Here is a 288,358-nt window from a genome sequence, read left to right as displayed (position 1 = left end):
GGGTCCCCGGGCTTGGCTGGTGCTGGAGAATTTTTTCTACCATGTATTGTATTTATACCTAACAAAACATTTGGGACATTTCTAGGCATTTTTGCTATGATGTAAAGTGCCTAAAAGTGTCCCGTGTCCTTTTTTTACCTAACACAAAGAGTGAGACATTTCTAGGCATTTTTTCATCACTCAGGGTGGGCCTTCAGAGTTGGTTCCCGGGCTTGGCGCTGGAGAATTTTTTCTCCAATGTATTGTATTTTTCCCTCGTAAAACGTGTGGGATATTTCAAGGCATTTTTGCTACACTGTAAAGTGCCTCCAAGTGTCCCATGTATTTTTTGTTTTGTTTTTACCTAACACAAAGAGTGAGACATTTCTAGGCATATTTTAGCACTCAAGGTGGAGCTTTAGAGTGGGTCCCCGGGCTATTTTTCTCTAAAAAAAAACATTTAGGACATTTCTAGGCATTCTTGCTATAATGTAAAGTGCCTACAAGTGTCTCATGTATTTTTTGTTTTGTTTTTACCTAACACAAAGAGTGAGACATTTCTAGGTATTTTTCATCACTCAGGGTGGACCTTCAGAGTGGGTTCCCGGGCTTGGCTGGTGCTGGAGAATTTTTTCTCCAATGTATTGTATTTTTCCCTAACAAAACGTGTGGGACATTTCGAGGCATTTTTGCTACACTGTAAAGTTCCTACAAGTGTCCCATGTATTTGTTTACATAACACAAAGAGTGAGACATTTCTAGGCATTTTTCCTCACTCAGGGTGGTCCTTCAGAGTGGGTTCCCGGGCTTGGCTGGTGCTGGGGAATTTTTTCTCCAATGTATTGTATTTTTCCCTAACAAAACGTGTGGGACATTTCGAGGCATTTTTGCTACACTGTAAAGTGCCTACAAGTGTCCCATGTATTTTTATTTATTTTAACCTAACACAAAGAGTGAGACAATTCTAGGCATTTTTCAGCACTCAGGGTTGGGCTTTAAAGTGGGTTCCCGGGCTTGGCTGGTGCTCGGGAATTTTTTCTCCAATTTATTGTATTTTTCCCTAACAAAACGTGTGGGACATTTCGAGGCATTTTTGCTTAACTGTAAAGTGCCTACAAGTGTCCCATGTATTTTTCATTTTTTTTTAACCTAACACAAAGAATGAGACATTTCTAGGGATTTTTCATCACTCAGGGTGGGCCTTCAGAGTGTGTTCCCGGGCTTGACTGGTGCTGGAGAATTTTTTCTCCAATGTATATCTTTTTTACATAACAAAACGTGTGGGACTTTTCTAGGCATTTTTTCTACATTGTAAAGTGCCTACAAGTGTCTCATGTATTTTTTGTTTTGTTTTTACCTAACACAAAGAGTGAGACATTTCTAGGTATTTTTCATCACTCAGGGTGCACCTTCAGAGTGGGTTCCCGGGCTTGGCTGGTGCTGGAGAATTTTTTCTCCAATGTATTGTATTTTTCCCTAACAAAACGTGTGGGACATTTCGAGGCATTTTTGCTACACAGTAAAGTGCCTACAAGTGTCCCATGTATTTGTTTACATAACACAAAGAGTGAGACATTTCTAGGCATTTTTTTCATCACTCAGGGTGGTCCTTCAGAGTGGGTTCCCGGGCTTGGCTGGTGCTGGGGAATTTTTTCTCCAATGTATTGTAATTTTCCCTAACAAAACGTGTGGGACATTTCGAGGCAATTTTGCTACACTGTAAAGTGCCTACAAGTGTCCCATGTATTTTTATTTTTTTTAACCTAACACAAAGAGTGAGACAATTCTAGGCATTTTTCAGCACTCAGGGTTGGGCTTTAAAGTGGGTTCCCGGGCTTGGCTGGTGCTCGGGAATTTTTTCTCCAATTTATTGCATTTTTCCCTAACAAAACGTGTGGGACATTTCGAGGCATTTTTGCTGTAATATAAAGTGCCTACAAGTGTCCCATGTATTTTTTTACATAACACAAAGAGTGAGACATTTCTAGGCATTTTTCAACACTCAGGGTGGGGCTTTAGAGTGGCTTCCCCGGCTTGGCTGCTGCTGGAGAATTTTTTCTACTATGTATTGTATTTTTCCCTAACAAAACATTTGCGATATTTCTAGGCATTCTTGCTATAATGTAAAGTGCCTACAAGTGTCCCATGTATTTTTTTGTTTTGTTTTTACCTAACACAAAGAGTGAGACATTTCTAGGCATTTTTCATCACTCAGGGTGGTCCTTCAGAGTGGGTTCCCGGGCTTGGCTGGTGCTGGGGAATTTTTTCTCCAATGTTCTGTAATTTTCCCTAACAAAACGTGTGGGACATTTCGAGGCAATTTTGCTACACTGTAAAGTGCCTACAACTGTCCCATGTATTTTTATTTTTTTTAACCTAACACAAAGAGTGAGACATTTCTAGGCATTTTTCAGCACTCAGGGTTGGGCTTTAGAGCGGGTCCCCGGGCTTGGCTGGTGCTGGAGAATTTTTTCTACCATGTATTGTATTTATACCTAACAAAACATTTGGGACATTTCTAGGCATTTTTGCTATGATGTAAAGTGCCTACAAGTGTCCCATGTCCTTTTTTTACCTAAAACAAAAAGTGAGACATTTCTAGGCATTTTTTCATCACTCAGGGTGGGCCTTCAGAGTTGGTTCCCGGGCTTGGCGCTGGAGAATTTTTTCTCCAATGTATTGTATTTTTCCCTCGTAAAAAGTGTGGGATATTTCAAGGCATTTTTGCTACACTGTAAAGTGCCTCCAAGTGTCCCATGTATTTTTTGTTTTGTTTTTACGTAACACAAAGAATGAGACATTTCTAGGCATTTTTCATCACTCAGGGTGGGCCTTCAGAGTGTGTTCCCGGGCTTGGCTGGTGCTGGAGAATTTTTTCTCCAATGTATATCTTTTTTACCTAACAAAACGTGTGGGACTTTTCTAGGCATTTTTGCTACATTGTAAAGTGCCTACAAGTGTCCCATGTATTTTTTTACCTAACACATAGAGTGAGACATTTCTAGGCATATTTTAGCACTCAAGGTGGAGCTTTAGAGTGGGTCCCCGGGCTATTTTTCTCTAAAAAAAAACATTTAGGACATTTCTAGGCATTCTTGCTATAATGTAAAGTGCCTACAAGTGTCTCATGTATTTTTTGTTTTGTTTTTACCTAACACAAAGAGTGAGACATTTCTAGGTATTTTTCTCCACTCAGGGTGCACCTTCAGAGTGGGTTCCCGGGCTTGGCTTGTGCTGGAGAATTTTTTCTCCAATGTATTGTATTTTTCCCTAACAAAACGTGTGGGACATTTCGAGGCATTTTTGCTTAACTGTAAAGTGCCTACAAGTGTCCCATGTATTTTTCATTTTTTTTAACCTAACACAAAGAATGAGACATTTCTAGGCATTTTTCATCACTCAGGGTGGGCCTTCAGAGTGTGTTCCCGGGCTTGGCTGGTGCTGGAGAATTTTTTCTCCAATGTATATCTTTTTTACCTAACAAAACTTGTGGGACTTTTCTAGGCATTTTTGCTACATTGTAAAGTGCCTACAAGTGTCCCATGTATTTTTTTACCTAACACATAGAGTGAGACATTTCTAGGCATATTTTAGCACTCAAGGTGGAGCTTTAGAGTGGGTCCCCGGGCTATTTTTCTCTAAAAAAAAACATTTAGGACATTTCTAGGCATTCTTGCTATAATGTAAAGTGCCTACAAGTGTCTCATGTATTTTTTGTTTTGTTTTTACCTAACACAAAGAGTGAGACATTTCTAGGTATTTTTCATCACTCAGGGTGCACCTTCAGAGTGGGTTCCCGGGCTTGGCTGGTGCTGGAGAATTTTTTCTCCAATGTATTGTATTTTTCCCTAACAAAACGTGTGGGACATTTCGAGGCATTTTTGCTACACTGTAAAGTGCCTACAAGTGTCCCATGTATTTGTTTACATAACACAAAGAGTGAGACATTTCTAGGCATTTTTCATCACTCAGGGTGGTCCTTCAGAGTGGGTTCCCGGGCTTGGCTGGTGCTGGGGAATTTTTTCTCCAATGTATTGTAATTTTCCCTAACAAAACGTGTGGGACATTTCGAGGCAATTTTGCTACACTGTAAAGTGCCTACAAGTGTCCCATGTATTTGTTTACATAACACAAAGAGTGAGACATTTCTAGGCATTTTTCATCACTCAGGGTGGTCCTTCAGAGTGGGTTCCCGGGCTTGGCTGGTGCTGGGGAATTTTTTCTCCAATGTATTGTAATTTTCCCTAACAAAACGTGTGGGACATTTCGAGGCAATTTTGCTACACTGTAAAGTGCCTACAAGTGTCCCATGTATTTTTATTTTTTTTAACCTAACACAAAGAGTGAGACATTTCTAGGCATTTTTCATCACTCAGGGTGGGCCTTCAGAGTGTGTTCCCGGGCTTGGCTGGTGCTGGAGAATTTTTTCTCCAATGTATATCTTTTTTACCTAACAAAACGTGTGGGACTTTTCTAGGCATTTTTGCTACATTGTAAAGTGCCTACAAGTGTCCCATGTATTTTTTTACCTAACACAAAGAGTGAGACATTTCTAGGCATATTTTAGCACTCAAGGTGGAGCTTTAGAGTGGGTCCCCGGGCTATTTTTCTCTAAAAAAAAACATTTAGGACATTTCTAGGAATTCTTGCTATAATGTAAAGTGCCTACAAGTGTCTCATGTATTTTTTGTTTTGTTTTTACCTAACACAAAGAGTGAGACATTTCTAGGTATTTTTCTCCACTCAGGGTGCACCTTCAGAGTGGGTTCCCGGGCATAGCTTGTGCTGGAGAATTTTTTCTCCAATGTATTGTATTTTTCCCTAACAAAACGTGTGGGACATTTCGAGGCATTTTTGCTACACTGTAAAGTGCCTACAAGTGTCCCATGTATTTGTTTACATAACACAAAGAGTGAGACATTTCTAGGCATTTTTCATCACTCAGGGTGGTCCTTCAGAGTGGGTTCCCGGGCTTGGCTGGTGCTGGGGAATTTTTTCTCCAATGTATTGTATTTTTCCCTAACAAAATGTGTGGGACAATTCGAGGCATTTTTGCTACACTGTAAAGTGCCTACAAGTGTCCCATGTATTTGTTTACATAACACAAAGAGTGAGACATTTCTAGGCATTTTTCATCACTCAGGGTGGTCCTTCAGAGTGGGTTCCCGGGCTTGGCTGGTGCTGGGGAATTTTTTCTCCAATGTATTGTAATTTTCCCTAACAAAACGTGTAGGACATTTCGAGGCAATTTTGCTACACTGTAAAGTGCCTCCAAGTGTCCCATGTATTTTTTGTTTTGTTTTTACCTAACACAAAGAGTGAGACATTTCTAGGCATTTTTTCATTACTCAGGTTGGGCTTTCAGAGTGGGTTCCCGGTCTTGGCTGGTGCTGGAGAATTGTTTCTCCCATGTATATCTTTTTTACCTAACAAAACGTGTGGGACATTTCTAGGCATTCTTGCTATAATGTAAAGTGCCTGAAAGTGTCCCATCTATTTGTTTACATAACACAAAGAGTGAGACATTTCTAGGCATTTTACAGCACTCAGGGTGGGGCTTTAAAGTGGATCCCCCGGCTTGGATGATGCTGGAGAATTTTTCCTACCATGTATTGTATTCTTCCCTAACAAAACATTAGGGACATTTCTAGGCATTCCTGCTATAATGTAAAGTGCCTAAAAGTGTCCCATGTATTTTAATTTTTTTTTACCTAAAACAAAGAGTGAGACATATCTAGGAATTGTTCATCACTGAGGGTGGGGCTTTAGAGTAGATCCCCAGGCTTGGCTAGTGCTGGAGAATTTTTTCTCCCATGTATTTCATTTTTCCCTAACAAAACATTTGGGACATTTCTAGGCATTCTTTCTATAATATAAAGTGCCTACAAGTGTCCCATAAAATTGTTTTACATAACACAAAAAGTGATATATTTCTAGGCATTTTTCACCACTCAGGGTGGGGCTTTAGAGTGGGTCCCCGGGCTTGGCTGGTGCTGGAGAATTTTTTCTACCATGTATTGTGTTTATCCCTAACAAAACATTTGGGACATTTCTAGGCATTCTTGCTATAATATAAAGTGCCTACAAGTGTCCCATGTATTTTTTTACATAACACAAAGAGTGAGACATTTCTAGGCATTTTTCATCACTCAGGGTGGGCCTTCAGAGTGGGTTCCCGGACTTGGCTTGTGCTGGGGAATTCTTTCTCCAATGTATTGTATTTTTAATTACCAAAACGTGTGGGACATTTCGAGGCATTTTTGCTACACTGTAAAGTACCTACAAGTGTCCCATGTATTTTTATTTTTTTTAACCTAACACAAAGAGTGGGAAATTTCTAGGCATTTTTCAGCACTCAGGGTTGGGCTTTAAAGTGGGTCCCCGGGCATGGCTGGTGCTGGAGATTTTTTTTTACCATGAATGGTATTTATCCCTAACAAAACATTTGGGACATTTCTGGGCATTCTTTCTATAATATAAAGTGTCTACAAGTGTCCCATGTATTTTTTGTTTTGTTTTTACATAACACAAAGAGTGAGACATTTCTAGGCATTTTTCATCACTCAGGGTGGTCCTTCAGAGTGTGTTCCCGGGCTTGGATGGTGCTGGAGAATTGTTTCTCCCATGTATATCTTTTTTACCTAACAAAACGTGTGGGACTTTTCTAGGCATTTTTGCTACACTGTAAAGTGCCTTCAAGTGTCCCATGTATTTTTTTACCTAACAGAAAGAGTGAGACATTTCTAGGCATATTTTAGCACTCAAGGTGGAGCTTTAGAGTGGGTCCCCGGGCTATTTTTCTCTAAAAAAAACATTTAGGACATTTCGAGGCATTTTTGCTACACTGTAAAGTGCCTACAAGTGTCCCATGTATTTGTTTACATAACACAAAGAGTGAGACATTTCTAGGCATTTTTCATCACTCAGGGTGGTCCTTCAGAGTGGGTTCCCGGGCTTGGCTGGTGCTGGGGAATTTTTTCTCCAATGTATTGTAATTTTCCCTAACAAAACGTGTGGGACATTTCGAGGCAATTTTGCTACACTGTAAAGTGCCTACAAGTGTCCCATGTATTTTTATTTATTTTAACCTAACACAAAGAGTGAGACATTTCTAGGCATTTTTCAGCACTCATGGTTGGGCTTTAAAGTGGGTTCCCGGGCTTGGCTGGTGCTCGGGAATTTTTTCTCCAATTTATTGTATTTTTCCCTAACAAAACGTGTGGGACATTTCGAGGCATTTTTGCTTAACTGTAAAGTGCCTACAAGTGTCCCATGTATTTTTCATTTTTTTTTAACCTAACACAAAGAGTGAGACATTTCTAGGCATTTTTCATCACTCAGGGTGGGCCTTCAGAGTGTGTTCCCGGGCTTGGTTGGTGCTGGAGAATTTTTCTCCAATGTATATCTTTTTTACCTAACAAAACGTGTGGGACTTTTCTAGGCATTTTTGCTACACTGTAAAGTGCCTACAAGTGTCCCAAGTATTTTTTTACCTAACACAAAGAGTGAGACATTTCTAGGCATATTTTAGCACTCAAGGTGGATCTTTAGAGTGGGTCCCCGGGCTATTTTTCTCTAAAAAAAAAAAATTTAGGACATTTCTAGGCATTCTTGCTATAATGTAAAGTGCCTACAAGTGTCTCATGTATTTTTTGTTTTGTTTTTACCTAACACAAAGAGTGAGACATTTCTAGGTATTTTTCATCACTCAGGGTGGACCTTCAGAGTGGGTTCCCGGGCTTGGCTGGTGCTGGAGAATTGTTTCTCCCATGTATATCTTTTTTACCTAACAAAACGTGTGGGACATTTCTAGGCATTCTTGCTATAATGTAAAGTGCCTACAAGTGTCCCATGTATTTTTTGTGTTGTTTTTACCTGACACAAAGAGTGAGACATTTCTAGGCATTTTACATCACTCAGGGTGGGCCTTCAGAGTGGGTTCCCGGACTTGGCTTGTGCTGGGGAATTCTTTCTCCAATGTATTGTATTTTTCCCTACCAAAACGTGTGGGACATTTCGAGGCATTTTTGCTACACTGTAAAGTACCTACAAGTGTCCCATGTATTTTTATTTTTTTTAACCTAACACAAAGAGTGCGAAATTTCTAGGCATTTTTCAGCACTCAGGGTTGGGCTTTAAAGTGGGTCCCCGGGCATGGCTGGTGCTGGAGATTTTTTTTTACCATGAATGGTATTTATCCCTAACAAAACATTTGGGACATTTCTAGGCATTCTTGTTATAATATAAAGTGTCTACAAGTGTCCCATGTATTTTTTGTTTTGTTTTTACATAACACAAAGAGTGAGACATTTCTAGGCATTTTTCATCACTCAGGGTGGTCCTTCAGAGTGGGTTCCCGGGCTTGGCTGGTGCTCGGGAATTTTTTCTCCAATTTATTGTATTTTTCCCGAACAAAACGTGTGGGACATTTCGAGGCATTTTTGCTTAACTGTAAAGTGCCTACAAGTGTCCCATGTATTTTCATTTTTTTTTAACCTAACACAAAGAGTGAGACATTTCTAGGCATTTTTCATCACTCAGGGTGGGCCTTCAGAGTGTGTTCCCGGGCTTGGATGGTGCTGGAGAATTGTTTCTCCCATGTATATCTTTTTTACCTAACAAAACGTGTGGGACTTTTCTAGGCATTTTTGCTACACTGTAAAGTGCCTTCAAGTGTCCCATGTATTTTTTTACCTAACAGAAAGAGTGAGACATTTCTAGGCATATTTTAGCACTCAAGGTGGAGCTTTAGAGTGGGTCCCCGGGCTATTTTTCTCTAAAAAAAAACATTTAGGACATTTCTAGGCATTCTTGCTATAATGTAAAGTGCCTCCAAGTGTCCAATGTATTTTTTGTTTTGGTTTTACCTAACAAAAAGAGTGAGACATTTCTAGTCATTTTTTCATCACTCAGGGTGGGCCTTCAGAGTGGGTTCCCGGTCTTGGCTGGTGCTGGAGAATTGTTTCTCCCATGTATATCTTTTTTACCTAACAAAACGTGTGGGACATTTCTAGGCATTTTTGTTACACTGTAAAGTACCTACAAGTGTCCCATGTATTTTTATTTTTTTTAACCTAACACAAAGAGTGAGACATTTCTAGGCATTTTTCAGCACTCAGGGTTGGGCTTTAAAGTGGGTCCCCGGGCATGGCTGGTGCTGGAGATTTTTTTCTACCATGAATGGTATTTATCCCTAACAAAACATTTGGGACATTTCTGGGCATTCTTTCTATAATATAAAGTGTCTACAAGTGTCCCTTGTATTTTTTGTTTTGTTTTTACATAACACAAAGAGTGAGACATTTCTAGGCATTTTTCATCACTCAGGGTGGTCCTTCAGAGTGTGTTCCCGGGCTTGGATGGTGCTGGAGAATTGTTTCTCCCATGTATATCTTTTTTACCTAACAAAACGTGTGGGACTTTTCTAGGCATTTTTGCTACACTGTAAAGTGCCTTCAAGTGTCCCATGTATTTTTTTACCTAACAGAAAGAGTGAGACATTTCTAGGCATATTTTAGCACTCAAGGTGGAGCTTTAGAGTGGGTCCCCGGGCTATTTTTCTCTAAAAAAAACATTTAGGACATTCCTAGGCATTCTTGCTATAATGTAAAGTGCCTACAAGTGTCTCATGTATTTTTTGTTTTGTTTTTACCTAACACAAAGAGTGAGACATTTCTAGGTATTTTTCATCACTCAGGGTGGACCTTCAGAGTGGGTTCCCGGGCTTGGCTGGTGCTGGAGAATTTTTTCTCCAATGTATTGTATTTTTCCCTAACAAAACGTGAGGGACATTTCGAGGCATTTTTGCTACACTGTAAAGTGCCTACAAGTGTCCCATGTATTTGTTTACATAACACAAAGAGTGAGACATTTCTAGGCATTTTTCATCACTCAGGGTGGTCCTTCAGAGTGGGTTCCCGGGCTTGGCTGGTGCTGGGGAATTTTTTCTCCAATGTATTGTAATTTTCCCTAACAAAACGTGTGGGACATTTCGAGGCAATTTTGCTACACTGTAAAGTGCCTACAAGTGTCCCATGTATTTTTATTTATTTTAACCTAACACAAAGAGTGAGACATTTCTAGGCATTTTTCAGCACTCATGGTTGGGCTTTAAAGTGGGTTCCCGGGCTTGGCTGGTGCTCGGGAATTTTTTCTCCAATTTATTGTATTTTTCCCTAACAAAACGTGTGGGACATTTCGAGGCATTTTTGCTTAACTGTAAAGTGCCTACAAGTGTCCCATGTATTTTTCATTTTTTTTTAACCTAACACAAAGAGTGAGACATTTCTAGGCATTTTTCATCACTCAGGGTGGGCCTTCAGAGTGTGTTCCCGGGCTTGGTTGGTGCTGGAGAATTTTTCTCCAATGTATATCTTTTTTACCTAACAAAACGTGTGGGACTTTTCTAGGCATTTTTGCTACACTGTAAAGTGCCTACAAGTGTCCCATGTATTTTTTTACCTAACACAAAGAGTGAGACATTTCTAGGCATATTTTAGCACTCAAGGTGGATCTTTAGAGTGGGTCCCCGGGCTATTTTTCTCTAAAAAAAAAACATTTAGGACATTTCTAGGCATTCTTGCTATAATGTAAAGTGCCTACAAGTGTCTCATGTATTTTTTGTTTTGTTTTTACCTAACACAAAGAGTGAGACATTTCTAGGCATTTTTCATCACTCAGGGTGGTCCTTCAGAGGGGGTTCCCGGGCTTGGCTGGTGCTGGAGAATTGTTTCTCCCATGTATATCTTTTTTACCTAACAAAACGTGTGGGACATTTCTAGGCATTCTTGCTATAATGTAAAGTGCCTACAAGTGTCCCATGTATTTTTTGTGTTGTTTTTACCTGACACAAAGAGTGAGACATTTCTAGGCATTTTACATCACTCAGGGTGGGCCTTCAGAGTGGGTTCCCGGACTTGGCTTGTGCTGGGGAATTCTTTCTCCGATGTATTGTATTTTTCCCTACCAAAACGTGTGGGACATTTCGAGGCATTTTTGCTACACTGTAAAGTACCTACAAGTGTCCCAAGTATTTTTATTTTTTTTAACCTAACACAAAGAGTGCGAAATTTCTAGGCATTTTTCAGCACTCAGGGTTGGGCTTTAAAGTGGGTCCCCGGGCATGGCTGGTGCTGGAGATTTTTTTTTACCATGAATGGTATTTATCCCTAACAAAACATTTGGGACATTTCTAGGCATTCTTGTTATAATATAAAGTGTCTACAAGTGTCCCATGTATTTTTTGTTTTGTTTTTACATAACACAAAGAGTGAGACATTTCTAGGCATTTTTCATCACTCAGGGTGGTCCTTCAGAGTGGGTTCCCGGGCTTGGCTGGTGCTCGGGAATTTTTTCTCCAATTTATTGTATTTTTCCCGAACAAAACGTGTGGGACATTTCGAGGCATTTTTGCTTAACTGTAAAGTGCCTACAAGTGTCCCATGTATTTTCATTTTTTTTTAACCTAACACAAAGAGTGAGACATTTCTAGGCATTTTTCATCACTCAGGGTGGGCCTTCAGAGTGTGTTCCCGGGCTTGGATGGTGCTGGAGAATTGTTTCTCCCATGTATATCTTTTTTACCTAACAAAACGTGTGGGACTTTTCTAGGCATTTTTGCTACACTGTAAAGTGCCTTCAAGTGTCCCATGTATTTTTTTACCTAACAGAAAGAGTGAGACATTTCTAGGCATATTTTAGCACTCAAGGTGGAGCTTTAGAGTGGGTCCCCGGGCTATTTTTCTCTAAAAAAAAACATTTAGGACATTTCTAGGCATTCTTGCTATAATGTAAAGTGCCTCCAAGTGTCCAATGTATTTTTTATTTTGGTTTTACCTAACAAAAAGAGTGAGACATTTCTAGTCATTTTTTCATCACTCAGGGTGGGCCTTCAGAGTGGGTTCCCGGTCTTGGCTGGTGCTGGAGAATTGTTTCTCCCATGTATATCTTTTTTACCTAACAAAACGTGTGGGACATTTCTAGGCATTTTTGTTACACTGTAAAGTACCTACAAGTGTCCCATGTATTTTTATTTTTTTTAACCTAACACAAAGAGTGAGACATTTCTAGGCATTTTTCAGCACTCAGGGTTGGGCTTTAAAGTGGGTCCCCGGGCATGGCTGGTGCTGGAGATTTTTTTCTACCATGAATGGTATTTATCCCTAACAAAACATTTGGGACATTTCTGGGCATTCTTTCTATAATATAAAGTGTCTACAAGTGTCCCATGTATTTTTTGTTTTGTTTTTACATAACACAAAGAGTGAGACATTTCTAGGCATTTTTCATCACTCAGGGTGGTCCTTCAGAGTGTGTTCCCGGCTTGGATGGTGCTGGAGAATTGTTTCTCCCATGTATATCTTTTTTACCTAACAAAACGTGTGGGACTTTTCTAGGCATTTTTGCTACACTGTAAAGTGCCTTCAAGTGTCCCATGTATTTTTTTACCTAACAGAAAGAGTGAGACATTTCTAGGCATATTTTAGCACTCAAGGTGGAGCTTTAGAGTGGGTCCCCGGGCTATTTTTCTCTAAAAAAAAACATTTAGGACATTTCTAGGCATTCTTGCTATAATGTAAAGTGCCTCCAAGTGTCCAATGTATTTTTTGTTTTGGTTTTACCTAACAAAAAGAGTGAGACATTTCTAGTCATTTTTTCATCACTCAGGGTGGGCCTTCAGAGTGGGTTCCCGGTCTTGGCTGGTGCTGGAGAATTGTTTCTCCCATGTATATCTTTTTTACCTAACAAAACGTGTGGGACATTCCTAGGCATTTGTGTTACACTGTAAAGTACCTACAAGTGTCCCATGTATTTTTATTTTTTTTAACCTAACACAAAGAGTGAGACATTTCTAGGCATTTTTCAGCACTCAGGGTTGGGCTTTAAAGTGGGTCCCCGGGCATGGCTGGTGCTGGAGATTTTTTTCTACCATGAATGGTATTTATCCCTAACAAAACATTTGGGACATTTCTGGGCATTCTTTCTATAATATAAAGTGTCTACAAGTGTCCCATGTATTTTTTGTTTTGTTTTTACATAACACAAAGAGTGAGACATTTCTAGGCATTTTTCATCACTCAGGGTTGTCCTTCAGAGTGTGTTCCCGGGCTTGGATGGTGCTGGAGAATTGTTTCTCCCATGTATATCTTTTTTACCTAACAAAACGTGTGGGACTTTTCTAGGCATTTTTGCTACACTGTAAAGTGCCTTCAAGTGTCCCATGTATTTTTTTACCTAACAGAAAGAGTGAGACATTTCTAGGCATATTTTAGCACTCAAGGTGGAGCTTTAGAGTGGGTCCCCGGGCTATTTTTCTCTAAAAAAAACATTTAGGACATTCCTAGGCATTCTTGCTATAATGTAAAGTGCCTACAAGTGTCTCATGTATTTTTTGTTTTGTTTTTACCTAACACAAAGAGTGAGACATTTCTAGGTATTTTTCATCACTCAGGATGGACCTTCAGAGTGGGTTCCCGGGCTTGGCTGGTGCTGGAGAATTTTTTCTCCAATGTATTGTATTTTTCCCTAACAAAACGTGTGGGACATTTCGAGGCATTTTTGCTTAACTGTAAAGTGCCTACAAGTGTCCCATGTATTTTTCATTTTTTTTTACCTAACACAAAGAGTGAGACATTTCTAGGTATTTTTCATCACTCAGGGTGGACCTTCAGAGTGGGTTCCCGGGCTTGGCTGGTGCTGGAGAATTTTTTCTCCAATGTATTGTTTTTTCCCTAACAAAACGTTTGGGACATTTCGAGGCATTTTTGCTACACTGTAAAGTGCCTACAAGTGTCCCATGTATTTGTTTACATAACACAAAGAGTGAGACATTTCTAGGCATTTTTCAGCACTCATGGTTGGGCTTTAAAGTGGGTTCCCGGGCTTGGCTGGTGCTCGGGAATTTTTTCTCCAATTTATTGTATTTTTCCCTAACAAAACGTGTGGGACATTTCGAGGCATTTTTGCTTAACTGTAAAGTGCCTACAAGTGTCCCATGTATTTTTCATTTTTTTTTACCTAACACAAAGAGTGAGACATTTCTAGGTATTTTTCATCACTCAGGGTGGACCTTCAGAGTGGGTTCCCGGGCTTGGCTGGTGCTGGAGAATTTTTTCTCCAATGTATTGTTTTTTCCCTAACAAAACGTGTGGGACATTTCGAGGCATTTTTGCTACACTGTAAAGTGCCTACAAGTGTCCCATGTATTTGTTTACATAACACAAAGAGTGAGACATTTCTAGGCATTTTTCATCACTCAGGGTGGTCCTTCAGAGGGGGTTCCCGGGCTTGGCTGGTGCTGGAGAATTGTTTCTCCCATGTATATCTTTTTTACCTAACAAAACGTGTGGGACATTTCTAGGCATTCTTGCTATAATGTAAAGTGCCTACAAGTGTCCCATGTATTTTTTGTGTTGTTTTTACCTGACACAAAGAGTGAGACATTTCTAGGCATTTTACATCACTCAGGGTGGGCCTTCAGAGTGGGTTCCCGGACTTGGCTTGTGCTGGGGAATTCTTTCTCCAATGTATTGTATTTTTCCCTACCAAAACGTGTGGGACATTTCGAGGCATTTTTGCTACACTGTAAAGTACCTACAAGTGTCCCATGTATTTTTATTTTTTTTAACCTAACACAAAGAGTGCGAAATTTCTAGGCATTTTTCAGCACTCAGGGTTGGGCTTTAAAGTGGGTCCCCGGGCATGGCTGGTGCTCGGGAATTTTTTCTCCAATTTATTGTATTTTTCCCGAACAAAACGTGTGGGACATTTCGAGGCATTTTTGCTTAACTGTAAAGTGCCTACAAGTGTCCCATGTATTTGTTTACATAACACAAAGAGTGAGACATTTCTAGGCATTTTTCATCACTCAGGGTGGGCCTTCAGAGTGTGTTCCCGGGCTTGGTTGGTGCTGGAGAATTTTTTCTCCAATGTATATCTTTTTTACCTAACAAAACGTGTGGGACTTTTCTAGGCATTTTTGCTACACTGTAAAGTGCCTACAAGTGTCCCATGTATTTTTTTACCTAACACAAAGAGTGAGACATTTCTAGGCATATTTTAGCACTCAAGGTGGATCTTTAGAGTGGGTCCCCGGGCTATTTTTCTCTAAAAAAAAACATTTAGGACATTTCTAGGCATTCTTGCTATAATGTAAAGGGCCTACAAGTGTCTCATGTATTTTTTGTTTTGTTTTTACCTAACACAAAGATTGAGACATTTCTAGGTATTTTTCATCACTCAGGGTGGACCTTCAGAGTGGGTTCCCGGGCTTGGCTGGTGCTGGAGAATTTTTTCTCCAATGTATTGTTTTTTCCCTAACAAAACGTGTGGGACATTTCGAGGCATTTTTGCTACACTGTAAAGTGCCTACAAGTGTCCCATGTATTTGTTTACATAACACAAAGAGTGAGACATTTCTAGGCATTTTTCATCACTCAGGGTGGTCCTTCAGAGTGGGTACCCGGGCTTGGCTGGTGCTGGGGAATTTTTTCTCCAATGTATTGTAATTTTCCCTAACAAAACGTGTGGGACATTTCGAGGCAATTTTGCTACACTGTAAAGTGCCTACAAGTGTCCCATGTATTTTTATTTTTTTTAACCTAACACAAAGAGTGAGACATTTCTAGGCATTTTTCATCACTCAGGGTGGGCCTTCAGAGTGTGTTCCCGGGCTTGGCTGGTGCTGGAGAAATTTTTCTCCAATATATATCTTTTTTACCTAACAAAACGTGTGGGACTTTTCTAGGCATTTTTGCTACATTGTAAAGTGCCTCCAAGTGTCCCATGTATTTTTTGTTTTGTTTTTACCTAACACAAAGAGTGAGACATTTCTAGGCATATTTTAGCACTCAAGGTGGAGCTTTAGAGTGGGTCCCCGGGCTATTTTTCTCTAAAAAAAAACATTTAGGACATTTCTAGGCATTCTTGCTAAAATGTAAAGTGCCTACAAGTGTCTCATGTATTTTTTGTTTTGTTTTTACCTAACACAAAGAGTGAGACATTTCTATGTATTTTTCATCACTCAGGGTGGACCTTCAGAGTGGGTTACCGGGCCTGGCTGGTGCTGGAGAATTTTTTCTCCAATGTATTGTATTTTTCCTTGTAAAACGTGTGGGATATTTCTAGGCATTTTTTCATCACTCAGGTTGGGCTTTCAGAGTGGGTTCCCGGTCTTGGCTGGTGCTGGAGAATTGTTTCTCCCATGTATATCTTTTTTACCTAACAAAACGTGTGGGACATTTCTAGGCATTCTTGCTATAATGTAAAGTGCCTACAAGTGTCCCATGTATTTTTTGTGTTGTTTTTACCTGACACAAAAAGTGAGACATTTCTAGGCATTTTTCATCACTCAGGGTGGGCCTTCAGAGTGGGTTCCCGGACTTGGCTTGTGCTGGGGAATTCTTTCTCCAATGTATTGTATTTTTCCCTACCAAAACGTGTGGGACATTTCGAGGCATTTTTGCTACACTGTAAAGTACCTACAAGTGTCCCATGTATTTTTATTTTTTTTAACCTAACACAAAGAGTGAGACATTTCTAGGCATTTTTCAGCACTCAGGGTTGGGCTTTAAAGTGGGTCCCCGGGCTTGGCTGGTGCTGGAGAATTTTTTCTACCATGTATTGTGCTTATCCCTAACAAAACATTTGGGATATTTCTAGGCATTCTTGCTATAATATAAAGTGCCTACAAGTGTCCCATGTATTTTTTTTACATAACACAAAGAGTGAGACATTTCTAGGCATTTTTCACCACTCAGGGTGGGGCTTTAGAGTGGCTTCCCAGGCTTGGCTGCTGCTGGAGAATTTTTTCTCCCATGTATTGTATTTTTCCTTAACAAAACGTGTGGGACATTTCGAGCCATTTTTGCTATATTGTAAAGTGCCTACAAGTGTTTCATGTATTTTTGTTTTGTTTTTACCTAACACAAAGAGTGAGACATTTCTAGGTATTTTTCATCACTCAGGGTGGACCTTCAGAGTGGGTTCCCGGGCTTGGCTGGTGCTGGGGAATTTTTTCTCCAATGTATTGTATTTTTCCCTAACAAAACTTGTGGGACATTTCGAGCCATTTTTGCTATAATGTAAAGTGCCTACAAGTGTCCCATGTATTTGTTTACATAACACAAAGAGTGAGACATTTCTAGGCATTTTACAGCACTCAGGGTGGGGCTTAAAAGTGGATCCCCCGGCTTGGATGGTGCTGGAGAATTTTTCCTACAATGTATTGTATTCTTCCCTAACAAAACATTTGGGACATTTCTATGCATTCCTGCTATAATGTAAAGTGCCTCCAAGTGTCCCATGTATTTTTTGTTTTGTTTTTACCTAACACAAAGAGTGAGACATTTCTAGGCATATTTTAGCACTCAAGGTGGAGCTTTAGAGTGGGTCCCCGGGCTATTTTTCTCTAAAAAAAAACATTTAGGACATTTCTAGGCATTCTTGCTACAATGTAAAGTGCCTACAAGTGTCTCATGTATTTTTTGTTTTGTTTTTACCAAACACAAAGAGTGAGACATTTCTAGGTATTTTTCATCACTCAGGGTGGACCTTCAGAGTGGGTTCCCGGGCTTGGCTGGTGCTGGAGAATTTTTTCTCCAATGTATTGTATTTTTCCCTAACAAAACGTGTGGGACATTTCGAGGCATTTTTGCTACACTGTAAAGTGCCTACAAGTGTCCCATGTATTTTTATTTATTTTAACTTAACACAAAGAGTGAGACATTTCTAGGCATTTTTCATCACTCAGGGTGGGCCTTCAGAGTGGGTTCCCGAACTTGGCTTGTGCTGGGGAATTCTTTCTCCAATGTATTGTATTTTTCCCTCCCAAAACGTGTGGGACATTTCGAGGCATTTTTGCTACACAGTAAAGTACCTACAAGTGTCCCATGTATTTTTATTTTTTTTAACCTAACACAAAGAGTAGGACATTTCTAGGCATTTTTCAGCACTCAGGGTTGGGCTTTAAAGTGGGTCCCCGGGCATGGCTGGTGCTGGAGATTTTTTTCTACCATGAATGGTATTTATCCCTAACAAAACATTTGGAACATTTCTAGGCATTCTTGCTATAATATAAAGTGCCTACAAGTGTCCCATGTAATTGTTTTACATAACACAAAGAGTGATATATTTCTAGGCATTTTTCAGCACTCAGGGTGGGGCTTTAGAGTGGGTCCCCGGGCTTGGCTGGTGCTGGAGAATTTTTTCTACCATGTATTGTGTTTATCCCTAACAAAACATTTGGGACATTTCGAGGCATTCTTGCTATAATATAAAGTGTCTACAAGTGTCCCATGTATTTTTTTACATAACACAAAGAGTGAGACATTTCTAGGCATTTTTCAACACTCAGGGTGGGCCTTCAGAGTGGGTTCCCGGACTTGGCTTGTGCTGGGGAATTCTTTCTCCAATGTATTGTATTTTTCCCTACCAAAACGTGTGGGACATTTCGAGGCATTTTTGCTACACTGTAAAGTACCTACAAGTGTCCCATGTATTTTTATTTTTTTTAACCTAACACAAAGAGTGGGACATTTCTAGGCATTTTTCAGCACTCAGGGTTGGGCTTTAAAGTGGGTCCCCTGGCATGGCTGGTGCTGGAGATTTTTTTCTACCATGAATGGTGTTTATCCCTAACAAAACATTTGAGACATTTCTAGGCATTCTTGCTATAATATAAAGTGCCTACAAGTGTCCCATGTAATTGTTTTACATAACACAAAGAGTGATATATTTGTAGGCATTTTTCAGCACTCAGGGTGGGGCTTTAGAGTGGGTCCCCGGGCTTGGCTGGTGCTGGAGAATTTTTTCTACCATGTATTGTGTTTATCCCTAACAAAACATTTGGGACATTTCGAGGCATTCTTGCTATAATGTAAAGTGCCTACAAGTGTCCCATGTATTTTTTGTTTTGTTTTTACATAACACAAAGAGTGAGACTTTTCTAGGCATTTTTCACCACTCAGGGTGAGGCTTTAGAGTAGGTCCCCGGGCTTGGCTGGTGCTGGAGAATTTTTTCTACCATGTATTGTGTTTATCCGTAACAAAACATTTGGGACATTTCTAGGCATTCTTGCTATAATATAAAGTGCCTACAAGTGTCCCATGTATTTTTTTACATAACACAAAGAGTGAGACATTTCTAGGCATTTTTCATCACTCAGGGTGGGCCTTCAGAGTGGGTTCCCGGACTTGGCTTGTGCTGGGGAATTGTTTCTCCCGTGTATTGTAAATTTCCCTAACAAAACGTGTGGGACATTTCGAGGGAATTTTGCTACACTGTAAAGTGCCTACAAGTGTCCCATGTATTTTTATTTATTTTAACCTAACACAAAGAGTGATATATTTCTAGGCATTTTTCAGCACTCAGGGTGGGGCTTTAGAGTGGGTCCCCGGGCTTGGCTGGTGCTGGAGAATTTTTTCTACCATGTATTGTGTTTATCCCTAACAAAACGTGTGGGACATTTCGAGGCATTTTTGCTACACTGTAAAGTGCCTACAAGTGTCCCATGTATTTGTTTACATAACACAAAGAGTGAGACATTTTTAGGCATTTTTCATCACTCAGGGTGGTCCTTCAGAGTGGGTTCCCGGGCTTGGCTGGTGCTGGGGAATTTTTTCTCCAATGTATTGTAATTTTCCCTAACAAAACGTGTGGGACATTTCGAGGCAATTTTGCTACACTGTAAAGTGCCTAGAAGTGTCCCATGTATTTTTATTTATTTTAACCTAACACAAAGAGTGAGACATTTCTAGGCATTTTTCAGCACTCAGGGTTGGGCTTTAAAGTGGGTTCCCGGGCTTGGCTGGTGCTCGGGAATTTTTCTCCAATTTATTCTATTTTTCCCTAACAAAACGTGTGGGACATTTCGAGACATTTTTTTTTTCGCTTAACTGTAAAGTGCCTACAAGTGTCCCATGTATTTTTCAGTTTTTTTTAACCTAACACAAAGAGTGAGACATTTCTAGGCATTTTTCATCACTCAGGGTGGGCCTTCAGAGTGTGTTCCCGGGCTTGGCTGGTGCTGGAGAATTTTTTCTCCAATGTATATCTTTTTTACCTAACAAAACGTGTGGGACTTTTCTAGGCATTTTTGCTACACTGTAAAGTGCCTACAAGTGTCCCATGTATTTTTTTACCTAACACAAAGAGTGAGACATATCTAGGCATATTTTAGCACTCAAGGTGGAGCTTTAGAGTGGGTCCCCGGGCTATTTTTCTCTAAAAGAAAAACATTTAGGACATTTCTAGGCATTCTTGCTATAATGTAATGTGCCTACAAGTGTCCCATGTATTTTTTGTTTTGTTTTTACCTAACACAAAGATTGAGACATTTCTAGGCATTTTTCAGCACTCAGGGTTGGGCTTTAAAGTGGGTCCCCTGGCATGGCTGGTGCTGGAGATTTTTTTCTACCATGAATGGTATTTATCCCTAACAAAACATTTGGGACATTTCTAGGCATTCTTGCTATAATATAAAGTGCCTTCAAGTGTCCCATGTAATTGTTTTACATAACACAAAGTGTGATATATTTCTAGGCATTTTTCACCACTCAGGGTGGGGCTTTAGAGTGGGTCCCCGGGCTTGGCTGGTGCTGGAGAATTTTTTCTACCATGTATTGTGTTTATCCCTAACAAAACATTTGGGACATTTCGAGGCATTCTTGCTATAATATAAAGTGTCTACAAGTGTCCCATGTATTTTTTTACATAACACAAAGAGCGATATATTTCTAGGCATTTTTCAGCACTCAGGGTGGGGCTTTAGAGTGGGTCCCCGGGCTTGGCTGGTGCTGGAGAATTTTTTCTACCATGTATTGTGTTTATCCCTAACAAAACGTGTGGGACATTTCGAGGCATTTTTGCTACACTGTAAAGTGCCTACAAGTGTCCCATGTATTTGTTTACATAACACAAAGAGTGAGACATTTCTAGGCATTTTTCATCACTCAGGGTGGTCCTTCAGAGTGGGTTCCCGGGCTTGGCTGGTGCTGGGGAATTTTTTCTCCAATGTATTGTAATTTTCCCTAACAAAACGTGTGGGACATTTCGAGGCAATTTTGCTACACTGTAAAGTGCCTACAAGTGTCCCATGTATTTTTATTTATTTTAACCTAACACAAAGAGTGAGACATTTCTAGGCATTTTTCAGCACTCAGGGTTGGGCTTTAAAGTGGGTTCCCGGGCTTGGCTGGTGCTCGGGAATTTTTTCTCCAATTTATTCTATTTTTCCCTAACAAAACGTGTGGGACATTTCGAGGCATTTTTGCTTAACTGTAAAGTGCCTACAAGTGTCCCATGTATTTTTTTACCTAACACAAAGAGTGATACATTTCTAGGCATATTTTAGCACTCAAGGTGGAGCTTTAGAGTGGGTCCCCTGGCTATTTTTCTCTAAAAAAAAACATTTAGGACATTTCTAGGCATTCTTGCTATAATGTAAAGTGCCTACAAGTGTCCCATGTATTTTTTGTTTTGTTTTTACCTAACACAAAGAGTGAGACATTTCTAGGCATTTTTCATCACTCAGGGTGGACCTTCAGAGTGGGTTCCCGGGCTTGGCTGGTGCTGGAGAATTTTTTCTCCAATGTATTGTATTTTTCCCTAACAAAACGTGTGGGACATTTCGAGGCATTTTTGCTACACTGTAAAGTGCCTACAAGTGTCCCATGTATTTGTTTACATAACACAAAGAGTGAGAAACTTCTAAGCATTTTTCATCACTCAGGGTGGTCCTTCAGAGTGGGTTCCCGGGCTTGGCTGGTGCTGGGGAATTTTTTCTCCAATGTATTGTATTTTTCCCTAACAAAACGTGTGGGACATTTCGAGGCATTTTTGCTACACTGTAAAGTACCTACAAGTGTCCCATGTATTTTTCAGTTTTTTTTAACCTAACACAAAGAGTGAGACATTTCTAGGCATTTTTCATCACTCAGGGTGGGCCTTCAGAGTGTGTTCCCGGGCTTGGCTGGTGCTGGAGAATTTTTTCTCCAATGTATATCTTTTTTACCTAACAAAACGTGTGGGACTTTTCTAGGCATTTTTGCTACACTGTAAAGTGCCTACAAGTGTCCCATGTATTTTTTTACCTAACACAAAGAGTGAGACATTTCTAGGCATATTTTAGCACTCAAGGTGGAGCTTTAGAGTGGGTCCCCGGGCTATTTTTCTCTAAAAGAAAAACATTTAGGACATTTCTAGGCATTCTTGCTATAATGTAATGTGCCTACAAGTGTCCCATGTATTTTTTGTTTTGTTTTTACCTAACACAAAGATTGAGACATTTCTAGGCATTTTTCAGCACTCAGGGTTGGGCTTTAAAGTGGGTCCCCTGGCATGGCTGGTGCTGGAGATTTTTTTCTACCATGAATGGTATTTATCCCTAACAAAACATTTGGGACATTTCTAGGCATTCTTGCTATAATATAAAGTGCCTTCAAGTGTCCCATGTAATTGTTTTACATAACACAAAGTGTGATATATTTCTAGGCATTTTTCACCACTCAGGGTGGGGCTTTAGAGTGGGTCCCCGGGCTTGGCTGGTGCTGGAGAATTTTTTCTACCATGTATTGTGTTTATCCCTAACAAAACATTTGGGACATTTCGAGGCATTCTTGCTATAATATAAAGTGTCTACAAGTGTCCCATGTATTTTTTTACATAACACAAAGAGCGATATATTTCTAGGCATTTTTCAGCACTCAGGGTGGGGCTTTAGAGTGGGTCCCCGGGCTTGGCTGGTGCTGGAGAATTTTTTCTACCATGTATTGTGTTTATCCCTAACAAAACGTGTGGGACATTTCGAGGCATTTTTGCTACACTGTAAAGTGCCTACAAGTGTCCCATGTATTTGTTTACATAACACAAAGAGTGAGACATTTCTAGGCATTTTTCATCACTCAGGGTGGTCCTTCAGAGTGGGTTCCCGGGCTTGGCTGGTGCTGGGGAATTTTTTCTCCAATGTATTGTAATTTTCCCTAACAAAACGTGTGGGACATTTCGAGGCAATTTTGCTACACTGTAAAGTGCCTACAAGTGTCCCATGTATTTTTATTTATTTTAACCTAACACAAAGAGTGAGACATTTCTAGGCATTTTTCAGCACTCAGGGTTGGGCTTTAAAGTGGGTTCCCGGGCTTGGCTGGTGCTCGGGAATTTTTTCTCCAATTTATTCTATTTTTCCCTAACAAAACGTGTGGGACATTTCGAGGCATTTTTGCTTAACTGTAAAGTGCCTACAAGTGTCCCATGTATTTTTCATTTTGTTTTAACCTAACACAAAGAGTGAGACATTTCTAGGCATTTTTCATCACTCAGGGTGGGCCTTCAGAGTGTGTTCCCGGGCTTGGCTGGTGCTGGAGAATTTTTTCTCCAATGTATATCTTTTTTACCTAACAAAACGTTTGGGACTTTTCTAGGCATTTTTGCTACACTGTAAAGTGCCTACAAGTGTCCCATGTATTTTTTTACCTAACACAAAGAGTGATACATTTCTAGGCATATTTTAGCACTCAAGGTGGAGCTTTAGAGTGGGTCCCCTGGCTATTTTTCTCTAAAAAAAAACATTTAGGACATTTCTAGGCATTCTTGCTATAATGTAAAGTGCCTACAAGTGTCCCATGTATTTTTTGTTTTGTTTTTACCTAACACAAAGAGTGAGACATTTCTAGGCATTTTTCATCACTCAGGGTGGACCTTCAGAGTGGGTTCCCGGGCTTGGCTGGTGCTGGAGAATTTTTTCTCCAATGTATTGTATTTTTCCCTAACAAAACGTGTGGGACATTTCGAGGCATTTTTGCTACACTGTAAAGTGCCTACAAGTGTCCCATGTATTTGTTTACATAACACAAAGAGTGAGAAACTTCTAAGCATTTTTCATCACTCAGGGTGGTCCTTCAGAGTGGGTTCCCGGGCTTGGCTGGTGCTGGGGAATTTTTTCTCCAATGTATTGTATTTTTCCCTAACAAAACGTGTGGGACATTTCGAGGCATTTTTGCTACACTGTAAAGTACCTACAAGTGTCCCATGTATTTTTATTTTTTTTAACCTAACACAAAGAGTGAGACATTTCTAGGCATTTTTCAGCACTCAGGGTTGGGCTTTAAAGTGGGTCCCCGGGCATGGCTGGTGCTGGAGATTTTTTTCTACCATGAATGGTATTTATCCCTAACAAAACATTTGGGACATTTCTAGGCATTCTTGCTATAATATAAAGTGCCTACAAGTGTCCCATGTAATTGTTTTACATAACACAAAGAGTGATATATTTCTAGGCATTTTTCACCACTCAGGGTGGGGCTTTAGAGTGGGTCCCCGGGCTTGGCTGGTGCTGGAGAATTTTTTCTACCATGTATTGTGTTTATCCCTAACAAAACGTTTGGGACTTTTCTAGGCATTTTTGCTACACTGTAAAGTGCCTACAAGTGTCCCATGTATTTTTTTACCTAACACAAAGAGTGAGACATTTCTAGGCATATTTTAGCACTCAAGGTGGAGCTTTAGAGTGGGTCCCCGGGCTATTTTTCTCTAAAAAAAAACATTTAGGACATTTCTAGGCATTCTTGCTATAATGTAAAGTGCCTACAAGTGTCCCATGTATTTTTTGTTTTGTTTTTACCTAACACAAAGAGTGAGACATTTCTAGGCATTTTTCATCACTCAGGGTTGACCTTCAGAGTGGGTTCCCGGGCTTGGCTGGTGCTGGAGAATTTTTTCTCCAATGTATTGTATTTTTCCCTAACAAAACGTGTGGGACATTTCGAGGCATTTTTGCTACACTGTAAAGTGCCTACAAGTGTCCCATGTATTTGTTTACATAACACAAAGAGTGAGAAACTTCTAAGCATTTTTCATCACTCAGGGTGGGCCTTCAGAGTGGGTTCCCGGACTTGGCTTGTGCTGGGGAATTCTTTCTCCAATGTATTGTATTTTTCCCTACCAAAATGTGTGGGACATTTCGAGGCATTTTTGCTACACTGTAAAGTACCTACAAGTGTCCCATGTATTTTTATTTTTTTTAACCTAACACAAAGAGTGGGACATTTCTAGGCATTTTTCAGCACTCAGGGTTGGGCTTTAAAGTGGGTCCCCGGGCTTGGCTGGTGCTGGAGAATTTTTTCTACCATGTATTGTGTTTATCCCTAACAAAACATTTGGGACATTTCTAGGCATTCTTGCTATAATGTAAAGTGCCTACAAGTGTCCCATGTATTTTTTTACATAACACAAAGAGTGAGACATTTCTAGACATTTTTCATCACTCAGGGTGGGCCTTCAGAGTGGGTTCCCGGACTTGGCTTGTGCTGGGGAATTCTTTCTCCAATGTATTGTATTTTTCCCTACCAAAACGTGTGGGACATTTCGAGGCATTTTTGCTACACTGTAAAGTACCTACAAGTGTCCCATGTATTTTTATTTTTTTTAACCTAACACAAAGAGTGGGACATTTCTAGGAATTTTTCAGCACTCAGGGTTGGGCTTTAAAGTGGGTCCCCTGGCATGGCTGGTGCTGGAGATTTTTTTCTACCATGAATGGTATTTATCCCTAACAAAATATTTGGGACTTTTTTTAGGCATTTTTGCTACACTGTAAAGTGCCTACAAGTGTCACATGTATTAACATTTTTTTACCTTAAACAAAGAGTGAGCAATTTCTAGGCATTTTTCAGCACTCAGGGTGGGGCTTTAGAGTGGGTCCCCGGGCTTGGCTGGTGCTGGAGAATTTTTTCTACCATGTATTGTGTTTATCCCTAACAAAACATTTGGGACATTTCGAGGCATTCTTGCTATAATGTAAAGTGCCTACAAGTGTCCCATGTATTTTTTGTTTTGTTTTTACATAACACAAAGAGTGAGACTTTTCTAGGCATTTTTCACCACTCAGGGTGAGGCTTTAGAGTAGGTCCCCGGGCTTGGCTGGTACTGGAGAATTTTTTCTACCATGTATTGTGTTTATCCCTAACAAAACATTTGGGACATTTCTAGGCATTCTTGCTATAATATAAAGTGCCTACAAGTGTCCCATGTATTTTTTTACATAACACAAAGAGTGAGACATTTCTAGGCATTTTTCATCACTCAGGGTGGGCCTTCAGAGTGGGTTCCCGGACTTGGCTTGTGCTGGGGAATTCTTTCTCCAATGTATTGTATTTTTCCCTACCAAAACATGTGGGACATTTCGAGGCATTTTTGCTACACTGTAAAGTACCTACAAGTGTCCCATGTATTTTTATTTTTTTTAACCTAACACAAAGAGTGGGACATTTCTAGGCATTTTTCAGCACTCAGGGTTGGGCTTTAAAGTGGGTCCCCGGGCATGGCTGGTGCTGGAGATTTTTTTCTACCATGAATGGTATTTATCCCTAACAAAACATTTGGGACATTTCTAGGCATTCTTGCTATAATATAAAGTGCCTACAAGTGTCCCATGTAATTGTTTTACATAACACAAAGAGTGATATAATTCTAGGCATTTTTCAGCACTCAGGGTGGGGCTTTAGAGTGGGTCCCCGGGCTTGGCTGGTGCTGGAGAATTTTTTCTACCATGTATTGTGTTTATCCCTAACAAAACATTTGGGACATTTCGAGGCATTCTTGCTATAATGTAAAGTGCCTTCAAGTGTCCCATGTATTTTTTGTTTTGTTTTTACATAACACAAAGAGTGAGACATTTCTAGGCATTTTTCATCACTCAGGGTGGTCCTTCAGAGTGGGTTCCCGGGCTTGGCTGGTGCTCGGGAATTTTTTCTCCAATTTATTGTATTTTTCCCTAACAAAACGTGTGGGACATTTCGAGGCATTTTTGCTTAACTGTAAAGTGCCTACAAGTGTCCCATGTATTTTTCATTTTCGTTTAACCTAACACAAAGGGTGAGACATTTCTAGGCATTTTTCATCACTCAGGGTGGGCCTTCAGAGTGTGTTCCCGGGCTTGGCTGGTGCTGGAGAATTGTTTCTCCCGTGTATTGTAATTTTCCCTAACAAAACGTGTGGGACATTTCGAGGCAATTTTGCTACACTGTAAAGTGCCTACAAGTGTCCCATGTATTTTTATTTATTTTAACCTAACACAAAGAGTGATATATTTCTAGGCATTTTTCAGCACTCAGGGTGGGGCTTTAGAGTGGGTCCCCGGGCTTGGCTGGTGCTGGAGAATTTTTTCTACCATGTATTGTGTTTATCCCTAACAAAACGTGTGGGACATTTCGAGGCATTTTTGCTACACTGTAAAGTGCCTACAAGTGTCCCATGTATTTGTTTACATAACACAAAGAGTGAGACATTTTTAGGCATTTTTCATCACTCAGGGTGGTCCTTCAGAGTGGGTTCCCGGGCTTGGCTGGTGCTGGGGAATTTTTTCTCCAATGTATTGTAATTTTCCCTAACAAAACGTGTGGGACATTTCGAGGCAATTTTGCTACACTGTAAAGTGCCTAGAAGTGTCCCATGTATTTTTATTTATTTTAACCTAACACAAAGAGTGAGACATTTCTAGGCATTTTTCAGCACTCAGGGTTGGGCTTTAAAGTGGGTTCCCGGGCTTGGCTGGTGCTCGGGAATTTTTCTCCAATTTATTCTATTTTTCCCTAACAAAACGTGTGGGACATTTCGAGACATTTTTTTTTTCGCTTAACTGTAAAGTGCCTACAAGTGTCCCATGTATTTTTCAGTTTTTTTTAACCTAACACAAAGAGTGAGACATTTCTAGGCATTTTTCATCACTCAGGGTGGGCCTTCAGAGTGTGTTCCCGGGCTTGGCTGGTGCTGGAGAATTTTTTCTCCAATGTATATCTTTTTTACCTAACAAAACGTGTGGGACTTTTCTAGGCATTTTTGCTACACTGTAAAGTGCCTACAAGTGTCCCATGTATTTTTTTACCTAACACAAAGAGTGAGACATTTCTAGGCATTTTTCAGCACTCAGGGTTGGGCTTTAAAGTGGGTTCCCGGGCTTGGCTGGTGCTCGGGAATTTTTTCTCCAATTTATTCTATTTTTCCCTAACAAAACGTGTGGGACATTTCTAGGCATTCTTGCTATAATGTAATGTGCCTACAAGTGTCCCATGTATTTTTTGTTTTGTTTTTACCTAACACAAAGATTGAGACATTTCTAGGCATTTTTCAGCACTCAGGGTTGGGCTTTAAAGTGGGTCCCCTGGCATGGCTGGTGCTGGAGATTTTTTTCTGCCATGAATGGTATTTATCCCTAACAAAACATTTGGGACATTTCTAGGCATTCTTGCTATAATATAAAGTGCCTTCAAGTGTCCCATGTAATTGTTTTACATAACACAAAGTGTGATATATTTCTAGGAATTTTTCACCACTCAGGGTGGGGCTTTAGAGTGGGTCCCCGGGCTTGGCTGGTGCTGGAGAATTTTTTCTACCATGTATTGTGTTTATCCCTAACAAAACATTTGGGACATTTCGAGGCATTCTTGCTATAATATAAAGTGTCTACAAGTGTCCCATGTATTTTTTTACATAACACAAAGAGTGATATATTTCTAGGCATTTTTCAGCACTCAGGGTGGGGCTTTAGAGTGGGTCCCCGGGCTTGGCTGGTGCTGGAGAATTTTTTCTACCATGTATTGTGTTTATCCCTAACAAAACGTGTGGGACATTTCGAGGCATTTTTGCTACACTGTAAAGTGCCTAAAAGTGTCCCATGTATTTGTTTACATAACACAAAGAGTGAGACATTTCTAGGCATTTTGCATCACTCAGGGTGGTCCTTCAGAGTGGGTTCCCGGGCTTGGCTGGTGCTGGGGAATTTTTTCTCCAATTTATTCTATTTTTCCCTAACAAAACGTGTGGGACATTTCGAGGCATTTTTGCTTAACTGTAAAGTGCCTACAAGTGTCCCATGTATTTTTCATTTTTTTTTAACCTAACACAAAGAGTGAGACATTTCTAGGCATTTTTCATCACTCAGGGTGGGCCTTCAGAGTGCGTTCCCGGGCTTGGCTGGTGCTGGAGAATTTTTTCTCCAATGTATATCTTTTTTACCTAACAAAACATTTGGGACTTTTCTAGGCATTTTTGCTACACTGTAAAGTGCCTACAAGTGTCCCATGTATTTTTTTACCTAACACAAAGAGTGAGACATTTCTAGGCATATTTTAGCACTCAAGGTGGAGCTTTAGAGTGGGTCCCCGGGCTATTTTTCTGTAAAAAAAAACATTTAGGACATTTCTAGGCATTCTTGCTATAATGTAAAGTGCCTACAAGTGTCCCATGTATTTTTTGTTTTGTTTTTACCTAACACAAAGTTTGAGACATTTTTAGGCATTTTTTATCACTCAAGGTGGGCCTTCAGAGTGGGTTCCCGGGCTTGGCTGGTGCTGGGGAATTTTTTCTCCAATGTATTGTATTTTTCCCTAACAAAACGTGTGGGACATTTCGAAACATTTTTGCTACACTGTAAAGTGCCTACAAGTGTCCCACGTATTTTTTTTTTTTTTAACCTAACACAAAGAGTGAGACATTTCTAGGCATTTTTCAGCACTCAGCGTTGGGCTTTAGAGTGGGTCCCCGGGCTTGGCTGGTGCTGGATAATTTTTTCTACCATGTAATGTATTTATCCCTAACAAAACATTTGGGACATTTCTAGGCATTCTTGCTATAATGTAAAGTACCTACAAGTGTCCCATGTCTTTTTTTTTAAATAACGCAAAGATTAACACATTTCTAGGCATTTTTCATCACTCAGGGTAGGCCTTCAGATTGGGTTCCCGTGCTTGGCTGGTAATGGGACATTTTTTCTCCAATGTATTGTATTTTTCCCTAACAAAACATTTGGGACATTTCTAGGCATTCTTGCTATAATGTAAAGTGCCTACAAGTATCCCATGTATTTTAATTTGTTTTACCTAACACAAAGAGTGAGACATTTCTAGGCATTTTTCAGCAGTCGGGGGTGGGCTATAGAGTGGGTCCCCGGGCTTGGTTGGTGTTGGAGATTTTTTTCTACCATGTATTGTATTTATCCCTAACAAAACATTTGGGACATTTCTAGGCATTCTTGCTATAATGTAAAGTGCCTACAAGTGTCCCATGTAATTGTTTTACATAACACAAAGAGTGAGACATTTCTAGGCATTTTTCATCACTCAGGGTCGGCCTTCAGAGTGGGTTCCCGGGCTTGGCTGGTGCTGGATAATTTTTTCTACCATGTAATGTTTTTATCCCTAACAAAACATTTGGGACATTTCTAGGCATTCTTGCTATAATGTAAAGTGCCTACAAGTGTCCCATGTCATTTTTTTTACATAACACAAAGAGTGAGACATATCTAGGCATTTTTCAGCACTCAGGGTGGGGCTTTAGAGTTGCTACCCAGGCTTGGCTGCTGCTGGACAATTTTTTCTCCCATTTATTGTAATTTTCCCTGACAAAACATTTGGGACATTTCTAGGCATTCTTGCTATAATGTAAAGTGCCTACAAGTGTCCCATGTATTTTTTGTTTTGTTGACCTAACACAAAGAGTGAGACATTTCTAGGCATTTTTCAGCAGTCGGGGTTGGGCTTTAGAGTGGGTCCCCGGGCTTGGCTGGTGCTGGAGAATTTTTTCTACCATGTATTGTGTTTATCCCTAACAAAACCTTTGGGACATTTCTAGGCATTCTTGCTATAATATAAAGTGCCTACAAGTGTCCCATTTATTTTTTTACATAACACAAAGAGTGAGACATTTCTAGGCATTTTTTACCACTCAGGATGGGGCTTTAGAGTGGCTTCCCAGGCTTGGCTTCTCTTGGAGAATTTTTTCTCCCATGTATTGGATTTTTCCCTAACAAAACGTTTGGGACTTTTCTAGGCATTTTTGCTACACTGTAAAGTGCCTACAAGTGTCCCATGTATTTTTTTACCTAACACAAAGAGTGAGACATTTCTAGGCATATTTTAGCACTCAAGGTGGAGCTTTAGAGTGGGTCCCCGGGCTATTTTTCTCTAAAAAAAAACATTTAGGACATTTCTAGGCATTCTTGCTATAATGTAAAGTGCCTACAAGTGTCCCATGTATTTTTTGTTTTGTTTTTACCTAACACAAAGAGTGAGACATTTCTAGGCATTTTTCATCACTCAGGGTGGACCTTCAGAGTGGGTTCCCGGGCTTGGCTGGTGCTGGAGAATTTTTTCTCCAATGTATTGTATTTTTCCCTAACAAAACGAGTGGGACATTTCTAGGCATTTTTGCTACACTGTAAAGTGCCTACAAGTGTCCCATGTATTTGTTTACATAACACAAAGAGTGAGACATTTCTAGGCATTTTTCATCACTCAGGGTGGGCCTTCAGAGTGGGTTCCCGGACTTGGCTTGTGCTGGGGAATTCTTTCTCCAATGTATTGTATTTTTCCCTACCAAAACGTGTGGGACATTTCGAGGCATTTTTGCTACACTGTAAAGTACCTACAAGTGTCCCATGTATTTTTATTTTTTTTAACCTAACACAAAGAGTGGGACATTTCTAGGCATTTTTCAGCACTCAGGGTTGGGCTTTAAAGTGGGTCCCCGGGCATGGCTGGTGCTGGAGATTTTTTTCTACCATGAATGGTATTTATCCCTAACAAAACATTTGGGACATTTCTAGGCATTCTTGCTATAATATAAAGTGCCTACAAGTGTCCCATGTAATTGTTTTACATAACACAAAGAGTGATATAATTCTAGGCATTTTTCAGCACTCAGGGTGGGGCTTTAGAGTGGGTCCCCGGGCTTGGCTGGTGCTGGAGAATTTTTTCTACCATGTATTGTGTTTATCCCTAACAAAACATTTGGGACATTTCGAGGCATTCTTGCTATAATGTAAAGTGCCTTCAAGTGTCCCATGTATTTTTTGTTTTGTTTTTACATAACACAAAGAGTGAGACATTTCTAGGCATTTTTCATCACTCAGGGTGGTCCTTCAGAGTGGGTTCCCGGGCTTGGCTGGTGCTCGGGAATTTTTTCTCCAATTTATTGTATTTTTCCCTAACAAAACGTGTGGGACATTTCGAGGCATTTTTGCTTAACTGTAAAGTGCCTACAAGTGTCCCATGTATTTTTCATTTTCGTTTAACCTAACACAAAGGGTGAGACATTTCTAGGCATTTTTCATCACTCAGGGTGGGCCTTCAGAGTGTGTTCCCGGGCTTGGCTGGTGCTGGAGAATTGTTTCTCCCGTGTATTGTAATTTTCCCTAACAAAACGTGTGGGACATTTCGAGGCAATTTTGCTACACTGTAAAGTGCCTACAAGTGTCCCATGTATTTTTATTTATTTTAACCTAACACAAAGAGTGATATATTTCTAGGCATTTTTCAGCACTCAGGGTGGGGCTTTAGAGTGGGTCCCCGGGCTTGGCTGGTGCTGGAGAATTTTTTCTACCATGTATTGTGTTTATCCCTAACAAAACGTGTGGGACATTTCGAGGCATTTTTGCTACACTGTAAAGTGCCTACAAGTGTCCCATGTATTTGTTTACATAACACAAAGAGTGAGACATTTTTAGGCATTTTTCATCACTCAGGGTGGTCCTTCAGAGTGGGTTCCTGGGCTTGGCTGGTGCTGGGGAATTTTTTCTCCAATGTATTGTAATTTTCCCTAACAAAACGTGTGGGACATTTCGAGGCAATTTTGCTACACTGTAAAGTGCCTAGAAGTGTCCCATGTATTTTTATTTATTTTAACCTAACACAAAGAGTGAGACATTTCTAGGCATTTTTCAGCACTCAGGGTTGGGCTTTAAAGTGGGTTCCCGGGCTTGGCTGGTGCTCGGGAATTTTTCTCCAATTTATTCTATTTTTCCCTAACAAAACGTGTGGGACATTTCGAGACATTTTTTTTTTCGCTTAACTGTAAAGTGCCTACAAGTGTCCCATGTATTTTTCAGTTTTTTTTAACCTAACACAAAGAGTGAGACATTTCTAGGCATTTTTCATCACTCAGGGTGGGCCTTCAGAGTGTGTTCCCGGGCTTGGCTGGTGCTGGAGAATTTTTTCTCCAATGTATATCTTTTTTACCTAACAAAACGTGTGGGACTTTTCTAGGCATTTTTGCTACACTGTAAAGTGCCTACAAGTGTCCCATGTATTTTTTTACCTAACACAAAGAGTGAGACATTTCTAGGCATATTTTAGCACTCAAGGTGGAGCTTTAGAGTGGGTCCCCGGGCTATTTTTCTCTAAAAGAAAAATATTTAGGACATTTCTAGGCATTCTTGCTATAATGTAATGTGCCTACAAGTGTCCCATGTATTTTTTGTTTTGTTTTTACCTAACACAAAGATTGAGACATTTCTAGGCATTTTTCAGCACTCAGGGTTGGGCTTTAAAGTGGGTCCCCTGGCATGGCTGGTGCTGGAGATTTTTTTCTACCATGAATGGTATTTATCCCTAACAAAACATTTGGGACATTTCTAGGCATTCTTGCTATAATATAAAGTGCCTTCAAGTGTCCCATGTAATTGTTTTACATAACACAAAGTGTGATATATTTCTAGGCATTTTTCACCACTCAGGGTAGGGCTTTAGAGTGGGTCCCCGGGCGTGGCTGGTGCTGGAGAATTTTTTCTACCATGTATTGTGTTTATCCCTAACAAAACATTTGGGACATTTCGAGGCATTCTTGCTATAATATAAAGTGTCTACAAGTGTCCCATTTATTTTTTTACATAACACAAAGAGTGATATATTTCTAGGCATTTTTCAGCACTCAGGGTGGGGCTTTAGAGTGGGTCCCCAGGCTTGGCTGGTGCTGGAGAATTTTTTCTACCATGTATTGTGTTTATCCCTAACAAAACGTGTGGGACATTTCGAGGCATTTTTGCTACACTGTAAAGTGCCTAAAAGTGTCCCATGTATTTGTTTACATAACACAAAGAGTGAGACATTTCTAGGCATTTTTCATCACTCAGGGTGGTCCTTCAGAGTGGGTTCCCGGGCTTGGCTGGTGCTGGGGAATTTTTTCTCCAATTTATTCTATTTTTCCCTAACAAAACGTGTGGGACATTTCGAGGCATTTTTGCTTAACTGTAAAGTGCCTACAAGTGTCCCATGTATTTTTTTACCTAACACAAAGAGTGAGACATTTCTAGGCATATTTTAGCACTCAAGGTGGAGCTTTAGAGTGGGTCCCCGGGCTATTTTTCTCTAAAAAAAAACATTTAGGACATTTCTAGGCATTCTTGCTATAATGTAAAGTGCCTACAAGTGTCCCATGTATTTTTTGTTTTGTTTTTACCTAACACAAAGTTTGAGACATTTTTAGGCATTTTTTATCACTCAAGGTGGGCCTTCAGAGTGGGTTCCCGGGCTTGGCTGGTGCTGGGGAATTTTTTCACCAATGTATTGTATTTTTCCCTAACAAAACGTGTGGGACATTTCGAAACATTTTTGCTACACTGTAAAGTGCCTACAAGTGTCCCACGTATTTTTTTTTTTTTTAACCTAACACAAAGAGTGAGACATTTCTAGGCATTTTTCAGCACTCAGCGTTAGGCTTTAGAGTGGGTCCCCGGGCTTGGCTGGTGCTGGATAATTTTTTCTACCATGTAATGTATTTATCCCTAACAAAACATTTGGGACATTTCTAGGCATTCTTGCTATAATGTAAAGTACCTACAAGTGTCCCATGTCTTTTTTTTTAAATAACGCAAAGATTAACACATTTCTAGGCATTTTTCATCACTCAGGGTAGGCCTTCAGATTGGGTTCCCGTGCTTGGCTGGTAATGGGAAATTTTTTCTCCAATGTATTGTATTTTTCCCTAACAAAACATTTGGGACATTTCTAGGCATTCTTGCTATAATGTAAAGTGCCTACAAGTATCCCATGTATTTTAATTTGTTTTACCTAACACAAAGAGTGAGACATTTCTAGGCATTTTTCAGCAGTCGGGGGTGGGCTTTAGAGTGGGTCCCCGGGCTTGGTTGGTGTTGGAGATTTTTTTCTACCATGTATTGTATTTATCCCTAACAAAACATTTGGGACATTTCTAGGCATTCTTGCTATAATGTAAAGTGCCTACAAGTGTCCCATGTAATTGTTTTACATAACACAAAGAGTGAGACATTTCTAGGCATTTTTCATCACTCAGGGTCGGCCTTCAGAGTGGGTTCCCGGGCTTGGCTGGTGCTGGATAATTTTTTCTACCATGTAATGTTTTTATCCCTAACAAAACATTTGGGACATTTCTAGGCATTCTTGCTATAATGTAAAGTGCCTACAAGTGTCCCATGTCATTTTTTTTACATAACACAAAGAGTGAGACATATCTAGGCATTTTTCAGCACTCAGGGTGGGGCTTTAGAGTTGCTACCCAGGCTTGGCTGCTGCTGGACAATTTTTTCTCCCATTTATTGTATTTTTCCCTAACAAAACATTTGGGACATTTCTAGGCATTCTTGCTAAACTGTAAAGTGCCTACAAGTGTCCCATGTATTTTTATTTTTGTTGACCTAACACAAAGAGTGAGACATTTCTAGGCATTTTTCAGCAGTCGGGGTTGGGCTTTAGAGTGGGTCCCCGGGCTTGGCTGGTGCTGTAGAATTTTTTCTACCATGTATTGTGTTTATCCCTAACAAAACCTTTGGGACATTTCTAGGCATTCTTGCTATAATATAAAGTGCCTACAAGTGTCCCATTTATTTTTTTACATAACACAAAGAGTGAGACATTTCTAGGCATTTTTTACCACTCAGGATGGGGCTTTAGAGTGGCTTCCCAGGCTTGGCTTCTCTTGGAGAATTTTTTCTCCCATGTATTGGATTTTTCCCTAACAAAACATTTGGGACATTTCTAGGCATTCTTGCTATGATGTAAAGTGCCTACAAGTGTCCCATGTATTTTTTGTTTTGTTTTTACCTAACACATAGTTTGAGACATTTTTAGGCATTTTTTATCACTCAAGGTTGGCCTTCAGAGTGGGTTCCCGGGCTTGGCTGGTGCTGGGGAATTTTTTCTCCAATGTATTGTATTTTTCCCTAACAAAACGTGTGGGACATTTCGAAACATTTTTGCTACACTGTAAAGTGCCTACAAGTGTCCCACGTATTTTTTTTTTTTTTAACCTAACACAAAGAGTGAGACATTTCTAGGCATTTTTCATCACTCAGGGTGGGCCTTCAGAGTGGGTTCCCGGGCTTGGCTAGTGATGGAGAATTTTTTCTCCAATGTATTGTTTTTTTCCCTTGTAAAACATGTGGGACATTTCGGGGCATTTTTGCTACACTGTAAAGTGCCTACAAGTATCCCATGTATTTTAATTTTTTTTACCTAACACAAAGAGTGAGACATTTCTAGGCATTTTTCAGCAGTCGGGGGTGGGCTTTAGAGTGGGTCCCCGGGCTTGGTTGGTGCTGGAGATTTTTTTCTACCATGTATTGTATTTATCCCTAACAAAACATTTGGGACATCTCTAGGCATTCTTGCTATAATGTAAAGTGCCTACAAGTGTCCCATGTAATTGTTTTACATAACACAAAGAGTGAGACATTTCTAGGCATTTTTCATCACTCAGGGTGGGCCTTCACAGTGGGTTCCCGGGCTTGTTTGGTGCTGGGGAATTTTTTCTTCAATGTATTGTATTTTTCCCTTGTAAAACATGTGGGACATTTCGGGGCATTTTTGCTACACTGTAAAGTGCCTACAAGTATCCCATGTATTTTAATTTTTTTTACCTAACACAAAGAGTGAGACATTTCTAGGCATTTTTCAGCAGTCGGGGGTGGGCTTTAGAGTGGGTCCCCGGGCTTGGTTGGTGCTGGAGATTTTTTTCTACCATGTATTGTATTTATCCCTAACAAAACATTTGGGACATTTCTAGGCATTCTTGCTATAATTTAAAGTGCCTACAAGTGTCCCATGTAATTGTTTTACATAACACAAAGAGTGAGACATTTCTAGGCATTTTTCATCACTCAGGGTGGGCCTTCACAGTGGGTTCCCGGGCTTGTTTGGTGCTGGGGAATTTTTTCTTCAATGTATTGTATTTTTCCCTAACAAAACGTGTGGGACGTTTCGAGGCATTTTTGCTACACTGTAAAGTGCCTACAAGTGTCCCATGTATTTTTATTTTTTTTGACCTAACACAAAGAGTGAGACATTTCTAGGCATTTTTCAGCAGTCAGGGTTGGGCTTTAGAGTGGGTCCCCGGGCTTGGCTGGTGCTGGGGAAATTTTTCTTCAATATATTGTATTTTTCCCTAACAAAAAGTGTGGGACATTTCGAGGCATTTTTGCTACACTGTAAAGTGCCTACAAGTGTCCCACGTATTTTTATTTTTTTTAACCTAACACAAAGAGTGAGACATTTCTAGGCATTTTTCAGCACTCAGGGTTGGGCTTTAGAGTGGGTCCCCGGGCTTGGCTGGTGCTGGATAATTTTTTCTACCATGTAATGTATTTATCCCTAACAAAACATTTGGGACATTTCTAGGCATTCTTGCTATAATGTAAAGTGCCTACAAGTGTCCCATGTCTTTTTTTTTAAATAACGCAAAGACTAACACATTTCTAGGCATTTTTCATCACTCAGAGTAGGCCTTCAGATTGGGTTCCCGGGCTTGGCTGATGCTGGGGAATTTTTTCTCCAATGTATTGTATTTTTCCCTAACAAAACGTGTGGGACATTTCTAGGTATTCTTGCAATGATGTAAAGTGCCTACAAGTGTCCCATGTCATTGTTTTTACATAACACAAAGAGTAACACATTTCTAGGCATTTTTCAGCACTCAGGGTTGGGCTTTAGAGTGGCTTCCCAGGCTTGGCTGCTGCTGGAGAATTTTTTCTCCCATTTATTGTATTTTTCCATAAAAAAAACATTTGGGACATTTCTAGGCATTCTTGCTATAATGTAAAGTGCCTACATGTGTCCCATGTATTTTTTGTTTTGTTTTTACCTAACACAAAGAGTGAGACATTTCTAGGCATTTTTCATCACTCAGCGTGGGCCTTCAGAGTGGGTTCCCGGGCTTTGCTGGTGATGGGGAAATTTTTCTTCAATATATTGTATTTTTCCCTAACAAAAAGTGTGGGACATTTCGAGGCATTTTTGCTACACTGTAAAGTGCCTACAAGTGTCCCATGTATTTTTATTTTTTTTAACCTAACACAAAGAGTGAGACATTTCTAGGCATTTTTCAGCACTCAGGGTTGGGCTTTAGAGTGGGTCCCCGGGCTTGGCTGGTGCTGGATAATTTTTTCTACCATGTAATGTATTTATCCCTAACAAAACATTTGGGACATTTCTAGGCATTCTTGCTATAATGTAAAGTGCCTACAAGTGTCCCATGTCATTTTTTTCACATAACACAAAGAATAACACATTTTTAGGCATTTTTCAGCACTCAGGGTGGGGCTTTAGAGTTGCTTCCCAGGCTTGGCTGCTGCTGGACAATTTTTTCTCCCATTTATTGTATTTTTCCATAACAAAACATTTGGGACATTTCTAGGCATTCTTGCTATAATGTAAAGTGCCTACATGTGTCCCATGTATTTTTTGTTTTGTTTTTACCTAACACAAAGAGTGAGACATTTCTAGTCATTTTTCATCACTCAGGGTGGGCCTTCAGAGTGGGTTCCCGGGCTTGGCTAGTGATGGAGAATTTTTTCTCCAATGTATTGTTTTTTTCCCTTGTAAAACATGTAGGACATTTTGTGGCACTTTTGCTACACTGTAAAGTGCCTACAAGTATCCCATGTATTTTAATTTTTTTTACCTAACACAAAGAGTGAGACATTTCTAGGCATTTTTCAGCAGTCGGGGGTGGGCTTTAGAGTGGGTCCCCGGGCTTGGTTGGTGCTGGAGATTTTTTTCTACCATGTATTGTGTTTATCCCTAACAAAACCTTTGGGACATTTCTAGGCATTCTTGCTATAATATAAAGTGCCTACAAGTGTCCCATTTATTTTTTTACATAACACAAAGAGTGAGACATTTCTAGGCATTTTTCACCACAAAGGATGGGGCTTTAGAGTGGCTTCCCAGGCTTGGCTTCTCTTGGAGAATTTTTTCTCCCATGTATTGGATTTTTCCCTAACAAAACATTTGGGACATTTCTAGGCATTCTTGCTATAATGTAAAGTGCCTACATGTGTCCCATGTATTTTTTGTTTTGTTTTTACCTAACACAAAGAGTGAGACATTTCTAGGCATTTTTCATCACTCAGGGTGGGCCTTCAGAGTGGGTTCCCGGGCTTTGCTGGTGCCGGGGAAATTTTTCTTCAATATATTGTATTTTTCCCTAACAAAAAGTGTGGGACATTTCGAGGCATTTTTGCTACAGTGTAAAGTGCCTACAAGTGTCCCACGTATTTTTATTTTTTTTAACCTAACAAAAAGAGTGAGACATTTCTAGGCATTTTTCAGCACTCAGGGTTGGGCTTTAGAGTGGGTCCCCGGGCTTGGCTGGTGCTGGATAATTTTTTCTACCATGTAATGTATTTATCCCTAACAAAACATTTGGGACATTTCTAGGCATTCTTGCTATAATGTAAAGTGCCTACAAGTGTCCCATGTCTTTTTTTTTAAATAACGCAAAGAGTAACACATTTCTAGGCATTTTTCATCACTCAGGGTAGTCCTTCAGATTGGGTTCCCGGGCTTGGCTGATGCTGGGGAATTTTTTCTCCAATGTATTGTATTTTTCCCTAACAAAACATTTGGGACATTTCTAGGCATTCTTGCTACAGTGTAAAGTGCCTACAAGTGTCCCACGTATTTTTATTTTTTTTAACCTAACACAAAGAGTGAGACATTTCTAGGCATTTTTCAGCACTCAGGGTTGGGCTTTAGAGTGGGTCCCCGGGCTTGGCTGGTGCTGGATAATTTTTTCTACCATGTAATGTATTTATCCCTAACAAAACATTTGGGACATTTCTAGGCATTCTTGCTATAATGTAAAGTGCCTACAAGTGTCCCATGTCAATGTTTTTACATAACACAAAGAGTAACACATTTCTAGGCATTTTTCAGCAGTCAGGGTTGGGCTTTAGAGTGGGTCCCCGGGCTTGGCTGGTGCTGGAGAATTTTTTCTACCATGTATTGTATTTTTCCATAACAAAACATTTGGGACATTTCTAGGCATTCTTGCTATAATGTAAAGTGCCTACATGTGTCCCATGTATTTTTTGTTTTGTTTTTACCTAACACAAAGAGTGAGACATTTCTAGGCATTTTTCATCACTCAGGGTGGGCCTTCAGAGTGGGTTCCCGGGCTTTGCTGGTGCCGGGGAAATTTTTCTTCAATATATTGTATTTTTCCCTAACAAAAAGTGTGGGACATTTCGAGGCATTTTTGCTACAGTGTAAAGTGCCTACAAGTGTCCCACGTATTTTTATTTTTTTTAACCTAACAAAAAGAGTGAGACATTTCTAGGCATTTTTCAGCACTCAGGGTTGGGCTTTAGAGTGGGTCCCCGGGCTTGGCTGGTGCTGGATAATTTTTTCTACCATGTAATGTATTTATCCCTAACAAAACATTTGGGACATTTCTAGGCATTCTTGCTATAATGTAAAGTGCCTACAAGTGTCCCATGTCTTTTTTTTTAAATAACGCAAAGAGTAACACATTTCTAGGCATTTTTCATCACTCAGGGTAGTCCTTCAGATTGGGTTCCCGGGCTTGGCTGATGCTGGGGAATTTTTTCTCCAATGTATTGTATTTTTCCCTAACAAAACATTTGGGACATTTCTAGGCATTCTTGCTACAGTGTAAAGTGCCTACAAGTGTCCCACGTATTTTTATTTTTTTTAACCTAACACAAAGAGTGAGACATTTCTAGGCATTTTTCAGCACTCAGGGTTGGGCTTTAGAGTGGGTCCCCGGGCTTGGCTGGTGCTGGATAATTTTTTCTACCATGTAATGTATTTATCCCTAACAAAACATTTGGGACATTTCTAGGCATTCTTGCTATAATGTAAAGTGCCTACAAGTGTCCCATGTCAATGTTTTTACATAACACAAAGAGTAACACATTTCTAGGCATTTTTCAGCAGTCAGGGTTGGGCTTTAGAGTGGGTCCCCGGGCTTGGCTGGTGCTGGAGAATTTTTTCTACCATGTATTGTATTTTTCCATAACAAAACATTTGGGACATTTCTAGGCATTCTTGCTATAATGTAAAGTGCCTACATGTGTCCCATGTATTTTTTGTTTTGTTTTTACCTAACACAAAGAGTGAGACATTTCTAGGCATTTTTCATCACTCAGGGTGGGCCTTCAGAGTGGGTTCCCGGGCTTGGCTAGTGATGGAGAATTTTTTCTCCAATGTATTGTTTTTTTCCCTTGTAAAACATGTAGGACATTTCGTGGCACTTTTGCTACACTGTAAAGTGCCTACAAGTATCCCATGTATTTTAATTTTTTTTACCTAACACAAAGAGTGAGACATTTCTAGGCATTTTTCAGCAGTCGGGGGTGGGCTTTAGAGTGGGTCCCCGGGCTTGGTTGGAGCTGGAGATTTTTTTCTACCATGTATTGTGTTTATCCCTAACAAAACCTTTGGGACATTTCTAGGCATTCTTGCTATAATATAAAGTGCCTACAAGTGTCCCATTTATTTTTTTACATAACACAAAGAGTGAGACATTTCTAGGCATTTTTCACCACTCAGGATGGGGCTTTAGAGTGGCTTCCCAGGCTTGGCTTCTCTTGGAGAATTTTTTCTCCCATGTATTGGATTTTTCCCTAACAAAACATTTGGGACATTTCTAGGCATTCTTGCTATAATGTAAAGTGCCTAAATGTGTCCCATGTACTTTTTGTTTTGTTTTTACCTAACACAAAGAGTGAGACATTTCTAGGCATTTTTCATCACTCAGGGTGGGCCTTCAGAGTGGGTTCCCGGGCTTTGCTGGTGCCGGGGAAATTTTTCTTCAATATATTGTATTTTTCCCTAACAAAAAGTGTGGGACATTTCGAGGCATTTTTGCTACAGTGTAAAGTGCCTACAAGTGTCCCACGTATTTTTATTTTTTTTAACCTAACACAAAGAGTGAGACATTTCTAGGCATTTTTCAGCACTCAGGGTTGGGCTTTAGAGTGGGTCCCCGGGCTTGGCTGGTGCTGGATAATTTTTTCTACCATGTAATGTATTTATCCCTAACAAAACATTTGGGACATTTCTAGGCATTCTTGCTATAATGTAAAGTGCCTACAAGTGTCCCATGTCTTTTTTTTTAAATAACGCAAAGAGTAACACATTTCTAGGCATTTTTCATCACTCAGGGTAGGCCTTCAGATTGGGTTCCCGGGCTTGGCTGATGCTGGGGAATTTTTTCTCCAATGTATTGTATTTTTCCCTAACAAAACGTGTGGGACATTTCTAGGTATTCTTGCTATGATGTAAAGTGCCAACAAGTGTCCCATGTATTTTTTTTTTTTTAACCTAACACAAAGATGAGACATCTCTAGGCATTTTTCAGCACTCAGGGTTGGGCTTTAGAGTGGCTTCCCAGGCTTGGCTGCTGCTGGAGCATTTTTTCTCCCATTTATTGTATTTTTCCATAAAAAAAACATTTGGGACATTTCTAGGCATTCTTGCTATAATGTAAAGTGCCTACAAGTGTCCCATTTATTTTTTTACATAACACAAAGAGTGAGACATTTCTAGGCATTTTTTACCACTCAGGATGGGGCTTTAGAGTGGCTTCCCAGGCTTGGCTTCTCTTGGAGAATTTTTTCTCCCATGTATTGGATTTTTCCCTAACAAAACATTTGGGACATTTCTAGGCATTCTTGCTATAATGTAAAGTGCCTACATGTGTCCCATGTATTTTTTGTTTTGTTTTTACCTAATACAAAGAGTGAGACATTTCTAGGCATTTTTCAGCAGTCAGGGTTGGGCTTTAGAGTGGGTCCCCGGGCTTGGCTGGTGCTGGAGAATTTTTTCTACCATGTATTGTATTTTTCCATAACAAAACATTTGGGACATTTCTAGGCATTCTTGCTATAATGTAAAGTGCCTACATGTGTCCCATGTATTTTTTGTTTTGTTTTTACCTAACACAAAGAGTGAGACATTTCTAGGCATTTTTCATCACTCAGGGTGGGCCTTCAGAGTGGGTCCCCGGGCTTGGCTGGTGCTGGAGAATTTTTTCTACCATGTATTGTATATATCCCTAACAAAACATTTGGGACATTTCTAGGCATTCTTGCTATAATGTAAAGTGCCTACAAGTGTCCCATGTCATTTTTTTCACATAACACAAAGAATAACAAATTTTTAGGCATTTTTCAGCACTCAGGGTGGGGCTTTAGAGTTGCTTCCCAGGCTTGGCTGCTGCTGGACAATTTTTTCTCCCATTTATTGTATTTTTCCATAACAAAACATTTGGGACATTTCTAGGCATTCTTGCTATAATGTAAAGTGCCTACATGTGTCCCATGTATTTTTTGTTTTGTTTTTACCTAACACAAAGAGTGAGACATTTCTAGGCATTTTTCATCACTCAGGGTGGGCCTTCAGAGTGGGTTCCCGGGCTTGGCTAGTGATGGAGAATTTTTTCTCCAATGTATTGTTTTTTTCCCTTGTAAAACATGTAGGACATTTCGTGGCACTTTTGCTACACTGTAAAGTGCCTACAAGTATCCCATGTATTTTATTTTTTTTTACCTAACACAAAGAGTGAGACATTTCTAGGCATTTTTCAGCAGTCGGGGGTGGGCTTTAGAGTGGGTCCCCGGGCTTGGTTGGTGCTGGAGATTTTTTTCTACCATGTATTGTGTTTATCCCTAACAAAACCTTTGGGACATTTCTAGGCATTCTTGCTATAATATAAAGTGCCTACAAGTGTCCCATGTCTTTTTTTTTAAATAACGCAAAGAGTAACACATTTCTAGGCATTTTTCATCACTCAGGGTAGGCCTTCAGATTGGGTTCCCGGGCTTGTCTGATGCTGGGGAATTTTTTCTCCAATGTATTGTATTTTTCCCTAACAAAACATTTGGGACATTTCTAGGCATTCTTGCTATAATGTAAAGTGCCAACAAGTGTCCCATGTATTTTTTTTTTTTTAACCTAACACAAAGATGAGACATCTCTAGGCATTTTTCAGCACTCAGGGTTGGGATTCAGAGTGGGTCCCCGGGTTTGGCTGGTGCTGGAGAATTTTTTCTACCATGTATTGTATATATCCCTAACAAAACATTTGGGACATTTCTAGGCATTCTTGCTATAATGTAAAGTGCCTACAAGTGTCCCATATCATTTTTTTCACATAACACAAAGAATAACACATTTTTAGGCATTTTTCAGCACTCAGGGTGGGGCTTTAGAGTTGCTTCCCAGGCTTGGCTGCTGCTGGACAATTTTTTCTCCCATTTATTGTATTTTTCCCTAACAAAACATTTGGGACATTTCTAGGCATTCTTGCTATAATGTAAAGTGCCTACAAGTGTCCCATGTCATTGTTTTTACATAACACAAAGAGTAACACATTTCTAGGCATTTTTCAGCACTCAGGGTTGGGCTTTAGAGTGGCTTCCCAGGCTTGGCTGCTGCTGGAGCATTTTTTCTCCCATTTATTGTATTTTTCCATAAAAAAAACGTTTGGGACATTTCTAGGCATTCTTGCTATAATGTAAAGTGCCTACATGTGTCCCATGTATTTTTTGTTTTGTTTTTACCTAACACAAAGAGTGAGACATTTCTAGGCATTTTTCATCACTCAGGGTGGGCCTTCAGAGTGGGTTCCCGGGCTTTGCTGGTGCTGGGGAAATTTTTCTTCAATGTATTGTATTTTTCCCTAACAAAAAGTGTGGGACATTTCGAGGCATTTTTGCTACACTGTAAAGTGCCTACAAGTGTCCCATGTATTTTTATTTTTTTTAACCTAACACAAAGAGTGAGACATTTCTAGGCATTTTTCAGCACTCAGGGTTGGGCTTTAGAGTGGGTCCCCGGGCTTGGCTGGTGCTGGAGAATTTTTTCTACCATGTATTGTGTTCATCCCTAACAAAACCTTTGGGACATTTCTAGGCATTCTTGCTATAATGTAAAGTGCCTACAAGTGTCCCATTTATTTTTTTACATAACACAAAGAGTGAGACATTTCTAGGCATTTTTTACCACTCAGGATGGGGCTTTAGAGTGGCTTCCCAGGCTTGGCTTCTCTTGGAGAATTTTTTCTCCCATGTATTGGATTTTTCCCTAACAAAACATTTGGGACATTTCTAGGCATTCTTGCTATAATGTAAAGTGCCTACATGTGTCCCATGTATTTTTTGTTTTGTTTTTACCTAACGCAAAGAGTAACACATTTCTAGGCATTTTTCATCACTCAGGGTGGGCCTTCAGAGTGGGTTCCCGGGCTTGGCTGATGCTGGGGAATTTTTTCTCCAATGTATTGTATTTTTCCCTAACAAAACGTGTGGGACATTTCTAGGTATTCTTGCAATGATGTAAATTGCCAACAAGTGTCCCATGTATTTTTTTTTTTTTTAACCTAACACAAAGATGAGACATCTCTAGGCATTTTTCAGCACTCAGGGTTGGGATTCAGAGTGGCTTCCCAGGCTTGGCTTCTCTTGGAGAATTTTTTCTCCCATGTATTGGATTTTTCCCTAACAAAACATTTGGGACATTTCTAGGTATTCTTGCTATAATGTAAAGTGCCTACAAGTGTCCCATGTAATTGTTTTACATAACACAAAGAGTGAGACATTTCTAGGCATTTTTCATCACTCAGGGTGGGCCTTCACAGTTGGTTCCCGGGCTTGTTTGGTGCTGGGGAATTTTTTCTTCAATGTATTGTATTTTTCCCTAACAAAACGTGTGGGACGTTTCGAGGCATTTTTGCTACACTGTAAAGTGCCTACAAGTGTCCCATGTATTTTTATTTTTTTGACCTAACACAAAGAGTGAGACATTTCTAGGCATTTTTCAGCAGTCAGGGTTGGGCTTTAGAGTGGGTCCCCGGGCTTGGCTGGTGCTGGAGAATTTTTTCTACCATGTATTGTGTTTATCCCTAACAAAACCTTTGGGACATTTCTAGGCATTTTTGCTACACTGTAAAGTGCCTACAAGTGTCCCATGTATTTTTTTTTTTTTTAACCTAACACAAAGAGTGAGACATTTCTAGGCATTTTTCAGCACTCAGGGTAGGCCTTCAGATTGGGTTCCCGGGCTTGGCTGGTGCTGGGGAATTTTTTCTCCAATGTATTGTATTTTTCCCTAACAAAACGTGTGGGACATTTCTAGGTATTCTTGCTATGATGTAAAGTGCCAACAAGTGTCCCATGTATTTTTTTTTTTTTTAACCTAACACAAAGAGTGAGACATTTCTAGGCATTTTTCATCACTCAGGGTGGGCCTTCAGAGTGGGTTCCCGGGCTTGGCTGGGGCTGGAGAATTTTTTCTACCATGTATTGTGTATATCCCTAACAAAACATTTGGGACATTTCTAGGCATTCTTGCTATAATGTAAAGTGCCTACAAGTGGCCCATGTATTTTTTGTTTTGTTTTTACCTAACACAAAGTTTGAGACATTTTTAGGCATTTTTTATCACTCAAGGTGGGCCTTCAGAGTGGGTTCCCGGGCTTGGCTGGTGCTGGGGAATTTTTTCTCCAATGTATTGTATTTTTCCCTAACAAAACGTGTGGGACATTTCGAGGCATTTTTGCTACACTGTAAAGTGCCTACAAGTATCCCATGTATTTCAATTTTTTTTACCTAACACAAAGAGTGAGACATTTCTAGGCATTTTTCAGCAGTCGGGGGTGGGCTTTAGAGTGGGTCCCCGGGCTTGGTTGGTGTTGGAGATTTTTTTCTGCCATGTATTGTATTTATCCCTAACAAAACATTTGGGACATTTATAGGCATTCTTGCTATAATGTAAAGTGCCTACAAGTGTCCCATGTCTTTTTTTTTAAATAACGCAAAGAGTAACACATTTCTAGGCATTTTTCAGCACTCAGGGTAGGCCTTCAGATTGGGTTCCCGGGCTTGGCTGATGCTGGGGAATTTTTTCTCCAATGTATTGTATTTTTCCCTAACAAAACGTGTGGGACATTTCTAGGTATTCTTGCTATGATGTAAAGTAACAAAAAGTGTCCCATGTATTTTTTTTTTTTAACCTAACACAAAGATGAGACATCTCTAGGCATTTTTCAGCACTCAGGGTTGGGCTTCAGAGTGGGTCCCCGGGCTTGGCTGGGGCTGGAGAATTTTTTCTACCATGTAATGTATATATCCCTAACAAAACATTTGGGACATTTCTAGGCATTCTTGCTATAATGTAAAGTGCCTACAAGTGTCCCATGTCATTTTTTTCACATAACACAAAGAATAACACATTTTTAGGCACTTTTCAGCACTCAGGGTGGGGCTTTAGAGTTGCTTCCCAGGATTGGCTGCTGCTGGACAATTTTTTCTCCCATGTATTGGATTTTTCCCTAACAAAACATTTGGGACATTTCTAGGCATTCTTGCTATAATGTAAAGTGCCTACATGTGTCCCATGTATTTTTTGTCTTGTTTTTACCTAACACAAAGTTTGAGACATTTCTAGGCATTTTTCATCACTCAGGGTAGGCCTTCAGATTGGGTTCCCGGGCTTGGCTGGTGCTGGGGAATTTTTTCTCCAATGCATTGTATTTTTCCCTAACAAAACGTGTGGGACATTTCGAGGCATTTTTGCTACACTGTAAAGTGCCTACAAGTATCCCATGTATTTTAATTTTTTTTACCTAACACAAAGAGTGAGACATTTCTAGGCATTTTTCAGCAGTCGGGGGTGGGCTTTAGAGTGGGTCCCCGGGCTTGGTTGGTGTTGGAGATTTTTTTCTGCCATGTATTGTATTTATCCCTAACAAAACATTTGGGACATTTATAGGCATTCTTGCTATAATGTAAAGTGCCTACAAGTGTCCCATGTAATTGTTTTACATAACACAAAGAGTGAGACATTTCTAGGCATTTTTCATCACTCAGGGTGGGCCTTCACAGTGGGTTCCCGGGCTTGTTTGGTGCTTGGGAATTTTTTTTTCAATGTACTGTATTTTTCCCTAACAAAACGTGTGGGACGTTTCGAGGCATTTTTGCTACACTGTAAAGTGCCTACAAGTGTCCCATGTATTTTTTTTTTTTTGACCTAACACAAAGAGTGAGACATTTCTAGGCATTTTTCAGCACTCAGGGTGGGGCTTTAGAGTTGCTTCCCAGGCTTGGCTGCTGCTGGACAATTTTTTCTCCCATTTATTGTATTTTTCCCTAACAAAACATTTGGGACATTTCTAGGCATTATTGCTATAATGTAAAGTGCCTACATGTGTCCCATGTATTTTTTGTTTTGTTTTTACCTAACACAAAGAGTGAGACATTTCTAGGCATTTTTCATCACTCAGGGTGGGCCTTCAGAGTGGGTTCCCGGGCTTGGCTGGTGCTGGGGAATTTTTTCTCCAATGTATTGTATTTTTCCCTAACAAAACGTGTGGGACATTTCGAGGCATTTTTGCTACACTGTAAAGTGCCTACAAGTATCCCATGTATTTTAATTTTTTTTACCTAACACAAAGAGTGAGACATTTCTAGGCATTTTTCAGCAGTCGGGGGTGGGCTTTAGAGTGGGTCCCCGGGCTTGGTTGATGTTGGAGATTTTTTTCTGCCATGTATTGTATTTATCCCTAACAAAACATTTGGGACATTTATAGGCATTCTTGCTATAATGTAAAGTGCCTACAAGTGTCCCATGTAATTGTTTTACATAACACAAAGAGTGAGACATTTCTAGGCATTTTTCATCACTCAGGGTGGGCCTTCACAGTGGGTTCCCGGGCTTGTTTGGTGCTGGGGAATTTTTTTTTCAATGTACTGTATTTTTCCCTAACAAAACGTGTGGGACGTTTCGAGGCATTTTTGCTACACTGTAAAGTGCCTACAAGTGTCCCATGTATTTTTTTTTTTTTGACCTAACACAAAGAGTGATACATTTTTTAGGCATTTTTCAGCAGTCAGGGTTGGGCTTTAGAGTGGGTCCCCGGGCTTGGCTGGTGCTGGAGATTTTTTTCTACCATGTATTGTGTTTATCCCTAACAAAACATTTGGGACATTTCTAGGCATTCTTGCTATGATGTAAAGTGCCTACAAGTGTCCCATGTCATTTTTTTCACATAACACAAAGAATAACACATTTTTAGGCATTTTTCAGCACTCAGGGTGGGGCTTTAGAGTTGCTTCCCAGGATTGGCTGCTGCTGGACAATTTTTTCTCCCATGTATTGGATTTTTCCCTAACAAAACATTTGGGACATTTCTAGGCATTCTTGCTATAATGTAAAGTGCCTACATGTGTCCCATGTATTTTTTGTTTTGTTTTTACCCAACACAAAGTTTGAGACATTTCTAGGCATTTTTCATCACTCAGGGTAGGCCTTCAGATTGGGTTCCCGGGCTTGGCTGGTGCTGGGGAATTTTTTCTCCAATGTATTGTATTTTTCCCTAACAAAACGTGTGGGACATTTCTAGGTATTCATGCTATGATGTAAATTGCCAACAAGTGTCCCATGTATTTTTTTTTTTTTTAACCTAACACAAAGATGAGACATTTCTAGGCATTTTTCAGCACTCAGGGTTGGGCTTCAGAGTGGGTCCCCGGGCTTGGCTGGGGCTGGAGAATTTTTTCTACCATGTATTGTGTATATCCCTAACAAAACATTTGGGACATTTCTAGGCATTCTTGCTATAATGTAAAGTGCCTACAAGTGGCCCATGTATTTTTTGTTTTGTTTTTACCTAACACAAAGTTTGAGACATTTTTAGGCATTTTTTATCACTAAAGGTGGGCCTTCAGAGTGGGTTCCCGGGCTTGGCTGGTGCTGGGGAATTTTTTCTCCAATGTATTGTATTTTTCCCTAACAAAACGTGTGGGACATTTCGAGGCATTTTTGCTACACTGTAAAGTGCCTACAAGTATCCCATGTATTTTAATTTTTTTTACCTAACACAAAGAGTGAGACATTTCTAGGCATTTTTCAGCAGTCGGGGGTGGGCTTTAGAGTGGGTCCCCGGGCTTGGTTGGTGTTGGAGATTTTTTTCTGCCATGTATTGTATTTATCCCTAACAAAACATTTGGGACATTTATAGGCATTCTTGCTATAATGTAAAGTGCCTACAAGTGTCCCATGTAATTGTTTTACATAACACAAAGAGTGAGACATTTCTAGGCATTTTTCATCACTCAGGGTGGGCCTTCACAGTGGGTTCCCGGGCTTGTTTGGTGCTGGGGAATTTTTTTTTCAATGTACTGTATTTTTCCCTAACAAAACGTGTGGGACGTTTCGAGGCATTTTTGCTACACTGTAAAGTGCCTACAAGTGTCCCATGTATTTTTTTTTTTTTGACCTAACACAAAGAGTGATACATTTTTTAGGCATTTTTCAGCAGCCAGGGTTGGGCTTTAGAGTGGGTCCCCGGGCTTGGCTGGTGCTGGAGAATTTTTTCTACCATGTATTGTGTTTATCCCTAACAAAACATTTGGGACATTTCTAGGCATTCTTGCTATAATGTAAAGTGCCTACAAGTGGCCCATGTATTTTTTGTTTTGTTTTTACCTAACACAAAGTTTGAGACATTTTTAGGCATTTTTTATCACTCAAGGTGGGCCTTCAGAGTGGGTTCCCGGGCTTGGCTGGTGCTGGGGAATTTTTTCTCCAATGTATTGTATTTTTCCCTAACAAAACGTGTGGGACATTTCGAGGCATTTTTGCTACACTGTAAAGTGCCTACAAGTATCCCATGTATTTTAATTTTTTTTACCTAACACAAAGAGTGAGACATTTCTAGGCATTTTTCAGCAGTCGGGGGTGGGCTTTAGAGTGGGTCCCCGGGCTTGGTTGGTGTTGGAGATTTTTTTCTGCCATGTATTGTATTTATCCCTAACAAAACATTTGGGACATTTATAGGCATTCTTGCTATAATGTAAAGTGCCTACAAGTGTCCCATGTAATTGTTTTACATAACACAAAGAGTGAGACATTTCTAGGCATTTTTCATCACTCAGGGTGGGCCTTCACAGTGGGTTCCCGGGCTTGTTTGGTGCTGGGGAATTTTTTTTTCAATGTACTGTATTTTTCCCTAACAAAACGTGTGGGACGTTTCGAGGCATTTTTGCTACACTGTAAAGTGCCTACAAGTGTCCCATGTATTTTTTTTTTTTTGACCTAACACAAAGAGTGATACATTTTTTAGGCATTTTTCAGCAGTCAGGGTTGGGCTTTAGAGTGGGTCCCCGGGCTTGGCTGGTGCTGGAGAATTTTTTCTACCATGTATTGTGTATATCCTGTTGTGCAATAGTAGGAGTAGAATTGACGTTGGCTAATTATTAATAATCATGAAATATGATTATTAAAATAACAATTATTTCTTAAAAATAATCAAAAATGATAAAGCTATTAATTAAGAAATGTAACACATTTAATTAGAAATGATACGGTTATCCATTAATAATAGTTAAAATAATTAATGAAAACTATAAAATTATCAATTAAGAATAATACAAATCTGTAATCATTGCTTATTGTTGCGGGGCACCACCCTGGTTACAGGGACCAACGATACAATCTATAAATATCAGTCTCATAATGATAAATGTCAAATCAATAATCTTAATATTTAATATTAATAATTTTTTAATTAACAGTGAAGGCTACTAAGTTCGAGCACAGGCAATCATAATCCAGCTGCAATCACATACATATGCACAAATAATCACAGACTACAGATACTTTAATTACAAAAGCATTTATTAAAAAGGGGAAATAAAGTTAATGTTATTCAATGATTCATCATTTTAACAAACTCCCATATTTCAAAGATAACAACAGCAGCAGCACTTATCACAATTCAGAAAATACATGTAAAACCGGCGGTCTACCTATGTATGTCTGTCTATGTGTATGTGTGTGTGTCTGTGTCAAAGTGTCTCTCTGTATGTGTGTGTATGTGGGTGTGTGAGAGAGCGAGAGAGAGAGAGAAAAAGAAGGGGGCGTGGCGATGACGCAGTCACTTGGTGACGTCACATCTAAGATGGCGGCCGATCATGATTCGTGGAATCAAGGCCTAAAAACTCTCAAAATGGCGGATTGACTACAAAACAAGATGGCGGAGCCGTTATGAATTTAGAGCCAGAATGGGAGGAGAGGGAGAGAGGAGGCGTGGCAATAATAGATTCAAAATGGTGGTTTAACTTGCGTTATCCAAAATGGAGTCTATGTTAATGACACCATGTGGCCGGAGCTCACACTGGTGGTCGTCACATGAATTACACAAAGGGATTTTCAGACAAAGAGAATTCTTTGTCTCTGCTTTGGCGTTCGGCCGCATGGCTTCCAGATGTGTCCAGCCTCTCTGAATATAGATTTAACTATGTTACATGAACTGTATTCTAAATACAGATCGGATGTGTGTATAGGTCGGTTTAGAAGGGGAGAGAGAGAGAGAGCATACAAGGAGGGAGCAAAGCTCTTAAAAGCACCGTCAGAGACAAGTTACATTTACTTTACCACTCAGCACCCAAGTGGCGTTGTGTGCTGAAGTTTGACCGGTAAAGTCTCTTTAAAGTTGTTCAAACGGTCACAATGAGCTGGAGACGCTGCTCACGGCGCTTAAAAACTGTGGCACAAGGCCGTAACCGGAAACCGGAAGTGGCGAGTCGCCGCTAAACATTAGAGACTCGGCGGTCTCATACAAAACAAATACGTTCAAGTATTAAAACAATACGCTACGTATTAGATTAACATCTGCCCAGACAATAAAGCCTCTTACTGTACCACCCTCGCGGTGTGCGTGCGCGTCGGGCCAGTGAATCACGTGGTCTCTCAAGCGGTCTTCGGCCGCTGGACCGGACAAACAGCGGATTTGCTCGTGCTGCTTCGATGGGATGAACGTCGTCCTTCTTCTTCAGGGATGTGGAGCTCGTGCTCCTCAGCGGAATGAATCTCGCGCTTCTGCAGGGGACGGACAGCGGTAACGCCGCTGTGGATTTGGAAAGAAAGTCTGTGATGCTCGACCGGCGAGCGAGTTCCTGTGCGCGGCCTCTTCAAGTTAAAATAACAAAAGTCCTTTTGAAAATAAAAACGTCGACTGAATAAAGAAATAAAAGAAATGAAATAAAATAACTCTGGTTGCTAAACTAAAAGTTAAGGTTGCCCCCTTTAGCACCTAAATCAGCTGGGAGCCCCCGAAGGGGGCCTGGTGTTGTCTTCAGAGCAGGGTAAAAATGGCAGCGATTATTGGGGTCTCAGTGGTTTTGTTCTACCTGAGAGGTCCTCCTCCTTGAGGAGTTGGTCATAGGATGATGCTGGCTTTAAGCCAATTGAGTGTCAGAAATGGATCTGAGTGGGCGGGGCTTGGAACTGAGCAGGGGCTTCTGGGAAAACCCCAGGACATTTTTCCACCACCAGGGGGAGATTCTTGAGCCTGCAGGAGGATGTTTTCCCGCCCAAAGTTTAACAACCCTTTGTTCCTCTTGGCTCCAGTGTCTGGCAGCCCCCCGCTGGGCTCTGGCCCAACAGTCCCCCTTTTGGTCTGGAGAGTGGGCTGTGACCCCGGTCTCCAGGGCAAACTATGGTCGAGAGTCCAGTGATAATCCATGAGAGGTAATCCTTGAGTGGAGTTGAAGCAGTGAAAGTTAGTTCATTATGAGGCAGAGAGGCATAAATGTCTTCGAGGCATGAGTCTAAACAGAGAGAGGTAATTGTCTGGGCAGACAGGCTAAATAACATATATTCTAAAACACGGCACACACTTTCAATTTCACATAATGCTTATCGGCAGTTATTGTTAAAATACCAATGAATTTCGGTGAAGAGTGAAATGAAAGAAAAGTGGAAACACGAACAGAAGAAAATGTTTGAGTAGGTGCTGGTGTTTTGAGGTAAACATGTGTGTTATCCTGTCAAACCAAAACATTTAGAACGGCGAGTCACGTTCTGTTGTTCGCTAATCTGTGAATTTATGATAAATCCTATTTCTAGGTTTTCAGATCTACAGATATTGGAATTTCACTGCCAAGACTGAATTGCCAAGTGTACCCGTGAGGGCTGCACAACCGTAGTGGTAACGACTTCAAAATCCTCAACGAGGTCTAAGGAGGTTCACTACCTGAACTACGTTATACAATTTACTGACAGAGGGTCTAAAGCATGCAGCTATTGATGGAGTGAGTGGTTTGAGCGTTTTTTTGTTTTAAAGTTGGGATTTCTTCCCCCCCTTTTCAGATGTGGAGGTGAGAGGGGGTTTCTGGCAGCGCCTTGGTCCTTCCCCGTCATTGAAGTCATCTTTGGGAGTGGAGAAGGAGGGCGTCTGCTCCTAGTTTCGCCAACGGGGTTCAGTGTCTGGTCTCTCAGTGGAGCCTGGAGGAACACGTGGCACAATGTCTCTCATTGCTTCATCCACACATCTCCGTATTTACTCCTCTGTCCCAGGATGCATCCCATGTGTTGGATTTCGGTCACCACATCTATACTCCTGGTACTGATAGGGTTTCCGTCTGTTCCAGCCCCTACTCCTCTGTTGAGAGGGATTCAGGTGCTGAGGTCGAAACTGTTTGTGGGGCTGGTTGAAATCCTCACCCCCTTGGTTTTGTGGGGCGCCCTGTTGGAAGGGTCGCTGTTCCTGGTTCTCTTTGCTGGGGTTCATCTTGGCGTGGGGAAAGTTGTCATCTTCCAGCGCCGGGTCCACATTTAGTTGGATTTGAACTGCCAGAACCACGGTGTCGTCTTCGTTGAACCCTCGGTTGTCTGGGTCGAAGCGATAAATGTCTTTTTTTTTAAGGGGCTCTAGCTGCCGGGTGCAGATTTCCTCTCTTTGAGGGGGTGCTGAGTCATCAGGGTCTTCTGAATTGTGTGTGCCACAGTATTCATCTTTGTGGCCACCATCTCTTGCACCGGGAGTGGAGGACCATCCAGGACGCGACCGTGAGTCATGGTGCGCCCCTGCCTGAGTGGCAGACTGGGAAATCTCCTTCAGCCCTCCAGGACGGATTCCTTCCGTCGTTGTGGTGTGGATCAGCATGGCTCCGTGCAGGATGTGTTCCTTCTGGCTGGAGTGGATGCTGTGTGTCCGCTGGAAAGGCATTTGGAGTGCCTCATAGCGGTCCCAGGTCACTGCACGTCTAGGGGTTGAGTCCGGCCCCCCCTTTGGTGTTGAGGGGGTTGGAGCGGTCGACTGCTGGGTGTGTCTGGCTCTCCAGAGCAAAGCTCCCTCTGCAAGAGGGTTGCGTAGCTGTGCTCGCAGCTTTTCTCCAAGTGTCTCTGTTCCGCTGGCTCCACCGGGAATGACGTCAGCTCCTGGCCCTGTCGTCAGGGATATCAGCTCGAGGGGGGGGGCAGCTCTGTTTGACTGTGCCCCCCTTTCTGCTGACCTTTGACCTTCCGTGCAGAGCTTCGTGCTCCTGCACCGCCTGGTCCTGTTCTGTGCGGGTCTCGATGATATGCCGCAGGTGGGAGTTTTGTCTCCTGCTCCGCTCGACATGCTGCTTGCATGGCCTGGAGCTCCTTCGCATGTTCTTGGGCCTGCAGCTCGGCTCTCTGCTGGTAGAGGAGTGTCAGTTGACCCAGAGCATGGGGTATTTTTGGATGCGGGCCAGTGGGGTTGATCAGGTGAATGGACAGTTCTTTAATCTTACGATCGCAGGTACTTAAATCATACTCACTCAACTCACTCACTTCATCACTAGAAAAATTGATCAGACTGGCGACTGTCTCTGACAGGTCGTCTGGTCTTGAGGGAGCCCTGCCCCAGTGTGGTCCATGCTACTCATCTTCTGAGTGCGCAAACACCTGGTGGGCTGCTCAAGCTTGCTTAGATAAAAGCGGACAAAAACTTAATTATAGCATTTCTATAAAAATTGCTCAGACTGGCGACTGTCTCTGACAGGTCGTCTGGCCTTGAGGGAGCCCTTGCCCCAGTGTGGTCCATGCTACTCATCTTCTGAGTGCGAAAAACACCTGGTGGGCCGCTCAAGCTTGCTTAGGTTAAAAGCGGATAAAAATGTAATAAACACTACACAAGATGCACAGGTGAGCTTCACTCTGTGTCTATATAGTGGCGCTATGTAGGATAGCTCGATGGCTCAATCCTTAAGACCTAGTTGGTTAACAAACAAGTCTCAACAAAACTAGTCTCTCAAATCTAGTTTGTTTCCTTAAAATTAAAAAGCATGCAGAAAATCTCCTATAAAAATATTACTAACCTACTGAAACGTAGTCAGCAACCAACCATAGCTATACACAACGCCTGCTTAGCAAAGGGAATTAAGAATAAAGAAAATTCAAAAAGAGAAATAAATTTCCAAAATTATTTTTCTCTTAAGAAAATTAATTATAATTATTGTGCATTGAGATGACACAACCACTAATATGCAATAAGCCGCCAACCACGGATACACAAGGCAATAGTATACCTGTTTGGCACAGGTGCAAAGGGATTACAAATAAAAAATTCAAAGAGAAATAAATTTCCAAAATTATTTTTCTCTTTAAGAAATTAATCATAAATATTGTGCATCGCGAATACACAACCACCGATTGCACTCTGCAGCCAACCACAGATACGCAAGGCACGAGTGTACCTGTGTTGCAAAGGTGCAGGGGAATTTAGAAATTAAAAAAAAAAATTATTTGCAGAGAAATAATTTTCAAAATTATTTCTGGATCATTGTACACAGTATTATGATACAGCTGGAGTTAGAATAGCCTCACGCAGGGGCACCATTTATGTTGCATGCGTGAAGCGTTCCGCCCTCACACGGGGATCCATTTATTTTGTGAGGGATAAAAAAAAGTTTTGGAAGGAAAAAAAATTAATTAATATCTTTTTCTTCAAAAATTAATTTCTGGGGGAAAATGAATCTGGATTATTGTACAGTATTATGATACAGCTGGAGTTAGAATGCCTCACACGGGGGCACCATTTATGTTGTGCAATAGTAGGAGTAGAATTGACGTTGGCTAATTATTAATAATCATGAAATATGATTATTAAAATAACAATTATTTCTTAAAAATAATCAAAAATGATAAAGCTATTAATTAAGAAATGTAACACATTTAATTAGAAATGATACGGTTATCCATTAATAATAGTTAAAATAATTAATGAAAACAATAAAATTATCAATTAAGAATAATACAAATCTGTAATCATTGCTTATTGTCGCGGGGCACCACCCTGGTTACAGGGACCAACGATACAATCTATAAACATCAGTCTCATAATGATAAATGTCAAATCAATAATCTCAATATTTAATATTAATAATTATTTAATTAACAGTGAAGGCTACTAAGTTCGAGCACAGGCAATCATAATCCAGCTGCAATCACATACATATGCACAAATAATCACAGACTACAGATACTTTAATTACAAAAGCATTTATTAAAAAGGGGAAATAAAGTTAATGTTATTCAATGATTCATCATTTTAACAAGCTCCGATATTTCAAAGATAAACACAGCAGCAGCACTTATCACAATTCAGAAAATACATGTATAACCGGCGGTCTACCTATGTATGTCTGTCTCGGTGTGTGTGTGTGTGTCTGTGTCAAAGTGTCTCTCTGTGTGTGTGTGTCTATGTGTATGCATGTGAAATAAAGTTAGTGTTATTTAATGATTCATCATTTTAACAAACTCCCATATTTCAAAGATAACAACAGCAGCCGCTTATCACAATTTAGAAAAACACATGTATTCATCTATGTGTATCTGTGTGTGTGTATCTGTGTCAAAGTGTCTCTGTGTGTGTGTGTCTATGTATATGCATGTGAAATAAAGTTAGTGTTATTTAATGATTCATCATTTTAACAAACTCCCATATTTCAAAGATAACAACAGCAGCCGCTTATCACAATTTAGAAAAACACATGTATTCATCTATGTGTATCTGTGTGTGTATCTGTCTGTGTCTATCAATGTGTGTCTGTGTGGGTGTGTCTGTGTGTGTGTGTATGTGTGGGTGTGTGAGAGAGCGAGAGAGAGAGAGGAAAAGAAGAGGGCGTGGCGATGACGCAGTCACTTGGTGACGTCACATCTAAGATGGCGGCCGATCATGATTCGTGGAATCAAGGCCTAAAAACTCTCAAAATGGCGGATTGACTACAAAATAAGATGGCGGAGCCGTTATGAATTTAGAGCCAGAATGGGAGGAGAGGGAGAGAGGAGGCGTGGCAATAATAGACTCAAAATGGTGGGTTTAACTTGCGTTATTCAAAATGGAGTCTATGTTAATGACACCATGTGGCCGGAGCTCACACTGGTGGTCGTCACATGAATTACACCAAGGGATTTTCAGACAAAGAGAATTCTTTGTCTCTGCTTCGGCGTTCGGCCGCATGGCTTCCAGATGTGTCCAGCCTCTCTGAATAAAGATTTAACTATGTTACATGAACTGTATTCTAAATACAGATCGGATGTATGTATAGGTCGGTTTAGAAGGAGAGAGAGAGAGCATACAAGGAGAGAGCAAAGCTCTTAAAAGCACCGTCAGAGACAAGTTACATTTACTTTAACACTCAGCACCCAAGTGGCGTTGTGTGCTGAGGTTTGAACGGTAAAGTCTCTTTAAAGTTGTTCAAACGGTCACAATGAGCTGGAGACGCTGCTCACGGCGCTTAAAAACTGTGGCACAAGGCCGTAACCGGAAACCGGAAGTGGCGAGTCGCCGCTAAACATTAGAGACTCGGCGGTCTCATACAAAACAAATACATTCAAGTATTAAAACAATACGCTACGTATTAGATTAACATCTGCCCAGACAATAAAGCCTCTTACTGTGACCTCCGCGGTGTTGCTTGCGCGTGGGGCGCGGATTTCCGGGAGTCCAGTGAATGTCTCGTTAAACCCCAGGATGCGTGCGAACGGGCGGATTCCTGGAAAACAAAATCAGTGTCCTGGCCTCTTAAGTGGTGCTCCGGTGGGTCTCGTGGTTGCAACGGAGATCAGCGCGGGGCCGAATCGAGCGAACTTCTCTTGCTCTTGGAATGGAATTCAGCTTCGTCTCTTCTTCAGGGATGTGGAGCTCGTGCTCCTCAGCGGAATGAATCTCGCGCTTCTGCAGGGGACGGACAGTGGTAACGCCGCTGTGGATTTGGAAAGAAAGTCTGTGATGCTCGACCGGCGAGCGAGTTCCTGTGCGCGGCCTCTTCAAGTTAAAATAACAAAAGTCCTTTTGAAAATAAAAACGTCGACTGAATAAAGAAATAAAAGAAATGAAATAAAATAACTCTGGTTGCTAAACTAAAAGTTAAGGTTGCCCCCTTTAGCACCTAAATCAGCTGGGAGCCCCCGAAGGGGGCCTGGTGTTGTCTTCAGAGCAGGGTAAAAATGGCAGCGATTATTGGGGTCTCAGTGGTTTTGTTCTACCTGAGAGGTCCTCCTCCTTGAGGAGTTGGTCATAGGATGATGCTGGCTTTAAGCCAATTGAGTGTCAGAAATGGATCTGAGTGGGCGGGGCTTGGAACTGAGCAGGGGCTTCTGGGAAAACCCCAGGACATTTTTCCACCACCAGGGGGAGATTCTTGAGCCTGCAGGAGGATGTTTTCCCGCCCAAAGTTTAACAACCCTTTGTTCCTCTTGGCTCCAGTGTCTGGCGGCCCCCCGCTGGGCTCTGGCCCAACAATCCCTAACAAAACATTTGGGACATTTCTAGGCATTCTTGCTATAATGTAAAGTGCCTACAAGTGGCCCATGTATTTTTTGTTTTGTTTTTACCTAACACAAAGTTTGAGACATTTTTAGGCATTTTTTATCACTCAAGGTGGGCCTTCAGAGTGGGTTCCCGTGCTTGGCTGGTGCTGGGGAATTTTTTCTACCATGTATTGTATTTATCCCTAACAAAACATTTGGGACTTTTCTAGGCATTCTTGCTATAATGTAAAGTGCCTACAAGTGTCCCATGTCATTTTTTTTACATAACACAAAGAGTAACACATTTCTAGGCATTTTTCAGCACTCAGGGTAGGCCTTCAGATTGGGTTCCCGGGCTTGGCTGATGCTGGGGAATTTTTTCTCCAATGTATTGTATTTTTCCCTAACAAAACGTGTGGGACATTTCTAGGTATTCTTGCTATGATGTAAAGTAACAAAAAGTGTCCCATGTATTTTTTTTTTTTAACCTAACACAAAGATGAGACATCTCTAGGCATTTTTCAGCACTCAGGGTTGGGCTTCAGAGTGGGTCCCCGGGCTTGGCTGGGGCTGGAGAATTTTTTCTACCATGTATTGTATATATCCCTAACAAAACATTTGGGACATTTCTAGGCATTCTTGCTATAATGTAAAGTGCCTACAAGTGTCCCATGTCATTTTTTTCACATAACACAAAGAATAACACATTTTTAGGCATTTTTCAGCACTCAGGGTGGGGCTTTAGAGTTGCTTCCCAGGATTGGCTGCTGCTGGACAATTTTTTCTCCCATGTATTGGATTTTTCCCTAACAAAACATTTGGGACATTTCTAGGCATTCTTGCTATAATGTAAAGTGCCTACATGTGTCCCATGTATTTTTTGTTTTGTTTTTACCTAACACAAAGTTTGAGACATTTCTAGGCATTTTTCATCACTCAGGGTAGGCCTTCAGATTGGGTTCCCGGGCTTGGCTGGTGCTGGGGAATTTTATCTCCAATGTATTGTATTTTTCCCTAACAAAACGTGTGGGACATTTCTAGGTATTCTTGCTATGATGTAAAGTGCCAACAAGTGTCCCATGTATTTTTTTTTTTTTTAACCTAACACAAAGATGAGACATTTCTAGGCATTTTTCAGCACTCAGGGTTGGGCTTCAGAGTGGGTCCCCGGGCTTGGCTGGGGCTGGAGAATTTTTTCTACCATGTATTGTGTATATCCCTAACAAAACATTTGGGACATTTCTAGGCATTCTTGCTATAATGTAAAGTGCCTACAAGTGGCCCATGTATTTTTTGTTTTGTTTTTACCTAACACAAAGTTTGAGACATTTTTAGGCATTTTTTATCACTCAAGGTGGGCCTTCAGAGTGGGTTCCCGGGCTTGGCTGGTGCTGGGGAATTTTTCTCCAATGTATTGTATTTTTCCCTAACAAAGCGTGTGGGACATTTCGAGGCATTTTTGCTACACTGTAAAGTGCCTACAAGTATCCCATGTATTTTAATTTTTTTTACCTAACACAAAGAGTGAGTCATTTCTAGGCATTTTTCATCAGTCGGGGGTGGGCTTTAGAGTGGGTCCCCGGGCTTGGTTGGTGTTGGAGATTTTTTTCTGCCATGTATTGTATTTATCCCTAACAAAACATTTGGGACATTTATAGGCATTCTTGCTATAATGTAAAGTGCCTACAAGTGTCCCATGTCATTTTTTTTACATAACACAAAGAGTAACACATTTCTAGGCATTTTTCAGCACTCAGGGTAGGCCTTCAGATTGGGTTACCGGGCTTGGCTGATGCTGGGGAATTTTTTCTCCAATGTATTGTATTTTTCCCTAACAAAACGTGTGGGACATTTCTAGGTATTCTTGCTATGATGTAAAGTAACAAAAAGTGTCCCATGTATTTTTTTTTTTTAACCTAACACAAAGATGAGACATCTCTAGGCATTTTTTAGCACTCAGGGTTGGGCTTCAGAGTGGGTCCCCGGGCTTGGCTGGGGCTGGAGAATTTTTTCTACCATGTATTGTATATATCCCTAACAAAACATTTGGGACATTTCTAGGCATTCTTGCTATAATGTAAAGTGCCTACAAGTGTCCCATGTCATTTTTTTCACATAACACAAAGAATAACACATTTTTAGGCATTTTTCAGCACTCAGGGTGGGGCTTTAGAGTTGCTTCCCAGGATTGGCTGCTGCTGGACAATTTGTTCTCCCATGTATTGGATTTTTCCCTAACAAAACATTTGGGACATTTCTAGGCATTCTTGCTATAATGTAAAGTGCCTACATGTGTCCCATGTATTTTTTGTTTTGTTTTTACCTAACACAAAGTTTGAGACATTTCTAGGCATTTTTCATCACTCAGGGTAGGCCTTCAGATTGGGTTCCCGGGCTTGGCTGGTGCTGGGGAATTTTATCTCCAATGTATTGTATTTTTCCCTAACAAAACGTGTGGGACATTTCTAGGTATTCTTGCTATGATGTAAAGTGCCAACAAGTGTCCCATGTATTTTTTTTTTTTTTTAACCTAACACAAAGATGAGACATTTCTAGGCATTTTTCAGCACTCAGGGTTGGGCTTCAGAGTGGGTCCCCGGGCTTGGCTGGGGCTGGAGAATTTTTTCTACCATGTATTGTGTATATCCCTAACAAAACATTTGGGACATTTCTAGGCATTCTTGCTATAATGTAAAGTGCCTACAAGTGGCCCATGTATTTTTTGTTTTGTTTTTACCTAACACAAAGTTTGAGACATTTTTAGGCATTTTTTATCACTCAAGGTGGGCCTTCAGAGTGGGTTCCCGGGCTTGGCTGGTGCTGGGGAATTTTTCTCCAATGTATTGTATTTTTCCCTAACAAAACGTGTGGGACATTTCGAGGCATTTTTGCTACACTGTAAAGTGCCTACAAGTATCCCATGTATTTTAATTTTTTTTACCTAACACAAAGAGTGAGACATTTCTAGGCATTTTTCAGCAGTCGGGGGTGGGCTTTAGAGTGGGTCCCCGGGCTTGGTTGGTGTTGGAGATTTTTTTCTGCCATGTATTGTATTTATCCCTAACAAAACATTTGGGACATTTATAGGCATTCTTGCTATAATGTAAAGTGCCTACAAGTGTCCCATGTCATTTTTTTTACATAACACAAAGAGTAACACATTTCTAGGCATTTTTCAGCACTCAGGGTAGGCCTTCAGATTGGGTTCCTGGGCTTGGCTGATGCTGGGGAATTTTTTCTCCAATGTATTGTATTTTTCCCTAACAAAACGTGTGGGACATTTCTAGGTATTCTTGCTATGATGTAAAGTAACAAAAAGTGTCCCATGTATTTTTTTTTTTTAACCTAACACAAAGATGAGACATCTCTAGGCATTTTTCAGCACTCAGGGTTGGGCTTCAGAGTGGGTCCCCGGGCTTGGCTGGGGCTGGAGAATTTTTTCTACCATGTATTGTATATATCCCTAACAAAACATTTGGGACATTTCTAGGCATTCTTGCTATAATGTAAAGTGCCTACAAGTGTCCCATGTCATTTTTTTCACATAACACAAAGAATAACACATTTTTAGGCATTTTTCAGCACTCAGGGTGGGGCTTTAGAGTTGCTTCCCAGGATTGGCTGCTGCTGGACAATTTTTTCTCCCATGTATTGGATTTTTCCCTAACAAAACATTTGGGACATTTCTAGGCATTCTTGCTATAATGTAAAGTGCCTACATGTGTCCCATGTATTTTTTGTTTTGTTTTTACCTAACACAAAGTTTGAGACATTTCTAGGCATTTTTCATCACTCAGGGTAGGCCTTCAGATTGGGTTCCCGGGCTTGGCTGGTGCTGGGGAATTTTTTCTCCAATGTATTGTATTTTTCCCTAACAAAACGTGTGGGACATTTCTAGGTATTCTTGCTATGATGTAAAGTGCCAACAAGTGTCCCATGTATTTTTTTTTTTTTTAACCTAACACAAAGATGAGACATTTCTAGGCATTTTTCAGCACTCAGGGTTGGGCTTCAGAGTGGGTCCCCGGGCTTGGCTGGGGCTGGAGAATTTTTTCTACCATGTATTGTATATATCCCTAACAAAACATTTGGGACATTTCTAGGCATTCTTGCTATAATGTAAAGTGCCTACAAGTGGCCCATGTCATTTTTTTTACATAACACAAAGAGTAACACATTTCTAGGCATTTTTCAGCACTCAGGGTAGGCCTTCAGATTGGGTTCCCGGGCTTGGCTGATGCTGGGGAATTTTTTCTCCAATGTATTGTATTTTTCCCTAACAAAACGTGTGGGACATTTCTAGGTATTCTTGCTATGATGTAAAGTAACAAAAAGTGTCCCATGTATTTTTTTTTTTTAACCTAACACAAAGATGAGACATCTCTAGGCATTTTTCAGCACTCAGGGTTGGGCTTCAGAGTGGGTCCCCGGGCTTGGCTGGGGCTGGAGAATTTTTTCTACCATGTATTGTATATATCCCTAACAAAACATTTGGGACATTTCTAGGCATTCTTGCTATAATGTAAAGTGCCTACAAGTGTCCCATGTCATTTTTTTCACATAACACAAAGAATAACACATTTTTAGGCATTTTTCAGCACTCAGGGTGGGGCTTTAGAGTTGCTTCCCATGATTGGCTTCTGCTGGACAATTTTTTCTCCCATGTATTGGATTTTTCCCTAACAAAACATTTGGGACATTTCTAGGCATTCTTGCTATAATGTAAAGTGCCTACATGTGTCCCATGTATTTTTTGTTTTGTTTTTACCTAACACAAAGTTTGAGACATTTCTAGGCATTTTTCATCACTCAGGGTAGGCCGTCAGATTGGGTTCCCGGGCTTGGCTGGTGCTGGGGAATTTTTTCTCCAATGTATTGTATTTTTCCCTAACAAAACGTGTGGGACATTTCTAGGTATTCTTGCTATGATGTACAGTGCCAACAAGTGTCCCATGTATTTTTTTTTTTTTTTACCTAACACAAAGATGAGACATTTCTAGGCATTTTTCAGCACTCAGGGTTGGGCTTCAGAGTGGGTCCCCGGGCTTGGCTGGGGCTGGAGAATTTTTTCTACCATGTATTGTGTATATCCCTAACAAAACATTTGGGACATTTCTAGGCATTCTTGCTATAATGTAAAGTGCCTACAAGTGGCCCATGTATTTTTTGTTTTGTTTTTACCTAACACAAAGTTTGAGACATTTTTAGGCATTTTTTATCACTCAAGGTGGGCCTTCAGAGTGGGTTCCCGGGCTTGGCTGGTGCTGGGGAATTTTTTCTCCAATGTATTGTATTTTTCCCTAACAAAACGTGTGGGACATTTCGAGGCATTTTTGCTATAATATAAAGTGCCTACAAGTGTCCCATGTCATTGTTTTTACATAACACAAAGAGTAACACATTTCTAGGCATTTTTCAGCACTCAGGGTTGGGCTTTAGAGTGGCTTCCCAGGCATGGCTGCTGCTGGAGAATTTTTTCTCCCATTTATTGTATTTTTCCATAACAAAACATTTGGGACATTTCTAGGCATTCTTGCTATGATGTAAAGTGCCAACAAGTGTCCCATGTATTTTTTTTTTTTTAACCTAACACAAAGATGAGACATTTCTAGGCATTTTTCAGCACTCAGGGTTGGGCATCAGAGTGGGTCCCCGGGCTTGGCTGGGGCTGGAGAATTTTTTCTACCATGTATTGTATATATCCCTAACAAAACATTTGGGACATTTCTAGGCATTCTTGCTATAATGTAAAGTGCCTACAAGTGTCCCATGTATTTTTTGTTTTGTTTTTACCTAACACAAAGTTTGAGACATTTTTAGGCATTTTTTATCACTCAAGGTGGGCCTTCAGTGTGGGTTCCCGTGCTTGGCTGGTGCTGGGGAATTTTTTCTACCATGTATTGTATTTATCCCTAACAAAACATTTGGGACTTTTCTAGGCATTCTTGCTATAATGTAAAGTGCCTACAAGTGTCCCATGTCATTTTTTTTACATAACACAAAGAGTAACACATTTCTAGGCATTTTTCAGCACTCAGGGTAGGCCTTCAGATTGGGTTCCCGGGCTTGGCTGATGCTGGGGAATTTTTTCTCCAATGTATTGTATTTTTCCCTAACAAAACGTGTGGGACATTTCTAGGTATTCTTGCTATGATGTAAAGTAACAAAAAGTGTCCCATGTATTTTTTTTTTTTAACCTAACACAAAGATGAGACATCTCTAGGCATTTTTCAGCACTCAGGGTTGGGCTTCAGAGTGGGTCCCCGGGCTTGGCTGGGGCTGGAGAATTTTTTCTACCATGTATTGTATATATCCCTAACAAAACATTTGGGACATTTCTAGGCATTCTTGCTATAATGTAAAGTGCCTACAAGTGTCCCATGTCATTTTTTTCACATAACACAAAGAATAACACATTTTTAGGCATTTTTCAGCACTCAGGGTGGGGCTTTAGAGTTGCTTCCCAGGATTGGCTGCTGCTGGACAATTTTTTCTCCCATGTATTGGATTTTTCCCTAACAAAACATTTGGGACATTTCTAGGCATTCTTGCTATAATGTAAAGTGCCTACATGTGTCCCATGTATTTTTTGTTTTGTTTTTACCTAACACAAAGTTTGAGACATTTCTAGGCATTTTTCATCACTCAGGGTAGGCCGTCAGATTGGGTTCCCGGGCTTGGCTGGTGCTGGGGAATTTTTTCTCCAATGTATTGTATTTTTCCCTAACAAAACGTGTGGGACATTTCTAGGTATTCTTGCTATGGTGTAAAGTGCCAACAAGTGTACCATGTATTTTTTTTTTTTTTAACCTAACACAAAGATGAGACATTTCTAGGCATTTTTCAGCACTCAGGGTTGGGCTTCAGAGTGGGTCCCCGGGCTTGGCTGGGGCTGGAGAATTTTTTCTACCATGTATTGTGTATATCCCTAACAAAACATTTGGGACATTTCTAGGCATTCTTGCTATAATGTAAAGTGCCTACAAGTGGCCCATGTATTTTTTGTTTTGTTTTTACCTAACACAAAGTTTGAGACATTTTTAGGCATTTTTTATCACTCAAGGTGGGCCTTCAGAGTGGGTTCCCGGGCTTGGCTGGTGCTGGGGAATTTTTTCTCCAATGTATTGTATTTTTCCCTAACAAAACGTGTGGGACATTTCGAGGCATTTTTGCTACACTGTAAAGTGCCTACAAGTATCCCATGTATTTGTTTTACATAACACAAAGAGTGAGACATTTCTAGGCATTTTTCATCACTCAGGGTGGGCCTTCACAGTGGGTTCCCGGGCTTGTTTGGTGCTGGGGAATTTTTTTTTCAATGTACTGTATTTTTCCCTAACAAAACGTGTGGGACGTTTCGAGGCATTTTTGCTACACTGTAAAGTGCCTACAAGTGTCCCATGTATTTTTTTTTTTGACCTAACACAAAGAGTGATACATTTTTTAGGCATTTTTCAGCAGTCAGGGTTGGGCTTCAGAGTGGGTCCCCGGGCTTGGCTGGGGCTGGAGAATTTTTTCTACCATGTATTGTGTATATCCCTAACAAAACATTTGGGACATTTCTAGGCATTCTTGCTATAATGTAAAGTGCCTACAAGTGGCCCATGTATTTTTTGTTTTGTTTTTACCTAACACAAAGTTTGAGACATTTTTAGGCATTTTTTATCACTCAAGGTGGGCCTTCAGAGTGGGTTCCCGGGCTTGGCTGGTGCTGGGGAATTTTTTCTCCAATGTATTGTATTTTTCCCTAACAAAACGTGTGGGACATTTCGAGGCATTTTTGCTATAATATAAAGTGCCTACAAGTGTCCCATGTCATTGTTTTTACATAACACAAAGAGTAACACATTTCTAGGCATTTTTCAGCACTCAGGGTTGGGCTTTAGAGTGGCTTCCCAGGCATGGCTGCTGCTGGAGAATTTTTTCTCCCATTTATTGTATTTTTCCATAACAAAACATTTGGGACATTTCTAGGCATTCTTGCTATGATGTAAAGTGCCAACAAGTGTCCCATGTATTTTTTTTTTTTTAACCTAACACAAAGATGAGACATTTCTAGGCATTTTTCAGCACTCAGGGTTGGGCATCAGAGTGGGTCCCCGGGCTTGGCTGGGGCTGGAGAATTTTTTCTACCATGTATTGTATATATCCCTAACAAAACATTTGGGACATTTCTAGGCATTCTTGCTATAATGTAAAGTGCCTACAAGTGTCCCATGTATTTTTTGTTTTGTTTTTACCTAACACAAAGTTTGAGACATTTTTAGGCATTTTTTATCACTCAAGGTGGGCCTTCAGTGTGGGTTCCCGTGCTTGGCTGGTGCTGGGGAATTTTTTCTACCATGTATTGTATTTATCCCTAACAAAACATTTGGGACTTTTCTAGGCATTCTTGCTATAATGTAAAGTGCCTACAAGTGTCCCATGTCATTTTTTTTACATAACACAAAGAGTAACACATTTCTAGGCATTTTTCAGCACTCAGGGTAGGCCTTCAGATTGGGTTCCCGGGCTTGGCTGATGCTGGGGAATTTTTTCTCCAATGTATTGTATTTTTCCCTAACAAAACGTGTGGGACATTTCTAGGTATTCTTGCTATGATGTAAAGTAACAAAAAGTGTCCCATGTATTTTTTTTTTTTAACCTAACACAAAGATGAGACATCTCTAGGCATTTTTCAGCACTCAGGGTTGGGCTTCAGAGTGGGTCCCCGGGCTTGGCTGGGGCTGGAGAATTTTTTCTACCATGTATTGTATATATCCCTAACAAAACATTTGGGACATTTCTAGGCATTCTTGCTATAATGTAAAGTGCCTACAAGTGTCCCATGTCATTTTTTTCACATAACACAAAGAATAACACATTTTTAGGCATTTTTCAGCACTCAGGGTGGGGCTTTAGAGTTGCTTCCCAGGATTGGCTGCTGCTGGACAATTTTTTCTCCCATGTATTGGATTTTTCCCTAACAAAACATTTGGGACATTTCTAGGCATTCTTGCTATAATGTAAAGTGCCTACATGTGTCCCATGTATTTTTTGTTTTGTTTTTACCTAACACAAAGTTTGAGACATTTCTAGGCATTTTTCATCACTCAGGGTAGGCCTTCAGATTGGGTTCCCGGGCTTGGCTGGTGCTGGGGAATTTTTTCTCCAATGTATTGTATTTTTCCCTAACAAAACGTGTGGGACGTTTCGAGGCATTTTTGCTACACTGTAAAGTGCCTACAAGTGTCCCATGTATTTTTTTTTTTTGACCTAACACAAAGAGTGATACATTTTTTAGGCATTTTTCAGCAGTCAGGGTTGGGCTTTAGAGTGGGTCCCCGGGCTTGGCTGGTGCTGGAGAATTTTTTCTACCATGTATTGTGTTTATCCCTAACAAAACATTTGGGACATTTCTAGGCATTCTTGCTATAATATAAAGTGCCTACAAGTGTCCCATGTCATTGTTTTTACATAACACATAGAGTAACACATTTCTAGGCATTTTTCAGCACTCAGGGTTGGGCTTTAGAGTGGCTTCCCAGGCATGGCTGCTGCTGGAGAATTTTTTCTCCCATTTATTGTATTTTTCCATAACAAAACATTTGGGACATTTCTAGGCATTCTTGCTATAATGTAAAGTGCCTACATGTGTCCCATGTATTTTTTGTTTTGTTTTTACCTAACACATAGTTTGAGACATTTTTAGGCATTTTTTATCACTCAAGGTGGGCCTTCAGAGTGGGTTCCCAGGCTTGGCTGGTGCTGGGGAATTTTTTCTCCAATGTATTGTATTTTTCCCTTACAAAACGTGTGGGACATTTCGAAACATTTTTGCTAAACTGTAAAGTGCCTACAAGTGTCCCATGTATTTTTATTTTTTTTAACCTAACACAAAGAGTGAGACATTTCTAGGCATTTTTCAGCACTCAGGGTTGGGCTTTAGAGTGGGTCCCCGGGCTTGGCTGGTGCTGGATAATTTTTTCTACCATGTAATGTATTTATTCCTAACAAAACATTTGGGACATTTCTAGGCATTCTTGCTATAATGTAAAGTGCCTACAAGTGTCCCATGTATTTTTTGTTTTGTTTTTACCTAACACAAAGTTTGAGACATTTCTAGGCATTTTTCATCACTCAGGGTAGGCCTTCAGATTGGGTTCCCGGGCTTGGCTGGTGCTGGGGAATTTTATCTCCAATGTATTGTATTTTTCCCTAACAAAACGTGTGGGACATTTCTAGGTATTCTTGCTATGATGTAAAGTGCCAACAAGTGTCCCATGTATTTTTTTTTTTTTTAACCTAACACAAAGATGAGACATTTCTAGGCATTTTTCAGCACTCAGGGTTGGGCTTCAGAGTGGGTCCCCGGGCTTGGCTGGGGCTGGAGAATTTTTTCTACCATGTATTGTGTATATCCCTAACAAAACATTTGGGACATTTCTAGGCATTCTTGCTATAATGTAAAGTGCCTACAAGTGGCCCATGTATTTTTTGTTTTGTTTTTACCTAACACAAAGTTTGAGACATTTTTAGGCATTTTTTATCACTCAAGGTGGGCCTTCAGAGTGGGTTCCCGGGCTTGGCTGGTGCTGGGGAATTTTTCTCCAATGTATTGTATTTTTCCCTAACAAAACGTGTGGGACATTTCGAGGCATTTTTGCTACACTGTAAAGTGCCTACAAGTATCCCATGTATTTTAATTTTTTTTACCTAACACAAAGAGTGAGACATTTCTAGGCATTTTTCAGCAGTCGGGGGTGGGCTTTAGAGTGGGTCCCCGGGCTTGGTTGGTGTTGGAGATTTTTTTCTGCCATGTATTGTATTTATCCCTAACAAAACATTTGGGACATTTATAGGCATTCCTGCTATAATGTAAAGTGCCTACAAGTGTCCCATGTCATTTTTTTTACATAACACAAAGAGTAACACATTTCTAGGCATTTTTCAGCACTCAGGGTAGGCCTTCAGATTGGGTTCCCGGGCTTGGCTGATGCTGGGGAATTTTTTCTCCAATGTATTGTATTTTTCCCTAACAAAACGTGTGGGACATTTCTAGGTATTCTTGCTATGATGTAAAGTAACAAAAAGTGTCCCATGTATTTTTTTTTTTTAACCTAACACAAAGATGAGACATCTCTAGGCATTTTTCAGCACTCAGGGTTGGGCTTCAGAGTGGGTCCCCGGGCTTGGCTGGGGCTGGAGAATTTTTTCTACCATGTATTGTATATATCCCTAACAAAACATTTGGGACATTTCTAGGCATTCTTGCTATAATGTAAACTGCCTACAAGTGTCCCATGTCATTTTTTTCACATAACACAAAGAATAACACATTTTTAGGCATTTTTCAGCACTCAGGGTGGGGCTTTAGAGTTGCTTCCCAGGATTGGCTGCTGCTGGACAATTTTTTCTCCCATGTATTGGATTTTTCCCTAACAAAACATTTGGGACATTTCTAGGCATTCTTGCTATAATGTAAAGTGCCTACATGTGTCCCATGTATTTTTTGTTTTGTTTTTACCTAACACAAAGTTTGAGACATTTCTAGGCATTTTTCATCACTCAGGGTAGGCCGTCAGATTGGGTTCCCGGGCTTGGCTGGTGCTGGGGAATTTTTTCTCCAATGTATTGTATTTTTCCCTAACAAAACGTGTGGGACATTTCTAGGTATTCTTGCTATGGTGTAAAGTGCCAACAAGTGTACCATGTATTTTTTTTTTTTTTAACCTAACACAAAGATGAGACATTTCTAGGCATTTTTCAGCACTCAGGGTTGGGCTTCAGAGTGGGTCCCCGGGCTTGGCTGGGGCTGGAGAATTTTTTCTACCATGTATTGTGTATATCCCTAACAAAACATTTGGGACATTTCTAGGCATTCTTGCTATAATGTAAAGTGCCTACAAGTGGCCCATGTATTTTTTGTTTTGTTTTTACCTAACACAAAGTTTGAGACATTTTTAGGCATTTTTTATCACTCAAGGTGGGCCTTCAGAGTGGGTTCCCGGGCTTGGCTGGTGCTGGGGAATTTTTTCTCCAATGTATTGTATTTTTCCCTAACAAAACGTGTGGGACATTTCGAGGCATTTTTGCTACACTGTAAAGTGCCTACAAGTATCCCATGTATTTGTTTTACATAACACAAAGAGTGAGACATTTCTAGGCATTTTTCATCACTCAGGGTGGGCCTTCACAGTGGGTTCCCGGGCTTGTTTGGTGCTGGGGAATTTTTTTTTCAATGTACTGTATTTTTCCCTAACAAAACGTGTGGGACGTTTCGAGGCATTTTTGCTACACTGTAAAGTGCCTACAAGTGTCCCATGTATTTTTTTTTTTGACCTAACACAAAGAGTGATACATTTTTTAGGCATTTTTCAGCAGTCAGGGTTGGGCTTTAGAGTGGGTCCCCGGGATTGGCTGGTGCTGGAGAATTTTTTCTACCATGTATTGTGTTTATCCCTAACAAAACATTTGGGACATTTCTAGGCATTCTTGCTATAATATAAAGTGCCTACAAGTGTCCCATGTCATTGTTTTTACATAACACAAAGAGTAACACATTTCTAGGCATTTTTCAGCACTCAGGGTTGGGCTTTAGAGTGGCTTCCCAGGCATGGCTGCTGCTGGAGAATTTTTTCTCCCATTTATTGTATTTTTCCATAACAAAACATTTGGGACATTTCTAGGCATTCTTGCTATAATGTAAAGTGCCTACATGTGTCCCATGTATTTTTTGTTTTGTTTTTACCTAACACATAGTTTGAGACATTTTTAGGCATTTTTTATCACTCAAGGTGGGCCTTCAGAGTGGGTTCCCAGGCTTGGCTGGTGCTGGGGAATTTTTTCTCCAATGTATTGTATTTTTCCCTTACAAAACGTGTGGGACATTTCGAAACATTTTTGCTAAACTGTAAAGTGCCTACAAGTGTCCCATGTATTTTTATTTTTTTTAACCTAACACAAAGAGTGAGACATTTCTAGGCATTTTTCAGCACTCAGGGTTGGGCTTTAGAGTGGGTCCCCGGGCTTGGCTGGTGCTGGATAATTTTTTCTACCATGTAATGTATTTATTCCTAACAAAACATTTGGGACATTTCTAGGCATTCTTGCTATAATGTAAAGTGCCTACAAGTGTCCCATGTCTTTTTTTTTAAATAACGCAAAGAGTAACACATTTCTAGGCATTTTGCATCACTCAGGGTAGGCCTTCAGATTGGGTTCCCGGGCTTGGCTGATGCTGGGGAATTTTTTCTCCAATGTATTGTATTTTTCCCTAACAAAACGTGTGGGACATTTCTAGGTATTCTTGCTATGATGTAAAGGGCCAACAAGTGTCCCATGTATTTTTTTTTTTTTTAACCTAACACAAAGATGAGACATCTCTAGGCATTTTTCAGCACTCAGGGTTGGGCTTCAGAGTGGGTCCCCGGGCTTGGCTGGTGCTGGAGAATTTTTTCTACCATGTATTGTATATATCCCTAACAAAACATTTGGGACATTTTTAGGCATTCTTGCTATAATGTAAAGTGCCTACAAGTGGCCCATGTATTTTTTGTTTTGTTTTTACCTAACACAAAGTTTGAGACATTTTTAGGCATTTTTTATCACTCAAGGTGGGCCTTCAGAGTGGGTTCCCGGGCTTGGCTGGTGCTGGGGAATTTTTTCTCCAATGTATTGTATTTTTCCATAACAAAACGTGTGGGACATTTCGAGGCATTTTTGCTACACTGTAAAGTGCCTACAAGTATCCCATGTATTTTTTTTTTTTTGACCTAACACAAAGAGTGATACATTTTTTAGGCATTTTTCAGCAGTCAGGGTTGGGCTTTAGAGTGGGTCCCCGGGCTTGGCTGGTGCTGGAGAATTTTTTCTACCATGTATTGTGTTTATCCCTAACAAAACATTTGGGACATTTCTAGGCATTCTTGCTATAATATAAAGTGCCTACAAGTGTCCCATGTCATTGTTTTTACATAACACAAAGAGTAACACATTTCTAGGCATTTTTCAGCACTCAGGGTTGGGCTTAAGAGTGGCTTCCCAGGCATGGCTGCTGCTGGAGAATTTTTTCTCCCATTTATTGTATTTTTCCATAACAAAACATTTGGGACATTTCTAGGCATTCTTGCTATGATGTAAAGTGCCAACAAGTGTCCCATGTATTTTTTTTTTTTAACCTAACACAAAGATGAGACATTTCTAGGCATTTTTCAGCACTCAGGGTTGGGCATCAGAGTGGGTCCCCGGGCTTGGCTGGGGCTGGAGAATTTTTTCTACCATGTATTGTATATATCCCTAACAAAACATTTGGGACATTTCTAGGCATTCTTGCTATAATGTAAAGTGCCTACAAGTGTCCCATGTATTTTTTGTTTTGTTTTTACCTAACACAAAGTTTGAGACATTTTTAGGCATTTTTTATCACTCAAGGTGGGCCTTCAGAGTGGGTTCCCGTGCTTGGCTGGTGCTGGGGAATTTTTTCTACCATGTATTGTATTTATCCCTAACAAAATATTTGGGACTTTTCTAGGCATTCTTGCTATAATGTAAAGTGCCTACAAGTGTCCCATGTCATTTTTTTTACATAACACAAAGAGTAACACATTTCTAGGCATTTTTCAGCACTCAGGGTAGGCCTTCAGATTGGGTTCCCGGGCTTGGCTGATGCTGGGGAATTTTTTCTCCAATGTATTGTATTTTTCCCTAACAAAACGTGTGGGACATTTCTAGGTATTCTTGCTATGATGTAAAGTAACAAAAAGTGTCCCATGTATTTTTTTTTTTTAACCTAACACAAAGATGAGACATCTCTAGGCATTTTTCAGCACTCAGGGTTGGGCTTCAGAGTGGGTCCCCGGGCTTGGCTGGGGCTGGAGAATTTTTTCTACCATGTATTGTATATATCCCTAACAAAACATTTGGGACATTTCTAGGCATTCTTGCTATAATGTAAAGTGCCTACAAGTGTCCCATGTCATTTTTTTCACATAACACAAAGAATAACACATTTTTAGGCATTTGTCAGCACTCAGGGTGGGGCTTTAGAGTTGCTTCCCAGGATTGGCTGCTGCTGGACAATTTTTTCTCCCATGTATTGGATTTTTCCCTAACAAAACATTTGGGACATTTCTAGGCATTCTTGCTATAATGTAAAGTGCCTACATGTGTCCCATGTATTTTTTGTTTTGTTTTTACCTAACACAAAGTTTGAGACATTTCTAGGCATTTTTCATCACTCAGGGTAGGCCGTCAGATTGGGTTCCCGGGCTTGGCTGGTGCTGGGGAATTTTTTCTCCAATGTATTGTATTTTTCCCTAACAAAACGTGTGGGACATTTCTAGGTATTCTTGCTATGATGTAAAGTGCCTACAAGTATCCCATGTATTTTTTTTTTTTTGACCTAACACAAAGAGTGATAAATTTTTTAGGCATTTTTCAGCAGTCAGGGTTGGGCTTTAGAGTGGGTCCCCGGGCTTGGCTGGTGCTGGAGAATTTTTTCTACCATGTATTGTGTTTATCCCTAACAAAACATTTGGGACATTTCTAGGCATTCTTGCTATAATATAAAGTGCCTACAAGTGTCCCATGTCATTGTTTTTACATAACACAAAGAGTAACACATTTCTAGGCATTTTTCAGCACTCAGGGTTGGGCTTTAGAGTGGCTTCCCAGGCATGGCTGCTGCTGGAGAATTTTTTCTCCCATTTATTGTATTTTTCCATAACAAAACATTTGGGACATTTCTAGGCATTCTTGCTATGATGTAAAGTGCCAACAAGTGTCCCATGTATTTTTTTTTTTTTAACCTAACACAAAGATGAGACATTTCTAGGCATTTTTCAGCACTCAGGGTTGGGCATCAGAGTGGGTCCCCGGGCTTGGCTGGGGCTGGAGAATTTTTTCTACCATGTATTGTATATATCCCTAACAAAACATTTGGGACATTTCTAGGCATTCTTGCTATAATGTAAAGTGCCTACAAGTGTCCCATGTATTTTTTGTTTTGTTTTTACCTAACACAAAGTTTGAGACATTTTTAGGCATTTTTTATCACTCAAGGTGGGCCTTCAGAGTGGGTTCCCGTGCTTGGCTGGTGCTGGGGAATTTTTTCTACCATGTATTGTATTTATCCCTAACAAAACATTTGGGACTTTTCTAGGCATTCTTGCTATAATGTAAAGTGCCTACAAGTGTCCCATGTCATTTTTTTTACATAACACAAAGAGTAACACATTTCTAGGCATTTTTCAGCACTCAGGGTAGGCCTTCAGATTGGGTTCCCGGGCTTGGCTGATGCTGGGGAATTTTTTCTCCAATGTATTGTATTTTTCCCTAACAAAACGTGTGGGACATTTCTAGGTATTCTTGCTATGATGTAAAGTAACAAAAAGTGTCCCATGTATTTTTTTTTTTTAACCTAACACAAAGATGAGACATCTCTAGGCATTTTTCAGCACTCAGGGTTGGGCTTCAGAGTGGGTCCCCGGGCTTGGCTGGGGCTGGAGAATTTTTTCTACCATGTATTGTATATATCCCTAACAAAACATTTGGGACATTTCTAGGCATTCTTGCTATAATGTAAAGTGCCTACAAGTGTCCCATGTCATTTTTTTCACATAACACAAAGAATAACACATTTTTAGGCATTTTTCAGCACTCAGGGTGGGGCTTTAGAGTTGCTTCCCATGATTGGCTTCTGCTGGACAATTTTTTCTCCCATGTATTGGATTTTTCCCTAACAAAACATTTGGGACATTTCTAGGCATTCTTGCTATAATGTAAAGTGCCTACATGTGTCCCATGTATTTTTTGTTTTGTTTTTACCTAACACAAAGTTTGAGACATTTCTAGGCATTTTTCATCACTCAGGGTAGGCCGTCAGATTGGGTTCCCGGGCTTGGCTGGTGCTGGGGAATTTTTTCTCCAATGTATTGTATTTTTCCCTAACAAAACGTGTGGGACATTTCTAGGTATTCTTGCTATGATGTAAAGTGCCAACAAGTGTCCCATGTATTTTTTTTTTTTTTAACCTAACACAAAGATGAGACATTTCTAGGCATTTTTCAGCACTCAGGGTTGGGCTTCAGAGTGGGTCCCCGGGCTTGGCTGGGGCTGGAGAATTTTTTCTACCATGTATTGTGTATATCCCTAACAAAACATTTGGGACATTTCTAGGCATTCTTGCTATAATGTAAAGTGCCTACAAGTGGCCCATGTATTTTTTGTTTTGTTTTTACCTAACACAAAGTTTGAGACATTTTTAGGCATTTTTTATCACTCAAGGTGGGCCTTCAGAGTGGGTTCCCGGGCTTGGCTGGTGCTGGGGAATTTTTTCTCCAATGTATTGTATTTTTCCCTAACAAAACGTGTGGGACATTTCGAGGCATTTTTGCTACACTGTAAAGTGCCTACAAGTATCCCATGTATTTTTTTTTTTTTGACCTAACACAAAGAGTGATACATTTTTTAGGCATTTTTCAGCAGTCAGGGTTGGGCTTTAGAGTGGTTCCCCGGGCTTGGCTGGTGCTGGAGAATTTTTTCTACCATGTATTGTGTTTATCCCTAACAAAACATTTGGGACATTTCTAGGCATTCTTGCTATAATATAAAGTGCCTACAAGTGTCCCATGTCATTGTTTTTACATAACACAAAGAGTAACACATTTCTAGGCATTTTTCAGCACTCAGGGTTGGGCTTTAGAGTGGCTTCCCAGGCATGGCTGCTGCTGGAGAATTTTTTCTCCCATTTATTGTATTTTTCCATAACAAAACATTTGGGACATTTCTAGGCATTCTTGCTATGATGTAAAGTGCCAACAAGTGTCCCATGTATTTTTTTTTTTTTAACCTAACACAAAGATGAGACATTTCTAGGCATTTTTCAGCACTCAGGGTTGGGCATCAGAGTGGGTCCCCGGGCTTGGCTGGGGCTGGAGAATTTTTTCTACCATGTATTGTATATATCCCTAACAAAACATTTGGGACATTTCTAGGCATTCTTGCTATAATGTAAAGTGCCTACAAGTGTCCCATGTATTTTTTGTTTTGTTTTTACCTAACACAAAGTTTGAGACATTTTTAGGCATTTTTTATCACTCAAGGTGGGCCTTCAGTGTGGGTTCCCGTGCTTGGCTGGTGCTGGGGAATTTTTTCTACCATGTATTGTATTTATCCCTAACAAAACATTTGGGACTTTTCTAGGCATTCTTGCTATAATGTAAAGTGCCTACAAGTGTCCCATGTCATTTTTTTTACATAACACAAAGAGTAACACATTTCTAGGCATTTTTCAGCACTCAGGGTAGGCCTTCAGATTGGGTTCCCGGGCTTGGCTGATGCTGGGGAATTTTTTCTCCAATGTATTGTATTTTTCCCTAACAAAACGTGTGGGACATTTCTAGGTATTCTTGCTATGATGTAAAGTAACAAAAAGTGTCCCATGTATTTTTTTTTTTTAACCTAACACAAAGATGAGACATCTCTAGGCATTTTTCAGCACTCAGGGTTGGGCTTCAGAGTGGGTCCCCGGGCTTGGCTGGGGCTGGAGAATTTTTTCTACCATGTATTGTATATATCCCTAACAAAACATTTGGGACATTTCTAGGCATTCTTGCTATAATGTAAAGTGCCTACAAGTGTCCCATGTCATTTTTTTCACATAACACAAAGAATAACACATTTTTAGGCATTTTTCAGCACTCAGGGTGGGGCTTTAGAGTTGCTTCCCAGGATTGGCTGCTGCTGGACAATTTTTTCTCCCATGTATTGGATTTTTCCCTAACAAAACATTTGGGACATTTCTAGGCATTCTTGCTATAATGTAAAGTGCCTACATGTGTCCCATGTATTTTTTGTTTTGTTTTTACCTAACACAAAGTTTGAGACATTTCTAGGCATTTTTCATCACTCAGGGTAGGCCTTCAGATTGGGTTCCCGGGCTTGGCTGGTGCTGGGGAATTTTTTCTCCAATGTATTGTATTTTTCCCTAACAAAACGTGTGGGACGTTTCGAGGCATTTTTGCTACACTGTAAAGTGCCTACAAGTGTCCCATGTATTTTTTTTTTTTTGACCTAACACAAAGAGTGATACATTTTTTAGGCATTTTTCAGCAGTCAGGGTTGGGCTTTAGAGTGGGTCCCCGGGCTTGGCTGGTGCTGGAGAATTTTTTCTACCATGTATTGTGTTTATCCCTAACAAAACATTTGGGACATTTCTAGGCATTCTTGCTATAATATAAAGTGCCTACAAGTGTCCCATGTCATTGTTTTTACATAACACAAAGAGTAACACATTTCTAGGCATTTTTCAGCACTCAGGGTTGGGCTTTAGAGTGGCTTCCCAGGCATGGCTGCTGCTGGAGAATTTTTTCTCCCATTTATTGTATTTTTCCATAACAAAACATTTGGGACATTTCTAGGCATTCTTGCTATAATGTAAAGTGCCTACATGTGTCCCATGTATTTTTTGTTTTGTTTTTACCTAACACATAGTTTGAGACATTTTTAGGCATTTTTTATCACTCAAGGTGGGCCTTCAGAGTGGGTTCCCAGGCTTGGCTGGTGCTGGGGAATTTTTTCTCCAATGTATTGTATTTTTCCCTTACAAAACGTGTGGGACATTTCGAAACATTTTTGCTAAACTGTAAAGTGCCTACAAGTGTCCCATGTATTTTTATTTTTTTTAACCTAACACAAAGAGTGAGACATTTCTAGGCATTTTTCAGCACTCAGGGTTGGGCTTTAGAGTGGGTCCCCGGGCTTGGCTGGTGCTGGATAATTTTTTCTACCATGTAATGTATTTATTCCTAACAAAACATTTGGGACATTTCTAGGCATTCTTGCTATAATGTAAAGTGCCTACAAGTGTCCCATGTATTTTTTGTTTTGTTTTTACCTAACACAAAGTTTGAGACATTTCTAGGCATTTTTCATCACTCAGGGTAGGCCTTCAGATTGGGTTCCCGGGCTTGGCTGGTGCTGGGGAATTTTATATCCAATGTATTGTATTTTTCCCTAACAAAACGTGTGGGACATTTCTAGGTATTCTTGCTATGATGTAAAGTGCCAACAAGTGTCCCATGTATTTTTTTTTTTTTTAACCTAACACAAAGATGAGACATTTCTAGGCATTTTTCAGCACTCAGGGTTGGGCTTCAGAGTGGGTCCCCGGGCTTGGCTGGGGCTGGAGAATTTTTTCTACCATGTATTGTGTATATCCCTAACAAAACATTTGGGACATTTCTAGGCATTCTTGCTATAATGTAAAGTGCCTACAAGTGGCCCATGTATTTTTTGTTTTGTTTTTACCTAACACAAAGTTTGAGACATTTTTAGGCATTTTTTATCACTCAAGGTGGGCCTTCAGAGTGGGTTCCCGGGCTTGGCTGGTGCTGGGGAATTTTTCTCCAATGTATTGTATTTTTCCCTAACAAAACGTGTGGGACATTTCGAGGCATTTTTGCTACACTGTAAAGTGCCTACAAGTATCCCATGTATTTTAATTTTTTTTACCTAACACAAAGAGTGAGACATTTCTAGGCATTTTTCAGCAGTCGGGGGTGGGCTTTAGAGTGGGTCCCCGGGCTTGGTTGGTGTTGGAGATTTTTTTCTGCCATGTATTGTATTTATCCCTAACAAAACATTTGGGACATTTATAGGCATTCTTGCTATAATGTAAAGTGCCTACAAGTGTCCCATGTCATTTTTTTTACATAACACAAAGAGTAACACATTTCTAGGCATTTTTCAGCACTCAGGGTAGGCCTTCAGATTGGGTTCCCGGGCTTGGCTGATGCTGGGGAATTTTTTCTCCAATGTATTGTATTTTTCCCTAACAAAACGTGTGGGACATTTCTAGGTATTCTTGCTATGATGTAAAGTAACAAAAAGTGTCCCATGTATTTTTTTTTTTTAACCTAACACAAAGATGAGACATCTCTAGGCATTTTTCAGCACTCAGGGTTGGGCTTCAGAGTGGGTCCCCGGGCTTGGCTGGGGCTGGAGAATTTTTTCTACCATGTATTGTATATATCCCTAACAAAACATTTGGGACATTTCTAGGCATTCTTGCTATAATGTAAACTGCCTACAAGTGTCCCATGTCATTTTTTTCACATAACACAAAGAATAACACATTTTTAGGCATTTTTCAGCACTCAGGGTGGGGCTTTAGAGTTGCTTCCCAGGATTGGCTGCTGCTGGACAATTTTTTCTCCCATGTATTGGATTTTTCCCTAACAAAACATTTGGGACATTTCTAGGCATTCTTGCTATAATGTAAAGTGCCTACATGTGTCCCATGTATTTTTTGTTTTGTTTTTACCTAACACAAAGTTTGAGACATTTCTAGGCATTTTTCATCACTCAGGGTAGGCCGTCAGATTGGGTTCCCGGGCTTGGCTGGTGCTGGGGAATTTTTTCTCCAATTTATTGTATTTTTCCCTAAAAAAAAGTGTGGGACATTTCTAGGTATTCTTGCTATGGTGTAAAGTGCCAACAAGTGTACCATGTATTTTTTTTTTTTTTAACCTAACACAAAGATGAGACATTTCTAGGCATTTTTCAGCACTCAGGGTTGGGCTTCAGAGTGGGTCCCCGGGCTTGGCTGGGGCTGGAGAATTTTTTCTACCATGTATTGTGTATATCCCTAACAAAACATTTGGGACATTTCTAGGCATTCTTGCTATAATGTAAAGTGCCTACAAGTGGCCCATGTATTTTTTGTTTTGTTTTTACCTAACACAAAGTTTGAGACATTTTTAGGCATTTTTTATCACTCAAGGTGGGCCTTCAGAGTGGGTTCCCGGGCTTGGCTGGTGCTGGGGAATTTTTTCTCCAATGTATTGTATTTTTCCCTAACAAAACGTGTGGGACATTTCGAGGCATTTTTGCTACACTGTAAAGTGCCTACAAGTATCCCATGTATTTGTTTTACATAACACAAAGAGTGAGACATTTCTAGGCATTTTTCATCACTCAGGGTGGGCCTTCACAGTGGGTTCCCGGGCTTGTTTGGTGCTGGGGAATTTTTTTTTCAATGTACTGTATTTTTCCCTAACAAAACGTGTGGGACGTTTCGAGGCATTTTTGCTACACTGTAAAGTGCCTACAAGTGTCCCATGTATTTTTTTTTTTGACCTAACACAAAGAGTGATACATTTTTTAGGCATTTTTCAGCAGTCAGGGTTGGGCTTTAGAGTGGGTCCCCGGGCTTGGCTGGTGCTGGAGAATTTTTTCTACCATGTATTGTGTTTATCCCTAACAAAACATTTGGGACATTTCTAGGCATTCTTGCTATAATATAAAGTGCCTACAAGTGTCCCATGTCATTGTTTTTACATAACACAAAGAGTAACACATTTCTAGGCATTTTTCAGCACTCAGGGTTAGGCTTTAGAGTGGCTTCCCAGGCATGGCTGCTGCTGGAGAATTTTTTCTCCCATTTATTGTATTTTTCCATAACAAAACATTTGGGACATTTCTAGGCATTCTTGCTATAATGTAAAGTGCCTACATGTGTCCCATGTATTTTTTGTTTTGTTTTTACCTAACACATAGTTTGAGACATTTTTAGGCATTTTTTATCACTCAAGGTGGGCCTTCAGAGTGGGTTCCCAGGCTTGGCTGGTGCTGGGGAATTTTTTCTCCAATGTATTGTATTTTTCCCTTACAAAACGTGTGGGACATTTCGAAACATTTTTGCTAAACTGTAAAGTGCCTACAAGTGTCCCATGTATTTTTATTTTTTTTAACCTAACACAAAGAGTGAGACATTTCTAGGCATTTTTCAGCACTCAGGGTTGGGCTTTAGAGTGGGTCCCCGGGCTTGGCTGGTGCTGGATAATTTTTTCTACCATGTAATGTATTTATTCCTAACAAAACATTTGGGACATTTCTAGGCATTCTTGCTATAATGTAAAGTGCCTACAAGTGTCCCATGTCTTTTTTTTTAAATAACGCAAAGAGTAACACATTTCTAGGCATTTTGCATCACTCAGGGTAGGCCTTCAGATTGGGTTCCCGGGCTTGGCTGATGCTGGGGAATTTTTTCTCCAATGTATTGTATTTTTCCCTAACAAAACGTGTGGGACATTTCTAGGTATTCTTGCTATGATGTAAAGGGCCAACAAGTGTCCCATGTATTTTTTTTTTTTTTAACCTAACACAAAGATGAGACATCTCTAGGCATTTTTCAGCACTCAGGGTTGGGCTTCAGAGTGGGTCCCCGGGCTTGGCTGGTGCTGGAGAATTTTTTCTACCATGTATTGTATATATCCCTAACAAAACATTTGGGACATTTCTAGGCATTCTTGCTATAATGTAAAGTGCCTACAAGTGTCCCATGTCATTTTTTTCACATAACACAAAGAATAACACATTTTTAGGCATTTTTCAGCACTCAGGGTGGGGCTTTAGAGTTGCTTCCCAGGCTTGGCTGCTGCTGGACAATTTTTTCTCCCATTTATTGTATTTTTCCCTAACAAAACATTTGGGACATTTCTAGGCATTCTTGCTATAATGTAAAGTGCCTACATGTGTCCCATGTATTTTTTGTTTTGTTTTTACCTAACACAAAGAGTGAGACATTTCTAGGCATTTTTCATCACTCAGGGTGGGCCTTCAGAGTGGGTTCCCGGGCTTGGCTGGTGCTGGGGAAATTTTTCTTCAATGTATTTTATCTTTCCCTAACAAAAAGTGTGGGACATTTCGAGGCATTTTTGCTACACTGTAAAGTGCCTACAAGTGTCCCACGTATTTTTATTTTTTTTGACCTAACACAAAGAGTGAGACATTTCTAGGCATTTTTCAGCAGTCAGGGTTGGGCTTTAGAGTGGGTCCCCGGGCTTGGCTGGTGCTGGAGAATTTTTTCTACCATGTATTGTGTTTATCCCTAACAGAACCTTTGGGACATTTCTAGGCATTCTTGCTATAATATAAAGTGCCTACAAGTGTCCCATTTATTTTTTTACATAACACAAAGAGTGAGACATTTCTAGGCATTTTTTACCACTCAGGATGGGGCTTTAGAGTGGCTTCCCAGGCTTGGCTTCTCTTGGAGAATTTTTTCTCCCATGTATTGGATTTTTCCCTAACAAAACATTTGGGACATTTCTAGGCATTCTTGCTATAATGTAAAGTGCCTACATGTTTCCCATGTATTTTTTGATTTGTTTTTACCTAACACAAAGAGTGAGACATTTCTAGGCATTTTTCATCACTCAGGGTGGGCCTTCAGAGTGGGTTCCCGGGCTTTGCCGGTGCTGGGGAAATTTTTCTTCAATATATTGTATTTTTCCCTAACAAAACGTGTGGGACATTTCGAGGCATTTTTGCTACACTGTAAAGTGCCTACAAGTGTCCCATGTATTTTTATTTTTTTTAACCTAACACAAAGAGTGAGACATTTCTAGACATTTTTCAGCACTCAGGGTTGGGCTTTAGAGTGGGTCCCCGGGCTTGGCTGGTGCTGGATAATTTTTTCTACCATGTAATGTATTTATCCCTAACAAAACATTTGGGACATTTCTAGGCATTCTTGCTATAATGTAAAGTGCCTACAAGTGTCCCATGTCTTTTTTTTTAAATAACGCAAAGAGTAACACATTTCTAGGCATTTTTCATCACTCAGGGTAGGCCTTCAGATTGGGTTCCCGGGCTTGGCTGATGCTGGGGAATTTTTTCTCCAATGTATTGTATTTTTCCCTATCAAAACGTGTGGGACATTTCTAGGTATTCTTGCTATGATGTAAAGTGCCAACAAGTGTCCCATGTATTTTTTTTTTTTTTAACCTAACACAAAGATGAGACATCTCTAGGCATTTTTCAGCACTCAGGGTTGGGCTTCAGAGTGGGTTCCCGTGCTTGGCTGGTGCTGGGGAATTTTTTCTCCAATGTATTGTATTTTTCCCTAACAAAACATGTGGGACATTTCAAGACATTTTTGCTACACTGTAAACTGCCTACAAGTATCCCATGTATTTTAATTTTTTTTACCTAACACAAAGAGTGAGACATTTCTAGGCATTTTTCAGCAGTCGGGGGTGGGCTTTAGAGTGGGTCCCCGGGCTTGGTTGGTGTTGGAGATTTTTTTCTACCATGTATTGTATTTATCCCTAACAAAACATTTGGGACATTTCTAGGCATTCTTGCTATAATGTAAAGTGCCTACAAGTGTCCCATGTAATTGTTTTAAATAACACAAAGAGTGAGACATTTCTAGGCATTTTTCATCACTCAGGGTGGGCCTTCACAGTGGGTTCCCGGGCTTGTTTGGTGCTGGGGAATTTTTTTTTCAATGTATTGTATTTTTCCCTAACAAAACGTGTGGGACGTTTCGAGGCATTTTTGTTACACTGTAAAGTGCCTACAAGTGTCCCATGTATTTTTTTTTTTTGACCTAACACAAAGAGTGATACATTTCTAGGCATTTTTCAGCAGTCAGGGTTGGGCTTTGGAGTGGGTCCCCGGGCTTGGATGGGGCTGGAGAATTTTTTCTACCATGTATTTTATATATCCCTAACAAAACATTTGGGACATTTCTAGGCATTCTTGCTATAATGTAAAGTGCCTACAAGTGTCCCATGTCATTGTTTTTACATAACACAAAGAGTAACACATTTCTAGGCATTTTTCAGCACTCAGGGTTGGGCTTTAGAGTGGCTTCCCAGGCATGGCTGCTGCTGGAGAATTTTTTCTCCCATTTATTGTATTTTTCAATAACAAAACATTTGGGACATTTCTAGGCTTTCTTGCTATAATGTAAAGTGCCTACATGTGTCCCATGTATTTTTTGTTTTGTTTTTACCTAACACAAAGAGTGAGACATTTCTAGGCATTTTTCATCACTCAGGGTGGGCCTTCAGAGTGGGTTCCCGGGCTTGGCTAGTGATGGAGAATTTTTTGTCCAATGTTTTGTTTTTTTCCCTTGTAAAACGTGTGGGACATTTCGAGGCATTTTTGCTACACTGTAAAGAGCCTACAAGTATCCCATGTATTTTATTTTTTTTTACCTAACAAAAAGAGTGAGACATTTCTAGGCATTTTTCAGCAGTCGGGGGTGGGCTTTAGAGTGGGTCCCCGGGCTTGGTTGGTGCTGGAGATTTTTTTCTACCATGTATTGTATTTATCCCTAACAAAACATTTGGGACATTTCTAGGCATTCTTGCTATAATGTAAAGTGCCTACAAGTGTCCCATGTAATTGTTTTACATAACACAAAGAGTGAGACATTTCTAGGCATTTTTCAGCACTCAGGATGGGGCTTTAGAGTGGCTTCCCAGGCTTGGCTTCTCTTGGAGAATTTTTTCTCCCATGTATTGGATTTTTCCCTAACAAAACATTTGGGACATTTCTAGGCATTCTTGCTATAATGTAAAGTGCCTACATGTGTCCCATGTATTTTTTGTTTTGTTTTTACCTAACACAAAGAGTGAGACATTTCTAGGCATTTTTCATCACTCAGGGTGGGCCTTCAGAGTGGGTTCCCGGGCTTGGCTGGTGCTGGGGAAATTTTTCTTCAATGTATTTTATTTTTCCCTAACAAAAAGTGTGGGACATTTCGAGGCATTTTTGCTACACTGTAAAGTGCCTACAAGTGTCCCACGTATTTTTATTTTTTTTAACCTAACACAAAGAGTGAGACATTTCTAGGCATTTTTCAGCACTCAGGGTTGGGCTTTAGAGTGGGTCCCCGGGCTTGGCTGGTGCTGGATAATTTTTTTTACCATGTAATGTATTTATCCCTAACAAAACATTTGGGACATTTCTAGGCATTCTTGCTATAATGTAAAGTGCCTACATGTGTCCCATGTCATTTTTTTTACATAACACAAAGAGTGAGACATTTCTAGGCATTTTTCAGCACTCAGGGTGGGGCTTTAGAGTTGCTACCCAGGCTTGGCTGCTGCTGGAAAAATTTTTCTCCCATTTATTGTATTTATCCCTAACAAAACATTTGGGACATTTCTAGGCATTCTTGCTATAATGTAAAGTGCCTACATGTGTCCCATGTATTTTTTGTTTTGTTTTTACCTAACACAAAGAGTGAGACATTTCTAGGCATTTTTCATCACTCAGGGTGGGCCTTCAGAGTGGGTTCCCGGGCTTGGCTAGTGATGGAGAATTTTTTCTCCAATGTATTGTTTTTTTCCCTTGTAAAACATGTGGGACATTTCGAGGCATTTTTGCTACACTGTAAAGTGCCTACAAGTGTCCCACATATTTTTATTTTTTTTAACCTAACACAAAGAGTGAGACATTTCTAGGCATTTTTCAGCACTCAGGGTTGGGATTCAGAGTGGGTCCCCGGGCTTGGCTGGTGCTGGAGAATTTTTTCTACCATGTATTGTATATATCCCTAACAAAACATTTGGGACATTTCTAGGCATTCTTGCTATAATGTAAAGTGCCTACAAGTGTCCCATGTCATTTTTTTCACATAACACAAAGAATAACAAATTTTTAGGCATTTTTCAGCACTCAGGGTGGGGCTTTAGAGTTGCTTCCCAGGCTTGGCTGCTGCTGGACAATTTTTTCTCCCATTTATTGTATTTTTCCCTAACAAAACATTTGGGACATTTCTAGGCATTCTTGCTATAATGTAAAGTGCCTACAAGTGTCCCATGTATTTTTTGTTTTGTTTTTACCTAACACATAGTTTGAGACATTTTTAGGCATTTTTTATCACTCAAGGTGGGCCTTCAGAGTGGGTTCCCGGGCTTGGCTGGTGCTGGGGAATTTTTTCTCCAATGTATTGTAATTTTCCCTAACAAAACGTGTGGGACATTTCGAAACATTTTTGCTAAACTGTAAAGTGCCTACAAGTGTCCCACGTATTTTTTTTTTTTTAACCTAACACAAAGAGTGAGACATTTCTAGGCATTTTTCAGCACTCAGGGTTGGGCTTTAGAGTGGGTCCCCGGGCTTGGCTGGTGCTGGATAATTTTTTCTACCATGTAATGTATTCATCCCTAACAAAACATTTGGGACATTTCTAGGCATTCTTGCTATAATGTAAAGTGCCTACAAGTGTCCCATGTGATTTTTTTCACATAACACAAAGAGTAACACATTTTTGGGCATTTTTCAGCACTCAGGGTGGGGCTTTAGAGGTGCTTCCCAGGCTTGGCTGCTGCTGGACACTTTTTTCTCCCATTTATTGTATTTTTCCCTAACAAAACATTTGGGACATTTCTAGGCATTCTTGCTATAATGTAAAGTGCCTACAAGTGTCCCATGTATTTTTGGTTTTGTTTTTATCTAACACAAAGTTTGAGACATTTTTAGGCATTTTTTATCACTCAAGGTGGGCCTTCAGAGTGGGTTCCCGTGCTTGGTTGGTGTTGGAGATTTTTTTCTGCCATGTATTGTATTTATCCCTAACAAAACATTTGGGACATTTCTAGGCATTCTTGCTATAATGTAAAGTGCCTACAAGTATCCCATGTAATTGTTTTACATAACACAAAGAGTGAGACATTTCTAGGCATTTTTCATCACTCAGGGTGGGCCTTCACAGTGGGTTCCCGGGCTTGTTTGGTGCTGGGGAATTTTTTTTTCAATGTACTGTATTTTTCCCTAACAAAACGTGTGGGACGTTTCGAGGCATTTTTGCTACACTGTAAAGTGCCTACAAGTGTCCCATGTATTTTTTTTTTTTTTGACCTAACACAAAGAGTGATACATTTCTAGGCATTTTTCAGCAGTCAGGGTGGGGCTTTAGAGTGGGTCCCCGGGCTTGGCTGGTGCTGGAGAATTTTTTCTACCATGTATTGTGTTTATCCCTAACAAAACATTTGGGACATTTCTAGGCATTCTTGCTATAATATAAAGTGCCTACAAGTGTCCCATGTCATTGTTTTTACATAACACAAAGAGTAACACATTTCTAGGCATTTTTCAGCACTCAGGGTTGGGCTTTAGAGTGGCTTCCCCGGGCACGGCCGTTGCTGGTGCTTGGTCTCTCCCTGAAGGCCCGGTTCAGTGAAATGTGACTAAGAAAGAGATCTAAACACAGGAAACTGATATACATATGTTTCCTTTGATTCCTTTGGAGATAACCATAGGAAATGTGGATAAGAACGAGAACAAAGGATCCTTTGGAGATAAGCATAGGAGTGTTTCCTTTAAAGAGGATCATAGGAATGTTTCCTTTTTAATTACTCAGAGAGAGTCCCAAATATTGCACTTCCGTAACCCCTAGTATGGGACATTTCTAGACATTTTGCTGTAATGTAAAGTGCCTACAAGTATCCCATGTATTGTATTACCCTAACATAAAAAAGTGTGGGACATTTCCAGGCATTTTGCCTCAGTGAGAAGTGCCTAGAAGCGTCCGGCTCATTCTGATTGGTTGGGACATTTCTAGGCATTTTTGCTATAATGTAAAGCGCCTACAAATGTCCCATGTATTGTATTTTTCCCGAACACAAAGAGTGGAACATTTCTAGGCATTTTCAGCACTCAGGGTGTTGGCTTTAGAGTGGGTCCCTGGGCTCAGCCATATTTGGAGGTTTTTTCTCCCATGTTTTGTATTTTTCCCCATGAAAACGTGTGGGACATTTCCAGGCATTTTGCCTCAGTGATAAGTGCCTAGAAGCGTCCGGCTCATTCTGATTGGTTGGGACATTTCTAGGCATTTTTTCTATAATGTAAAGTGCCTAGAAGTGTCCCAAGTATTGTGTCTTTCCCTAACACAAAGAGTGAGACATTTCTAGGCATTTTCAGCACTCAGGACGGGGGCCTAAGTGTGGGTCCCCGGGCACGGCCGGTGCTGGTGCTGGGTCTCTCCATGGAGGCCTGGGTCAGCGAAATCGGACTAAGTGTGGAATGGAGAACCAAGGGCGCGAGGCTCTTTAACCAAGGCCCATGGGTGATAACACTCAGGACGGGGGCTTAAGTGTGGGTCTCCGAGCACGGCCGGTGCTGGTGCTGGGTCTTTCCATGGAGGTCTGGGTCAGCGAAATCGGACTAAGAAAGAGATCTAAACACATGAAACTGATATACATATGTTTCCTTTTATTCCTTTGGAGATAACCATAGGAAATGTGGATAAGAACGAGAACAAAGGATCCTTTGGAGATAAGCATAGGAGTGTTTCCTTTAAAGAGGATCATAGGAATGTTTCCTTTTTAATTACTCAGAGAGAGTCCCAAATATTGCACTTCCGTAACCCCTAGTTTGGGACATTTCTAGACATTTTGCTGTAATGTAAAGTGCCTACAAGTATCCCATGTATTGTATTACCCTAACATAAAAAAGTGTGGGACATTTCCAGGCATTTTGCCTCAGTGAGAAGTGCCTAGAAGCGTCCGGCTCATTCTGATTGGTTGGGACATTTCTAGGCATTTTTGCTATAATGTAAAGCGCCTACAAATGTCCCATGTATTGTATTTTTCCCGAACACAAAGAGTGGAACATTTCTAGGCATTTTCAGCACTCAGGGTGTTGGCTTTAGAGTGGGTCCCTGGGCTCAGCCATATTTGGAGGTTTTTTCTCCCATGTTTTGTATTTTTCCCCATGAAAACGTGTGGGACATTTCCAGGCATTTTGCCTCAGTGATAAGTGCCTAGAAGCGTCCGGCTCATTCTGATTGGTTGGGACATTTCTAGGCATTTTTTCTATAATGTAAAGTGCCTAGAAGTGTCCCAAGTATTGTGTCTTTCCCTAACACAAAGAGTGAGACATTTCTAGGCATTTTCAGCACTCAGGACGGGGGCCTAAGTGTGGGTCCCCGGGCACGGCCGGTGCTGGTGCTGGGTCTCTCCATGGAGGCCTGGGTCAGCGAAATCGGACTAAGTGTGGAATGGAGAACCAAGGGCGCGAGGCTCTTTAACCAAGGCCCATGGGTGATAACACTCAGGACGGGGGCTTAAGTGTGGGTCTCCGGGCACGGCCGGTGCTGGTGCTGGGTCTTTCCATGGAGGTCTGGGTCAGCGAAATCGGACTACGTGTGGAATGGAGAACCAAGGGCGCGAGGCTCTTTAACCAAGGCCCATGGGTGATAACACTCAGGACGGGGACTTAAGTGTGGGTCTCAGGGCACGGCCGGTGCTGGTGCTTGGTCTCTCCTTGGAGGCCCGGGTCAGCAAAATCTGATTAAGTTTCAAATGGAGAACCAAGAGCGCGAGGCTCTTTAACCCAGGCCCATGGGTGATAACACTCAGGACGGGGGCTTAAGTGTGGGTCTCAGGGCACGGCCGGTGCTGGTGCTTGGTCTCTCCTTGGAGGCCCGGGTCAGCGAAATCTGACTAAGTGTGGAATGGAGAACCAAGAGCGCGAGGCTCTTTAACCCAGGCCCATGGGTGATAACACTCAGGAGGGGGACTTAAGTGTGGGTCCCCGGGCACGGCCGGTGCTGGTGCTTGGTCTCTCCCTGAAGGCCCGGTTCAGTGAAATGTGACTAAGAAAGAGATCTAAACACATGAAACTGATATACATATGTTTCCTTTTATTCCTTTGGAGATAACCATAGGAAATATGGATAAGAACGGGAACAAAGGATCCTTTGGAGATAAGCATAGGAGTGTTTCCTTTAAAGAGGATCATAGGAATGTTTCCTTTTGAATTACTCACAGAGAGACCCAAAAATTGCACTTCCGTAACCCCTAGTGTGGGACATTTCTAGGCATTTTGCTGTAATGTAAAGTGCCTACAAGTGTCCCATGTATTGTATTACCCTAACACCAAAGGTGTGGGACATTTCCAGTTATTTTGCCTCAATGATAAGTGCCGAGAAGCGTCCGGCTCATTCTGATTGGTTAGGACATTTTTAGGCATTTTTGCTATAATGTAAAGCGCCTACAAATGTCCTATGTATTGTATTTTTCCCTGACACAAAGAGTGGAACATTTCTAGACATTTTCAGCACTCAGGGTGTGGGCTTTAGAGTGGGTCCCCGGGCTCAGCCATATTTGGAGGTTTTTTCTCCCATGTTTTGTATTTTTCCCCATGAAAAAGTGTGGGACATTTCTTGTCATTTTTGCTATAATGTAAAGTGCCTAGAAATGTCCCAACTATTGTATCTTTCCCTAACACAAAGAGTGAGACATTTCTAGGCATTTTCAGCACTCAGGACGGGGGCCTAAGTGTGGGTCCCCGGGCACGGCCGGTGCTGGTGCTGGGTCTCTTAATGTATGCGAAAAGTGACTAAGTATGGAATGGAGAACCAAGAGCGCGAGGCTCTTTAACCCAGGCCAATTGGTGATTACACTCAGGACGGGGGCTTAAGTGTGGGTCCCCTGGCACGGCCGGTGATGGTGCTTGGTCTCTCCTTGGAGGCCCGGGTCAGCGAAATCTGACTAAGTGTGGATTGGAGAACCAAGGGCGCGAGGCTCTTTAACCAAGGCCCATGGGTGATAACACTCAGGACGGGGGCTTATGTGTGGGTCTCAGGGCACGTCCGGTGCTAGTGCTTGGTCTCTCCTTGGAGGCCCGGGTCAGTGAAATGTGACTAAGAAAGAGATCTAAACACAGGAAACTGATATACATATGTTTCCTTTGATTCCTTAGGAGATAACCATAGGCAACATGGGTAAGAACGGGAACCAAGGATCCTTTGGAGATAAGCATAGGAGTGTTTCCTTTAAAGAGGATCATAGGAATGTTTCCTTTTGAATTACTCAGAGAGAGACCCAAATATTGCACTTCCGTAACCCCTAGTATGGGACATTTCTAGGCATTTTGCTGTAATGTAAAGTGCCTACAAGTGTCCCATGTATTGCATTACCCTAACATAAAAAAGTGTGGGACATTTCCAGGCATTTTGCCTCAATGATAAGTGCCTAGAAGCGTCCGGCTCATTCTGATTGGTTGGGACATTTCTAGGCATTTTTGCTATAATGTAAAGCGCCTACAAATGTCCCATGTATTGTATTTTTCCCTAACACAAAGAGTGGAACATTTCTCTGCATTTTCAGCACTCAGGGTGTGGGCTTTAGAGTGGGTCCCCGGGCTCAGCCATATTTGGAGGTTTTTTCTCCCATGTTTTGTATTTTTCCCCATGAAAACCTGTGGGACATTTCTAGGCATTTTTGCTATAATGTAAAGTGCCTAGAAGTGTCCCAAGTATTGTATCTTTCCCTAACACAAAGAGTGAGACATTTCTAGGCCTTTTCAGCACTCAGGACGGGGGCCTAAGTGTGGGTCCCCGGGCACGGCCGGTGCTGGTGCTGGGTCTCTCCATGGAGGCCCGGGTCAGCGAAATCTGACTAAGTGTGGAATGGAGAACCAAGGGCGCGAGGCTCTTTAACCGAGGCCCATGAGTGATAACACTCAGGACGGGGGCTTAAGTGTGGGTCTCCGGGCACGGCCGGTGCTGGTGCTGGGTCTCTCCATTGAGGCCTGGGTCAGCGAAATCAGACTAAGTGTGGAATGGAGAAGCAAGGGCGCGAGGCTCTTTAACCAAGGCCCATGGGTGATAACACTCAGGACGGGGGCTTAAGTGTGGGTCTCCGGGCACGGCCGGTGCTGGTGCTGGGTCTCTCCATGGAGGCCTGGGTCAGCGAAATCGGACTAAGTGTGGAATGTAGAACCAAGGGCGCGAGGTTCTTTAACCAAGGCCCATGGGTGATAACACTCAGGACGGGGGCTTAAGTGTGGGTCTCCGGGCACGGCCGGTGCTGGTGCTGGGTCTCTCCATGGAGGCCTGGGTCAGCGAAATCGGACTAAGTGTGGAATGGAGAACCAAGGGCGCGAGGTTATTTAACCAAGGCCCATGGGTGATAACACTCAGGACGGGGGCTTAAGTGTGGGTCTCAGGGCACGGCCGGAGCTCGTGCTTGGTCTCTCCTTGGAAGCCCGGGTCAGCGAAATCTGACTAAGTGTGGAATGGAGAACCAAGGGCGCGAGGCTCTGTAACCAAGGCCCATGGGTGATAACACTCAGGACGGGGGCTTAAGTGTGGGTCTCCGGGCACGGCCGGTGCTGGTGCTTGGTCTCTCCTTGGAGGCCCGGGTTAGCGAAATCTGACTAAGTATGGAATGGAGAACCAAGAGCGTGAGACTCTTTAACCCAGGCCCATGGGTGATAACACTCAGGAGGGGGACTTAAGTGTGGGTCCCCGGGCACGGCCGTTGCTGGTGCTTGGTCTCTCCCTGAAGGCCCGGTTCAGTGAAATGTGACTAAGAAAGAGATCTAAACACAGGAAACTGATATACATATGTTTCCTTTGATTCCTTTGGAGATAACCATAGGAAATGTGGATAAGAACGAGAACAAAGGATCCTTTGGAGATAAGCATAGGAGTGTTTCCTTTAAAGAGGATCATAGGAATGTTTCCTTTTTAATTACTCAGAGAGAGTCCCAAATATTGCACTTCCGTAACCCCTAGTTTGGGACATTTCTAGACATTTTGCTGTAATGTAAAGTGCCTACAAGTATCCCATGTATTGTATTACCCTAACATAAAAAAGTGTGGGACATTTCCAGGCATTTTGCCTCAGTGAGAAGTGCCTAGAAGCGTCCGGCTCATTCTGATTGGTTGGGACATTTCTAGGCATTTTTGCTATAATGTAAAGTGCCTAGAAGTGTCCCAAGTATTGTGTCTTTCCCTAACACAAAGAGTGAGACATTTCTAGGCATTTTCAGCACTCAGGACGGGGGCCTAAGTGTGGGTCCCCGGGCACGGCCGGTGCTGGTGCTGGGTCTCTCCATGGAGGCCCGGGTCAGCGAAATCTGACTAAGTGTGGAATGGAGAACCAAGAGCGCGAGGCTCTTTAACCCAGGCCCATGGGTGATAACACTCAGGAGGGGGGCTTAAGTGTGGGTCTCTGGGCACGGCCGGTGCTGGTGCTGGGTCTCTCCATGGAGGCCTGGGTCAGCGAAATCGGACTAAGTGTGGAATGGAGAACCAAGGGCGCGAGGTTATTTAACCAAGGCCCATGGGTGATAACACTCAGGACGGGGGCTTAAGTGTGGGTCTCAGGGCACGGCCGGAGCTGGTGCTTGGTCTCTCCTTGGAAGCCCGGGTCAGCGAAATCTGACTAAGTGTGGAATGGAGAACCAAGGGCGCGAGGCTCTGTAACCAAGGCCCATGGGTGATAACACTCAGGACGGGGGCTTAAGTGTGGGTCTCCGGGCACGGCCGGTGCTGGTGCTTGGTCTCTCCTTGGAGGCCCGGGTTAGCGAAATCTGACTAAGTATGGAATGGAGAACCAAGAGCGCGAGACTCTTTAACCCAGGCCCATGGGTGATAACACTCAGGAGGGGGACTTAAGTGTGGGTCCCCGGGCACGGCCGTTGCTGGTGCTTGGTCTCTCCCTGAAGGCCCGGTTCAGTGAAATGTGACTAAGAAAGAGATCTAAACACAGGAAACTGATATACATATGTTTCCTTTGATTCCTTTGGAGATAACCATAGGAAATGTGGATAAGAACGAGAACAAAGGATCCTTTGGAGATAAGCATAGGAGTGTTTCCTTTAAAGAGGATCATAGGAATGTTTCCTTTTTAATTACTCAGAGAGAGTCCCAAATATTGCACTTCCGTAACCCCTATTTTGGGACATTTCTAGACATTTTGCTGTAATGTAAAGTGCCTACAAGTATCCCATGTATTGTATTACCCTAACATAAAAAAGTGTGGGACATTTCCAGGCATTTTGCCTCAGTGAGAAGTGCCTAGAAGCGTCCGGCTCATTCTGATTGGTTGGGACATTTCTAGGCATTTTTGCTATAATGTAAAGCGCCTACAAATGTCCCATGTATTGTATTTTTCCCGAACACAAAGAGTGGAACATTTCTAGGCATTTTCAGCACTCAGGGTGTTGGCTTTAGAGTGGGTCCCTGGGCTCAGCCATATTTGGAGGTTTTTTCTCCCATGTTTTGTATTTTTCCCCATGAAAACGTGTGGGACATTTCCAGGCATTTTGCCTCAGTGATAAGTGCCTAGAAGCGTCCGGCTCATTCTGATTGGTTGGGACATTTCTAGGCATTTTTTCTATAATGTAAAGTGCCTAGAAGTGTCCCAAGTATTGTGTCTTTCCCTAACACAAAGAGTGAGACATTTCTAGGCATTTTCAGCACTCAGGACGGGGGCCTAAGTGTGGGTCCCCGGGCACGGCCGGTGCTGGTGCTGGGTCTCTCCATGGAGGCCTGGGTCAGCGAAATCGGACTAAGTGTGGAATGGAGAACCAAGGGCGCGAGGCTCTTTAACCAAGGCCCATGGGTGATAACACTCAGGACGGGGGCTTAAGTGTGGGTCTCCGGGCACGGCCGGTGCTGGTGCTGGGTCTTTCCATGGAGGTCTGGGTCAGCGAAATCGGACTACGTGTGGAATGGAGAACCAAGGGCGCGAGGCTCTTTAACCAAGGCCCATGGGTGATAACACTCAGGACGGGGACTTAAGTGTGGGTCTCAGGGCACGGCCGGTGCTGGTGCTTGGTCTCTCCTTGGAGGCCCGGGTCAGCGAAATCTGATTTAGTTTCAAATGGAGAACCAAGAGCGCGAGGCTCTTTAACCCAGGCCCATGGGTGATAACACTCAGGACGGGGGCTTAAGTGTGGGTCTCAGGGCACGGCCGGTGCTGGTGCTTGGTCTCTCCTTGGAGGCCCGGGTCAGCGAAATCTGACTAAGTGTGGAATGGAGAACCAAGAGCGCGAGGCTCTTTAACCCAGGCCCATGGGTGATAACACTCAGGAGGGGGACTTAAGTGTGGGTCCCCGGGCACGGCCGGTGCTGGTGCTTGGTCTCTCCCTGAAGGCCCGGTTCAGTGAAATGTGACTAAGAAAGAGATCTAAACACATGAAACTGATATACATATGTTTCCTTTTATTCCTTTGGAGATAACCATAGGAAATATGGATAAGAACGGGAACAAAGGATCCTTTGGAGATAAGCATAGGAGTGTTTCCTTTAAAGAGGATCATAGGAATGTTTCCTTTTGAATTACTCACAGAGAGACCCAAATATTGCACTTCCGTAACCCCTAGTGTGGGACATTTCTAGGCATTTTGCTGTAATGTAAAGTGCCTACAAGTGTCCCATGTATTGTATTACCCTAACACCAAAGGTGTGGGACATTTCCAGTTATTTTGCCTCAATGATAAGTGCCGAGAAGCGTCCGGCTCATTCTGATTGGTTAGGACATTTTTAGGCATTTTTGCTATAATGTAAAGCGCCTACAAATGTCCTATGTATTGTATTTTTCCCTGACACAAAGAGTGGAACATTTCTAGACATTTTCAGCACTCAGGGTGTGGGCTTTAGAGTGGGTCCCCGGGCTCAGCCATATTTGGAGGTTTTTTCTCCCATGTTTTGTATTTTTCCCCATGAAAAAGTGTGGGACATTTCTTGTCATTTTTGCTATAATGTAAAGTGCCTAGAAATGTCCCAACTATTGTATCTTTCCCTAACACAAAGAGTGAGACATTTCTAGGCATTTTCAGCACTCAGGACGGGGGCCTAAGTGTGGGTCCCCGGGCACGGCCGGTGCTGGTGCTGGGTCTCTTAATGTATGCGAAAAGTGACTAAGTATGGAATGGAGAACCAAGAGCGCGAGGCTCTTTAACCCAGGCCAATTGGTGATTACACTCAGGACGGGGGCTTAAGTGTGGGTCCCCTGGCACGGCCGGTGATGGTGCTTGGTCTCTCCTTGGAGGCCCGGGTCAGCGAAATCTGACTAAGTGTGGATTGGAGAACCAAGGGTGCGAGGCTCTTTAACCAAGGCCCATGGGTGATAACACTCAGGACGGGGGCTTATGTGTGGGTCTCAGGGCACGTCCGGTGCTAGTGCTTGGTCTCTCCTTGGAGGCCCGGGTCAGTGAAATGTGACTAAGAAAGAGATCTAAACACAGGAAACTGATATACATATGTTTCCTTTGATTCCTTAGGAGATAACCATAGGCAACATGGGTAAGAACGGGAACCAAGGATCCTTTGGAGATAAGCATAGGAGTGTTTCCTTTAAAGAGGATCATAGGAATGTTTCCTTTTGAATTACTCAGAGAGAGACCCAAATATTGCACTTCCGTAACCCCTAGTATGGGACATTTCTAGGCATTTTGCTGTAATGTAAAGTGCCTACAAGTGTCCCATGTATTGCATTACCCTAACATAAAAAAGTGTGGGACATTTCCAGGCATTTTGCCTCAATGATAAGTGCCTAGAAGCGTCCGGCTCATTCTGATTGGTTGGGACATTTCTAGGCATTTTTGCTATAATGTAAAGCGCCTACAAATGTCCCATGTATTGTATTTTTCCCTAACACAAAGAGTGGAACATTTCTCTGCATTTTCAGCACTCAGGGTGTGGGCTTTAGAGTGGGTCCCCGGCCTCAGCCATATTTGGAGGTTTTTTCTCCCATGTTTTGTATTTTTCCCCATGAAAACCTGTGGGACATTTCTAGGCATTTTTGCTATAATGTAAAGTGCCTAGAAGTGTCCCAAGTATTGTATCTTTCCCTAACACAAAGAGTGAGACATTTCTAGGCCTTTTCAGCACTCAGGACGGGGGCCTAAGTGTGGGTCCCCGGGCACGGCCGGTGCTGGTGCTGGGTCTCTCCATGGAGGCCCGGGTCAGCGAAATCTGACTAAGTGTGGAATGGAGAACCAAGGGCGCGAGGCTCTTTAACCGAGGCCCATGAGTGATAACACTCAGGACGGGGGCTTAAGTGTGGGTCTCCGGGCACGGCCGGTGCTGGTGCTGGGTCTCTCCATGGAGGCCTGGGTCAGCGAAATCAGACTAAGTGTGGAATGGAGAAGCAAGGGCGCGAGGCTCTTTAACCAAGGCCCATGGGTGATAACACTCAGGACGGGGGCTTAAGTGTGGGTCTCCGGGCACGGCCGGTGCTGGTGCTGGGTCTCTCCATGGAGGCCTGGGTCAGCGAAATCGGACCAAGTGTGGAATGTAGAACCAAGGGCGCGAGGTTCTTTAACCAAGGCCCATGGGTGATAACACTCAGGACGGGGGCTTAAGTGTGGGTCTCCGGGCACGGCCGGTGCTGGTGCTGGGTCTCTCCATGGAGGCCTGTGTCAGCGAAATCGGACTAAGTGTGGAATGGAGAACCAAGGGCGCGAGGTTATTTAACCAAGGCCCATGGGTGATAACACTCAGGACGGGGGCTTAAGTGTGGGTCTCAGGGCACGGCCGGAGCTCGTGCTTGGTCTCTCCTTGGAAGCCCGGGTCAGCGAAATCTGACTAAGTGTGGAATGGAGAACCAAGGGCGCGAGGCTCTGTAACCAAGGCCCATGGGTGATAACACTCAGGACGGGGGCTTAAGTGTGGGTCTCCGGGCACGGCCGGTGCTGGTGCTTGGTCTCTCCTTGGAGGCCCGGGTTAGCGAAATCTGACTAAGTATGGAATGGAGAACCAAGAGCGCGAGACTCTTTAACCCAGGCCCATGGGTGATAACACTCAGGAGGGGGACTTAAGTGTGGGTCCCCGGGCACGGCCGTTGCTGGTGCTTGGTCTCTCCCTGAAGGCCCGGTTCAGTGAAATGTGACTAAGAAAGAGATCTAAACACAGGAAACTGATATACATATGTTTCCTTTGATTCCTTTGGAGATAACCATAGGAAATGTGGATAAGAACGAGAACAAAGGATCCTTTGGAGATAAGCATAGGAGTGTTTCCTTTAAAGAGGATCATAGGAATGTTTCCTTTTTAATTACTCAGAGAGAGTCCCAAATATTGCACTTCCGTAACCCCTAGTTTGGGACATTTCTAGACATTTTGCTGTAATGTAAAGTGCCTACAAGTATCCCATGTATTGTATTGCCCTAACATAAAAAAGTGTGGGACATTTCCAGGCATTTTGCCTCAGTGAGAAGTGCCTAGAAGCGTCCGGCTCATTCTGATTGGTTGGGACATTTCTAGGCATTTTTGCTATAATGTAAAGTGCCTAGAAGTGTCCCAAGTATTGTGTCTTTCCCTAACACAAAGAGTGAGACATTTCTAGGCATTTTCAGCACTCAGGACGGGGGCCTAAGTGTGGGTCCCCGGGCACGGCCGGTGCTGGTGCTGGGTCTCTCCATGGAGGCCCGGGTCAGCGAAATCTGACTAAGTGTGGAATGGAAAACCAAGAGCGCGAGGCTCTTTAACCCAGGCCCATGGGTGATAACACTCAGGAGGGGGGCTTAAGTGTGGGTCTCTGGGCACGGCCGGTGCTGGTGCTGGGTCTCTCCATGGAGGCCTGGGTCAGCGAAATCGGACTAAGTGTGGAATGGAGAACCAAGGGCGCGAGGTTATTTAACCAAGGCCCATGGGTGATAACACTCAGGACGGGGGCTTAAGTGTGGGTCTCAGGGCACGGCCGGAGCTGGTGCTTGGTCTCTCCTTGGAAGCCCGGGTCAGCGAAATCTGACTAAGTGTGGAATGGAGAACCAAGGGCGCGAGGCTCTGTAACCAAGGCCCATGGGTGATAACACTCAGGACGGGGGCTTAAGTGTGGGTCTCCGGGCACGGCCGGTGCTGGTGCTTGGTCTCTCCTTGGAGGCCCGGGTTAGCGAAATCTGACTAAGTATGGAATGGAGATCCAAGAGCGCGAGACTCTTTAACCCAGGCCCATGGGTGATAACACTCAGGAGGGGGACTTAAGTGTGGGTCCCCGGGCACGGCCGTTGCTGGTGCTTGGTCTCTCCCTGAAGGCCCGGTTCAGTGAACAGTGACTAAGAAAGAGATCTAAACACAGGAAACTGATATACATATGTTTCCTTTGATTCCTTTGGAGATAACCATAGGAAATGTGGATAAGAACGAGAACAAAGGATCCTTTGGAGATAAGCATAGGAGTGTTTCCTTTAAAGAGGATCATAGGAATGTTTCCTTTTTAATTACTCAGAGAGAGTCCCAAATATTGCACTTCCGTAACCCCTAGTTTGGGACATTTCTAGACATTTTGCTGTAATGTAAAGTGCCTACAAGTATCCCATGTATTGTATTACCCTAACATAAAAAAGTGTGGGACATTTCCAGGCATTTTGCCTCAGTGAGAAGTGCCTAGAAGCGTCCGGCTCATTCTGATTGGTTGGGACATTTCTAGGCATTTTTGCTATAATGTAAAGCGCCTACAAATGTCCCATGTTTTGTATTTTTCCCCATGAAAACGTGTGGGACATTTCCAGGCATTTTGCCTCAGTGATAAGTGCCTAGAAGCGTCCGGCTCATTCTGATTGGTAGGGACATTTCTAGGCATTTTTGCTATAATGTAAAGTGCCTAGAAGTGTCCCAAGTATTGTGTCTTTCCCTAACACAAAGAGTGAGACATTTCTAGGCATTTTCAGCACTCAGGACGGGGGCCTAAGTGTGGGTCCCCGGGCACGGCCGGTGCTGGTGCTGGGTCTCTTAATGTATGCGAAAAGTGACTAAGTATGGAATGGAGAACCAAGAGCGCGAGGCTCTTTAACCCAGGCCAATTGGTGATTACACTCAGGATGGGGGCTTAAGTGTGGGTCCCCGGGCACGGCCGGTGATGGTGCTTGGTCTCTCCTTGGAGGCCCGGGTCAGCGAAATTTGACTAAGTGTGGAATGGAGAACCAAGGGCGCGAGGCTCTTTAACCAAGGCCCATGGGTGATAACACTCAGGACGGGGGCTTAAGTGTGGATCTCAGGGCACGTCCGGTGCTGTTGCTTGGTCTCTCCTTGGAGGCCCGGGTCAGCGAAATCGGACTAAGTGTGGAATGGAGAACCAAGAGCGCGAGGCTCTTTAGCCCAGGCCCATGGGTGATAACACTCAGGAGGGGGACTTAAGTGTGGGTCCCCGGGCACGGCCGGTGCTGGTGCTTGGTCTCTCCGTGAAAGCCCGGTTCAGCCAAATGTGACTAAGAAAGAGATCTAAACACAGGAAACTGATATACATATGTTTCCTTTGATTCCTTTGGAGATAACCATAGGAAATATGGGTAAGAACGGGAACCAAGGATCCTTTGGAGATAAGCATAGGAGTGTTTCCTTTAAAGAGGATCATAGGAATGTTTCCTTTTGAATTACTCATAGAGAGACCCAAATATTGCACTTCCGTAACCCCTAGTGTGGGACATTTCTAGGCATTTTGCTGTAATGTAAAGTGCCTACAAGTGTCCCATGTATTGTATTACCCTAACACCAAAGGTGTGGGACATTTCCAGGCATTTTGCCTCAATGATAAGTGCCTAGAAGCGTCCGGCTCATTCTGATTGGTTGGGACATTTCTAGGCATTTTTGCTATAATGTAAAGCGCCTACAAATGTCCCATGTATTGTATTTTTTCCGAACACAAAGAGTGGAACATTTCTAGGCATTTTCAGCACTCAGGGTTTTGGCTTTAGAGTGGGTCCCTGGGCTCAGCCATATTTGGAGGTTTTTCTCCCATGTTTTGTATTTTTCCCCATGAAAAAATGTGGGACATTTCCAGGCATTTTGCCTCAGTGATAAGTGCCTAGAAGCGTCCGGCTCATTCTGATTGGTTGGGACATTTCTAGGCATTTTTGCTATAATGTAAAGTGCCTAGAAGTGTCCCAAGTATTGTGTCTTTCCCTAACACAAAGAGTGAGACATTTCTAGGCATTTTCAGCACTCAGGACGGGGGCCTAAGTGTGGGTCCCCGGGCACGGCCGGTGCTGGTGCTGGGTCTCTCCATGGAGGCCCGGGTCAGCGAAATCTGACTAAGTTTGGATTGGAGAACCGAGAGCGCGAGGCTCTTTAACCCAGGCCAGTGGGTGATAACACTCAGGACGGGGGCTTAAGTTTGGGTCTCCGGGCACGGCCGGTGCTGGTGCTGGTTCTCTCCATGGAGGCCTGGGTCAGCGAAATCGGACCAAGTGTGGAATGGAGAACCAAGGGCGCGAGGCTCTTTAACCAAGGCCCATGGGTGATAACACTCAGGACGGGGGCTTAAGTGTGGGTCTCAGGGCACGGCCGGTGCTGGTGCTTGGTCTCTCCGTGAAGGCCCGGCTCAGTGAAATGTGACTAAGAAAGAGATCTAAACACAGGAAACTGATATACATATGTTTCCTTTGATTCCTTTGGAGATAACCATAGGCAACATGGGTAAGAACGGGAACCAAGGATCCTTTGGTGATAAGCATAGTAGTGTTTCCTTTAAAGAGGATCATAGGAATGTTTCCTTTTGAATTACTCAGAGAGAGACCCAAATATTGCACTTCCGTAACCCCTAGTATGGGACATTTCTAGGCATTTTGCTGTAATGTAAAGTGCCTACAAGTGTCCCATGTATTGTATTACCCTAACACCAAAGGTGTGGGACATTTCCAGGCATTTTGCCTCAATGATAAGTGCCTAGAAGCGTCCGGCTCATTCTGATTGGTTAGGACATTTTTAGGCATTTTTGCTATAATGTAAAGCGCCTACAAATGTCCTATGTATTGTATTTTTCCCTGACACAAAGAGTGGAACATTTCTAGGCATTTTCAGCACTGAGGGTGTTGGCTTTAGAGTGGGTCCCTGGGCTCAGCCATATTTGGAGGTTTTTTCTCCCATGTTTTGTATTTTTCCCCATGAAAACGTGTGGGACATTTCCAGGCATTTTGCCTCAGTGATAAGTGCCTAGAAGCGTCCGGCTCATTCTGATTGGTTGGGACATTTCTAGGCATTTTTGCTATAATGTAAAGTGCCTAGAAGTGTCCCAAGTATTGTGTCTTTCCCTAACACAAAGAGTGAGACATTTCTAGGCATTTTCAGCACTCAGGACGGGGGCCTAAGTGTGGGTCCCCGGGCACGGCCGGTGCTGGTGCTGGGTCTCTTAATGTATGCGAAAAGTGACTAAGTATGGAATGGAGAACCAAGAGCGCGAGGCTCTTTAACCCAGGCCAATTGGTGATTACACTCAGGATGGGGGCTTAAGTGTGGGTCCCCGGGCACGGCCGGTGATGGTGCTTGGTCTCTCCTTGGAGGCCCGGGTCAGCGAAATTTGACTAAGTGTGGAATGGAGAACCAAGGGCGCGAGGCTCTTTAACCAAGGCCCATGGGTGATAACACTCAGGACGGGGGCTTAAGTGTGGATCTCAGGGCACGTCCGGTGCTGGTGCTTGGTCTCTCCTTGGAGGCCCGGGTCAGCGAAATCGGACTAAGTGTGGAATGGAGAACCAAGAGCGCGAGGCTCTTTAGCCCAGGCCCATGGGTGATAACACTCAGGAGGGGGACTTAAGTGTGGGTCCCCGGGCACGGCCGGTGCTGGTGCTTGGTCTCTCCGTGAAAGCCCGGTTCAGCCAAATGTGACTAAGAAAGAGATCTAAACACAGGAAACTGATATACATATGTTTCCTTTGATTCCTTTGGAGATAACCATAGGAAATATGGGTAAGAACGGGAACCAAGGATCCTTTGGAGATAAGCATAGGAGTGTTTCCTTTAAAGAGGATCATAGGAATGTTTCCTTTTGAATTACTCATAGAGAGACCCAAATATTGCACTTCCGTAACCCCTAGTGTGGGACATTTCTAGGCATTTTGCTGTAATGTAAAGTGCCTACAAGTGTCCCATGTATTGTATTACCCTAACACCAAAGGTGTGGGACATTTCCAGGCATTTTGCCTCAATGATAAGTGCCTAGAAGCGTCCGGCTCATTCTGATTGGTTGGGACATTTCTAGGCATTTTTGCTATAATGTAAAGCGCCTACAAATGTCCCATGTATTGTATTTTTCCCGAACACAAAGAGTGGAACATTTCTAGGCATTTTCAGCACTCAGGGTTTTGGCTTTAGAGTGGGTCCCTGGGCTCAGCCATATTTGGAGGTTTTTCTCCCATGTTTTGTATTTTTCCCCATGAAAAAATGTGGGACATTTCCAGGCATTTTGCCTCAGTGATAAGTGCCTAGAAGCGTCCGGCTCATTCTGATTGGTTGGGACATTTCTAGGCATTTTTGCTATAATGTAAAGTGCCTAGAAGTGTCCCAAGTATTGTGTCTTTCCCTAACACAAAGAGTGAGACATTTCTAGGCATTTTCAGCACTCAGGACGGGGGCCTAAGTGTGGGTCCCCGGGCACGGCCGGTGCTGGTGCTGGGTCTCTCCATGGAGGCCCGGGTCAGCGAAATCTGACTAAGTTTGGATTGGAGAACCGAGAGCGCGAGGCTCTTTAACCCAGGCCAGTGGGTGATAACACTCAGGACGGGGGCTTAAGTTTGGGTCTCCGGGCACGGCCGGTGCTGGTGCTGGTTCTCTCCATGGAGGCCTGGGTCAGCGAAATCGGACCAAGTGTGGAATGGAGAACCAAGGGCGCGAGGCTCTTTAACCAAGGCCCATGGGTGATAACACTCAGGACGGGGGCTTAAGTGTGGGTCTCAGGGCACGGCCGGTGCTGGTGCTTGGTCTCTCCGTGAAGGCCCGGCTCAGTGAAATGTGACTAAGAAAGAGATCTAAACACATGAAACTGATATACATATGTTTCCTTTTATTCCTTTGGAGATAACCATAGGAAATATGGATAAGAACGGGAACAAAGGATCCTTTGGAGATAAGCATAGGAGTGTTTCCTTTAAAGAGGATCATAGGAATGTTTCCTTTTGAATTACTCACAGAGAGACCCAAATATTGCACTTCCGTAACCCCTAGTGTGGGACATTTCTAGGCATTTTGCTGTAATGTAAAGTGCCTACAAGTGTCCCATGTATTGTATTACCCTAACACCAAAGGTGTGGGACATTTCCAGTTATTTTGCCTCAATGATAAGTGCCGAGAAGTGTCCGGCTCATTCTGATTGGTTAGGACATTTTTAGGCATTTTTGCTATAATGTAAAGCGCCTACAAATGTCCTAAGTATTGTATTTTTCCCTGACACAAAGAGTGGAACATTTCTAGACATTTTCAGCACTCAGGGTGTGGGCTTTAGAGTGGGTCCCCGGGCTCAGCCATATTTGGAGGTTTTTTCTCCCATGTTTTGTATTTTTCCCCATGAAAAAGTGTGGGACATTTCTTGTCATTTTTGCTATAATGTAAAGTGCCTAGAAATGTCCCAACTATTGTATCTTTCCCTAACACAAAGAGTGAGACATTTCTAGGCATTTTCAGCACTCAGGACGGGGGCCTAAGTGTGGGTCCCCGGGCACGGCCGGTGCTGGTGCTGGGTCTCTTAATGTATGCGAAAAGTGACTAAGTATGGAATGGAGAACCAAGAGCGCGAGGCTCTTTAACCCAGGCCAATTGGTGATTACACTCAGGACGGGGGCTTAAGTGTGGGTCCCCTGGCACGGCCGGTGATGGTGCTTGGTCTCTCCTTGGAGGCCCGGGTCAGCGAAATCTGACTAAGTGTGGAATGGAGAACCAAGGGCGCGAGGCTCTTTAACCAAGGCCCATGGGTGATAACACTCAGGACGGGGGCTTATGTGTGGGTCTCAGGGCACGTCCGGTGCTAGTGCTTGGTCTCTCCTTGGAGGCCCGGGTCAGTGAAATGTGACTAAGAAAGAGATCTAAACACAGGAAACTGATATACATATGTTTCCTTTGATTCCTTAGGAGATATCCATAGGCAACATGGGTAAGAACGGGAACCAAGGATCCTTTGGAGATAAGCATAGGAGTGTTTCCTTTAAAGAGGATCATAGGAATGTTTCCTTTTGAATTACTCAGAGAGAGACCCAAATATTGCACTTCCGTAACCCCTAGTATGGGACATTTCTAGGCATTTTGCTGTAATGTAAAGTGCCTACAAGTGTCCCATGTATTGCATTACCCTAACATAAAAAAGTGTGGGACATTTCCAGGCATTTTGCCTCAATGATAAGTGCCTAGAAGCGTCCGGCTCATTCTGATTGGTTGGGACATTTCTAGGCATTTTTGCTATAATGTAAAGCGCCTACAAATGTCCCATGTATTGTATTTTTCCCTAACACAAAGAGTGGAACATTTCTCTGCATTTTCAGCACTCAGGGTGTGGGCTTTAGAGTGGGTCCCCGGGCTCAGCCATATTTGGAGGTTTTTTCTCCCATGTTTTGTATTTTTCCCCATGAAAACCTGTGGGACATTTCTAGGCATTTTTGCTATAATGTAAAGTGCCTAGAAGTGTCCCAAGTATTGTATCTTTCCCTAACACAAAGAGTGAGACATTTCTAGGCCTTTTCAGCACTCAGGACGGGGGCCTAAGTGTGGGTCCCCGGGCACGGCCGGTGCTGGTGCTGGGTCTCTCCATGGAGGCCCGGGTCAGCGAAATCTGACTAAGTGTGGAATGGAGAACCAAGGGCGCGAGGCTCTTTAACCGAGGCCCATGAGTGATAACACTCAGGACGGGGGCTTAAGTGTGGGTCTCCGGGCACGGCCGGTGCTGGTGCTGGGTCTCTCCATGGAGGCCTGGGTCAGCGAAATCAGACTAAGTGTGGAATGGAGAAGCAAGGGCGCGAGGCTCTTTAACCAAGGCCCATGGGTGATAACACTCAGGACGGGGGCTTAAGTGTGGGTCTCCGGGCACGGCCGGTGCTGGTGCTGGGTCTCTCCATGGAGGCCTGGGTCAGCGAAATCGGAGTAAGTGTGGAATGTAGAACCAAGGGCGCGAGGTTCTTTAACCAAAGCCCATGGGTGATAACACTCAGGACGGGGGCTTAAGTGTGGGTCTCCGGGCACGGCCGGTGCTGGTGCTGGGTCTCTCCATGGAGGCCTGGGTCAGCGAAATCGGACTAAGTGTGGAATGGAGAACCAAGGGCGCGAGGTTATTTAACCAAGGCCCATGGGTGATAACACTCAGGACGGGGGCTTAAGTGTGGGTCTCAGGGCACGGCCGGAGCTGGTGCTTGGTCTCTCCTTGGAAGCCCGGGTCAGCGAAATCTGACTAAGTGTGGAATGGAGAACCAAGGGCGCGAGGCTCTGTAACCAAGGCCCATGGGTGATAACACTCAGGACGGGGGCTTAAGTGTGGGTCTCCGGGCACGGCCGGTGCTGGTGCTTGGTCTCTCCTTGGAGGCCCGGGTTAGCGAAATCTGACTAAGTATGGAATGGAGAACCAAGAGCGCGAGACTCTTTAACCCAGGCCCATGGGTGATAACACTCAGGAGGGGGACTTAAGTGTGGGTCCCCGGGCACGGCCGTTGCTGGTGCTTGGTCTCTCCCTGAAGGCCCGGTTCAGTGAAATGTGACTAAGAAAGAGATCTAAACACAGGAAACTGATATACATATGTTTCCTTTGATTCCTTTGGAGATAACCATAGGAAATGTGGATAAGAACGAGAACAAAGGATCCTTTGGAGATAAGCATAGGAGTGTTTCCTTTAAAGAGGATCATAGGAATGTTTCCTTTTTAATTACTCAGAGAGAGTCCCAAATATTGCACTTCCGTAACCCCTAGTTTGGGACATTTCTAGACATTTTGCTGTAATGTAAAGTGCCTACAAGTATCCCATGTATTGTATTACCCTAACATAAAAAAGTGTGGGACATTTCCAGGCATTTTGCCTCAGTGAGAAGTGCCTAGAAGCGTCCGGCTCATTCTGATTGGTTGGGACATTTCTAGGCATTTTTGCTATAATGTAAAGCGCCTACAAATGTCCCATGTATTGTATTTTTCCCGAACACAAAGAGTGGAACATTTCTAGGCATTTTCAGCACTCAGGGTGTTGGCTTTAGAGTGGGTCCCTGGGCTCAGCCATATTTGGAGGTTTTTTCTCCCATGTTTTGTATTTTTCCCCATGAAAACGTGTGGGACATTTCCAGGCATTTTGCCTCAGTGATAAGTGCCTAGAAGCGTCCGGCTCATTCTGATTGGTTGGGACATTTCTAGGCATTTTTTCTATAATGTAAAGTGCCTAGAAGTGTCCCAAGTATTGTGTCTTTCCCTAACACAAAGAGTGAGACATTTCTAGGCATTTTCAGCACTCAGGACGGGGGCCTAAGTGTGGGTCCCCGGGCACGGCCGGTGCTGGTGCTGGGTCTCTCCATGGAGGCCTGGGTCAGCGAAATCGGACTAAGTGTGGAATGGAGAACCAAGGGCGCGAGGCTCTTTAACCAAGGCCCATGGGTGATAACACTCAGGACGGGGGCTTAAGTGTGGGTCTCCGGGCACGGCCGGTGCTGGTGCTGGGTCTTTCCATGGAGGTCTGGGTCAGCGAAATCGGACTACGTGTGGAATGGAGAACCAAGGGCGCGAGGCTCTTTAACCAAGGCCCATGGGTGATAACACTCAGGACGGGGACTTAAGTGTGGGTCTCAGGGCACGGCCGGTGCTGGTGCTTGGTCTCTCCTTGGAGGCCCGGGTCAGCGAAATCTGATTAAGTTTCAAATGGAGAACCAAGAGCGCGAGGCTCTTTAACCCAGGCCCATGGGTGATAACACTCAGGACGGGGGCTTAAGTGTGGGTCTCAGGGCACGGCCGGTGCTGGTGCTTGGTCTCTCCTTGGAGGCCCGGGTCAGCGAAATCTGACTAAGTGTGGAATGGAGAACCAAGAGCGCGAGGCTCTTTAACCCAGGCCCATGGGTGATAACACTCAGGAGGGGGACTTAAGTGTGGGTCCCCGGGCACGGCCGGTGCTGGTGCTTGGTCTCTCCCTGAAGGCCCGGTTCAGTGAAATGTGACTAAGAAAGAGATCTAAACACATGAAACTGATATACATATGTTTCCTTTTATTCCTTTGGAGATAACCATAGGAAATATGGATAAGAACGGGAACAAAGGATCCTTTGGAGATAAGCATAGGAGTGTTTCCTTTAAAGAGGATCATAGGAATGTTTCCTTTTGAATTACTCACAGAGAGACCCAAAAATTGCACTTCCGTAACCCCTAGTGTGGGACATTTCTAGGCATTTTGCTGTAATGTAAAGTGCCTACAAGTGTCCCATGTATTGTATTACCCTAACACCAAAGGTGTGGGACATTTCCAGTTATTTTGCCTCAATGATAAGTGCCGAGAAGCGTCCGGCTCATTCTGATTGGTTAGGACATTTTTAGGCATTTTTGCTATAATGTAAAGCGCCTACAAATGTCCTATGTATTGTATTTTTCCCTGACACAAAGAGTGGAACATTTCTAGACATTTTCAGCATTCAGGGTGTGGGCTTTAGAGTGGGTCCCCGGGCTCAGCCATATTTGGAGGTTTTTTCTCCCATGTTTTGTATTTTTCCCCATGAAAAAGTGTGGGACATTTCTTGTCATTTTTGCTATAATGTAAAGTGCCTAGAAATGTCCCAACTATTGTATCTTTCCCTAACACAAAGAGTGAGACATTTCTAGGCATTTTCAGCACTCAGGACGGGGGCCTAAGTGTGGGTCCCCGGGCACGGCCGGTGCTGGTGCTGGGTCTCTTAATGTATGCGAAAAGTGACTAAGTATGGAATGGAGAACCAAGAGCGCGAGGCTCTTTAACCCAGGCCAATTGGTGATTACACTCAGGACGGGGGCTTAAGTGTGGGTCCCCTGGCACGGCCGGTGATGGTGCTTGGTCTCTCCTTGGAGGCCCGGGTCAGCGAAATCTGACTAAGTGTGGATTGGAGAACCAAGGGCGCGAGGCTCTTTAACCAAGGCCCATGGGTGATAACACTCAGGACGGGGGCTTATGTGTGGGTCTCAGGGCACGTCCGGTGCTAGTGCTTGGTCTCTCCTTGGAGGCCCGGGTCAGTGAAATGTGACTAAGAAAGAGATCTAAACACAGGAAACTGATATACATATGTTTCCTTTGATTCCTTAGGAGATAACCATAGGCAACATGGGTAAGAACGGGAACCAAGGATCCTTTGGAGATAAGCATAGGAGTGTTTCCTTTAAAGAGGATCATAGGAATGTTTCCTTTTGAATTACTCAGAGAGAGACCCAAATATTGCACTTCCGTAACCCCTAGTATGGGACATTTCTAGGCATTTTGCTGTAATGTAAAGTGCCTACAAGTGTCCCATGTATTGCATTACCCTAACATAAAAAAGTGTGGGACATTTCCAGGCATTTTGCCTCAATGATAAGTGCCTAGAAGCGTCCGGCTCATTCTGATTGGTTGGGACATTTCTAGGCATTTTTGCTATAATGTAAAGCGCCTACAAATGTCCCATGTATTGTATTTTTCCCTAACACAAAGAGTGGAACATTTCTCTGCATTTTCAGCACTCAGGGTGTGGGCTTTAGAGTGGGTCCCCGGGCTCAGCCATATTTGGAGGTTTTTTCTCCCATGTTTTGTATTTTTCCCCATGAAAACCTGTGGGACATTTCTAGGCATTTTTGCTATAATGTAAAGTGCCTAGAAGTGTCCCAAGTATTGTATCTTTCCCTAACACAAAGAGTGAGACATTTCTAGGCCTTTTCAGCACTCAGGACGGGGGCCTAAGTGTGGGTCCCCGGGCACGGCCGGTGCTGGTGCTGGGTCTCTCCATGGAGGCCCGGGTCAGCGAAATCTGACTAAGTGTGGAATGGAGAACCAAGGGCGCGAGGCTCTTTAACCGAGGCCCATGAGTGATAACACTCAGGACGGGGGCTTAAGTGTGGGTCTCCGGGCACGGCCGGTGCTGGTGCTGGGTCTCTCCATGGAGGCCTGGGTCAGCGAAATCAGACTAAGTGTGGAATGGAGAAGCAAGGGCGCGAGGCTCTTTAACCAAGGCCCATGGGTGATAACACTCAGGACGGGGGCTTAAGTGTGGGTCTCCGGGCACGGCCGGTGCTGGTGCTGGGTCTCTCCATGGAGGCCTGGGTCAGCGAAATCGGACTAAGTGTGGAATGTAGAACCAAGGGCGCGAGGTTCTTTAACCAAGGCCCATGGGTGATAACACTCAGGACGGGGGCTTAAGTGTGGGTCTCCGGGCACGGCCGGTGCTGGTGCTGGGTCTCTCCATGGAGGCCTGGGTCAGCGAAATCGGACTAAGTGTGGAATGGAGAACCAAGGGCGCAAGGTTATTTAACCAAGGCCCATGGGTGATAACACTCAGGACGGGGGCTTAAGTGTGGGTCTCAGGGCACGGCCGGAGCTCGTGCTTGGTCTCTCCTTGGAAGCCCGGGTCAGCGAAATCTGACTAAGTGTGGAATGGAGAACCAAGGGCGCGAGGCTCTGTAACCAAGGCCCATGGGTGATAACACTCAGGACGGGGGCTTAAGTGTGGGTCTCCGGGCACGGCCGGTGCTGGTGCTTGGTCTCTCCTTGGAGGCCCGGGTTAGCGAAATCTGACTAAGTATGGAATGGAGAACCAAGAGCGTGAGACTCTTTAACCCAGGCCCATGGGTGATAACACTCAGGAGGGGGACTTAAGTGTGGGTCCCCGGGCACGGCCGTTGCTGGTGCTTGGTCTCTCCCTGAAGGCCCGGTTCAGTGAAATGTGACTAAGAAAGAGATCTAAACACAGGAAACTGATATACATATGTTTCCTTTGATTCCTTTGGAGATAACCATAGGAAATGTGGATAAGAACGAGAACAAAGGATCCTTTGGAGATAAGCATAGGAGTGTTTCCTTTAAAGAGGATCATAGGAATGTTTCCTTTTTAATTACTCAGAGAGAGTCCCAAATATTGCACTTCCGTAACCCCTAGTTTGGGACATTTCTAGACATTTTGCTGTAATGTAAAGTGCCTACAAGTATCCCATGTATTGTATTACCCTAACATAAAAAAGTGTGGGACATTTCCAGGCATTTTGCCTCAGTGAGAAGTGCCTAGAAGCGTCCGGCTCATTCTGATTGGTTGGGACATTTCTAGGCATTTTTGCTATAATGTAAAGTGCCTAGAAGTGTCCCAAGTATTGTGTCTTTCCCTAACACAAAGAGTGAGACATTTCTAGGCATTTTCAGCACTCAGGACGGGGGCCTAAGTGTGGGTCCCCGGGCACGGCCGGTGCTGGTGCTGGGTCTCTCCATGGAGGCCCGGGTCAGCGAAATCTGACTAAGTGTGGAATGGAGAACCAAGAGCGCGAGGCTCTTTAACCCAGGCCCATGGGTGATAACACTCAGGAGGGGGGCTTAAGTGTGGGTCTCTGGGCACGGCCGGTGCTGGTGCTGGGTCTCTCCATGGAGGCCTGGGTCAGCGAAATCGGACTAAGTGTGGAATGGAGAACCAAGGGCGCGAGGTTATTTAACCAAGGCCCATGGGTGATAACACTCAGGACGGGGGCTTAAGTGTGGGTCTCAGGGCACGGCCGGAGCTGGTGCTTGGTCTCTCCTTGGAAGCCCGGGTCAGCGAAATCTGACTAAGTGTGGAATGGAGAACCAAGGGCGCGAGGCTCTGTAACCAAGGCCCATGGGTGATAACACTCAGGACGGGGGCTTAAGTGTGGGTCTCCGGGCACGGCCGGTGCTGGTGCTTGGTCTCTCCTTGGAGGCCCGGGTTAGCGAAATCTGACTAAGTATGGAATGGAGAACCAAGAGCGCGAGACTCTTTAACCCAGGCCCATGGGTGATAACACTCAGGAGGGGGACTTAAGTGTGGGTCCCCGGGCACGGCCGTTGCTGGTGCTTGGTCTCTCCCTGAAGGCCCGGTTCAGTGAAATGTGACTAAGAAAGAGATCTAAACACAGGAAACTGATATACATATGTTTCCTTTGATTCCTTTGGAGATAACCATAGGAAATGTGGATAAGAACGAGAACAAAGGATCCTTTGGAGATAAGCATAGGAGTGTTTCCTTTAAAGAGGATCATAGGAATGTTTCCTTTTTAATTACTCAGAGAGAGTCCCAAATATTGCACTTCCGTAACCCCTAGTTTGGGACATTTCTAGACATTTTGCTGTAATGTAAAGTGCCTACAAGTATCCCATGTATTGTATTACCCTAACATAAAAAAGTGTGGGACATTTCCAGGCATTTTGCCTCAGTGAGAAGTGCCTAGAAGCGTCCGGCTCATTCTGATTGGTTGGGACATTTCTAGGCATTTTTGCTATAATGTAAAGCGCCTACAAATGTCCCATGTATTGTATTTTTCCCGAACACAAAGAGTGGAACATTTCTAGGCATTTTCAGCACTCAGGGTGTTGGCTTTAGAGTGGGTCCCTGGGCTCAGCCATATTTGGAGGTTTTTTCTCCCATGTTTTGTATTTTTCCCCATGAAAACGTGTGGGACATTTCCAGGCATTTTGCCTCAGTGATAAGTGCCTAGAAGCGTCCGGCTCATTCTGATTGGTTGGGACATTTCTAGGCATTTTTTCTATAATGTAAAGTGCCTAGAAGTGTCCCAAGTATTTTGTCTTTCCCTAACACAAAGAGTGAGACATTTCTAGGCATTTTCAGCACTCAGGACGGGGGCCTAAGTGTGGGTCCCCGGGCACGGCCGGTGCTGGTGCTGGGTCTCTCCATGGAGGCCTGGGTCAGCGAAATCGGACTAAGTGTGGAATGGAGAACCAAGGGCGCGAGGCTCTTTAACCAAGGCCCATGGGTGATAACACTCAGGACGGGGGCTTAAGTGTGGGTCTCCGGGCACGGCCGGTGCTGGTGCTGGGTCTTTCCATGGAGGTCTGGGTCAGCGAAATCGGACTACGTGTGGAATGGAGAACCAAGGGCGCGAGGCTCTTTAACCAAGGCCCATGGGTGATAACACTCAGGACGGGGACTTAAGTGTGGGTCTCAGGGCACGGCCGGTGCTGGTGCTTGGTCTCTCCTTGGAGGCCCGGGTCAGCGAAATCTGATTAAGTTTCAAATGGAGAACCAAGAGCGCGAGGCTCTTTAACCCAGGCCCATGGGTGATAACACTCAGGACGGGGGCTTAAGTGTGGGTCTCAGGGCACGGCCGGTGCTGGTGCTTGGTCTCTCCTTGGAGGCCCGGGTCAGCGAAATCTGACTAAGTGTGGAATGGAGAACCAAGAGCGCGAGGCTCTTTAACCCAGGCCCATGGGTGATAACACTCAGGAGGGGGACTTAAGTGTGGGTCCCCGGGCACGGCCGGTGCTGGTGCTTGGTCTCTCCTTGGAGGCCCGGGTCAGTGAAATGTGACTAAGAAAGAGATCTAAACACAGGAAACTGATATACATATGTTTCCTTTGATTCCTTAGGAGATACCCATAGGCAACATGGGTAAGAACGGGAACCAAGGATCCTTTGGAGATAAGCATAGGAGTGTTTCCTTTAAAGAGGATCATAGGAATGTTTCCTTTTGAATTACTCAGAGAGAGACCCAAATATTGCACTTCCGTAACCCCTAGTATGGGACATTTCTAGGCATTTTGCTGTAATGTAAAGTGCCTACAAGTGTCCCATGTATTGCATTACCCTAACATAAAAAAGTGTGGGACATTTCCAGGCATTTTGCCTCAATGATAAGTGCCTAGAAGCGTCCGGCTCATTCTGATTGGTTGGGACATTTCTAGGCATTTTTGCTATAATGTAAAGCGCCTACAAATGTCCCATGTATTGTATTTTTCCCTAACACAAAGAGTGGAACATTTCTCTGCATTTTCAGCACTCAGGGTGTGGGCTTTAGAGTGGGTCCCCGGCCTCAGCCATATTTGGAGGTTTTTTCTCCCATGTTTTGTATTTTTCCCCATGAAAACCTGTGGGACATTTCTAGGCATTTTTGCTATAATGTAAAGTGCCTAGAAGTGTCCCAAGTATTGTATCTTTCCCTAACACAAAGAGTGAGACATTTCTAGGCCTTTTCAGCACTCAGGACGGGGGCCTAAGTGTGGGTCCCCGGGCACGGCCGGTGCTGGTGCTGGGTCTCTCCATGGAGGCCCGGGTCAGCGAAATCTGACTAAGTGTGGAATGGAGAACCAAGGGCGCGAGGCTCTTTAACCGAGGCCCATGAGTGATAACACTCAGGACGGGGGCTTAAGTGTGGGTCTCCGGGCACGGCCGGTGCTGGTGCTGGGTCTCTCCATGGAGGCCTGGGTCAGCGAAATCAGACTAAGTGTGGAATGGAGAAGCAAGGGCGCGAGGCTCTTTAACCAAGGCCCATGGGTGATAACACTCAGGACGGGGGCTTAAGTGTGGGTCTCCGGGCACGGCCGGTGCTGGTGCTGGGTCTCTCCATGGAGGCCTGGGTCAGCGAAATCGGACTAAGTGTGGAATGTAGAACCAAGGGCGCGAGGTTCTTTAACCAAGGCCCATGGGTGATAACACTCAGGACGGGGGCTTAAGTGTGGGTCTCCGGGCACGGCCGGTGCTGGTGCTGGGTCTCTCCATGGAGGCCTGGGTCAGCGAAATCGGACTAAGTGTGGAATGGAGAACCAAGGGCGCGAGGTTATTTAACCAAGGCCCATGGGTGATAACACTCAGGACGGGGGCTTAAGTGTGGGTCTCAGGGCACAGCCGGAGCTCGTGCTTGGTCTCTCCTTGGAAGCCCGGGTCAGCGAAATCTGACTAAGTGTGGAATGGAGAACCAAGGGCGCGAGGCTCTGTAACCAGGGCCCATGGGTGATAACACTCAGGACGGGGGCTTAAGTGTGGGTCTCCGGGCACGGCCGGTGCTGGTGCTTGGTCTCTCCTTGGAGGCCCGGGTTAGCGAAATCTGACTAAGTATGGAATGGAGAACCAAGAGCGCGAGACTCTTTAACCCAGGCCCATGGGTGATAACACTCAGGAGGGGGACTTAAGTGTGGGTCCCCGGGCACGGCCGTTGCTGGTGCTTGGTCTCTCCCTGAAGGCCCGGTTCAGTGAAATGTGACTAAGAAAGAGATCTAAACACAGGAAACTGATATACATATGTTTCCTTTGATTCCTTTGGAGATAACCATAGGAAATGTGGATAAGAACGAGAACAAAGGATCCTTTGGAGATAAGCATAGGAGTGTTTCCTTTAAAGAGGATCATAGGAATGTTTCCTTTTTAATTACTCAGAGAGAGTCCCAAATATTGCACTTCCGTAACCCCTAGTTTGGGACATTTCTAGACATTTTGCTGTAATGTAAAGTGCCTACAAGTATCCCATGTATTGTATTGCCCTAACATAAAAAAGTGTGGGACATTTCCAGGCATTTTGCCTCAGTGAGAAGTGCCTAGAAGCGTCCGGCTCATTCTGATTGGTTGGGACATTTCTAGGCATTTTTGCTATAATGTAAAGTGCCTAGAAGTGTCCCAAGTATTGTGTCTTTCCCTAACACAAAGAGTGAGACATTTCTAGGCATTTTCAGCACTCAGGACGGGGGCCTAAGTGTGGGTCCCCGGGCACGGCCGGTGCTGGTGCTGGGTCTCTCCATGGAGGCCCGGGTCAGCGAAATCTGACTAAGTGTGGAATGGAAAACCAAGAGCGCGAGGCTCTTTAACCCAGGCCCATGGGTGATAACACTCAGGAGGGGGGCTTAAGTGTGGGTCTCTGGGCACGGCCGGTGCTGGTGCTGGGTCTCTCCATGGAGGCCTGGGTCAGCGAAATCGGACTAAGTGTGGAATGGAGAACCAAGGGCGCGAGGTTATTTAACCAAGGCCCATGGGTGATAACACTCAGGACGGGGGCTTAAGTGTGGGTCTCAGGGCACGGCCGGAGCTGGTGCTTGGTCTCTCCTTGGAAGCCCGGGTCAGCGAAATCTGACTAAGTGTGGAATGGAGAACCAAGGGCGCGAGGCTCTGTAACCAAGGCCCATGGGTGATAACACTCAGGACGGGGGCTTAAGTGTGGGTCTCCGGGCACGGCCGGTGCTGGTGCTTGGTCTCTCCTTGGAGGCCCGGGTTAGCGAAATCTGACTAAGTATGGAATGGAGATCCAAGAGCGCGAGACTCTTTAACCCAGGCCCATGGGTGATAACACTCAGGAGGGGGACTTAAGTGTGGGTCCCCGGGCACGGCCGTTGCTGGTGCTTGGTCTCTCCCTGAAGGCCCGGTTCAGTGAACAGTGACTAAGAAAGAGATCTAAACACAGGAAACTGATATACATATGTTTCCTTTGATTCCTTTGGAGATAACCATAGGAAATGTGGATAAGAACGAGAACAAAGGATCCTTTGGAGATAAGCATAGGAGTGTTTCCTTTAAAGAGGATCATAGGAATGTTTCCTTTTTAATTACTCAGAGAGAGTCCCAAATATTGCACTTCCGTAACCCCTAGTTTGGGACATTTCTAGACATTTTGCTGTAATGTAAAGTGCCTACAAGTATCCCATGTATTGTATTACCCTAACATAAAAAAGTGTGGGACATTTCCAGGCATTTTGCCTCAGTGAGAAGTGCCTAGAAGCGTCCGGCTCATTCTGATTGGTTGGGACATTTCTAGGCATTTTTGCTATAATGTAAAGCGCCTACAAATGTCCCATGTTTTGTATTTTTCCCCATGAAAACGTGTGGGACATTTCCAGGCATTTTGCCTCAGTGATAAGTGCCTAGAAGCGTCCGGCTCATTCTGATTGGTTGGGACATTTCTAGGCATTTTTGCTATAATGTAAAGTGCCTAGAAGTGTCCCAAGTATTGTGTCTTTCCCTAACACAAAGAGTGAGACATTTCTAGGCATTTTCAGCACTCAGGACGGGGGCCTAAGTGTGGGTCCCCGGGCACGGCCGGTGCTGGTGCTGGGTCTCTTAATGTATGCGAAAAGTGACTAAGTATGGAATGGAGAACCAAGAGCGCGAGGCTCTTTAACCCAGGCCAATTGGTGATTACACTCAGGATGGGGGCTTAAGTGTGGGTCCCCGGGCACGGCCGGTGATGGTGCTTGGTCTCTCCTTGGAGGCCCGGGTCAGCGAAATTTGACTAAGTGTGGAATGGAGAACCAAGGGCGCGAGGCTCTTTAACCAAGGCCCATGGGTGATAACACTCAGGACGGGGGCTTAAGTGTGGATCTCAGGGCACGTCCGGTGCTGTTGCTTGGTCTCTCCTTGGAGGCCCGGGTCAGCGAAATCGGACTAAGTGTGGAATGGAGAACCAAGAGCGCGAGGCTCTTTAGCCCAGGCCCATGGGTGATAACACTCAGGAGGGGGACTTAAGTGTGGGTCCCCGGGCACGGCCGGTGCTGGTGCTTGGTCTCTCCGTGAAAGCCCGGTTCAGCCAAATGTGACTAAGAAAGAGATCTAAACACAGGAAACTGATATACATATGTTTCCTTTGATTCCTTTGGAGATAACCATAGGAAATATGGGTAAGAACGGGAACCAAGGATCCTTTGGAGATAAGCATAGGAGTGTTTCCTTTAAAGAGGATCATAGGAATGTTTCCTTTTGAATTACTCATAGAGAGACCCAAATATTGCACTTCCGTAACCCCTAGTGTGGGACATTTCTAGGCATTTTGCTGTAATGTAAAGTGCCTACAAGTGTCCCATGTATTGTATTACCCTAACACCAAAGGTGTGGGACATTTCCAGGCATTTTGCCTCAATGATAAGTGCCTAGAAGCGTCCGGCTCATTCTGATTGGTTGGGACATTTCTAGGCATTTTTGCTATAATGTAAAGCGCCTACAAATGTCCCATGTATTGTATTTTTTCCGAACACAAAGAGTGGAACATTTCTAGGCATTTTCAGCACTCAGGGTTTTGGCTTTAGAGTGGGTCCCTGGGCTCAGCCATATTTGGAGGTTTTTCTCCCATGTTTTGTATTTTTCCCCATGAAAAAATGTGGGACATTTCCAGGCATTTTGCCTCAGTGATAAGTGCCTAGAAGCGTCCGGCTCATTCTGATTGGTTGGGACATTTCTAGGCATTTTTGCTATAATGTAAAGTGCCTAGAAGTGTCCCAAGTATTGTGTCTTTCCCTAACACAAAGAGTGAGACATTTCTAGGCATTTTCAGCACTCAGGACGGGGGCCTAAGTGTGGGTCCCCGGGCACGGCCGGTGCTGGTGCTGGGTCTCTCCATGGAGGCCCGGGTCAGCGAAATCTGACTAAGTTTGGATTGGAGAACCGAGAGCGCGAGGCTCTTTAACCCAGGCCAGTGGGTGATAACACTCAGGACGGGGGCTTAAGTTTGGGTCTCCGGGCACGGCCGGTGCTGGTGCTGGTTCTCTCCATGGAGGCCTGGGTCAGCGAAATCGGACCAAGTGTGGAATGGAGAACCAAGGGCGCGAGGCTCTTTAACCAAGGCCCATGGGTGATAACACTCAGGACGGGGGCTTAAGTGTGGGTCTCAGGGCACGGCCGGTGCTGGTGCTTGGTCTCTCCGTGAAGGCCCGGCTCAGTGAAATGTGACTAAGAAAGAGATCTAAACACAGGAAACTGATATACATATGTTTCCTTTGATTCCTTTGGAGATAACCATAGGCAACATGGGTAAGAACGGGAACCAAGGATCCTTTGGTGATAAGCATAGTAGTGTTTCCTTTAAAGAGGATCATAGGAATGTTTCCTTTTGAATTACTCAGAGAGAGACCCAAATATTGCACTTCCGTAACCCCTAGTATGGGACATTTCTAGGCATTTTGCTGTAATGTAAAGTGCCTACAAGTGTCCCATGTATTGTATTACCCTAACACCAAAGGTGTGGGACATTTCCAGGCATTTTGCCTCAATGATAAGTGCCTAGAAGCGTCCGGCTCATTCTGATTGGTTAGGACATTTTTAGGCATTTTTGCTATAATGTAAAGCGCCTACAAATGTCCTATGTATTGTATTTTTCCCTGACACAAAGAGTGGAACATTTCTAGGCATTTTCAGCACTGAGGGTGTTGGCTTTAGAGTGGGTCCCTGGGCTCAGCCATATTTGGAGGTTTTTCCTCCCATGTTTTGTATTTTTCCCCATGAAAACGTGTGGGACATTTCCAGGCATTTTGCCTCAGTGATAAGTGCCTAGAAGCGTCCGGCTCATTCTGATTGGTTGGGACATTTCTAGGCATTTTTGCTATAATGTAAAGTGCCTAGAAGTGTCCCAAGTATTGTGTCTTTCCCTAACACAAAGAGTGAGACATTTCTAGGCATTTTCAGCACTCAGGACGGGGGCCTAAGTGTGGGTCCCCGGGCACGGCCGGTGCTGGTGCTGGGTCTCTCCATGGAGGCCCGGGTCAGCGAAATCTGACTAAGTTTGGATTGGAGAACCGAGAGCGCGAGGCTCTTTAACCCAGGCCAGTGGGTGATAACACTCAGGACGGGGGCTTAAGTTTGGGTCTCCGGGCACGGCCGGTGCTGGTGCTGGTTCTCTCCATGGAGGCCTGGGTCAGCGAAATCGGACCAAGTGTGGAATGGAGAACCAAGGGCGCGAGGCTCTTTAACCAAGGCCCATGGGTGATAACACTCAGGACGGGGGCTTAAGTGTGGGTCTCAGGGCACGGCCGGTGCTGGTGCTTGGTCTCTCCGTGAAGGCCCGGCTCAGTGAAATGTGACTAAGAAAGAGATCTAAACACAGGAAACTGATATACATATGTTTCCTTTGATTCCTTTGGAGATAACCATAGGCAACATGGGTAAGAACGGGAACCAAGGATCCTTTGGTGATAAGCATAGTAGTGTTTCCTTTAAAGAGGATCATAGGAATGTTTCCTTTTGAATTACTCAGAGAGAGACCCAAATATTGCACTTCCGTAACCCCTAGTATGGGACATTTCTAGGCATTTTGCTGTAATGTAAAGTGCCTACAAGTGTCCCATGTATTGTATTACCCTAACACCAAAGGTGTGGGACATTTCCAGGCATTTTGCCTCAATGATAAGTGCCTAGAAGCGTCCGGCTCATTCTGATTGGTTAGGACATTTTTAGGCATTTTTGCTATAATGTAAAGCGCCTACAAATGTCCTATGTATTGTATTTTTCCCTGACACAAAGAGTGGAACATTTCTAGGCATTTTCAGCACTGAGGGTGTTGGCTTTAGAGTGGGTCCCTGGGCTCAGCCATATTTGGAGGTTTTTCCTCCCATGTTTTGTATTTTTCCCCATGAAAACGTGTGGGACATTTCCAGGCATTTTGCCTCAGTGATAAGTGCCTAGAAGCGTCCGGCTCATTCTGATTGGTTGGGACATTTCTAGGCATTTTTGCTATAATGTAAAGTGCCTAGAAGTGTCCCAAGTATTGTGTCTTTCCCTAACACAAAGAGTGAGACATTTCTAGGCATTTTCAGCACTCAGGACGGGGGCCTAAGTGTGGGTCCCCGGGCACGGCCGGTGCTGGTGCTGGGTCTCTTAATGTATGCGAAAAGTGACTAAGTATGGAATGGAGAACCAAGAGCGCGAGGCTCTTTAACCCAGGCCAATTGGTGATTACACTCAGGATGGGGGCTTAAGTGTGGGTCCCCGGGCACGGCCGGTGATGGTGCTTGGTCTCTCCTTGGAGGCCCGGGTCAGCGAAATTTGACTAAGTGTGGAATGGAGAACCAAGGGCGCGAGGCTCTTTAACCAAGGCCCATGGGTGATAACACTCAGGACGGGGGCTTAAGTGTGGATCTCAGGGCACGTCCGGTGCTGGTGCTTGGTCTCTCCTTGGAGGCCCGGGTCAGCGAAATCGGACTAAGTGTGGAATGGAGAACCAAGAGCGCGAGGCTCTTTAGCCCAGGCCCATGGGTGATAACACTCAGGAGGGGGACTTAAGTGTGGGTCCCCGGGCACGGCCGGTGCTGGTGCTTGGTCTCTCCGTGAAAGCCCGGTTCAGCCAAATGTGACTAAGAAAGAGATCTAAACACAGGAAACTGATATACATATGTTTCCTTTGATTCCTTTGGAGATAACCATAGGAAATATGGGTAAGAACGGGAACCAAGGATCCTTTGGAGATAAGCATAGGAGTGTTTCCTTTAAAGAGGATCATAGGAATGTTTCCTTTTGAATTACTCATAGAGAGACCCAAATATTGCACTTCCGTAACCCCTAGTGTGGGACATTTCTAGGCATTTTGCTGTAATGTAAAGTGCCTACAAGTGTCCCATGTATTGTATTACCCTAACACCAAAGGTGTGGGACATTTCCAGGCATTTTGCCTCAATGATAAGTGCCTAGAAGCGTCCGGCTCATTCTGATTGGTTGGGACATTTCTAGGCATTTTTGCTATAATGTAAAGCGCCTACAAATGTCCCATGTATTGTATTTTTCCCGAACACAAAGAGTGGAACATTTCTAGGCATTTTCAGCACTCAGGGTTTTGGCTTTAGAGTGGGTCCCTGGGCTCAGCCATATTTGGAGGTTTTTCTCCCATGTTTTGTATTTTTCCCCATGAAAAAATGTGGGACATTTCCAGGCATTTTGCCTCAGTGATAAGTGCCTAGAAGCGTCCGGCTCATTCTGATTGGTTGGGACATTTCTAGGCATTTTTGCTATAATGTAAAGTGCCTAGAAGTGTCCCAAGTATTGTGTCTTTCCCTAACACAAAGAGTGAGACATTTCTAGGCATTTTCAGCACTCAGGACGGGGGCCTAAGTGTGGGTCCCCGGGCACGGCCGGTGCTGGTGCTGGGTCTCTCCATGGAGGCCCGGGTCAGCGAAATCTGACTAAGTTTGGATTGGAGAACCGAGAGCGCGAGGCTCTTTAACCCAGGCCAGTGGGTGATAACACTCAGGACGGGGGCTTAAGTTTGGGTCTCCGGGCACGGCCGGTGCTGGTGCTGGTTCTCTCCATGGAGGCCTGGGTCAGCGAAATCGGACCAAGTGTGGAATGGAGAACCAAGGGCGCGAGGCTCTTTAACCAAGGCCCATGGGTGATAACACTCAGGACGGGGGCTTAAGTGTGGGTCTCAGGGCACGGCCGGTGCTGGTGCTTGGTCTCTCCGTGAAGGCCCGGCTCAGTGAAATGTGACTAAGAAAGAGATCTAAACACAGGAAACTGATATACATATGTTTCCTTTGATTCCTTTGGAGATAACCATAGGCAACATGGGTAAGAACGGGAACCAAGGATCCTTTGGTGATAAGCATAGTAGTGTTTCCTTTAAAGAGGATCATAGGAATGTTTCCTTTTGAATTACTCAGAGAGAGACCCAAATATTGCACTTCCGTAACCCCTAGTATGGGACATTTCTAGGCATTTTGCTGTAATGTAAAGTGCCTACAAGTGTCCCATGTATTGTATTACCCTAACACCAAAGGTGTGGGACATTTCCAGGCATTTTGCCTCAATGATAAGTGCCTAGAAGCGTCCGGCTCATTCTGATTGGTTAGGACATTTTTAGGCATTTTTGCTATAATGTAAAGCGCCTACAAATGTCCTATGTATTGTATTTTTCCCTGACACAAAGAGTGGAACATTTCTAGGCATTTTCAGCACTCAGGGTGTGGGCTTTAGAGTGGGTCCCCGGGCTCAGCCATATTTGGAGGTTTTTTCTCCCATGTTTTGTATTTTTCCCCATGAAAAAGTGTGGGACATTTCTTGTCATTTTTGCTATAATGTAAAGTGCCTAGAAATGTCCCAACTATTGTATCTTTCCCTAACACAAAGAGTGAGACATTTCTAGGCATTTTCAGCACTCAGGACGGGGGCCTTAGTGTGGGTCCCCGGGCACGGCCGGTGCTGGTGCTGGGTCTCTTAATGTATGCGAAAAGTGACTAAGTATGGAATGGAGAACCAAGAGCGCGAGGCTCTTTAACCCAGGCCAATTGGTGATTACACTCAGGATGGGGGCTTAAGTGTGGGTCCCCGGGCACGGCCGGTGATGGTGCTTGGTCTCTCCTTGGAGGCCCGGGTCAGCGAAATCTGACTAAGTGTGGAATGGAGAACCAAGGGCGCGAGGCTCTTTAACCAAGGCCCATGGGTGATAACACTCAGGACGGGGGCTTAAGTGTGGGTCTCCGGGCACAGCCGGTGCTGGTGCTGGGTCTCTCCATGGAGGCCTGGGTCAGCAAAATCGGACTAAGTGTGGATTGGAGAACCAAGGGCGCGAGGCTCTTTAACCAAGGCCCATGGGTGATAACACTCAGGACGGGGGCTTAAGTGTGGGTCTCAGGGCACGTCCGGCGCTGGTGCTTGGTCTCTCCTTGGAGGCCCGGGTCAGCGAAATCTGACTAAGTGTGGAATGGAGAACCAAGGGCGCGAGGCACTTTAACCCAGGCCCATGGGTGATAACACTCAGGACGGGGGCTTAACTGTGGGTCTCCGGGCACGGCCGGTGCTGGTGCTGGGTCTCTCCATGGAGGCCTTGGTCAGCGAAATCAGACTAAGTGTGGAATGGAGAACCAAGGGCGCGAGGCTCTGTAACCAAGGCCCATGGGTGATTACACTCAGGACGGGGGCTTAAGTGTGGGTCTCCGGGCACGGCCGGTGCTGGTGCTTGGTCTCTCCTTGGAGGCCCGGGTTAGCGAAATCTGACTAAGTATGGAATGGAGAACCAAGAGCGCGAGACTCTTTAACCCAGGCCCATGGGTGATAACACTCAGGAGGGGGACTTAAGTGTGGGTCCCCGGGCACGGCCGTTGCTGGTGCTTGGTCTCTCCCTGAAGGCCCGGTTCAGTGAACAGTGACTAAGAAAGAGATCTAAACACAGGAAACTGATATACATATGTTTCCTTTGATTCCTTTGGAGATAACCATAGGAAATGTGGATAAGAACGAGAACAAAGGATCCTTTGGAGATAAGCATAGGAGTGTTTCCTTTAAAGAGGATCATAGGAATGTTTCCTTTTTAATTACTCAGAGAGAGTCCCAAATATTGCAATTCCGTAACCCCTAGTTTGGGACATTTCTAGACATTTTGCTGTAATGTAAAGTGCCTACAAGTATCCCATGTATTGTATTACCCTAACATAAAAAAGTGTGGGACATTTCCAGGCATTTTGCCTCAGTGAGAAGTGCCTAGAAGCGTCCGGCTCATTCTGATTGGTTGGGACATTTCTAGGCATTTTTGCTATAATGTAAAGCGCCTACAAATGTCCCATGTATTGTATTTTTCCACAACACAAAGAGTGGAACATTTCTAGGCATTTTCAGCACTGAGGGTGTTGGCTTTAGAGTGGGTCCCTGGGCTCAGCCATATTTGGAGGTTTTTTCTCCCATGTTTTGTATTTTTCCCCATGAAAACGTGTGGGACATTTCCAGGCATTTTGCCTCAGTGATAAGTGCCTAGAAGCGTCCGGCTCATTCTGATTGGTTGGGACATTTCTAGGCATTTTTGCTATAATGTAAAGTGCCTAGAAGTGTCCCAAGTATTGTGTCTTTCCCTAACACAAAGAGTGAGACATTTCTAGGCATTTTCAGCACTCAGGACGGGGTCCTAAGTGTGGGTCCCCGGGCACGGCCGGTGATGGTGCTTGGTCTCTCCTTGGAGGCCCGGGTCAGCGAAATTTGACTAAGTGTGGAATGGAGAACCAAGGGCGCGAGGCTCTTTAACCAAGGCCCATGGGTGATAACACTCAGGACGGGGGCTTAAGTGTGGATCTCAGGGCACGTCCGGTGCTGGTGCTTGGTCTCTCCTTGGAGGCCCGGGTCAGCGAAATCGGACTAAGTGTGGAATGGAGAACCAAGGGCGCGAGGCACTTTAACCCAGGCCCATGGGTGATAACACTCAGGACGGGGGCTTAACTGTGGGTCTCCGGGCACGGCCGTTGCTGGTGCTTGGTCTCTCCCTGAAGGCCCGGTTCAGTGAAATGTGACTAAGAAAGAGATCTAAACACAGGAAACTGATATACATATGTTTCCTTTGATTCCTTTGGAGATAACCATAGGAAATGTGGATAATAACGAGAACAAAGGATCCTTTGGAGATAAGCATAGGAGTGTTTCCTTTAAAGAGGATCATAGGAATGTTTCCTTTTTAATTACTCATAGAGAGACCCAAATATTGCACTTCCGTAACCCCTAGTGTGGGACATTTCTAGGCATTTTACTGTAATGTAAAGTGCCTACAAGTGTCCCATGTATTGTATTACCCTAACACCAAAGGTGTGGGACATTTCCAGGCATTTTGCCTCAATGATAAGTGCCTAGAAGCGTCCGGCTCATTCTGATTGGTTGGGACATTTCTAGGCAGTTTTGCTATAATGTAAAGCGCCTACAAATGTCCCATGTATTGTATTTTTCCCGAACACAAAGAGTGGAACATTTCTAGGCATTTTCAGCACTCAGGGTTTTGGCTTTAGAGTGGGTCCCTGGGCTCAGCCATATTTGGAGGTTTTTCTCCCATGTTTTGTATTTTTCCCCATGAAAACGTGTGGGACATTTCCAGGCATTTTGCCTCAGTGATAAGTGCCTAGAAGCGTCCTGCTCATTCTGATTGGTTGGGACATTTCTAGGCATTTTTGCTATAATGTAAAGTGCCTAGAAGTGTCCCAAGTATTGTGTCTTTCCCTAACACAAAGAGTGAGACATTTCTAGGCATTTTCAGCACTCAGGACGGGGGCCTAAGTGTGGGTCCCCGGGCACGGCCGGTGCTGGTGCTGGGTCTCTCCATGGAGGCCCGGGTCAGCGAAATCTGACTAAGTGTGGAATGGAGAACCAAGAGCGCGAGGCTCTTTAACCCAGGCCCATGGGTGATAATACTCAGGACGGGGGCTTAAGTGTGGGTCTCCGGGCACGGCCGGTGCTGGTGCTTGGTTTCTCCTTGGAGGCCCGGGTAAGCGAAATCTGACTAAGTTTGGATTGGAGAACCGAGAGCGCGAAGCTCTTTAACCCAGGCCAGTGGGTGATAACACTCAGGACGGGGGCTTAAGTTTGGGTCTCCGGGCACGGCCGGTGCTGGTGCTGGTTCTCTCCATGGAGGCCTGGGTCAGCGAAATCGGACCAAGTGTGGAATGGAGAACCAAGGGCGCGAGGCTCTTTAACCAAGGCCCATGGGTGATAACACTCAGGACGGGGGCTTAAGTGTGGGTCTCAGGTCACGGCCGGTGCTGGTGCTTGGTCTCTCCTTGGAGGCCCGGGTCAGCGAAATCTGACTAAGTTTCAAATGGAGAACCAAGAGCGCGAGGCTCTTTAACCCAGGCCCATGGGTGATAACACTCAGGAGGGGGACTTAAGTATGGGTCCCCGGGCACGGCCGTTGCTGGTGCTTGGTCTCTCTGTGAAGGCCCGGCTCAGTGAAATGTGACTAAGAAAGAGATCTAAACACAGGAAACTGATATACATATGTTTCCTTTGATTCCTTTGGAGATAACCATAGGCAACATGGGTAAGAACGGGAACCAAGGATCCTTTGGAGATAAGCATAGTAGTGTTTCCTTTAAAGAGGATCATAGGCATGTTTCCTTTTGAATTACTCAGAGAGAGACCCAAATATTGCACTTCCGTAACCCCTAGTATGGGACATTTCTAGGCATTTTGCTGTAATGTAAAGTGCCTACAAGTGTCCCATGTATTGTATTACCCTAACACCAAAGGTGTGGGACATTTCTATGCATTTTTGCTATAATGTAAAGTGCCTAGAAATGTCCCAACTATTGTATCTTTCCCTAACACAAAGAGTGAGACATTTCTAGGCATTTTCAGCACTCAGGACGGGGGCCTAAGTGTGGGTCCCCGGGCACGGCCGGTGCTGGTGCTGGGTCTCTTAATGTATGCGAAAAGTGACTAAGTATGGAATGGAGAACCAAGAGCGCGAGGCTCTTTAACCCAGGCCAATTGGTGATTACACTCAGGATGGGGGCTTAAGTGTGGGTCCCCGGGCACGGCCGGTGATGGTGCTTGGTCTCTCCTTGGAGGCCCGGGTCAGCGAAATCTGACTAAGTGTGGAATGGAGAACCAAGGGCGCGAGGCTCTTTAACCAAGGCCCATGGGTGATAACACTCAGGACGGGGGCTTAAGTGTGGGTCTCCGGGCACAACCGGTGCTGGTGCTGGGTCTCTCCATGGAGGCCTGGGTCAGCGAAATCGGACTAAGTGTGGATTGGAGAACCAAGGGCGCGAGGCTCTTTAACCCAGGCCAGTGGGTGATAACACTCAGGACGGGGGCTCAAGTTTGGGTCTCCGGGCACGGCCGGTGCTGGTGCTGGGTCTCTCCATGGAGGCCTGGGTCAGCGAAATCGGACCAAGTGTGGAATGGAGAACCAAGGGCGCGAGGCTATTTAACCAAGGCCCATGGGTGATAACACTCAGGACGGGGGCTTAAGTTTGGGTCTCAGGGCACGGCCGGTGCTGGTGCTTGGTCTCTCCTTGGAAGCCCGGGTCAGCGAATCTGATTAAGTTTGGAATGGAGAACCAAGAGCGAGAGGCTCTTTAACCCAGGCCCATGGGTGATAACACTCAGGACGGGGGACTTAAGTGTGGGTCCCCGGGCACGGCCGGTGCTGGTGCTTGGTCTCTCCGTGAAAGCCCGGTTCAGCCAAATGTGACTAAGAAAGAGATCTAAACACAGGAAACTGATATACATATGTTTCCTTTGATTCCTTTGGAGATAACCATAGGCAACATGGGTAAGAACGGGAACCAAGGATCCTTTGGAGATAAGCATAGTAGTGTTTCCTTTAAAGAGGATCATAGGCATGTTTCCTTTTGAATTACTCAGAGAGAGACCCAAATATTGCACTTCCGTAACCCCTAGTATGGGACATTTCTAGGCATTTTGCTGTAATGTAAAGTGCCTACAAGTGTCCCATGTATTGTATTACCCTAACACCAAAGGTGTGGGACATTTCCAGGCATTTTGCCTCAATGATAAGTGCCTAGAAGCGTCCGGCTCATTCTGATTGGTTAGGACATTTTTAGGCATTTTTGCTATAATGTAAAGCGCCTACAAATGTCCTATGTATTGTATTTTTCCCTGACACAAAGAGTGGAACATTTCTAGGCATTTTCAGCACTCAGGGTGTGGGCTTTAGAGTGGGTCCCCGGGCTCAGCCATATTTGGCGGTTTTTTCTCCCATGTTTTGTATTTTTCCCCATGAAAAATTGTGGGACATTTCTATGCATTTTTGCTATAATGTAAAGTGCCTAGAAATGTCCCAACTATTGTATCTTTCCCTAACACAAAGAGTGAGACATTTCTAGGCATTTTCAGCACTCAGGACGGGGGCCTAAGTGTGGGTCCCCGGGCACGGCCGGTGCTGGTGCTGGGTCTCTTAATGTATGCGAAAAGTGACTAAGTATGGAATGGAGAACCAAGAGCGCGAGGCTCTTTAACCCAGGCCAATTGGTGATTACACTCAGGATGGGGGCTTAAGTGTGGGTCCCCGGGCACGGCCGGTGATGGTGCTTGGTCTCTCCTTGGAGGCCCGGGTCAGCGAAATCTGACTAAGTGTGGAATGGAGAACCAAGGGCGCGAGGCTCTTTAACCAAGGCCCATGGGTGATAACACTCAGGACGGGGGCTTAAGTGTGGGTCTCCGGGCACAGCCGGTGCTGGTGCTGGGTCTCTCCATGGAGGCCTGGGTCAGCGAAATCGGACTAAGTGTGGATTGGAGAACCAAGGGCGCGAGGCTCTTTAACCAAGGCCCATGGGTGATAACACTCAAGACGGGGGCTTAAGTGTGGGTCTCAGGGCACGTCCGGTGCTGGTGCTTGGTCTCTCCTTGGAGGCCCGGGTCAGCGAAATCTGACTAAGTGTGGAATGGAGAACCAAGGGCGCGAGGCACTTTAACCCAGGCCCATGGGTGATAACACTCAGGACGGGGGCTTAACTGTGGGTCTCCGGGCACGGCCGGTGCTGGTGCTGGGTCTCTTCATGGAGGCCTTGGTCAGCGAAATCGGACTAAGTGTGGAATGGAGAACCAAGGGCGCGAGGCTCTTTAACCCAGGCCCATGGGTGATAACACTCAGGAGGGGGACTTAAGTGTGGGTCCCCGGGCACGGCCGTTGCTGGTGCTTGGTCTCTCCCTGAAGGCCCGGTTCAGTGAAATGTGACTAAGAAAGAGATCTAAACACAGGAAACTGATATACATATGTTTCCTTTGATTCCTTTGGAGATAACCATAGGAAATGTGGATAAGAACGAGAACAAAGGATCCTTTGGAGATAAGCATAGGAGTGTTTCCTTTAAAGAGGATCATAGGAATGTTTCCTTTTTAATTACTCAGAGAGAGTCCCAAATATTGCACTTCCGTAACCCCTAGTTTGGGACATTTCTAGACATTTTGCTGTAATGTAAAGTGCCTACAAGTATCCCATGTATTGTATTACCCTAACATAAAAAAGTGTGGGACATTTCCAGGCATTTTGCCTCAGTGAGAAGTGCCTAGAAGCGTCCGGCTCATTCTGATTGGTTGGGACATTTCTAGGCATTTTTGCTATAATGTAAAGCGCCTACAAATGTCCCATGTATTGTATTTTTCCCGAACACAAAGAGTGGAACATTTCTAGGCATTTTCAGCACTCAGGGTGTTGGCTTTAGAGTGGGTCCCTGGGCTCAGCCATATTTGGAGGTTTTTTCTCCCATGTTTTGTATTTTTCCCCATGAAAACGTGTGGGACATTTCCAGGCATTTTGCCTCAGTGATAAGTGCCTAGAAGCGTCCGGCTCATTCTGATTGGTTGGGACATTTCTAGGCATTTTTTCTATAATGTAAAGTGCCTAGAAGTGTCCCAAGTATTGTGTCTTTCCCTAACACAAAGAGTGAGACATTTCTAGGCATTTTCAGCACTCAGGACGGGGGCCTAAGTGTGGGTCCCCGGGCACGGCCGGTGCTGGTGCTGGGTCTCTCCATGGAGGCCTGGGTCAGCGAAATCGGACTAAGTGTGGAATGGAGAACCAAGGGCGCGAGGCTCTTTAACCAAGGCCCATGGGTGATAACACTCAGGACGGGGGCTTAAGTGTGGGTCTCCGGGCACGGCCGGTGCTGGTGCTGGGTCTTTCCATGGAGGTCTGGGTCAGCGAAATCGGACTACGTGTGGAATGGAGAACCAAGGGCGCGAGGCTCTTTAACCAAGGCCCATGGGTGATAACACTCAGGACGGGGACTTAAGTGTGGGTCTCAGGGCACGGCCGGTGCTGGTGCTTGGTCTCTCCTTGGAGGCCCGGGTCAGCGAAATCTGATTAAGTTTCAAATGGAGAACCAAGAGCGCGAGGCTCTTTAACCCAGGCCCATGGGTGATAACACTCAGGACGGGGGCTTAAGTGTGGGTCTCAGGGCACGGCCGGTGCTGGTGCTTGGTCTCTCCTTGGAGGCCCGGGTCAGCGAAATCTGACTAAGTGTGGAATGGAGAACCAAGAGCGCGAGGCTCTTTAACCCAGGCCCATGGGTGATAACACTCAGGAGGGGGACTTAAGTGTGGGTCCCCGGGCACGGCCGGTGCTGGTGCTTGGTCTCTCCCTGAAGGCCCGGTTCAGTGAAATGTGACTAAGAAGAGATCTAAACACATGAAACTGATATACATATGTTTCCTTTTATTCCTTTGGAGATAACCATAGGAAATATGGATAAGAACGGGAACAAGGGATCCTTTGGAGATAAGCATAGGAGTGTTTCCTTTAAAGAGGATCATAGGAATGTTTCCTTTTGAATTACTCACAGAGAGACCCAAATATTGCACTTCCGTAACCCCTAGTGTGGGACATTTCTAGGCATTTTGCTGTAATGTAAAGTGCCTACAAGTGTCCCATGTATTGTATTACCCTAACACCAAAGGTGTGGGACATTTCCAGTTATTTTGCCTCAATGATAAGTGCCGAGAAGCGTCCGGCTCATTCTGATTGGTTAGGACATTTTTAGGCATTTTTGCTATAATGTAAAGCGCCTACAAATGTCCTATGTATTGTATTTTTCCCTGACACAAAGAGTGGAACATTTCTAGACATTTTCAGCACTCAGGGTGTGGGCTTTAGAGTGGGTCCCCGGGCTCAGCCATATTTGGAGGTTTTTTCTCCCATGTTTTGTATTTTTCCCCATGAAAAAGTGTGGGACATTTCTTGTCATTTTTGCTATAATGTAAAGTGCCTAGAAATGTCCCAACTATTGTATCTTTCCCTAACACAAAGAGTGAGACATTTCTAGGCATTTTCAGCACTCAGGACGGGGGCCTAAGTGTGGGTCCCCGGGCACGGCCGGTGCTGGTGCTGGGTCTCTTAATGTATGCGAAAAGTGACTAAGTATGGAATGGAGAACCAAGAGCGCGAGGCTCTTTAACCCAGGCCAATTGGTGATTACACTCAGGACGGGGGCTTAAGTGTGGGTCCCCTGGCACGGCCGGTGATGGTGCTTGGTCTCTCCTTGGAGGCCCGGGTCAGCGAAATCTGACTAAGTGTGGATTGGAGAACCAAGGGCGCGAGGCTCTTTAACCAAGGCCCATGGGTGATAACACTCAGGACGGGGGCTTATGTGTGGGTCTCAGGGCACGTCCGGTGCTAGTGCTTGGTCTCTCCTTGGAGGCCCGGGTCAGTGAAATGTGACTAAGAAAGAGATCTAAACACAGGAAACTGATATACATATGTTTCCTTTGATTCCTTAGGAGATAACCATAGGCAACATGGGTAAGAACGGGAACCAAGGATCCTTTGGAGATAAGCATAGGAGTGTTTCCTTTAAAGAGGATCATAGGAATGTTTCCTTTTGAATTACTCAGAGAGAGACCCAAATATTGCACTTCCGTAACCCCTAGTATGGGACATTTCTAGGCATTTTGCTGTAATGTAAAGTGCCTACAAGTGTCCCATGTATTGCATTACCCTAACATAAAAAAGTGTGGGACATTTCCAGGCATTTTGCCTCAATGATAAGTGCCTAGAAGCGTCCGGCTCATTCTGATTGGTTGGGACATTTCTAGGCATTTTTGCTATAATGTAAAGCGCCTACAAATGTCCCATGTATTGTATTTTTCCCTAACACAAAGAGTGGAACATTTCTCTGCATTTTCAGCACTCAGGGTGTGGGCTTTAGAGTGGGTCCCCGGGCTCAGCCATATTTGGAGGTTTTTTCTCCCATGTTTTGTATTTTTCCCCATGAAAACCTGTGGGACATTTCTAGGCATTTTTGCTATAATGTAAAGTGCCTAGAAGTGTCCCAAGTATTGTATCTTTCCCTAACACAAAGAGTGAGACATTTCTAGGCCTTTTCAGCACTCAGGACGGGGGCCTAAGTGTGGGTCCCCGGGCACGGCCGGTGCTGGTGCTGGGTCTCTCCATGGAGGCCCGGGTCAGCGAAATCTGACTAAGTGTGGAATGGAGAACCAAGGGCGCGAGGCTCTTTAACCGAGGCCCATGAGTGATAACACTCAGGACGGGGGCTTAAGTGTGGGTCTCCGGGCACGGCCGGTGCTGGTGCTGGGTCTCTCCATGGAGGCCTGGGTCAGCGAAATCAGACTAAGTGTGGAATGGAGAAGCAAGGGCGCGAGGCTCTTTAACCAAGGCCCATGGGTGATAACACTCAGGACGGGGGCTTAAGTGTGGGTCTCCGGGCACGGCCGGTGCTGGTGCTGGGTCTCTCCATGGAGGCCTGGGTCAGCGAAATCGGACTAAGTGTGGAATGTAGAACCAAGGGCGCGAGGTTCTTTAACCAAGGCCCATGGGTGATAACACTCAGGACGGGGGCTTAAGTGTGGGTCTCCGGGCACGGCCGGTGCTGGTGCTGGGTCTCTCCATGGAGGCCTGGGTCAGCGAAATCGGACTAAGTGTGGAATGGAGAACCAAGGGCGCGAGGTTATTTAACCAAGGCCCATGGGTGATAACACTCAGGACGGGGGCTTAAGTGTGGGTCTCAGGGCACGGCCGGAGCTCGTGCTTGGTCTCTCCTTGGAAGCCCGGGTCAGCGAAATCTGACTAAGTGTGGAATGGAGAACCAAGGGCGCGAGGCTCTGTAACCAAGGCCCATGGGTGATAACACTCAGGACGGGGGCTTAAGTGTGGGTCTCCGGGCACGGCCGGTGCTGGTGCTTGGTCTCTCCTTGGAGGCCCGGGTTAGCGAAATCTGACTAAGTATGGAATGGAGAACCAAGAGCGCGAGACTCTTTAACCCAGGCCCATGGGTGATAACACTCAGGAGGGGGACTTAAGTGTGGGTCCCCGGGCACGGCCGTTGCTGGTGCTTGGTCTCTCCCTGAAGGCCCGGTTCAGTGAAATGTGACTAAGAAAGAGATCTAAACACAGGAAACTGATATACATATGTTTCCTTTGATTCCTTTGGAGATAACCATAGGAAATGTGGATAAGAACGAGAACAAAGGATCCTTTGGAGATAAGCATAGGAGTGTTTCCTTTAAAGAGGATCATAGGAATGTTTCCTTTTTAATTACTCAGAGAGAGTCCCAAATATTGCACTTCCGTAACCCCTAGTTTGGGACATTTCTAGACATTTTGCTGTAATGTAAAGTGCCTACAAGTATCCCATGTATTGTATTGCCCTAACATAAAAAAGTGTGGGACATTTCCAGGCATTTTGCCTCAGTGAGAAGTGCCTAGAAGCGTCCGGCTCATTCTGATTGGTTGGGACATTTCTAGGCATTTTTGCTATAATGTAAAGTGCCTAGAAGTGTCCCAAGTATTGTGTCTTTCCCTAACACAAAGAGTGAGACATTTCTAGGCATTTTCAGCACTCAGGACGGGGGCCTAAGTGTGGGTCCCCGGGCACGGCCGGTGCTGGGGCTGGGTCTCTCCATGGAGGCCCGGGTCAGCGAAATCTGACTAAGTGTGGAATGGAGAACCAAGAGCGCGAGGCTCTTTAACCCAGGCCCATGGGTGATAACACTCAGGAGGGGGGCTTAAGTGTGGGTCTCTGGGCACGGCCGGTGCTGGTGCTGGGTCTCTCCATGGAGGCCTGGGTCAGCGAAATCGGACTAAGTGTGGAATGGAGAACCAAGGGCGCGAGGTTATTTAACCAAGGCCCATGGGTGATAACACTCAGGACGGGGGCTTAAGTGTGGGTCTCAGGGCACGGCCGGAGCTGGTGCTTGGTCTCTCCTTGGAAGCCCGGGTCAGCGAAATCTGACTAAGTGTGGAATGGAGAACCAAGGGCGCGAGGCTCTGTAACCAAGGCCCATGGGTGATAACACTCAGGACGGGGGCTTAAGTTTGGGTCTCAGGGCACGGCCGGTGCTGGTGCTTGGTCTCTCCTTGGAAGCCCGGGTCAGCGAATCTGATTAAGTTTGGAATGGAGAACCAAGAGCGAGAGGCTCTTTAACCCAGGCCCATGGGTGATAACACTCAGGACGGGGGACTTAAGTGTGGGTCCCCGGGCACGGCCGGTGCTGGTGCTTGGTCTCTCCGTGAAAGCCCGGTTCAGCCAAATGTGACTAAGAAAGAGATCTAAACACAGGAAACTGATATACATATGTTTCCTTTGATTCCTTTGGAGATAACCATAGGCAACATGGGTAAGAACGGGAACCAAGGATCCTTTGGAGATAAGCATAGTAGTGTTTCCTTTAAAGAGGATCATAGGCATGTTTCCTTTTGAATTACTCAGAGAGAGACCCAAATATTGCACTTCCGTAACCCCTAGTATGGGACATTTCTAGGCATTTTGCTGTAATGTAAAGTGCCTACAAGTGTCCCATGTATTGTATTACCCTAACACCAAAGGTGTGGGACATTTCCAGGCATTTTGCCTCAATGATAAGTGCCTAGAAGCGTCCGGCTCATTCTGATTGGTTAGGACATTTTTAGGCATTTTTGCTATAATGTAAAGCGCCTACAAATGTCCTATGTATTGTATTTTTCCCTGACACAAAGAGTGGAACATTTCTAGGCATTTTCAGCACTCAGGGTGTGGGCTTTAGAGTGGGTCCCCGGGCTCAGCCATATTTGGCGGTTTTTTCTCCCATGTTTTGTATTTTTCCCCATGAAAAATTGTGGGACATTTCTATGCATTTTTGCTATAATGTAAAGTGCCTAGAAATGTCCCAACTATTGTATCTTTCCCTAACACAAAGAGTGAGACATTTCTAGGCATTTTCAGCACTCAGGACGGGGGCCTAAGTGTGGGTCCCCGGGCACGGCCGGTGCTGGTGCTGGGTCTCTTAATGTATGCGAAAAGTGACTAAGTATGGAATGGAGAACCAAGAGCGCGAGGCTCTTTAACCCAGGCCAATTGGTGATTACACTCAGGATGGGGGCTTAAGTGTGGGTCCCCGGGCACGGCCGGTGATGGTGCTTGGTCTCTCCTTGGAGGCCCGGGTCAGCGAAATCTGACTAAGTGTGGAATGGAGAACCAAGGGCGCGAGGCTCTTTAACCAAGGCCCATGGGTGATAACACTCAGGACGGGGGCTTAAGTGTGGGTCTCCGGGCACAGCCGGTGCTGGTGCTGGGTCTCTCCATGGAGGCCTGGGTCAGCGAAATCGGACTAAGTGTGGATTGGAGAACCAAGGGCGCGAGGCTCTTTAACCAAGGCCCATGGGTGATAACACTCAAGACGGGGGCTTAAGTGTGGGTCTCAGGGCACGTCCGGTGCTGGTGCTTGGTCTCTCCTTGGAGGCCCGGGTCAGCGAAATCTGACTAAGTGTGGAATGGAGAACCAAGGGCGCGAGGCACTTTAACCCAGGCCCATGGGTGATAACACTCAGGACGGGGGCTTAACTGTGGGTCTCCGGGCACGGCCGGTGCTGGTGCTGGGTCTCTTCATGGAGGCCTTGGTCAGCGAAATCGGACTAAGTGTGGAATGGAGAACCAAGGGCGCGAGGCTCTTTAACCCAGGCCCATGGGTGATAACACTCAGGAGGGGGACTTAAGTGTGGGTCCCCGGGCACGGCCGTTGCTGGTGCTTGGTCTCTCCCTGAAGGCCCGGTTCAGTGAAATGTGACTAAGAAAGAGATCTAAACACAGGAAACTGATATACATATGTTTCCTTTGATTCCTTTGGAGATAACCATAGGAAATGTGGATAAGAACGAGAACAAAGGATCCTTTGGAGATAAGCATAGGAGTGTTTCCTTTAAAGAGGATCATAGGAATGTTTCCTTTTTAATTACTCAGAGAGAGTCCCAAATATTGCACTTCCGTAACCCCTAGTTTGGGACATTTCTAGACATTTTGCTGTAATGTAAAGTGCCTACAAGTATCCCATGTATTGTATTACCCTAACATAAAAAAGTGTGGGACATTTCCAGGCATTTTGCCTCAGTGAGAAGTGCCTAGAAGCGTCCGGCTCATTCTGATTGGTTGGGACATTTCTAGGCATTTTTGCTATAATGTAAAGCGCCTACAAATGTCCCATGTATTGTATTTTTCCCGAACACAAAGAGTGGAACATTTCTAGGCATTTTCAGCACTCAGGGTGTTGGCTTTAGAGTGGGTCCCTGGGCTCAGCCATATTTGGAGGTTTTTTCTCCCATGTTTTGTATTTTTCCCCATGAAAACGTGTGGGACATTTCCAGGCATTTTGCCTCAGTGATAAGTGCCTAGAAGCGTCCGGCTCATTCTGATTGGTTGGGACATTTCTAGGCATTTTTTCTATAATGTAAAGTGCCTAGAAGTGTCCCAAGTATTGTGTCTTTCCCTAACACAAAGAGTGAGACATTTCTAGGCATTTTCAGCACTCAGGACGGGGGCCTAAGTGTGGGTCCCCGGGCACGGCCGGTGCTGGTGCTGGGTCTCTTAATGTATGCGAAAAGTGACTAAGTATGGAATGGAGAACCAAGAGCGCGAGGCTCTTTAACCCAGGCCAATTGGTGATTACACTCAGGACGGGGGCTTAAGTGTGGGTCCCCTGGCACGGCCGGTGATGGTGCTTGGTCTCTCCTTGGAGGCCCGGGTCAGCGAAATCTGACTAAGTGTGGATTGGAGAACCAAGGGCGCGAGGCTCTTTAACCAAGGCCCATGGGTGATAACACTCAGGACGGGGGCTTATGTGTGGGTCTCAGGGCACGTCCGGTGCTAGTGCTTGGTCTCTCCTTGGAGGCCCGGGTCAGTGAAATGTGACTAAGAAAGAGATCTAAACACAGGAAACTGATATACATATGTTTCCTTTGATTCCTTAGGAGATAACCATAGGCAACATGGGTAAGAACGGGAACCAAGGATCCTTTGGAGATAAGCATAGGAGTGTTTCCTTTAAAGAGGATCATAGGAATGTTTCCTTTTGAATTACTCAGAGAGAGACCCAAATATTGCACTTCCGTAACCCCTAGTATGGGACATTTCTAGGCATTTTGCTGTAATGTAAAGTGCCTACAAGTGTCCCATGTATTGCATTACCCTAACATAAAAAAGTGTGGGACATTTCCAGGCATTTTGCCTCAATGATAAGTGCCTAGAAGCGTCCGGCTCATTCTGATTGGTTGGGACATTTCTAGGCATTTTTGCTATAATGTAAAGCGCCTACAAATGTCCCATGTATTGTATTTTTCCCTAACACAAAGAGTGGAACATTTCTCTGCATTTTCAGCACTCAGGGTGTGGGCTTTAGAGTGGGTCCCCGGGCTCAGCCATATTTGGAGGTTTTTTCTCCCATGTTTTGTATTTTTCCCCATGAAAACCTGTGGGACATTTCTAGGCATTTTTGCTATAATGTAAAGTGCCTAGAAGTGTCCCAAGTATTGTATCTTTCCCTAACACAAAGAGTGAGACATTTCTAGGCCTTTTCAGCACTCAGGACGGGGGCCTAAGTGTGGGTCCCCGGGCACGGCCGGTGCTGGTGCTGGGTCTCTCCATGGAGGCCCGGGTCAGCGAAATCTGACTAAGTGTGGAATGGAGAACCAAGGGCGCGAGGCTCTTTAACCGAGGCCCATGAGTGATAACACTCAGGACGGGGGCTTAAGTGTGGGTCTCCGGGCACGGCCGGTGCTGGTGCTGGGTCTCTCCATGGAGGCCTGGGTCAGCGAAATCAGACTAAGTGTGGAATGGAGAAGCAAGGGCGCGAGGCTCTTTAACCAAGGCCCATGGGTGATAACACTCAGGACGGGGGCTTAAGTGTGGGTCTCCGGGCACGGCCGGTGCTGGTGCTGGGTCTCTCCATGGAGGCCTGGGTCAGCGAAATCGGACTAAGTGTGGAATGTAGAACCAAGGGCGCGAGGTTCTTTAACCAAGGCCCATGGGTGATAACACTCAGGACGGGGGCTTAAGTGTGGGTCTCCGGGCACGGCCGGTGCTGGTGCTGGGTCTCTCCATGGAGGCCTGGGTCAGCGAAATCGGACTAAGTGTGGAATGGAGAACCAAGGGCGCGAGGTTATTTAACCAAGGCCCATGGGTGATAACACTCAGGACGGGGGCTTAAGTGTGGGTCTCAGGGCACGGCCGGAGCTCGTGCTTGGTCTCTCCTTGGAAGCCCGGGTCAGCGAAATCTGACTAAGTGTGGAATGGAGAACCAAGGGCGCGAGGCTCTGTAACCAAGGCCCATGGGTGATAACACTCAGGACGGGGGCTTAAGTGTGGGTCTCCGGGCACGGCCGGTGCTGGTGCTTGGTCTCTCCTTGGAGGCCCGGGTTAGCGAAATCTGACTAAGTATGGAATGGAGAACCAAGAGCGCGAGACTCTTTAACCCAGGCCCATGGGTGATAACACTCAGGAGGGGGACTTAAGTGTGGGTCCCCGGGCACGGCCGTTGCTGGTGCTTGGTCTCTCCCTGAAGGCCCGGTTCAGTGAAATGTGACTAAGAAAGAGATCTAAACACAGGAAACTGATATACATATGTTTCCTTTGATTCCTTTGGAGATAACCATAGGAAATGTGGATAAGAACGAGAACAAAGGATCCTTTGGAGATAAGCATAGGAGTGTTTCCTTTAAAGAGGATCATAGGAATGTTTCCTTTTTAATTACTCAGAGAGAGTCCCAAATATTGCACTTCCGTAACCCCTAGTTTGGGACATTTCTAGACATTTTGCTGTAATGTAAAGTGCCTACAAGTATCCCATGTATTGTATTGCCCTAACATAAAAAAGTGTGGGACATTTCCAGGCATTTTGCCTCAGTGAGAAGTGCCTAGAAGCGTCCGGCTCATTCTGATTGGTTGGGACATTTCTAGGCATTTTTGCTATAATGTAAAGTGCCTAGAAGTGTCCCAAGTATTGTGTCTTTCCCTAACACAAAGAGTGAGACATTTCTAGGCATTTTCAGCACTCAGGACGGGGGCCTAAGTGTGGGTCCCCGGGCACGGCCGGTGCTGGGGCTGGGTCTCTCCATGGAGGCCCGGGTCAGCGAAATCTGACTAAGTGTGGAATGGAGAACCAAGAGCGCGAGGCTCTTTAACCCAGGCCCATGGGTGATAACACTCAGGAGGGGGGCTTAAGTGTGGGTCTCTGGGCACGGCCGGTGCTGGTGCTGGGTCTCTCCATGGAGGCCTGGGTCAGCGAAATCGGACTAAGTGTGGAATGGAGAACCAAGGGCGCGAGGTTATTTAACCAAGGCCCATGGGTGATAACACTCAGGACGGGGGCTTAAGTGTGGGTCTCAGGGCACGGCCGGAGCTGGTGCTTGGTCTCTCCTTGGAAGCCCGGGTCAGCGAAATCTGACTAAGTGTGGAATGGAGAACCAAGGGCGCGAGGCTCTGTAACCAAGGCCCATGGGTGATAACACTCAGGACGGGGGCTTAAGTTTGGGTCTCAGGGCACGGCCGGTGCTGGTGCTTGGTCTCTCCTTGGAAGCCCGGGTCAGCGAATCTGATTAAGTTTGGAATGGAGAACCAAGAGCGAGAGGCTCTTTAACCCAGGCCCATGGGTGATAACACTCAGGACGGGGGACTTAAGTGTGGGTCCCCGGGCACGGCCGGTGCTGGTGCTTGGTCTCTCCGTGAAAGCCCGGTTCAGCCAAATGTGACTAAGAAAGAGATCTAAACACAGGAAACTGATATACATATGTTTCCTTTGATTCCTTTGGAGATAACCATAGGCAACATGGGTAAGAACGGGAACCAAGGATCCTTTGGAGATAAGCATAGTAGTGTTTCCTTTAAAGAGGATCATAGGCATGTTTCCTTTTGAATTACTCAGAGAGAGACCCAAATATTGCACTTCCGTAACCCCTAGTATGGGACATTTCTAGGCATTTTGCTGTAATGTAAAGTGCCTACAAGTGTCCCATGTATTGTATTACCCTAACACCAAAGGTGTGGGACATTTCCAGGCATTTTGCCTCAATGATAAGTGCCTAGAAGCGTCCGGCTCATTCTGATTGGTTAGGACATTTTTAGGCATTTTTGCTATAATGTAAAGCGCCTACAAATGTCCTATGTATTGTATTTTTCCCTGACACAAAGAGTGGAACATTTCTAGGCATTTTCAGCACTCAGGGTGTGGGCTTTAGAGTGGGTCCCCGGGCTCAGCCATATTTGGCGGTTTTTTCTCCCATGTTTTGTATTTTTCCCCATGAAAAATTGTGGGACATTTCTATGCATTTTTGCTATAATGTAAAGTGCCTAGAAATGTCCCAACTATTGTATCTTTCCCTAACACAAAGAGTGAGACATTTCTAGGCATTTTCAGCACTCAGGACGGGGGCCTAAGTGTGGGTCCCCGGGCACGGCCGGTGCTGGTGCTGGGTCTCTTAATGTATGCGAAAAGTGACTAAGTATGGAATGGAGAACCAAGAGCGCGAGGCTCTTTAACCCAGGCCAATTGGTGATTACACTCAGGATGGGGGCTTAAGTGTGGGTCCCCGGGCACGGCCGGTGATGGTGCTTGGTCTCTCCTTGGAGGCCCGGGTCAGCGAAATCTGACTAAGTGTGGAATGGAGAACCAAGGGCGCGAGGCTCTTTAACCAAGGCCCATGGGTGATAACACTCAGGACGGGGGCTTAAGTGTGGGTCTCCGGGCACAGCCGGTGCTGGTGCTGGGTCTCTCCATGGAGGCCTGGGTCAGCGAAATCGGACTAAGTGTGGATTGGAGAACCAAGGGCGCGAGGCTCTTTAACCAAGGCCCATGGGTGATAACACTCAAGACGGGGGCTTAAGTGTGGGTCTCAGGGCACGTCCGGTGCTGGTGCTTGGTCTCTCCTTGGAGGCCCGGGTCAGCGAAATCTGACTAAGTGTGGAATGGAGAACCAAGGGCGCGAGGCACTTTAACCCAGGCCCATGGGTGATAACACTCAGGACGGGGGCTTAACTGTGGGTCTCCGGGCACGGCCGGTGCTGGTGCTGGGTCTCTTCATGGAGGCCTTGGTCAGCGAAATCGGACTAAGTGTGGAATGGAGAACCAAGGGCGCGAGGCTCTTTAACCCAGGCCCATGGGTGATAACACTCAGGAGGGGGACTTAAGTGTGGGTCCCCGGGCACGGCCGTTGCTGGTGCTTGGTCTCTCCCTGAAGGCCCGGTTCAGTGAAATGTGACTAAGAAAGAGATCTAAACACAGGAAACTGATATACATATGTTTCCTTTGATTCCTTTGGAGATAACCATAGGAAATGTGGATAAGAACGAGAACAAAGGATCCTTTGGAGATAAGCATAGGAGTGTTTCCTTTAAAGAGGATCATAGGAATGTTTCCTTTTTAATTACTCAGAGAGAGTCCCAAATATTGCACTTCCGTAACCCCTAGTTTGGGACATTTCTAGACATTTTGCTGTAATGTAAAGTGCCTACAAGTATCCCATGTATTGTATTACCCTAACATAAAAAAGTGTGGGACATTTCCAGGCATTTTGCCTCAGTGAGAAGTGCCTAGAAGCGTCCGGCTCATTCTGATTGGTTGGGACATTTCTAGGCATTTTTGCTATAATGTAAAGCGCCTACAAATGTCCCATGTATTGTATTTTTCCCGAACACAAAGAGTGGAACATTTCTAGGCATTTTCAGCACTCAGGGTGTTGGCTTTAGAGTGGGTCCCTGGGCTCAGCCATATTTGGAGGTTTTTTCTCCCATGTTTTGTATTTTTCCCCATGAAAACGTGTGGGACATTTCCAGGCATTTTGCCTCAGTGATAAGTGCCTAGAAGCGTCCGGCTCATTCTGATTGGTTGGGACATTTCTAGGCATTTTTTCTATAATGTAAAGTGCCTAGAAGTGTCCCAAGTATTGTGTCTTTCCCTAACACAAAGAGTGAGACATTTCTAGGCATTTTCAGCACTCAGGACGGGGGCCTAAGTGTGGGTCCCCGGGCACGGCCGGTGCTGGTGCTGGGTCTCTCCATGGAGGCCTGGGTCAGCGAAATCGGACTAAGTGTGGAATGGAGAACCAAGGGCGCGAGGCTCTTTAACCAAGGCCCATGGGTGATAACACTCAGGACGGGGGCTTAAGTGTGGGTCTCCGGGCACGGCCGGTGCTGGTGCTGGGTCTTTCCATGGAGGTCTGGGTCAGCGAAATCGGACTACGTGTGGAATGGAGAACCAAGGGCGCGAGGCTCTTTAACCAAGGCCCATGGGTGATAACACTCAGGACGGGGACTTAAGTGTGGGTCTCAGGGCACGGCCGGTGCTGGTGCTTGGTCTCTCCTTGGAGGCCCGGGTCAGCGAAATCTGATTAAGTTTCAAATGGAGAACCAAGAGCGCGAGGCTCTTTAACCCAGGCCCATGGGTGATAACACTCAGGACGGGGGCTTAAGTGTGGGTCTCAGGGCACGGCCGGTGCTGGTGCTTGGTCTCTCCTTGGAGGCCCGGGTCAGCGAAATCTGACTAAGTGTGGAATGGAGAACCAAGAGCGCGAGGCTCTTTAACCCAGGCCCATGGGTGATAACACTCAGGAGGGGGACTTAAGTGTGGGTCCCCGGGCACGGCCGGTGCTGGTGCTTGGTCTCTCCCTGAAGGCCCGGTTCAGTGAAATGTGACTAAGAAGAGATCTAAACACATGAAACTGATATACATATGTTTCCTTTTATTCCTTTGGAGATAACCATAGGAAATATGGATAAGAACGGGAACAAGGGATCCTTTGGAGATAAGCATAGGAGTGTTTCCTTTAAAGAGGATCATAGGAATGTTTCCTTTTGAATTACTCACAGAGAGACCCAAATATTGCACTTCCGTAACCCCTAGTGTGGGACATTTCTAGGCATTTTGCTGTAATGTAAAGTGCCTACAAGTGTCCCATGTATTGTATTACCCTAACACCAAAGGTGTGGGACATTTCCAGTTATTTTGCCTCAATGATAAGTGCCGAGAAGCGTCCGGCTCATTCTGATTGGTTAGGACATTTTTAGGCATTTTTGCTATAATGTAAAGCGCCTACAAATGTCCTATGTATTGTATTTTTCCCTGACACAAAGAGTGGAACATTTCTAGACATTTTCAGCACTCAGGGTGTGGGCTTTAGAGTGGGTCCCCGGGCTCAGCCATATTTGGAGGTTTTTTCTCCCATGTTTTGTATTTTTCCCCATGAAAAAGTGTGGGACATTTCTTGTCATTTTTGCTATAATGTAAAGTGCCTAGAAATGTCCCAACTATTGTATCTTTCCCTAACACAAAGAGTGAGACATTTCTAGGCATTTTCAGCACTCAGGACGGGGGCCTAAGTGTGGGTCCCCGGGCACGGCCGGTGCTGGTGCTGGGTCTCTTAATGTATGCGAAAAGTGACTAAGTATGGAATGGAGAACCAAGAGCGCGAGGCTCTTTAACCCAGGCCAATTGGTGATTACACTCAGGACGGGGGCTTAAGTGTGGGTCCCCTGGCACGGCCGGTGATGGTGCTTGGTCTCTCCTTGGAGGCCCGGGTCAGCGAAATCTGACTAAGTGTGGATTGGAGAACCAAGGGCGCGAGGCTCTTTAACCAAGGCCCATGGGTGATAACACTCAGGACGGGGGCTTATGTGTGGGTCTCAGGGCACGTCCGGTGCTAGTGCTTGGTCTCTCCTTGGAGGCCCGGGTCAGTGAAATGTGACTAAGAAAGAGATCTAAACACAGGAAACTGATATACATATGTTTCCTTTGATTCCTTAGGAGATAACCATAGGCAACATGGGTAAGAACGGGAACCAAGGATCCTTTGGAGATAAGCATAGGAGTGTTTCCTTTAAAGAGGATCATAGGAATGTTTCCTTTTGAATTACTCAGAGAGAGACCCAAATATTGCACTTCCGTAACCCCTAGTATGGGACATTTCTAGGCATTTTGCTGTAATGTAAAGTGCCTACAAGTGTCCCATGTATTGCATTACCCTAACATAAAAAAGTGTGGGACATTTCCAGGCATTTTGCCTCAATGATAAGTGCCTAGAAGCGTCCGGCTCATTCTGATTGGTTGGGACATTTCTAGGCATTTTTGCTATAATGTAAAGCGCCTACAAATGTCCCATGTATTGTATTTTTCCCTAACACAAAGAGTGGAACATTTCTCTGCATTTTCAGCACTCAGGGTGTGGGCTTTAGAGTGGGTCCCCGGGCTCAGCCATATTTGGAGGTTTTTTCTCCCATGTTTTGTATTTTTCCCCATGAAAACCTGTGGGACATTTCTAGGCATTTTTGCTATAATGTAAAGTGCCTAGAAGTGTCCCAAGTATTGTATCTTTCCCTAACACAAAGAGTGAGACATTTCTAGGCCTTTTCAGCACTCAGGACGGGGGCCTAAGTGTGGGTCCCCGGGCACGGCCGGTGCTGGTGCTGGGTCTCTCCATGGAGGCCCGGGTCAGCGAAATCTGACTAAGTGTGGAATGGAGAACCAAGGGCGCGAGGCTCTTTAACCGAGGCCCATGAGTGATAACACTCAGGACGGGGGCTTAAGTGTGGGTCTCCGGGCACGGCCGGTGCTGGTGCTGGGTCTCTCCATGGAGGCCTGGGTCAGCGAAATCAGACTAAGTGTGGAATGGAGAAGCAAGGGCGCGAGGCTCTTTAACCAAGGCCCATGGGTGATAACACTCAGGACGGGGGCTTAAGTGTGGGTCTCCGGGCACGGCCGGTGCTGGTGCTGGGTCTCTCCATGGAGGCCTGGGTCAGCGAAATCGGACTAAGTGTGGAATGTAGAACCAAGGGCGCGAGGTTCTTTAACCAAGGCCCATGGGTGATAACACTCAGGACGGGGGCTTAAGTGTGGGTCTCCGGGCACGGCCGGTGCTGGTGCTGGGTCTCTCCATGGAGGCCTGGGTCAGCGAAATCGGACTAAGTGTGGAATGGAGAACCAAGGGCGCGAGGTTATTTAACCAAGGCCCATGGGTGATAACACTCAGGACGGGGGCTTAAGTGTGGGTCTCAGGGCACGGCCGGAGCTCGTGCTTGGTCTCTCCTTGGAAGCCCGGGTCAGCGAAATCTGACTAAGTGTGGAATGGAGAACCAAGGGCGCGAGGCTCTGTAACCAAGGCCCATGGGTGATAACACTCAGGACGGGGGCTTAAGTGTGGGTCTCCGGGCACGGCCGGTGCTGGTGCTTGGTCTCTCCTTGGAGGCCCGGGTTAGCGAAATCTGACTAAGTATGGAATGGAGAACCAAGAGCGCGAGACTCTTTAACCCAGGCCCATGGGTGATAACACTCAGGAGGGGGACTTAAGTGTGGGTCCCCGGGCACGGCCGTTGCTGGTGCTTGGTCTCTCCCTGAAGGCCCGGTTCAGTGAAATGTGACTAAGAAAGAGATCTAAACACAGGAAACTGATATACATATGTTTCCTTTGATTCCTTTGGAGATAACCATAGGAAATGTGGATAAGAACGAGAACAAAGGATCCTTTGGAGATAAGCATAGGAGTGTTTCCTTTAAAGAGGATCATAGGAATGTTTCCTTTTTAATTACTCAGAGAGAGTCCCAAATATTGCACTTCCGTAACCCCTAGTTTGGGACATTTCTAGACATTTTGCTGTAATGTAAAGTGCCTACAAGTATCCCATGTATTGTATTGCCCTAACATAAAAAAGTGTGGGACATTTCCAGGCATTTTGCCTCAGTGAGAAGTGCCTAGAAGCGTCCGGCTCATTCTGATTGGTTGGGACATTTCTAGGCATTTTTGCTATAATGTAAAGTGCCTAGAAGTGTCCCAAGTATTGTGTCTTTCCCTAACACAAAGAGTGAGACATTTCTAGGCATTTTCAGCACTCAGGACGGGGGCCTAAGTGTGGGTCCCCGGGCACGGCCGGTGCTGGGGCTGGGTCTCTCCATGGAGGCCCGGGTCAGCGAAATCTGACTAAGTGTGGAATGGAGAACCAAGAGCGCGAGGCTCTTTAACCCAGGCCCATGGGTGATAACACTCAGGAGGGGGGCTTAAGTGTGGGTCTCTGGGCACGGCCGGTGCTGGTGCTGGGTCTCTCCATGGAGGCCTGGGTCAGCGAAATCGGACTAAGTGTGGAATGGAGAACCAAGGGCGCGAGGTTATTTAACCAAGGCCCATGGGTGATAACACTCAGGACGGGGGCTTAAGTGTGGGTCTCAGGGCACGGCCGGAGCTGGTGCTTGGTCTCTCCTTGGAAGCCCGGGTCAGCGAAATCTGACTAAGTGTGGAATGGAGAACCAAGGGCGCGAGGCTCTGTAACCAAGGCCCATGGGTGATAACACTCAGGACGGGGGCTTAAGTGTGGGTCTCCGGGCACGGCCGGTGCTGGTGCTTGGTCTCTCCTTGGAGGCCCGGGTTAGCGAAATCTGACTAAGTATGGAATGGAGATCCAAGAGCGCGAGACTCTTTAACCCAGGCCCATGGGTGATAACACTCAGGAGGGGGACTTAAGTGTGGGTCCCCGGGCACGGCCGTTGCTGGTGCTTGGTCTCTCCCTGAAGGCCCGGTTCAGTGAACAGTGACTAAGAAAGAGATCTAAACACAGGAAACTGATATACATATGTTTCCTTTGATTCCTTTGGAGATAACCATAGGAAATGTGGATAAGAACGAGAACAAAGGATCCTTTGGAGATAAGCATAGGAGTGTTTCCTTTAAAGAGGATCATAGGAATGTTTCCTTTTTAATTACTCAGAGAGAGTCCCAAATATTGCACTTCCGTAACCCCTAGTTTGGGACATTTCTAGACATTTTGCTGTAATGTAAAGTGCCTACAAGTATCCCATGTATTGTATTACCCTAACATAAAAAAGTGTGGGACATTTCCAGGCATTTTGCCTCAGTGAGAAGTGCCTAGAAGCGTCCGGCTCATTCTGATTGGTTGGGACATTTCTAGGCATTTTTGCTATAATGTAAAGCGCCTACAAATGTCCCGTGTTTTGTATTTTTCCCCATGAAAACGTGTGGGACATTTCCAGGCATTTTGCCTCAGTGATAAGTGCCTAGAAGCGTCCGGCTCATTCTGATTGGTTGGGACATTTCTAGGCATTTTTGCTATAATGTAAAGTGCCTAGAAGTGTCCCAAGTATTGTGTCTTTCCCTAACACAAAGAGTGAGACATTTCTAGGCATTTTCAGCACTCAGGACGGGGGCCTAAGTGTGGGTCCCCGGGCACGGCCGGTGCTGGTGCTGGGTCTCTTAATGTATGCGAAAAGTGACTAAGTATGGAATGGAGAACCAAGAGCGCGAGGCTCTTTAACCCAGGCCAATTGGTGATTACACTCAGGATGGGGGCTTAAGTGTGGGTCCCCGGGCACGGCCGGTGATGGTGCTTGGTCTCTCCTTGGAGGCCCGGGTCAGCGAAATTTGACTAAGTGTGGAATGGAGAACCAAGGGCGCGAGGCTCTTTAACCAAGGCCCATGGGTGATAACACTCAGGACGGGGGCTTAAGTGTGGATCTCAGGGCACGTCCGGTGCTGTTGCTTGGTCTCTCCTTGGAGGCCCGGGTCAGCGAAATCGGACTAAGTGTGGAATGGAGAACCAAGAGCGCGAGGCTCTTTAGCCCAGGCCCATGGGTGATAACACTCAGGAGGGGGACTTAAGTGTGGGTCCCCGGGCACGGCCGGTGCTGGTGCTTGGTCTCTCCGTGAAAGCCCGGTTCAGCCAAATGTGACTAAGAAAGAGATCTAAACACAGGAAACTGATATACATATGTTTCCTTTGATTCCTTTGGAGATAACCATAGGAAATATGGGTAAGAACGGGAACCAAGGATCCTTTGGAGATAAGCATAGGAGTGTTTCCTTTAAAGAGGATCATAGGAATGTTTCCTTTTGAATTACTCATAGAGAGACCCAAATATTGCACTTCCGTAACCCCTAGTGTGGGACATTTCTAGGCATTTTGCTGTAATGTAAAGTGCCTACAAGTGTCCCATGTATTGTATTACCCTAACACCAAAGGTGTGGGACATTTCCAGGCATTTTGCCTCAATGATAAGTGCCTAGAAGCGTCCGGCTCATTCTGATTGGTTGGGACATTTCTAGGCATTTTTGCTATAATGTAAAGCGCCTACAAATGTCCCATGTATTGTATTTTTCCCGAACACAAAGAGTGGAACATTTCTAGGCATTTTCAGCACTCAGGGTTTTGGCTTTAGAGTGGGTCCCTGGGCTCAGCCATATTTGGAGGTTTTTCTCCCATGTTTTGTATTTTTCCCCATGAAAAAATGTGGGACATTTCCAGGCATTTTGCCTCAGTGATAAGTGCCTAGAAGCGTCCGGCTCATTCTGATTGGTTGGGACATTTCTAGGCATTTTTGCTATAATGTAAAGTGCCTAGAAGTGTCCCAAGTATTGTGTCTTTCCCTAACACAAAGAGTGAGACATTTCTAGGCATTTTCAGCACTCAGGACGGGGGCCTAAGTGTGGGTCCCCGGGCACGGCCGGTGCTGGTGCTGGGTCTCTCCATGGAGGCCCGGGTCAGCGAAATCTGACTAAGTTTGGATTGGAGAACCGAGAGCGCGAGGCTCTTTAACCCAGGCCAGTGGGTGATAACACTCAGGACGGGGGCTTAAGTTTGGGTCTCCGGGCACGGCCGGTGCTGGTGCTGGTTCTCTCCATGGAGGCCTGGGTCAGCGAAATCGGACCAAGTGTGGAATGGAGAACCAAGGGCGCGAGGCTCTTTAACCAAGGCCCATGGGTGATAACACTCAGGACGGGGGCTTAAGTGTGGGTCTCAGGGCACGGCCGGTGCTGGTGCTTGGTCTCTCCGTGAAGGCCCGGCTCAGTGAAATGTGACTAAGAAAGAGATCTAAACACAGGAAACTGATATACATATGTTTCCTTTGATTCCTTTGGAGATAACCATAGGCAACATGGGTAAGAACGGGAACCAAGGATCCTTTGGTGATAAGCATAGTAGTGTTTCCTTTAAAGAGGATCATAGGAATGTTTCCTTTTGAATTACTCAGAGAGAGACCCAAATATTGCACTTCCGTAACCCCTAGTATGGGACATTTCTAGGCATTTTGCTGTAATGTAAAGTGCCTACAAGTGTCCCATGTATTGTATTACCCTAACACCAAAGGTGTGGGACATTTCCAGGCATTTTGCCTCAATGATAAGTGCCTAGAAGCGTCCGGCTCATTCTGATTGGTTAGGACATTTTTAGGCATTTTTGCTATAATGTAAAGCGCCTACAAATGTCCTATGTATTGTATTTTTCCCTGACACAAAGAGTGGAACATTTCTAGGCATTTTCAGCACTGAGGGTGTTGGCTTTAGAGTGGGTCCCTGGGCTCAGCCATATTTGGAGGTTTTTTCTCCCATGTTTTGTATTTTTCCCCATGAAAACGTGTGGGACATTTCCAGGCATTTTGCCTCAGTGATAAGTGCCTAGAAGCGTCCGGCTCATTCTGATTGGTTGGGACATTTCTAGGCATTTTTGCTATAATGTAAAGTGCCTAGAAGTGTCCCAAGTATTGTGTCTTTCCCTAACACAAAGAGTGAGACATTTCTAGGCATTTTCAGCACTCAGGACGGGGGCCTAAGTGTGGGTCCCCGGGCACGGCCGGTGCTGGTGCTGGGTCTCTTAATGTATGCGAAAAGTGACTAAGTATGGAATGGAGAACCAAGAGCGCGAGGCTCTTTAACCCAGGCCAATTGGTGATTACACTCAGGATGGGGGCTTAAGTGTGGGTCCCCGGGCACGGCCGGTGATGGTGCTTGGTCTCTCCTTGGAGGCCCGGGTCAGCGAAATTTGACTAAGTGTGGAATGGAGAACCAAGGGCGCGAGGCTCTTTAACCAAGGCCCATGGGTGATAACACTCAGGACGGGGGCTTAAGTGTGGATCTCAGGGCACGTCCGGTGCTGGTGCTTGGTCTCTCCTTGGAGGCCCGGGTCAGCGAAATCGGACTAAGTGTGGAATGGAGAACCAAGAGCGCGATGCTCTTTAGCCCAGGCCCATGGGTGATAACACTCAGGAGGGGGACTTAAGTGTGGGTCCCCGGGCACGGCCGGTGCTGGTGCTTGGTCTCTCCGTGAAAGCCCGGTTCAGCCAAATGTGACTAAGAAAGAGATCTAAACACAGGAAACTGATATACATATGTTTCCTTTGATTCCTTTGGAGATAACCATAGGAAATATGGGTAAGAACGGGAACCAAGGATCCTTTGGAGATAAGCATAGGAGTGTTTCCTTTAAAGAGGATCATAGGAATGTTTCCTTTTGAATTACTCATAGAGAGACCCAAATATTGCACTTCCGTAACCCCTAGTGTGGGACATTTCTAGGCATTTTGCTGTAATGTAAAGTGCCTACAAGTGTCCCATGTATTGTATTACCCTAACACCAAAGGTGTGGGACATTTCCAGGCATTTTGCCTCAATGATAAGTGCCTAGAAGCGTCCGGCTCATTCTGATTGGTTGGGACATTTCTAGGCATTTTTGCTATAATGTAAAGCGCCTACAAATGTCCCATGTATTGGATTTTTCCCGAACACAAAGAGTGGAACATTTCTAGGCATTTTCAGCACTCAGGGTTTTGGCTTTAGAGTGGGTCCCTGGGCTCAGCCATATTTGGAGGTTTTTCTCCCATGTTTTGTATTTTTCCCCATGAAAAAATGTGGGACATTTCCAGGCATTTTGCCTCAGTGATAAGTGCCTAGAAGCGTCCGGCTCATTCTGATTGGTTGGGACATTTCTAGGCATTTTTGCTATAATGTAAAGTGCCTAGAAGTGTCCCAAGTATTGTGTCTTTCCCTAACACAAAGAGTGAGACATTTCTAGGCATTTTCAGCACTCAGGACGGGGGCCTAAGTGTGGGTCCCCGGGCACGGCCGGTGCTGGTGCTGGGTCTCTCCATGGAGGCCCGGGTCAGCGAAATCTGACTAAGTTTGGATTGGAGAACCGAGAGCGCGAGGCTCTTTAACCCAGGCCAGTGGGTGATAACACTCAGGACGGGGGCTTAAGTTTGGGTCTCCGGGCACGGCCGGTGCTGGTGCTGGTTCTCTCCATGGAGGCCTGGGTCAGCGAAATCGGACCAAGTGTGGAATGGAGAACCAAGGGCGCGAGGCTCTTTAACCAAGGCCCATGGGTGATAACACTCAGGACGGGGGCTTAAGTGTGGGTCTCAGGGCACGGCCGGTGCTGGTGCTTGGTCTCTCCGTGAAGGCCCGGCTCAGTGAAATGTGACTAAGAAAGAGATCTAAACACAGGAAACTGATATACATATGTTTCCTTTGATTCCTTTGGAGATAACCATAGGCAACATGGGTAAGAACGGGAACCAAGGATCCTTTGGTGATAAGCATAGTAGTGTTTCCTTTAAAGAGGATCATAGGAATGTTTCCTTTTGAATTACTCAGAGAGAGACCCAAATATTGCACTTCCGTAACCCCTAGTATGGGACATTTCTAGGCATTTTGCTGTAATGTAAAGTGCCTACAAGTGTCCCATGTATTGTATTACCCTAACACCAAAGGTGTGGGACATTTCCAGGCATTTTGCCTCAATGATAAGTGCCTAGAAGCGTCCGGCTCATTCTGATTGGTTAGGACATTTTTAGGCATTTTTGCTATAATGTAAAGCGCCTACAAATGTCCTATGTATTGTATTTTTCCCTGACACAAAGAGTGGAACATTTCTAGGCATTTTCAGCACTCAGGGTGTGGGCTTTAGAGTGGGTCCCCGGGCTCAGCCATATTTGGAGGTTTTTTCTCCCATGTTTTGTATTTTTCCCCATGAAAAAGTGTGGGACATTTCTTGTCATTTTTGCTATAATGTAAAGTGCCTAGAAATGTCCCAACTATTGTATCTTTCCCTAACACAAAGAGTGAGACATTTCTAGGCATTTTCAGCACTCAGGACGGGGGCCTTAGTGTGGGTCCCCGGGCACGGCCGGTGCTGGTGCTGGGTCTCTTAATGTATGCGAAAAGTGACTAAGTATGGAATGGAGAACCAAGAGCGCGAGGCTCTTTAACCCAGGCCAATTGGTGATTACACTCAGGATGGGGGCTTAAGTGTGGGTCCCCGGGCACGGCCGGTGATGGTGCTTGGTCTCTCCTTGGAGGCCCGGGTCAGCGAAATCTGACTAAGTGTGGAATGGAGAACCAAGGGCGCGAGGCTCTTTAACCAAGGCCCATGGGTGATAACACTCAGGACGGGGGCTTAAGTGTGGGTCTCCGGGCACAGCCGGTGCTGGTGCTGGGTCTCTCCATGGAGGCCTGGGTCAGCGAAATCGGACTAAGTGTGGATTGGAGAACCAAGGGCGCGAGGCTCTTTAACCAAGGCCCATGGGTGATAACACTCAGGACGGGGGCTTAAGTGTGGATCTCAGGGCACGTCCGGTGCTGGTGCTTGGTCTCTCCTTGGAGGCCCGGGTCAGCGAAATCGGACTAAGTGTGGAATGGAGAACCAAGAGCGCGAGGCTCTTTAGCCCAGGCCCATGGGTGATAACACTCAGGAGGGGGACTTAAGTGTGGGTCCCCGGGCACGGCCGGTGCTGGTGCTTGGTCTCTCCGTGAAAGCCCGGTTCAGCCAAATGTGACTAAGAAAGAGATCTAAACACAGGAAACTGATATACATATGTTTCCTTTGATTCCTTTGGAGATAACCATAGGAAATATGGGTAAGAACGGGAACCAAGGATCCTTTGGAGATAAGCATAGGAGTGTTTCCTTTAAAGAGGATCATAGGAATGTTTCCTTTTGAATTACTCATAGAGAGACCCAAATATTGCACTTCCGTAACCCCTAGTGTGGGACATTTCTAGGCATTTTGCTGTAATGTAAAGTGCCTACAAGTGTCCCATGTATTGTATTACCCTAACACCAAAGGTGTGGGACATTTCCAGGCATTTTGCCTCAATGATAAGTGCCTAGAAGCGTCCGGCTCATTCTGATTGGTTGGGACATTTCTAGGCATTTTTGCTATAATGTAAAGCGCCTACAAATGTCCCATGTATTGTATTTTTCCCGAACACAAAGAGTGGAACATTTCTAGGCATTTTCAGCACTCAGGGTTTTGGCTTTAGAGTGGGTCCCTGGGCTCAGCCATATTTGGAGGTTTTTCTCCCATGTTTTGTATTTTTCCCCATGAAAAAATGTGGGACATTTCCAGGCATTTTGCCTCAGTGATAAGTGCCTAGAAGCGTCCGGCTCATTCTGATTGGTTGGGACATTTCTAGGCATTTTTGCTATAATGTAAAGTGCCTAGAAGTGTCCCAAGTATTGTGTCTTTCCCTAACACAAAGAGTGAGACATTTCTAGGCATTTTCAGCACTCAGGACGGGGGCCTAAGTGTGGGTCCCCGGGCACGGCCGGTGCTGGTGCTGGGTCTCTCCATGGAGGCCCGGGTCAGCGAAATCTGACTAAGTTTGGATTGGAGAACCGAGAGCGCGAGGCTCTTTAACCCAGGCCAGTGGGTGATAACACTCAGGACGGGGGCTTAAGTTTGGGTCTCCGGGCACGGCCGGTGCTGGTGCTGGTTCTCTCCATGGAGGCCTGGGTCAGCGAAATCGGACCAAGTGTGGAATGGAGAACCAAGGGCGCGAGGCTCTTTAACCAAGGCCCATGGGTGATAACACTCAGGACGGGGGCTTAAGTGTGGGTCTCAGGGCACGGCCGGTGCTGGTGCTTGGTCTCTCCGTGAAGGCCCGGCTCAGTGAAATGTGACTAAGAAAGAGATCTAAACACAGGAAACTGATATACATATGTTTCCTTTGATTCCTTTGGAGATAACCATAGGCAACATGGGTAAGAACGGGAACCAAGGATCCTTTGGTGATAAGCATAGTAGTGTTTCCTTTAAAGAGGATCATAGGAATGTTTCCTTTTGAATTACTCAGAGAGAGACCCAAATATTGCACTTCCGTAACCCCTAGTATGGGACATTTCTAGGCATTTTGCTGTAATGTAAAGTGCCTACAAGTGTCCCATGTATTGTATTACCCTAACACCAAAGGTGTGGGACATTTCCAGGCATTTTGCCTCAATGATAAGTTCCTAGAAGCGTCCGGCTCATTCTGATTGGTTAGGACATTTTTAGGCATTTTTGCTATAATGTAAAGCGCCTACAAATGTCCTATGTATTGTATTTTTCCCTGACACAAAGAGTGGAACATTTCTAGGCATTTTCAGCACTCAGGGTGTGGGCTTTAGAGTGGGTCCCCGGGCTCAGCCATATTTGGAGGTTTTTTCTCCCATGTTTTGTATTTTTCCCCATGAAAAAGTGTGGGACATTTCTTGTCATTTTTGCTATAATGTAAAGTGCCTAGAAATGTCCCAACTATTGTATCTTTCCCTAACACAAAGAGTGAGACATTTCTAGGCATTTTCAGCACTCAGGACGGGGGCCTTAGTGTGGGTCCCCGGGCACGGCCGGTGCTGGTGCTGGGTCTCTTAATGTATGCGAAAAGTGACTAAGTATGGAATGGAGAACCAAGAGCGCGAGGCTCTTTAACCCAGGCCAATTGGTGATTACACTCAGGATGGGGGCTTAAGTGTGGGTCCCCGGGCACGGCCGGTGATGGTGCTTGGTCTCTCCTTGGAGGCCCGGGTCAGCGAAATCTGACTAAGTGTGGAATGGAGAACCAAGGGCGCGAGGCTCTTTAACCAAGGCCCATGGGTGATAACACTCAGGACGGGGGCTTAAGTGTGGGTCTCCGGGCACAGCCGGTGCTGGTGCTGGGTCTCTCCATGGAGGCCTGGGTCAGCGAAATCGGACTAAGTGTGGATTGGAGAACCAAGGGCGCGAGGCTCTTTAACCAAGGCCCATGGGTGATAACACTCAGGACGGGGGCTTAAGTGTGGGTCTCAGGGCACGTCCGGCGCTGGTGCTTGGTCTCTCCTTGGAGGCCCGGGTCAGCGAAATCTGACTAAGTGTGGAATGGAGAACCAAGGGCGCGAGGCACTTTAACCCAGGCCCATGGGTGATAACACTCAGGACGGGGGCTTAACTGTGGGTCTCCGGGCACGGCCGGTGCTGGTGCTGGGTCTCTCCATGGAGGCCTTGGTCAGCGAAATCAGACTAAGTGTGGAATGGAGAACCAAGGGCGCGAGGCTCTGTAACCAAGGCCCATGGGTGATTACACTCAGGACGGGGGCTTAAGTGTGGGTCTCCGGGCACGGCCGGTGCTGGTGCTTGGTCTCTCCTTGGAGGCCCGGGTTAGCGAAATCTGACTAAGTATGGAATGGAGAACCAAGAGCGCGAGACTCTTTAACCCAGGCCCATGGGTGATAACACTCAGGAGGGGGACTTAAGTGTGGGTCCCCGGGCACGGCCGTTGCTGGTGCTTGGTCTCTCCCTGAAGGCCCGGTTCAGTGAACAGTGACTAAGAAAGAGATCTAAACACAGGAAACTGATATACATATGTTTCCTTTGATTCCTTTGGAGATAACCATAGGAAATGTGGATAAGAACGAGAACAAAGGATCCTTTGGAGATAAGCATAGGAGTGTTTCCTTTAAAGAGGATCATAGGAATGTTTCCTTTTTAATTACTCAGAGAGAGTCCCAAATATTGCACTTCCGTAACCCCTAGTTTGGGACATTTCTAGACATTTTGCTGTAATGTAAAGTGCCTACAAGTATCCCATGTATTGTATTACCCTAACATAAAAAAGTGTGGGACATTTCCAGGCATTTTGCCTCAGTGAGAAGTGCCTAGAAGCGTCCGGCTCATTCTGATTGGTTGGGACATTTCTAGGCATTTTTGCTATAATGTAAAGCGCCTACAAATGTCCCATGTATTGTATTTTTCCACAACACAAAGAGTGGAACATTTCTAGGCATTTTCAGCACTGAGGGTGTTGGCTTTAGAGTGGGTCCCTGGGCTCAGCCATATTTGGAGGTTTTTTCTCCCATGTTTTGTATTTTTCCCCATGAAAACGTGTGGGACATTTCCAGGCATTTTGCCTCAGTGATAAGTGCCTAGAAGCGTCCGGCTCATTCTGATTGGTTGGGACATTTCTAGGCATTTTTGCTATAATGTAAAGTGCCTAGAAGTGTCCCAAGTATTGTGTCTTTCCCTAACACAAAGAGTGAGACATTTCTAGGCATTTTCAGCACTCAGGACGGGGTCCTAAGTGTGGGTCCCCGGGCACGGCCGGTGATGGTGCTTGGTCTCTCCTTGGAGGCCCGGGTCAGCGAAATTTGACTAAGTGTGGAATGGAGAACCAAGGGCGCGAGGCTCTTTAACCAAGGCCCATGGGTGATAACACTCAGGACGGGGGCTTAAGTGTGGATCTCAGGGCACGTCCGGTGCTGGTGCTTGGTCTCTCCTTGGAGGCCCGGGTCAGCGAAATCGGACTAAGTGTGGAATGGAGAACCAAGGGCGCGAGGCACTTTAACCCAGGCCCATGGGTGATAACACTCAGGACGGGGGCTTAACTGTGGGTCTCCGGGCACGGCCGTTGCTGGTGCTTGGTCTCTCCCTGAAGGCCCGGTTCAGTGAAATGTGACTAAGAAAGAGATCTAAACACAGGAAACTGATATACATATGTTTCCTTTGATTCCTTTGGAGATAACCATAGGAAATGTGGATAATAACGAGAACAAAGGATCCTTTGGAGATAAGCATAGGAGTGTTTCCTTTAAAGAGGATCATAGGAATGTTTCCTTTTTAATTACTCATAGAGAGACCCAAATATTGCACTTCCGTAACCCCTAGTGTGGGACATTTCTAGGCATTTTACTGTAATGTAAAGTGCCTACAAGTGTCCCATGTATTGTATTACCCTAACACCAAAGGTGTGGGACATTTCCAGGCATTTTGCCTCAATGATAAGTGCCTAGAAGCGTCAGGCTCATTCTGATTGGTTGGGACATTTCTAGGCATTTTTGCTATAATGTAAAGCGCCTACAAATGTCCCATGTATTGTATTTTTCCCGAACACAAAGAGTGGAACATTTCTAGGCATTTTCAGCACTCAGGGTTTTGGCTTTAGAGTGGGTCCCTGGGCTCAGCCATATTTCGAGGTTTTTCTCCCATGTTTTGTATTTTTCCCCATGAAAACGTGTGGGACATTTCCAGGCATTTTGCCTCAGTGATAAGTGCCTAGAAGCGTCCGGCTCATTCTGATTGGTTGGGACATTTCTAGGCATTTTTGCTATAATGTAAAGTGCCTAGAAGTGTCCCAAGTATTGTGTCTTTCCCTAACACAAAGAGTGAGACATTTCTAGGCATTTTCAGCACTCAGGACGGGGGCCTAAGTGTGGGTCCCCGGGCACGGCCGGTGCTGGTGCTGGGTCTCTCCATGGAGGCCCGGGTCAGCGAAATCTGACTAAGTGTGGAATGGAGAACCAAGAGCGCGAGGCTCTTTAACCCAGGCCCATGGGTGATAACACTCAGGACGGGGGCTTAAGTGTGGGTCTCCGGGCACGGCCGGTGCTGGTGCTTGGTTTCTCCTTGGAGGCCCGGGTAAGCGAAATCTGACTAAGTTTGGATTGGAGAACCGAGAGCGCGAAGCTCTTTAACCCAGGCCAGTGGGTGATAACACTCAGGACGGGGGCTTAAGTTTGGGTCTCCGGGCACGGCCGGTGCTGGTGCTGGTTCTCTCCATGGAGGCCTGGGTCAGCGAAATCGGACCAAGTGTGGAATGGAGAACCAAGGGCGCGAGGCTCTTTAACCAAGGCCCATGGGTGATAACACTCAGGACGGGGGCTTAAGTGTGGGTCTCAGGTCACGGCCGGTGCTGGTGCTTGGTCTCTCCTTGGAGGCCCGGGTCAGCGAAATCTGACTAAGTTTCAAATGGAGAACCAAGAGCGCGAGGCTCTTTAACCCAGGCCCATGGGTGATAACACTCAGGAGGGGGACTTAAGTATGGGTCCCCGGGCACGGCCGTTGCTGGTGCTTGGTCTCTCTGTGAAGGCCCGGCTCAGTGAAATGTGACTAAGAAAGAGATCTAAACACAGGAAACTGATATACATATGTTTCCTTTGATTCCTTTGGAGATAACCATAGGCAACATGGGTAAGAACGGGAACCAAGGATCCTTTGGAGATAAGCATAGTAGTGTTTCCTTTAAAGAGGATCATAGGCATGTTTCCTTTTGAATTACTCAGAGAGAGACCCAAATATTGCACTTCCGTAACCCCTAGTATGGGACATTTCTAGGCATTTTGCTGTAATGTAAAGTGCCTACAAGTGTCCCATGTATTGTATTACCCTAACACCAAAGGTGTGGGACATTTCTATGCATTTTTGCTATAATGTAAAGTGCCTAGAAGCGTCCGGCTCATTCTGATTGGTTAGGACATTTTTAGGCATTTTTGCTATAATGTAAAGCGCCTACAAATGTCCTATGTATTGTATTTTTCCCTGACACAAAGAGTGGAACATTTCTAGGCATTTTCAGCACTCAGGGTGTGGGCTTTAGAGTGGGTCCCCGGGCTCAGCCATATTTGGAGGTTTTTTCTCCCATGTTTTGTATTTTTCCCCATGAAAAAGTGTGGGACATTTCTTGTCATTTTTGCTATAATGTAAAGTGCCTAGAAATGTCCCAACTATTGTATCTTTCCCTAACACAAAGAGTGAGACATTTCTAGGCATTTTCAGCACTCAGGACGGGGGCCTTAGTGTGGGTCCCCGGGCACGGCCGGTGCTGGTGCTGGGTCTCTTAATGTATGCGAAAAGTGACTAAGTATGGAATGGAGAACCAAGAGCGCGAGGCTCTTTAACCCAGGCCAATTGGTGATTACACTCAGGATGGGGGCTTAAGTGTGGGTCCCCGGGCACGGCCGGTGATGGTGCTTGGTCTCTCCTTGGAGGCCCGGGTCAGCGAAATCTGACTAAGTGTGGAATGGAGAACCAAGGGCGCGAGGCTCTTTAACCAAGGCCCATGGGTGATAACACTCAGGACGGGGGCTTAAGTGTGGGTCTCCGGGCACAGCCGGTGCTGGTGCTGGGTCTCTCCATGGAGGCCTGGGTCAGCGAAATCGGACTAAGTGTGGATTGGAGAACCAAGGGCGCGAGGCTCTTTAACCAAGGCCCATGGGTGATAACACTCAGGACGGGGGCTTAAGTGTGGGTCTCAGGGCACGTCCGGCGCTGGTGCTTGGTCTCTCCTTGGAGGCCCGGGTCAGCGAAATCTGACTAAGTGTGGAATGGAGAACCAAGGGCGCGAGGCACTTTAACCCAGGCCCATGGGTGATAACACTCAGGACGGGGGCTTAACTGTGGGTCTCCGGGCACGGCCGGTGCTGGTGCTGGGTCTCTCCATGGAGGCCTTGGTCAGCGAAATCAGACTAAGTGTGGAATGGAGAACCAAGGGCGCGAGGCTCTGTAACCAAGGCCCATGGGTGATTACACTCAGGACGGGGGCTTAAGTGTGGGTCTCCGGGCACGGCCGGTGCTGGTGCTTGGTCTCTCCTTGGAGGCCCGGGTTAGCGAAATCTGACTAAGTATGGAATGGAGAACCAAGAGCGCGAGACTCTTTAACCCAGGCCCATGGGTGATAACACTCAGGAGGGGGACTTAAGTGTGGGTCCCCGGGCACGGCCGTTGCTGGTGCTTGGTCTCTCCCTGAAGGCCCGGTTCAGTGAACAGTGACTAAGAAAGAGATCTAAACACAGGAAACTGATATACATATGTTTCCTTTGATTCCTTTGGAGATAACCATAGGAAATGTGGATAAGATCGAGAACAAAGGATCCTTTGGAGATAAGCATAGGAGTGTTTCCTTTAAAGAGGATCATAGGAATGTTTCCTTTTTAATTACTCAGAGAGAGTCCCAAATATTGCACTTCCGTAACCCCTAGTTTGGGACATTTCTAGACATTTTGCTGTAATGTAAAGTGCCTACAAGTATCCCATGTATTGTATTACCCTAACATAAAAAAGTGTGGGACATTTCCAGGCATTTTGCCTCAGTGAGAAGTGCCTAGAAGCGTCCGGCTCATTCTGATTGGTTGGGACATTTCTAGGCATTTTTGCTATAATGTAAAGCGCCTACAAATGTCCCATGTATTGTATTTTTCCACAACACAAAGAGTGGAACATTTCTAGGCATTTTCAGCACTGAGGGTGTTGGCTTTAGAGTGGGTCCCTGGGCTCAGCCATATTTGGAGGTTTTTTCTCCCATGTTTTGTATTTTTCCCCATGAAAACGTGTGGGACATTTCCAGGCATTTTGCCTCAGTGATAAGTGCCTAGAAGCGTCCGGCTCATTCTGATTGGTTGGGACATTTCTAGGCATTTTTGCTATAATGTAAAGTGCCTAGAAGTGTCCCAAGTATTGTGTCTTTCCCTCACACAAAGAGTGAGACATTTCTAGGCATTTTCAGCACTCAGGACGGGGTCCTAGGTGTGGGTCCCCGGGCACGGCCGGTGATGGTGCTTGGTCTCTCCTTGGAGGCCCGGGTCAGCGAAATTTGACTAAGTGTGGAATGGAGAACCAAGGGCGCGAGGCTCTTTAACCAAGGCCCATGGGTGATAACACTCAGGACGGGGGCTTAAGTGTGGATCTCAGGGCACGTCCGGTGCTGGTGCTTGGTCTCTCCTTGGAGGCCCGGGTCAGCGAAATCGGACTAAGTGTGGAATGGAGAACCAAGGGCGCGAGGCACTTTAACCCAGGCCCATGGGTGATAACACTCAGGACGGGGGCTTAACTGTGGGTCTCCGGGCACGGCCGTTGCTGGTGCTTGGTCTCTCCCTGAAGGCCCGGTTCAGTGAAATGTGACTAAGAAAGAGATCTAAACACAGGAAACTGATATACATATGTTTCCTTTGATTCCTTTGGAGATAACCATAGGAAATGTGGATAATAACGAGAACAAAGGATCCTTTGGAGATAAGCATAGGAGTGTTTCCTTTAAAGAGGATCATAGGAATGTTTCCTTTTTAATTACTCATAGAGAGACCCAAATATTGCACTTCCGTAACCCCTAGTGTGGGACATTTCTAGGCATTTTACTGTAATGTAAAGTGCCTACAAGTGTCCCATGTATTGTATTACCCTAACACCAAAGGTGTGGGACATTTCCAGGCATTTTGCCTCAATGATAAGTGCCTAGAAGCGTCCGGCTCATTCTGATTGGTTGGGACATTTCTAGGCATTTTTGCTATAATGTAAAGCGCCTACAAATGTCCCATGTATTGTATTTTTCCCGAACACAAAGAGTGGAACATTTCTAGGCATTTTCAGCACTCAGGGTTTTGGCTTTAGAGTGGGTCCCTGGGCTCAGCCATATTTGGAGGTTTTTCTCCCATGTTTTGTATTTTTCCCCATGAAAACGTGTGGGACATTTCCAGGCATTTTGCCTCAGTGATAAGTGCCTAGAAGCGTCCGGCTCATTCTGATTGGTTGGGACATTTCTAGGCATTTTTGCTATAATGTAAAGTGCCTAGAAGTGTCCCAAGTATTGTGTCTTTCCCTAACACAAAGAGTGAGACATTTCTAGGCATTTTCAGCACTCAGGACGGGGGCCTAAGTGTGGGTCCCCGGGCACGGCCGGTGCTGGTGCTGGGTCTCTCCATGGAGGCCCGGGTCAGCGAAATCTGACTAAGTGTGGAATGGAGAACCAAGAGCGCGAGGCTCTTTAACCCAGGCCCATGGGTGATAATACTCAGGACGGGGGCTTAAGTGTGGGTCTCCGGGCACGGCCGGTGCTGGTGCTTGGTTTCTCCTTGGAGGCCCGGGTAAGCGAAATCTGACTAAGTTTGGATTGGAGAACCGAGAGCGCGAAGCTCTTTAACCCAGGCCAGTGGGTGATAACACTCAGGACGGGGGCTTAAGTTTGGGTCTCCGGGCACGGCCGGTGCTGGTGCTGGTTCTCTCCATGGAGGCCTGGGTCAGCGAAATCGGACCAAGTGTGGAATGGAGAACCAAGGGCGCGAGGCTCTTTAACCAAGGCCCATGGGTGATAACACTCAGGACGGGGGCTTAAGTGTGGGTCTCAGGTCACGGCCGGTGCTGGTGCTTGGTCTCTCCTTGGAGGCCCGGGTCAGCGAAATCTGACTAAGTTTCAAATGGAGAACCAAGAGCGCGAGGCTCTTTAACCCAGGCCCATGGGTGATAACACTCAGGAGGGGGACTTAAGTATGGGTCCCCGGGCACGGCCGTTGCTGGTGCTTGGTCTCTCTGTGAAGGCCCGGCTCAGTGAAATGTGACTAAGAAAGAGATCTAAACACAGGAAACTGATATACATATGTTTCCTTTGATTCCTTTGGAGATAACCATAGGCAACATGGGTAAGAACGGGAACCAAGGATCCTTTGGAGATAAGCATAGTAGTGTTTCCTTTAAAGAGGATCATAGGCATGTTTCCTTTTGAATTACTCAGAGAGAGACCCAAATATTGCACTTCCGTAACCCCTAGTATGGGACATTTCTAGGCATTTTGCTGTAATGTAAAGTGCCTACAAGTGTCCCATGTATTGTATTACCCTAACACCAAAGGTGTGGGACATTTCTATGCATTTTTGCTATAATGTAAAGTGCCTAGAAATGTCCCAACTATTGTATCTTTCCCTAACACAAAGAGTGAGACATTTCTAGGCATTTTCAGCACTCAGGACGGGGGCCTAAGTGTGGGTCCCCGGGCACGGCCGGTGCTGGTGCTGGGTCTCTTAATGTATGCGAAAAGTGACTAAGTATGGAATGGAGAACCAAGAGCGCGAGGCTCTTTAACCCAGGCCAATTGGTGATTACACTCAGGATGGGGGCTTAAGTGTGGGTCCCCGGGCACGGCCGGTGATGGTGCTTGGTCTCTCCTTGGAGGCCCGGGTCAGCGAAATCTGACTAAGTGTGGAATGGAGAACCAAGGGCGCGAGGCTCTTTAACCAAGGCCCATGGGTGATAACACTCAGGACGGGGGCTTAAGTGTGGGTCTCCGGGCACAACCGGTGCTGGTGCTGGGTCTCTCCATGGAGGCCTGGGTCAGCGAAATCGGACTAAGTGTGGATTGGAGAACCAAGGGCGCGAGGCTCTTTAACCCAGGCCAGTGGGTGATAACACTCAGGACGGGGGCTCAAGTTTGGGTCTCCGGGCACGGCCGGTGCTGGTGCTGGGTCTCTCCATGGAGGCCTGGGTCAGCGAAATCGGACCAAGTGTGGAATGGAGAACCAAGGGCGCGAGGCTATTTAACCAAGGCCCATGGGTGATAACACTCAGGACGGGGGCTTAAGTTTGGGTCTCAGGGCACGGCCGGTGCTGGTGCTTGGTCTCTCCTTGGAAGCCCGGGTCAGCGAATCTGATTAAGTTTGGAATGGAGAACCAAGAGCGCGAGGCTCTTTAACCCAGGCCCATGGGTGATAACACTCAGGAGGGGGACTTAAGTGTGGGTCCCCGGGCACGGCCGGTGCTGGTGCTTGGTCTCTCCCTGAAGGCCCGGTTCAGTGAAATGTGACTAAGAAAGAGATCTAAACACAGGAAACTGATATACATATGTTTCCTTTGATTCCTTTGGAGATAACCATAGGAAATATGGATAAGAACGGGAACAAAGGATCCTTTGGAGATAAGCATAGGAGTGTTTCCTTTAATGAGGATCATAGGAATGTTTCCTTTTGAATTACTCACAGAGAGACCCAAATATTGCACTTCCGTAACCCCTAGTGTGGGACATTTCTAGGCATTTTGCTGTAATGTAAAGTGCCTACAAGTGTCCCATGTATTGTATTACCCTAACACCAAAGGTGTGGGACATTTCCAGTTATTTTGCCTCAATGATAAGTGCCTAGAAGCGTCCGGCTCATTCTGATTGGTTAGGACATTTTTAGGCATTTTTGCTATAATGTAAAGCGCCTACAAATGTCCTAAGTATTGTATTTTTCCCTGACACAAAGAGTGGAACATTTCTAGGCATTTTCAGCACTCAGGGTGTGGGCTTTAGAGTGGGTCCCCGGGCTCAGCCATATTTGGAGGTTTTTTCTCCCATGTTTTGTATTTTTCCCCATGAAAAAGTGTGGGACATTTCTTGTCATTTTTGCTATAATGTAAAGTGCCTAGAAATGTCCCAACTATTGTATCTTTCCCTAACACAAAGAGTGAGACATTTCTAGGCATTTTCAGCACTCAGGACGGGGGCCTAAGTGTGGGTCCCCGGGCACGGCCGGTGCTGGTGCTGGGTCTCTTAATGTATGCGTAAAGTGACTAAGTATGGAATGGAGAACCAAGAGCGCGAGGCTCTTTAACCCAGGCCAATTGGTGATTACACTCAGGACGGGGGCTTAAGTGTGGGTCCCCTGGCATGGCCGGTGATGGTGCTTGGTCTCTCCTTGGAGGCCCGGGTCAGTGAAATGTGACTAAGAAAGAGATCTAAACACAGGAATCTGATATACATATGTTTCCTTTGATTCCTTAGGAGATAACCATAGGCAACATGGGTAAGAACGGGAACCAAGGATCCTTTGGAGATAAGCATAGGAGTGTTTCCTTTAAAGAGGATCATAGGAATGTTTCCTTTTGAATTACTCAGAGAGAGACCCAAATATTGCACTTCCGTAACCCCTAGTATGGGACATTTCTAGGCATTTTTCTGTAATGTAAAGTGCCTAAAAGTGTCCCATGTATTGTATTACCCTAACATAAAAAAGTGTGGGACATTTCCAGGCATTTTGCCTCAATGATAAGTGCCTAGAAGCGTCCTGCTCATTCTGATTGGTTGGGACATTTCTAGGCATTTTTGCTATAATGTAAAGCGCCTACAAATGTCCCATGTATTGTATTTTTCCCTAACACAAAGAGTGGAACATTTCTCTGCATTTTCAGCACTCAGGGTGTGGGCTTTAGAGTGGGTCCCCGGCCTCAGCCATATTTGGAGGTTTTTTCTCCCATGTTTTGTATTTTTCCCCATGAAAACCTGTGGGACATTTCTAGGCATTTTTGCTATAATGTAAAGTGCCTAGAAGTGTCCCAAGTATTGTATCTTTCCCTAACACAAAGAGTGAGACATTTCTAGGCCTTTTCAGCACTCAGGACGGGGGCCTAAGTGTGGGTCCCCGGGCACGGCCGGTGCTGGTGCTGGGTCTCTCCATGGAGGCCCGGGTCAGCGAAATCTGACTAAGTGTGGAATGGAGAACCAAGGGCGCGAGGCTCTTTAACCGAGGCCCATGGGTGATAACACTCAGGAGGGGGACTTAAGTGTGGGTCCCCGGGCATGGCCGGTGCTGGTGCTTGGTCTCTCCGTGAAAGCTCGGTTCAGCCAAATATGACTAAGAAAGAGATCTAAACACAGGAAACTGATATACATATGTTTCCTTTGATTCCTTTGGAGATAACCATAGGAAATATGGGTAAGAACGGGAACCAAGGATCCTTTGGAGATAAGCATAGGAGTGTTTCCTTTAAGGAGGATCATAGGAATGTTTCCTTTTGAATTACTCATAGAGAGACCCAAATATTGCACTTCCGTAACCCCTAGTGTGGGACATTTCTAGGCATTTTGCTGTAATGTAAAGTGCCTACAAGTGTCCCATGTATTGTATTACCCTAACACCAAAGGTGTGGGACATTTCCAGGCATTTTGCCTCAATGATAAGTGCCTAGAAGTGTCCGGCTCATTCTGATTGGTTGGGACATTTCTAGGCATTTTTGCTATAATGTAAAGCGCCTACAAATGTCCCATGTATTGTATTTTTCCCGAACACAAAGAGTGGAACATTTCTAGGCATTTTCAGCACTCAGGGTTTTGGCTTTAGAGTGGGTCCCTGGGCTCAGCCATATTTGGAGGTTTTACTCCCATGTTTTGTATTTTTCCCCATGAAAACGTGTGGGACATTTCCAGGCATTTTGCCTCAGTGATAAGTGCCTAGAAGCGTCCGGCTCATTCTGATTGGTTGGGACATTTCTAGGCATTTTTTCTATAATGTAAAGTGCCTAGAAGTGTCCCAAGTATTGTGTCTTTCCCTAACACAAAGAGTGAGACATTTCTAGGCATTTTCAGCACTCAGGACGGGGGCCTAAGTGTGGGTCCCCGGGCACGGCCGGTGCTGGTGCTGGGTCTCTCCATGGAGGCCCGGGTCAGCGAAATCGGACTAAGTGTGGAATGGAGAACCAAGAGCGCGAGGCTCTTTAACCCAGGCCCATGGGTGATAACACTCAGGACGGGGGCTTAAGTGTGGGTCTCCGGGCACGGCCGGTGCTGGTGCTTGGTTTCTCCTTGGAGGCCCGGGTAAGCGAAATCTGACTAAGTTTGGATTGGAGAACCGAGAGCGCGAGGCTGTTTAACCCAGGCCAGTGGGTGATAACACTCAGGACGGGGGCTTAAGTTTGGGTCTCCGGGCACGGCCGGTGCTGGTGCTGGGTCTCTCCATGGAGGCCTGGGTCAGCGAAATCGGACCAAGTGTGGAATGGAGAACCAAGGGCGCGAGGCTATTTAACCAAGGCCCATGGGTGATAACACTCAGGACGGGGGCTTAAGTTTGGGTCTCAGGGCACGGCCGGTGCTGGTGCTTGGTCTCTCCTTGGAGGCCCGGGTCAGCGAAATCTGATTAAGTTTGGAATGGAGAACCAAGAGCGAGAGGCTCTTTAACCCAGGCCCATGGGTGATAACACTCAGGACGGGGGACTTAAGTGTGGGTCCCCGGGCACGGCCGGTGCTGGTGCTTGGTCTCTCCGTGAAAGCCCGGTTCAGCCAAATGTGACTAAGAAAGAGATCTAAACACAGGAAACTGATATACATATGTTTCCTTTGATTCCTTTGGAGATAACCATAGGAAATATGGGTAAGAACGGGAACCAAGGATCCTTTGGAGATAAGCATAGGAGTGTTTCCTTTAAAGAGGATCATAGGAATGTTTCCTTTTGAATTACTCAAAGAGAGACCCAAATATTGCACTTCCGTAACCCCTAGTGTGGGACATTTCTAGGCATTTTGCTGTAATGTAAAGTGCCTACAAGTGTCCCATGTATTGTATTACCCTAACACCAAAGGTGTGGGACATTTCCAGGCATTTTGCCTCAATGATAAGTGCCTAGAAGCGTCCGGCTCATTCTGATTGGTTGGGACATTTCTAGGCATTTTTGCTATAATGTAAAGCGCCTACAAATGTCCCATGTATTGTATTTTTCCCGAACACAAAGAGTGGAACATTTCTAGGCATTTTCAGCACTCAGGGTTTTGGCTTTAGAGTGGGTCCCTGGGCTCAGCCATATTTGGAGGTTTTTCTCCCATGTTTTGTATTTTTCCCCATGAAAACGTGTGGGACATTTCCAGGCATTTTGCCTCAGTGATAAGTGCCTAGAAGCGTCCGGCTCATTCTGATTGGTTGGGACATTTCTAGGCATTTTTGCTATAATGTAAAGTGCCTAGAAGTGTCCCAAGTATTGTGTCTTTCCCTAATACAAAGAGTGAGACATTTCTAGGCATTTTAAGCACTCAGGACGGGGGCCTAAGTGTGGGTCCCCGGGCACGGCCGGTGCTGGTGCTGGGTCTCTCCATGGAGGCCCGGGTCAGCGAAATCTGACTAAGTGTGGAATGGAGAACCAAGAGCGCGAGGCTCTTTAACCCAGGCCCATGGGTGATAACACTCAGGACGGGGGCTTAAGTGTGGGTCTCCGGGCACGGCCGGTGCTGGTGCTTGGTTTCTCCTTGGAGGCCCGGGTAAGCGAAATCTGACTAAGTTTGGATTGGAGAACCGAGAGCGCGAGGCTCGTTAACCCAGGCCAGTGGGTGATAACACTCAGGACGGGGGCTTAAGTTTGGGTCTCCGGGCACGGCCGGTGCTGGTGCTGGGTCTCTCCATGGAGGCCTGGGTCAGCGAAATCGGACCAAGTGTGGAATGGAGAACCAAGGGCGCGAGGCTCTTTAACCAAGGCCCATGGGTGATAACACTCAGGACGGGGGCTTAAGTGTGGGTCCCAGGGCACGGCCGGTGCTGGTGCTTGGTCTCTCCGTGAAGGCCCGGCTCAGTGAAATGTGACTAAGAAAGAGATCTAAACACAGGAAACTGATATACATATGTTTCCTTTGATTCCTTTGGAGATAACCATAGGCAACATGGGTAAGAACGGGAACCAAGGATCCTTTGGAGATAAGCATAGGAGTGTTTCCTTTAATGAGGATCATAGGAATGTTTCCTTTTGAATTACTCACAGAGAGACCCAAATATTGCACTTCCGTAACCCCTAGTGTGGGACATTTCTAGGCATTTTGCTGTAATGTAAAGTGCCTACAAGTGTCCCATGTATTGTATTACCCTAACACCAAAGGTGTGGGACATTTCCAGTTATTTTGCCTCAATGATAAGTGCCTAGAAGCGTCCGGCTCATTCTGATTGGTTAGGACATTTTTAGGCATTTTTGCTATAATGTAAAGCGCCTACAAATGTCCTAAGTATTGTATTTTTCCCTGACACAAAGAGTGGAACATTTCTAGGCATTTTCAGCACTCAGGGTGTGGGCTTTAGAGTGGGTCCCCGGGCTCAGCCATATTTGGAGGTTTTTTCTCCCATGTTTTGTATTTTTCCCCATGAAAAAGTGTGGGACATTTCTTGTCATTTTTGCTATAATGTAAAGTGCCTAGAAATGTCCCAACTATTGTATCTTTCCCTAACACAAAGAGTGAGACATTTCTAGGCATTTTCAGCACTCAGGACGGGGGCCTAAGTGTGGGTCCCCGGGCACGGCCGGTGCTGGTGCTGGGTCTCTTAATGTATGCGAAAAGTGACTAAGTATGGAATGGAGAACCAAGAGCGCGAGGCTCTTTAACCCAGGCCAATTGGTGATTACACTCAGGACGGGGGCTTAAGTGTGGGTCCCCTGGCATGGCCGGTGATGGTGCTTGGTCTCTCCTTGGAGGCCCGGGTCAGCGAAATCTGACTAAGTGTGGAATGGAGAACCAAGGGCGCGAGGCTCTTTAACCAAGGCCCATGGGTGATAACACTCAGGACGGGGGCTTAAGTGTGTCGGTCTCCGGGCACAGCCGGTGCTGGTGCTGGGTCTCTCCATGGAGGCCTGGGTCAGCGAAATCGGACTAAGTGTGGATTGGAGAACCAAGGGCGCGAGGCTCTTTAACCAAGGCCCATGGGTGATAACACTCAGGACGGGGGCTTAAGTGTGGGTCTCAGGGCACGTCCGGTGCTAGTGCTTGGTCTCTCCTTGGAGGCCCGTGTCAGTGAAATGTGACTAAGAAAGAGATCTAAACACAGGAATCTGATATACATATGTTTCCTTTGATTCCTTAGGAGATAACCATAGGCAACATGGGTAAGAACGGGAACCAAGGATCCTTTGGAGATAAGCATAGGAGTGTTTCCTTTAAAGAGGATCATAGGAATGTTTCCTTTTGAATTACTCAGAGAGAGACCCAAATATTGCACTTCCGTAACCCCTAGTATGGGACATTTCTAGGCATTTTTCTGTAATGTAAAGTGCCTAAAAGTGTCCCATGTATTGTATTACCCTAACATAAAAAAGTGTGGGACATTTCCAGGCATTTTGCCTCAATGATAAGTGCCTAGAAGCGTCCGGCTCATTCTGATTGGTTGGGACATTTCTAGGCATTTTTGCTATAATGTAAAGCGCCTACAAATGTCCCATGTATTGTATTTTTCCCTAACACAAAGAGTGGAACATTTCTCTGCATTTTCAGCACTCAGGGTGTGGGCTTTAGAGTGGGTCCCCGGGCTCAGCCATATTTGGAGGTTTTTTCTCCCATGTTTTGTATTTTTCCCCATGAAAACCTGTGGGACATTTCTAGGCATTTTTGCTATAATGTAAAGCGCCTACAAATGTCCTAAGTATTGTATTTTTCCCTGACACAAAGAGTGGAACATTTCTAGGCATTTTCAGCACTCAGGGTGTGGGCTTTAGAGTGGGTCCCCGGGCTCAGCCATATTTGGAGGTTTTTTCTCCCATGTTTTGTATTTTTCCCCATGAAAAAGTGTGGGACATTTCTTGTCATTTTTGCTATAATGTAAAGTGCCTAGAAATGTCCCAACTATTGTATCTTTCCCTAACACAAAGAGTGAGACATTTCTAGGCATTTTCAGCACTCAGGACGGGGGCCTAAGTGTGGGTCCCCGGGCACGGCCGGTGCTGGTGCTGGGTCTCTTAATGTATGCGAAAAGTGACTAAGTATGGAATGGAGAACCAAGAGCGCGAGGCTCTTTAACCCAGGCCAATTGGTGATTACACTCAGGACGGGGGCTTAAGTGTGGGTCCCCTGGCATGGCCGGTGATGGTGCTTGGTCTCTCCTTGGAGGCCCGGGTCAGCGAAATCTGACTAAGTGTGGAATGGAGAACCAAGGGCGCGAGGCTCTTTAACCAAGGCCCATGGGTGATAACACTCAGGACGGGGGCTTAAGTGTGTCGGTCTCCGGGCACAGCCGGTGCTGGGGCTGGGTCTCTCCATGGAGGCCTGGGTCAGCGAAATCGGACTAAGTGTGGATTGGAGAACCAAGGGCGCGAGGCTCTTTAACCAAGGCCCATGGGTGATAACACTCAGGACGGGGGCTTAAGTGTGGGTCTCAGGGCACGTCCGGTGCTAGTGCTTGGTCTCTCCTTGGAGGCCCGGGTCAGTGAAATGTGACTAAGAAAGAGATCTAAACACAGGAATCTGATATACATATGTTTCCTTTGATTCCTTAGGAGATAACCATAGGCAACATGGGTAAGAACGGGAACCAAGGATCCTTTGGAGATAAGCATAGGAGTGTTTCCTTTAAAGAGGATCATAGGAATGTTTCCTTTTGAATTACTCAGAGAGAGACCCAAATATTGCACTTCCGTAACCCCTAGTATGGGACATTTCTAGGCATTTTTCTGTAATGTAAAGTGCCTAAAAGTGTCCCATGTATTGTATTACCCTAACATAAAAAAGTGTGGGACATTTCCAGGCATTTTGCCTCAATGATAAGTGCCTAGAAGCGTCCGGCTCATTCTGATTGGTTGGGACATTTCTAGGCATTTTTGCTATAATGTAAAGCGCCTACAAATGTCCCATGTATTGTATTTTTCCCTAACACAAAGAGTGGAACATTTCTCTGCATTTTCAGCACTCAGGGTGTGGGCTTTAGAGTGGGTCCCCGGCCTCAGCCATATTTGGAGGTTTTTTCTCCCATGTTTTGTATTTTTCCCCATGAAAACCTGTGGGACATTTCTAGGCATTTTTGCTATAATGTAAAGTGCCTAGAAGTGTCCCAAGTATTGTATCTTTCCCTAACACAAAGAGTGAGACATTTCTAGGCCTTTTCAGCACTCAGGACGGGGGCCTAAGTGTGGGTCCCCGGGCACGGCCGGTGCTGGTGCTGGGTCTCTCCATGGAGGCCCGGGTCAGCGAAATCTGACTAAGTGTGGAATGGAGAACCAAGGGCGCGAGGCTCTTTAACCGAGGCCCATGGGTGATAACACTCAGGAGGGGGACTTAAGTGTGGGTCCCCGGGCATGGCCGGTGCTGGTGCTTGGTCTCTCCGTGAAAGCCCGGTTCAGCCAAATATGACTAAGAAAGAGATCTAAACACAGGAAACTGATATACATATGTTTCCTTTGATTCCTTTGGAGATAACCATAGGAAATATGGGTAAGAACGGGAACCAAGGATCCTTTGGAGATAAGCATAGGAGTGTTTCCTTTAAGGAGGATCATAGGAATGTTTCCTTTTGAATTACTCATAGAGAGACCCAAATATTGCACTTCCGTAACCCCTAGTGTGGGACATTTCTAGGCATTTTGCTGTAATGTAAAGTGCCTACAAGTGTCCCATGTATTGTATTACCCTAACACCAAAGGTGTGGGACATTTCCAGGCATTTTGCCTCAATGATAAGTGCCTAGAAGTGTCCGGCTCATTCTGATTGGTTGGGACATTTCTAGGCATTTTTGCTATAATGTAAAGCGCCTACAAATGTCCCATGTATTGTATTTTTCCCGAACACAAAGAGTGGAACATTTCTAGGCATTTTCAGCACTCAGGGTTTTGGCTTTAGAGTGGGTCCCTGGGCTCAGCCATATTTGGAGGTTTTACTCCCATGTTTTGTATTTTTCCCCATGAAAACGTGTGGGACATTTCCAGGCATTTTGCCTCAGTGATAAGTGCCTAGAAGCGTCCGGCTCATTCTGATTGGTTGGGACATTTCTAGGCATTTTTTCTATAATGTAAAGTGCCTAGAAGTGTCCCAAGTATTGTGTCTTTCCCTAACACAAAGAGTGAGACATTTCTAGGCATTTTCAGCACTCAGGACGGGGGCCTAAGTGTGGGTCCCCGGGCACGGCCGGTGCTGGTGCTGGGTCTCTCCATGGAGGCCCGGGTCAGCGAAATCGGACTAAGTGTGGAATGGAGAACCAAGAGCGCGAGGCTCTTTAACCCAGGCCCATGGGTGATAACACTCAGGACGGGGGCTTAAGTGTGGGTCTCCGGGCACGGCCGGTGCTGGTGCTTGGTTTCTCCTTGGAGGCCCGGGTAAGCGAAATCTGACTAAGTTTGGATTGGAGAACCGAGAGCGCGAGGCTGTTTAACCCAGGCCAGTGGGTGATAACACTCAGGACGGGGGCTTAAGTTTGGGTCTCCGGGCACGGCCGGTGCTGGTGCTGGGTCTCTCCATGGAGGCCTGGGTCAGCGAAATCGGACCAAGTGTGGAATGGAGAACCAAGGGCGCGAGGCTATTTAACCAAGGCCCATGGGTGATAACACTCAGGACGGGGGCTTAAGTTTGGGTCTCAGGGCACGGCCGGTGCTGGTGCTTGGTCTCTCCTTGGAGGCCCGGGTCAGCGAAATCTGATTAAGTTTGGAATGGAGAACCAAGAGCGAGAGGCTCTTTAACCCAGGCCCATGGGTGATAACACTCAGGACGGGGGACTTAAGTGTGGGTCCCCGGGCACGGCCGGTGCTGGTGCTTGGTCTCTCCGTGAAAGCCCGGTTCAGCCAAATGTGACTAAGAAAGAGATCTAAACACAGGAAACTGATATACATATGTTTCCTTTGATTCCTTTGGAGATAACCATAGGAAATATGGGTAAGAACGGGAACCAAGGATCCTTTGGAGATAAGCATAGGAGTGTTTCCTTTAAAGAGGATCATAGGAATGTTTCCTTTTGAATTACTCAAAGAGAGACCCAAATATTGCACTTCCGTAACCCCTAGTGTGGGACATTTCTAGGCATTTTGCTGTAATGTAAAGTGCCTACAAGTGTCCCATGTATTGTATTACCCTAACACCAAAGGTGTGGGACATTTCCAGGCATTTTGCCTCAATGATAAGTGCCTAGAAGCGTCCGGCTCATTCTGATTGGTTGGGACATTTCTAGGCATTTTTGCTATAATGTAAAGCGCCTACAAATGTCCCATGTATTGTATTTTTCCCGAACACAAAGAGTGGAACATTTCTAGGCATTTTCAGCACTCAGGGTTTTGGCTTTAGAGTGGGTCCCTGGGCTCAGCCATATTTGGAGGTTTTTCTCCCATGTTTTGTATTTTTCCCCATGAAAACGTGTGGGACATTTCCAGGCATTTTGCCTCAGTGATAAGTGCCTAGAAGCGTCCGGCTCATTCTGATTGGTTGGGACATTTCTAGGCATTTTTGCTATAATGTAAAGTGCCTAGAAGTGTCCCAAGTATTGTGTCTTTCCCTAACACAAAGAGTGAGACATTTCTAGGCATTTTAAGCACTCAGGACGGGGGCCTAAGTGTGGGTCCCCGGGCACGGCCGGTGCTGGTGCTGGGTCTCTCCATGGAGGCCCGGGTCAGCGAAATCTGACTAAGTGTGGAATGGAGAACCAAGAGCGCGAGGCTCTTTAACCCAGGCCCATGGGTGATAACACTCAGGACGGGGGCTTAAGTGTGGGTCTCCGGGCACGGCCGGTGCTGGTGCTTGGTTTCTCCTTGGAGGCCCGGGTAAGCGAAATCTGACTAAGTTTGGATTGGAGAACCGAGAGCACGAGGCTCGTTAACCCAGGCCAGTGGGTGATAACACTCAGGACGGGGGCTTAAGTTTGGGTCTCCGGGCACGGCCGGTGCTGGTGCTGGGTCTCTCCATGGAGGCCTGGGTCAGCGAAATCGGACCAAGTGTGGAATGGAGAACCAAGGGCGCGAGGCTCTTTAACCAAGGCCCATGGGTGATAACACTCAGGACGGGGGCTTAAGTGTGGGTCCCAGGGCACGGCCGGTGCTGGTGCTTGGTCTCTCCGTGAAGGCCCGGCTCAGTGAAATGTGACTAAGAAAGAGATCTAAACACAGGAAACTGATATACATATGTTTCCTTTGATTCCTTTGGAGATAACCATAGGCAACATGGGTAAGAACGGGAACCAAGGATCCTTTGGAGATGAGCATAGTAGTGTTTGCTTTAAAGAGGATCATAGGAATGTTTCCTTTTTAATTACTCAGAGAGAGACCCAAATATTGCACTTCCGTAACCCCTAGTATGGGACATTTCTAGGCATTTTGCTGTAATGTAAAGTGCCTACAAGTGTCCCATGTATTGTATTACCCTAACACCAAAGGTGTGGGACATTTCCAGGCATTTTGCCTCAATGATAAGTGCCTAGAAGCGTCCGGCTCATTCTGATTGGTTAGGACATTTTTAGGCATTTTTGCTATAATGTAAAGCGCCTACAAATGTCCTATGTATTGTATTTTTCCCTGACACAAAGAGTGGAACATTTCTAGGCATTTTCAGCACTCAGGGTGTGGGCTTTAGAGTGGGTCCCCGGGCTCAGCCATATTTGGAGGTTTTTTCTCCCATGTTTTGTATTTTTCCCCATGAAAAATTGTGGGACATTTCTATGCATTTTTGCTATAAGGTAAAGTGCCTAGAAATGTCCCAACTATTGTATCTTTCCCTAACACAAAGAGTGAGACATTTCTAGGCATTTTCAGCACTCAGGACGGGGGCCTAAGTGTGGGTCCCCGGGCACGGCCGGTGCTGGTGCTGGGTCTCTTAATGTATGCGAAAAGTGACTAAGTATGGAATGGAGAACCAAGAGCGCGAGGCTCTTTAACCCAGGCCAATTGGTGATTACACTCAGGACGGGGGCTTAAGTGTGGGTCTCCGGGCACAGCCGGTGCTGGTGCTGGGTCTCTCCATGGAGGCCTGGGTCAGCGAAATCGGACTAAGTGTGGATTGGAGAACCAAGGGCGCGAGGCTCTTTAACCAAGGCCCATGGGTGATAACACTCAGGACGGGGGCTTAAGTGTGGGTCTCAGGGCACGTCCGGTGCTGGTGCTTGGTCTCTCCTTGGAGGCCCGGGTCAGCGAAATCTGACTAAGTGTGGAATGGAGAACCAAGGGCGCGAGGCACTTTAACCCAGGCCCATGGGTGATAACACTCAGGACGGGGGCTTAACTGTGGGTCTCCGGGCACGGCTGGTGCTGGGTCTCTTCATGGAGGCCTTGGTCAGCGAAATCGGACTAAGTGTGGAATGGAGAACCAAGGGCGCGAGGCTCTGTAACCAAGGCCCATGGGTGATAACACTCAGGACGGGGGCTTAAGTGTGGGTCTCCGGGCACGGCCGGTGCTGGTGCTTGGTCTCTCCTTGGAGGCCCGGGTTAGCGAAATCTGACTAAGTATGGAATGGAGAACCAAGAGCGCGAGACTCTTTAACCCAGGCCCATGGGTGATAACACTCAGGAGGGGGACTTAAGTGTGGGTCCCCGGGCACGGCCGTTGCTGGTGCTTGGTCTCTCCCTGAAGGCCCGGTTCAGTGAAATATGACTAAGAAAGATCTAAACACAGGAAACTGATATACATATGTTTCCTTTGATTCCTTTGGAGATAACCATAGGAAATGTGGATAAGAACGAGAACAAAGGATCCTTTGGAGATAAGCATAGGAGTGTTTCCTTTAATGAGGATCATAGGAATGTTTCCTTTTGAATTACTCACAGAGAGACCCAAATATTGCACTTCCGTAACCCCTAGTGTGGGACATTTCTAGGCATTTTGCTGTAATGTAAAGTGCCTACAAGTGTCCCATGTATTGTATTACCCTAACACCAAAGGTGTGGGACATTTCCAGTTATTTTGCCTCAATGATAAGTGCCTAGAAGCGTCCGGCTCATTCTGATTGGTTAGGACATTTTTAGGCATTTTTGCTATAATGTAAAGCGCCTACAAATGTCCTAAGTATTGTATTTTTCCCTGACACAAAGAGTGGAACATTTCTAGGCATTTTCAGCACTCAGGGTGTGGGCTTTAGAGTGGGTCCCCGGGCTCAGCCATATTTGGAGTTTTTTTCTCCCATGTTTTGTATTTTTCCCCATGAAAAAGTGTGGGACATTTCTTGTCATTTTTGCTATAATGTAAAGTGCCTAGAAATGTCCCAACTATTGTATCTTTCCCTAACACAAAGAGTGAGACATTTCTAGGCATTTTCAGCACTCAGGACGGGGGCCTAAGTGTGGGTCCCCGGGCACGGCCGGTGCTGGTGCTGGGTCTCTTAATGTATGCGAAAAGTGACTAAGTATGGAATGGAGAACCAAGAGCGCGAGGCTCTTTAACCCAGGCCAATTGGTGATTACACTCAGGACGGGGGCTTAAGTGTGGGTCCCCTGGCATGGCCGGTGATGGTGCTTGGTCTCTCCTTGGAGGCCCGGGTCAGCGAAATCTGACTAAGTGTGGAATGGAGATCCAAGGGCGCGAGGCTCTTTAACCAAGGCCCATGGGTGATAACACTCAGGACGGGGGCTTAAGTGTGTCGGTCTCCGGGCACAGCCGGTGCTGGTGCTGGGTCTCTCCATGGAGGCCTGGGTCAGCGAAATCGGACTAAGTGTGGATTGGAGAACCAAGGGCGCGAGGCTCTTTAACCAAGGCCCATGGGTGATAACACTCAGGACGGGGGCTTAAGTGTGGGTCTCAGGGCACGTCCGGTGCTAGTGCTTGGTCTCTCCTTGGAGGCCCGGGTCAGTGAAATGTGACTAAGAAAGAGATCTAAACACAGGAATCTGATATACATATGTTTCCTTTGATTCCTTAGGAGATAACCATAGGCAACATGGGTAAGAACGGGAACCAAGGATCCTTTGGAGATAAGCATAGGAGTGTTTCCTTTAAAGAGGATCATAGGAATGTTTCCTTTTGAATTACTCAGAGAGAGACCCAAATATTGCACTTCCGTAACCCCTAGTATGGGACATTTCTAGGCATTTTTCTGTAATGTAAAGTGCCTAAAAGTGTCCCATGTATTGTATTACCCTAACATAAAAAAGTGTGGGACATTTCCAGGCATTTTGCCTCAATGATAAGTGCCTAGAAGCGTCCGGCTCATTCTGATTGGTTGGGACATTTCTAGGCATTTTTGCTATAATGTAAAGCGCCTACAAATGTCCCATGTATTGTATTTTTCCCTAACACAAAGAGTGGAACATTTCTCTGCATTTTCAGCACTCAGGGTGTGGGCTTTAGAGTGGGTCCCCGGGCTCAGCCATATTTGGAGGTTTTTTCTCCCATGTTTTGTATTTTTCCCCATGAAAACCTGTGGGACATTTCTAGGCATTTTTGCTATAATGTAAAGCGCCTACAAATGTCCTAAGTATTGTATTTTTCCCTGACACAAAGAGTGGAACATTTCTAGGCATTTTCAGCACTCAGGGTGTGGGCTTTAGAGTGGGTCCCCGGGCTCAGCCATATTTGGAGGTTTTTTCTCCCATGTTTTGTATTTTTCCCCATGAAAAAGTGTGGGACATTTCTTGTCATTTTTGCTATAATGTAAAGTGCCTAGAAATGTCCCAACTATTGTATCTTTCCCTAACACAAAGAGTGAGACATTTCTAGGCATTTTCAGCACTCAGGACGGGGGCCTAAGTGTGGGTCCCCGGGCACGGCCGGTGCTGGTGCTGGGTCTCTTAATGTATGCGAAAAGTGACTAAGTATGTAATGGAGAACCAAGAGCGCGAGGCTCTTTAACCCAGGCCAATTGGTGATTACACTCAGGACGGGGGCTTAAGTGTGGGTCCCCTGGCATGGCCGGTGATGGTGCTTGGTCTCTCCTTGGAGGCCCGGGTCAGCGAAATCTGACTAAGTGTGGAATGGAGAACCAAGGGCGCGAGGCTCTTTAACCAAGGCCCATGGGTGATAACACTCAGGACGGGGGCTTAAGTGTGTCGGTCTCCGGGCACAGCCGGTGCTGGTGCTGGGTCTCTCCATGGAGGCCTGGGTCAGCGAAATCGGACTAAGTGTGGATTGGAGAACCAAGGGCGCGAGGCTCTTTAACCAAGGCCCATGGGTGATAACACTCAGGACGGGGGCTTAAGTGTGGGTCTCAGGGCACGTCCGGTGCTAGTGCTTGGTCTCTCCTTGGAGGCCCGGGTCAGTGAAATGTGACTAAGAAAGAGATCTAAACACAGGAATCTGATATACATATGTTTCCTTTGATTCCTTAGGAGATAACCATAGGCAACATGGGTAAGAACGGGAACCAAGGATCCTTTGGAGATAAGCATAGGAGTGTTTCCTTTAAAGAGGATCATAGGAATGTTTCCTTTTGAATTACTCAGAGAGAGACCCAAATATTGCACTTCCGTAACCCCTAGTATGGGACATTTCTAGGCATTTTTCTGTAATGTAAAGTGCCTAAAAGTGTCCCATGTATTGTATTACCCTAACATAAAAAAGTGTGGGACATTTCCAGGCATTTTGCCTCAATGATAAGTGCCTAGAAGCGTCCGGCTCATTCTGATTGGTTGGGACATTTCTAGGCATTTTTGCTATAATGTAAAGCGCCTACAAATGTCCCATGTATTGTATTTTTCCCTAACACAAAGAGTGGAACATTTCTCTGCATTTTCAGCACTCAGGGTGTGGGCTTTAGAGTGGGTCCCCGGCCTCAGCCATATTTGGAGGTTTTTTCTCCCATGTTTTGTATTTTTCCCCATGAAAACCTGTGGGACATTTCTAGGCATTTTTGCTATAATGTAAAGTGCCTAGAAGTGTCCCAAGTATTGTATCTTTCCCTAACACAAAGAGTGAGACATTTCTAGGCCTTTTCAGCACTCAGGACGGGGGCCTAAGTGTGGGTCCCCGGGCACGGCCGGTGCTGGTGCTGGGTCTCTCCATGGAGGCCCGGGTCAGCGAAATCTGACTAAGTGTGGAATGGAGAACCAAGAGCGCGAGGCTCTTTAACCCAGGCCCATGGGTGATAACACTCAGGACGGGGGCTTAAGTGTGGGTCTCCGGGCACGGCCGGTGCTGGTGCTTGGTTTCTCCTTGGAGGCCCGGGTAAGCGAAATCTGACTAAGTTTGGATTGGAGAACCGAGAGCGCGAGGCTCGTTAACCCAGGCCAGTGGGTGATAACACTCAGGACGGGGGCTTAAGTTTGGGTCTCCGGGCACGGCCGGTGCTGGTGCTGGGTCTCTCCATGGAGGCCTGGGTCAGCGAAATCGGACCAAGTGTGGAATGGAGAACCAAGGGCGCGAGGCTCTTTAACCAAGGCCCATGGGTGATAACACTCAGGACGGGGGCTTAAGTGTGGGTCCCAGGGCACGGCCGGTGCTGGTGCTTGGTCTCTCCGTGAAGGCCCGGCTCAGTGAAATGTGACTAAGAAAGAGATCTAAACACAGGAAACTGATATACATATGTTTCCTTTGATTCCTTTGGAGATAACCATAGGCAACATGGGTAAGAACGGGAACCAAGGATCCTTTGGAGATGAGCATAGTAGTGTTTGCTTTAAAGAGGATCATAGGAATGTTTCCTTTTTAATTACTCAGAGAGAGACCCAAATATTGCACTTCCGTAACCCCTAGTATGGGACATTTCTAGGCATTTTGCTGTAATGTAAAGTGCCTACAAGTGTCCCATGTATTGTATTACCCTAACACCAAAGGTGTGGGACATTTCCAGGCATTTTGCCTCAATGATAAGTGCCTAGAAGCGTCCGGCTCATTCTGATTGGTTAGGACATTTTTAGGCATTTTTGCTATAATGTAAAGCGCCTACAAATGTCCTATGTATTGTATTTTTCCCTGACACAAAGAGTGGAACATTTCTAGGCATTTTCAGCACTCAGGGTGTGGGCTTTAGAGTGGGTCCCCGGGCTCAGCCATATTTGGAGGTTTTTTCTCCCATGTTTTGTATTTTTCCCCATGAAAAATTGTGGGACATTTCTATGCATTTTTGCTATAAGGTAAAGTGCCTAGAAATGTCCCAACTATTGTATCTTTCCCTAACACAAAGAGTGAGACATTTCTAGGCATTTTCAGCACTCAGGACGGGGGCCTAAGTGTGGGTCCCCGGGCACGGCCGGTGCTGGTGCTGGGTCTTATAATGTATGCGAAAAGTGACTAAGTATGGAATGGAGAACCAAGAGCGCGAGGCTCTTTAACCCAGGCCAATTGGTGATTACACTCAGGACGGGGGCTTAAGTGTGGGTCTCCGGGCACAGCCGGTGCTGGTGCTGGGTCTCTCCATGGAGGCCTGGGTCAGCGAAATCGGACTAAGTGTGGATTGGAGAACCAAGGGCGCGAGGCTCTTTAACCAAGGCCCATGGGTGATAACACTCAGGACGGGGGCTTAAGTGTGGGTCTCAGGGCACGTCCGGTGCTGGTGCTTGGTCTCTCCTTGGAGGCCCGGGTCAGCGAAATCTGACTAAGTGTGGAATGGAGAACCAAGGGCGCGAGGCACTTTAACCCAGGCCCATGGGTGATAACACTCAGGACGGGGGCTTAACTGTGGGTCTCCGGGCACGGCTGGTGCTGGGTCTCTTCATGGAGGCCTTGGTCAGCGAAATCGGACTAAGTGTGGAATGGAGAACCAAGGGCGCGAGGCTCTGTAACCAAGGCCCATGGGTGATAACACTCAGGACGGGGGCTTAAGTGTGGGTCTCCGGGCACGGCCGGTGCTGGTGCTTGGTCTCTCCTTGGAGGCCCGGGTTAGCGAAATCTGACTAAGTTTGGAATGGAGAACCAAGAGCGCGAGACTCTTTAACCCAGGCCCATGGGTGATAACACTCAGGAGGGGGACTTAAGTGTGGGTCCCCGGGCACGGCCGTTGCTGGTGCTTGGTCTCTCCCTGAAGGCCCGGTTCAGTGAAATATGACTAAGAAAGATCTAAACACAGGAAACTGATATACATATGTTTCCTTTGATTCCTTTGGAGATAACCATAGGAAATGTGGATAAGAACGAGAACAAAGGATCCTTTGGAGATAAGCATAGGAGTGTTTCCTTTAATGAGGATCATAGGAATGTTTCCTTTTGAATTACTCACAGAGAGACCCAAATATTGCACTTCCGTAACCCCTAGTGTGGGACATTTCTAGGCATTTTGCTGTAATGTAAAGTGCCTACAAGTGTCCCATGTATTGTATTACCCTAACACCAAAGGTGTGGGACATTTCCAGTTATTTTGCCTCAATGATAAGTGCCTAGAAGCGTCCGGCTCATTCTGATTGGTTAGGACATTTTTAGGCATTTTTGCTATAATGTAAAGCGCCTACAAATGTCCTAAGTATTGTATTTTTCCCTGACACAAAGAGTGGAACATTTCTAGGCATTTTCAGCACTCAGGGTGTGGGCTTTAGAGTGGGTCCCCGGGCTCAGCCATATTTGGAGGTTTTTTCTCCCATGTTTTGTATTTTTCCCCATGAAAAAGTGTGGGACATTTCTTGTCATTTTTGCTATAATGTAAAGTGCCTAGAAATGTCCCAACTATTGTATCTTTCCCTAACACAAAGAGTGAGACATTTCTAGGCATTTTCAGCACTCAGGACGGGGGCCTAAGTGTGGGTCCCCGGGCACGGCCGGTGCTGGTGCTGGGTCTCTTAATGTATGCGAAAAGTGACTAAGTATGGAATGGAGAACCAAGAGCGCGAGGCTCTTTAACCCAGGCCAATTGGTGATTACACTCAGGACGGGGGCTTAAGTGTGGGTCCCCTGGCATGGCCGGTGATGGTGCTTGGTCTCTCCTTGGAGGCCCGGGTCAGCGAAATCTGACTAAGTGTGGAATGGAGATCCAAGGGCGCGAGGCTCTTTAACCAAGGCCCATGGGTGATAACACTCAGGACGGGGGCTTAAGTGTGTCGGTCTCCGGGCACAGCCGGTGCTGGTGCTGGGTCTCTCCATGGAGGCCTGGGTCAGCGAAATCGGACTAAGTGTGGATTGGAGAACCAAGGGCGCGAGGCTCTTTAACCAAGGCCCATGGGTGATAACACTCAGGACGGGGGCTTAAGTGTGGGTCTCAGGGCACGTCCGGTGCTAGTGCTTGGTCTCTCCTTGGAGGCCCGGGTCAGTGAAATGTGACTAAGAAAGAGATCTAAACACAGGAATCTGATATACATATGTTTCCTTTGATTCCTTAGGAGATAACCATAGGCAACATGGGTAAGAACGGGAACCAAGGATCCTTTGGAGATAAGCATAGGAGTGTTTCCTTTAAAGAGGATCATAGGAATGTTTCCTTTTGAATTACTCAGAGAGAGACCCAAATATTGCACTTCCGTAACCCCTAGTATGGGACATTTCTAGGCATTTTTCTGTAATGTAAAGTGCCTAAAAGTGTCCCATGTATTGTAATACCCTAACATAAAAAAGTGTGGGACATTTCCAGGCATTTTGCCTCAATGATAAGTGCCTAGAAGCGTCCGGCTCATTCTGATTGGTTGGGACATTTCTAGGCATTTTTGCTATAATGTAAAGCGCCTACAAATGTCCCATGTATTGTATTTTTCCCTAACACAAAGAGTGGAACATTTCTCTGCATTTTCAGCACTCAGGGTGTGGGCTTTAGAGTGGGTCCCCGGGCTCAGCCATATTTGGAGGTTTTTTCTCCCATGTTTTGTATTTTTCCCCATGAAAACCTGTGGGACATTTCTAGGCATTTTTGCTATAATGTAAAGCGCCTACAAATGTCCTAAGTATTGTATTTTTCCCTGACACAAAGAGTGGAACATTTCTAGGCATTTTCAGCACTCAGGGTGTGGGCTTTAGAGTGGGTCCCCGGGCTCAGCCATATTTGGAGGTTTTTTCTCCCATGTTTTGTATTTTTCCCCATGAAAAAGTGTGGGACACTTCTTGTCATTTTTGATATAATGTAAAGTGCCTAGAAATGTCCCAACTATTGTATCTTTCCCTAACACAAAGAGTGAGACATTTCTAGGCATTTTCAGCACTCAGGACGGGGGCCTAAGTGTGGGTCCCCGGGCACGGCCGGTGCTGGTGCTGGGTCTCTTAATGTATGCGAAAAGTGACTAAGTATGGAATGGAGAACCAAGAGCGCGAGGCTCTTTAACCCAGGCCAATTGGTGATTACACTCAGGACGGGGGCTTAAGTGTGGGTCCCCTGGCATGGCCGGTGATGGTGCTTGGTCTCTCCTTGGAGGCCCGGGTCAGCGAAATCTGAGTAAGTGTGGAATGGAGAACCAAGGGCGCGAGGCTCTTTAACCAAGGCCCATGGGTGATAACACTCAGGACGGGGGCTTAAGTGTGTCGGTCTCCGGGCACAGCCGGTGCTGGTGCTGGGTCTCTCCATGGAGGCCTGGGTCAGCGAAATCGGACTAAGTGTGGATTGGAGAACCAAGGGCGCGAGGCTCTTTAACCAAGGCCCATGGGTGATAACACTCAGGACGGGGGCTTAAGTGTGGGTCTCAGGGCACGTCCGGTGCTAGTGCTTGGTCTCTCCTTGGAGGCCCGGGTCAGTGAAATGTGACTAAGAAAGAGATCTAAACACAGGAATCTGATATACATATGTTTCCTTTGATTCCTTAGGAGATAACCATAGGCAACATGGGTAAGAACGGGAACCAAGGATCCTTTGGAGATAAGCATAGGAGTGTTTCCTTTAAAGAGGATCATAGGAATGTTTCCTTTTGAATTACTCAGAGAGAGACCCAAATATTGCACTTCCGTAACCCCTAGTATGGGACATTTCTAGGCATTTTTGCTATAATGTAAAGCGCCTACAAATGTCCCATGTATTGTATTTTTCCCTAACACAAAGAGTGGAACATTTCTCTGCATTTTCAGCACTCAGGGTGTGGGCTTTAGAGTGGGTCCCCGGGCTCAGCCATATTTGGAGGTTTTTTCTCCCATGTTTTGTATTTTTCCCCATGAAAACCTGTGGGACATTTCTAGGCATTTTTGCTATAATGTAAAGCGCCTACAAATGTCCTAAGTATTGTATTTTTCCCTGACACAAAGAGTGGAACATTTCTAGGCATTTTCAGCACTCAGGGTGTGGGCTTTAGAGTGGGTCCCCGGGCTCAGCCATATTTGGAGGTTTTTTCTCCCATGTTTTGTATTTTTCCCCATGAAAAAGTGTGGGACACTTCTTGTCATTTTTGATATAATGTAAAGTGCCTAGAAATGTCCCAACTATTGTATCTTTCCCTAACACAAAGAGTGAGACATTTCTAGGCATTTTCAGCACTCAGGACGGGGGCCTAAGTGTGGGTCCCCGGGCACGGCCGGTGCTGGTGCTGGGTCTCTTAATGTATGCGAAAAGTGACTAAGTATGGAATGGAGAACCAAGAGCGCGAGGCTCTTTAACCCAGGCCAATTGGTGATTACACTCAGGACGGGGGCTTAAGTGTGGGTCCCCTGGCATGGCCGGTGATGGTGCTTGGTCTCTCCTTGGAGGCCCGGGTCAGCGAAATCTGACTAAGTGTGGAATGGAGAACCAAGGGCGCGAGGCTCTTTAACCAAGGCCCATGGGTGATAACACTCAGGACGGGGGCTTAAGTGTGTCGGTCTCCGGGCACAGCCGGTGCTGGTGCTGGGTCTCTCCATGGAGGCCTGGGTCAGCGAAATCGGACTAAGTGTGGATTGGAGAACCAAGGGCGCGAGGCTCTTTAACCAAGGCCCATGGGTGATAACACTCAGGACGGGGGCTTAAGTGTGGGTCTCAGGGCACGTCCGGTGCTAGTGCTTGGTCTCTCCTTGGAGGCCCGGGTCAGTGAAATGTGACTAAGAAAGAGATCTAAACACAGGAATCTGATATACATATGTTTCCTTTGATTCCTTAGGAGATAACCATAGGCAACATGGGTAAGAACGGGAACCAAGGATCCTTTGGAGATAAGCATAGGAGTGTTTCCTTTAAAGAGGATCATAGGAATGTTTCCTTTTGAATTACTCAGAGAGAGACCCAAATATTGCACTTCCGTAACCCCTAGTATGGGACATTTCTAGGCATTTTTCTGTAATGTAAAGTGCCTAAAAGTGTCCCATGTATTGTATTACCCTAACATAAAAAAGTGTGGGACATTTCCAGGCATTTTGCCTCAATGATAAGTGCCTAGAAGCGTCCGGCTCATTCTGATTGGTTGGGACATTTCTAGGCATTTTTGCTATAATGTAAAGTGCCTACAAATGTCCCATGTATTGTATTTTTCCCTAACACAAAGAGTGGAACATTTCTCTGCATTTTCAGCACTCAGGGTGTGGGCTTTAGAGTGGGTCCCCGGGCTCAGCCATATTTGGAGGTTTTTTCTCCCATGTTTTGTATTTTTCCCCATGAAAACCTGTGGGACATTTCTAGGCATTTTTGCTATAATGTAAAGCGCCTACAAATGTCCTAAGTATTGTATTTTTCCCTGACACAAAGAGTGGAACATTTCTAGGCATTTTCAGCACTCAGGGTGTGGGCTTTAGAGTGGGTCCCCGGGCTCAGCCATATTTGGAGGTTTTTTCTCCCATGTTTTGTATTTTTCCCCATGAAAAAGTGTGGGACATTTCTTGTCATTTTTGCTATAATGTAAAGTGCCTAGAAATGTCCCAACTATTGTATCTTTCCCTAACACAAAGAGTGAGACATTTCTAGGCATTTTCAGCACTCAGGACGGGGGCCTAAGTGTGGGTCCCCGGGCACGGCCGGTGCTGGTGCTGGGTCTCTTAATGTATGCGAAAAGTGACTAAGTATGGAATGGAGAACCAAGAGCGCGAGGCTCTTTAACCCAGGCCAATTGGTGATTACACTCAGGACGGGGGCTTAAGTGTGGGTCCCCTGGCATGGCCGGTGATGGTGCTTGGTCTCTCCTTGGAGGCCCGGGTCAGCGAAATCTGACTAAGTGTGGAATGGAGAACCAAGGGCGCGAGGCTCTTTAACCAAGGCCCATGGGTGATAACACTCAGGACGGGGGCTTAAGTGTGTCGGTCTCCGGGCACAGCCGGTGCTGGTGCTGGGTCTCTCCATGGAGGCCTGGGTCAGCGAAATCGGACTAAGTGTGGATTGGAGAACCAAGGGCGCGAGGCTCTTTAACCAAGGCCCATGGGTGATAACACTCAGGACGGGGGCTTAAGTGTGGGTCTCAGGGCACGTCCGGTGCTAGTGCTTGGTCTCTCCTTGGAGGCCCGGGTCAGTGAAATGTGACTAAGAAAGAGATCTAAACACAGGAATCTGATATACATATGTTTCCTTTGATTCCTTAGGAGATAACCATAGGCAACATGGGTAAGAACGGGAACCAAGGATCCTTTGGAGATAAGCATAGGAGTGTTTCCTTTAAAGAGGATCATAGGAATGTTTCCTTTTGAATTACTCAGAGAGAGACCCAAATATTGCACTTCCGTAACCCCTAGTATGGGACATTTCTAGGCATTTTTGCTATAATGTAAAGCGCCTACAAATGTCCCATGTATTGTATTACCCTAACATAAAAAAGTGTGGGACATTTCCAGGCATTTTGCCTCAATGATAAGTGCCTAGAAGCGTCCGGCTCATTCTGATTGGTTGGGACATTTCTAGGCATTTTTGCTATAATGTAAAGCGCCTACAAATGTCCCATGTATTGTATTTTTCCCGAACACAAAGAGTGGAACATTTCTAGGCATTTTCAGCACTCAGGGTTTTGGCTTTAGAGTGGGTCCCTGGGCTCAGCCATATTTGGAGGTTTTACTCCCATGTTTTGTATTTTTCCCCATGAAAACGTGTGGGACATTTCCAGGCATTTTGCCTCAGTGATAAGTGCCTAGAAGCGTCCGGCTCATTCTGATTGGTTGGGACATTTCTAGGCATTTTTGCTATAATGTAAAGTGCCTAGAAGTGTCCCAAGTATTGTGTCTTTCCCTAACACAAAGAGTGAGACATTTCTAGGCATTTTCAGCACTCAGGACGGGGGCCTAAGTGTGGGTCCCCGGGCACGGCCGGTGCTGGTGCTGGGTCTCTCCATGGAGGCCCGGGTCAGCGAAATCGGACTAAGTGTGGAATGGAGAACCAAGAGCGCGAGGCTCTTTCACCCAGGCCCATGGGTGATAACACTCAGGACGGGGGCTTAAGTGTGGGTCTCCGGGCACGGCCGGTGCTGGTGCTGGGTCTCTCCATGGAGGCCTGGGTCAGCGAAATCGGACTACGTGTGGAATGGAGAACCAAGAGCGCGAGGCTCTTTAACCAAGGCCCATGGGTGATAACACTCAGGACGGGGACTTAAGTGTGGGTCTCAGGGCACGGCCGGTGCTGGTGCTTGGTCTCTCCTTGGAGGCCCGGGTCAGCGAAATCTGACTAAGTTTCAAATGGAGAACCAAGAGCGCGAGGCTCTTTAACCCAGGCCCATGGGTGATAACACTCAGGACGGGGGCTTAAGTGTGGGTCTCAGGGCACGGCCGTTGCTGGTGCTTGGTCTCTCCGTGAAGGCCCGTCTCAGTGAAATGTGACTAAGAAAGAGATCTAAACACAGGAAACTGATATACATATGTTTCCTTTGATTCCTTTGGAGATAACCATAGGCAACATGGGTAAGAACGGGAACCAAGGATCCTTTGGAGATAAGCATAGTAGTGTTTCCTTTAAAGAGGATCATAGGAATGTTTCCTTTTGAATTACTCAGAGAGAGACCCAAATATTGCACTTCCGTAACCCCTAGTGTGGGACATTTCTAGGCATTTTGCTGTAATGTAAAGTGCCTACAAGTGTCCCATGTATTGTATTACCCTAACACCAAAGGTGTGGGACATTTCCAGGCATTTTGCCTCAATGATAAGTGCCTAGAAGCGTCCGGCTCATTCTGATTGGTTGGGACATTTCTAGGCATTTTTGCTATAATGTAAAGCGCCTACAAATGTCCCATGTATTGTATTTTTCCCGAACACAAAGAGTGGAACATTTCTAGGCATTTTCAGCACTCAGGGTTTTGGCTTTAGAGTGGGTCCCTGGGCTCAGCCATATTTGGAGGTTTTTCTCCCATGTTTTGTATTTTTCCCCATGAAAACGTGTGGGACATTTCCAGGCATTTTGCCTCAGTGATAAGTGCCTAGAAGCGTCCGGCTCATTCTGATTGGTTGGGACATTTCTAGGCATTTTTGCTATAATGTAAAGTGCCTAGAAGTGTCCCAAGTATTGTGTCTTTCCCTAACACAAAGAGTGAGACATTTCTAGGCATTTTAAGCACTCAGGACGGGGGCCTAAGTGTGGGTCCCCGGGCACGGCCGGTGCTGGTGCTGGGTCTCTCCATGGAGGCCCGGGTCAGCGAAATCTGACTAAGTGTGGAATGGAGAACCAAGAGCGCGAGGCTCTTTAACCCAGGCCCATGGGTGATAACACTCAGGACGGGGGCTTAAGTGTGGGTCTCCGGGCACGGCCGGTGCTGGTGCTTGGTTTCTCCTTGGAGGCCCGGGTAAGCGAAATCTGACTAAGTTTGGATTGGAGAACCGAGAGCGCGAGGCTCGTTAACCCAGGCCAGTGGGTGATAACACTCAGGACGGGGGCTTAAGTTTGGGTCTCCGGGCACGGCCGGTGCTGGTGCTGGGTCTCTCCATGGAGGCCTGGGTCAGCGAAATCGGACCAAGTGTGGAATGGAGAACCAAGGGCGCGAGGCTCTTTAACCAAGGCCCATGGGTGATAACACTCAGGACGGGGGCTTAAGTGTGGGTCCCAGGGCACGGCCGGTGCTGGTGCTTGGTCTCTCCGTGAAGGCCCGGCTCAGTGAAATGTGACTAAGAAAGAGATCTAAACACAGGAAACTGATATACATATGTTTCCTTTGATTCCTTTGGAGATAACCATAGGCAACATGGGTAAGAACGGGAACCAAGGATCCTTTGGAGATGAGCATAGTAGTGTTTGCTTTAAAGAGGATCATAGGAATGTTTCCTTTTTAATTACTCAGAGAGAGACCCAAATATTGCACTTCCGTAACCCCTAGTATGGGACATTTCTAGGCATTTTGCTGTAATGTAAAGTGCCTACAAGTGTCCCATGTATTGTATTACCCTAACACCAAAGGTGTGGGACATTTCCAGGCATTTTGCCTCAATGATAAGTGCCTAGAAGCGTCCGGCTCATTCTGATTGGTTAGGACATTTTTAGGCATTTTTGCTATAATGTAAAGCGCCTACAAATGTCCTATGTATTGTATTTTTCCCTGACACAAAGAGTGGAACATTTCTAGGCATTTTCAGCACTCAGGGTGTGGGCTTTAGAGTGGGTCCCCGGGCTCAGCCATATTTGGAGGTTTTTTCTCCCATGTTTTGTATTTTTCCCCATGAAAAATTGTGGGACATTTCTATGCATTTTTGCTATAAGGTAAAGTGCCTAGAAATGTCCCAACTATTGTATCTTTCCCTAACACAAAGAGTGAGACATTTCTAGGCATTTTCAGCACTCAGGACGGGGGCCTAAGTGTGGGTCCCCGGGCACGGCCGGTGCTGGTGCTGGGTCTCTTAATGTATGCGAAAAGTGACTAAGTATGGAATGGAGAACCAAGAGCGCGAGGCTCTTTAACCCAGGCCAATTGGTGATTACACTCAGGACGGGGGCTTAAGTGTGGGTCTCCGGGCACAGCCGGTGCTGGTGCTGGGTCTCTCCATGGAGGCCTGGGTCAGCGAAATCGGACTAAGTGTGGATTGGAGAACCAAGGGCGCGAGGCTCTTTAACCAAGGCCCATGGGTGATAACACTCAGGACGGGGGCTTAAGTGTGGGTCTCCGGGCACGGCCGGTGCTGGTGCTGGGTCTCTCCATGGAGGCCTGGGTCAGCGAAATCGGACTACGTGTGGAATGGAGAACCAAGAGCGCGAGGCTCTTTAACCAAGGCCCATGGGTGATAACACTCAGGACGGGGACTTAAGTGTGGGTCTCAGGGCACGGCCGGTGCTGGTGCTTGGTCTCTCCTTGGAGGCCCGGGTCAGCGAAATCTGACTAAGTGTGGAATGGAGAACCAAGAGCGCGAGGCTCTTTAACCCAGGCCCATGGGTGATAACACTCAGGAGGGGGACTTAAGTGTGGGTCCCCGGGCACGGCCGGTGCTGGTGCTTGGTCTCTCCCTGAAGGCCCGGTTCAGTGAAATGTGACTAAGAAAGAGATCTAAACACAGGAAACTGATATACATATGTTTCCTTTGATTCCTTTGGAGATAACCATAGGCAATATGGGTAAGAACGGGAACCAAGGATCCTTTGGAGATAAGCATAGTAGTGTTTCCTTTAAAGAGGATAGTAGGAATGTTTCCTTTTGAATTACTCAGAGAGAGACCCAAATATTGCACTTCCGTAACCCCTAGTATGGGACATTTCTAGGCATTTTGCTGTAATGTAAAGTGCCTACAAGTGTCCCATGTATTGTATTACCCTAACACCAAAGGTGTGGGACATTTCCAGGCATTTTGCCTCAATGATAAGTGCCTAGAAGCGTCCGGCTCATTCTGATTGGTTAGGACGTTTTCAGGCATTTTTGCTATAATGTAAAGCGCCTACAAATGTCCTATGTATTGTATTTTTCCCTGACACAAAGAGTGGAACATTTCTAGTTATTTTCAGCACTCAGGGTGTGGGCTTTAGAGTGGGTCCCCGGGCTCAGCCATATTTGGAGGTTTTTTCTCCCATGTTTTGTATTTTTCCCCATGAAAACCTGTGGGACATTTCTAGGCATTTTTGCTATAATGTAAAGTGCCTAGAAGTGTCCCAAGTATTGTATCTTTCCCTAACACAAAGAGTGAGACATTTCTAGGCCTTTTCAGCACTCAGGACGGGGGCCTAAGTGTGGGTCCCCGGGCACGGCCGGTGCTGGTGCTGGGTCTCTCCATGGAGGCCCGGGTCAGCGAAATCTGACTAAGTGTGGAATGGAGAACCAAGGGCGCGAGGCTCTTTAACCGAGGCCCATGAGTGATAACACTCAGGACGGGGGCTTAAGTGTGGGTCTCCGGGCACGGCCGGTGCTGGTGCTGGGTCTCTCCATGGAGGCCTGGGTCAGCGAAATCAGACTAAGTGTGGAATGGAGAACCAAGGGCGCGAGGCTCTTTAACCAAGGCCCATGGGTGATAACACTCAGGACGGGGGCTTAAGTGTGGGTCTCCGGGCACGGCCGGTGCTGGTGCTGGGTCTCTCCATGGAGGCCTGCGTCAGCGAAATCGGACTACGTGTGGAATGGAGAACCAAGGGCGCGAGGCTCTTTAACCAAGGCCCATGGGTGATAACACTCAGGACGGCGACTTAAGTGTGGGTCTCAGGGCACGGCCGGTGCTGGTGCTTGGTCTCTCCTTGGAGGCCCGGGTCAGCGAAATCTGACTAAGTTTCAAATGGAGAACCAAGAGCGCGAGGCTCTTTAACCCAGGCCCATGGGTGATAACACTCAGGACGGGGGCTTAAGTGTGGGTCTCAGGGCACGGCCGTTGCTGGTGCTTGGTCTCTCCGTGAAGGCCCGTCTCAGTGAAATGTGACTAAGAAAGAGATCTAAACACAGGAAAATGATATACATATGTTTCCTTTGATTCCTTTGGAGATAACCATAGGCAACATGGGTAAGAACGGGAACCAAGGATCCTTTGGAGATAAGCATAGTAGTGTTTCCTTTAAAGAGGATCATAGGAATGTTTCCTTTTGAATTACTCAGAGAGAGACCCAAATATTGCACTTCCGTAACCCCTAGTATGGGACATTTCTAGGCATTTTGCTGTAATGTAAAGTGCCTACAAGTGTCCCATGTATTGTATTACCCTAACACCAAAGGTGTGGGACATTTCCAGGCATTTTGCCTCAATGATAAGTGCCTAGAAGTGTCCGGCTCATTCTGATTGGTTAGGACATTTTTAGGCATTTTTGCTATAATGTAAAGCGCCTACAAATGTCCTATGTATTGTATTTTTCCCTGACACAAAGAGTGGAACATTTCTAGGCATTTTCAGCACTCAGGGTGTGGGCTTTAGAGTGGGTCCCCGGGCTCAGCCATATTTGGAGGTTTTTTCTCCCATGTTTTGTATTTTTCCCCATGAAAACCTGTGGGACATTTCTAGGCATTTTTGCTATAATGTAAAGTGCCTAGAAGTGTCCCAAGTATTGTATCTTTCCCTAACACAAAGAGTGAGACATTTCTAGGCCTTTTCAGCACTCAGGACGGGGGCCTAAGTGTGGGTCCCCGGGCACGGCCGGTGCTGGTGCTGGGTCTCTCCATGGAGGCCCGGGTCAGCGAAATCTGACTAAGTGTGGAATGGAGAACCAAGGGCGCGAGGCTCTTTAACCGAGGCCCATGAGTGATAACACTCAGGACGGGGGCTTAAGTGTGGGTCTCCGGGCACAGCCGGTGCTGGTGCTGGGTCTCTCCATGGAGGCCTGGGTCAGCGAAATCAGACTAAGTGTGGAATGGAGAACCAAGGGCGCGAGGCTCTTTAACCAAGGCCCATGGGTGATAACACTCAGGACGGGGGCTTAAGTGTGGGTCTCCGGGCACGGCCGGTGCTGGTGCTGGGTCTCTCCATGGAGGCCTGCGTCAGCGAAATCGGACTACGTGTGGAATGGAGAACCAAGGGCGCGAGGCTCTTTAACCAAGGCCCATGGGTGATAACACTCAGGACGGCGACTTAAGTGTGGGTCTCAGGGCACGGCCGGTGCTGGTGCTTGGTCTCTCCTTGGAGGCCCGGGTCAGCGAAATCTGACTAAGTTTCAAATGGAGAACCAAGAGCGCGAGGCTCTTTAACCCAGGCCCATGGGGGATAACACTCAGGACGGGGGCTTAAGTGTGGGTCTCAGGGCACGGCCGTTGCTGGTGCTTGGTCTCTCCGTGAAGGCCCGTCTCAGTGAAATGTGACTAAGAAAGAGATCTAAACACAGGAAACTGATATACATATGTTTCCTTTGATTCCTTTGGAGATAACCATAGGCAACATGGGTAAGAACGGGAACCAAGGATCCTTTGGAGATAAACATAGTAGTGTTTCCTTTAAAGAGGATCATAGGAATGTTTCCTTTTGAATTACTCAGAGAGAGACCCAAATATTGCACTTCCGTAACCCCTAGTATGGGACATTTCTAGGCATTTTGCTGTAATGTAAAGTGCCTACAAGTGTCCCATGTATTGTATTACCCTAACACCAAAGGTGTGGGACATTTCCAGGCATTTTGCCTCAATGATAAGTGCCTAGAAGTGTCCGGCTCATTCTGATTGGTTAGGACATTTTTAGGCATTTTTGCTATAATGTAAAGCGCCTACAAATGTCCTATGTATTGTATTTTTCCCTGACACAAAGAGTGGAACATTTCTAGGCATTTTCAGCACTCAGGGTGTGGGCTTTAGAGTGGGTCCCCGGGCTCAGCCATATTTGGAGGTTTTTTCTCCCATGTTTTGTATTTTTCCCCATGAAAACCTGTGGGACATTTCTAGGCATTTTTGCTATAATGTAAAGTGCCTAGAAGTGTCCCAAGTATTGTATCTTTCCCTAACACAAAGAGTGAGACATTTCTAGGCCTTTTCAGCACTCAGGACGGGGGCCTAAGTGTGGGTCCCCGGGCACGGCCGGTGCTGGTGCTGGGTCTCTCCATGGAGGCCCGGGTCAGCGAAATCTGACTAAGTGTGGAATGGAGAACCAAGGGCGCGAGGCTCTTTAACCGAGGCCCATGAGTGATAACACTCAGGACGGGGGCTTAAGTGTGGGTCTCCGGGCACGGAAGGTGCTGGTGCTGGGTCTCTCCATGGAGGCCTGGGTCAGCGAAATCAGACTAAGTGTGGAATGGAGAACCAAGGGCGCGAGGCTCTTTAACCAAGGCCCATGGGTGATAACACTCAGGACGGGGGCTTAAGTGTGGGTCTCCGGGCACGGCCGGTGCTGGTGCTGGGTCTCTCCATGGAGGCCTGCGTCAGCGAAATCGGACTACGTGTGGAATGGAGAACCAAGGGCGCGAGGCTCTTTAACCAAGGCCCATGGGTGATAACACTCAGGACGGCGACTTAAGTGTGGGTCTCAGGGCACGGCCGGTGCTGGTGCTTGGTCTCTCCTTGGAGGCCCGGGTCAGCGAAATCTGACTAAGTTTCAAATGGAGAACCAAGAGCGCGAGGCTCTTTAACCCAGGCCCATGGGTGATAACACTCAGGACGGGGGCTTAAGTGTGGGTCTCAGGGCACGGCCGTTGCTGGTGCTTGGTCTCTACGTGAAGGCCCGGCTCAGTGAAATGTGACTAAGAAAGAGATCTAAACACAGGAAACTGATATACATATGTTTCCTTTGATTCCTTTGGAGATAACCATAGGCAACATGGGTAAGAACGGGAACCAAGGATCCTTTGGAGATAAGCATAGTAGTGTTTCCTTTAAAGAGGATCATAGGAATGTTTCCTTTTGAATTACTCAGAGAGAGACCCAAATATTGCACTTCCGTAACCCCTAGTATGGGACATTTCTAGGAATTTTGCTGTAATGTAAAGTGCCTACAAGTGTCCCATGTATTGTATTACCCTAACACCAAAGGTGTGGGACATTTCCAGGCATTTTGCCTCAATGATAAGTGCCTAGAAGCGTCCGGCTCATTCTGATTGGTTAGGACATTTTTAGGCATTTTTGCTATAATGTAAAGCGCCTACAAATGTCCTATGTATTGTATTTTTCCCTGACACAAAGAGTGGAACATTTCTAGGCATTTTCAGCACTCAGGGTGTGGGCTTTAGAGTGGGTCCCCGGGCTCAGCCATATTTGGAGGTTTTTTCTCCCATGTTTTGTATTTTTCCCCATGAAAACCTGTGGGACATTTCTAGGCATTTTTGCTATAATGTAAAGTGCCTAGAAGTGTCCCAAGTATTGTATCTTTCCCTAACACAAAGAGTGAGACATTTCTAGGCCTTTTCAGCACTCAGGACGGGGGCCTAAGTGTGGGACCCCGGGCACGGCCGGTGCTGGTGCTGGGTCTCTTAATGTATGCGAAAAGTGACTAAGTATGGAATGGAGAACCAAGAGCGCGAGGTTCTTTAACCAAGGCCCATGGGTGATAACACTCAGGACGGGGGCTTAAGTGTGGGTCTCAGGGCACGGCCGGAGCTGGTGCTTGGTCTCTCCTTGGAGGCCCGGGTCAGCGAAATCTGACTAAGTTTGGAATGGAGAACCAAGAGCGCGAGGCTCTTTAGCCCAGGCCCATGGGTGATAACACTCAGGAGGGGGACTTAAGTGTGGGTCCCCGGGCACGGCCGGTGCTGGTGCTTGGTCTCTCCGTGAAAGCCCGGTTCAGCCAAATGTGACTAAGAAAGAGATCTAAACACAGGAAACTGATATACATATGTTTCCTTTGATTCCTTTGGAGATAACCATAGGAAATATGGGTAAGAACGGGAACCAAGGATCCTTTGGAGATAAGCATAGGAGTGTTTCTTTTAAAGAGGATCATAGGAATGTTTCCTTTTGAATTACTCATAGAGAGACCCAAATATTGCACTTCCGTAACCCCTAGTGTGGGACATTTCTAGGCATTTTGCTGTAATGTAAAGTGCCTACAAGTGTCCCATGTATTGTATTACCCTAACACCAAAGGTGTGGGACATTTCCAGGCATTTTGCCTCAGTGACAAGTGCCTAGAAGCGTCCGGCTCATTCTGATTGGTTGGGACATTTCTAGGAATTTTTGCTATAATGTAAAGTGCCTAGAAGTGTCCCAAGTATTGTGTCTTTCCCTAACACAAAGAGTGAGACATTTCTAGGCATTTTCAGCACTCAGGACGGGGGCCTAAGTGTGGGTCCCCGGGCACGGCCGGTGCTGGTGCTTGGTCTCTTAATGTATGCGAAAGGTGACTAAGTATGGAATGGAGAACCAAGAGCGCGAGGCTCTTTAACCCAGGCCAATTGGTGATTACACTCAGGATGGGGGCTTAAGTGTGGGTCCCCGGGCACGGCCGGTGATGGTGCTTGGTCTCTCCTTGGAGGCCCGGGTCAGCGAAATTTGACTAAGTGTGGAATGGAGAACCAAGGGCGCGAGGCTCTTTAACCAAGGCCCATGGGTGATAACACTCAGGACGGGGGCTTAAGTGTGGGTCTCCGGGCACAGCCGGTGCTGGTGCTGGGTCTCTCCATGGAGGCCTGGGTCAGCGAAATCGGACTAAGTGTGGATTGGAGAACCAAGGGCGCGAGGCTCTTTAACCAAGGCCCATGGGTGATAACACTCAGGACGGGGGCTTAAGTGTGGGTCTCAGGGCACGTCCGGTGCTGGTGCTTGGTCTCTCCTTGGAGGCCCGGGTCAGCGAAATCTGACTAAGTGTGGAATGGAGAACCAAGGGCGCGAGGCACTTTAACCCAGGCCCATGGGTGATAACACTCAGGACGGGGGCTTAACTGTGGGTCTCCGGGCACGGCCGTTGCTGGTGCTTGGTCTCTCCCTGAAGGCCCGGTTCAGTGAAATGTGACTAAGAAAGAGATCTAAACACAGGAAACTGATATACATATGTTTCCTTTGATTCCTTTGGAGATAACCATAGGAAATGTGGATAAGAACGGGAACAAAGGATCCTTTGGAGATAAGCATAGGAGTGTTTCCTTAAAAGAGGATCATAGGAATGTTTCCTTTTTAATTACTCAGAGAGAGTCCCAAATATTGCACTTCCGTATCCCCTAGTATGGGACATTTCTAGACATTTTGCTGTAATGTAAAGTGCCTACAAGTATCCCATGTATTGTATTACCCTAACATAAAAAAGTGTGGGACATTTCCAGTTATTTTGCCTCAATGATAAGTGCCTAGAAGCGTCCGGCTCATTCTTATTGGTTAGGACATTTTTAGGCATTTTTGCTATAATGTAAAGCGCCTACAAATGTCCTATGTATTGTATTTTTCCCTGACACAAAGAGTGGAACATTTCTAGGCATTTTCAGCACTCAGGGTGTGGGCTTTAGAGTGGGTCCCCGGGCTCAGCCATATTTGGAGGTTTTTTCTCCCATGTTTTGTATTTTCCCTTATGAAAACCTGTGGGACATTTCTAGGCATTTTTGCTATAATGTAAAGTGCCTAGAAGTGTCCCAAGTATTGTATCTTTCCCTAACACAAAGAGTGAGACATTTCTAGGCCTTTTCAGCACTCAGGACGGGGGCCTAAGTGTGGGTCCCCGGGCACGGCCGGTGCTGGTGCTGGGTCTCTTAATGTATGCGAAAAGTGACAAAGTATGGAATGGAGAACCAAGGGCGCGAGGCTCTTTAACCAAGGCCCATGGGTGATAACACTCAGGACAGGGGCTTAAGTGTGGGTCTCCGGGCACAGCCGGTGCTGGTGCTGGGTCTCTCCATGGAGGCCTGGGTCAGCGAAATCGGAGTAAGTGTGGATTGGAGAACCAAGGGCGCGAGGCTCTTTAACCAAGGCCCATGGGTGATAACACTCAGGACGGGGGCTTAAGTGTGGGTCTCAGGGCACGTCCGGTGCTGGTGCTTGGTCTCTCCTTGGAGGCCCGGGTCAGCGAAATCTGACTAAGTGTGGAATGGAGAACCAAGGGCGCGAGGCACTTTAACCCAGGCCCATGGGTGATAACACTCAGGACGGGGGCTTAACTGTGGGTCTCCGGGCACGGCCGGTGCTGGTGCTGGGTCTCTCCATGGAGGCCTTGGTCAGCGAAATCGGACTAAGTGTGGAATGGAGAACCAAGGGCGCGAGGCTCTGTAACCAAGGACCATGGGTGATAACACTCAGGACGGGGGCTTAAGTGTGGGTCTCCGGGCACGGCCGGTGCTGGTGCTTGGTCTCTCCTTGGAGGCCCGGGTTAGCGAAATCTGACTAAGTATGGAATGGAGAACCAAGAGCGCGAGACTCTTTAACCCAGGCCCATGGGTGATAACACTCAGGAGGGGGACTTAAGTGTGGGTCCCCGGGCACGGCCGTTGCTGGTGCTTGGTCTCTCCCTGAAGGCCCGGTTCAGTGAAATGTGACTAAGAAAGAGATCTAAACACAGGAAACTGATATACATATGTTTCCTTTGATTCCTTTGGAGATAACCATAGGAAATGTGGATAAGAACGAGAACAAAGGATCCTTTGGAGATAAGCATAGGAGTGTTTCCTTTAAAGAGGATCATAGGAATGTTTCCTTTTGAATTACTCAGAGAGAGACCCAAATATTGCACTTCCGTAACCCCTAGTATGGGACATTTCTAGGCATTTTTGCTATAATGTAAAGCGCCTACAAATGTCCCATGTATTGTATTTTTCCCGAACACAAAGGGTGGAACATTTCTAGGCATTTTCAGCACTGAGGGTGTTGGCTTTAGAGTGGGTCCCTGGGCTCAGCCATATTTGGAGGTTTTTTCTCCCATGTTTTGTATTTTTCCCCATGAAAACGTGTGGGACATTTCCAGGCATTTTGCCTCAGTGATAAGTGCCTAGAAGCGTCCGGCTCATTCTGATTGGTTGGGACATTTCTAGGCATTTTTGCTATAATGTAAAGTGCCTAGAACTGTCCCAAGTATTGTGTCTTTCCCTAACACAAAGAGTGAGACATTTCTAGGCATTTTCAGCACTCAGGACGGGGGCCTAAGTGTGGGTCCCCGGGCACGGCCGGTGCTGGTGCTGGGTCTCTCCATGGAGGCCTGGGTCAGCGAAATCGGACTAAGTGTGGAATGGAGAACCAAGGGCGCGAGGCTCTTTAACCAAGGCCCATGGGTGATAACACTCAGGACGGGGGCTTAAGTGTGGGTCTCCGGGCACGGCCGGTGCTGGTGCTGGGTCTCTCCATGGAGGCCTAGGTCAGCGAAATCGGACTACGTGTGGAATGGAGAACCAAGGGCGCGAGGCTCTTTAACCAAGGCCCATGGGTGATAACACTCAGGACGGGGACTTAAGTGTGGGTCTCAGGGCACGGCCGTTGCTGGTGCTTGGTCTCTCCCTGAAGGCCCGGTTCAGTGAAATATGACTAAGAAAGATCTAAACACAGGAAACTGATATACATATGTTTCCTTTGATTCCTTTGGAGATAACCATAGGAAATGTGGATAAGAACGAGAACAAAGGATCCTTTGGAGATAAGCATAGGAGTGTTTCCTTTAATGAGGATCATAGGAATGTTTCCTTTTGAATTACTCACAGAGAGACCCAAATATTGCACTTCCGTAACCCCTAGTGTGGGACATTTCTAGGCATTTTGCTGTAATGTAAAGTGCCTACAAGTGTCCCATGTATTGTATTACCCTAACACCAAAGGTGTGGGACATTTCCAGTTATTTTGCCTCAATGATAAGTGCCTAGAAGCGTCCGGCTCATTCTGATTGGTTAGGACATTTTTAGGCATTTTTGCTATAATGTAAAGCGCCTACAAATGTCCTAAGTATTGTATTTTTCCCTGACACAAAGAGTGGAACATTTCTAGGCATTTTCAGCACTCAGGGTGTGGGCTTTAGAGTGGGTCCCCGGGCTCAGCCATATTTGGAGGTTTTTTCTCCCATGTTTTGTATTTTTCCCCATGAAAAAGTGTGGGACATTTCTTGTCATTTTTGCTATAATGTAAAGTGCCTAGAAGTGTCCCAAGTATTGTATCTTTCCCTAACACAAAGAGTGAGACATTTCTAGGCCTTTTCAGCACTCAGGACGGGGGCCTAAGTGTGGGTCCCCGGGCACGGCCGGTGCTGGTGCTGGGTCTCTTAATGTATGCGAAAAGTGACAAAGTATGGAATGGAGAACCAAGGGCGCGAGGCTCTTTAACCAAGGCCCATGGGTGATAACACTCAGGACAGGGGCTTAAGTGTGGGTCTCCGGGCACAGCCGGTGCTGGTGCTGGGTCTCTCCATGGAGGCCTGGGTCAGCGAAATCGGAGTAAGTGTGGATTGGAGAACCAAGGGCGCGAGGCTCTTTAACCAAGGCCCATGGGTGATAACACTCAGGACGGGGGCTTAAGTGTGGGTCTCAGGGCACGTCCGGTGCTGGTGCTTGGTCTCTCCTTGGAGGCCCGGGTCAGCGAAATCTGACTAAGTGTGGAATGGAGAACCAAGGGCGCGAGGCACTTTAACCCAGGCCCATGGGTGATAACACTCAGGACGGGGGCTTAACTGTGGGTCTCCGGGCACGGCCGGTGCTGGTGCTGGGTCTCTCCATGGAGGCCTTGGTCAGCGAAATCGGACTAAGTGTGGAATGGAGAACCAAGGGCGCGAGGCTCTGTAACCAAGGACCATGGGTGATAACACTCAGGACGGGGGCTTAAGTGTGGGTCTCCGGGCACGGCCGGTGCTGGTGCTTGGTCTCTCCTTGGAGGCCCGGGTTAGCGAAATCTGACTAAGTATGGAATGGAGAACCAAGAGCGCGAGACTCTTTAACCCAGGCCCATGGGTGATAACACTCAGGAGGGGGACTTAAGTGTGGGTCCCCGGGCACGGCCGTTGCTGGTGCTTGGTCTCTCCCTGAAGGCCCGGTTCAGTGAAATGTGACTAAGAAAGAGATCTAAACACAGGAAACTGATATACATATGTTTCCTTTGATTCCTTTGGAGATAACCATAGGAAATGTGGATAAGAACGAGAACAAAGGATCCTTTGGAGATAAGCATAGGAGTGTTTCCTTTAAAGAGGATCATAGGAATGTTTCCTTTTGAATTACTCAGAGAGAGACCCAAATATTGCACTTCCGTAACCCCTAGTATGGGACATTTCTAGGCATTTTTGCTATAATGTAAAGCGCCTACAAATGTCCCATGTATTGTATTTTTCCCGAACACAAAGGGTGGAACATTTCTAGGCATTTTCAGCACTGAGGGTGTTGGCTTTAGAGTGGGTCCCTGGGCTCAGCCATATTTGGAGGTTTTTTCTCCCATGTTTTGTATTTTTCCCCATGAAAACGTGTGGGACATTTCCAGGCATTTTGCCTCAGTGATAAGTGCCTAGAAGCGTCCGGCTCATTCTGATTGGTTGGGACATTTCTAGGCATTTTTGCTATAATGTAAAGTGCCTAGAACTGTCCCAAGTATTGTGTCTTTCCCTAACACAAAGAGTGAGACATTTCTAGGCATTTTCAGCACTCAGGACGGGGGCCTAAGTGTGGGTCCCCGGGCACGGCCGGTGCTGGTGCTGGGTCTCTCCATGGAGGCCTGGGTCAGCGAAATCGGACTAAGTGTGGAATGGAGAACCAAGGGCGCGAGGCTCTTTAACCAAGGCCCATGGGTGATAACACTCAGGACGGGGGCTTAAGTGTGGGTCTCCGGGCACGGCCGGTGCTGGTGCTGGGTCTCTCCATGGAGGCCTGGGTCAGCGAAATCGGACTACGTGTGGAATGGAGAACCAAGGGCGCGAGGCTCTTTAACCAAGGCCCATGGGTGATAACACTCAGGACGGGGACTTAAGTGTGGGTCTCAGGGCACGGCCGTTGCTGGTGCTTGGTCTCTCCCTGAAGGCCCGGTTCAGTGAAATATGACTAAGAAAGATCTAAACACAGGAAACTGATATACATATGTTTCCTTTGATTCCTTTGGAGATAACCATAGGAAATGTGGATAAGAACGAGAACAAAGGATCCTTTGGAGATAAGCATAGGAGTGTTTCCTTTAATGAGGATCATAGGAATGTTTCCTTTTGAATTACTCACAGAGAGACCCAAATATTGCACTTCCGTAACCCCTAGTGTGGGACATTTCTAGGCATTTTGCTGTAATGTAAAGTGCCTACAAGTGTCCCATGTATTGTATTACCCTAACACCAAAGGTGTGGGACATTTCCAGTTATTTTGCCTCAATGATAAGTGCCTAGAAGCGTCCGGCTCATTCTGATTGGTTAGGACATTTTTAGGCATTTTTGCTATAATGTAAAGCGCCTACAAATGTCCTAAGTATTGTATTTTTCCCTGACACAAAGAGTGGAACATTTCTAGGCATTTTCAGCACTCAGGGTGTGGGCTTTAGAGTGGGTCCCCGGGCTCACCCATATTTGGAGGTTTTTTCTCCCATGTTTTGTATTTTTCCCCATGAAAAAGTGTGGGACATTTCTTGTCATTTTTGCTATAATGTAAAGTGCCTAGAAATGTCCCAACTATTGTATCTTTCCCTAACACAAAGAGTGAGACATTTCTAGGCATTTTCAGCACTCAGGACGGGGGCCTAAGTGTGGGTCCCCGGGCACGGCCGGTGCTGGTGCTGGGTCTCTTAATGTATGCGAAAAGTGACTAAGTATGGAATGGAGAACCAAGAGCGCGAGGCTCTTTAACCCAGGCCAATTGGTGATTACACTCAGGACGGGGGCTTAAGTGTGGGTCCCCTGGCATGGCCGGTGATGGTGCTTGGTCTCTCCTTGGAGGCCCGGGTCAGCGAAATCTGACTAAGTGTGGAATGGAGAACCAAGGGCGCGAGGCTCTTTAACCAAGGCCCATGGGTGATAACACTCAGGACGGGGGCTTAAGTGTGTCGGTCTCCGGGCACAGCCGGTGCTGGTGCTGGGTCTCTCCATGGAGGCCTGGGTCAGCGAAATCGGACTAAGTGTGGATTGGAGAACCAAGGGCGCGAGGCTCTTTAACCAAGGCCCATGGGTGATAACACTCAGGACGGGGGCTTAAGTGTGGGTCTCAGGGCACGTCCGGTGCTAGTGCTTGGTCTCTCCTTGGAGGCCCGGGTCAGTGAAATGTGACTAAGAAAGAGATCTAAACACAGGAATCTGATATACATATGTTTCCTTTGATTCCTTAGGAGATAACCATAGGCAACATGGGTAAGAACGGGAACCAAGGATCCTTTGGAGATAAGCATAGGAGTGTTTCCTTTAAAGAGGATCATAGGAATGTTTCCTTTTGAATTACTCAGAGAGAGACCCAAATATTGCACTTCCGTAACCCCTAGTATGGGACATTTCTAGGCATTTTTCTGTAATGTAAAGTGCCTAAAAGTGTCCCATGTATTGTATTACCCTAACATAAAAAAGTGTGGGACATTTCCAGGCATTTTGCCTCAATGATAAGTGCCTAGAAGCGTCCGGCTCATTCTGATTGGTTGGGACATTTCTAGGCATTTTTGCTATAATGTAAAGCGCCTACAAATGTCCCATGTATTGTATTTTTCCCTAACACAAAGAGTGGAACATTTCTCTGCATTTTCAGCACTCAGGGTGTGGGCTTTAGAGTGGGTCCCCGGGCTCAGCCATATTTGGAGGTTTTTTCTCCCATGTTTTGTATTTTTCCCCATGAAAACCTGTGGGACATTTCTAGGCATTTTTGCTATAATGTAAAGCGCCTACAAATGTCCTAAGTATTGTATTTTTCCCTGACACAAAGAGTGGAACATTTCTAGGCATTTTCAGCACTCAGGGTGTGGGCTTTAGAGTGGGTCCCCGGGCTCAGCCATATTTGGAGGTTTTTTCTCCCATGTTTTGTATTTTTCCCCATGAAAAAGTGTGGGACATTTCTTGTCATTTTTGCTATAATGTAAAGTGCCTAGAAATGTCCCAACTATTGTATCTTTCCCTAACACAAAGAGTGAGACATTTCTAGGCATTTTCAGCACTCAGGACGGGGGCCTAAGTGTGGGTCCCCGGGCACGGCCGGTGCTGGTGCTGGGTCTCTTAATGTATGCGAAAAGTGACTAAGTATGGAATGGAGAACCAAGAGCGCGAGGCTCTTTAACCCAGGCCAATTGGTGATTACACTCAGGACGGGGGCTTAAGTGTGGGTCCCCTGGCATGGCCGGTGATGGTGCTTGGTCTCTCCTTGGAGGCCCGGGTCAGCGAAATCTGACTAAGTGTGGAATGGAGAACCAAGGGCGCGAGGCTCTTTAACCAAGGCCCATGGGTGATAACACTCAGGACGGGGGCTTAAGTGTGTCGGTCTCCGGGCACAGCCGGTGCTGGTGCTGGGTCTCTCCATGGAGGCCTGGGTCAGCGAAATCGGACTAAGTGTGGATTGGAGAACCAAGGGCGCGAGGCTCTTTAACCAAGGCCCATGGGTGATAACACTCAGGACGGGGGCTTAAGTGTGGGTCTCAGGGCACGTCCGGTGCTAGTGCTTGGTCTCTCCTTGGAGGCCCGGGTCAGTGAAATGTGACTAAGAAAGAGATCTAAACACAGGAATCTGATATACATATGTTTCCTTTGATTCCTTAGGAGATAACCATAGGCAACATGGGTAAGAACGGGAACCAAGGATCCTTTGGAGATAAGCATAGGAGTGTTTCCTTTAAAGAGGATCATAGGAATGTTTCCTTTTGAATTACTCAGAGAGAGACCCAAATATTGCACTTCCGTAACCCCTAGTATGGGACATTTCTAGGCATTTTTGCTATAATGTAAAGCGCCTACAAATGTCCCATGTATTGTATTACCCTAACATAAAAAAGTGTGGGACATTTCCAGGCATTTTGCCTCAATGATAAGTGCCTAGAAGCGTCCGGCTCATTCTGATTGGTTGGGACATTTCTAGGCATTTTTGCTATAATGTAAAGCGCCTACAAATGTCCCATGTATTGTATTTTTCCCTAACACAAAGAGTGGAACATTTCTCTGCATTTTCAGCACTCAGGGTGTGGGCTTTAGAGTGGGTCCCCGTTCTCAGCCATATTTGGAGGTTTTTTCTCCCATGTTTTGTATTTTTCCCCATGAAAACCTGTGGGACATTTCTAGGCATTTTTGCTATAATGTAAAGTGCCTAGAAGTGTCCCAAGTATTGTATCTTTCCCTAACACAAAGAGTGAGACATTTCTAGGCCTTTTCAGCACTCAGGACGGGGGCCTAAGTGTGGGTCCCCGGGCACGGCCGGTGCTGGTGCTGGGTCTCTCCATGGAGGCCCGGGTCAGCGAAATCTGACTAAGTGTGGAATGGAGAACCAAGGGCGCGAGGCTCTTTAACCGAGGCCCATGGGTGATAACACTCAGGAGGGGGACTTAAGTGTGGGTCCCCGGGCATGGCCGGTGCTGGTGCTTGGTCTCTCCGTGAAAGCCCGGTTCAGCCAAATATGACTAAGAAAGAGATCTAAACACAGGAAACTGATATACATATGTTTCCTTTGATTCCTTTGGAGATAACCATAGGAAATATGGGTAAGAACGGGAACCAAGGATCCTTTGGAGATAAGCATAGGAGTGTTTCCTTTAATGAGGATCATAGGAATGTTTCCTTTTGAATTACTCATAGAGAGACCCAAATATTGCACTTCCGTAACCCCTAGTGTGGGACATTTCTAGGCATTTTGCTGTAATGTAAAGTGCCTACAAGTGTCCCATGTATTGTATTACCCTAACACCAAAGGTGTGGGACATTTCCAGGCATTTTGCCTCAATGATAAGTGCCTAGAAGTGTCCGGCTCATTCTGATTGGTTGGGACATTTCTAGGCATTTTTGCTATAATGTAAAGCGCCTACAAATGTCCCATGTATTGTATTTTTCCCGAACACAAAGAGTGGAACATTTCTAGGCATTTTCAGCACTCAGGGTTTTGGCTTTAGAGTGGGTCCCTGGGCTCAGCCATATTTGGAGGTTTTACTCCCATGTTTTGTATTTTTCCCCATGAAAACGTGTGGGACATTTCCAGGCATTTTGCCTCAGTGATAAGTGCCTAGAAGCGTCCGGCTCATTCTGATTGGTTGGGACATTTCTAGGCATTTTTGCTATAATGTAAAGTGCCTAGAAGTGTCCCAAGTATTGTGTCTTTCCCTAACACAAAGAGTGAGACATTTCTAGGCATTTTCAGCACTCAGGACGGGGGCCTAAGTGTGGGTCCCCGGGCACGGCCGGTGCTGGTGCTGGGTCTCTCCATGGAGGCCCGGGTCAGCGAAATCGGACTAAGTGTGGAATGGAGAACCAAGAGCGCGAGGCTCTTTCACCCAGGCCCATGGGTGATAACACTCAGGACGGGGGCTTAAGTGTGGGTCTCCGGGCACGGCCGGTGCTGGTGCTGGGTCTCTCCATGGAGGCCTGGGTCAGCGAAATCGGACTACGTGTGGAATGGAGAACCAAGAGCGCGAGGCTCTTTAACCAAGGCCCATGGGTGATAACACTCAGGACGGGGACTTAAGTGTGGGTCTCAGGGCACGGCCGGTGCTGGTGCTTGGTCTCTCCTTGGAGGCCCGGGTCAGCGAAATCTGACTAAGTGTGGAATGGAGAACCAAGAGCGCGAGGCTCTTTAACCCAGGCCCATGGGTGATAACACTCAGGAGGGGGACTTAAGTGTGGGTCCCCGGGCACGGCCGGTGCTGGTGCTTGGTCTCTCCCTGAAGGCCCGGTTCAGTGAAATGTGACTAAGAAAGAGATCTAAACACAGGAAACTGATATACATATGTTTCCTTTGATTCCTTTGGAGATAACCATAGGCAACATGGGTAAGAACGGGAACCAAGGATCCTTTGGAGATAAGCATAGTAGTGTTTCCTTTAAAGAGGATAGTAGGAATGTTTCCTTTTGAATTACTCAGAGAGAGACCCAAATATTGCACTTCCGTAACCCCTAGTATGGGACATTTCTAGGCATTTTGCTGTAATGTAAAGTGCCTACAAGTGTCCCATGTATTGTATTACCCTAACACCAAAGGTGTGGGACATTTCCAGGCATTTTGCCTCAATGATAAGTGCCTAGAAGCGTCCGGCTCATTCTGATTGGTTAGGACATTTTCAAGCATTTTTGCTATAATGTAAAGCGCCTACAAATGTCCTATGTATTGTATTTTTCCCTGACACAAAGAGTGGAACATTTCTAGTTATTTTCAGCACTCAGGGTGTGGGCTTTAGAGTGGGTCCCCGGGCTCAGCCATATTTGGAGGTTTTTTCTCCCATGTTTTGTATTTTTCCCCATGAAAACCTGTGGGACATTTCTAGGCATTTTTGCTATAATGTAAAGTGCCTAGAAGTGTCCCAAGTATTGTATCTTTCCCTAACACAAAGAGTGAGACATTTCTAGGCCTTTTCAGCACTCAGGACGGGGGCCTAAGTGTGGGTCCCCGGGCACGGCCGGTGCTGGTGCTGGGTCTCTCCATGGAGGCCCGGGTCAGCGAAATCTGACTAAGTGTGGAATGGAGAACCAAGGGCGCGAGGCTCTTTAACCGAGGCCCATGAGTGATAACACTCAGGACGGGGGCTTAAGTGTGGGTCTCCGGGCACGGCCGGTGCTGGTGCTGGGTCTCTCCATGGAGGCCTGGGTCAGCGAAATCAGACTAAGTGTGGAATGGAGAACCAAGGGCGCGAGGCTCTTTAACCAAGGCCCATGGGTGATAACACTCAGGACGGGGGCTTAAGTGTGGGTCTCCGGGCACGGCCGGTGCTGGTGCTGGGTCTCTCCATGGAGGCCTGCGTCAGCGAAATCGGACTACGTGTGGAATGGAGAACCAAGGGCGCGAGGCTCTTTAACCAAGGCCCATGGGTGATAACACTCAGGACGGCGACTTAAGTGTGGGTCTCAGGGCACGGCCGGTGCTGGTGCTTGGTCTCTCCTTGGAGGCCCGGGTCAGCGAAATCTGACTAAGTTTCAAATGGAGAACCAAGAGCGCGAGGCTCTTTAACCCAGGCCCATGGGTGATAACACTCAGGACGGGGGCTTAAGTGTGGGTCTCAGGGCACGGCCGTTGCTGGTGCTTGGTCTCTCCGTGAAGGCCCGTCTCAGTGAAATGTGACTAAGAAAGAGATCTAAACACAGGAAACTGATATACATATGTTTCCTTTGATTCCTTTGGAGATAACCATAGGCAACATGGGTAAGAACGGGAACCAAGGATCCTTTGGAGATAAGCATAGTAGTGTTTCCTTTAAAGAGGATCATAGGAATGTTTCCTTTTGAATTACTCAGAGAGAGACCCAAATATTGCACTTCCGTAACCCCTAGTGTGGGACATTTCTAGGCATTTTGCTGTAATGTAAAGTGCCTACAAGTGTCCCATGTATTGTATTACCCTAACACCAAAGGTGTGGGACATTTCCAGGCATTTTGCCTCAATGATAAGTGCCTAGAAGCGTCCGGCTCATTCTGATTGGTTGGGACATTTCTAGGCATTTTTGCTATAATGTAAAGCGCCTACAAATGTCCCATGTATTGTATTTTTCCCGAACACAAAGAGTGGAACATTTCTAGGCATTTTCAGCACTCAGGGTTTTGGCTTTAGAGTGGGTCCCTGGGCTCAGCCATATTTGGAGGTTTTTCTCCCATGTTTTGTATTTTTCCCCATGAAAACGTGTGGGACATTTCCAGGCATTTTGCCTCAGTGATAAGTGCCTAGAAGCGTCCGGCTCATTCTGATTGGTTGGGACATTTCTAGGCATTTTTGCTATAATGTAAAGTGCCTAGAAGTGTCCCAAGTATTGTGTCTTTCCCTAGCACAAAGAGTGAGACATTTCTAGGCATTTTCAGCACTCAGGACGGGGGCCTAAGTGTGGGTCCCCGGGCACGGCCGGTGCTGGTGCTGGGTCTCTCCATGGAGGCCCGGGTCAGCGAAATCGGACTAAGTGTGGAATGGAGAACCAAGAGCGCGAGGCTCTTTCACCCAGGCCCATGGGTGATAACACTCAGGACGGGGGCTTAAGTGTGGGTCTCCGGGCACGGCCGGTGCTGGTGCTGGGTCTCTCCATGGAGGCCTGGGTCAGCGAAATCGGACTACGTGTGGAATGGAGAACCAAGAGCGCGAGGCTCTTTAACCAAGGCCCATGGGTGATAACACTCAGGACGGGGACTTAAGTGTGGGTCTCAGGGCACGGCCGGTGCTGGTGCTTGGTCTCTCCTTGGAGGCCCGGGTCAGCGAAATCTGACTAAGTGTGGAATGGAGAACCAAGAGCGCGAGGCTCTTTAACCCAGGCCCATGGGTGATAACACTCAGGAGGGGGACTTAAGTGTGGGTCCCCGGGCACGGCCGGTGCTGGTGCTTGGTCTCTCCCTGAAGGCCCGGTTCAGTGAAATGTGACTAAGAAAGAGATCTAAACACAGGAAACTGATATACATATGTTTCCTTTGATTCCTTTGGAGATAACCATAGGCAACATGGGTAAGAACGGGAACCAAGGATCCTTTGGAGATAAGCATAGTAGTGTTTCCTTTAAAGAGGATAGTAGGAATGTTTCCTTTTGAATTACTCAGAGAGAGACCCAAATATTGCACTTCCGTAACCCCTAGTATGGGACATTTCTAGGCATTTTGCTGTAATGTAAAGTGCCTACAAGTGTCCCATGTATTGTATTACCCTAACACCAAAGGTGTGGGACATTTCCAGGCATTTTGCCTCAATGATAAGTGCCTAGAAGCGTCCGGCTCATTCTGATTGGTTAGGACATTTTCAGGCATTTTTGCTATAATGTAAAGCGCCTACAAATGTCCTATGTATTGTATTTTTCCCTGACACAAAGAGTGGAACATTTCTAGTTATTTTCAGCACTCAGGGTGTGGGCTTTAGAGTGGGTCCCCGGGCTCAGCCATATTTGGAGGTTTTTTCTCCCATGTTTTGTATTTTTCCCCATGAAAACCTGTGGGACATTTCTAGGCATTTTTGCTATAATGTAAAGTGCCTAGAAGTGTCCCAAGTATTGTATCTTTCCCTAACACAAAGAGTGAGACATTTCTAGGCCTTTTCAGCACTCAGGACGGGGGCCTAAGTGTGGGACCCCGGGCACGGCCGGTGCTGGTGCTGGGTCTCTTAATGTATGCGAAAAGTGACTAAGTATGGAATGGAGAACCAAGAGCGCGAGGTTCTTTAACCAAGGCCCATGGGTGATAACACTCAGGACGGGGGCTTAAGTGTGGGTCTCAGGGCACGGCCGGAGCTGGTGCTTGGTCTCTCCTTGGAGGCCCGGGTCAGCGAAATCTGACTAAGTTTGGAATGGAGAACCAAGAGCGCGAGGCTCTTTAGCCCAGGCCCATGGGTGATAACACTCAGGAGGGGGACTTAAGTGTGGGTCCCCGGGCACGGCCGGTGCTGGTGCTTGGTCTCTCCGTGAAAGCCCGGTTCAGCCAAATGTGACTAAGAAAGAGATCTAAACACAGGAAACTGATATACATATGTTTCCTTTGATTCCTTTGGAGATAACCATAAGAAATATGGGTAAGAACGGGAACCAAGGATCCTTTGGAGATAAGCATAGGAGTGTTTCTTTTAAAGAGGATCATAGGAATGTTTCCTTTTGAATTACTCATAGAGAGACCCAAATATTGCACTTCCGTAACCCCTAGTGTGGGACATTTCTAGGCATTTTGCTGTAATGTAAAGTGCCTACAAGTGTCCCATGTATTGTATTACCCTAACACCAAAGGTGTGGGACATTTCCAGGCATTTTGCCTCAGTGACAAGTGCCTAGAAGCGTCCGGCTCATTCTGATTGGTTGGGACATTTCTAGGAATTTTTGCTATAATGTAAAGTGCCTAGAAGTGTCCCAAGTATTGTGTCTTTCCCTAACACAAAGAGTGAGACATTTCTAGGCATTTTCAGCACTCAGGACGGGGGCCTAAGTGTGGGTCCCCGGGCACGGCCGGTGCTGGTGCTTGGTCTCTTAATGTATGCGAAAGGTGACTAAGTATGGAATGGAGAACCAAGAGCGCGAGGCTCTTTAACCCAGGCCAATTGGTGATTACACTCAGGATGGGGGCTTAAGTGTGGGTCCCCGGGCACGGCCGGTGATGGTGCTTGGTCTCTCCTTGGAGGCCCGGGTCAGCGAAATTTGACTAAGTGTGGAATGGAGAACCAAGGGCGCGAGGCTCTTTAACCAAGGCCCATGGGTGATAACACTCAGGACGGGGGCTTAAGTGTGGGTCTCCGGGCACAGCCGGTGCTGGTGCTGGGTCTCTCCATGGAGGCCTGGGTCAGCGAAATCAGACTAAGTGTGGAATGGAGAACCAAGGGCGCGAGGCTCTTTAACCAAGGCCCATGGGTGATAACACTCAGGACGGGGGCTTAAGTGTGGGTCTCCGGGCACGGCCGGTGCTGGTGCTGGGTCTCTCCATGGAGGCCTGCGTCAGCGAAATCGGACTACGTGTGGAATGGAGAACCAAGGGCGCGAGGCTCTTTAACCAAGGCCCATGGGTGATAACACTCAGGACGGCGACTTAAGTGTGGGTCTCAGGGCACGGCCGGTGCTGGTGCTTGGTCTCTCCTTGGAGGCCCGGGTCAGCGAAATCTGACTAAGTTTCAAATGGAGAACCAAGAGCGCGAGGCTCTTTAACCCAGGCCCATGGGTGATAACACTCAGGACGGGGGCTTAAGTGTGGGTCTCAGGGCACGGCCGTTGCTGGTGCTTGGTCTCTCCGTGAAGGCCCGTCTCAGTGAAATGTGACTAAGAAAGAGATCTAAACACAGGAAACTGATATACATATGTTTCCTTTGATTCCTTTGGAGATAACCATAGGCAACATGGGTAAGAACGGGAACCAAGGATCCTTTGGAGATAAGCATAGTAGTGTTTCCTTTAAAGAGGATCATAGGAATGTTTCCTTTTGAATTACTCAGAGAGAGACCCAAATATTGCACTTCCGTAACCCCTAGTATGGGACATTTCTAGGCATTTTGCTGTAATGTAAAGTGCCTACAAGTGTCCCATGTATTGTATTACCCTAACACCAAAGGTGTTGGACATTTCCAGGCATTTTGCCTCAATGATAAGTGCCTAGAAGTGTCCGGCTCATTCTGATTGGTTAGGACATTTTTAGGCATTTTTGCTATAATGTAAAGCGCCTACAAATGTCCTATGTATTGTATTTTTCCCTGACACAAAGAGTGGAACATTTCTAGGCATTTTCAGCACTCAGGGTGTGGGCTTTAGAGTGGGTCCCCGGGCTCAGCCATATTTGGAGGTTTTTTCTCCCATGTTTTGTATTTTTCCCCATGAAAACCTGTGGGACATTTCTAGGCATTTTTGCTATAATGTAAAGTGCCTAGAAGTGTCCCAAGTATTGTATCTTTCCCTAACACAAAGAGTGAGACATTTCTAGGCCTTTTCAGCACTCAGGACGGGGGCCTAAGTGTGGGTCCCCGGGCACGGCCGGTGCTGGTGCTGGGTCTCTCCATGGAGGCCCGGGTCAGCGAAATCTGACTAAGTGTGGAATGGAGAACCAAGGGCGCGAGGCTCTTTAACCGAGGCCCATGAGTGATAACACTCAGGACGGGGGCTTAAGTGTGGGTCTCCGGGCACAGCCGGTGCTGGTGCTGGGTCTCTCCATGGAGGCCTGGGTCAGCGAAATCAGACTAAGTGTGGAATGGAGAACCAAGGGCGCGAGGCTCTTTAACCAAGGCCCATGGGTGATAACACTCAGGACGGGGGCTTAAGTGTGGGTCTCCGGGCACGGCCGGTGCTGGTGCTGGGTCTCTCCATGGAGGCCTGCGTCAGCGAAATCGGACTACGTGTGGAATGGAGAACCAAGGGCGCGAGGCTCTTTAACCAAGGCCCATGGGTGATAACACTCAGGACGGCGACTTAAGTGTGGGTCTCAGGGCACGGCCGGTGCTGGTGCTTGGTCTCTCCTTGGAGGCCCGGGTCAGCGAAATCTGACTAAGTTTCAAATGGAGAACCAAGAGCGCGAGGCTCTTTAACCCAGGCCCATGGGGGATAACACTCAGGACGGGGGCTTAAGTGTGGGTCTCAGGGCACGGCCGTTGCTGGTGCTTGGTCTCTCCGTGAAGGCCCGTCTCAGTGAAATGTGACTAAGAAAGAGATCTAAACACAGGAAACTGATATACATATGTTTCCTTTGATTCCTTTGGAGATAACCATAGGCAACATGGGTAAGAACGGGAACCAAGGATCCTTTGGAGATAAACATAGTAGTGTTTCCTTTAAAGAGGATCATAGGAATGTTTCCTTTTGAATTACTCAGAGAGAGACCCAAATATTGCACTTCCGTAACCCCTAGTATGGGACATTTCTAGGCATTTTGCTGTAATGTAAAGTGCCTACAAGTGTCCCATGTATTGTATTACCCTAACACCAAAGGTGTGGGACATTTCCAGGCATTTTGCCTCAATGATAAGTGCCTAGAAGCGTCCGGCTCATTCTGATTGGTTAGGACATTTTTAGGCATTTTTGCTATAATGTAAAGCGCCTACAAATGTCCTATGTATTGTATTTTTCCCTGACACAAAGAGTGGAACATTTCTAGGCATTTTCAGCACTCAGGGTGTGGGCTTTAGAGTGGGTCCCCGGGCTCAGCCATATTTGGAGGTTTTTTCTCCCATGTTTTGTATTTTTCCCCATGAAAACCTGTGGGACATTTCTAGGCATTTTTGCTATAATGTAAAGTGCCTAGAAGTGTCCCAAGTATTGTATCTTTCCCTAACACAAAGAGTGAGACATTTCTAGGCCTTTTCAGCACTCAGGACGGGGGCCTAAGTGTGGGTCCCCGGGCACGGCCGGTGCTGGTGCTGGGTCTCTCCATGGAGGCCCGGGTCAGCGAAATCTGACTAAGTGTGGAATGGAGAACCAAGGGCGCGAGGCTCTTTAACCGAGGCCCATGAGTGATAACACTCAGGACGGGGGCTTAAGTGTGGGTCTCCGGGCACGGCCGGTGCTGGTGCTGGGTCTCTCCATGGAGGCCTGGGTCAGCGAAATCAGACTAAGTGTGGAATGGAGAACCAAGGGCGCGAGGCTCTTTAACCAAGGCCCATGGGTGATAACACTCAGGACGGCGACTTAAGTGTGGGTCTCAGGGCACGGCCGGTGCTGGTGCTTGGTCTCTCCTTGGAGGCCCGGGTCAGCGAAATCTGACTAAGTTTCAAATGGAGAACCAAGAGCGCGAGGCTCTTTAACCCAGGCCCATGGGTGATAACACTCAGGACGGGGGCTTAAGTGTGGGTCTCAGGGCACGGCCGGTGCTGGTGCTTGGTCTCTCCTTGGAGGCCCGGGTCAGCGAAATCTGACTAAGTTTCAAATGGAAAACCAAGAGCGCGAGGCTCTTTAACCCAGGCCCATGGGTGATAACACTCAGGACGGGGGCTTAAGTGTGGGTCTCAGGGCACGGCCGTTGCTGGTGCTTGGTCTCTACGTGAAGGCCCGGCTCAGTGAAATGTGACTAAGAAAGAGATCTAAACACAGGAAACTGATATACATATGTTTCCTTTGATTCCTTTGGAGATAACCATAGGCAACATGGGTAAGAACGGGAACCAAGGATCCTTTGGAGATAAGCATAGTAGTGTTTCCTTTAAAGAGGATCATAGGAATGTTTCCTTTTGAATTACTCAGAGAGAGACCCAAATATTGCACTTCCGTAACCCCTAGTATGGGACATTTCTAGGCATTTTGCTGTAATGTAAAGTGCCTACAAGTGTCCCATGTATTGTATTACCCTAACACCAAAGGTGTGGGACATTTCCAGGCATTTTGCCTCAATGATAAGTGCCTAGAAGCGTCCGGCTCATTCTGATTGGTTAGGACATTTTTAGGCATTTTTGCTATAATGTAAAGCGCCTACAAATGTCCTATGTATTGTATTTTTCCCTGACACAAAGAGTGGAACATTTCTAGGCATTTTCAGCACTCAGGGTGTGGGCTTTAGAGTGGGTCCCCGGGCTCAGCCATATTTGGAGGTTTTTTCTCCCATGTTTTGTATTTTTCCCCATGAAAACCTGTGGGACATTTCTAGGCATTTTTGCTATAATGTAAAGTGCCTAGAAGTGTCCCAAGTATTGTATCTTTCCCTAACACAAAGAGTGAGACATTTCTAGGCCTTTTCAGCACTCAGGACGGGGGCCTAAGTGTGGGACCCCGGGCACGGCCGGTGCTGGTGCTGGGTCTCTTAATGTATGCGAAAAGTGACTAAGTATGGAATGGAGAACCAAGAGCGCGAGGTTCTTTAACCAAGGCCCATGGGTGATAACACTCAGGACGGGGGCTTAAGTGTGGGTCTCAGGGCACGGCCGGAGCTGGTGCTTGGTCTCTCCTTGGAGGCCCGGGTCAGCCAAATGTGACTAAGAAAGAGATCTAAACACAGGAAACTGATATACATATGTTTCCTTTGATTCCTTTGGAGATAACCATAGGAAATATGGGTAAGAACGGGAACCAAGGATCCTTTGGAGATAAGCATAGGAGTGTTTCTTTTAAAGAGGATCATAGGAATGTTTCCTTTTGAATTACTCATAGAGAGACCCAAATATTGCACTTCCGTAACCCCTAGTGTGGGACATTTCTAGGCATTTTGCTGTAATGTAAAGTGCCTACAAGTGTCCCATGTATTGTATTACCCTAACACCAAAGGTGTGGGACATTTCCAGGCATTTTGCCTCAGTGACAAGTGCCTAGAAGCGTCCGGCTCATTCTGATTGGTTGGGACATTTCTAGGAATTTTTGCTATAATGTAAAGTGCCTAGAAGTGTCCCAAGTATTGTGTCTTTCCCTAACACAAAGAGTGAGACATTTCTAGGCATTTTCAGCACTCAGGACGGGGGCCTAAGTGTGGGTCCCCGGGCACGGCCGGTGCTGGTGCTTGGTCTCTTAATGTATGCGAAAGGTGACTAAGTATGGAATGGAGAACCAAGAGCGCGAGGCTCTTTAACCCAGGCCAATTGGTGATTACACTCAGGATGGGGGCTTAAGTGTGGGTCCCCGGGCACGGCCGGTGATGGTGCTTGGTCTCTCCTTGGAGGCCCGGGTCAGCGAAATTTGACTAAGTGTGGAATGGAGAACCAAGGGCGCGAGGCTCTTTAACCAAGGCCCATGGGTGATAACACTCAGGACGGGGGCTTAAGTGTGGGTCTCCGGGCACAGCCGGTGCTGGTGCTGGGTCTCTCCATGGAGGCCTGGGTCAGCGAAATCAGACTAAGTGTGGAATGGAGAACCAAGGGCGCGAGGCTCTTTAACCAAGGCCCATGGGTGATAACACTCAGGACGGGGGCTTAAGTGTGGGTCTCCGGGCACGGCCGGTGCTGGTGCTGGGTCTCTCCATGGAGGCCTGCGTCAGCGAAATCGGACTACGTGTGGAATGGAGAACCAAGGGCGCGAGGCTCTTTAACCAAGGCCCATGGGTGATAACACTCAGGACGGCGACTTAAGTGTGGGTCTCAGGGCACGGCCGGTGCTGGTGCTTGGTCTCTCCTTGGAGGCCCGGGTCAGCGAAATCTGACTAAGTTTCAAATGGAGAACCAAGAGCGCGAGGCTCTTTAACCCAGGCCCATGGGTGATAACACTCAGGACGGGGGCTTAAGTGTGGGTCTCAGGGCACGGCCGTTGCTGGTGCTTGGTCTCTCCGTGAAGGCCCGTCTCAGTGAAATGTGACTAAGAAAGAGATCTAAACACAGGAAACTGATATACATATGTTTCCTTTGATTCCTTTGGAGATAACCATAGGCAACATGGGTAAGAACGGGAACCAAGGATCCTTTGGAGATAAACATAGTAGTGTTTCCTTTAAAGAGGATCATAGGAATGTTTCCTTTTGAATTACTCAGAGAGAGACCCAAATATTGCACTTCCGTAACCCCTAGTATGGGACATTTCTAGGCATTTTGCTGTAATGTAAAGTGCCTACAAGTGTCCCATGTATTGTATTACCCTAACACCAAAGGTGTGGGACATTTCCAGGCATTTTGCCTCAATGATAAGTGCCTAGAAGTGTCCGGCTCATTCTGATTGGTTAGGACATTTTTAGGCATTTTTGCTATAATGTAAAGCGCCTACAAATGTCCTATGTATTGTATTTTTCCCTGACACAAAGAGTGGAACATTTCTAGGCATTTTCAGCACTCAGGGTGTGGGCTTTAGAGTGGGTCCCCGGGCTCAGCCATATTTGGAGGTTTTTTCTCCCATGTTTTGTATTTTTCCCCATGAAAACCTGTGGGACATTTCTAGGCATTTTTGCTATAATGTAAAGTGCCTAGAAGTGTCCCAAGTATTGTATCTTTCCCTAACACAAAGAGTGAGACATTTCTAGGCCTTTTCAGCACTCAGGACGGGGGCCTAAGTGTGGGTCCCCGGGCACGGCCGGTGCTGGTGCTGGGTCTCTCCATGGAGGCCCGGGTCAGCGAAATCTGACTAAGTGTGGAATGGAGAACCAAGGGCGCGAGGCTCTTTAACCGAGGCCCATGAGTGATAACACTCAGGACGGGGGCTTAAGTGTGGGTCTCCGGGCACGGCCGGTGCTGGTGCTGGGTCTCTCCATGGAGGCCTGGGTCAGCGAAATCAGACTAAGTGTGGAATGGAGAACCAAGGGCGCGAGGCTCTTTAACCAAGGCCCATGGGTGATAACACTCAGGACGGCGACTTAAGTGTGGGTCTCAGGGCACGGCCGGTGCTGGTGCTTGGTCTCTCCTTGGAGGCCCGGGTCAGCGAAATCTGACTAAGTTTCAAATGGAGAACCAAGAGCGCGAGGCTCTTTAACCCAGGCCCATGGGTGATAACACTCAGGACGGGGGCTTAAGTGTGGGTCTCAGGGCACGGCCGGTGCTGGTGCTTGGTCTCTCCTTGGAGGCCCGGGTCAGCGAAATCTGACTAAGTTTCAAATGGAAAACCAAGAGCGCGAGGCTCTTTAACCCAGGCCCATGGGTGATAACACTCAGGACGGGGGCTTAAGTGTGGGTCTCAGGGCACGGCCGTTGCTGGTGCTTGGTCTCTACGTGAAGGCCCGGCTCAGTGAAATGTGACTAAGAAAGAGATCTAAACACAGGAAACTGATATACATATGTTTCCTTTGATTCCTTTGGAGATAACCATAGGCAACATGGGTAAGAACGGGAACCAAGGATCCTTTGGAGATAAGCATAGTAGTGTTTCCTTTAAAGAGGATCATAGGAATGTTTCCTTTTGAATTACTCAGAGAGAGACCCAAATATTGCACTTCCGTAACCCCTAGTATGGGACATTTCTAGGCATTTTGCTGTAATGTAAAGTGCCTACAAGTGTCCCATGTATTGTATTACCCTAACACCAAAGGTGTGGGACATTTCCAGGCATTTTGCCTCAATGATAAGTGCCTAGAAGCGTCCGGCTCATTCTGATTGGTTAGGACATTTTTAGGCATTTTTGCTATAATGTAAAGCGCCTACAAATGTCCTATGTATTGTATTTTTCCCTGACACAAAGAGTGGAACATTTCTAGGCATTTTCAGCACTCAGGGTGTGGGCTTTAGAGTGGGTCCCCGGGCTCAGCCATATTTGGAGGTTTTTTCTCCCATGTTTTGTATTTTTCCCCATGAAAACCTGTGGGACATTTCTAGGCATTTTTGCTATAATGTAAAGTGCCTAGAAGTGTCCCAAGTATTGTATCTTTCCCTAACACAAAGAGTGAGACATTTCTAGGCCTTTTCAGCACTCAGGACGGGGGCCTAAGTGTGGGACCCCGGGCACGGCCGGTGCTGGTGCTGGGTCTCTTAATGTATGCGAAAAGTGACTAAGTATGGAATGGAGAACCAAGAGCGCGAGGTTCTTTAACCAAGGCCCATGGGTGATAACACTCAGGACGGGGGCTTAAGTGTGGGTCTCAGGGCACGGCCGGAGCTGGTGCTTGGTCTCTCCTTGGAGGCCCGGGTCAGCGAAATCTGACTAAGTTTGGAATGGAGAACCAAGAGCGCGAGGCTCTTTAGCCCAGGCCCATGGGTGATAACACTCAGGAGGGGGACTTAAGTGTGGGTCCCCGGGCACGGCCGGTGCTGGTGCTTGGTCTCTCCGTGAAAGCCCGGTTCAGCCAAATGTGACTAAGAAAGAGATCTAAACACAGGAAACTGATATACATATGTTTCCTTTGATTCCTTTGGAGATAACCATAGGAAATATGGGTAAGAACGGGAACCAAGGATCCTTTGGAGATAAGCATAGGAGTGTTTCTTTTAAAGAGGATCATAGGAATGTTTCCTTTTGAATTACTCATAGAGAGACCCAAATATTGCACTTCCGTAACCCCTAGTGTGGGACATTTCTAGGCATTTTGCTGTAATGTAAAGTGCCTACAAGTGTCCCATGTATTGTATTACCCTAACACCAAAGGTGTGGGACATTTCCAGGCATTTTGCCTCAGTGACAAGTGCCTAGAAGCGTCCGGCTCATTCTGATTGGTTGGGACATTTCTAGGCATTTTTGCTATAATGTAAAGTGCCTAGAAGTGTCCCAAGTATTGTGTCTTTCCCTAACACAAAGAGTGAGACATTTCTAGGCATTTTCAGCACTCAGGACGGGGGCCTAAGTGTGGGTCCCCGGGCACGGCCGGTGCTGGTGCTTGGTCTCTTAATGTATGCGAAAGGTGACTAAGTATGGAATGGAGAACCAAGAGCGCGAGGCTCTTTAACCCAGGCCAATTGGTGATTACACTCAGGATGGGGGCTTAAGTGTGGGTCCCCGGGCACGGCCGGTGATGGTGCTTGGTCTCTCCTTGGAGGCCCGGGTCAGCGAAATTTGACTAAGTGTGGAATGGAGAACCAAGGGCGCGAGGCTCTTTAACCAAGGCCCATGGGTGATAACACTCAGGACGGGGGCTTAAGTGTGGGTCTCCGGGCACAGCCGGTGCTGGTGCTGGGTCTCTCCATGGAGGCCTGGGTCAGCGAAATCAGACTAAGTGTGGAATGGAGAACCAAGGGCGCGAGGCTCTTTAACCAAGGCCCATGGGTGATAACACTCAGGACGGGGGCTTAAGTGTGGGTCTCCGGGCACGGCCGGTGCTGGTGCTGGGTCTCTCCATGGAGGCCTGCGTCAGCGAAATCGGACTACGTGTGGAATGGAGAACCAAGGGCGCGAGGCTCTTTAACCAAGGCCCATGGGTGATAACACTCAGGACGGCGACTTAAGTGTGGGTCTCAGGGCACGGCCGGTGCTGGTGCTTGGTCTCTCCTTGGAGGCCCGGGTCAGCGAAATCTGACTAAGTTTCAAATGGAGAACCAAGAGCGCGAGGCTCTTTAACCCAGGCCCATGGGTGATAACACTCAGGACGGGGGCTTAAGTGTGGGTCTCAGGGCACGGCCGTTGCTGGTGCTTGGTCTCTCCGTGAAGGCCCGTCTCAGTGAAATGTGACTAAGAAAGAGATCTAAACACAGGAAACTGATATACATATGTTTCCTTTGATTCCTTTGGAGATAACCATAGGCAACATGGGTAAGAACGGGAACCAAGGATCCTTTGGAGATAAGCATAGTAGTGTTTCCTTTAAAGAGGATCATAGGAATGTTTCCTTTTGAATTACTCAGAGAGAGACCCAAATATTGCACTTCCGTAACCCCTAGTATGGGACATTTCTAGGCATTTTGCTGTAATGTAAAGTGCCTACAAGTGTCCCATGTATTGTATTACCCTAACACCAAAGGTGTTGGACATTTCCAGGCATTTTGCCTCAATGATAAGTGCCTAGAAGTGTCCGGCTCATTCTGATTGGTTAGGACATTTTTAGGCATTTTTGCTATAATGTAAAGCGCCTACAAATGTCCTATGTATTGTATTTTTCCCTGACACAAAGAGTGGAACATTTCTAGGCATTTTCAGCACTCAGGGTGTGGGCTTTAGAGTGGGTCCCCGGGCTCAGCCATATTTGGAGGTTTTTTCTCCCATGTTTTGTATTTTTCCCCATGAAAACCTGTGGGACATTTCTAGGCATTTTTGCTATAATGTAAAGTGCCTAGAAGTGTCCCAAGTATTGTATCTTTCCCTAACACAAAGAGTGAGACATTTCTAGGCCTTTTCAGCACTCAGGACGGGGGCCTAAGTGTGGGTCCCCGGGCACGGCCGGTGCTGGTGCTGGGTCTCTCCATGGAGGCCCGGGTCAGCGAAATCTGACTAAGTGTGGAATGGAGAACCAAGGGCGCGAGGCTCTTTAACCGAGGCCCATGAGTGATAACACTCAGGACGGGGGCTTAAGTGTGGGTCTCCGGGCACAGCCGGTGCTGGTGCTGGGTCTCTCCATGGAGGCCTGGGTCAGCGAAATCAGACTAAGTGTGGAATGGAGAACCAAGGGCGCGAGGCTCTTTAACCAAGGCCCATGGGTGATAACACTCAGGACGGGGGCTTAAGTGTGGGTCTCCGGGCACGGCCGGTGCTGGTGCTGGGTCTCTCCATGGAGGCCTGCGTCAGCGAAATCGGACTACGTGTGGAATGGAGAACCAAGGGCGCGAGGCTCTTTAACCAAGGCCCATGGGTGATAACACTCAGGACGGCGACTTAAGTGTGGGTCTCAGGGCACGGCCGGTGCTGGTGCTTGGTCTCTCCTTGGAGGCCCGGGTCAGCGAAATCTGACTAAGTTTCAAATGGAGAACCAAGAGCGCGAGGCTCTTTAACCCAGGCCCATGGGGGATAACACTCAGGACGGGGGCTTAAGTGTGGGTCTCAGGGCACGGCCGTTGCTGGTGCTTGGTCTCTCCGTGAAGGCCCGTCTCAGTGAAATGTGACTAAGAAAGAGATCTAAACACAGGAAACTGATATACATATGTTTCCTTTGATTCCTTTGGAGATAACCATAGGCAACATGGGTAAGAACGGGAACCAAGGATCCTTTGGAGATAAACATAGTAGTGTTTCCTTTAAAGAGGATCATAGGAATGTTTCCTTTTGAATTACTCAGAGAGAGACCCAAATATTGCACTTCCGTAACCCCTAGTATGGGACATTTCTAGGCATTTTGCTGTAATGTAAAGTGCCTACAAGTGTCCCATGTATTGTATTACCCTAACACCAAAGGTGTGGGACATTTCCAGGCATTTTGCCTCAATGATAAGTGCCTAGAAGCGTCCGGCTCATTCTGATTGGTTAGGACATTTTTAGGCATTTTTGCTATAATGTAAAGCGCCTACAAATGTCCTATGTATTGTATTTTTCCCTGACACAAAGAGTGGAACATTTCTAGGCATTTTCAGCACTCAGGGTGTGGGCTTTAGAGTGGGTCCCCGGGCTCAGCCATATTTGGAGGTTTTTTCTCCCATGTTTTGTATTTTTCCCCATGAAAACCTGTGGGACATTTCTAGGCATTTTTGCTATAATGTAAAGTGCCTAGAAGTGTCCCAAGTATTGTATCTTTCCCTAACACAAAGAGTGAGACATTTCTAGGCCTTTTCAGCACTCAGGACGGGGGCCTAAGTGTGGGTCCCCGGGCACGGCCGCTGCTGGTGCTGGGTCTCTCCATGGAGGCCCGGGTCAGCGAAATCTGACTAAGTGTGGAATGGAGAACCAAGGGCGCGAGGCTCTTTAACCGAGGCCCATGAGTGATAACACTCAGGACGGGGGCTTAAGTGTGGGTCTCCGGGCACGGCCGGTGCTGGTGCTGGGTCTCTCCATGGAGGCCTGGGTCAGCGAAATCAGACTAAGTGTGGAATGGAGAACCAAGGGCGCGAGGCTCTTTAACCAAGGCCCATGGGTGATAACACTCAGGACGGCGACTTAAGTGTGGGTCTCAGGGCACGGCCGGTGCTGGTGCTTGGTCTCTCCTTGGAGGCCCGGGTCAGCGAAATCTGACTAAGTTTCAAATGGAGAACCAAGAGCGCGAGGCTCTTTAACCCAGGCCCATGGGTGATAACACTCAGGACGGGGGCTTAAGTGTGGGTCTCAGGGCACGGCCGGTGCTGGTGCTTGGTCTCTCCTTGGAGGCCCGGGTCAGCGAAATCTGACTAAGTTTCAAATGGAAAACCAAGAGCGCGAGGCTCTTTAACCCAGGCCCATGGGTGATAACACTCAGGACGGGGGCTTAAGTGTGGGTCTCAGGGCACGGCCGTTGCTGGTGCTTGGTCTCTACGTGAAGGCCCGGCTCAGTGAAATGTGACTAAGAAAGAGATCTAAACACAGGAAACTGATATACATATGTTTCCTTTGATTCCTTTGGAGATAACCATAGGCAACATGGGTAAGAACGGGAACCAAGGATCCTTTGGAGATAAGCATAGTAGTGTTTCCTTTAAAGAGGATCATAGGAATGTTTCCTTTTGAATTACTCAGAGAGAGACCCAAATATTGCACTTCCGTAACCCCTAGTATGGGACATTTCTAGGCATTTTGCTGTAATGTAAAGTGCCTACAAGTGTCCCATGTATTGTATTACCCTAACACCAAAGGTGTGGGACATTTCCAGGCATTTTGCCTCAATGATAAGTGCCTAGAAGCGTCCGGCTCATTCTGATTGGTTAGGACATTTTTAGGCATTTTTGCTATAATGTAAAGCGCCTACAAATGTCCTATGTATTGTATTTTTCCCTGACACAAAGAGTGGAACATTTCTAGGCATTTTCAGCACTCAGGGTGTGGGCTTTAGAGTGGGTCCCCGGGCTCAGCCATATTTGGAGGTTTTTTCTCCCATGTTTTGTATTTTTCCCCATGAAAACCTGTGGGACATTTCTAGGCATTTTTGCTATAATGTAAAGTGCCTAGAAGTGTCCCAAGTATTGTATCTTTCCCTAACACAAAGAGTGAGACATTTCTAGGCCTTTTCAGCACTCAGGACGGGGGCCTAAGTGTGGGACCCCGGGCACGGCCGGTGCTGGTGCTGGGTCTCTTAATGTATGCGAAAAGTGACTAAGTATGGAATGGAGAACCAAGAGCGCGAGGTTCTTTAACCAAGGCCCATGGGTGATAACACTCAGGACGGGGGCTTAAGTGTGGGTCTCAGGGCACGGCCGGAGCTGGTGCTTGGTCTCTCCTTGGAGGCCCGGGTCAGCCAAATGTGACTAAGAAAGAGATCTAAACACAGGAAACTGATATACATATGTTTCCTTTGATTCCTTTGGAGATAACCATAGGAAATATGGGTAAGAACGGGAACCAAGGATCCTTTGGAGATAAGCATAGGAGTGTTTCTTTTAAAGAGGATCATAGGAATGTTTCCTTTTGAATTACTCATAGAGAGACCCAAATATTGCACTTCCGTAACCCCTAGTGTGGGACATTTCTAGGCATTTTGCTGTAATGTAAAGTGCCTACAAGTGTCCCATGTATTGTATTACCCTAACACCAAAGGTGTGGGACATTTCCAGGCATTTTGCCTCAGTGACAAGTGCCTAGAAGCGTCCGGCTCATTCTGATTGGTTGGGACATTTCTAGGAATTTTTGCTATAATGTAAAGTGCCTAGAAGTGTCCCAAGTATTGTGTCTTTCCCTAACACAAAGAGTGAGACATTTCTAGGCATTTTCAGCACTCAGGACGGGGGCCTAAGTGTGGGTCCCCGGGCACGGCCGGTGCTGGTGCTTGGTCTCTTAATGTATGCGAAAGGTGACTAAGTATGGAATGGAGAACCAAGAGCGCGAGGCTCTTTAACCCAGGCCAATTGGTGATTACACTCAGGATGGGGGCTTAAGTGTGGGTCCCCGGGCACGGCCGGTGATGGTGCTTGGTCTCTCCTTGGAGGCCCGGGTCAGCGAAATTTGACTAAGTGTGGAATGGAGAACCAAGGGCGCGAGGCTCTTTAACCAAGGCCCATGGGTGATAACACTCAGGACGGGGGCTTAAGTGTGGGTCTCCGGGCACAGCCGGTGCTGGTGCTGGGTCTCTCCATGGAGGCCTGGGTCAGCGAAATCAGACTAAGTGTGGAATGGAGAACCAAGGGCGCGAGGCTCTTTAACCAAGGCCCATGGGTGATAACACTCAGGACGGGGGCTTAAGTGTGGGTCTCCGGGCACGGCCGGTGCTGGTGCTGGGTCTCTCCATGGAGGCCTGCGTCAGCGAAATCGGACTACGTGTGGAATGGAGAACCAAGGGCGCGAGGCTCTTTAACCAAGGCCCATGGGTGATAACACTCAGGACGGCGACTTAAGTGTGGGTCTCAGGGCACGGCCGGTGCTGGTGCTTGGTCTCTCCTTGGAGGCCCGGGTCAGCGAAATCTGACTAAGTTTCAAATGGAGAACCAAGAGCGCGAGGCTCTTTAACCCAGGCCCATGGGTGATAACACTCAGGACGGGGGCTTAAGTGTGGGTCTCAGGGCACGGCCGTTGCTGGTGCTTGGTCTCTCCGTGAAGGCCCGTCTCAGTGAAATGTGACTAAGAAAGAGATCTAAACACAGGAAACTGATATACATATGTTTCCTTTGATTCCTTTGGAGATAACCATAGGCAACATGGGTAAGAACGGGAACCAAGGATCCTTTGGAGATAAACATAGTAGTGTTTCCTTTAAAGAGGATCATAGGAATGTTTCCTTTTGAATTACTCAGAGAGAGACCCAAATATTGCACTTCCGTAACCCCTAGTATGGGACATTTCTAGGCATTTTGCTGTAATGTAAAGTGCCTACAAGTGTCCCATGTATTGTATTACCCTAACACCAAAGGTGTGGGACATTTCCAGGCATTTTGCCTCAATGATAAGTGCCTAGAAGTGTCCGGCTCATTCTGATTGGTTAGGACATTTTTAGGCATTTTTGCTATAATGTAAAGCGCCTACAAATGTCCTATGTATTGTATTTTTCCCTGACACAAAGAGTGGAACATTTCTAGGCATTTTCAGCACTCAGGGTGTGGGCTTTAGAGTGGGTCCCCGGGCTCAGCCATATTTGGAGGTTTTTTCTCCCATGTTTTGTATTTTTCCCCATGAAAACCTGTGGGACATTTCTAGGCATTTTTGCTATAATGTAAAGTGCCTAGAAGTGTCCCAAGTATTGTATCTTTCCCTAACACAAAGAGTGAGACATTTCTAGGCCTTTTCAGCACTCAGGACGGGGGCCTAAGTGTGGGTCCCCGGGCACGGCCGGTGCTGGTGCTGGGTCTCTCCATGGAGGCCCGGGTCAGCGAAATCTGACTAAGTGTGGAATGGAGAACCAAGGGCGCGAGGCTCTTTAACCGAGGCCCATGAGTGATAACACTCAGGACGGGGGCTTAAGTGTGGGTCTCCGGGCACGGCCGGTGCTGGTGCTGGGTCTCTCCATGGAGGCCTGGGTCAGCGAAATCAGACTAAGTGTGGAATGGAGAACCAAGGGCGCGAGGCTCTTTAACCAAGGCCCATGGGTGATAACACTCAGGACGGGGGCTTAAGTGTGGGTCTCCGGGCACGGCCGGTGCTGGTGCTGGGTCTCTCCATGGAGGCCTGCGTCAGCGAAATCGGACTACGTGTGGAATGGAGAACCAAGGGCGCGAGGCTCTTTAACCAAGGCCCATGGGTGATAACACTCAGGACGGCGACTTAAGTGTGGGTCTCAGGGCACGGCCGGTGCTGGTGCTTGGTCTCTCCTTGGAGGCCCGGGTCAGCGAAATCTGACTAAGTTTCAAATGGAGAACCAAGAGCGCGAGGCTCTTTAACCCAGGCCCATGGGTGATAACACTCAGGACGGGGGCTTAAGTGTGGGTCTCAGGGCACGGCCGTTGCTGGTGCTTGGTCTCTACGTGAAGGCCCGGCTCAGTGAAATGTGACTAAGAAAGAGATCTAAACACAGGAAACTGATATACATATGTTTCCTTTGATTCCTTTGGAGATAACCATAGGCAACATGGGTAAGAACGGGAACCAAGGATCCTTTGGAGATAAGCATAGTAGTGTTTCCTTTAAAGAGGATCATAGGAATGTTTCCTTTTGAATTACTCAGAGAGAGACCCAAATATTGCACTTCCGTAACCCCTAGTATGGGACATTTCTAGGAATTTTGCTGTAATGTAAAGTGCCTACAAGTGTCCCATGTATTGTATTACCCTAACACCAAAGGTGTGGGACATTTCCAGGCATTTTGCCTCAATGATAAGTGCCTAGAAGCGTCCGGCTCATTCTGATTGGTTAGGACATTTTTAGGCATTTTTGCTATAATGTAAAGCGCCTACAAATGTCCTATGTATTGTATTTTTCCCTGACACAAAGAGTGGAACATTTCTAGGCATTTTCAGCACTCAGGGTGTGGGCTTTAGAGTGGGTCCCCGGGCTCAGCCATATTTGGAGGTTTTTTCTCCCATGTTTTGTATTTTTCCCCATGAAAACCTGTGGGACATTTCTAGGCATTTTTGCTATAATGTAAAGTGCCTAGAAGTGTCCCAAGTATTGTATCTTTCCCTAACACAAAGAGTGAGACATTTCTAGGCCTTTTCAGCACTCAGGACGGGGGCCTAAGTGTGGGACCCCGGGCACGGCCGGTGCTGGTGCTGGGTCTCTTAATGTATGCGAAAAGTGACTAAGTATGGAATGGAGAACCAAGAGCGCGAGGTTCTTTAACCAAGGCCCATGGGTGATAACACTCAGGACGGGGGCTTAAGTGTGGGTCTCAGGGCACGGCCGGAGCTGGTGCTTGGTCTCTCCTTGGAGGCCCGGGTCAGCGAAATCTGACTAAGTTTGGAATGGAGAACCAAGAGCGCGAGGCTCTTTAGCCCAGGCCCATGGGTGATAACACTCAGGAGGGGGACTTAAGTGTGGGTCCCCGGGCACGGCCGGTGCTGGTGCTTGGTCTCTCCGTGAAAGCCCGGTTCAGCCAAATGTGACTAAGAAAGAGATCTAAACACAGGAAACTGATATACATATGTTTCCTTTGATTCCTTTGGAGATAACCATAGGAAATATGGGTAAGAACGGGAACCAAGGATCCTTTGGAGATAAGCATAGGAGTGTTTCTTTTAAAGAGGATCATAGGAATGTTTCCTTTTGAATTACTCATAGAGAGACCCAAATATTGCACTTCCGTAACCCCTAGTGTGGGACATTTCTAGGCATTTTGCTGTAATGTAAAGTGCCTACAAGTGTCCCATGTATTGTATTACCCTAACACCAAAGGTGTGGGACATTTCCAGGCATTTTGCCTCAGTGACAAGTGCCTAGAAGCGTCCGGCTCATTCTGATTGGTTGGGACATTTCTAGGAATTTTTGCTATAATGTAAAGTGCCTAGAAGTGTCCCAAGTATTGTGTCTTTCCCTAACACAAAGAGTGAGACATTTCTAGGCATTTTCAGCACTCAGGACGGGGGCCTAAGTGTGGGTCCCCGGGCACGGCCGGTGCTGGTGCTTGGTCTCTTAATGTATGCGAAAGGTGACTAAGTATGGAATGGAGAACCAAGAGCGCGAGGCTCTTTAACCCAGGCCAATTGGTGATTACACTCAGGATGGGGGCTTAAGTGTGGGTCCCCGGGCACGGCCGGTGATGGTGCTTGGTCTCTCCTTGGAGGCCCGGGTCAGCGAAATTTGACTAAGTGTGGAATGGAGAACCAAGGGCGCGAGGCTCTTTAACCAAGGCCCATGGGTGATAACACTCAGGACGGGGGCTTAAGTGTGGGTCTCCGGGCACAGCCGGTGCTGGTGCTGGGTCTCTCCATGGAGGCCTGGGTCAGCGAAATCGGACTAAGTGTGGATTGGAGAACCAAGGGCGCGAGGCTCTTTAACCAAGGCCCATGGGTGATAACACTCAGGACGGGGGCTTAAGTGTGGGTCTCAGGGCACGTCCGGTGCTGGTGCTTGGTCTCTCCTTGGAGGCCCGGGTCAGCGAAATCTGACTAAGTGTGGAATGGAGAACCAAGGGCGCGAGGCACTTTAACCCAGGCCCATGGGTGATAACACTCAGGACGGGGGCTTAACTGTGGGTCTCCGGGCACGGCCGTTGCTGGTGCTTGGTCTCTCCCTGAAGGCCCGGTTCAGTGAAATGTGACTAAGAAAGAGATCTAAACACAGGAAACTGATATACATATGTTTCCTTTGATTCCTTTGGAGATAACCATAGGAAATGTGGATAAGAACGGGAACAAAGGATCCTTTGGAGATAAGCATAGGAGTGTTTCCTTAAAAGAGGATCATAGGAATGTTTCCTTTTTAATTACTCAGAGAGAGTCCCAAATATTGCACTTCCGTATCCCCTAGTATGGGACATTTCTAGACATTTTGCTGTAATGTAAAGTGCCTACAAGTATCCCATGTATTGTATTACCCTAACATAAAAAAGTGTGGGACATTTCCAGTTATTTTGCCTCAATGATAAGTGCCTAGAAGCGTCCGGCTCATTCTTATTGGTTAGGACATTTTTAGGCATTTTTGCTATAATGTAAAGCGCCTACAAATGTCCTATGTATTGTATTTTTCCCTGACACAAAGAGTGGAACATTTCTAGGCATTTTCAGCACTCAGGGTGTGGGCTTTAGAGTGGGTCCCCGGGCTCAGCCATATTTGGAGGTTTTTTCTCCCATGTTTTGTATTTTCCCTTATGAAAACCTGTGGGACATTTCTAGGCATTTTTGCTATAATGTAAAGTGCCTAGAAGTGTCCCAAGTATTGTATCTTTCCCTAACACAAAGAGTGAGACATTTCTAGGCCTTTTCAGCACTCAGGACGGGGGCCTAAGTGTGGGTCCCCGGGCACGGCCGGTGCTGGTGCTGGGTCTCTTAATGTATGCGAAAAGTGACAAAGTATGGAATGGAGAACCAAGGGCGCGAGGCTCTTTAACCAAGGCCCATGGGTGATAACACTCAGGACAGGGGCTTAAGTGTGGGTCTCCGGGCACAGCCGGTGCTGGTGCTGGGTCTCTCCATGGAGGCCTGGGTCAGCGAAATCGGAGTAAGTGTGGATTGGAGAACCAAGGGCGCGAGGCTCTTTAACCAAGGCCCATGGGTGATAACACTCAGGACGGGGGCTTAAGTGTGGGTCTCAGGGCACGTCCGGTGCTGGTGCTTGGTCTCTCCTTGGAGGCCCGGGTCAGCGAAATCTGACTAAGTGTGGAATGGAGAACCAAGGGCGCGAGGCACTTTAACCCAGGCCCATGGGTGATAACACTCAGGACGGGGGCTTAACTGTGGGTCTCCGGGCACGGCCGGTGCTGGTGCTGGGTCTCTCCATGGAGGCCTTGGTCAGCGAAATCGGACTAAGTGTGGAATGGAGAACCAAGGGCGCGAGGCTCTGTAACCAAGGACCATGGGTGATAACACTCAGGACGGGGGCTTAAGTGTGGGTCTCCGGGCACGGCCGGTGCTGGTGCTTGGTCTCTCCTTGGAGGCCCGGGTTAGCGAAATCTGACTAAGTATGGAATGGAGAACCAAGAGCGCGAGACTCTTTAACCCAGGCCCATGGGTGATAACACTCAGGAGGGGGACTTAAGTGTGGGTCCCCGGGCACGGCCGTTGCTGGTGCTTGGTCTCTCCCTGAAGGCCCGGTTCAGTGAAATGTGACTAAGAAAGAGATCTAAACACAGGAAACTGATATACATATGTTTCCTTTGATTCCTTTGGAGATAACCATAGGAAATGTGGATAAGAACGAGAACAAAGGATCCTTTGGAGATAAGCATAGGAGTGTTTCCTTTAAAGAGGATCATAGGAATGTTTCCTTTTGAATTACTCAGAGAGAGACCCAAATATTGCACTTCCGTAACCCCTAGTATGGGACATTTCTAGGCATTTTTGCTATAATGTAAAGCGCCTACAAATGTCCCATGTATTGTATTTTTCCCGAACACAAAGGGTGGAACATTTCTAGGCATTTTCAGCACTGAGGGTGTTGGCTTTAGAGTGGGTCCCTGGGCTCAGCCATATTTGGAGGTTTTTTCTCCCATGTTTTGTATTTTTCCCCATGAAAACGTGTGGGACATTTCCAGGCATTTTGCCTCAGTGATAAGTGCCTAGAAGCGTCCGGCTCATTCTGATTGGTTGGGACATTTCTAGGCATTTTTGCTATAATGTAAAGTGCCTAGAACTGTCCCAAGTATTGTGTCTTTCCCTAACACAAAGAGTGAGACATTTCTAGGCATTTTCAGCACTCAGGACGGGGGCCTAAGTGTGGGTCCCCGGGCACGGCCGGTGCTGGTGCTGGGTCTCTCCATGGAGGCCTGGGTCAGCGAAATCGGACTAAGTGTGGAATGGAGAACCAAGGGCGCGAGGCTCTTTAACCAAGGCCCATGGGTGATAACACTCAGGACGGGGGCTTAAGTGTGGGTCTCCGGGCACGGCCGGTGCTGGTGCTGGGTCTCTCCATGGAGGCCTGGGTCAGCGAAATCGGACTACGTGTGGAATGGAGAACCAAGGGCGCGAGGCTCTTTAACCAAGGCCCATGGGTGATAACACTCAGGACGGGGACTTAAGTGTGGGTCTCAGGGCACGGCCGTTGCTGGTGCTTGGTCTCTCCCTGAAGGCCCGGTTCAGTGAAATATGACTAAGAAAGATCTAAACACAGGAAACTGATATACATATGTTTCCTTTGATTCCTTTGGAGATAACCATAGGAAATGTGGATAAGAACGAGAACAAAGGATCCTTTGGAGATAAGCATAGGAGTGTTTCCTTTAATGAGGATCATAGGAATGTTTCCTTTTGAATTACTCACAGAGAGACCCAAATATTGCACTTCCGTAACCCCTAGTGTGGGACATTTCTAGGCATTTTGCTGTAATGTAAAGTGCCTACAAGTGTCCCATGTATTGTATTACCCTAACACCAAAGGTGTGGGACATTTCCAGTTATTTTGCCTCAATGATAAGTGCCTAGAAGCGTCCGGCTCATTCTGATTGGTTAGGACATTTTTAGGCATTTTTGCTATAATGTAAAGCGCCTACAAATGTCCTAAGTATTGTATTTTTCCCTGACACAAAGAGTGGAACATTTCTAGGCATTTTCAGCACTCAGGGTGTGGGCTTTAGAGTGGGTCCCCGGGCTCAGCCATATTTGGAGGTTTTTTCTCCCATGTTTTGTATTTTTCCCCATGAAAAAGTGTGGGACATTTCTTGTCATTTTTGCTATAATGTAAAGTGCCTAGAAGTGTCCCAAGTATTGTATCTTTCCCTAACACAAAGAGTGAGACATTTCTAGGCCTTTTCAGCACTCAGGACGGGGGCCTAAGTGTGGGTCCCCGGGCACGGCCGGTGCTGGTGCTGGGTCTCTTAATGTATGCGAAAAGTGACAAAGTATGGAATGGAGAACCAAGGGCGCGAGGCTCTTTAACCAAGGCCCATGGGTGATAACACTCAGGACAGGGGCTTAAGTGTGGGTCTCCGGGCACAGCCGGTGCTGGTGCTGGGTCTCTCCATGGAGGCCTGGGTCAGCGAAATCGGAGTAAGTGTGGATTGGAGAACCAAGGGCGCGAGGCTCTTTAACCAAGGCCCATGGGTGATAACACTCAGGACGGGGGCTTAAGTGTGGGTCTCAGGGCACGTCCGGTGCTGGTGCTTGGTCTCTCCTTGGAGGCCCGGGTCAGCGAAATCTGACTAAGTGTGGAATGGAGAACCAAGGGCGCGAGGCACTTTAACCCAGGCCCATGGGTGATAACACTCAGGACGGGGGCTTAACTGTGGGTCTCCGGGCACGGCCGGTGCTGGTGCTGGGTCTCTCCATGGAGGCCTTGGTCAGCGAAATCGGACTAAGTGTGGAATGGAGAACCAAGGGCGCGAGGCTCTGTAACCAAGGACCATGGGTGATAACACTCAGGACGGGGGCTTAAGTGTGGGTCTCCGGGCACGGCCGGTGCTGGTGCTTGGTCTCTCCTTGGAGGCCCGGGTTAGCGAAATCTGACTAAGTATGGAATGGAGAACCAAGAGCGCGAGACTCTTTAACCCAGGCCCATGGGTGATAACACTCAGGAGGGGGACTTAAGTGTGGGTCCCCGGGCACGGCCGTTGCTGGTGCTTGGTCTCTCCCTGAAGGCCCGGTTCAGTGAAATGTGACTAAGAAAGAGATCTAAACACAGGAAACTGATATACATATGTTTCCTTTGATTCCTTTGGAGATAACCATAGGAAATGTGGATAAGAACGAGAACAAAGGATCCTTTGGAGATAAGCATAGGAGTGTTTCCTTTAAAGAGGATCATAGGAATGTTTCCTTTTGAATTACTCAGAGAGAGACCCAAATATTGCACTTCCGTAACCCCTAGTATGGGACATTTCTAGGCATTTTTGCTATAATGTAAAGCGCCTACAAATGTCCCATGTATTGTATTTTTCCCGAACACAAAGGGTGGAACATTTCTAGGCATTTTCAGCACTGAGGGTGTTGGCTTTAGAGTGGGTCCCTGGGCTCAGCCATATTTGGAGGTTTTTTCTCCCATGTTTTGTATTTTTCCCCATGAAAACGTGTGGGACATTTCCAGGCATTTTGCCTCAGTGATAAGTGCCTAGAAGCGTCCGGCTCATTCTGATTGGTTGGGACATTTCTAGGCATTTTTGCTATAATGTAAAGTGCCTAGAACTGTCCCAAGTATTGTGTCTTTCCCTAACACAAAGAGTGAGACATTTCTAGGCATTTTCAGCACTCAGGACGGGGGCCTAAGTGTGGGTCCCCGGGCACGGCCGGTGCTGGTGCTGGGTCTCTCCATGGAGGCCTGGGTCAGCGAAATCGGACTAAGTGTGGAATGGAGAACCAAGGGCGCGAGGCTCTTTAACCAAGGCCCATGGGTGATAACACTCAGGACGGGGGCTTAAGTGTGGGTCTCCGGGCACGGCCGGTGCTGGTGCTGGGTCTCTCCATGGAGGCCTGGGTCAGCGAAATCGGACTACGTGTGGAATGGAGAACCAAGGGCGCGAGGCTCTTTAACCAAGGCCCATGGGTGATAACACTCAGGACGGGGACTTAAGTGTGGGTCTCAGGGCACGGCCGTTGCTGGTGCTTGGTCTCTCCCTGAAGGCCCGGTTCAGTGAAATATGACTAAGAAAGATCTAAACACAGGAAACTGATATACATATGTTTCCTTTGATTCCTTTGGAGATAACCATAGGAAATGTGGATAAGAACGAGAACAAAGGATCCTTTGGAGATAAGCATAGGAGTGTTTCCTTTAATGAGGATCATAGGAATGTTTCCTTTTGAATTACTCACAGAGAGACCCAAATATTGCACTTCCGTAACCCCTAGTGTGGGACATTTCTAGGCATTTTGCTGTAATGTAAAGTGCCTACAAGTGTCCCATGTATTGTATTACCCTAACACCAAAGGTGTGGGACATTTCCAGTTATTTTGCCTCAATGATAAGTGCCTAGAAGCGTCCGGCTCATTCTGATTGGTTAGGACATTTTTAGGCATTTTTGCTATAATGTAAAGCGCCTACAAATGTCCTAAGTATTGTATTTTTCCCTGACACAAAGAGTGGAACATTTCTAGGCATTTTCAGCACTCAGGGTGTGGGCTTTAGAGTGGGTCCCCGGGCTCACCCATATTTGGAGGTTTTTTCTCCCATGTTTTGTATTTTTCCCCATGAAAAAGTGTGGGACATTTCTTGTCATTTTTGCTATAATGTAAAGTGCCTAGAAATGTCCCAACTATTGTATCTTTCCCTAACACAAAGAGTGAGACATTTCTAGGCATTTTCAGCACTCAGGACGGGGGCCTAAGTGTGGGTCCCCGGGCACGGCCGGTGCTGGTGCTGGGTCTCTTAATGTATGCGAAAAGTGACTAAGTATGGAATGGAGAACCAAGAGCGCGAGGCTCTTTAACCCAGGCCAATTGGTGATTACACTCAGGACGGGGGCTTAAGTGTGGGTCCCCTGGCATGGCCGGTGATGGTGCTTGGTCTCTCCTTGGAGGCCCGGGTCAGCGAAATCTGACTAAGTGTGGAATGGAGAACCAAGGGCGCGAGGCTCTTTAACCAAGGCCCATGGGTGATAACACTCAGGACGGGGGCTTAAGTGTGTCGGTCTCCGGGCACAGCCGGTGCTGGTGCTGGGTCTCTCCATGGAGGCCTGGGTCAGCGAAATCGGACTAAGTGTGGATTGGAGAACCAAGGGCGCGAGGCTCTTTAACCAAGGCCCATGGGTGATAACACTCAGGACGGGGGCTTAAGTGTGGGTCTCAGGGCACGTCCGGTGCTAGTGCTTGGTCTCTCCTTGGAGGCCCGGGTCAGTGAAATGTGACTAAGAAAGAGATCTAAACACAGGAATCTGATATACATATGTTTCCTTTGATTCCTTAGGAGATAACCATAGGCAACATGGGTAAGAACGGGAACCAAGGATCCTTTGGAGATAAGCATAGGAGTGTTTCCTTTAAAGAGGATCATAGGAATGTTTCCTTTTGAATTACTCAGAGAGAGACCCAAATATTGCACTTCCGTAACCCCTAGTATGGGACATTTCTAGGCATTTTTCTGTAATGTAAAGTGCCTAAAAGTGTCCCATGTATTGTATTACCCTAACATAAAAAAGTGTGGGACATTTCCAGGCATTTTGCCTCAATGATAAGTGCCTAGAAGCGTCCGGCTCATTCTGATTGGTTGGGACATTTCTAGGCATTTTTGCTATAATGTAAAGCGCCTACAAATGTCCCATGTATTGTATTTTTCCCTAACACAAAGAGTGGAACATTTCTCTGCATTTTCAGCACTCAGGGTGTGGGCTTTAGAGTGGGTCCCCGGGCTCAGCCATATTTGGAGGTTTTTTCTCCCATGTTTTGTATTTTTCCCCATGAAAACCTGTGGGACATTTCTAGGCATTTTTGCTATAATGTAAAGCGCCTACAAATGTCCTAAGTATTGTATTTTTCCCTGACACAAAGAGTGGAACATTTCTAGGCATTTTCAGCACTCAGGGTGTGGGCTTTAGAGTGGGTCCCCGGGCTCAGCCATATTTGGAGGTTTTTTCTCCCATGTTTTGTATTTTTCCCCATGAAAAAGTGTGGGACATTTCTTGTCATTTTTGCTATAATGTAAAGTGCCTAGAAATGTCCCAACTATTGTATCTTTCCCTAACACAAAGAGTGAGACATTTCTAGGCATTTTCAGCACTCAGGACGGGGGCCTAAGTGTGGGTCCCCGGGCACGGCCGGTGCTGGTGCTGGGTCTCTTAATGTATGCGAAAAGTGACTAAGTATGGAATGGAGAACCAAGAGCGCGAGGCTCTTTAACCCAGGCCAATTGGTGATTACACTCAGGACGGGGGCTTAAGTGTGGGTCCCCTGGCATGGCCGGTGATGGTGCTTGGTCTCTCCTTGGAGGCCCGGGTCAGCGAAATCTGACTAAGTGTGGAATGGAGAACCAAGGGCGCGAGGCTCTTTAACCAAGGCCCATGGGTGATAACACTCAGGACGGGGGCTTAAGTGTGTCGGTCTCCGGGCACAGCCGGTGCTGGTGCTGGGTCTCTCCATGGAGGCCTGGGTCAGCGAAATCGGACTAAGTGTGGATTGGAGAACCAAGGGCGCGAGGCTCTTTAACCAAGGCCCATGGGTGATAACACTCAGGACGGGGGCTTAAGTGTGGGTCTCAGGGCACGTCCGGTGCTAGTGCTTGGTCTCTCCTTGGAGGCCCGGGTCAGTGAAATGTGACTAAGAAAGAGATCTAAACACAGGAATCTGATATACATATGTTTCCTTTGATTCCTTAGGAGATAACCATAGGCAACATGGGTAAGAACGGGAACCAAGGATCCTTTGGAGATAAGCATAGGAGTGTTTCCTTTAAAGAGGATCATAGGAATGTTTCCTTTTGAATTACTCAGAGAGAGACCCAAATATTGCACTTCCGTAACCCCTAGTATGGGACATTTCTAGGCATTTTTGCTATAATGTAAAGCGCCTACAAATGTCCCATGTATTGTATTACCCTAACATAAAAAAGTGTGGGACATTTCCAGGCATTTTGCCTCAATGATAAGTGCCTAGAAGCGTCCGGCTCATTCTGATTGGTTGGGACATTTCTAGGCATTTTTGCTATAATGTAAAGCGCCTACAAATGTCCCATGTATTGTATTTTTCCCTAACACAAAGAGTGGAACATTTCTCTGCATTTTCAGCACTCAGGGTGTGGGCTTTAGAGTGGGTCCCCGTTCTCAGCCATATTTGGAGGTTTTTTCTCCCATGTTTTGTATTTTTCCCCATGAAAACCTGTGGGACATTTCTAGGCATTTTTGCTATAATGTAAAGTGCCTAGAAGTGTCCCAAGTATTGTATCTTTCCCTAACACAAAGAGTGAGACATTTCTAGGCCTTTTCAGCACTCAGGACGGGGGCCTAAGTGTGGGTCCCCGGGCACGGCCGGTGCTGGTGCTGGGTCTCTCCATGGAGGCCCGGGTCAGCGAAATCTGACTAAGTGTGGAATGGAGAACCAAGGGCGCGAGGCTCTTTAACCGAGGCCCATGGGTGATAACACTCAGGAGGGGGACTTAAGTGTGGGTCCCCGGGCATGGCCGGTGCTGGTGCTTGGTCTCTCCGTGAAAGCCCGGTTCAGCCAAATATGACTAAGAAAGAGATCTAAACACAGGAAACTGATATACATATGTTTCCTTTGATTCCTTTGGAGATAACCATAGGAAATATGGGTAAGAACGGGAACCAAGGATCCTTTGGAGATAAGCATAGGAGTGTTTCCTTTAATGAGGATCATAGGAATGTTTCCTTTTGAATTACTCATAGAGAGACCCAAATATTGCACTTCCGTAACCCCTAGTGTGGGACATTTCTAGGCATTTTGCTGTAATGTAAAGTGCCTACAAGTGTCCCATGTATTGTATTACCCTAACACCAAAGGTGTGGGACATTTCCAGGCATTTTGCCTCAATGATAAGTGCCTAGAAGTGTCCGGCTCATTCTGATTGGTTGGGACATTTCTAGGCATTTTTGCTATAATGTAAAGCGCCTACAAATGTCCCATGTATTGTATTTTTCCCGAACACAAAGAGTGGAACATTTCTAGGCATTTTCAGCACTCAGGGTTTTGGCTTTAGAGTGGGTCCCTGGGCTCAGCCATATTTGGAGGTTTTACTCCCATGTTTTGTATTTTTCCCCATGAAAACGTGTGGGACATTTCCAGGCATTTTGCCTCAGTGATAAGTGCCTAGAAGCGTCCGGCTCATTCTGATTGGTTGGGACATTTCTAGGCATTTTTGCTATAATGTAAAGTGCCTAGAAGTGTCCCAAGTATTGTGTCTTTCCCTAACACAAAGAGTGAGACATTTCTAGGCATTTTCAGCACTCAGGACGGGGGCCTAAGTGTGGGTCCCCGGGCACGGCCGGTGCTGGTGCTGGGTCTCTCCATGGAGGCCCGGGTCAGCGAAATCGGACTAAGTGTGGAATGGAGAACCAAGAGCGCGAGGCTCTTTCACCCAGGCCCATGGGTGATAACACTCAGGACGGGGGCTTAAGTGTGGGTCTCCGGGCACGGCCGGTGCTGGTGCTGGGTCTCTCCATGGAGGCCTGGGTCAGCGAAATCGGACTACGTGTGGAATGGAGAACCAAGAGCGCGAGGCTCTTTAACCAAGGCCCATGGGTGATAACACTCAGGACGGGGACTTAAGTGTGGGTCTCAGGGCACGGCCGGTGCTGGTGCTTGGTCTCTCCTTGGAGGCCCGGGTCAGCGAAATCTGACTAAGTGTGGAATGGAGAACCAAGAGCGCGAGGCTCTTTAACCCAGGCCCATGGGTGATAACACTCAGGAGGGGGACTTAAGTGTGGGTCCCCGGGCACGGCCGGTGCTGGTGCTTGGTCTCTCCCTGAAGGCCCGGTTCAGTGAAATGTGACTAAGAAAGAGATCTAAACACAGGAAACTGATATACATATGTTTCCTTTGATTCCTTTGGAGATAACCATAGGCAACATGGGTAAGAACGGGAACCAAGGATCCTTTGGAGATAAGCATAGTAGTGTTTCCTTTAAAGAGGATAGTAGGAATGTTTCCTTTTGAATTACTCAGAGAGAGACCCAAATATTGCACTTCCGTAACCCCTAGTATGGGACATTTCTAGGCATTTTGCTGTAATGTAAAGTGCCTACAAGTGTCCCATGTATTGTATTACCCTAACACCAAAGGTGTGGGACATTTCCAGGCATTTTGCCTCAATGATAAGTGCCTAGAAGCGTCCGGCTCATTCTGATTGGTTAGGACATTTTCAAGCATTTTTGCTATAATGTAAAGCGCCTACAAATGTCCTATGTATTGTATTTTTCCCTGACACAAAGAGTGGAACATTTCTAGTTATTTTCAGCACTCAGGGTGTGGGCTTTAGAGTGGGTCCCCGGGCTCAGCCATATTTGGAGGTTTTTTCTCCCATGTTTTGTATTTTTCCCCATGAAAACCTGTGGGACATTTCTAGGCATTTTTGCTATAATGTAAAGTGCCTAGAAGTGTCCCAAGTATTGTATCTTTCCCTAACACAAAGAGTGAGACATTTCTAGGCCTTTTCAGCACTCAGGACGGGGGCCTAAGTGTGGGTCCCCGGGCACGGCCGGTGCTGGTGCTGGGTCTCTCCATGGAGGCCCGGGTCAGCGAAATCTGACTAAGTGTGGAATGGAGAACCAAGGGCGCGAGGCTCTTTAACCGAGGCCCATGAGTGATAACACTCAGGACGGGGGCTTAAGTGTGGGTCTCCGGGCACGGCCGGTGCTGGTGCTGGGTCTCTCCATGGAGGCCTGGGTCAGCGAAATCAGACTAAGTGTGGAATGGAGAACCAAGGGCGCGAGGCTCTTTAACCAAGGCCCATGGGTGATAACACTCAGGACGGGGGCTTAAGTGTGGGTCTCCGGGCACGGCCGGTGCTGGTGCTGGGTCTCTCCATGGAGGCCTGCGTCAGCGAAATCGGACTACGTGTGGAATGGAGAACCAAGGGCGCGAGGCTCTTTAACCAAGGCCCATGGGTGATAACACTCAGGACGGCGACTTAAGTGTGGGTCTCAGGGCACGGCCGGTGCTGGTGCTTGGTCTCTCCTTGGAGGCCCGGGTCAGCGAAATCTGACTAAGTTTCAAATGGAGAACCAAGAGCGCGAGGCTCTTTAACCCAGGCCCATGGGTGATAACACTCAGGACGGGGGCTTAAGTGTGGGTCTCAGGGCACGGCCGTTGCTGGTGCTTGGTCTCTCCGTGAAGGCCCGTCTCAGTGAAATGTGACTAAGAAAGAGATCTAAACACAGGAAACTGATATACATATGTTTCCTTTGATTCCTTTGGAGATAACCATAGGCAACATGGGTAAGAACGGGAACCAAGGATCCTTTGGAGATAAGCATAGTAGTGTTTCCTTTAAAGAGGATCATAGGAATGTTTCCTTTTGAATTACTCAGAGAGAGACCCAAATATTGCACTTCCGTAACCCCTAGTGTGGGACATTTCTAGGCATTTTGCTGTAATGTAAAGTGCCTACAAGTGTCCCATGTATTGTATTACCCTAACACCAAAGGTGTGGGACATTTCCAGGCATTTTGCCTCAATGATAAGTGCCTAGAAGCGTCCGGCTCATTCTGATTGGTTGGGACATTTCTAGGCATTTTTGCTATAATGTAAAGCGCCTACAAATGTCCCATGTATTGTATTTTTCCCGAACACAAAGAGTGGAACATTTCTAGGCATTTTCAGCACTCAGGGTTTTGGCTTTAGAGTGGGTCCCTGGGCTCAGCCATATTTGGAGGTTTTTCTCCCATGTTTTGTATTTTTCCCCATGAAAACGTGTGGGACATTTCCAGGCATTTTGCCTCAGTGATAAGTGCCTAGAAGCGTCCGGCTCATTCTGATTGGTTGGGACATTTCTAGGCATTTTTGCTATAATGTAAAGTGCCTAGAAGTGTCCCAAGTATTGTGTCTTTCCCTAGCACAAAGAGTGAGACATTTCTAGGCATTTTCAGCACTCAGGACGGGGGCCTAAGTGTGGGTCCCCGGGCACGGCCGGTGCTGGTGCTGGGTCTCTCCATGGAGGCCCGGGTCAGCGAAATCGGACTAAGTGTGGAATGGAGAACCAAGAGCGCGAGGCTCTTTCACCCAGGCCCATGGGTGATAACACTCAGGACGGGGGCTTAAGTGTGGGTCTCCGGGCACGGCCGGTGCTGGTGCTGGGTCTCTCCATGGAGGCCTGGGTCAGCGAAATCGGACTACGTGTGGAATGGAGAACCAAGAGCGCGAGGCTCTTTAACCAAGGCCCATGGGTGATAACACTCAGGACGGGGACTTAAGTGTGGGTCTCAGGGCACGGCCGGTGCTGGTGCTTGGTCTCTCCTTGGAGGCCCGGGTCAGCGAAATCTGACTAAGTGTGGAATGGAGAACCAAGAGCGCGAGGCTCTTTAACCCAGGCCCATGGGTGATAACACTCAGGAGGGGGACTTAAGTGTGGGTCCCCGGGCACGGCCGGTGCTGGTGCTTGGTCTCTCCCTGAAGGCCCGGTTCAGTGAAATGTGACTAAGAAAGAGATCTAAACACAGGAAACTGATATACATATGTTTCCTTTGATTCCTTTGGAGATAACCATAGGCAACATGGGTAAGAACGGGAACCAAGGATCCTTTGGAGATAAGCATAGTAGTGTTTCCTTTAAAGAGGATAGTAGGAATGTTTCCTTTTGAATTACTCAGAGAGAGACCCAAATATTGCACTTCCGTAACCCCTAGTATGGGACATTTCTAGGCATTTTGCTGTAATGTAAAGTGCCTACAAGTGTCCCATGTATTGTATTACCCTAACACCAAAGGTGTGGGACATTTCCAGGCATTTTGCCTCAATGATAAGTGCCTAGAAGCGTCCGGCTCATTCTGATTGGTTAGGACATTTTCAGGCATTTTTGCTATAATGTAAAGCGCCTACAAATGTCCTATGTATTGTATTTTTCCCTGACACAAAGAGTGGAACATTTCTAGTTATTTTCAGCACTCAGGGTGTGGGCTTTAGAGTGGGTCCCCGGGCTCAGCCATATTTGGAGGTTTTTTCTCCCATGTTTTGTATTTTTCCCCATGAAAACCTGTGGGACATTTCTAGGCATTTTTGCTATAATGTAAAGTGCCTAGAAGTGTCCCAAGTATTGTATCTTTCCCTAACACAAAGAGTGAGACATTTCTAGGCCTTTTCAGCACTCAGGACGGGGGCCTAAGTGTGGGACCCCGGGCACGGCCGGTGCTGGTGCTGGGTCTCTTAATGTATGCGAAAAGTGACTAAGTATGGAATGGAGAACCAAGAGCGCGAGGTTCTTTAACCAAGGCCCATGGGTGATAACACTCAGGACGGGGGCTTAAGTGTGGGTCTCAGGGCACGGCCGGAGCTGGTGCTTGGTCTCTCCTTGGAGGCCCGGGTCAGCGAAATCTGACTAAGTTTGGAATGGAGAACCAAGAGCGCGAGGCTCTTTAGCCCAGGCCCATGGGTGATAACACTCAGGAGGGGGACTTAAGTGTGGGTCCCCGGGCACGGCCGGTGCTGGTGCTTGGTCTCTCCGTGAAAGCCCGGTTCAGCCAAATGTGACTAAGAAAGAGATCTAAACACAGGAAACTGATATACATATGTTTCCTTTGATTCCTTTGGAGATAACCATAAGAAATATGGGTAAGAACGGGAACCAAGGATCCTTTGGAGATAAGCATAGGAGTGTTTCTTTTAAAGAGGATCATAGGAATGTTTCCTTTTGAATTACTCATAGAGAGACCCAAATATTGCACTTCCGTAACCCCTAGTGTGGGACATTTCTAGGCATTTTGCTGTAATGTAAAGTGCCTACAAGTGTCCCATGTATTGTATTACCCTAACACCAAAGGTGTGGGACATTTCCAGGCATTTTGCCTCAGTGACAAGTGCCTAGAAGCGTCCGGCTCATTCTGATTGGTTGGGACATTTCTAGGAATTTTTGCTATAATGTAAAGTGCCTAGAAGTGTCCCAAGTATTGTGTCTTTCCCTAACACAAAGAGTGAGACATTTCTAGGCATTTTCAGCACTCAGGACGGGGGCCTAAGTGTGGGTCCCCGGGCACGGCCGGTGCTGGTGCTTGGTCTCTTAATGTATGCGAAAGGTGACTAAGTATGGAATGGAGAACCAAGAGCGCGAGGCTCTTTAACCCAGGCCAATTGGTGATTACACTCAGGATGGGGGCTTAAGTGTGGGTCCCCGGGCACGGCCGGTGATGGTGCTTGGTCTCTCCTTGGAGGCCCGGGTCAGCGAAATTTGACTAAGTGTGGAATGGAGAACCAAGGGCGCGAGGCTCTTTAACCAAGGCCCATGGGTGATAACACTCAGGACGGGGGCTTAAGTGTGGGTCTCCGGGCACAGCCGGTGCTGGTGCTGGGTCTCTCCATGGAGGCCTGGGTCAGCGAAATCAGACTAAGTGTGGAATGGAGAACCAAGGGCGCGAGGCTCTTTAACCAAGGCCCATGGGTGATAACACTCAGGACGGGGGCTTAAGTGTGGGTCTCCGGGCACGGCCGGTGCTGGTGCTGGGTCTCTCCATGGAGGCCTGCGTCAGCGAAATCGGACTACGTGTGGAATGGAGAACCAAGGGCGCGAGGCTCTTTAACCAAGGCCCATGGGTGATAACACTCAGGACGGCGACTTAAGTGTGGGTCTCAGGGCACGGCCGGTGCTGGTGCTTGGTCTCTCCTTGGAGGCCCGGGTCAGCGAAATCTGACTAAGTTTCAAATGGAGAACCAAGAGCGCGAGGCTCTTTAACCCAGGCCCATGGGTGATAACACTCAGGACGGGGGCTTAAGTGTGGGTCTCAGGGCACGGCCGTTGCTGGTGCTTGGTCTCTCCGTGAAGGCCCGTCTCAGTGAAATGTGACTAAGAAAGAGATCTAAACACAGGAAACTGATATACATATGTTTCCTTTGATTCCTTTGGAGATAACCATAGGCAACATGGGTAAGAACGGGAACCAAGGATCCTTTGGAGATAAGCATAGTAGTGTTTCCTTTAAAGAGGATCATAGGAATGTTTCCTTTTGAATTACTCAGAGAGAGACCCAAATATTGCACTTCCGTAACCCCTAGTATGGGACATTTCTAGGCATTTTGCTGTAATGTAAAGTGCCTACAAGTGTCCCATGTATTGTATTACCCTAACACCAAAGGTGTTGGACATTTCCAGGCATTTTGCCTCAATGATAAGTGCCTAGAAGTGTCCGGCTCATTCTGATTGGTTAGGACATTTTTAGGCATTTTTGCTATAATGTAAAGCGCCTACAAATGTCCTATGTATTGTATTTTTCCCTGACACAAAGAGTGGAACATTTCTAGGCATTTTCAGCACTCAGGGTGTGGGCTTTAGAGTGGGTCCCCGGGCTCAGCCATATTTGGAGGTTTTTTCTCCCATGTTTTGTATTTTTCCCCATGAAAACCTGTGGGACATTTCTAGGCATTTTTGCTATAATGTAAAGTGCCTAGAAGTGTCCCAAGTATTGTATCTTTCCCTAACACAAAGAGTGAGACATTTCTAGGCCTTTTCAGCACTCAGGACGGGGGCCTAAGTGTGGGTCCCCGGGCACGGCCGGTGCTGGTGCTGGGTCTCTCCATGGAGGCCCGGGTCAGCGAAATCTGACTAAGTGTGGAATGGAGAACCAAGGGCGCGAGGCTCTTTAACCGAGGCCCATGAGTGATAACACTCAGGACGGGGGCTTAAGTGTGGGTCTCCGGGCACAGCCGGTGCTGGTGCTGGGTCTCTCCATGGAGGCCTGGGTCAGCGAAATCAGACTAAGTGTGGAATGGAGAACCAAGGGCGCGAGGCTCTTTAACCAAGGCCCATGGGTGATAACACTCAGGACGGGGGCTTAAGTGTGGGTCTCCGGGCACGGCCGGTGCTGGTGCTGGGTCTCTCCATGGAGGCCTGCGTCAGCGAAATCGGACTACGTGTGGAATGGAGAACCAAGGGCGCGAGGCTCTTTAACCAAGGCCCATGGGTGATAACACTCAGGACGGCGACTTAAGTGTGGGTCTCAGGGCACGGCCGGTGCTGGTGCTTGGTCTCTCCTTGGAGGCCCGGGTCAGCGAAATCTGACTAAGTTTCAAATGGAGAACCAAGAGCGCGAGGCTCTTTAACCCAGGCCCATGGGGGATAACACTCAGGACGGGGGCTTAAGTGTGGGTCTCAGGGCATGGCCGTTGCTGGTGCTTGGTCTCTCCGTGAAGGCCCGTCTCAGTGAAATGTGACTAAGAAAGAGATCTAAACACAGGAAACTGATATACATATGTTTCCTTTGATTCCTTTGGAGATAACCATAGGCAACATGGGTAAGAACGGGAACCAAGGATCCTTTGGAGATAAACATAGTAGTGTTTCCTTTAAAGAGGATCATAGGAATGTTTCCTTTTGAATTACTCAGAGAGAGACCCAAATATTGCACTTCCGTAACCCCTAGTATGGGACATTTCTAGGCATTTTGCTGTAATGTAAAGTGCCTACAAGTGTCCCATGTATTGTATTACCCTAACACCAAAGGTGTGGGACATTTCCAGGCATTTTGCCTCAATGATAAGTGCCTAGAAGCGTCCGGCTCATTCTGATTGGTTAGGACATTTTTAGGCATTTTTGCTATAATGTAAAGCGCCTACAAATGTCCTATGTATTGTATTTTTCCCTGACACAAAGAGTGGAACATTTCTAGGCATTTTCAGCACTCAGGGTGTGGGCTTTAGAGTGGGTCCCCGGGCTCAGCCATATTTGGAGGTTTTTTCTCCCATGTTTTGTATTTTTCCCCATGAAAACCTGTGGGACATTTCTAGGCATTTTTGCTATAATGTAAAGTGCCTAGAAGTGTCCCAAGTATTGTATCTTTCCCTAACACAAAGAGTGAGACATTTCTAGGCCTTTTCAGCACTCAGGACGGGGGCCTAAGTGTGGGTCCCCGGGCACGGCCGGTGCTGGTGCTGGGTCTCTCCATGGAGGCCCGGGTCAGCGAAATCTGACTAAGTGTGGAATGGAGAACCAAGGGCGCGAGGCTCTTTAACCGAGGCCCATGAGTGATAACACTCAGGACGGGGGCTTAAGTGTGGGTCTCCGGGCACGGCCGGTGCTGGTGCTGGGTCTCTCCATGGAGGCCTGGGTCAGCGAAATCAGACTAAGTGTGGAATGGAGAACCAAGGGCGCGAGGCTCTTTAACCAAGGCCCATGGGTGATAACACTCAGGACGGCGACTTAAGTGTGGGTCTCAGGGCACGGCCGGTGCTGGTGCTTGGTCTCTCCTTGGAGGCCCGGGTCAGCGAAATCTGACTAAGTTTCAAATGGAGAACCAAGAGCGCGAGGCTCTTTAACCCAGGCCCATGGGTGATAACACTCAGGACGGGGGCTTAAGTGTGGGTCTCAGGGCACGGCCGGTGCTGGTGCTTGGTCTCTCCTTGGAGGCCCGGGTCAGCGAAATCTGACTAAGTTTCAAATGGAAAACCAAGAGCGCGAGGCTCTTTAACCCAGGCCCATGGGTGATAACACTCAGGACGGGGGCTTAAGTGTGGGTCTCAGGGCACGGCCGTTGCTGGTGCTTGGTCTCTACGTGAAGGCCCGGCTCAGTGAAATGTGACTAAGAAAGAGATCTAAACACAGGAAACTGATATACATATGTTTCCTTTGATTCCTTTGGAGATAACCATAGGCAACATGGGTAAGAACGGGAACCAAGGATCCTTTGGAGATAAGCATAGTAGTGTTTCCTTTAAAGAGGATCATAGGAATGTTTCCTTTTGAATTACTCAGAGAGAGACCCAAATATTGCACTTCCGTAACCCCTAGTATGGGACATTTCTAGGCATTTTGCTGTAATGTAAAGTGCCTACAAGTGTCCCATGTATTGTATTACCCTAACACCAAAGGTGTGGGACATTTCCAGGCATTTTGCCTCAATGATAAGTGCCTAGAAGCGTCCGGCTCATTCTGATTGGTTAGGACATTTTTAGGCATTTTTGCTATAATGTAAAGCGCCTACAAATGTCCTATGTATTGTATTTTTCCCTGACACAAAGAGTGGAACATTTCTAGGCATTTTCAGCACTCAGGGTGTGGGCTTTAGAGTGGGTCCCCGGGCTCAGCCATATTTGGAGGTTTTTTCTCCCATGTTTTGTATTTTTCCCCATGAAAACCTGTGGGACATTTCTAGGCATTTTTGCTATAATGTAAAGTGCCTAGAAGTGTCCCAAGTATTGTATCTTTCCCTAACACAAAGAGTGAGACATTTCTAGGCCTTTTCAGCACTCAGGACGGGGGCCTAAGTGTGGGACCCCGGGCACGGCCGGTGCTGGTGCTGGGTCTCTTAATGTATGCGAAAAGTGACTAAGTATGGAATGGAGAACCAAGAGCGCGAGGTTCTTTAACCAAGGCCCATGGGTGATAACACTCAGGACGGGGGCTTAAGTGTGGGTCTCAGGGCACGGCCGGAGCTGGTGCTTGGTCTCTCCTTGGAGGCCCGGGTCAGCCAAATGTGACTAAGAAAGAGATCTAAACACAGGAAACTGATATACATATGTTTCCTTTGATTCCTTTGGAGATAACCATAGGAAATATGGGTAAGAACGGGAACCAAGGATCCTTTGGAGATAAGCATAGGAGTGTTTCTTTTAAAGAGGATCATAGGAATGTTTCCTTTTGAATTACTCATAGAGAGACCCAAATATTGCACTTCCGTAACCCCTAGTGTGGGACATTTCTAGGCATTTTGCTGTAATGTAAAGTGCCTACAAGTGTCCCATGTATTGTATTACCCTAACACCAAAGGTGTGGGACATTTCCAGGCATTTTGCCTCAGTGACAAGTGCCTAGAAGCGTCCGGCTCATTCTGATTGGTTGGGACATTTCTAGGAATTTTTGCTATAATGTAAAGTGCCTAGAAGTGTCCCAAGTATTGTGTCTTTCCCTAACACAAAGAGTGAGACATTTCTAGGCATTTTCAGCACTCAGGACGGGGGCCTAAGTGTGGGTCCCCGGGCACGGCCGGTGCTGGTGCTTGGTCTCTTAATGTATGCGAAAGGTGACTAAGTATGGAATGGAGAACCAAGAGCGCGAGGCTCTTTAACCCAGGCCAATTGGTGATTACACTCAGGATGGGGGCTTAAGTGTGGGTCCCCGGGCACGGCCGGTGATGGTGCTTGGTCTCTCCTTGGAGGCCCGGGTCAGCGAAATTTGACTAAGTGTGGAATGGAGAACCAAGGGCGCGAGGCTCTTTAACCAAGGCCCATGGGTGATAACACTCAGGACGGGGGCTTAAGTGTGGGTCTCCGGGCACAGCCGGTGCTGGTGCTGGGTCTCTCCATGGAGGCCTGGGTCAGCGAAATCAGACTAAGTGTGGAATGGAGAACCAAGGGCGCGAGGCTCTTTAACCAAGGCCCATGGGTGATAACACTCAGGACGGGGGCTTAAGTGTGGGTCTCCGGGCACGGCCGGTGCTGGTGCTGGGTCTCTCCATGGAGGCCTGCGTCAGCGAAATCGGACTACGTGTGGAATGGAGAACCAAGGGCGCGAGGCTCTTTAACCAAGGCCCATGGGTGATAACACTCAGGACGGCGACTTAAGTGTGGGTCTCAGGGCACGGCCGGTGCTGGTGCTTGGTCTCTCCTTGGAGGCCCGGGTCAGCGAAATCTGACTAAGTTTCAAATGGAGAACCAAGAGCGCGAGGCTCTTTAACCCAGGCCCATGGGTGATAACACTCAGGACGGGGGCTTAAGTGTGGGTCTCAGGGCACGGCCGTTGCTGGTGCTTGGTCTCTCCGTGAAGGCCCGTCTCAGTGAAATGTGACTAAGAAAGAGATCTAAACACAGGAAACTGATATACATATGTTTCCTTTGATTCCTTTGGAGATAACCATAGGCAACATGGGTAAGAACGGGAACCAAGGATCCTTTGGAGATAAACATAGTAGTGTTTCCTTTAAAGAGGATCATAGGAATGTTTCCTTTTGAATTACTCAGAGAGAGACCCAAATATTGCACTTCCGTAACCCCTAGTATGGGACATTTCTAGGCATTTTGCTGTAATGTAAAGTGCCTACAAGTGTCCCATGTATTGTATTACCCTAACACCAAAGGTGTGGGACATTTCCAGGCATTTTGCCTCAATGATAAGTGCCTAGAAGTGTCCGGCTCATTCTGATTGGTTAGGACATTTTTAGGCATTTTTGCTATAATGTAAAGCGCCTACAAATGTCCTATGTATTGTATTTTTCCCTGACACAAAGAGTGGAACATTTCTAGGCATTTTCAGCACTCAGGGTGTGGGCTTTAGAGTGGGTCCCCGGGCTCAGCCATATTTGGAGGTTTTTTCTCCCATGTTTTGTATTTTTCCCCATGAAAACCTGTGGGACATTTCTAGGCATTTTTGCTATAATGTAAAGTGCCTAGAAGTGTCCCAAGTATTGTATCTTTCCCTAACACAAAGAGTGAGACATTTCTAGGCCTTTTCAGCACTCAGGACGGGGGCCTAAGTGTGGGTCCCCGGGCACGGCCGGTGCTGGTGCTGGGTCTCTCCATGGAGGCCCGGGTCAGCGAAATCTGACTAAGTGTGGAATGGAGAACCAAGGGCGCGAGGCTCTTTAACCGAGGCCCATGAGTGATAACACTCAGGACGGGGGCTTAAGTGTGGGTCTCCGGGCACGGCCGGTGCTGGTGCTGGGTCTCTCCATGGAGGCCTGGGTCAGCGAAATCAGACTAAGTGTGGAATGGAGAACCAAGGGCGCGAGGCTCTTTAACCAAGGCCCATGGGTGATAACACTCAGGACGGCGACTTAAGTGTGGGTCTCAGGGCACGGCCGGTGCTGGTGCTTGGTCTCTCCTTGGAGGCCCGGGTCAGCGAAATCTGACTAAGTTTCAAATGGAGAACCAAGAGCGCGAGGCTCTTTAACCCAGGCCCATGGGTGATAACACTCAGGACGGGGGCTTAAGTGTGGGTCTCAGGGCACGGCCGGTGCTGGTGCTTGGTCTCTCCTTGGAGGCCCGGGTCAGCGAAATCTGACTAAGTTTCAAATGGAAAACCAAGAGCGCGAGGCTCTTTAACCCAGGCCCATGGGTGATAACACTCAGGACGGGGGCTTAAGTGTGGGTCTCAGGGCACGGCCGTTGCTGGTGCTTGGTCTCTACGTGAAGGCCCGGCTCAGTGAAATGTGACTAAGAAAGAGATCTAAACACAGGAAACTGATATACATATGTTTCCTTTGATTCCTTTGGAGATAACCATAGGCAACATGGGTAAGAACGGGAACCAAGGATCCTTTGGAGATAAGCATAGTAGTGTTTCCTTTAAAGAGGATCATAGGAATGTTTCCTTTTGAATTACTCAGAGAGAGACCCAAATATTGCACTTCCGTAACCCCTAGTATGGGACATTTCTAGGCATTTTGCTGTAATGTAAAGTGCCTACAAGTGTCCCATGTATTGTATTACCCTAACACCAAAGGTGTGGGACATTTCCAGGCATTTTGCCTCAATGATAAGTGCCTAGAAGCGTCCGGCTCATTCTGATTGGTTAGGACATTTTTAGGCATTTTTGCTATAATGTAAAGCGCCTACAAATGTCCTATGTATTGTATTTTTCCCTGACACAAAGAGTGGAACATTTCTAGGCATTTTCAGCACTCAGGGTGTGGGCTTTAGAGTGGGTCCCCGGGCTCAGCCATATTTGGAGGTTTTTTCTCCCATGTTTTGTATTTTTCCCCATGAAAACCTGTGGGACATTTCTAGGCATTTTTGCTATAATGTAAAGTGCCTAGAAGTGTCCCAAGTATTGTATCTTTCCCTAACACAAAGAGTGAGACATTTCTAGGCCTTTTCAGCACTCAGGACGGGGGCCTAAGTGTGGGACCCCGGGCACGGCCGGTGCTGGTGCTGGGTCTCTTAATGTATGCGAAAAGTGACTAAGTATGGAATGGAGAACCAAGAGCGCGAGGTTCTTTAACCAAGGCCCATGGGTGATAACACTCAGGACGGGGGCTTAAGTGTGGGTCTCAGGGCACGGCCGGAGCTGGTGCTTGGTCTCTCCTTGGAGGCCCGGGTCAGCGAAATCTGACTAAGTTTGGAATGGAGAACCAAGAGCGCGAGGCTCTTTAGCCCAGGCCCATGGGTGATAACACTCAGGAGGGGGACTTAAGTGTGGGTCCCCGGGCACGGCCGGTGCTGGTGCTTGGTCTCTCCGTGAAAGCCCGGTTCAGCCAAATGTGACTAAGAAAGAGATCTAAACACAGGAAACTGATATACATATGTTTCCTTTGATTCCTTTGGAGATAACCATAGGAAATATGGGTAAGAACGGGAACCAAGGATCCTTTGGAGATAAGCATAGGAGTGTTTCTTTTAAAGAGGATCATAGGAATGTTTCCTTTTGAATTACTCATAGAGAGACCCAAATATTGCACTTCCGTAACCCCTAGTGTGGGACATTTCTAGGCATTTTGCTGTAATGTAAAGTGCCTACAAGTGTCCCATGTATTGTATTACCCTAACACCAAAGGTGTGGGACATTTCCAGGCATTTTGCCTCAGTGACAAGTGCCTAGAAGCGTCCGGCTCATTCTGATTGGTTGGGACATTTCTAGGCATTTTTGCTATAATGTAAAGTGCCTAGAAGTGTCCCAAGTATTGTGTCTTTCCCTAACACAAAGAGTGAGACATTTCTAGGCATTTTCAGCACTCAGGACGGGGGCCTAAGTGTGGGTCCCCGGGCACGGCCGGTGCTGGTGCTTGGTCTCTTAATGTATGCGAAAGGTGACTAAGTATGGAATGGAGAACCAAGAGCGCGAGGCTCTTTAACCCAGGCCAATTGGTGATTACACTCAGGATGGGGGCTTAAGTGTGGGTCCCCGGGCACGGCCGGTGATGGTGCTTGGTCTCTCCTTGGAGGCCCGGGTCAGCGAAATTTGACTAAGTGTGGAATGGAGAACCAAGGGCGCGAGGCTCTTTAACCAAGGCCCATGGGTGATAACACTCAGGACGGGGGCTTAAGTGTGGGTCTCCGGGCACAGCCGGTGCTGGTGCTGGGTCTCTCCATGGAGGCCTGGGTCAGCGAAATCAGACTAAGTGTGGAATGGAGAACCAAGGGCGCGAGGCTCTTTAACCAAGGCCCATGGGTGATAACACTCAGGACGGGGGCTTAAGTGTGGGTCTCCGGGCACGGCCGGTGCTGGTGCTGGGTCTCTCCATGGAGGCCTGCGTCAGCGAAATCGGACTACGTGTGGAATGGAGAACCAAGGGCGCGAGGCTCTTTAACCAAGGCCCATGGGTGATAACACTCAGGACGGCGACTTAAGTGTGGGTCTCAGGGCACGGCCGGTGCTGGTGCTTGGTCTCTCCTTGGAGGCCCGGGTCAGCGAAATCTGACTAAGTTTCAAATGGAGAACCAAGAGCGCGAGGCTCTTTAACCCAGGCCCATGGGTGATAACACTCAGGACGGGGGCTTAAGTGTGGGTCTCAGGGCACGGCCGTTGCTGGTGCTTGGTCTCTCCGTGAAGGCCCGTCTCAGTGAAATGTGACTAAGAAAGAGATCTAAACACAGGAAACTGATATACATATGTTTCCTTTGATTCCTTTGGAGATAACCATAGGCAACATGGGTAAGAACGGGAACCAAGGATCCTTTGGAGATAAGCATAGTAGTGTTTCCTTTAAAGAGGATCATAGGAATGTTTCCTTTTGAATTACTCAGAGAGAGACCCAAATATTGCACTTCCGTAACCCCTAGTATGGGACATTTCTAGGCATTTTGCTGTAATGTAAAGTGCCTACAAGTGTCCCATGTATTGTATTACCCTAACACCAAAGGTGTTGGACATTTCCAGGCATTTTGCCTCAATGATAAGTGCCTAGAAGTGTCCGGCTCATTCTGATTGGTTAGGACATTTTTAGGCATTTTTGCTATAATGTAAAGCGCCTACAAATGTCCTATGTATTGTATTTTTCCCTGACACAAAGAGTGGAACATTTCTAGGCATTTTCAGCACTCAGGGTGTGGGCTTTAGAGTGGGTCCCCGGGCTCAGCCATATTTGGAGGTTTTTTCTCCCATGTTTTGTATTTTTCCCCATGAAAACCTGTGGGACATTTCTAGGCATTTTTGCTATAATGTAAAGTGCCTAGAAGTGTCCCAAGTATTGTATCTTTCCCTAACACAAAGAGTGAGACATTTCTAGGCCTTTTCAGCACTCAGGACGGGGGCCTAAGTGTGGGTCCCCGGGCACGGCCGGTGCTGGTGCTGGGTCTCTCCATGGAGGCCCGGGTCAGCGAAATCTGACTAAGTGTGGAATGGAGAACCAAGGGCGCGAGGCTCTTTAACCGAGGCCCATGAGTGATAACACTCAGGACGGGGGCTTAAGTGTGGGTCTCCGGGCACAGCCGGTGCTGGTGCTGGGTCTCTCCATGGAGGCCTGGGTCAGCGAAATCAGACTAAGTGTGGAATGGAGAACCAAGGGCGCGAGGCTCTTTAACCAAGGCCCATGGGTGATAACACTCAGGACGGGGGCTTAAGTGTGGGTCTCCGGGCACGGCCGGTGCTGGTGCTGGGTCTCTCCATGGAGGCCTGCGTCAGCGAAATCGGACTACGTGTGGAATGGAGAACCAAGGGCGCGAGGCTCTTTAACCAAGGCCCATGGGTGATAACACTCAGGACGGCGACTTAAGTGTGGGTCTCAGGGCACGGCCGGTGCTGGTGCTTGGTCTCTCCTTGGAGGCCCGGGTCAGCGAAATCTGACTAAGTTTCAAATGGAGAACCAAGAGCGCGAGGCTCTTTAACCCAGGCCCATGGGGGATAACACTCAGGACGGGGGCTTAAGTGTGGGTCTCAGGGCACGGCCGTTGCTGGTGCTTGGTCTCTCCGTGAAGGCCCGTCTCAGTGAAATGTGACTAAGAAAGAGATCTAAACACAGGAAACTGATATACATATGTTTCCTTTGATTCCTTTGGAGATAACCATAGGCAACATGGGTAAGAACGGGAACCAAGGATCCTTTGGAGATAAACATAGTAGTGTTTCCTTTAAAGAGGATCATAGGAATGTTTCCTTTTGAATTACTCAGAGAGAGACCCAAATATTGCACTTCCGTAACCCCTAGTATGGGACATTTCTAGGCATTTTGCTGTAATGTAAAGTGCCTACAAGTGTCCCATGTATTGTATTACCCTAACACCAAAGGTGTGGGACATTTCCAGGCATTTTGCCTCAATGATAAGTGCCTAGAAGCGTCCGGCTCATTCTGATTGGTTAGGACATTTTTAGGCATTTTTGCTATAATGTAAAGCGCCTACAAATGTCCTATGTATTGTATTTTTCCCTGACACAAAGAGTGGAACATTTCTAGGCATTTTCAGCACTCAGGGTGTGGGCTTTAGAGTGGGTCCCCGGGCTCAGCCATATTTGGAGGTTTTTTCTCCCATGTTTTGTATTTTTCCCCATGAAAACCTGTGGGACATTTCTAGGCATTTTTGCTATAATGTAAAGTGCCTAGAAGTGTCCCAAGTATTGTATCTTTCCCTAACACAAAGAGTGAGACATTTCTAGGCCTTTTCAGCACTCAGGACGGGGGCCTAAGTGTGGGTCCCCGGGCACGGCCGCTGCTGGTGCTGGGTCTCTCCATGGAGGCCCGGGTCAGCGAAATCTGACTAAGTGTGGAATGGAGAACCAAGGGCGCGAGGCTCTTTAACCGAGGCCCATGAGTGATAACACTCAGGACGGGGGCTTAAGTGTGGGTCTCCGGGCACGGCCGGTGCTGGTGCTGGGTCTCTCCATGGAGGCCTGGGTCAGCGAAATCAGACTAAGTGTGGAATGGAGAACCAAGGGCGCGAGGCTCTTTAACCAAGGCCCATGGGTGATAACACTCAGGACGGCGACTTAAGTGTGGGTCTCAGGGCACGGCCGGTGCTGGTGCTTGGTCTCTCCTTGGAGGCCCGGGTCAGCGAAATCTGACTAAGTTTCAAATGGAGAACCAAGAGCGCGAGGCTCTTTAACCCAGGCCCATGGGTGATAACACTCAGGACGGGGGCTTAAGTGTGGGTCTCAGGGCACGGCCGGTGCTGGTGCTTGGTCTCTCCTTGGAGGCCCGGGTCAGCGAAATCTGACTAAGTTTCAAATGGAAAACCAAGAGCGCGAGGCTCTTTAACCCAGGCCCATGGGTGATAACACTCAGGACGGGGGCTTAAGTGTGGGTCTCAGGGCACGGCCGTTGCTGGTGCTTGGTCTCTACGTGAAGGCCCGGCTCAGTGAAATGTGACTAAGAAAGAGATCTAAACACAGGAAACTGATATACATATGTTTCCTTTGATTCCTTTGGAGATAACCATAGGCAACATGGGTAAGAACGGGAACCAAGGATCCTTTGGAGATAAGCATAGTAGTGTTTCCTTTAAAGAGGATCATAGGAATGTTTCCTTTTGAATTACTCAGAGAGAGACCCAAATATTGCACTTCCGTAACCCCTAGTATGGGACATTTCTAGGCATTTTGCTGTAATGTAAAGTGCCTACAAGTGTCCCATGTATTGTATTACCCTAACACCAAAGGTGTGGGACATTTCCAGGCATTTTGCCTCAATGATAAGTGCCTAGAAGCGTCCGGCTCATTCTGATTGGTTAGGACATTTTTAGGCATTTTTGCTATAATGTAAAGCGCCTACAAATGTCCTATGTATTGTATTTTTCCCTGACACAAAGAGTGGAACATTTCTAGGCATTTTCAGCACTCAGGGTGTGGGCTTTAGAGTGGGTCCCCGGGCTCAGCCATATTTGGAGGTTTTTTCTCCCATGTTTTGTATTTTTCCCCATGAAAACCTGTGGGACATTTCTAGGCATTTTTGCTATAATGTAAAGTGCCTAGAAGTGTCCCAAGTATTGTATCTTTCCCTAACACAAAGAGTGAGACATTTCTAGGCCTTTTCAGCACTCAGGACGGGGGCCTAAGTGTGGGACCCCGGGCACGGCCGGTGCTGGTGCTGGGTCTCTTAATGTATGCGAAAAGTGACTAAGTATGGAATGGAGAACCAAGAGCGCGAGGTTCTTTAACCAAGGCCCATGGGTGATAACACTCAGGACGGGGGCTTAAGTGTGGGTCTCAGGGCACGGCCGGAGCTGGTGCTTGGTCTCTCCTTGGAGGCCCGGGTCAGCCAAATGTGACTAAGAAAGAGATCTAAACACAGGAAACTGATATACATATGTTTCCTTTGATTCCTTTGGAGATAACCATAGGAAATATGGGTAAGAACGGGAACCAAGGATCCTTTGGAGATAAGCATAGGAGTGTTTCTTTTAAAGAGGATCATAGGAATGTTTCCTTTTGAATTACTCATAGAGAGACCCAAATATTGCACTTCCGTAACCCCTAGTGTGGGACATTTCTAGGCATTTTGCTGTAATGTAAAGTGCCTACAAGTGTCCCATGTATTGTATTACCCTAACACCAAAGGTGTGGGACATTTCCAGGCATTTTGCCTCAGTGACAAGTGCCTAGAAGCGTCCGGCTCATTCTGATTGGTTGGGACATTTCTAGGAATTTTTGCTATAATGTAAAGTGCCTAGAAGTGTCCCAAGTATTGTGTCTTTCCCTAACACAAAGAGTGAGACATTTCTAGGCATTTTCAGCACTCAGGACGGGGGCCTAAGTGTGGGTCCCCGGGCACGGCCGGTGCTGGTGCTTGGTCTCTTAATGTATGCGAAAGGTGACTAAGTATGGAATGGAGAACCAAGAGCGCGAGGCTCTTTAACCCAGGCCAATTGGTGATTACACTCAGGATGGGGGCTTAAGTGTGGGTCCCCGGGCACGGCCGGTGATGGTGCTTGGTCTCTCCTTGGAGGCCCGGGTCAGCGAAATTTGACTAAGTGTGGAATGGAGAACCAAGGGCGCGAGGCTCTTTAACCAAGGCCCATGGGTGATAACACTCAGGACGGGGGCTTAAGTGTGGGTCTCCGGGCACAGCCGGTGCTGGTGCTGGGTCTCTCCATGGAGGCCTGGGTCAGCGAAATCAGACTAAGTGTGGAATGGAGAACCAAGGGCGCGAGGCTCTTTAACCAAGGCCCATGGGTGATAACACTCAGGACGGGGGCTTAAGTGTGGGTCTCCGGGCACGGCCGGTGCTGGTGCTGGGTCTCTCCATGGAGGCCTGCGTCAGCGAAATCGGACTACGTGTGGAATGGAGAACCAAGGGCGCGAGGCTCTTTAACCAAGGCCCATGGGTGATAACACTCAGGACGGCGACTTAAGTGTGGGTCTCAGGGCACGGCCGGTGCTGGTGCTTGGTCTCTCCTTGGAGGCCCGGGTCAGCGAAATCTGACTAAGTTTCAAATGGAGAACCAAGAGCGCGAGGCTCTTTAACCCAGGCCCATGGGTGATAACACTCAGGACGGGGGCTTAAGTGTGGGTCTCAGGGCACGGCCGTTGCTGGTGCTTGGTCTCTCCGTGAAGGCCCGTCTCAGTGAAATGTGACTAAGAAAGAGATCTAAACACAGGAAACTGATATACATATGTTTCCTTTGATTCCTTTGGAGATAACCATAGGCAACATGGGTAAGAACGGGAACCAAGGATCCTTTGGAGATAAACATAGTAGTGTTTCCTTTAAAGAGGATCATAGGAATGTTTCCTTTTGAATTACTCAGAGAGAGACCCAAATATTGCACTTCCGTAACCCCTAGTATGGGACATTTCTAGGCATTTTGCTGTAATGTAAAGTGCCTACAAGTGTCCCATGTATTGTATTACCCTAACACCAAAGGTGTGGGACATTTCCAGGCATTTTGCCTCAATGATAAGTGCCTAGAAGTGTCCGGCTCATTCTGATTGGTTAGGACATTTTTAGGCATTTTTGCTATAATGTAAAGCGCCTACAAATGTCCTATGTATTGTATTTTTCCCTGACACAAAGAGTGGAACATTTCTAGGCATTTTCAGCACTCAGGGTGTGGGCTTTAGAGTGGGTCCCCGGGCTCAGCCATATTTGGAGGTTTTTTCTCCCATGTTTTGTATTTTTCCCCATGAAAACCTGTGGGACATTTCTAGGCATTTTTGCTATAATGTAAAGTGCCTAGAAGTGTCCCAAGTATTGTATCTTTCCCTAACACAAAGAGTGAGACATTTCTAGGCCTTTTCAGCACTCAGGACGGGGGCCTAAGTGTGGGTCCCCGGGCACGGCCGGTGCTGGTGCTGGGTCTCTCCATGGAGGCCCGGGTCAGCGAAATCTGACTAAGTGTGGAATGGAGAACCAAGGGCGCGAGGCTCTTTAACCGAGGCCCATGAGTGATAACACTCAGGACGGGGGCTTAAGTGTGGGTCTCCGGGCACGGCCGGTGCTGGTGCTGGGTCTCTCCATGGAGGCCTGGGTCAGCGAAATCAGACTAAGTGTGGAATGGAGAACCAAGGGCGCGAGGCTCTTTAACCAAGGCCCATGGGTGATAACACTCAGGACGGCGACTTAAGTGTGGGTCTCAGGGCACGGCCGGTGCTGGTGCTTGGTCTCTCCTTGGAGGCCCGGGTCAGCGAAATCTGACTAAGTTTCAAATGGAGAACCAAGAGCGCGAGGCTCTTTAACCCAGGCCCATGGGTGATAACACTCAGGACGGGGGCTTAAGTGTGGGTCTCAGGGCACGGCCGGTGCTGGTGCTTGGTCTCTCCTTGGAGGCCCGGGTCAGCGAAATCTGACTAAGTTTCAAATGGAAAACCAAGAGCGCGAGGCTCTTTAACCCAGGCCCATGGGTGATAACACTCAGGACGGGGGCTTAAGTGTGGGTCTCAGGGCACGGCCGTTGCTGGTGCTTGGTCTCTACGTGAAGGCCCGGCTCAGTGAAATGTGACTAAGAAAGAGATCTAAACACAGGAAACTGATATACATATGTTTCCTTTGATTCCTTTGGAGATAACCATAGGCAACATGGGTAAGAACGGGAACCAAGGATCCTTTGGAGATAAGCATAGTAGTGTTTCCTTTAAAGAGGATCATAGGAATGTTTCCTTTTGAATTACTCAGAGAGAGACCCAAATATTGCACTTCCGTAACCCCTAGTATGGGACATTTCTAGGCATTTTGCTGTAATGTAAAGTGCCTACAAGTGTCCCATGTATTGTATTACCCTAACACCAAAGGTGTGGGACATTTCCAGGCATTTTGCCTCAGTGACAAGTGCCTAGAAGCGTCCGGCTCATTCTGATTGGTTGGGACATTTCTAGGCATTTTTGCTATAATGTAAAGTGCCTAGAAGTGTCCCAAGTATTGTGTCTTTCCCTAACACAAAGAGTGAGACATTTCTAGGCATTTTCAGCACTCAGGACGGGGGCCTAAGTGTGGGTCCCCGGGCACGGCCGGTGCTGGTGCTTGGTCTCTTAATGTATGCGAAAGGTGACTAAGTATGGAATGGAGAACCAAGAGCGCGAGGCTCTTTAACCCAGGCCAATTGGTGATTACACTCAGGATGGGGGCTTAAGTGTGGGTCCCCGGGCACGGCCGGTGATGGTGCTTGGTCTCTCCTTGGAGGCCCGGGTCAGCGAAATTTGACTAAGTGTGGAATGGAGAACCAAGGGCGCGAGGCTCTTTAACCAAGGCCCATGGGTGATAACACTCAGGACGGGGGCTTAAGTGTGGGTCTCCGGGCACAGCCGGTGCTGGTGCTGGGTCTCTCCATGGAGGCCTGGGTCAGCGAAATCAGACTAAGTGTGGAATGGAGAACCAAGGGCGCGAGGCTCTTTAACCAAGGCCCATGGGTGATAACACTCAGGACGGGGGCTTAAGTGTGGGTCTCCGGGCACGGCCGGTGCTGGTGCTGGGTCTCTCCATGGAGGCCTGCGTCAGCGAAATCGGACTACGTGTGGAATGGAGAACCAAGGGCGCGAGGCTCTTTAACCAAGGCCCATGGGTGATAACACTCAGGACGGCGACTTAAGTGTGGGTCTCAGGGCACGGCCGGTGCTGGTGCTTGGTCTCTCCTTGGAGGCCCGGGTCAGCGAAATCTGACTAAGTTTCAAATGGAGAACCAAGAGCGCGAGGCTCTTTAACCCAGGCCCATGGGTGATAACACTCAGGACGGGGGCTTAAGTGTGGGTCTCAGGGCACGGCCGTTGCTGGTGCTTGGTCTCTCCGTGAAGGCCCGTCTCAGTGAAATGTGACTAAGAAAGAGATCTAAACACAGGAAACTGATATACATATGTTTCCTTTGATTCCTTTGGAGATAACCATAGGCAACATGGGTAAGAACGGGAACCAAGGATCCTTTGGAGATAAGCATAGTAGTGTTTCCTTTAAAGAGGATCATAGGAATGTTTCCTTTTGAATTACTCAGAGAGAGACCCAAATATTGCACTTCCGTAACCCCTAGTATGGGACATTTCTAGGCATTTTGCTGTAATGTAAAGTGCCTACAAGTGTCCCATGTATTGTATTACCCTAACACCAAAGGTGTTGGACATTTCCAGGCATTTTGCCTCAATGATAAGTGCCTAGAAGTGTCCGGCTCATTCTGATTGGTTAGGACATTTTTAGGCATTTTTGCTATAATGTAAAGCGCCTACAAATGTCCTATGTATTGTATTTTTCCCTGACACAAAGAGTGGAACATTTCTAGGCATTTTCAGCACTCAGGGTGTGGGCTTTAGAGTGGGTCCCCGGGCTCAGCCATATTTGGAGGTTTTTTCTCCCATGTTTTGTATTTTTCCCCATGAAAACCTGTGGGACATTTCTAGGCATTTTTGCTATAATGTAAAGTGCCTAGAAGTGTCCCAAGTATTGTATCTTTCCCTAACACAAAGAGTGAGACATTTCTAGGCCTTTTCAGCACTCAGGACGGGGGCCTAAGTGTGGGTCCCCGGGCACGGCCGGTGCTGGTGCTGGGTCTCTCCATGGAGGCCCGGGTCAGCGAAATCTGACTAAGTGTGGAATGGAGAACCAAGGGCGCGAGGCTCTTTAACCGAGGCCCATGAGTGATAACACTCAGGACGGGGGCTTAAGTGTGGGTCTCCGGGCACAGCCGGTGCTGGTGCTGGGTCTCTCCATGGAGGCCTGGGTCAGCGAAATCAGACTAAGTGTGGAATGGAGAACCAAGGGCGCGAGGCTCTTTAACCAAGGCCCATGGGTGATAACACTCAGGACGGGGGCTTAAGTGTGGGTCTCCGGGCACGGCCGGTGCTGGTGCTGGGTCTCTCCATGGAGGCCTGCGTCAGCGAAATCGGACTACGTGTGGAATGGAGAACCAAGGGCGCGAGGCTCTTTAACCAAGGCCCATGGGTGATAACACTCAGGACGGCGACTTAAGTGTGGGTCTCAGGGCACGGCCGGTGCTGGTGCTTGGTCTCTCCTTGGAGGCCCGGGTCAGCGAAATCTGACTAAGTTTCAAATGGAGAACCAAGAGCGCGAGGCTCTTTAACCCAGGCCCATGGGGGATAACACTCAGGACGGGGGCTTAAGTGTGGGTCTCAGGGCACGGCCGTTGCTGGTGCTTGGTCTCTCCGTGAAGGCCCGTCTCAGTGAAATGTGACTAAGAAAGAGATCTAAACACAGGAAACTGATATACATATGTTTCCTTTGATTCCTTTGGAGATAACCATAGGCAACATGGGTAAGAACGGGAACCAAGGATCCTTTGGAGATAAACATAGTAGTGTTTCCTTTAAAGAGGATCATAGGAATGTTTCCTTTTGAATTACTCAGAGAGAGACCCAAATATTGCACTTCCGTAACCCCTAGTATGGGACATTTCTAGGCATTTTGCTGTAATGTAAAGTGCCTACAAGTGTCCCATGTATTGTATTACCCTAACACCAAAGGTGTGGGACATTTCCAGGCATTTTGCCTCAATGATAAGTGCCTAGAAGCGTCCGGCTCATTCTGATTGGTTAGGACATTTTTAGGCATTTTTGCTATAATGTAAAGCGCCTACAAATGTCCTATGTATTGTATTTTTCCCTGACACAAAGAGTGGAACATTTCTAGGCATTTTCAGCACTCAGGGTGTGGGCTTTAGAGTGGGTCCCCGGGCTCAGCCATATTTGGAGGTTTTTTCTCCCATGTTTTGTATTTTTCCCCATGAAAACCTGTGGGACATTTCTAGGCATTTTTGCTATAATGTAAAGTGCCTAGAAGTGTCCCAAGTATTGTATCTTTCCCTAACACAAAGAGTGAGACATTTCTAGGCCTTTTCAGCACTCAGGACGGGGGCCTAAGTGTGGGTCCCCGGGCACGGCCGGTGCTGGTGCTGGGTCTCTCCATGGAGGCCCGGGTCAGCGAAATCTGACTAAGTGTGGAATGGAGAACCAAGGGCGCGAGGCTCTTTAACCGAGGCCCATGAGTGATAACACTCAGGACGGGGGCTTAAGTGTGGGTCTCCGGGCACGGCCGGTGCTGGTGCTGGGTCTCTCCATGGAGGCCTGGGTCAGCGAAATCAGACTAAGTGTGGAATGGAGAACCAAGGGCGCGAGGCTCTTTAACCAAGGCCCATGGGTGATAACACTCAGGACGGCGACTTAAGTGTGGGTCTCAGGGCACGGCCGGTGCTGGTGCTTGGTCTCTCCTTGGAGGCCCGGGTCAGCGAAATCTGACTAAGTTTCAAATGGAGAACCAAGAGCGCGAGGCTCTTTAACCCAGGCCCATGGGTGATAACACTCAGGACGGGGGCTTAAGTGTGGGTCTCAGGGCACGGCCGGTGCTGGTGCTTGGTCTCTCCTTGGAGGCCCGGGTCAGCGAAATCTGACTAAGTTTCAAATGGAAAACCAAGAGCGCGAGGCTCTTTAACCCAGGCCCATGGGTGATAACACTCAGGACGGGGGCTTAAGTGTGGGTCTCAGGGCACGGCCGTTGCTGGTGCTTGGTCTCTACGTGAAGGCCCGGCTCAGTGAAATGTGACTAAGAAAGAGATCTAAACACAGGAAACTGATATACATATGTTTCCTTTGATTCCTTTGGAGATAACCATAGGCAACATGGGTAAGAACGGGAACCAAGGATCCTTTGGAGATAAGCATAGTAGTGTTTCCTTTAAAGAGGATCATAGGAATGTTTCCTTTTGAATTACTCAGAGAGAGACCCAAATATTGCACTTCCGTAACCCCTAGTATGGGACATTTCTAGGCATTTTGCTGTAATGTAAAGTGCCTACAAGTGTCCCATGTATTGTATTACCCTAACACCAAAGGTGTGGGACATTTCCAGGCATTTTGCCTCAATGATAAGTGCCTAGAAGCGTCCGGCTCATTCTGATTGGTTAGGACATTTTTAGGCATTTTTGCTATAATGTAAAGCGCCTACAAATGTCCTATGTATTGTATTTTTCCCTGACACAAAGAGTGGAACATTTCTAGGCATTTTCAGCACTCAGGGTGTGGGCTTTAGAGTGGGTCCCCGGGCTCAGCCATATTTGGAGGTTTTTTCTCCCATGTTTTGTATTTTTCCCCATGAAAACCTGTGGGACATTTCTAGGCATTTTTGCTATAATGTAAAGTGCCTAGAAGTGTCCCAAGTATTGTATCTTTCCCTAACACAAAGAGTGAGACATTTCTAGGCCTTTTCAGCACTCAGGACGGGGGCCTAAGTGTGGGACCCCGGGCACGGCCGGTGCGGGTGCTGGGTCTCTTAATGTATGCGAAAAGTGACTAAGTATGGAATGGAGAACCAAGAGCGCGAGGTTCTTTAACCAAGGCCCATGGGTGATAACACTCAGGACGGGGGCTTAAGTGTGGGTCTCAGGGCACGGCCGGAGCTGGTGCTTGGTCTCTCCTTGGAGGCCCGGGTCAGCGAAATCTGACTAAGTTTGGAATGGAGAACCAAGAGCGCGAGGCTCTTTAGCCAAGGCCCATGGGTGATAACACTCAGGAGGGGGACTTAAGTGTGGGTCCCCGGGCACGGCCGGTGCTGGTGCTTGGTCTCTCCGTGAAAGCCCTGTTCAGCCAAATGTGACTAAGAAAGAGATCTAAACACAGGAAACTGATATACATATGTTTCCTTTGATTCCTTTGGAGATAACCATAGGAAATATGGGTAAGAACGGGAACCAAGGATCCTTTGGAGATAAGCATAGGAGTGTTTCTTTTAAAGAGGATCATAGGAATGTTTCCTTTTGAATTACTCATAGAGAGACCCAAATATTGCACTTCCGTAACCCCTAGTGTGGGACATTTCTAGGCATTTTGCTGTAATGTAAAGTGCCTACAAGTGTCCCATGTATTGTATTACCCTAACACCAAAGGTGTGGGACATTTCCAGGCATTTTGCCTCAGTGACAAGTGCCTAGAAGCGTCCGGCTCATTCTGATTGGTAGGGACATTTCTAGGAATTTTTGCTATAATGTAAAGTGCCTAGAAGTGTCCCAAGTATTGTGTCTTTCCCTAACACAAAGAGTGAGACATTTCTAGGCATTTTCAGCACTCAGGACGGGGGCCTAAGTGTGGGTCCCCGGGCACGGCCGGTGCTGGTGCTTGGTCTCTTAATGTATGCGAAAGGTGACTAAGTATGGAATGGAGAACCAAGAGCGCGAGGCTCTTTAACCCAGGCCAATTGGTGATTACACTCAGGATGGGGGCTTAAGTGTGGGTCCCCGGGCACGGCCGGTGATGGTGCTTGGTCTCTCCTTGGAGGCCCGGGTCAGCGAAATTTGACTAAGTGTGGAATGGAGAACCAAGGGCGCGAGGCTCTTTAACCAAGGCCCATGGGTGATAACACTCAGGACGGGGGCTTAAGTGTGGGTCTCCGGGCACAGCCGGTGCTGGTGCTGGGTCTCTCCATGGAGGCCTGGGTCAGCGAAATCGGACTAAGTGTGGATTGGAGAACCAAGGGCGCGAGGCTCTTTAACCAAGGCCCATGGGTGATAACACTCAGGACGGGGGCTTAAGTGTGGGTCTCAGGGCACGTCCGGTGCTGGTGCTTGGTCTCTCCTTGGAGGCCCGGGTCAGCGAAATCTGACTAAGTGTGGAATGGAGAACCAAGGGCGCGAGGCACTTTAACCCAGGCCCATGGGTGATAACACTCAGGACGGGGGCTTAACTGTGGGTCTCCGGGCACGGCCGTTGCTGGTGCTTGGTCTCTCCCTGAAGGCCCGGTTCAGTGAAATGTGACTAAGAAAGAGATCTAAACACAGGAAACTGATATACATATGTTTCCTTTGATTCCTTTGGAGATAACCATAGGAAATGTGGATAAGAACGGGAACAAAGGATCCTTTGGAGATAAGCATAGGAGTGTTTCCTTTAAAGAGGATCATAGGAATGTTTCCTTTTTAATTACTCAGAGAGAGTCCCAAATATTGCACTTCCGTATCCCCTAGTATGGGACATTTCTAGACATTTTGCTGTAATGTAAAGTGCCTACAAGTATCCCATGTATTGTATTACCCTAACATAAAAAAGTGTGGGACATTTCCAGTTATTTTGCCTCAATGATAAGTGCCTAGAAGCGTCCGGCTCATTCTTATTGGTTAGGACATTTTTAGGCATTTTTGCTATAATGTAAAGCGCCTACAAATGTCCTATGTATTGTATTTTTCCCTGACACAAAGAGTGGAACATTTCTAGGCATTTTCAGCACTCAGGGTGTGGGCTTTAGAGTGGGTCCCCGGGCTCAGCCATATTTGGAGGTTTTTTCTCCCATGTTTTGTATTTTCCCTTATGAAAACCTGTGGGACATTTCTAGGCATTTTTGCTATAATGTAAAGTGCCTAGAAGTGTCCCAAGTATTGTATCTTTCCCTAACACAAAGAGTGAGACATTTCTAGGCCTTTTCAGCACTCAGGACGGGGGCCTAAGTGTGGGTCCCCGGGCACGGCCGGTGCTGGTGCTGGGTCTCTTAATGTATGCGAAAAGTGACAAAGTATGGAATGGAGAACCAAGGGCGCGAGGCTCTTTAACCAAGGCCCATGGGTGATAACACTCAGGACAGGGGCTTAAGTGTGGGTCTCCGGGCACAGCCGGTGCTGGTGCTGGGTCTCTCCATGGAGGCCTGGGTCAGCGAAATCGGAGTAAGTGTGGATTGGAGAACCAAGGGCGCGAGGCTCTTTAACCAAGGCCCATGGGTGATAACACTCAGGACGGGGGCTTAAGTGTGGGTCTCAGGGCACGTCCGGTGCTGGTGCTTGGTCTCTCCTTGGAGGCCCGGGTCAGCGAAATCTGACTAAGTGTGGAATGGAGAACCAAGGGCGCGAGGCACTTTAACCCAGGCCCATGGGTGATAACACTCAGGACGGGGGCTTAACTGTGGGTCTCCGGGCACGGCCGGTGCTGGTGCTGGGTCTCTCCATGGAGGCCTTGGTCAGCGAAATCGGACTAAGTGTGGAATGGAGAACCAAGGGCGCGAGGCTCTGTAACCAAGGACCATGGGTGATAACACTCAGGACGGGGGCTTAAGTGTGGGTCTCCGGGCACGGCCGGTGCTGGTGCTTGGTCTCTCCTTGGAGGCCCGGGTTAGCGAAATCTGACTAAGTATGGAATGGAGAACCAAGAGCGCGAGACTCTTTAACCCAGGCCCATGGGTGATAACACTCAGGAGGGGGACTTAAGTGTGGGTCCCCGGGCACGGCCGTTGCTGGTGCTTGGTCTCTCCCTGAAGGCCCGGTTCAGTGAAATGTGACTAAGAAAGAGATCTAAACACAGGAAACTGATATACATATGTTTCCTTTGATTCCTTTGGAGATAACCATAGGAAATGTGGATAAGAACGAGAACAAAGGATCCTTTGGAGATAAGCATAGGAGTGTTTCCTTTAAAGAGGATCATAGGAATGTTTCCTTTTGAATTACTCAGAGAGAGACCCAAATATTGCACTTCCGTAACCCCTAGTATGGGACATTTCTAGGCATTTTTGCTATAATGTAAAGCGCCTACAAATGTCCCATGTATTGTATTTTTCCCGAACACAAAGGGTGGAACATTTCTAGGCATTTTCAGCACTGAGGGTGTTGGCTTTAGAGTGGGTCCCTGGGCTCAGCCATATTTGGAGGTTTTTTCTCCCATGTTTTGTATTTTTCCCCATGAAAACGTGTGGGACATTTCCAGGCATTTTGCCTCAGTGATAAGTGCCTAGAAGCGTCCGGCTCATTCTGATTGGTTGGGACATTTCTAGGCATTTTTGCTATAATGTAAAGTGCCTAGAACTGTCCCAAGTATTGTGTCTTTCCCTAACACAAAGAGTGAGACATTTCTAGGCATTTTCAGCACTCAGGACGGGGGCCTAAGTGTGGGTCCCCGGGCACGGCCGGTGCTGGTGCTGGGTCTCTCCATGGAGGCCTGGGTCAGCGAAATCGGACTAAGTGTGGAATGGAGAACCAAGGGCGCGAGGCTCTTTAACCAAGGCCCATGGGTGATAACACTCAGGACGGGGGCTTAAGTGTGGGTCTCCGGGCACGGCCGGTGCTGGTGCTGGGTCTCTCCATGGAGGCCTGGGTCAGCGAAATCGGACTACGTGTGGAATGGAGAACCAAGGGCGCGAGGCTCTTTAACCAAGGCCCCTGGGTGATAACACTCAGGACGGGGACTTAAGTGTGGGTCTCAGGGCACGGCCGGTGCTGGTGCTTGGTCTCTCCTTGGAGGCCCGGGTCAGCGAAATCTGACTAAGTTTCAAATGGAGAACCAAGAGCGCGAGGCTCTTTAACCCAGGCCCATGGGTGATAACACTCAGGACGGGGGCTTAAGTGTGGGTCTCAGGGCACGGCCGGTGCTGGTGCTTGGTCTCTCCTTGGAGGCCCGGGTCAGCGAAATCTGACTAAGTGTGGAATGGAGAACCAAGAGCGCGAGGCTCTTTAGCCCAGGCCCATGGGTGATAACACTCAGGAGGGGGACTTAAGTGTGGGTCCCCGGGCACGGCCGGTGCTGGTGCTTGGTCTCTCCGTGAAAGCCCGGTTCAGCCAAATGTGACTAAGAAAGAGATCTAAACACAGGAAACTGATATACATATGTTTCCTTTGATTCCTTTGGAGATAACCATAGGAAATATGGGTAAGACCGGGAACCAAGGATCCTTTGGAGATAAGCATAGGAGTGTTTCCTTTAAAGAGGATCATAGGAATGTTTCCTTTTGAATTACTCATAGAGAGACCCAAATATTGCACTTCCGTAACCCCTAGTGTGGGACATTTCTAGGCATTTTGCTGTAATGTAAAGTGCCTACAAGTGTCCCATGTATTGTATTACCCTAACACCAAAGGTGTGGGACAATTCCAGGCATTTTGCCTCAGTGACAAGTGCCTAGAAGCGTCCGGCTCATTCTGATTGGTTGGGACATTTCTAGGAATTTTTGCTATAATGTAAAGTGCCTAGAAGTGTCCCAAGTATTGTGTCTTTCCCTAACACAAAGAGTGAGACATTTCTAGGCATTTTCAGCACTCAGGACGGGGGCCTAAGTGTGGGTCCCCGGGCACGGCCGGTGCTGGTGCTTGGTCTCTTAATGTATGCGAAAGGTGACTAAGTATGGAATGGAGAACCAAGAGCGCGAGGCTCTTTAACCCAGGCCAATTGGTGATTACACTCAGGATGGGGGCTTAAGTGTGGGTCCCCGGGCACGGCCGGTGATGGTGCTTGGTCTCTCCTTGGAGGCCCGGGTCAGCGAAATTTGACTAAGTGTGGAATGGAGAACCAAGGGCGCGAGGCTCTTTAACCAAGGCCCATGGGTGATAACACTCAGGACGGGGGCTTAAGTGTGGGTCTCCGGGCACAGCCGGTGCTGGTGCTGGGTCTCTCCATGGAGGCCTGTGTCAGCGAAATCGGACTAAGTGTGGATTGGAGAACCAAGGGCGCGAGGCTCTTTAACCAAGGCCCATGGGTGATAACACTCAGGACGGGGGCTTAAGTGTGGGTCTCAGGGCACGTCCGGTGCTGGTGCTTGGTCTCTCCTTGGAGGCCCGGGTCAGCGAAATCTGACTAAGTGTGGAATGGAGAACCAAGGGCGCGAGGCACTTTAACCCAGGCCCATGGGTGATAACACTCAGGACGGGGGCTTAACTGTGGGTCTCTGGGCACGGCCGGTGCTGGTGCTGGGTCTCTCCATGGAGGCCTTGGTCAGCGAAATCGGACTAAGTGTGGAATGGAGAACCAAGGGCGCGAGGCTCTGTAACCAAGGCCCATGGGTGATAACACTCAGGACGGGGGCTTAAGTGTGGGTCTCCGGGCACGGCCGGTGCTGGTGCTTGGTCTCTCCTTGGAGGCCCGGGTTAGCGAAATCTGACTAAGTATGGAATGGAGAACCAAGAGCGCGAGACTCTTTAACCCAGGCCCATGGGTGATAACACTCAGGAGGGGGACTTAAGTGTGGGTCCCCGGGCACGGCCGTTGCTGGTGCTTGGTCTCTCCCTGAAGGCCCGGTTCAGTGAAATGTGACTAAGAAAGAGATCTAAACACAGGAAACTGATATACATATGTTTCCTTTGATTCCTTTGGAGATAACCATAGGAAATGTGGATAAGAACGAGAACAAAGGATCCTTTGGAGATAAGCATAGGAGTGTTTCCTTTAAAGAGGATCATAGGAATGTTTCCTTTTGAATTACTCAGAGAGAGACCCAAATATTGCACTTCCGTAACCCCTAGTATGGGACATTTCTAGGCATTTTTGCTATAATGTAAAGCGCCTACAAATGTCCCATGTATTGTATTTTTCCCGAACACAAAGGGTGGAACATTTCTAGGCATTTTCAGCACTGAGGGTGTTGGCTTTAGAGTGGGTCCCTGGGCTCAGCCATATTTGGAGGTTTTTTCTCCCATGTTTTGTATTTTTCCCCATGAAAACGTGTGGGACATTTCCAGGCATTTTGCCTCAGTGATAAGTGCCTAGAAGCGTCCGGCTCATTCTGATTGGTTGGGACATTTCTAGGCATTTTTGCTATAATGTAAAGTGCCTAGAACTGTCCCAAGTATTGTGTCTTTCCCTAACACAAAGAGTGAGACATTTCTAGGCATTTTCAGCACTCAGGACGGGGGCCTAAGTGTGGGTCCCCGGGCACGGCCGGTGCTGGTGCTGGGTCTCTCCATGGAGGCCTGGGTCAGCGAAATCGGACTAAGTGTGGAATGGAGAACCAAGGGCGCGAGGCTCTTTAACCAAGGCCCTTGGGTGATAACACTCAGGACGGGGGCTTAAGTGTGGGTCTCCGGGCACGGCCGGTGCTGGTGCTGGGTCTCTCCATGGAGGCCTGGGTCAGCGAAATCGGACTACGTGTGGAATGGAGAACCAAGGGCGCGAGGCTCTTTAACCAAGGCCCATGGGTGATAACACTCAGGACGGGGACTTAAGTGTGGGTCTCAGGGCACGGCCGGTGCTGGTGCTTGGTCTCTCCTTGGAGGCCCGGGTCAGCGAAATCTGACTAAGTTTCAAATGGAGAACCAAGAGCGCGAGGCTCTTTAACCCAGGCCCATGGGTGATAACACTCAGGACGGGGGCTTAAGTGTGGGTCTCAGGGCACGGCCGGTGCTGGTGCTTGGTCTCTCCTTGGAGGCCCGGGTCAGCGAAATCTGACTAAGTGTGGAATGGAGAACCAAGAGCGCGAGGCTCTTTAGCCCAGGCCCATGGGTGATAACACTCAGGAGGGGGACTTAAGTGTGGGTCCCCGGGCACGGCCGGTGCTGGTGCTTGGTCTCTCCGTGAAAGCCCGGTTCAGCCAAATGTGACTAAGAAAGAGATCTAAACACAGGAAACTGATATACATATGTTTCCTTTGATTCCTTTGGAGATAACCATAGGAAATATGGGTAAGAACGGGAACCAAGGATCCTTTGGAGATAAGCATAGGAGTGTTTCCTTTAAAGAGGATCATAGGAATGTTTCCTTTTGAATTACTCATAGAGAGACCCAAATATTGCACTTCCGTAACCCCTAGTGTGGGACATTTCTAGGCATTTTGCTGTAATGTAAAGTGCCTACAAGTGTCCCATGTATTGTATTACCCTAACACCAAAGGTGTGGGACATTTCCAGGCATTTTGCCTCAGTGACAAGTGCCTAGAAGCGTCCGGCTCATTCTGATTGGTTGGGACATTTCTAGGAATTTTTGCTATAATGTAAAGTGTCTAGAAGTGTCCCAAGTATTGTGTCTTTCCCTAACACAAAGAGTGAGACATTTCTAGGCATTTTCAGCACTCAGGACGGGGGCCTAAGTGTGGGTCCCCGGAAACGGCCGGTGCTGGTGCTTGGTCTCTTAATGTATGCGAAAGGTGACTTAGTATGGAATGGAGAACCAAGAGCGCGAGGCTCTTTAACCCAGGCCAATTGGTGATTACACTCAGGATGGGGGCTTAAGTGTGGGTCCCCGGGCACGGCCGGTGATGGTGCTTGGTCTCTCCTTGGAGGCCCGGGTCAGCGAAATTTGACTAAGTGTGGAATGGAGAACCAAGGGCGCGAGGCTCTTTAACCAAGGCCCATGGGTGATAACACTCAGGACGGGGGCTTAAGTGTGGGTCTCCGGGCACAGCCGGTGCTGGTGCTGGGTCTCTCCATGGAGGCCTGGGTCAGCGAAATCGGACTAAGTGTGGATTGGAGAACTAAGGGCGCGAGGCTCTTTAACCAAGGCCCATGGGTGATAACACTCAGGACGGGGGCTTAAGTGTGGGTCTCAGGGCACGTCCGGTGCTGGTGCTTGGTCTCTCCTTGGAGGCCCGGGTCAGCGAAATCTGACTAAGTGTGGAATGGAGAACCAAGGGCGCGAGGCACTTTAACCCAGGCCCATGGGTGATAACACTCAGGACGGGGGCTTAACTGTGGGTCTCCGGGCAAGGCCGTTGCTGGTGCTTGGTCTCTCCCTGAAGGCCCGGTTCAGTGAAATGTGACTAAGAAAGAGATCTAAACACAGGAAACTGATATACATATGTTTCCTTTGATTCCTTTGGAGATAACCATAGGAAATGTGGATAAGAACGGGAACAAAGGATCCTTTGGAGATAAGCATAGGAGTGTTTCCTTTAAAGAGGATCATAGGAATGTTTCCTTTTTAATTACTCAGAGAGAGTCCCAAATATTGCACTTCCGTATCCCCTAGTATGGGACATTTCTAGACATTTTGCTGTAATGTAAAGTGCCTACAAGTATCCCTTGTATTGTATTACCCTAACATAAAAAAGTGTGGGACATTTCCAGTTATTTTGCCTCAATGATAAGTGCCTAGAAGCGTCCGGCTCATTCTTATTGGTTAGGACATTTTTAGGCATTTTTGCTATAATGTAAAGCGCCTACAAATGTCCTATGTATTGTATTTTTCCCTGACACAAAGAGTGGAACATTTCTAGGCATTTTCAGCACTCAGGGTGTGGGCTTTAGAGTGGGTCCGCGGACTCAGCCATATTTGGAGGTTTTTTCTCCCATGTTTTGTATTTTCCCTTATGAAAACCTGTGGGACATTTCTAGGCATTTTTGCTATAATGTAAAGTGCCTAGAAGTGTCCCAAGTATTGTATCTTTCCCTAACACAAAGAGTGAGACATTTCTAGGCCTTTTCAGCACTCAGGACGGGGGCCTAAGTGTGGGTCCCCGGGCACGGCCGGTGCTGGTGCTGGGTCTCTTAATGTATGCGAAAAGTGACTAAGTATGGAATGGAGAACCAAGGGCGCGAGGCTCTTTAACCAAGGCCCATGGGTGATAACACTCAGGACGGGGGCTTAAGTGTGGGTCTCCGGGCACAGCCGGTGCTGGTGCTGGGTCTCTCCATGGAGGCCTGGGTCAGCGAAATCGGAGTAAGTGTGGATTGGAGAACCAAGGGCGCGAGGCTCTTTAACCAAGGCCCATGGGTGATAACACTCAGGACGGGGGCTTAAGTGTGGGTCTCAGGGCACGTCCGGTGCTGGTGCTTGGTCTCTCCTTGGAGGCCCGGGTCAGCGAAATCTGACTAAGTGTGGAATGGAGAACCAAGGGCGCGAGGCACTTTAACCCAGGCCCATGGGTGATAACACTCAGGACGGGGGCTTAACTGTGGGTCTCCGGGCACGGCCGGTGCTGGTGCTGGGTCTCTCCATGGAGGCCTTGGTCAGCGAAATCGGACTAAGTGTGGAATGGAGAACCAAGGGCGCGAGGCTCTGTAACCAAGGCCCATGGGTGATAACACTCAGGACGGGGGCTTAAGTGTGGGTCTCCGGGCACGGCCGGTGCTGGTGCTTGGTCTCTCCTTGGAGGCCCGGGTTAGCGAAATCTGACTAAGTATGGAATGGAGAACCAAGAGCGCGAGACTCTTTAACCCAGGCCCATGGGTGATAACACTCAGGAGGGGGACTTAAGTGTGGGTCCCCGGGCACGGCCGTTGCTGGTGCTTGGTCTCTCCCTGAAGGCCCGGTTCAGTGAAATGTGACTAAGAAAGAGATCTAAACACAGGAAACTGATATACATATGTTTCCTTTGATTCCTTTGGAGATAACCATAGGAAATGTGGATAAGAACGAGAACAAAGGATCCTTTGGAGATAAGCATAGGAGTGTTTCCTTTAAAGAGGATCATAGGAATGTTTCCTTTTGAATTACTCAGAGAGAGACCCAAATATTGCACTTCCGTAACCCCTAGTATGGGACATTTCTAGGCATTTTTGCTATAATGTAAAGCGCCTACAAATGTCCCATGTATTGTATTTTTCCCGAACACAAAGGGTGGAACATTTCTAGGCATTTTCAGCACTGAGGGTGTTGGCTTTAGAGTGGGTCCCTGGGCTCAGCCATATTTGGAGGTTTTTTCTCCCATGTTTTGTATTTTTCCCCATGAAAACGTGTGGGACATTTCCAGGCATTTTGCCTCAGTGATAAGTGCCTAGAAGCGTCCGGCTCATTCTGATTGGTTGGGACATTTCTAGGCATTTTTGCTATAATGTAAAGTGCCTAGAACTGTCCCAAGTATTGTGTCTTTCCCTAACACAAAGAGTGAGACATTTCTAGGCATTTTCAGCACTCAGGACGGGGGCCTAAGTGTGGGTCCCCGGGCACAGCCGGTGCTGGTGCTGGGTCTCTCCATGGAGGCCTGGGTCAGCGAAATCGGACTAAGTGTGGAATGGAGAACCAAGGGCGCGAGGCTCTTTAACCAAGGCCCATGGGTGATAACACTCAGGACGGGGGCTTAAGTGTGGGTCTCCGGGCACGGCCGGTGCTGGTGCTGGGTCTCTCCATGGAGGCCTGGGTCAGCGAAATCGGACTACGTGTGGAATGGAGAACCAAGGGCGCGAGGCTCTTTAACCAAGGCCCATGGGTGATAACACTCAGGACGGGGACTTAAGTGTGGGTCTCAGGGCACGGCCGGTGCTGGTGCTTGGTCTCTCCTTGGAGGCCCGGGTCAGCGAAATCTGACTAAGTTTCAAATGGAGAACCAAGAGCGCGAGGCTCTTTAACCCAGGCCCATGGGTGATAACACTCAGGACGGGGGCTTAAGTGTGGGTCTCAGGGCACGGCCGGTGCTGGTGCTTGGTCTCTCCTTGGAGGCCCGGGTCAGCGAAATCTGACTAAGTGTGGAATGGAGAACCAAGAGCGCGAGGCTCTTTAGCCCAGGCCCATGGGTGATAACACTCAGGAGGGGGACTTAAGTGTGGGTCCCCGGGCACGGCCGGTGCTGGTGCTTGGTCTCTCCGTGAAAGCCCGGTTCAGCCAAATGTGACTAAGAAAGAGATCTAAACACAGGAAACTGATATACATATGTTTCCTTTGATTCCTTTGGAGATAACCATAGGAAATATGGGTAAGAACGGGAACCAAGGATCCTTTGGAGATAAGCATAGGAGTGTTTCCTTTAAAGAGGATCATAGGAATGTTTCCTTTTGAATTACTCATAGAGAGACCCAAATATTGCACTTCCGTAACCCCTAGTGTGGGACATTTCTAGGCATTTTGCTGTAATGTAAAGTGCCTACAAGTGTCCCATGTATTGTATTACCCTAACACCAAAGGTGTGGGACATTTCCAGGCATTTTGCCTCAGTGACAAGTGCCTAGAAGCGTCCGGCTCATTCTGATTGGTTGGGACATTTCTAGGAATTTTTGCTATAATGTATAGTGTCTAGAAGTGTCCCAAGTATTGTGTCTTTCCCTAACACAAAGAGTGAGACATTTCTAGGCATTTTCAGCACTCAGGACGGGGGCCTAAGTGTGGGTCCCCGGGCACGGCCGGTGCTGGTGCTTGGTCTCTTAATGTATGCGAAAGGTGACTAAGTATGGAATGGAGAACCAAGAGCGCGAGGCTCTTTAACCCAGGCCAATTGGTGATTACACTCAGGATGGGGGCTTAAGTGTGGGTCCCCGGGCACGGCCGGTGATGGTGCTTGGTCTCTCCTAGGAGGCCCGGGTCAGCGAAATTTGACTAAGTGTGGAATGGAGAACCAAGGGCGCGAGGCTCTTTAACCAAGGCCCATGGGTGATAAAACTCAGGACGGGGGCTTAAGTGTGGGTCTCCGGGCACAGCCGGTGCTGGTGCTGGGTCTCTCCATGGAGGCCTGGGTCAGCGAAATCGGACTAAGTGTGGATTGGAGAACCAAGGGCGCGAGGCTCTTTAACCAAGGCCCATGGGTGATAACACTCAGGACGGGGGCTTAAGTGTGGGTCTCAGGGCACGTCCGGTGCTGGTGCTTGGTCTCTCCTTGGAGGCCCGGGTCAGCGAAATCTGACTAAGTGTGGAATGGAGAACCAAGGGCGCGAGGCACTTTAACCCAGGCCCATGGGTGATAACACTCAGGACGGGGGCTTAACTGTGGGTCTCCGGGCACGGCCGTTGCTGGTGCTTGGTCTCTCCCTGAAGGCCCGGTTCAGTGAAATGTGACTAAGAAAGAGATCTAAACACAGGAAACTGATATACATATGTTTCCTTTGATTCCTTTGGAGATAACCATAGGAAATGTGGATAAGAACGGGAACAAAGGATCCTTTGGAGATAAGCATAGGAGTGTTTCCTTTAAAGAGGATCATAGGAATGTTTCCTTTTTAATTACTCAGAGAGAGTCCCAAATATTGCACTTCCGTATCCCCTAGTATGGGACATTTCTAGACATTTTGCTGTAATGTAAAGTGCCTACAAGTATCCCATGTATTGTATCACCCTAACATAAAAAAGTGTGGGACATTTCCAGTTATTTTGCCTCAATGATAAGTGCCTAGAAGCGTCCGGCTCATTCTTATTGGTTAGGACATTTTTAGGCATTTTTGCTATAATGTAAAGCGCCTACAAATGTCCTATGTATTGTATTTTTCCCTGACACAAAGAGTGGAACATTTCTAGGCATTTTCAGCACTCAGGGTGTGGGCTTTAGAGTGGGTCCGCGGACTCAGCCATATTTGGAGGTTTTTTCTCCCATGTTTTGTATTTTCCCTTATGAAAACCTGTGGGACATTTCTAGGCATTTTTGCTATAATGTAAAGTGCCTAGAAGTGTCCCAAGTATTGTATCTTTCCCTAACACAAAGAGTGAGACATTTCTAGGCCTTTTCAGCACTCAGGACGGGGGCCTAAGTGTGGGTCCCCGGGCACGGCCGGTGCTGGTGCTGGGTCTCTTAATGTATGCGAAAAGTGACTAAGTATGGAATGGAGAACCAAGGGCGCGAGGCTCTTTAACCAAGGCCCATGGGTGATAACACTCAGGACGGGGGCTTAAGTGTGGGTCTCCGGGCACAGCCGGTGCTGGTGCTGGGTCTCTTAATGGAGGCCTGGGTCAGCGAAATCGGAGTAAGTGTGGATTGGAGAACCAAGGGCGCGAGGCTCTTTAACCAAGGCCCATGGGTGATAACACTCAGGACGGGGGCTTAAGTGTGGGTCTCAGGGCACGTCCGGTGCTGGTGCTTGGTCTCTCCTTGGAGGCCCGGGTCAGCGAAATCTGACTAAGTGTGGAATGGAGAACCAAGGGCGCGAGGCACTTTAACCCAGGCCCATGGGTGATAACACTCAGGACGGGGGCTTAACTGTGGGTCTCCGGGCACGGCCGGTGCTGGTGCTGGGTCTCTCCATGGAGGCCTTGGTCAGCGAAATCGGACTAAGTGTGGAATGGAGAACCAAGGGCGCGAGGCTCTGTAACCAAGGCCCATGGGTGATAACACTCAGGACGGGGGCTTAAGTGTGGGTCTCCGGGCACGGCCGGTGCTGGTGCTTGGTCTCTCCTTGGAGGCCCGGGTTAGCGAAATCTGACTAAGTATGGAATGGAGAACCAAGAGCGCGAGGCTCTTTAACCCAGGCCAATTGGTGATTACACTCAGGATGGGGGCTTAAGTGTGGGTCCCCGGGCACGGCCGGTGATGGTGCTTGGTCTCTCCTAGGAGGCCCGGGTCAGCGAAATTTGACTAAGTGTGGAATGGAGAACCAAGGGCGCGAGGCTCTTTAACCAAGGCCCATGGGTGATAAAACTCAGGACGGGGGCTTAAGTGTGGGTCTCCGGGCACAGCCGGTGCTGGTGCTGGGTCTCTCCATGGAGGCCTGGGTCAGCGAAATCGGACTAAGTGTGGATTGGAGAACCAAGGGCGCGAGGCTCTTTAACCAAGGCCCATGGGTGATAACACTCAGGACGGGGGCTTAAGTGTGGGTCTCAGGGCACGTCCGGTGCTGGTGCTTGGTCTCTCCTTGGAGGCCCGGGTCAGCGAAATCTGACTAAGTGTGGAATGGAGAACCAAGGGCGCGAGGCACTTTAACCCAGGCCCATGGGTGATAACACTCAGGACGGGGGCTTAACTGTGGGTCTCCGGGCACGGCCGTTGCTGGTGCTTGGTCTCTCCCTGAAGGCCCGGTTCAGTGAAATGTGACTAAGAAAGAGATCTAAACACAGGAAACTGATATACATATGTTTCCTTTGATTCCTTTGGAGATAACCATAGGAAATGTGGATAAGAACGGGAACAAAGGATCCTTTGGAGATAAGCATAGGAGTGTTTCCTTTAAAGAGGATCATAGGAATGTTTCCTTTTTAATTACTCAGAGAGAGTCCCAAATATTGCACTTCCGTATCCCCTAGTATGGGACATTTCTAGACATTTTGCTGTAATGTAAAGTGCCTACAAGTATCCCATGTATTGTATTACCCTAACATAAAAAAGTGTGGGACATTTCCAGTTATTTTGCCTCAATGATAAGTGCCTAGAAGCGTCCGGCTCATTCTTATTGGTTAGGACATTTTTAGGCATTTTTGCTATAATGTAAAGCGCCTACAAATGTCCTATGTATTGTATTTTTCCCTGACACAAAGAGTGGAACATTTCTAGGCATTTTCAGCACTCAGGGTGTGGGCTTTAGAGTGGGTCCGCGGACTCAGCCATATTTGGAGGTTTTTTCTCCCATGTTTTGTATTTTCCCTTATGAAAACCTGTGGGACATTTCTAGGCATTTTTGCTATAATGTAAAGTGCCTAGAAGTGTCCCAAGTATTGTATCTTTCCCTAACACAAAGAGTGAGACATTTCTAGGCCTTTTCAGCACTCAGGACGGGGGCCTAAGTGTGGGTCCCCGGGCACGGCCGGTGCTGGTGCTGGGTCTCTTAATGTATGCGAAAAGTGACTAAGTATGGAATGGAGAACCAAGGGCGCGAGGCTCTTTAACCAAGGCCCATGGGTGATAACACTCAGGACGGGGGCTTAAGTGTGGGTCTCCGGGCACAGCCGGTGCTGGTGCTGGGTCTCTCCATGGAGGCCTGGGTCAGCGAAATCGGAGTAAGTGTGGATTGGAGAACCAAGGGCGCGAGGCTCTTTAACCAAGGCCCATGGGTGATAACACTCAGGACGGGGGCTTAAGTGTGGGTCTCAGGGCACGTCCGGTGCTGGTGCTTGGTCTCTCCTTGGAGGCCCGGGTCAGCGAAATCTGACTAAGTGTGGAATGGAGAACCAAGGGCGCGAGGCACTTTAACCCAGGCCCATGGGTGATAACACTCAGGACGGGGGCTTAACTGTGGGTCTCCGGGCACGGCCGGTGCTGGTGCTGGGTCTCTCCATGGAGGCCTTGGTCAGCGAAATCGGACTAAGTGTGGAATGGAGAACCAAGGGCGCGAGGCTCTGTAACCAAGGCCCATGGGTGATAACACTCAGGACGGGGGCTTAAGTGTGGGTCTCCGGGCACGGCCGGTGCTGGTGCTTGGTCTCTCCTTGGAGGCCCGGGTTAGCGAAATCTGACTAAGTATGGAATGGAGAACCAAGAGCGCGAGACTCTTTAACCCAGGCCCATGGGTGATAACACTCAGGAGGGGGACTTAAGTGTGGGTCCCCGGGCACGGCCGTTGCTGGTGCTTGGTCTCTCCCTGAAGGCCCGGTTCAGTGAAATGTGACTAAGAAAGAGATCTAAACACAGGAAACTGATATACATATGTTTCCTTTGATTCCTTTGGAGATAACCATAGGAAATGTGGATAAGAACGAGAACAAAGGATCCTTTGGAGATAAGCATAGGAGTGTTTCCTTTAAAGAGGATCATAGGAATGTTTCCTTTTGAATTACTCAGAGAGAGACCCAAATATTGCACTTCCGTAACCCCTAGTATGGGACATTTCTAGGCATTTTTGCTATAATGTAAAGCGCCTACAAATGTCCCATGTATTGTATTTTTCCCGAACACAAAGGGTGGAACATTTCTAGGCATTTTCAGCACTGAGGGTGTTGGCTTTAGAGTGGGTCCCTGGGCTCAGCCATATTTGGAGGTTTTTTCTCCCATGTTTTGTATTTTTCCCCATGAAAACGTGTGGGACATTTCCAGGCATTTTGCCTCAGTGACAAGTGCCTAGAAGCGTCCGGCTCATTCTGATTGGTTGGGACATTTCTAGGAATTTTTGCTATAATGTAAAGTGCCTAGAAGTGTCCCAAGTATTGTGTCTTTCCCTAACACAAAGAGTGAGACATTTCTAGGCATTTTCTGCACTCAGGACGGGGGCCTAAGTGTGGGTCCCCGGACACGGCCGGTGCTGGTGCTTGGTCTCTTAATGTATGCGAAAGGTGACTAAGTATGGAATGGAGAACCAAGAGCGCGAGGCTCTTTAACCCAGGCCAATTGGTGATTACACTCAGGATGGGGGCTTAAGTGTGGGTCCCCGGGCACGGCCGGTGATGGTGCTTGGTCTCTCCTTGGAGGCCCGGGTCAGCGAAATTTGACTAAGTGTGGAATGGAGAACCAAGGGCGCGAGGCTCTTTAACCAAGGCCCATGGGTAATAACACTCAGGACGGGGGCTTAAGTGTGGGTCTCCGGGCACAGCCGGTGCTGGTGCTGGGTCTCTCCATGGAGGCCTGGGTCAGCGAAATCGGACTAAGTGTGGATTGGAGAACCAAGGGCGCGAGGCTCTTTAACCAAGGCCCATGGGTGATAACACTCAGGACGGGGGCTTAAGTGTGGGTCTCCGGGCACGGCCGGTGCTGGTGCTGGGTCTCTCCATGGAGGCCTGGGTCAGCGAAATCGGACTACGTGTGGAATGGAGAACCAAGGGCGCGAGGCTCTTTAACCAAGGCCCATGGGTGATAACACTCAGGACGGGGACTTAAGTGTGGGTCTCAGGGCACGGCCGGTGCTGGTGCTTGGTCTCTCCTTGGAGGCCCGGGTCAGCGAAATCTGACTAAGTTTCAAATGGAGAACCAAGAGCGCGAGGCTCTTTAACCCAGGCCCATGGGTGATAACACTCAGGACGGGGGCTTAAGTGTGGGTCTCAGGGCACGGCCGGTGCTGGTGCTTGGTCTCTCCTTGGAGGCCCGGGTCAGCGAAATCTGACTAAGTGTGGAATGGAGAACCAAGAGCGCGAGGCTCATTAGCCCAGGCCCATGGGTGATAACACTCAGGAGGGGGACTTAAGTGTGGGTCCCCGGGCACGGCCGGTGCTGGTGCTTGGTCTCTCCGTGAAAGCCCGGTTCAGCCAAATGTGACTAAGAAAGAGATCTAAACACAGGAAACTGATATACATATGTTTCCTTTGATTCCTTTGGAGATAACCATAGGAAATATGGGTAAGAACGGGAACCAAGGATCCTTTGGAGATAAGCATAGGAGTGTTTCCTTTAAAGAGGATCATAGGAATGTTTCCTTTTGAATTACTCATAGAGAGACCCAAATATTGCACATCCGTAACCCCTAGTGTGGGACATTTCTAGGCATTTTGCTGTAATGTAAAGTGCCTACAAGTGTCCCATGTATTGTATTACCCTAACACCAAAGGTGTGGGACATTTCCAGGCATTTTGCCTCAGTGACAAGTGCCTAGAAGCGTCCGGCTCATTCTGATTGGTTGGGACATTTCTAGGAATTTTTGCTATAATGTAAAGTGCCTAGAAGTGTCCCAAGTATTGTGTCTTTCCCTAACACAAAGAGTGAGACATTTCTAGACATTTTCAGCACTCAGGACGGGGGCCTAAGTGTGGGTCCCCGGGCACGGCCGGTGCTGGTGCTTGGTCTCTTAATGTATGCGAAAGGTGACTAAGTATGGAATGGAGAACCAAGAGCGCGAGGCTCTTTAACCCAGGCCAATTGGTGATTACACTCAGGATGGGGGCTTAAGTGTGGGTCCCCGGGCACGGCCGGTGATGGTGCTTGGTCTCTCCTTGGAGGCCCGGGTCAGCGAAATTTGACTAAGTGTGGAATGGAGAACCAAGGGCGCGAGGCTCTTTAACCAAGGCCCATGGGTAATAACACTCAGGACGGGGGCTTAAGTGTGGGTCTCCGGGCACAGCCGGTGCTGGTGCTGGGTCTCTCCATGGAGGCCTGGGTCAGCGAAATCGGACTAAGTGTGGATTGGAGAACCAAGGGCGCGAGGCTCTTTAACCAAGGCCCATGGGTGATAACACTCAGGACGGGGGCTTAAGTGTGGGTCTCCGGGCACAGCCGGTGCTGGTGCTGGGTCTCTCCATGGAGGCCTGGGTCAGCGAAATCGGACTAAGTGTGGATTGGAGAACCAAGGGCGCGAGGCTCTTTAACCAAGGCCCATGGGTGATAACACTCAGGACGGGGGCTTAAGTGTGGGTCTCAGGGCAAGTCCGGTGCTGGTGCTTGGTCTCTCCATGGAGGCCCGGGTCAGCGAAATCTGACTAAGTGTGGAATGGAGAACCAAGGGCGCGAGGCACTTTAACCCAGGCCCATGGGTGATAACACTCAGGACGGGGGCTTAACTGTGGGTCTCCGGGCACGGCCGTTGCTGGTGCTTGGTCTCTCCCTGAAGGCCCGGTTCAGTGAAATGTGACTAAGAAAGAGATCTAAACACAGGAAACTGATATACATATGTTTCCTTTGATTCCTTTGGAGATAACCATAGGAAATGTGGATAAGAACGGGAACAAAGGATCCTTTGGAGATAAGCATAGGAGTGTTTCCTTTAAAGAGGATCATAGGAATGTTTCCTTTTTAATTACTCAGAGAGAGTCCCAAATATTGCACTTCCGTATCCCCTAGTATGGGACATTTCTAGACATTTTGCTGTAATGTAAAGTGCCTACAAGTATCCCATGTATTGTATTACCCTAACATAAAAAAGTGTGGGACATTTCCAGTTATTTTGCCTCAATGATAAGTGCCTAGAAGCGTCCGGCTCATTCTTATTGGTTAGGACATTTTTAGGCATTTTTGCTATAATGTAAAGCGCCTACAAATGTCCTATGTATTGTATTTTTCCCTGACACAAAGAGTGGAACATTTCTAGGCATTTTCAGCACTCAGGGTGTGGGCTTTAGAGTGGGTCCGCGGACTCAGCCATATTTGGAGGTTTTTTCTCCCATGTTTTGTATTTTCCCTTATGAAAACCTGTGGGACATTTCTAGGCATTTTTGCTATAATGTAAAGTGCCTAGAAGTGTCCCAAGTATTGTATCTTTCCCTAACACAAAGAGTGAGACATTTCTAGGCCTTTTCAGCACTCAGGACGGGGGCCTAAGTGTGGGTCCCCGGGCACGGCCGGTGCTGGTGCTGGGTCTCTTAATGTATGCGAAAAGTGACTAAGTATGGAATGGAGAACCAAGGGCGCGAGGCTCTTTAACCAAGGCCCATGGGTGATAACACTCAGGACGGGGGCTTAAGTGTGGGTCTCCGGGCACAGCCGGTGCTGGTGCTGGGTCTCTCCATGGAGGCCTGGGTCAGCGAAATCGGAGTAAGTGTGGATTGGAGAACCAAGGGCGCGAGGCTCTTTAACCAAGGCCCATGGGTGATAACACTCAGGACGGGGGCTTAAGTGTGGGTCTCAGGGCACGTCCGGTGCTGGTGCTTGGTCTCTCCTTGGAGGCCCGGGTCAGCGAAATCTGACTAAGTGTGGAATGGAGAACCAAGGGCGCGAGGCACTTTAACCCAGGCCCATGGGTGATAACACTCAGGACGGGGGCTTAACTGTGGGTCTCCGGGCACGGCCGGTGCTGGTGCTGGGTCTCTCCATGGAGGCCTTGGTCAGCGAAATCGGACTAAGTGTGGAATGGAGAACCAAGGGCGCGAGGCTCTGTAACCAAGGCCCATGGGTGATAACACTCAGGACGGGGGCTTAAGTGTGGGTCTCCGGGCACGGCCGGTGCTGGTGCTTGGTCTCTCCTTGGAGGCCCGGGTTAGCGAAATCTGACTAAGTATGGAATGGAGAACCAAGAGCGCGAGACTCTTTAACCCAGGCCCATGGGTGATAACACTCAGGAGGGGGACTTAAGTGTGGGTCCCCGGGCACGGCCGTTGCTGGTGCTTGGTCTCTCCCTGAAGGCCCGGTTCAGTGAAATGTGACTAAGAAAGAGATCTAAACACAGGAAACTGATATACATATGTTTCCTTTGATTCCTTTGGAGATAACCATAGGAAATGTGGATAAGAACGAGAACAAAGGATCCTTTGGAGATAAGCATAGGAGTGTTTCCTTTAAAGAGGATCATAGGAATGTTTCCTTTTGAATTACTCAGAGAGAGACCCAAATATTGCACTTCCGTAACCCCTAGTATGGGACATTTCTAGGCATTTTTGCTATAATGTAAAGCGCCTACAAATGTCCCATGTATTGTATTTTTCCCGAACACAAAGGGTGGAACATTTCTAGGCATTTTCAGCACTGAGGGTGTTGGCTTTAGAGTGGGTCCCTGGGCTCAGCCATATTTGGAGGTTTTTTCTCCCATGTTTTGTATTTTTCCCCATGAAAACGTGTGGGACATTTCCAGGCATTTTGCCTCAGTGATAAGTGCCTAGAAGCGTCCGGCTCATTCTGATTGGTTGGGACATTTCTAGGCATTTTTGCTATAATGTAAAGTGCCTAGAACTGTCCCAAGTATTGTGTCTTTCCCTAACACAAAGAGTGAGACATTTCTAGGCATTTTCAGCACTCAGGACGGGGGCCTAAGTGTGGGTCCCCGGGCACTCCCGGTGCTGGTGCTGGGTCTCTCCATGGAGGCCTGGGTCAGCGAAATCGGACTAAGTGTGGAATGGAGAACCAAGGGCGCGAGGCTCTTTAACCAAGGCCCATGGGTGATAACACTCAGGACGGGGGCTTAAGTGTGGGTCTCCGGGCACGGCCGGTGCTGGTGCTGGGTCTCTCCATGGAGGCCTGGGTCAGCGAAATCGGACTACGTGTGGAATGGAGAACCAAGGGCGCGAGGCTCTTTAACCAAGGCCCATGGGTGATAACACTCAGGACGGGGACTTAAGTGTGGGTCTCAGGGCACGGCCGGTGCTGGTGCTTGGTCTCTCCTTGGAGGCCCGGGTCAGCGAAATCTGACTAAGTTTCAAATGGAGAACCAAGAGCGCGAGGCTCTTTAACCCAGGCCCATGGGTGATAACACTCAGGACGGGGGCTTAAGTGTGGGTCTCAGGGCACGGCCGGTGCTGGTGCTTGGTCTCTCCTTGGAGGCCCGGGTCAGCGAAATCTGACTAAGTGTGGAATGGAGAACCAAGAGCGCGAGGCTCTTTAGCCCAGGCCCATGGGTGATAACACTCAGGAGGGGGACTTAAGTGTGGGTCCCCGGGCACGGCCGGTGCTGGTGCTTGGTCTCTCCGTGAAAGCCCGGTTCAGCCAAATGTGACTAAGAAAGAGATCTAAACACAGGAAACTGATATACATATGTTTCCTTTGATTCCTTTGGAGATAACCATAGGAAATATGGGTAAGAACGGGAACCAAGGATCCTTTGGAGATAAGCATAGGAGTGTTTCCTTTAAAGAGGATCATAGGAATGTTTCCTTTTGAATTACTCATAGAGAGACCCAAATATTGCACTTCCGTAACCCCTAGTGTGGGACATTTCTAGGCATTTTGCTGTAATGTAAAGTGCCTACAAGTGTCCCATGTATTGTATTACCCTAACACCAAAGGTGTGGGACATTTCCAGGCATTTTGCCTCAGTGACAAGTGCCTAGAAGCGTCCGGCTCATTCTGATTGGTTGGGACATTTCTAGGAATTTTTGCTATAATGTAAAGTGTCTAGAAGTGTCCCAAGTATTGTGTCTTTCCCTAACACAAAGAGTGAGACATTTCTAGGCATTTTCAGCACTCAGGACGGGGGCCTAAGTGTGGGTCCCCGGAAACGGCCGGTGCTGGTGCTTGGTCTCTTAATGTATGCGAAAGGTGACTAAGTATGGAATGGAGAACCAAGAGCGCGAGGCTCTTTAACCCAGGCCAATTGGTGATTACACTCAGGATGGGGGCTTAAGTGTGGGTCCCCGGGCACGGCCGGTGATGGTGCTTGGTCTCTCCTTGGAGGCCCGGGTCAGCAAAATTTGACTAAGTGTGGAATGGAGAACCAAGGGCGCGAGGCTCTTTAACCAAGGCCCATGGGTGATAACACTCAGGACGGGGGCTTAAGTGTGGGTCTCCGGGCACAGCCGGTGCTGGTGCTGGGTCTCTCCATGGAGGCCTGGGTCAGCGAAATCGGACTAAGTGTGGATTGGAGAACCAAGGGCGCGAGGCTCTTTAACCAAGGCCCATGGGTGATAACACTCAGGACGGGGGCTTAAGTGTGGGTCTCAGGGCACGTCCGGTGCTGGTGCTTGGTCTCTCCTTGGAGGCCCGGGTCAGCGAAATCTGACTAAGTGTGGAATGGAGAACCAAGGGCGCGAGGCACTTTAACCCAGGCCCATGGGTGATAACACTCAGGACGGGGGCTTAACTGTGGGTCTCCGGGCAAGGCCGTTGCTGGTGCTTGGTCTCTCCCTGAAGGCCCGGTTCAGTGAAATGTGACTAAGAAAGAGATCTAAACACAGGAAACTGATATACATATGTTTCCTTTGATTCCTTTGGAGATAACCATAGGAAATGTGGATAAGAACGGGAACAAAGGATCCTTTGGAGATAAGCATAGGAGTGTTTCCTTTAAAGAGGATCATAGGAATGTTTCCTTTTTAATTACTCAGAGAGAGTCCCAAATATTGCACTTCCGTATCCCCTAGTATGGGACATTTCTAGACATTTTGCTGTAATGTAAAGTGCCTACAAGTATCCCTTGTATTGTATTACCCTAACATAAAAAAGTGTGGGACATTTCCAGTTATTTTGCCTCAATGATAAGTGCCTAGAAGCGTCCGGCTCATTCTTATTGGTTAGGACATTTTTAGGCATTTTTGCTATAATGTAAAGCGCCTACAAATGTCCTATGTATTGTATTTTTCCCTGACACAAAGAGTGGAACATTTCTAGGCATTTTCAGCACTCAGGGTGTGGGCTTTAGAGTGGGTCCGCGGACTCAGCCATATTTGGAGGTTTTTTCTCCCATGTTTTGTATTTTCCCTTATGAAAACCTGTGGGACATTTCTAGGCATTTTTGCTATAATGTAAAGTGCCTAGAAGTGTCCCAAGTATTGTATCTTTCCCTAACACAAAGAGTGAGACATTTCTAGGCCTTTTCAGCACTCAGGACGGGGGCCTAAGTGTGGGTCCCCGGGCACGGCCGGTGCTGGTGCTGGGTCTCTTAATGTATGCGAAAAGTGACTAAGTATGGAATGGAGAACCAAGGGCGCGAGGCTCTTTAACCAAGGCCCATGGGTGATAACACTCAGGACGGGGGCTTAAGTGTGGGTCTCCGGGCACAGCCGGTGCTGGTGCTGGGTCTCTCCATGGAGGCCTGGGTCAGCGAAATCGGAGTAAGTGTGGATTGGAGAACCAAGGGCGCGAGGCTCTTTAACCAAGGCCCATGGGTGATAACACTCAGGACGGGGGCTTAAGTGTGGGTCTCAGGGCACGTCCGGTGCTGGTGCTTGGTCTCTCCTTGGAGGCCCGGGTCAGCGAAATCTGACTAAGTGTGGAATGGAGAACCAAGGGCGCGAGGCACTTTAACCCAGGCCCATGGGTGATAACACTCAGGACGGGGGCTTAACTGTGGGTCTCCGGGCACGGCCGGTGCTGGTGCTGGGTCTCTCCATGGAGGCCTTGGTCAGCGAAATCGGACTAAGTGTGGAATGGAGAACCAAGGGCGCGAGGCTCTGTAACCAAGGCCCATGGGTGATAACACTCAGGACGGGGGCTTAAGTGTGGGTCTCCGGGCACGGCCGGTGCTGGTGCTTGGTCTCTCCTTGGAGGCCCGGGTTAGCGAAATCTGACTAAGTATGGAATGGAGAACCAAGAGCGCGAGACTCTTTAACCCAGGCCCATGGGTGATAACACTCAGGAGGGGGACTTAAGTGTGGGTCCCCGGGCACGGCCGTTGCTGGTGCTTGGTCTCTCCCTGAAGGCCCGGTTCAGTGAAATGTGACTAAGAAAGAGATCTAAACACAGGAAACTGATATACATATGTTTCCTTTTATTCCTTTGGAGATAACCATAGGAAATGTGGATAAGAACGAGAACAAAGGATCCTTTGGAGATAAGCATAGGAGTGTTTCCTTTAAAGAGGATCATAGGAATGTTTCCTTTTGAATTACTCAGAGAGAGACCCAAATATTGCACTTCCGTAACCCCTAGTATGGGACATTTCTAGGCATTTTTGCTATAATGTAAAGCGCCTACAAATGTCCCATGTATTGTATTTTTCCCGAACACAAAGGGTGGAACATTTCTAGGCATTTTCAGCACTGAGGGTGTTGGCTTTAGAGTGGGTCCCTGGGCTCAGCCATATTTGGAGGTTTTTTCTCCCATGTTTTGTATTTTTCCCCATGAAAACGTGTGGGACATTTCCAGGCATTTTGCCTCAGTGACAAGTGCCTAGAAGCGTCCGGCTCATTCTGATTGGTTGGGACATTTCTAGGAATTTTTGCTATAATGTAAAGTGCCTAGAAGTGTCCCAAGTATTGTGTCTTTCCCTAACACAAAGAGTGAGACATTTCTAGGCATTTTCTGCACTCAGGACGGGGGCCTAAGTGTGGGTCCCCGGACACGGCCGGTGCTGGTGCTTGGTCTCTTAATGTATGCGAAAGGTGACTAAGTATGGAATGGAGAACCAAGAGCGCGAGGCTC

This window comes from Pleuronectes platessa, chromosome 15, assembly GCF_947347685.1.
Source record: "Pleuronectes platessa chromosome 15, fPlePla1.1, whole genome shotgun sequence".
NCBI classification, from domain to species: domain Eukaryota; kingdom Metazoa; phylum Chordata; class Actinopteri; order Pleuronectiformes; family Pleuronectidae; genus Pleuronectes; species Pleuronectes platessa.
This window is presented reverse-complemented; position numbering follows the sequence as displayed.